At 43.0% G+C, this 288,358-nt stretch overlaps 3 protein-coding genes across 4 annotated transcripts in view; all 3 read right to left on the bottom strand.

The window, feature by feature from the left end:
• Nucleotides 1-127,644: 127,644 nt before the first annotated feature.
• Nucleotides 127,645-132,109, bottom strand: en1b (engrailed homeobox 1b). Its single transcript, XM_072657522.1, has 2 exons — nucleotides 131,557-132,109; nucleotides 127,645-127,964 (listed from the first exon to the last, which is right to left on the bottom strand). Exons 1-2 carry the CDS (start codon nucleotides 132,107-132,109, stop codon nucleotides 127,645-127,647), a joined length of 873 nt encoding a protein of 290 aa, XP_072513623.1.
• Nucleotides 132,110-157,480: 25,371 nt separating this feature from the next.
• Nucleotides 157,481-256,119, bottom strand: nrp2a (neuropilin 2a). Of its 2 annotated transcripts, XM_072656711.1 has the most exons (17): nucleotides 255,312-256,115; nucleotides 240,055-240,232; nucleotides 222,566-222,747; nucleotides 209,469-209,699; nucleotides 206,543-206,698; nucleotides 205,975-206,144; nucleotides 204,565-204,720; nucleotides 195,248-195,392; nucleotides 194,786-195,135; nucleotides 193,038-193,182; nucleotides 182,889-182,972; nucleotides 180,129-180,290; nucleotides 176,255-176,514; nucleotides 176,033-176,129; nucleotides 173,045-173,077; nucleotides 162,447-162,506; nucleotides 157,481-159,607 (listed from the first exon to the last, which is right to left on the bottom strand). In XM_072656711.1, the coding sequence occupies exons 1-17, from the start codon at nucleotides 255,382-255,384 to the stop codon at nucleotides 159,303-159,305; spliced, it is 2,787 nt and encodes a 928-aa protein (XP_072512812.1). In that variant the 5' UTR covers nucleotides 255,385-256,115; the 3' UTR covers nucleotides 157,481-159,302. The 2 variants fall into 2 exon arrangements, with proteins under 2 accessions (XP_072512812.1, XP_072512814.1); XM_072656713.1 differs by lacking the exons at nucleotides 157,481-159,607; nucleotides 162,447-162,506 and adding an exon at nucleotides 165,922-168,614 and having other exon boundaries at nucleotides 255,312-256,119.
• Nucleotides 256,120-285,904: 29,785 nt separating this feature from the next.
• pard3ba (par-3 family cell polarity regulator beta a) overlaps nucleotides 285,905-288,358 on the bottom strand; it is a 167,434-nt gene continuing 164,980 nt past the window's right edge. The window contains exon 23 of the mRNA XM_072656724.1: nucleotides 285,905-288,358. This exon is cut by the window's right edge and continues 821 nt beyond it. The gene's annotated coding sequence lies outside the window, so the exon portion shown is untranslated.

The raw sequence follows: 288,358 nt of genomic DNA, 5'->3' as shown, positions 1-288,358 counted from the left end.
AAGGCTAAAATCTACCCAATATGTTTAAAAAAAAAATGTTTGTGGACACCCCTTCATATTAGAGGACTCACCAACTGCTGGGGAGAGTGGGACACGGGACATGCTGTCTAATGCCAGGCGTGGGCTGGAGGGGTGTAAAGCCTCCCAGCATTGAGGAGCTGTAGAGTACTGTCGCATTCGGCTGCTCACTGGGGGTCTTTGATTCTTCATGTCTTTTTTTTTGTCTCTGTCTTTTATTAATTACTAATTATGAAAAACGAATTATGTAAAAAGCTCTACAAATAAATCTGACTTGACTTGTTACTGAAATGCACTAGACTGATTTTAGAAGAAATGCTGGATGATAAGGTGTCCACACATTTTTGGCTACATACAATTTTGCACATTGCAGAATTGTTGATTAATCAGTGATTAATCAACAATTAATCAGCAATTGTTAATCAGCAATCAGCAATTGTTGATCACTAGCTAAGAAGCAAAAGTAACTAGTGGTCAGGAAGGTCTGCACATGGTCAGCAACAATCCTCAGATAGACTGTGGCATTCAAGTGATCATTAACTGGTATTAATCATCAGCCCAAAGCCCACACCATCACGCCTGGTACACTGGTGACACATGACAGGTTGGGTCCTTTTATACTGCTATATGCTCAGTTTCGGAGCTTTTGGTGGCGAGGGTGCGCTCGCATGTACACACATCATAGGGCGAGGGCACACACATGATCAGGAGGCCGACTCACCCCCTATAGAGGGTGAATAAATCCATTTTTAATGACAGTTGCTTGTACTAATAATCCTCCCTGCAGCAGGTAGGATACAGCATATGGGACAACTGTGATGAGGACAATCACTGCAGTCAACGTGTAAATATGTGTGTGTGTGTGTGTGTGTGTGTGTGTTTGCTATGTGAGTGTGAGCAGGTATGGAGGGTGACATGACTGTATGTGTGTGTGTGTGGGCTGAGGTCCAGCACCTGCCATGCAGGCAGCAGGCTGTCCTTGAGGCTGAATAGCAATGGAAAAAAAGAACACCCCCCTTTTTCGAACATGGAGAAGCAGCATTGTGTTGCATTTCCACTGTGGCACTATTCGGAAAACAGGAGCGGCACCACCAGCTCATTTCCCTGTGATTTATTTGAGTATCAAAATGAGATTTGCTCGAGAGAAAACAGGCCGGTCCAGTCAAACCCAGCTGGAAAATGCCACGTCACAACCAAACAGGTTTATAATCCTAAAATCTACCCAATAGGTTAAAAAAAAAAAGTTTGTGGACACCCCTTCATGTTAGAGGATTCACCAACTGCTGGGGACAGCGGGACACCTGACATGCTGTCTAATGTCAGACGTGGGCTAGAGGGGTGTAAAGCCCCCCAGCAGTATTGAGTAGCTGTGGAGCAGTGGAAGAACTGTGTTCTCAGGAATGATGGATGGTGGAGCTCCATCCAGTACTTTTTGGGAATGAGCTGAAGTGGCAAGACTAATTATCGAGCATCAGTACCTGACCTCAGGTATGGCTGAATACAATCAGATTCTCACAGCTATGTGAGATAACATTTAGAGTAAAGCAATAGTGGAAAGACTGGAGGTTGTTACTGAAATGCAGCACTGATTTTAGAAGAAATGCTGGATGATAAGGTGGCCACAAATTTTTGGCTACATAAAATTTTGCACATTGCAGAATTGTTGATTAATCAGAGATCATTTCTGCACAATTACACTGTTTACACAGTCCCTTATAGATTATTTTAGCTTTGGGATTAGGGTTTGGGTTAAAGTGAATGTTCAGGGTCAAATTTCCTAGAATCTACTGGATTCCGTTTGATTTTCTATGGTTATTTTATTATATTTTCGGTGTTTTTTTTGTGTTTTTTTGTAGAGAGACTTACGAACTGGCACATGATCTACAACACAAATATAGCCATTCCGTTTAGTATCCAAACCCACCAGTGAGCCCACACCTGAGTTTTATTTAAATCCTTATGCAAAACAGTCTAGTTAATATTATCAGTATTTTCAAATTTAAAAAAATCAGGGTACTAATTTGTATTGAAACATCATGCACATATCTCTCCACATATATTTTAAAACGTAAAATTTTGGCCACAAAAAAAAAAAACAACAACAGCAACAGTGCGTGATTAAACATCAGGCTGTGTATCCATATCCATTTTATGTAATAACTGTTTCTATTATTATTATTATTATTATTATTATATCGCCTGATAATTTATTTAAATAATTAAAACAGCTGTTTTTCTTCATCACCACTGTGAACAAACCCCCCTTCAGACCACTATTTATCTTAACTTTTAAATTATGCACTGAAAAGTGGACTTTCCTTTCAACCACAAAGTGACCAAAGCATTTATTGTGGACTCTCAAAAAATCAATTTACTTACACATTATTATTATTATTATTATTATTATTATTATTATTATTAATTATGGGACTCTTTCTGTTAGGACTATTAGACGTTCATGTAAACATGTAAGATAATTTGTGAAGAAAATATATATAAGCTTCCTGTACACTTATTTTCTCTACTAATATGTATTCAAATGTAGTCCTTTACATATTTTAAGGGCCATAACATGGACAACTGCTGTAGTATGTAAACATTGTTAATGCACTGCCCCTTTCCTCACAGTCTCTCTAGTTTGGAATTCAGTTTATGTGATGAAATTAATTTATTCACAGAAGAAATCAAAGAGCTTTTGTATGTAACCAATTATTTTAAGCACATTTGGGCCATTTTCATTGGTTCATTTCCCATGAATTCCTGACCCGGTGTGGAGGGTAGCTGATCATTTACAATCAAACAAACAAACAAACAAAAAATAAATAAATAAATAAATAAACCAAGAACTTTTTTATTTGTATCTTTTAGAGTTTCAAAAAGTGCAAAGTCTTGGGTGCCCGGCCTGGTCGGTACCTACTGAGACCTCCTTTGGTGAGTATTTCACATCTCATTTGAGGATTTTTCTTTAGGAATCTTTGGGCATTCTTGTTGAACTGCTGGTTTAGATTCCTCCAGTCTTTCAGTATCGTTGGGGGACCGCGAGGACCACGGTAAAACCTTCATCTTTCGTCCCTTGAGATGGTCCATTGTGGATTTTGAGGTGTGTTAAGGATCACTAGCTAAGAAGTAAAATGAACTAGTGGTCAGGAAGGATTACACATGGTCAGCAATTCAGCATTCAAGTGATCATTAACTGGTTAACTTGGTTTATATATATATAGAGAGAGAGATGGCAGTTTAGCTCCGCCCACACTTAAGTTAATAGAGGTGATTCAGCCCAGACTCCTTTCTGACTGAGCCAATCAACAAAAACAAAATCACAAAAAAAAAAAAAAACTATGTCCACTATTTGTATCGACCATTTCTAGCTAGTTAGGGTGGGCGGCGTTGGTCAGATTCACGCAGCAATGGTAGGTAAATGCGTAATCATGGATTCTAGGTGTCAGGCATGCGGCTCGGCCTCAAAGCATGTTTGTCCTTTCTCAAAGGGATTTTCACCCTCCACTAGACACCAAATCTCTATAGATACTCTTATTGAAATGGGTAACTACAGACTGCTGTTCTTTGTTTGCCCACCCCCCCACCCCCACCATCCCTCCCTCTCTCTCTCTCTCACTCACTCTCTCTCTCTCACTCACTCTCTCTCTCCCCGTGAAGAATGGGAGTGGGTCTTGAAGATGAAATGAAAGAAGAACTTGACACAGTCCAGGTTTAATGGGGTGACAAAATGAATCACGGCTCCTCCAGGTATCCATCACGACCAAAAAAAGGTGACCACAAATGATCTGTGAACCACTATATATTGATTACCCGTGTACTACAAGTGTCGGATTTAATGTTCACCCCGCGCCAACACGCCGGCCTGGACAGCTGCAGCCTTAACTCTTCTTTGATAGATTTTAATGGTGAAATATTGATTTCTGTCTGGCCAAGGTCTACTGGCAGGGGCCAAAGCCATTTGTTGGGTAAAACTGGACACCCGGTTTGCGGGTCACAATCAATCATTTTGGCACCGCGGGCTGGAAAAAAGGGAAGAAAGTGAAGAAAAGAGGAAGACGAAGACGAAGAAGAAGATGGGGGTTGGAGGGGGGGGGGGGGAAGGAATGCCTACCAAAAAATACGATTCCTCTTCCGGGAGTCGCCCCTTTATCGGCGGGAAAATAAAAGGAAGTATGAGAGCAATGGCAGTTTATTGAGTGGAGAGGCTCGAGCAAATTGTACGTGACGTTCGGATAGTTGGAGTGGCTGGGCGAGTGGGAATGAAGGTGTGGGGAGGGAGAGAAAGAAAAGGGAGAACGAGAGAGAGAGAGAGAGAGAGAGAGAGAGAGAGACTATGTTTTATTTAAACATCCTTCGGGAGACTAGAGGCTCAGGTAATCTGTTGTGTTACAACTCAGTGCCCCGTTCCCCTCCATCCACCGCGATAACAGGCTAATAGCAACCCATCAATCACAATAAAGCTTCCAATTTCGCCCGGTGTCTCTCCTCTCTGGGCGCTCTAATAACGGTGATAACATACTCCTATAACTGCGGCTACATCCGAGAGGTCGTTTTGACTCGGCCCGGATTAAACGCCGGTGATGTCGGCATCTCTTTTAAAAAGCAGGGAAGGAGGGAATGCCGAGGAAAATGTGAAAACGTGACAAGCTTCCAGAGGAAAGGCAGAGCGAGGAGAGTGGGAGTGACGGCCCATCTCGGCCCATCTTGGCTCATCTCGGCCCAAGTTCGCACTTATCGTGGATTTGGATATTGACCAAATGTGTCCAAGTACTCGTTAAGTTAAGAATTTATCGCATAGTAGCGGGACAGGGAGTTACCGACGTCCTTTACGACGTTTTTATCCTTGGTGCTGCCACCTGCCAACCCACCCGTTCGTAGCTCCCTCTAGCACTAGCAATGCCACACGCCCCCTCCGAAATATGCAAAGTCAATGCCAACAACTCTTTTCCAACTGCCGCCAAGAAAAGTGGAAAGCGCCGGGTCCCCAGCTCTGCCACACCAGCTAATTAAGGGGAGAGAGAGAGAGAGAGCGCCATCTACCTGCCTGGAGAGAGCACGGCCAGTTGTGCTCTCTGAGACGTCGGCTTCTTATGGCAAAGCCATCCAGGCCATAGTGGCAGCACATTATACTACTGGGTCACTCGATGAGCCCCGATGTTGACCTTCTTCTGCTTTAGCGTTTGTGATGTTAGCATGTTGAAGCTTGGAATGTGTGTTTGGCCCAACTTGAGAGTTGGGACACTCTTGAATACCGACTGGGATGCACAAGAAGTACGCTACAGGAGCAATCTTTGAGACAGGCCATTAGGAAGTTGCCCAGACCCGGGTGGGTGGCCAACCCCAAAGTTCACAGTTGGGGTTTGTGGTGTGCAAGTGCTTGTTCAGGCCAAGTATTTGGCCAGTAGATAGTTCAGATGTTCTTGTGATGTTGCCGTTCTTCTCCGATATTTCCAAGAAAATTTAGGGAATATACCAAATACTCCTCCAACTGCCCCATCCGAATGTTGAGACTCAGATCTATGGACTGCTTTTTCTACATCCTAAGTGGACTCTCCGAATTCTGCAGTATCCTCCTGCAAACTCAGCTGGCAGAATGGCGAAAATTGCCAGGATTTGTCCATAGCGTTTTTTCCCTACCGTACCCAGCATGCATTGCACAAATACATCATACAGCTGTTGGGAGTCCCTTCCTGAATGGTGAAATCCACTGATGAATCACTGAGGCTAATAAATACACTGGACATTCAACTTCCTAAATCGATATCCGTCTTTCCTTCGCCCGCAGAATTCACCCTTCATTAAAAGCCTCCCCTTCTCACCTTTAAGATACATCATCGGAAGGGGGTTTCCTTAGCCTTCGAAGTAGGAAACGTCCCTCTTAGAATGTTTGTAGCCCCCTAATAATGGCGAATAAGCATGTTTACAACCGATGGTGTTTTTTTTTTTTGTTTTTTTTCACTTTCACCGGACTTCCACTTTAAATCCATGCAATTCTGCAAGTCCCGGGAATTACGCCGGGCAAGCATAAGTGAGAAAGAGGGGAAACTGAGAGGAACCGTTAGCCTGTCCTTGAGAAAGAGCCGGCCTGTCAGAGCTGGGTACACAGATGGAACAGCCAGATAGCCTCGGGACGGATTTGGGTTTTGATTATCTGGCTTACCTAATGATTTTTGCTCCGGCGGCCGCCTAGTGCAAGCGGGGCAGTCTATTAGCGTGTCAAGGTCTTTTCTGGAATCTTCCACTCGCTGCTCTTGTTCACCTGAGCGGCCGTAAACGACGAGCTGCCGCCCTGACAGAGACCTATAAGGGGAGATAAATTCAAAGTGGCTTCGTTTGTGGCGCGGTAATGAACATGCCAGGATTTAGTAGGCCATGTGCTCCACAGTCCGAGCACCCTAATTAGAAACTTTATCAATGTGAGGTGACGGCACCACCTGCAGGGAAGCTAGGCCTGAACAGTTAGGGTATAATTGTCCACGTCTGGTCAAACCATGACACAACACGCTGGAACAAAGCTGCAGAGGACAAGGTGTTATTACCACAAGCAGAAGCAGGGCCATGTCTTTCTCCATGTCCCACTAAAGGGGTCTACTTAAAGATTCTCCAAGTAGACCTCAAGCATGACTTTGCTTCAGACTCCAAAGTGTTCAGAAACAGACCTGGGGGTATCTGACTATACTGAGAAATAAGCCTAAAATCAACAGGCTACTGTTAGCGGTCATTAGCAGTGGGAGTGATCTTCCTTCTGAGGCTCCTTGAAGCTTTTGAGATTGTCCAGGCTCTTCATCTTCAAGACATTTTAGTTACGTGGTCACGAAGGGCGATGTTCATAAAGGTTTATGACATCAGGGACAGTGGTGACTTGGTGGTTTCTAGCTGGTTGGCTAGGGTAGCTTTTAGCCTAGCACCCGCACAGTGAACCTCCAGCTCTCTCTGGCCTGCCCTGTGTTGGTCAGATTTTTGTTGGGCCTACTGCTAGCTTTTAGCCTTTAGCCTTTTAGCTGTTTCTCCGGCTTCCACGCGAAACACTAGTGCACTAGTCCTCCCCATGCTAATGCCAGCAGTTGTCTGTTCTCCACTGATCAGTCTGCCTAGCATTAGCTATGCTTTTTTTTAGCCACACTTCTATATTATATTCCAAAGCAGACGTTGAGTTTAGCCTCAACTTTAGTGGGCCGGGTGTATGTACATTTTGGGGGTGTGACTATAACAAGTCTAGACTGTGATGTAACAGTTTTGAAGGTTTGGAATCGGCCTGTTTTCCAGCTCCGTTTCGGTTCTGCTGGATTTTTTTTTGAAGGAGGAACAGGAATTATTCAACAAACCAAGATAAGCCCAGTTTTACATCTTAGGGCCCCTTTTAGTAAATGTTTATGTACATGATCACAAAACGTACTCATATTAAATATTAAAGAGTATATAAAAGTCTTCTTCAGTATTTCCTGCCAATCTCATAATTGAAGAAAAGTATAAATAAATAAAAATATTCATAATTTATTGCCAGTACCAACTGCCACTGGTACAGATGGTCCTTCTGAATAAAGCCTCTGATTCTTACAGTCTTTATTTGTCTCAGAATGTCCAGCAGGTGGCGCAGAATCCTTGGTTTACACAGATCCATAGAGATTAAGCAAGACAGGGGGGAAAATGTTGGGTTTCTCTGTGAACCGAGCTGCTCCATTGTGTTGAAGGTGAAGAATAGAGCAAATAGCAGAACAGTCCGACAGTAGACGAGCCTGCAGTATTACTGTATAAACCGCTGTTTTGCCTGGCTGGGCTCAACACTCATTAAACCCTGAGCAAATTACCCCAACTGCAATCACAATCACATCAGCCTTTATATAAAACCCAACATCAGCACTATATATATATATATATATATATATATATATATATATATATATATATATATATATAGTATGTTTAAAATAGTGTATTAAAATACAAGTTGAATATTTAAAATTGCTTTGATATTAAGATTAGGTAAAGAACTGGCCATTACACTGTAATCTATAGCTCTATTTAGTTGTCTAATTATATAACAATTATGTATTGTTATGTACAAAAACTGACTTTCAATTTTAATTTGAAACTTTGTTTTTTGATTCAAAAACAAGCGGTTTACGCAAAATATTGGCAGTATATTTTCTTATGAGGAATCCAGTCAACTGTAAAACATAAAAAAAAATTAACCTTAAAAGTATAAATAATTACAATAGCTTTAAGATCACATATTTTTTTTATTGTTTTAATTTTGTACAGTATGCATGAGAAAAGGACAATAATAGAATATAGAAAATTGTAGCTATTCTATGCTTTAAAAAATCAATTTAAATGTTTCTTTTTTGTATAAAAGGAAATTTTATCTGGTCTGTACTGCTAAAGAGGATACATAAAAATAATTGTAAATGCATATAATAATAATAACATTCATAATAATAATAATAATAATAATAATAATAGCAGCTAATGGCTTTGTTTAAAATACAGGTAAATAAATATTTGTATCCCATTGGATGGGTTTGGGCTTGGAAACCCCCCCCCCTCCTCCCTTTAAAATGAACGTGATCATGCATCTTCACTGCATTTCCTCTGAAACTGGATAGGCCTGATCACAGCGGCTTAAGCAATCACTACTGGAATCACTATTTCCTCTATAATCTCCTGCCTTACTGCATGAAGTGGCAAAATAGACTTGTGTTCTTTTTTTTTCGTCTTCAGGAAAACGTTCCTGAGACTTGGCATTTCCAAAGGAAGGCTGAATGTGACAATAGACCGGTGCCAGATGATGATTATTTAATATATTTTTAGAGATCTTAATAAGAAAGAAGAGTGTAACGGTACTGTAAATTAATAACACGTAATATACTGTATATTTTATATCTACGCTAAAACCTTAAATCTTCATTTTTGCTCTGTTTTTCACTTTTTGACATAAGTCTGGCAGTTGTTCTCTAAATTGTGTCCAACTTTCATGATAAATAAACCAATAAAACTAAGAAATTCTTGTTTTTCCTTTCCTTTTTTGGAGATTCAGGGTTTTTTGGCATGATAAAAGTAATATGTAGCAAATTTAACCACCACATTGTTTTTACATCCAAGCAAAAATACATAAAATTGAACATACAGAAATCACACTGTAGCGTTTATTTTACATTACATTAAAAAAATAGAAATACTGCATTTATTTAGCAAAAATAATGGCTATAAATATAACAATGCTCAAATGGGCAATATGATTGGTTCTACATAGCACCAAAAAGGCTTATTTTCCTGTTATTGTAGACCTACAGTACACCAGGAGTAATTATTTGGTTCCCTAAGAGCTGTGCTGTAGAATCGTCCTTCCACGGGTTGCGTGGAGCTTCCTTAGACCCTTCAAAACACAGTTCCAGCCGTCCCGAAGAGCCCTCCGGTTAAAGAAAGGACATTTTAAGGAGCTGTATCTTCTAAGAAGCCATTTTAGCGTCTTTTGTCTTGAAGGGAGTCAAGAGTAGACTTGAGCCTCTTAGACCTTAGATGACGAATCTGGTTATGCTAGTGCGAAATAAGTGATTAACCCAGGTATTCAGGAAAAGGAGTGACAGGCCCACTTCCTAAAGCCTCCCTGTTGCCTTTGTGGCACCGTGCTAATGCCGCCGAGCTGTCAGTCAAAGGCCTGAACATGGCTCATGTTGTCAGAGCAACAGAACAATAAGAAGGTCATGTCGGAAGCCTGACCCTACAGAGGATTTCCACATGAAAATCTCGCCACCCCTGAACACGGTACAGCGTGGGCTCGCATCCCTTTCTGTGGCTTCTGAGCGAAGAGAGAGAGACTTACTTCAACAGTCACGGTCATGCTTGTAGTGGTTTTTGTCCTATGGCCAGTTTTTCAGTAGTACAGCTAAATCTGCTGCTTACGCTCAAAGCCATTGGGCCGGAAAACTTGCAAAGCCCCTCTGAGTAGACTAAATAAACTTTTATTTTGGCTGGGCATGTGCTGTTTTATTTTTTTTTATCATTGCAACATTTAGCAACCTCCCTTTGTCCTCTTATTGTTTGGCCCATTTTATTCAGATAGTCCATCATGGGTCATCTAGGTGCCTGCAATGATTAGCAAACCATCTGGTGCTTCTCAACAGTGCTAGGGCTTAGGTTAAGGTCTCAGGTTTAAGGTCAGGGTTTAAGGCTAGCATTAGGATTAGGGCCAAGGTTACAGATCGTCGCAATCACACAACAACCTTGTACGTCCAAAACAGCAACTTTACAGTGGACTTTCAATGGAAGTCAATGGAACAGTTTTGATTCCAGGTCATTTTGGAGCATTTCTATTGGCCCATTTGGCATGAAATTGGGCCAGAATTCAAAGAACAACTGCTAGATTCACACATTATGTCAAAAAGTGAAGCATGTTTATGCAGTGGAATGTAAGTTAAAGGCAAAGTAAGCCCCTCCAAAGCATCAGTACAATGGGATATCCGAACAGAAGTGCTACCCAGCTGCTCAGTATGTAAGAAGAAAGTAGTCCCTGTCAGAAATCACACTTTAGTTTTGAGTTTTTTAACACACATATCATGCGTTACAAAACAATACAAGGCATGATATCTGTGTCTTTGCAGCTTAAGAGTGGAAATATAGAAAAGAAAAAGAAAAAAAGGAAAAAGTTCTTCCTGCAAAAGCTAGCGGGCTTCGCTCACATCAGTGTGAGGACTTTGTTTGGCAGAACAATGCTCGCGGTCACACCCGAGAAAGCTGATCAGTGTAGCATGGGCGCTCCCGGAGGCCCCACAGACCCAGAAATCACTGAGATATCACACAAACAGATGCCACATAAATACAAAAACATACCCCAGACAAAACAACCGAAAAAGAGGCCTTTTTTCCTGGACCTCGTTTTTGGGTTTTAACAATATCATTTACCAAAACAAAAAGTTTTATAAACGAAACAGACCTCACTCTTAAAAAAATAGCGGTGTCAAAAAGGGTTATTTTGAGCAGTTCCATTTAAGAACCAGTAGTTTTGGTTCGCCAAAGAACGCCAAAAATGAATGGTGGCTTACAGAGCAATTTTTGTAAATGAGGTTTGTGAACACAATGACAACTGGCGTAGAACATTTACCAACTGATAAAGGTTTAATACCTATTTCCAGAAAACGTTTAAGTTATTTTATTTTATTTATTTATTTATTTATTTTTTTATAGTAGATTAAAAGAACTGCTACCAAACTTACTAGTTGGTAAAGCAGTGTAAATAATGGTAATTACATTTTATAATAGCCTAAGAAAACTATTAATAGTATATTATTAAAATATATACTATATTAAGACACTAGAAGCACTTAGACTTCATGTTTTTCAAAAATGGAATAAGTGTCATTTTAAATTTTGTATTATGATAAAAAAATTATATGAACAAAAAGAAAATGCAGCAGATGAGACTCTAGATAATGACTCTAGATATATATTGATAATTACATGTAATCACATGTAACTCTTTAACACATGTAATTTTTTATTTTTCATCATTAAAATTAGTTTTCTTGCAAAAATCATATTTCTCAAAAATCATATAACTCAAAAATATTGAAAAAAAGCTATGCCATGATCATTTATACAAATGAAATGCTCCACATGACTCTAAACATTACTGTTACTTCTTTTGTAACTGTCGCTAGTCACATTTGTTTTTCATTTTCATTGCTTGAATGCAAAAATGTAATTTCTTTTATACATTCATTCCAAAAATATAGCAACAAATTGGATAAGCTACCATCAACTGTGCAATATTTAGGACATACTGCTTATTATATTTATATATCAGTTGTTAGTCACATTTAGCTTTATTTTTTTTAACATTTACATTTTTGTTTTCTTGCAAAAATGACATTTGCTACACTGCAGTTCATACATATGGCATGCATAAGCTAAGCTATCATCAACTGTGCATCATGAAATGCAACAAATGACTTTAGACGTACAGATTGTTACTTTTTAACTGTTTTAAGCCACATTTTTTCATATTTTTGGGGGGTTTGGTTTATATTTTCTTGCCAAATTAGACCGTAAACATGTCCAGGAGACTAGTATTATTACGTTCTGCCTCGAACAGCTTATGTGAAAGAGTTCTGTAGATTCACTTTCAGATGTCACAACACTTCCTTTTAAAAGCAAAACAATGTTGCATCACTGCCTAACGTTCATATAAAATTACAGTTCTCCAACTCTTTCTTCAGACACTGTTTTGTCGGGGGGCTCCGTGTGGCAAGCCTTGTATATTTTGGGCTAGGATTGCAAAGCAGAACAGCTGTGACCAAAGTTTATCATATGTGGAGCACATCCACCATAAAAACGGGATGAGGCGAGTTGGAAGCGGACAGCTACAAGACAATGACTGGATTCAACTCTGAGTGTGAGAGAAGCATATGGGTTTGTCGTTAGAGCGTGATTTGCAGTGTTGACATCCATATAACCTCCGTGATGCTGCAGTCATGGAGGTCCGGTGGAGTGGTTGTCTCTGAGGCACATCAAAAAGTAAAGTCCAGGAGAGGATAATGTGAACCACTCCGGCTCCAGACCTCCTCAGCGCTCATCAAAGCCTTCATACCCCAAGCCAAATCCAATCATGGGCCCGAAAAACCTCACCCGCGGTTTATGTTCAATAAACACCTGGGAAGGTATTGAGAAAGATGGTTATGGAGGAATATATACTGTCAGGTAAGGCCGGTCAAACGTGGTCAGCATGCTTGATTTTAAGGAGGGTTGCACAATGTATCACTTTGATGGTTATTGTCAATATTGGTATGCAACTGTGCAAATCAAAGCCTCAAATCAAAATTAAAAAGTGATTTAATTCATTTTCTTAACTGTTCACCAATCAATGTGCTTTACGTGGCCGTTATTAACCATGTCACATTATTGTTTGACAGTTTGCACTGTATCCATACACTTACAGGTTCAGGTTTTTTAAAATGTTCAAAGACAAATGAGACAAATGAGACAACTGGTGCTAAATGTGATGTTTGTTGCTTTTTAGCAGCTCTAAGTCAAGTTTTTATTTGAATTTCATTGCTTAAATTTTTGTTTTCTTGAAATTTTTCAAATTTCTGCTACAAATTAATTTAAAAATATGGCTACAAATACATTGGTATAATACCATCAACTGTGTATAATATAAGACATACTCAAATCCTTACTTCCGATTTGTTGCGAGTCACATTTGGTTAAATTTTTCATTGCTCAAAGTTTTGTTTTCTTGAAATATTAAATTTTATATTTCAAATTAATAAAATAAAAAAATATGGCTACAAAAAAGTTACCATCAACTGTGCAATATTTAGTACATACTGATCCTGATATTTAGTCACATTTGGTTAAAATTTTCATTACTTACATTTTTCTTAAAAACAAAAAATCTTTGCAATTCAAATATATTTGGCTCAAAATAACCTGGGAAGCGACTGAGAAAGATGCTTAGGGAGAAATTTAGAGTCAGGTAAGGCTGGTCAATTTCATTAATATTGGTAGGCTGAAGTATGCAAATGAGCCTTGAATTAAAGTTTTGAACACAACACTGAATTTATTGTCATATCTGTTTATTCTGAGTTGTTGTGCACCAATCCTGTAATGACTTTAAAAAAAAGCCCCCTCTCAAACCCTATACGAGTCCCAGATTTACACTCCAGACGTGGTAAAGCTACATCATTTGTCAAGATATAGGAAATCTTACCAACACGTTCAAGGCTCTCTGCACATTAACAAGGTCCCGGCAAGTACCCCCAGTGCCTCTGAGGCTTCAGGTTGACTGCATGTCTTGTGCAGTGGGAGTCATTTGTAAGGCAAGACAGTGGTAGGCCCTTTCGAGAGAGTGGATGTTATACCCCATTGCTGGAAGTAAGCCCAGCCCTCACATGCCTTGACCATTGTTAACAGATAGGATACAAGACTGCCTAGTTTTCAGTGTGACCATCAAGTACAAGATGCTCTAAAAGCTCTAAAAGACAGAACCTAAAACCAGGGTGAAATCCGGTTTCGGTAGATGTCAGTATGGGATGTTATCACAAAAACAAGAACCTTGATTTTACAAATCTAACATTTATAGCAGGGGGGTTGGGGGGGTGGGGGGGGGGTGGTGATTAGACTGTATAATAAGGTTTCATTCAAGACATTTAGTATTTTTTTTATAATAGCATGGTGCAAAAAATGTAGTTACAAGAATTTTACATGATACTGAGGATATAGTACATGGAAAAGCTTATACTAAACATGTAATTAAATGAAATAAAATATCAAACAAGCTAAATATAGTTTTAATTAAAATAGCTGTTCTTTATGTTTGGGTTTGGTCATATTATTAATACTACTTTTCAATATGAAAAATTGAATTTTGAAAAAATGTTGCCATTACTTTAAATGTTATGTCTTTAAATCTATAAAAATGTTTTAGGATTAGTAAGATCTAACATATGTGTTTACACAATGTAAATGACAGTTGTTATTTTCAGATACTGTAGTTACAAATCTATATGATAGTGCAGATGCTTATATGATAGTGAAAATGCTCTAACCGAACATGGTATGCAATCTCAAACCTGAAAAACATCATTTATAAAAAATTAAGATAAACAATTCGGGGTTAAATTAAATCAGTAGACATTTGCTACAGTGAAAATGCTTAAAAGTTGTGAAATTTTAGAATACATTTTAATTTTTTTAATTTTCAATTTTAGGTTCAAATATTTTTGATTTATGAGTGTTATATGGCAGCAATTTTCTTACATTTATCAGTTAGGCCACTACTTTGCTGCTTTAAGTCAAGTTTAAAGTCTTGAATTCACAAATTACATCATAAAGATGTAGATCTCCAAAAACCTATCCCTGACATAAGGCCTGTTTATTAAGCCTATTAAGCTTTTGTGCAATTATAGTACATTTACTGAAAACACATGTAAAAGTTTTAAAGTGTTTAGGCTTAATAGGCTGAGACTATAACAATACAACAATGTAATATTATGAAATTAGACATATGGCCACATGCGGGACATCAGTGAAAACATTTACATAATTATACATTATTAATAAAGAGTTTCTGAATACATTGAGATCTCAGCTGTTATGGCAGCCTAAGATAACACATGAAGGTATATCTGAAAAGCAGAGGAAGGTTACAGATTAGACTCCTTAATGAGGTACTTTGTGTCAGCCTAACCACAGACTGCTTTATACAAGCGTGGGTGGCTTCACATTAGGGTTAATATGAGTGTGTGTGTGTGTGTGTGTGTGTGTGTGTGTGTGTGTGTGTGTGTGTGTGTGTGTCACAGAGGGGTTATCTCTGTAATACCGCCACCCACGGCTACAGTCATCAACACTTTGAGCCATTTAACCCCTAACCTGCTGCCCAGGATCAGCTGACAGCTCTTACAGGAGCCTCTGGTTGTGATGGTCATACAAGTGTAAAACCTAACAAATGTAACAAAAAAAAAGAAAAGAAAAGAACTAGAAAAAAAACTAAAAATAAACAAAAATAAACTTAGTTTAAATGATCAAAATATATGATTTAGATCAATTTAAACCTTAAAAGCACTTTAATCCAGTTTTGGCCCTGTTCCAGTCTTTACACTGTACTGGTGAATGTTCATTCTTGTTTATGTAGGAAACCAATGCTAAACTTCTATGTCTTTGTATTGTAGTCAAGAATGTAGAAGTGGGATTAGACTTTATACATGGCCTGGATGATACATTCATTAACTGTATCTAATAAAGGATTATCTTATCTTATCTTATCTTATCAAGAAATCATGCAATCTCCAGTTTATAATCAGTTTTATGTAAATTATATAATTATATTGTCCAAAAGGTTTCATGTAAGGTACAAATTTGTGGAAATACTTGACACTTTAATTTAGAAATGTAATTGTAGAAATTTGGAGAAATTATAGAAACTTCAATGGAGAAATTTTATTGTGGAAATGATGGAAACTTTAATGTAGAAATGTGTAGCAATTGTAGAGACTTAAATGTAGAAATTTAATACTAGAAATTTGTAGAAATCATAGAAACTTTAAAGTAGGAATTTGTAGAAATAGTAGAAATTTTTATATAGAAATGTTATAGTAGAAATTGTATAAACTGTAGAAACTTTAATGTAGAAATGTACAGGTCATGTTTGGCCACGTGTCGTGAATTGCGTGTTATATATAAAAATAAAAATAGATATAGGTAGAAATAAATATTATAGCTTTGAAATAATAATGCTACATATATTTACAGAGACTGTCTGTATTGCTTTTCAGATGTATATATTCATTTATACATGTATAGAAATTACATTTTCTATTAAGTCAGGGAAGAAAGTTATCTTAGAGTTATCTTAGAAGATGTTACGCTAACCGATGATGTTACCATCAACTACATTGAGAAAAAGCAGTCCGACAAAGTTATGTACTGTATAAGTTATACCTTGTATCAAGACATTTAGGCGCAATGAGAAGAACATCTGTCATTCACATTATGGCAAAAAGTGAAAAACAGCAAAAATGGAGATACAAGGTTTTTCCATGACAGCAATGAAAATATTTAATATGTAACTGTCTCTACTGTCCAGGAACGCCTTTCTACTAGATTTTTGAGAAACACTGCTGTGAGGACTAATCACCACCTCACCCCAAACTCATCCCCAAAATTATTGGATGGAGCACCATCAATCATTCCAGAGAACACAGTCCCACTGCTCCACAGCTCAATGCCGGTGGGGGGAGGAATTAGCCAATGAATAGTGTCAGGTTAATGTGTATCTGTCCCATTATAGTCCTATTCTATTGTCCGTATGTCTCCACAGGGACTAGACAAGCTAGACATATACATGCATTATATATAAATAAACATATATAGTGAAACTGTAGTTGTGCAATAGCCACATCAGGCTAAACACTTAATGCATACTCTGTTTTTGGCATCAGTGCATACTTTTAGTCCAGTACACCTACATTTACAGTACAAGCATGTACGACATTTCAAATATATGTGTCAACACTGCAAACATATAGCAGAGTGACCTGCCCCCTGTGGACATTTTCAGAGGGTTAACCCTCCACGGCGCCACAGAGACACACAGCATGTACCCCCTCTTGCTCACAGAAGGTACCGGAGATTAAAGGGGGACGCCCTGTCAGAACATAATATATGGGATGGACTGGGATTCTGTCTTGTCTGGATCGTGCACAAAAGACCACTCGCATGTACAAGACCTGAAAAGGGGCTGCAAACACGGCCACGGCGCTAGCATTTCCGTGGTGCCATGTGCACAGGCTTGACCTTAGCAAATATATTGAGTTAGTGTCAAAGAACAGAGCCATTAGTGGACTGTGTTGATGTCAAAGGTGCGACGCTGTGTACGCTAAAAACCACAATGTATTTGGACGGTATTTATAGTTCTTGTTTTGGTTTCCGCTAAAACAGACACACTGGCTCTGTGCCAGTACATCTGATCTATTTTCCACTAATGTCCAATAAATATGAGCAATGTCCAGTAAAAGTAATGTAGCTGTCTTACTGAAACCTGGTTATATATCTGTGTATCTGCTGTATATATTACACCTGGTGTATATTTAAGATGCAAAATTAACGTGGAACATACATACAAGTACAGTATATACAGTAATTCCGTATGGTTTAACATCTGGTAATAAACATTTAAGACACTTTTTTTGATCAATAACTGAAGTGACAGTTATTACAGCTGTTTTACTGTATATCTTTTGAATGAGCAATTGAAAACGATGCATTTGGTGTGTTTGAGCTCTTCTCTTAATTTGTTAAGAGTGAAGTGGATTTCGAAAATCATTAAAATTGTCAAGATATCTGTAAAATCTCTGATAATTTTGGAAAATTACATTTAAGGTTTCATCCCGTCAGATTGTTTATTGTTGACTTTCTAACGTTTTTTCAAGTAGTTTAAGTAGTAGTTGTCTTTTTTCTAATGTTCTAATGTTGTAATATTGGTTTCCATGGTACCACGATAAATGTTGTTAAATAAATAAATCTTGATCTTGATAAATCTTGTTCATTATTTCTGAACTTTTGGAAAATTTGGTCAAACAGTTAATTTTTCTGTTATGTTGAAATATTGTTTTCTACAGTAACAAGTTAAACCTTCACTATAAACTTGCTTATTTTAACATTTTAAGAAAACATTTAAAAAAAAAGTCATGTAAGTTATTGTTTTGTATCATGTTGCAATATTGGTTTCTATGGAAACAGGTTCACTGTTTCTGTAGGCGCGTCCATTATTTCTGAAATTTTGCATAATTTTGAGAAAGTTATATAAGGAAGCGTCAATTAACTCAAATAGTTAATTGCTGACTTGTTAACCAAGTCCCGCAGTTCATTGTTTTGTCTCATTTGTTGCAATTTTGCTCTCCATGGTAACATTTTAAATGTTTACTGTTAGATTGTTACTTTTTTCTGAACAAAATTGGGAAAGCTTTTCTTAAATTCTTTGTAAAGTCCAGCAGTTTATTGTTAAATCATTCATTCTTCTCAAATAGTCATTCAGTGTTCTGTCTAATGTTGCAGTATTGGTCTCCACGTCATTCACTGATAACCATATCCGTTATTTTACACCATAATCTATTAAAGCTTATAGTCTGATTATAGCATTAAAGCGACAGTCTGATACATGCCCACGGCATAAGCTTGTTAAGATAGCCTAAATAAGCCCGGCTTGGGAATCCTGCAATTCAGATCATTCGGATGCTTTTTTTTTTTTTCTCTTTTTAGAAAAAGGAATAGAAAGCAGCGAGTGGGATGAGCCTGGGGAATCTTATCTCGCTGTCTGTCTGCTACTGCGGACCCCAGCGGGGACCCCCAATTTCCCTTACACAGGGGTCCTGATACAAAGGTAAAAGGGGTTGGGGGGGCTCAAGAGAATGGGGCAGCCGATATTAGGTGAAAAGAGATCAGAATGCTTGCGCTAACAACAGAATGTGCTCTCACACACACATACACACACATACACACACACACACACACACACACACATATACACACACTCTCTCTCTCCTGAGCCTGGCCTCTCTTAGAAGAGACCTGCCACATAATTAGACAGATAAACTCTGTGATCACTAGCTCGGAGATAAGGGCCCTGTGAGAGGGAGCAGAAGGGGTAAGGAAAACACACACACACACACACACACACTCAAAAGAATATCAGTCCATTTATTTACACACTCGCGAATGTAGGCGAAATTAATTTGTCGCCCGCATGTAATTAGCGTGCAGTTATTTATACTGAAGATATTATTGTCATTAAATATTCATGCAGGTTTCGGGGAATCACTATTCATCGTTGGTGGTTAGTAATAACACATTTAATGATATTCGTTATATAAAATCCATCAGATCATTAACAAATTATTTATGACGCTAAACCCTGCGGAGTAGACACTGTGCTGTAGAAATCACCCACAACAAAACATCTAGTTCTAGCAGCTGAGACTGGTGATGGGACGTGTACCTGACAGCAGTTTCTTTGTCATTTTATTGCTATTTTACATTTTCAACCTTTTGTCAGAAAATTTTAAAAATGACAAAATACAATATGCTGAATTTTCCTCTACATGTCAGCCACCAGGTTTCCTCTCCTTCAATAGGGAAGTTACTGCATTTGTCACTTTGTCTCAAGCTTAAAAATTTAACAAACTTAAAAAAGGCAACTTTACAAAAAAACAGAAAAAACTTAACTTTTAATGGAAGTCCATAAAAAAAGATTCTATTCTTCATTTCTATTGGTCCCTTCATCATAAAACTGTGATGTATGTAAATGTACAGAACAATTGCCAGACTGTAATTATGTACAAAATTGAAAAACAGTAAAAACAGACATACAAGTTTTTCTTCGCATGACAATGACAAGACATGCATTCAATTCTGCACGCCTAAGCAAAATTTTAAAAGCTATTTATCTGATAAAATAAGTTTAGCTTACAAAAGCTCTACACAACTTTAGAAAAGTTCATGCGAATAAACATCAAGGCAGAAACGTAATTTCTTATTTAAAAGAAATACTCTTCATAAGCTTAAGAAGGTTTGGTTTAGTGGTCCATTTGTTGCATTAGTACTGTACGTTCAGTAGACTTGAACTTGAACTTATAAAGAACTGATTAGCCAAAGCAGGTGCAGAATGGTAACTTCTTATGGAAGTTTATTTTTGGGTGGGTTTGGAAGTGGTTAAATGAACACATTGACATAAAGGAACTGATCCCTTATCATCATAATGTTGTTTGTATTTATTGTACAATTTTTATATTTTACTAATATTGACCAAATATTGCCCAAATCAGAAGTTTCGGAATGTAATTTTCTCAGGTGCCTTAAAAACCGAGGGCACATCGTCTATGCTAATTTTTCCATTTTGCTGTGTAATTTTGCTTTACAGCTTTTTATTTTTGTTTAGACAGAGGTTAGACAGATGTATTTTCATGTTTCTGTGTTTTCATGTCAGATTAGTGCATTGTTTTTCACCTGGAGAAGATACATTTTGTAAATTCATCTTTTTTGGATCTTCAAAGTTTTTTAAATTTATATTTGGCAATTGCTTCTTTGGCCAGCAAAACTGCTATTTGATCATAATACTATGATTTTAAGTGAAACAACACAATATTTAATAGTGTTGTTCATCTTAAAGCCATTTAATGATGTGTTATTGCGATAAATTACATTACAATGCAATTTTCAGAGTATATCATATAGTGTCAGCAGGTCTACAACACTGAAGAACTTTGTTCATATTAAAAAAGAGAAATTAAACCAATTGAAGAAAGATTAGAAACAATAAACAACAAAATAGTGTACTGCAGCTGCATTGGATGGCAGCCCACAATGACATCATTGCATTCAATTTAGCCATTGTATTGAATGATTCTATTGCAATTTGACAAAAATGCATTATATTTGGTAGCAGTCTACTTTGTGGCTCTGCTTATCTGACTGACATTTGAGCTTTTGTACTGCACTGATATCCCAGCTAGAAATTCTTGGTCAGTAGAACGGTACATAACATTCTAAATGTTAAGATTTTGGCTCTAACAATGTTCAATATTCCAGTTTTCTGGAAGTTTCTAGAATGTAAGGAACTTTTTAAATGTTAATTTGTTTATTCTCAGAATTGAATATGAGCTTTTTACATTTGGTAGGCATATTTCATTTAATTTTATTATTAGTTTAAATTCTGAAAATATTAAATTCTACATTTAAATAAATGCTCCAATTCTTTGTTCGGAAAACCGTTTTATAACACATTCATTAAAAACTGTTTAGCAGTTTGACTCTATGTCAGTTTTGTCAATGTTTTCAGTGTAATGTATGTTAGTTTTCATCTAACTGGAAATGTTGTGTTAGAAACATTCTAATAAAGTTGTGATACAATCTATTATTACGATATATGTTTTTAGAACCTTCCTGGAACTTTAATTCTATAACGTTACAGGCTAACCTTCCTGGAAACTTTTAAAAACATTGCTGAATGTTCTTATTACGTAATTCATTTTTTATTACGCTAGCTAAGATATCAATATTTTCCAAATGGTTCCAAAAAATGGTTCTTTTGTACCAAGGGTAAACTCATTTGTTGGTGCTGTATGGATGTATATATTTTAAAGTTTCTATGAAGAACCATCTAGAAGAGGATGTCCTTTTGTATGGAGAATATTTGAGAATGTAGGCATGCTAGGCAAGGGCCAGATGTTGCATTTTTTAGAACCTTCCTGGAACTTTAATTCTATAACGTTACAGGCTAACCTTCCTGGAAACTTTTAAAAACATTGCTGAACATTTTTATTACGCTAGCTGGGATATCAGTATTTTGAAATGTTTTGATTTAAGTAGGACCAACTGAGTCCTACTTAGTTAGATTAAAATGTTGCCAGTTTATGATAAATGACCAAATGACATTAAACAGAATGTTAATTTCACATAGTAATATGTATATTCTACAAAAAGGTAGACAATGTCCAACAAAGACTAAAAAAAGTACATTTAGGACAACTTATCAGTTTGCGTATTTTGTATATTTGTGCTTCATGAAGCTCTAAAAACAGGTGTTTCAAAAGAACATTTTTAATTTCCAAAAATTTCATTGTGACCATTTCACTATTTTGTAGTTGTTAGAAGTGGTTCTACTGTTTCACTGCTACACTCTGTCCATTCTAACATCATAAAAAGTCATCAAACACATCATGTTCTTATGTCCTTATTTCACTCTATAGGTCGGTCACACGGATTAGTTTACCAACTGCAGCAGGATAAAACGAAGACTGTCTGATCCCCTTTTCAATTCCCGTATATGGCCGCCCTCCTGTCTGTCTCTCGATATCTGTATCGCCCTTCTCTCTCTCTCTCTCTCTCTCTCTGACCCTTCTGGGAGCCGTCAGAGTTTATCAGCAGCGACGAGGCCCTTTCCACCTCTCTTCACCCCCTGACACCCACAAGAGCTTTCATCGTTTGCTCGCTCCCGCTCTCGATCTCTCCCTCTCTTTCCCCCTTATTAACACCGGTGCTAATAGTATCGATAACAGTACGGAGAGATACAGCCGTGGCAATGAGGGCATCTGTCATTGTCTCTCTCCGCCGGCAGCGGGATCTGCTTTTTGGCGCATTAATTCAATCGCATTATTGCCGCTAAGGTTGCAGACATAATGGATTTGTGCAGTCTAACAGAAAATGGCTTTTAAAATACACACAATTAGGAGAAAGTCAGGCTCCAACGTATCAACATAATGGGGAAGTGGAGAAAAGGTTTTAATAAGCCTGAATTCAGGGGGTTAAATGTGAGCCCAACACTCCAACTCTGATTTATTATGCACCAATAGAGGCTTAGTTGGATATCGGAAAAGCATTATTCCATTGATTACGCTCGCCAGGCGTTTTACTTATGAACTTTTTTTTAATTGTGCAAAACAGCTTTGCGTTTTTCGGCCGGATTTATCCACATTGTACGTGAGCTAACGCTGAGCTATGGGTGTAACCCACCCGAGTTTTGACAAATCAATGAAATCAAATGTTGGTGCTGTATAGATAATGCCATTTCTTATACTTTTTGAAGGTTCTAGGTTTCCTTGTGTATAAAGAACATTTGCCATGGTAAGGCATGCTAAAAAGGGTTCCAAAGAATCCCAAAAAAGGGTTCTCTGACTTGTAAAAGTAGTGGAAAACCCTGTTTAGACCCTGTTTAGCAATAAGCCATATTTTCTTAACGGCCCTATAAAGAACCCTGAAGAATAGGTTGTCCTTGTGTATTAGAAAGTGAATTGCCAAAGTAGACATGGTTTATTCTAATGTTATATAGAGTTAATTACAAGTAAACACTCACTGACCACTGACTTTATGATTATTTGGGTTTATTCTAATGTTATATAGAGTTAATTACAGGTAGACGCTCTCACTGACCACTGGCTTTATGTCTATTTGGGTTTATTCTAATGTTATATAGAGTTAATTACAGGTAGACACTCTCACTGACCACTGACTTTATATTTATTTGGGTTTATTCTAATGTTATATAGAGTTAATTACAGGTATACACTCTCACTGAGCACTGACTTTATGTTTATTTGAGTTTATTCTATTCTTTTGTTGGAGCTGTATAGATAATGCCATTTCTCATTTTTATTATATAGGTTATATAGGTTGTCCTTGTGTATGAAGAACATTTGCCATGGTAGGCATGCTAGGCAATGATCAGTTGCCCCACTTATGACTCGTAACAATAGTGGAAGACCCCTTTTTAGACCCTGTTTAGAAAAATGGCATATTTTCTTAACGGTTCTATAAAAAACCATGAAGAATAGATTGTCCTTGTGTATGAAAAAGTGAATTGCCAAAGTAGACATGCAATTATCCCACTTATCGGTACATTCCAAGCAAAATGGGGTTCCAAATGGTTCCAAAAAATGGTTATTTGACTCGTTACAGTAGCGGAGCTCATTTTAGCAATATTCCATATTTTTAAAAGGTTCTATAAAGAATCATCTACAAGAGGTTGTCTTGTGTCTGAATAATATTTGTCAAGGTAGGCATGCTAGGCAATGGTCAGTTGTCCTACTAATAGGTACAGTCTAAGCAAAAAGAGTTCCAAATGGTTCCAAAAAGGGTTCTTTTGTACCAAGGGTCAACTCATTTGTTGGTGCTGTATAGATGTATATATTTTAAAGGTTCTATGAAGAACCATCTACAAAAGGTTGTCCTTGTGTATGGAGAACATTTGAGAATGTAGGCATGCTAGGCAAGGGCCAGTTGTTGCATTTTTTGCTACAGTCCAAGTAAAAAGGGTTCCAAATGGTTCCAAATCAGGTTCTTTGGCTCATAGCAATGGTGGAAGAACCTTTTTTAGATCATTTTTAGCAATTTTTTAAAAAGGTTCTATAAAGAACCATCTATGAGAGATTTCCCTTGTTTTTGAAGACCCATCTACCAAGCTAGGCAGGGGTCTTTGTGGGATTCACCTGGTTTAGGTACAGTCTAAACAAAAATGGTTCTACAGGGTAAAAAAGGGTTCTTTGATTTGTAACTGTTTAGCATATTTTAAAATGTTCTATTAACGCTCCATACAATGTTCTACCTATGATATGAAGAACCATTTATCGAGAGGTACTGGTCTAATGTAAGACTAAAGCAATACTACAGCAATGTAGCAATTAGAGCAGTCATATAGAAGAACCACTTTTAGAACCATGTTTAAAGAAGAGATTTGAATGTGAAGACTCCCTATAGGTTCTATGGTAAATTAGGGGTTCTACCCCACATCTGCTTCACAGGAAAGGTTCTCTATGGAATTAGGGCATCAGTTTAGGAACCTGTTTTAGTAACCTTAAAGGTGTGGCTTTATTGTGGCTTTTAAACATTGTGTCCACTCTGTTAGACACTCCTACATATATTTATACTGTATATACTTTTACTAGTAAACACAAGTTTTACAGGTAGACACTCACACTGACCACTGACTGTGTTTAATGTGGGTTTATTCTAATGTTATATAGAGTTAATTACAGGTAGACACTCACTGACCACTGACTTTATGTTTATTCTAATGTTATATAGAGTTAATTACAGGTAGACACTCTCACTGACCACTGACTTTATGTTTATTTAGGTTTATTCTAATGTTATATAGAGTTAATTACAGGTAGACACTCTCACTGACTGCTGACTTTAGGTTTATTTGGGTTTATTCTAATGTTATATAGAGGTAATTACCGGTAGATACTGTACTCAATTCTGAGGGAGATTTAAACAGTTAAAGACAAATTATAATGTGTGTACAATGTTGTTCTAGAGCAAGGTAACATTTCTACATTGAAATTGTGCACAATGTTTTATATATCTTACCATTATATTGCATATATTATTACTATTATACACATTATTATATAAAAACTTGAGTGTTTAAAGCTGGTAAAGCTGTATATGTTGTATAAATAACCGTGTAATAACTGTGTAATAACTAGGCCCTGGTTGAGCTTAAGTAGAGGTGCTGCAACTGCTTGCTTTGGGAGTCTATAACTGTCTGTCTAAGACAAATTCCTTTTCAGGACTAAGCTCCAGTCCACTGCGCTGCATAGACCAGTATTTAAAACCAGGCCAACTGACACCCGAGACAAGTGTTAAGATTACAGGTAGAAAAGGTGAAAGACGGCTTCAACACAGGATATGAAATTCTCACGTGCCATTTCATAGTCATGTTCCGAATTATTGCCAGGGATTTCTATGAAAGTGCAAACTCAGCCGTGAATATTGTATTCCCGATAATACCCCCCACTCCCCCCCCCACACACACCTTCACACACCTACACACACACTCACACACACACACGCACAGAATCCGACATACTTTGCAGTTTTATTGCTCGATGTATAATCTCTTATTTACGCGCCCGTCGAGGCATGACCTCCACAGGCCGATGCTCCTTGACTGACAGGCTGCACCTCTTTACCCACAATGCAGTGGTAAATTCAGGAGCAGGCAGCTGTCTCCACCATTAACCTCTCACTTTCAGCCTTGTGTTAAAACCCACCCCGAGACTCACAACAGTTATGGAACACAGCACTGCGATAATCATCCGAACATGTAGACATTTGTTTTATATCTTGGAAGTATATATGACCCTAAACCCAAATAAACATATAGTCAGTGGTCAGTGAGAGTGTCTACCAGTAATTAACTCTATATAACATTAGAATAAACCTAAATAAACATAAAGTCAGTGGTCAGTGAGAGTGTCTACCTGTAATTAACTCTATATAACATTAGAATAAACATAAAGTCAGTGGTCAGTGAGAGTGTATACCTGTAATTAACTATATATAACATTACAATTAACCCAAATAAACATAAACTCAGTGGTCAGTGAGGGTGTCTACCAGTAATTAACTCTATATAACATTAGAATAAACCCAAATAAACATAAAGTCAGTGGTCAGTGAGAGTGTCTACCTGTAATTAACTCTATATAACATTAGAATAAACATAAAGTCAGTGGTCAGTGAGAGTGTATACCTGTAATTAACTTTATATAATATTAGAATAAACTCAAATAAACATAAAGTCAGTGGTCAGTGAGAGTGTCTATCTGTAATTAACTATATATAACATTACAATTAACCCAAATAAACATAAACTCAGTGGTCAGTGAGGGTGTCTACCAGTAATTAACTCTATATAACATTAGAATAAACCCAAATAAACATAAAGTCAGTGGTCAGTGAGAGTGTCTACCTGTAATTAACTCTATATAACATTAGAATAAACATAAAGTCAGTGGTCAGTGAGAGTGTATACCTGTAATTAACTTTATATAATATTAGAATAAACTCAAATAAACATAAAGTCAGTGGTCAGTGAGAGTGTCTATCTGTAATTAACTATATATAACATTACAATTAACCCAAATAAACATAAACTCAGTGGTCAGTGAGGGTGTCTACCAGTAATTAACTCTATATAACATTAGAATAAACCCAAATAAACATAAAGTCAGTGGTCAGTGAGGGTGTCTACCAGTAATTAACTCTATATAACATGAGAATAAACTCAAATAAACATAAAGTCAGTGGTCAGTGAGAGTGTCTACTTGTAATTAACTTTATATAATATTAGAATAAACCCAAATACACATTAGGTCAGTGGTCAGTGAGAGTGTCTACCTGTAATTAACTCTATATAACATTAGAATAAACCCAAATAAACATAAAGTCAGTGGTCAGTGAGAGTGTCTACCTGTAATTAACTCTATATAACATTAGAATAAACATAAAGTCAGTGGTCAGTGAGAGTGTATACCTGTAATTAACTTTATATAATATTAGAATAAACTCAAATAAACATAAAGTCAGTGGTCAGTGAGAGTGTCTATCTGTAATTAACTATATATAACATTACAATTAACCCAAATAAACATAAACTCAGTGGTCAGTGAGGGTGTCTACCAGTAATTAACTCTATATAACATTAGAATAAACCCAAATAAACATAAAGTCAGTGGTCAGTGAGAGTGTCTACCTGTAATTAACTCTATATAACATTAGAATAAACATAAAGTCAGTGGTCAGTGAGAGTGTATACCTGTAATTAACTTTATATAATATTAGAATAAACTCAAATAAACATAAAGTCAGTGGTCAGTGAGAGTGTCTATCTGTAATTAACTATATATAACATTACAATTAACCCAAATAAACATAAACTCAGTGGTCAGTGAGGGTGTCTACCAGTAATTAACTCTATATAACATTAGAATAAACCCAAATAAACATAAAGTCAGTGGTCAGTGAGGGTGTCTACCAGTAATTAACTCTATATAACATGAGAATAAACTCAAATAAACATAAAGTCAGTGGTCAGTGAGAGTGTCTACTTGTAATTAACTTTATATAATATTAGAATAAACCCAAATACACATTAGGTCAGTGGTCAGTGAGAGTGTCTACCTGTAATTAACTCTATATAACATTAGAATGAACTCAAATTAACATGTTGCACATGTGTCGGACACAGTGTTGGGGCACTGCACGGTCAGTTTTATGCGCACCGAGTGGCTCAACAGTCCAATGTACTTCCACTATGGCCCGGGGGTCGCAAGTTGGAATCCCGAGTCATGCGGCTTTGCCATTAGCAGCCGGAGTCAGAGCAACCACAATAATTAGCCATGCTCTCTACAGGTGGGTAGATGGTGCTGTGTCTCCCCGTGATGTTGGTCAGCATAGGTTGGTCTGTTAGCTGGTGAGGTGGAGCTGGGGGACAGTGTCGGGAGTGTCGGGAGCATTCCTACTGCTAGGGGGAGCTACGAAAGGGTGGTGTAATTGGCAGTACAAGGGGGATTGGGGGAAAAAAGATTAAAATTTTTAATACAATTTTCATACATTGTTTGTATTAAAAAATGATGAAAAAAAGGTTCTTACATTTCAAGGTACTTAAAGTTTATTTTTTTAACCTAAATTAGCTTTATAATAATTAGCTTTTTAATAATATCAAACCCACTGTGTTGCAGAGAAATGTATAAAATGAAAACGTGAAAAATTGACTATGGTAAAAACGTACTATTCTATTTTAAAACTATTCTTAAAAAAATCATAACATTTGAAATATAATATAATAATATAATATAATATATATAATATATAATATATATAATATAGAATGATTATAAATAGTGACAACTGTTATATATCTGCCATATCGTCCACCTTCGCCCTTTACCCGCACTCGCCTAGGACAACACAGGGCACCACAGTCCTCCACCCATCACTGTACTCAACAAGCTAGTGCTCTCACACACACATACACACACACACACACACTTGCTGGCGCCTCCTACACGCCTCCTCTCCGGGCGCTGGCTCAGAGCTCCCTGTTATCTGACCCCTCGCATCAGGACTAATCCGGCTTAGCTCACTTAATGATGCCACTTGTGCCGTGCCGAATGCGCCGGGCGAACTCCATAAATTGCATCCATTAAAATGCAAATCCACCCTTTGCCCAGAGTGCACAGGGCCGACACAGAAATGAGAGAGAGAGAGAGAGAGAGAGAGAGAGTCAACCCCTAGTCGTCCGTCCCCCCATCTCCCTTAGTCTATCCCACCATCACCCCCACCACCCTTCTACCACGCCATCTCTCTCCATAAGGAACAAATACCCCTGCGATAACTGATGCTGCGATTATCATTCCGCTGCCACATTGCGAATGAAATAAGGCCAGAATGAGGAGTGGGATGGGGGGGATGGTTTAGGGAGGGGGGAGGACCTTATTTCATTTTCATTTTCAAGAGAGATTTATACATTTTTTTGTTGTTGTCAGGAAATGAACAAATGGTTATCAATGTAACGAGGGGATCTCTGTTATCAGCCTGCCAGGCTTTTCCGTACTGATACTCCTTTTTTGCGCCGCGTTTCCACAGGAAATGAATTTCTTCCTGTGGGTCGACTCCCCCCGCCCCCTGTCCCCCATCCCAACTACTCCTCCCACACCCCCCAACACCACGCTACTCCACCCCACGACCTCGTCTGCTGCACCTTTTCTATTTTCTATTTCTGCGCGCCAATAAGTGCTTTCCTCACGCCACTAAGTCGGCTTATACAACATTGTGGACGTTCAATAGAGCAGTTTTTCATTTGTAGACTTATTTTTTTGATATAAGCTCCCAACTGTACAATTTATTCGGAAGTGGAATCACTCTGCCGTTCCATATATGCTGTTAGGAAGGTCTGCGGGTGTGTGGGGGGCTTTGTATTGCACTCTTTGCAGGGACTAAACGACCCTCGGAGCGTGGAGAACATGGTCATTTCAGCATCGTGGGGACGTTTGACTGGAGGTTTTGAGAAAAATGTGGTAAAAGTAACAATACTACGTACAAGACTAGTTTAGGTACAAGTACTAATGAGTCCAAGAATAGTCTGAGTACAAATAGTAATATAAGACTGGTCTGAGTACAAATACTAATGAGTCTAATACAAGTCTCAGTATCAATAGTAATGTGTCCAAGACTAGGCTTATTCTAATACTCATGAGTCTAAGAATAGTCTGATTACAAGTACTAATATAAGACTAGTCTGATTACAAATACTAATATTAGACTAGTCTGAGTACAAATACTAATAAGTCTGACTATCAATACTTAAGAGTCTACGACAAGTCTCGGCACAAATACTAATATATGACTAGTCTGATTACAAATACTAATGAGTCTAAAACCAGTCTCAGTACCAATAGTAATGTGTCCAAGACTAGGCTTATTCCAATACTCATGAGTCTAAGAATAGCCTAGTACAAATACTAATATAAGACTGGTCTGATTACAAGTACTAATATAAGACTGGTCTGATTACAAATACTAATATAAGACTAGTCTGAGTACAAATACTAATGAGTCTAAAACCAGTCTCAGTACCAATAGTAATGTGTCCAAGACTAGGCTTATTCCAATACTCATGAGTCTAAGAATAGCCTAGTACAAATACTAATATAAGACTGGTCTGATTACAAGTACTAATATAAGACTAGTCTGAGTACAAATACTAATGAGTCTAAAACCAGTCTCAGTACCAATAGTAATGTGTCCAAGACTAGGCTTATTCCAATACTCATGAGTCTAAGAATAACCTAGTACAAATACTAATATAAGACTGGTCTGATTACAAGTACTAATATAAAACTAGTCTGAGTACAAATACTAGTATAAGACTGGTCTGATTACAAGTACTAATATAAGACTAGTCTGAGTACAAATACTAATATTAGACTAGTCTGATTACAAATACTAATGAGTCTAAGACAAGTCTCAGTACCAATAGTAATGTGTCTAAGACTAGGCTTATTCCAATACTCATGAGTCTAAAAATAGTCTGAGTACAAATACTAATATTAGACTAGTCTGAGTCCAAATACTAATAAGTCTAAAACCAGTCTCAGTACCAATAGTAATGTGTGCAAGACTAGGCTTATTACAATACTCATGAGTCTAAGAATAGCCTAGTACAAATACTAATATAAGACTGGTCTGATTACAAGTACTAATATAAGACTGGTCTGATTACAAATACTAATATAAGACTGGTCTGAGTACAAATACTAATGAGTCTAAGACAAGTCTCAGTACCAATAGTAATGTGTCTAAGACTAGGCTTATTCCAATACTCATGAGTCTAAGGATAGCCTAGTACAAATACTAATATAAGACTGGTCTGATTACAAGTACTAATATAAGACTGGTCTGATTACAAATACTAATATAAGACTGGTCTGAGTACAAATACTAATGAGTCTAAGACAAGTCTGATTATCAATACTAACGAGTTTAAGACAAGTCTCAGTACAAATACTAATGAGTCTAATACAAGTCTCAGTGCCAATAGTAATGTGTCCAAGACTAGGCTTATTCCAATACTTAGTCTGATTACAAAAACTAATATAAGACTAGTCTGATTACAAATACTAATATAAGACTAGTCTGAGTACAAATACTAATATAGGACTAGTCTGATTACAAATACTAATATAAGACTAGTCTGAGTACAAATACTAATATAGGACTAGTCTGATTACAAATACTAATATAGAACTAGTCTGACTATCAATACTAAAGAGTCTCAGTACCAATAGTAATGTGTCCAAGACTAGTCTGATTACAATACTAATGGATCCTAATCAGGACTATCTGATTACAAATACTAATACTTTTAAGACTAGTGTCATTACCAATACTAAGGAGTCCAAGACAAGACTAAGTACTAATACTCATGAGTCCGAGAATAGACTTCTAATAGATCATTTTTACAGTTCTACCTAACCAGTTCCAAAGGTTCTAATTACTACATGATGTCCATACATGAGGTCTATTTTATAAAAGGTGTTCTATCTACCAACCTTTTTATGGGTTCTGTGTATAGGGCCAATGGTTTAACATACTGTATGATTTTCATGGTGGTTCCTAATAGACCATTTTTTAAAGATGTTCTATCTAACTTTTAGGGGCTCCATTTACAGGGGCAGTGGTTCTACTTACAACATAGCCATTATGGTTTTCAATAGACCTTTTGTTTTATGTGTTCCATACAAATACTGATGACATTTCTGCCTTATCAGCCACTCTTACACCTAACAGGGCCTCCAGTAGTCTTCCAAACGGCTGTTTTTTTTTTTACTCCACAGGGTTCAGCAACAAGTTAAAGACGCCGAGAACAAAAGGCTAGTGTTTGCATTTTAAAGAAGACGTTGGACGCGAAGCTGCTCAGTCTGACATGGCTTGACCGAGGTCCTAAAACAACCGTTTTAATTTTTTTTATTTCTTCCCTGGCCGGAGCCAGATAAGCCTGCCCTGGGACGACGTGTCGAGGCAGGAAGACGCATCGGAGAGTAATGCGTCATTGTGTGAAAGCTTGGGGAGGCTGCCCACCAATGCTCCAATCGGCCCCACCTTTCAAAGTGTCACCACTGTCCCGGACAAAGAGAAGAAGGATGGGGAAAAGATCGAGGAGGGATGAGAGAGTGATAGAGGGATGAGCAAATGATAGCGTGGGCCATTCTGTTGTCTTTCTGAATCTAGAGGTCTGAGGTCACTGTGATTTTTTTTGCAATGCTGATGAAGTGAGTTGCTTCTCTTTGGGGTACATCTGAAAGCGAGGTCAGGATACTGTGCTGGAGGGTGTAAGTCACAGATATCTCCACTGAGATATCTTATTGATCAGTGGAGAACCTTTGTTGTTTCTATATTTGGAAGGATACAGTGTAGATCTGTAGATGTTTCCAATCCACCCATCGAGGACCTCCTGGACGGCTTGGTTCAAGAAGCTGGGAGCTGGGATTAGGGTAATAATATGGCTGACTAATGTCAGATTCCACACATCCTTACAAGGGTAGTCCAGGTCCACCTAACCGTTATAATGGTCATCGAAAACTCATCATGTGTCCCTTTTGACTAGGTGACCAATAAAACGAGAGTTAAACCGAAGAGGAGTGAACGCAGGGCTGAACAGTGGGACAGATTTACTCACAGATCGGCGGTAATTCATTCAACATCCATTCTAACTGTTTCAGCAAGGTTTGGTTAATACCCTTATGAAGCCCTCAGTGCCGGGGCAGACCCCTCAGCGCCGGGTCTGGGTGAGTAGTCTACTGTAGAAATACAATGCTGTGCCTCTTTGCTAGCTGTGGTGTTCAGAGCGCTTGCTAATTTTGCTAACGTTGCTAATGTTTACATGGACTGAGTGGGAGGAGTTTCTCCTCCAGAATGAGGCTCAGTAAGTGCTGGTCTTCAGTCGGTCCAGTCCTCTAGTCCTGAGGAACCTTCAGGGAAGTTTTTTTTTTATCTCTATTAAAGGTTCCTCAAAGTTTCCTCAAAGGTTCCTCCAAGGATCCTCAAGAATCTTCTACTTTTAACAGTGTGCCCCGGCTGCCGATGGGCTTATTATGGACCACTGGACCACTCAGGGCCCAATTTGACAAATTATTAAATGAAATTTTACTAAATAAAATTGACCACATTATAAGATTACCCAATAACTAATTATTTAATCACATGAATGAATGATTAATGATGAATTATTAATGCACATGAAACAAATATTGCGGTGTGTTATTCTAATGTTTTATCAAATGTCTCTCTCTCTCTCTCTCTCTCGATCCTCCTGTGCCTGCATATTTGTCACCTTGACAGTTTCCGAGGTTTGGCGTGTCACGGCATGCCCAGCGGGTGTGGAGGCGACAAAAGGCAGATTGTTGCCAGGACAACCCTACGCGTGCGGCCCATGCCAGGCCGGTGCCACGCCGTGACCTAATAAAGCCGGCGCCGCGGCGGGTTGCGACCTGGAAACGGAGCGCATCGGCCAGACAGATTGGAAGAGCAGCGGTGGGTCACGATGGGGCTGATATTCCACTGACTGCTACCACGGGGCTGCACGATATGGATGATATTGCTAGCTCCTTCCCAAAGAGGTTTCATGCACATTCACTTCCAGTCAATGTGGACCTTAAGTACAAGTTCTTACCGTCTGGAGTTATAGAACTACACAGTGCTCGTATATGGTCAGTGGAGCTGATAATAACATGAGGTGGTGGTAATGTTATGGCTGAGTTTTGTGTGTATACCTAGCTGAACAATCCAGCTCCAGATGCTGGTGGGTTCTGAGTGGCTCGGCAGTTTAATGCACTACCACTACGGCCCGGTGGTCGCTAGTTCAAATCCCAAGCTATACCGCTTTGCCATCAGCAGCCGGAGTCTGAGAGAGCACAACTGACCGTGCTCTCTCCTGGTGGGTAGATGGCGATGTTGTGTGACGCAGGCATCTGTAAGCTGGTGTGGCGAAGCTGGGGAGCCGACGCTTTCCTCTAGTCGTGTCGACTGAGGCTGTGGCTGGCTTTGCATGTATCGGAGAAGAGAGGTGGTAAGTCCTTACTAGTACCTTCTAGTGTCGGGGGAATTGGTAATGCTAGGGGGAGTTAGGAACGGGTGGGTTAACTGGCAGGACCAAGTTAGGAGGAAAGATTATAAAACATTTAGCAAACAACTTTGACTATGGATCTCACTAGTGTCCTGGGTGTGTGTCAATTTTTGGGGTATAAATGCAGGACTGTGATGCAATAGTTTTGGGGGTTTTGAAGAATTTCTGCAGTGGGCGGAGTTTATGTAGATTTTGGGTGCATAAATAAAACAAGTCAAGACTGTGATGTAACAGTTTTGGGGATTTTGAAAGGATTTCTGCAGTGGGCGGAGTTTATGTAAATTTTGGGTGCATAAATAAAACAAGTCAAGATTGTGATGTAACAATTTGAGGGGTTTGAAAGGATTTCTCTAGTGGGCGGAGTTTATGTAGATTTTGGAGGTATAAATGCAATAAGTCAGGACTGTAATGTAACAGTTTTGGGGCTTTTGAAGAATTTCTGCAGTGGGCGGAGTTTATGTAAATTTTGGGGATATAAATGTAACAAATCAGGACTGTAATGTAATAGTTTTGGGTGTTTTGAAAGGATTTCTGTAGTGGGCGGAGTTTAGGTAGACTTTAGGGGTATAAATGTAATGAGTCAGGACTGTGATGTAACAGTTTTGAGGGTTCTGAAAGGATTTCTGTAGTGGGCGGAGTTTATGTAATTTTGGATGCATAAATATAATAAGTCAGGACTGTGATATAATAGTTTTGGGGGTTTTGAATAGATGTTTGTCTAGTGGGCGGAGTTTATATAGATTTTGGGGATGTAAATGTAACCAGTAAGGACTGTGATGTAACAGTTTTCAGGAAGAGGTCGATCAGGCTGATATTTGCCCTTTTTTAACACATCAGCATCGGCCGATATCCATGTTTATTAGCGGCAATTTAAAGTCAGGCACGTCCGCGGACAGCCCCGTGTTATTGGTGCAGTGAAACGTGCTGCTGCCACATGTGAAGGACCCCAAGCCAAAAGCCCCTTTTGGAAGACAACAGCAACAACAGTCCTGGCAGACGAAGGTAAGGTACTTTACAGTCCTGTGGGCAAATATTTACTAGATGTTACTAGTGAACTAAAGAATAAACGAATAGAGCATAGAACCTTTTTATATTGTTCTGAAATGTTTACCTAATTCCCTTCACTCAGAAATGAGGGGTTTGCACTAAAAGAGAATTTGAGGCTGCTAAGTCAAGTGCACTTATTCACAGTTGGTTACTTGAGGACTTTATTTTATATAAAAATGCAGTTCTGAAATGTTTACGTAATTTGCTTCACTCAGAAATGAGTTATTTGCACTAAATTTTAAATAAAAATGCAGAAAGTTGAGTTTGCAGCACTGCTAAAAAAACAAAAAGCAACTATGTAACGTGATTTCCTTCCTACTTGACTTAGCGGCCTCAAATTTTCTTGTAGTGCAAATAACTAATTTCTGAGTGAAGGAAATTACGTAAACATTTCAGAACAATATTAAAAGGTTGTGATTTTTTAAATATATTTTAGTTTTTATTTTTATATTTTTCTGTTGTTAACTTCTAGATATCGTCCAAAAAAATCGTCAGCACATTTCATCTATGGCTGACCCTGCCCTATAAACATTGGCATCGCTCATAGAAAAACCCATATCGGTCGATCTCTATTCTAAAGCCCTAATTGGACGGGATCGTTTTACACGAGGAGGCGGATTCATGTCGCCGATTTGCGCAGGATAATAAATCTCGCCAGAAATGACTGAGATAGTGGCTATCGGATTTCCGTCCTGCCATCACCTCCAAAAAAACATGATGACCAATTTTACAACCCACGTATAGTAAAAATTAGCAGCCACATCAACCGCTAAAGTTTACGCTACACAATGACCTGCCTAAAGCAGCTTGCAACAACTTTATGCCTTCGTTTGATCTTCAGGATTTGACTTGAAATACAAAGCTAAACACCTCCTCATTTACATTTACATCTACATTTACGGCATTTAGCAGACGCTCTTCTCCAGAGCGACTTACAAAAGTGCTTTTACCCAAGAAAAACCTCAGCTAGTTTAAATAGACAAAAAATGTAAAGATCCTCTAATCTTAGACTCTACTAAACACAAGTCAATAAGGTGACCACTCTGCTATTCGCCCAAGTACTCTCAGAAGAGGAGGGTCTTCAGTCTGGGTTTGAAGACAACGAGCGTTCCACCACTGCCGTGCAGGACAGAGAAAAGTCTGGACGCTCGTCTTCCGTGGATCTTAAAGGATGGCGGGTCGGGCCGAGCTGTACCTGAAGCTGGAAGGGCTCTTGGTGCAGATCAGCTTTTGACCATTGCCATCAAGTACGGCGGGGCTGGCTGGTCCAGTCTTGGCTTTGTAGGCCAGAGTCAGGGGTCTGAATCTGATGACCTGGGCAGCAGCTACAGGAAGCTACAGTGAAGAGAGAACGCAGCAGTAGAGTGACATGGCTGAATTTAGGAACATTGAAGACGACACAGATGACACAGGACTAAAATCACTGAGAAACTCTGGTAATAGTGACATAATACTTACCTCAGCTCCCCATTACAACTAACCCCGTCCAAACAGGGCCTAAGGCACCTTTAAGCCCAAGTTCTGAGCTCGAACTGTGGACTATGGGTCTTGCTAAGTGGCAGATATGCAACACAATCGAGAAGAACAGCCTACGTAGGCATTTGGTTGGAAGTTTTTTCGGCGTGTTTCTCGAACTGGGAATGGACTTCGGCCTTGTTATGCATTCAGAGTGGAATACGAGTATTGTGTGGGATTCCTTTTCATTGAGTCAGATATTGCTACTGTTGGAGTTCAGGTGCATTTCATAATGTTCCTTGGCATTAATTAAAGTAATTATGAGAGCACGGAGGGCACAGATAACTATGGAGATAAGAGGCATTATGTCATGGTTTTGCCTTTATCAAAGTACATAATTTCCCCTCTAATTTGAATTAATTGGAATTAATTGTATGCTACACCGGTCTCAATACAGGCGACTAATCTTTGCCCTCTGAAAGGGAGAGAGATAAAACCCGGCCCTTTTCTTTATTCGGGTTAAAGTTAATTACGTTTGGTTTAATTATTTTTTTCTGTTCCAAATTCACATCTCCGCCGCTTAAAAAACGTCTCCTCCCATCCGAGGCGGAAAAATAAGAGGCGCGGAAACAGGATGAGCTGAAAGAATGAAAGAAGGCAGCAGTGCTGAGAAGAAGAAGAGAAAAAAAAATGACTGAGGGCCTAAAATGATGTGAACTCCCCCTCTAACACCTCTCCCACCCCCCTTCCCCCTCTTCTGCCTTTCTTCTCCCCATCTCTGGGCCAGAATAAGTGAACTGTCAGCAAATTCGGTGGCAAAAATTAATTATTTCAGCTTGATAAACCTTTTCATCTACTTGACTCCTTCTGCAGAAAAGCCAATTAATAATGTCAAACATGCTCTCTCTCGCGGGACAGGCCGTCGCCTAATGAGTGTATTTACTTCATGGCCCGAACAAAGTGAACGAAGAGGCGAAACTTTGTCCCGATCATGACACACCTGTCAGGCGAGGCCCTCGTCACCGAAATAAGGAGGCTGAACCTAGTTTTGTCAGCGCCTACAAGAATGAACGTCTGCCAGACTTCTCTTTGACTGTCGAGCCCGCGGACAATTCACTTAATTACAGCCGCGGACTGCGGGGGCGGTGATGAAGTGACCTACAGAAATCTCAGGCTAAGTGAAGTCAGGACAGCTCGGAAAGTCGGAGTTGGCAGCACGGTTTCCACTTTCCACCTACCGAAAAAGTTTGGGTGCGCTGTTCTACTGTGCAGCGATGCCTGCAGAAATAGGACCTTCATGGAAACCTGCCTGCATCCTCACCGTAACATTCAGAGTAAAGGACAACGTTATGACTGCAATGAGCAAAGGTGCAAATCATGAACCTCTATAAGTGGGGAATAGCCCCGCCGGTTTGTACAGAAGCCCCTGTAGAGACTGCAACAACATAGACCTACTTGAAGCCCCCCGGCCAGAACCTCCAAACCACCTCCTTTGCACACCAAACTATGGTCACCCTAATCAACACAGCCTTATTTGATAAATAATATTTAATATAAAGGTGATAATACAAGGTGCCGTAGAGGTGACGAATGCTCAGATGTTGTTTAACAAGCCTGTTTACCACCCTGTTATCTTACCTCAATACTCAAATTAGGCACATTCTTAAAAAGAAGGAACTCACTGGGGAGCTCAGCAACACCGAAAAGGCCTGGAAGGTCATAGATGCAGCAAAGTTCACTTTTTTGGCAATTTATCAGAGATACAGGCCTAGCCCACTGTGAGGGGGTGGGGCTAAATACAATTTGCTGTATTTCCAGACTTCCAGACTGGCTTGGTGTGGAAAAAGTGGGTGTTCCAGGATAGGGCTCCTTTTGTAAGTTTGGACATATCAGATTTTAGGAGTGAGGGAACTTCTAGAACTTAGGGTGGATTCTGCTTTGGGATAGAAGGCCAGGCCCTCCTCTAATAGGTGGAGCTAGGACTGACAGATAGGACTGAGGTGATGGGGCGGTGGTGGGAGGTGAAAACTTCACCTTATTTGTAGGACGTTAGTTTGGGAGGAGGAGGGGCTTCAGGCCTGTTCCTCCTCTCCTCTTATTTCATATCTCCACTTAATTAATCCAGGACTTTTAGATCATCCACTGAAACGTTCTTGAGGAACCCAAACCTGGTTCTTGTAAAACAGAGCTTGCTTAGCATCCAGCCTCCAGATCTTCTCTTGCTGTTTCATTAACGGCAGCTCCTCTAGGCTCCTTGCATGTTCTCTAAGCGCTAAGTCCTCGTGCTAGCATTCCACCTCGCGGCACTGCTGCCTGAAAGCAGGCGAGAGAGGGAGAGGCGAAACCTCAGAAGTGACACAACTGCCAATTGTGGTGGCGGCGTGATGTAGACGTCCACATTCTTTCACGATCTGCACGTTCGAGTTCCAGCTGAGAGACAAGTCGCGGCCTTGCTTTATTTATCTCTTCATTTTCGCGACTCCACAGACGCCCCTACCCAGCGACACCGCATGACGAGGGGACAGCTCAGGTTCAGGTTCCTCGCCTCGAAACAAGGCTCTAGACCGGCGCGTCCCGGACGGAGAGGCCCAGAGGCCGAGCTTTGGGGCAAACTGGCCAAGGCGGCGCTTTTTATTTTTGTGTTTTCGGGTTTTATTCTCAGCAGTCGTCGCATGTGGCAGTGGTTTTGCATTCTTCCAACTGAAGGGAGCCGCATTTGCCAGTGAATTGAAGTGTTATAAGAGGTCACTCCTGGAGGAGCTCCAGGCAAATGAAATGAAAAGAGCATGCGGTAACTCTACTCTGCTTTTTATAATCACGTCTAAATCAGCCGCAGTACAGCCGAGGTGAAGCCAAGACTGGAATCTTTCAATCAGATGCGACATCTTCACCATTCAGGGCATGTTTGTCTCATGCCAAACATGGGCTACTTGGACAAATGTAGTAAATTACAGAAAAAGACAGAGGACTTCAGTAAAAAAAAGTTTGTGGACACCCCTTCTAACAAATGCATTCGGCTCCTTTAAGCTGCCCCCATTGCTGATGCAGGTGCTCACACAGCTTGTCTAGTACATGTAGAAAAGAAGCACTGCCAATAGAATAGGACTCTCTGTAGCAGATCAACTAACATGAAACTGTTGGCACCATGCTGCCTAATGCCAAGCGTGGGCCAGAGGGGTATAAAGCCCCCCAGCATTGAGCTGTGGAGCAGTGGAAGAACTGTGTTCTCTGGAATGATGGATGGATGAGTTGGGGATGATGAGGTGGGATGGTGATCGTCCAAAATCCTGACCTCACTAACGCAAGATCCTCCAAATTTTAGGACTCTCCTGTCCAAGTCTTTAGTTTGTAACTGACCAGAAATCCGAAAGGCAGCCCAAAGCATCATGGGAGCCCTTCTATGCCACAAAGCTTTAAAATCCATTTAAAATCTATTCCTGGACAGGAAAAACATTTATGAAGAAACAATGAATGAACAGGTGTCCCATTACTTTTGGCCATATAGTAAATCTTCAAAAATAGTTAGTTTGATTGAACGTTTTCCTATTCTCCTAACATTTGTATTACTGCTGCATCTCAGTTTGGTCAACAGTACATATTGTCTGAAAAACATAGTAAACTAGATCTATAGTTTGTGGCTCCGCCCCCTCGATTTGATTACTCTTTATTCACATCTGCAGGTAAGATCCTCTCCACCATATCGCTTTTTGCAAACGGACAGCTTGGATCTTGCTAGGATTTAAACCTATGATCTCATCTCACTTGATGAGCAGCAGTTAGACCGTAGGGCCGGTCTAGAGCTGTGGAATTACACTACACTTATGGCATTTAGCAGGTGCTCGGGTCCAGAGCTACTTACAGAAGCTAGACTAGAGTCCACAGTACCTCTGAGCTTAGATACTGCCAAATACAAAAATCTGTATGAATAGCTGCACAATTCTCGACAGCTACACTGTTGATAAAACATAAGTGTAAAAAAATAGGGGTGCAACATTTGAAAGATTTTTTAACAACAAATATTTTTCCTAATAAAAACCCCAGAAAAGTACATTTAGATTTAAAAAATTGCATTTAAATTGAACGTTTTTAAGGCATTTGTAACCAAATAAAAACCTTTACTTCCTCCTTATGTGGCTTAACTGTTTATTTAAAAACTACAAATAGCAAAACAGCAAAACCCATACTGAAGTAGGTTATAACAGCAACCGTATAAAGAATAGTTTTTATTTGTTCTCTTAAAAACAAGAAAGAAGAACAGAGATTGCTTGTGCTCACCTCGATTGCCATTAAGAATAATGATGATTACTTAAAACTACATAAAAAACATGTAGCCATAATACCAAAACCTGTCTTAGACCACAACTAAACACTAAATGATCATGCCTAACAAAACTGCTGCTAAAAGTATTTGGTTTGTAACTGAACAGAAATCCGAAAGGCAGCCCAAAGCATCATGAGAGCACTTCTATGCCACAAAACTTTAAAATCACAAAATAAGTTGCATATCTTCCTGCAGTTATAGACTGTATTGGGCAGTGATAGATCAGCATAACACCAGTATTTTAGTGTAAAATGAAATAATGAAAAGTTTGTACTTTTATAAATAAACAATATTTTAATTCTTTTAAATACAGTTAGTTTAGTTAAAAATATCATCAATAATTAATGCATTCCACTTATACTAAGCATTCAACACATTTTAATAAACAATGTATTCTCATCATTTTAATATAATTTTCCTGAGGAAAAAATTACCAATCTGTAAAAAATGTCTTTTTCAGTGTAGAAACTTCTCAAAGTATGAAAAACCAAAAATAAACAATGTATATTCCAGCAAGGGGACGGACAGGCCTTCACAAGCCTCAACAAGACGCTCCAGTTCGCTGTGTTTACATACTGTACGCTAATCAAGCCGTCCTGGGATAATGTTGAATTGGGACATCACAGTGGTCTCTGGGAATTCCTAAGGCATATGGAACCCCCACCCCCCAACCCCCCCCCACCCCGCCTGTAGCTTGTGGTCCTCATTTCGACGATACCCAGGGTGGATCTCATATCTCTGATTGCTGCCTTCTCAAATTTGATTGGACGTTAAAGACGTTATCATTTCTTTAAATTGGATTATTTGCTATTAAGATTTGAGGGAGGGTGGATGGGTGTGTGAGTTGGATTGAAACAGGACTACAAGTGAGGACGTTCCAGGTTAAGTGGACATCAGAAGACCATTCACTCCACCACAGTGGCTACCATCAGACTGCATTGTATTTACAATACAATTGGTGACAGTCTAAGTCTAGTGTGTGTTAGCAATGTTAGCCTAGCATCTCCTGCTCAAAACTAGAGCAACACACCTCAGATATTCAACATGTCTAGGCAGATTGACTGCATCTGGGCTCCGTGATAAAGCATGGTCACTTGACCTTTCACTGAACTGTTCCTTTAAGCTGTTCCTCGCCCACAATTCACTGATGTTCCGCTGAAGGCGCAAACTGTTAACTCAGATTTGCTGTTGTATTTAACTGCTTATCAAAGTAACTCAACATTCAAAGGGTTCAAGTCGAGTATTTACTCTCACGGCTTTTCCAAAATAACTTGAGGCCCAATGGAAAAAAAAAATCATCCCCAAAACAGAACGACGGGAAATGGTAGCCGGGTTGACCCCTGGACCTTTTTTAGCATGACCAATCGAGCAGCCTGTGTGTGTTTACTGTTCCCTGGAACGCCCCAACATCTTCACCTGTAAAGTGTCTGGCCTTGAAGATGGTGCGAGCAGGTGGCTGAGCGGGCCTGTAAAGTGTATGCAAATATCCACGGCTATAAGTGCACACACATGCCTCTGTTTGTGCGTGTGTGTTGGGGGGCGGGGGTGGGTGGGGGCCGGGGGTTTGGGGGGGTTGGTGGTGTCTGTGTGGGTGTCTGAGTGTGTGAGTGTGTCTAATTTAAGCCAGGCCTGGGCAGCCCATCTGCTCTTGTCCACTGGTGTGGGCTTGCTTCAGAAGCTCGGTGCGCATTCCTCCAGTGGCCTTGCGCTGGACTGGGTAACTTGACCCCCCGGTACAGGTGCAACGCGCAAGGTGTCCGTCTCCCCACTCCCATACATCATCATCATTGCCGCGGCATTCCGGGAATTCCACCGCACTTTACCATGCCGGACCCCGGCCGCAACGTGCGCGTCCATGGGCCGAGGCCGAACTGATTGCTTTTCCTACCTCCCACATGCGGAACAGGTGCTTGCTCCCGTGGGAGCGCTAAAACCCCTGCTGGGAGAGCTTGAGTCATGTGCTGGCTGCGTCAACTTTGACCCGATGTGGCACCTGCGCCGGCGCTGGTGGAAAAAGGTTGGATCATCTGGACGGGTGTCAGTCTGACAGTGAGTGGACATGCTGCTCGCCTACTGAAAGCCTGTTTGAGCTGGATTGGTTTTACCTGGGGAAATTATAACTAACTGTATTAATATGCATTTAATTACAGAGTGAGTTACGCAGTAAATTGATTTACATTCGGTATTACAGTCTATCATCACTGTGTCAATGTCCAAACCTGGCACAGACATGAGCAGAAAATGATCACTTTATCTGTTTAGTGTTTATTTTTTACCCACTATGAATTTGCGATCTTAAAATCATTCCATAATTAGAACCATAAAAATGTAAAACATAAACACACTGCAGATTCATACTGGATTATAAAAGCTCCACAATGATTACTGTCAAATTACTAAATCTTAAACTCATTGCAGATTCAAACAGGTTTAAAATATTCAAAATAAAAATATACATGATACAATTTCACAGTGCTTACTTTCAGATTGTACAACCTAAGCATACTGCAGATTCACACTGGAATAAATTAATTTTACAATAATTATTGTCAAACTGTAAAACCTAAATACACTGCAGATTCATACTGGATTATAAACATTCCACAGTGATTACTGTCACACTACTAAATACTAAACTTGTTGCAAATTCATACTGGATTAAAATAATTTCACAATGATTACTGTCAATCTGTAAAACCTAAATGCACTACAGATTCATACTGGATTAAAAGCATTGCACAGTTAGTATCATAAGACTGTTATGATACTTAAACACAGTGCAGATTCATACTGGATTATAAACGTTCCACATTGATTACTGTCAGACTACTAAATCCTACTTTCAGATTGTACAACCTAAACACACTGCAGATTCATACTGGATTAAATTAATTTCACAATAACTACTGTCAGACTGTAAAACCTAAACACACTGCAGATTTATACTGGATTATAAACATTTCACAGTGATTACTGTCACACTACTAAATCCTAAACTTGTTGCAAATTCATACTGGATTAAAATAATTTCTCAATAATTACTGTCAGATTGTAAAACCCAAATACCCTGCAGATTCATACTGAATTAAATTAATTTCACAATGATTACTGTCAGACTGTAAAACATAAACACACTGCAGATTCATACTGGATTAAATTAATTTCACAATGATTACTGTCAGACTGTAAAACCTAAACACACTGCAGATTCATACTGGATTAAATTAATTTCACAATAACTACTGTCAGACTGTAAAACCTAAACACACTGCAGATTCATACTGGATTATAAACATTCCACAGTAATTACTGTCAAACTACTAAATCCTAAACTTGTTGCAGATTTATACTGGATTAAAATAATTTCACAATGATTACTTTCAGATTGTACAACCTAAATACACTGCAGATTCATACTGGATTAAAAGCATTGCACAGTTAGTATCATAAGACTGTTATGATACTTAAACACAGTGCAGATTCATACTGGGTTATAAACATTGCACAGTGATTACTGTCAAACTACTAAATCCTAAACTCGTTGCAGATTCATACTGGACTAAAATCATTCCACAAATAGTACCAAAACTGCTAAAACATAAACACACTGCAGATTCACACTGGATTCTATTAATTTCACAATGATTACTGTCAAACTGTAAAACCTAAACACACTGCAGATTCATACTGGACTAAAATCATTCCACAAATAGGACCATAAAACTGCTAAACATAAACACACTGCAAATTCATACTGGATTATAAAAGCTCCACAATGATTACTGTCAAATCACTAAATCTTAAACTCATTGCAGATTCAAACTAAATATTAAAAATAAAAATATAAATAATAAAATTTCACAATGATTACTTTCAGATTGTACAACCTAAGCATATTGCAGATTCATACTGGATCAACATATTTCCACAATTAGTACCATAAAAATGTGAAACCTAAACACACTACAGATTCATACTGGATCAAAAATCATTCCACAATTATTACTGTCAGACTGTAAATCCTAAACACACAACAAATTCATACTGGATTTGAATCATTCCACAATTAGTACCATCAGACTGTAAAACCTAAACACGACACAAATTCATACTGCATAATAGTGTATAACCTAAACAAACTACAAATTCATACTGCATGAAAACCATTCCCCAATTAGTACCATCGTATCGTAAAATCTAAACACACTAGAGATTCATACTGGATCCAAATCATTCCATAATTATTACTGTCAAACTGTAAAATCTGTAAAAATGTAAAATACACTAACGATTCATCCTGGATTCAATTCATTCTACAGTTATTTTTTTCAGACCAGAACACTACAGATTCATATATGATTAAAAACCTTCCACAATTAGTACCATCAGACTGTAAATACCTAAACACACTAGAGATTCATACTGGATCAGATTGTATAACCTAAACACACTACAAATTCATACTGCATGAAAACCTCTCCACAATTAGTACCATCATATTGTAAAATCTAAACACACTGCAGATTCATACTGGATCCAAATCATTCCATAATTATTACTGTCAGATTGTAAATCCCAAACTCACTACAAATTCATACTGGATTTAAATAATTCCACGATTAGTACCATCAGACTGTAAAACCTAAACACACCGGACTAGAGATTCATACCGGACTAAATTAAGTCGACATTTAGTACAGGTCAGACTGTAAAACTTAAACACACCACAAATTCATACTGCATGAAAACCATTCCACGATTAGTACCATCGTATTGTAAAATCTAAACACACTGCAGATTCATACTGGATCCAAATCATTCCATAATTGAGTTACTGTGGCAAAACAATTCTGCATTGTCCCAAAACAATTGGGTCACTTGGGGATTTCATGATGTGTTGAATCGTTTCCTAAAGGATCACAGCTGAATTGAATCCCTGGAGGCCAGAGATCTGAAGCCTTAGTACAAAAATCCTGACAAAGTTCCCAGTCTGAGTGAATGAGTTTGTTCTGAACAGCAGATTATAGCCCACTGTAGACAAAGTCTGACGACAACAATAGCAACAAATGTATTACATCTGCGGTGCAAATGTACGTGACAGGAATACTCCCATGAACAAAGCCCTTCAGGCACAGAAGAGTGACTGCACTCTCTGCACGGAGCGAATATGAAGGCGAAAAAAAGAAAAGAAAGAAAGTATGGCCTCTGGAGGCAACCTAATTAAATTATAATCAGCACGGATTAATTAATCTATAATATTTATTCCTCTGTTTCGAGAAGGAGGCAGCGCAATAAAGGGGTATTTGCGTTTTGGTGCCGCATTGTCTTAATAAAGGAGGAGGGGGGTGGGGGGCTGAGAACGCAGAGAGAGCTCAACAAGGCCCCCTTGACGCTGCAGCCAGAAGGTTATTGCTGATATCGCACCCGCTGAAAGCAGTTATCACGCACAACAAATAATTAAGGGCCCGATAATAAGAAAATTAACATTGGCTTTGTCTGTGTTTGTTTTGTGAGTCGGCTCATTGTGATGAAGGCTTTAGGCGACCCGGAATAAATTACCCGGGTAAGTCGGAGAAAAGATGTACTCATTAAGAGTGCCGATAAGACAGCAGAGAAAGGAGAGACGAGAGAAGGCCCCCCTCCGCCATTCAGTCCAAATTATTTGAAGCCTCAGATGAAACGATTCTGGCCCGCAGAGACCAGCAGAAGAGGAGGAGAAGAAAACAAATATCCTGAGTCGTAGAGTGACGTCGATTCAGCCTGATCTGAAAGGTTGAGTTTGTCTGTAGACAAACATGTGGAATGCTCTCTTTGGAAAGCTGTGAATTCCCATATGTATAAATTCTTGACACCCATATGGAAACAATACGATATCCAGATTTTACAGGTATTTCCTAAAATATGTCATATACCCAAAACATAGTCATATATTAGAGTTCAAGTATATGACATACACTGTAAAAAAAGTATAAGATCCCTTAAAAAACCTTTGGAGGTTCTTCAAACCTCTTAAAAGATGCTTTGAGGAACCTTCTAGAAGAAAAAGGTTCCTCAAAGCATCTTAAGAGGTTCTTCCACAGCTTCAAATTGAGGAACCTCCTAAAGTTGATCAAGGATCTTCTGTTTTTTTTACAGTGTATATCAGAATACATGGAATTCCCTTATTTCAAACATATCTCCCTTTTTGCTGATCAGGCAGTTGCTCTTCATCTTGTGTCAAATAGATGTTTATTTATGATGGTTGGACCAACCTAAAGAAAAATGTTTCCAAATGACTTGGGAAAAAAAATCTTTTCATCTTCTGTTGAACGTTTAGAAGGCATTTTTCCTTACACTGTAAAGTTGCCAGTTTGGAGATATGAAGTTTTAGTCTGACATTAATGATGTATTTGACATATTGAAATATATGTGATGTAAATACCTTATAAACTGGACATTTCTAAATATGGGACATTTTAGTATGTATATATATATATATATACATATATATATATCCACAAAACACATATGTGTTTGTTACCAGATATTTCACAATATATGACAGAAATAGTTGCTGTCAAAACATTGTATCTCCAAAAAAGTAGCTATTCTATTCCATTTCCATTGGTTAATTCATCTTGAAGTTTGGTCAACATTGTAAAGAACAACTGCCAGAGCGTTAGTGAGGTCAGATTGTTGGATGATCACCCCTCCACCTCATCCTCCCCAACTCCAGAGCTCCAGAGAACACAGTTCTTCCACTGCTCCACAGCTCAATGCTGGGGGGCTTTCTACCCCTCTAGCCCACGCCTGGCATTAGGCAGCATGGTGCCAATAGGGTCATGATGTTGATCTGCCCCAGAAAGTCCTATTCTATTGGCAATACTTCTTCTCTACAGGGTCTAGACAACCAGCCAGCATCTGGACCACATATCAGGACCACATATAAAAAATCCATATGGGAATTGATCATTTATTAAATGGGTAATTTTGTGATTGTTGTTTTTTTGCAGTGGTAACTGCAGTCATCAATAACATGTATTTAACCCCTTAACGCAGCAAGGCTTATTATGCAACACAGCATATTATTCAGTAACTGCAGGGTCTTCTGTACAAACAGGTGGGTCTATTTTTTGGCAGTTACACTTTCGGCCTGTCGGCGGCCCATAGGCTGTTTATGGCGTTAGCGGTCTTTGCTGTAGTAAAGTACTTTGTTTAATTAAGTAAGTACTTAGTTTTATATAGGCGATCTATATACTGTAATCATATTCATCAAGCTATCGTCCCAATTTTGAGGTTACCAAGAAATGATGGGTGTTATTATTTGAGTGACCACACGTCCTCTTTCTTCCAGGCATGGCGTCATTTTGGGATCTAAGAATGTGTCTGGATGGGTTTTCTTAGAACTTATTGGATCGATTTCAAATCAATAATCAAATCAATTATTCACACACACAATGGTTTTAATTTATTTATTTTACCCTTGAGACTCATGAGCTGAAACAAAAGGAGATACTTTGTTAAGATATATTTAATAAGACTGTTAACATAATGTATTTGATAATATTACATAATACATTATTATATAATAATAATAATGTTCATGTATTTCTGTTTATTAACACAAAACCCTTGGCCACAATATTCTATACATGATGAATGCACCCGGGGTCCTTTTTGTTGAGGACAAAATATGGTCATCCTAGTTTTTATGCTTCAAATATACTTATATACCATGAGAAATTTCATTCTACGCATTAAATTAATTTAGCAATTTTGATAAATTTGATTATAAATGACTCTTTAATCCAAACAGCTTGCATTAATAGTTCTCAAACTGAAAATCAAGATCATAACTTATATTTTAGTCCATTTTCTGTTTCTGTTCATCTAATTCTACTCTGGATGCGTCAACGTTTAAGCACTAGCTTCTTTTTGGGAGGGAAACATCCCCAGCATGTGCCACATGCATCGTCCTGGTTCACCTTGTAGTTGGTTCAACTTCTTCGGAAGTTCTCCCAGTCAACCCAGCCCTTGTTTTTGAGTGATGCCTCCCGCATAGACCCATTGCCAGTGATTCTCCCCACTGCTGGGGGACGGGTCAAGGAGACCAGGCTCATCCCCTGACGTTCGAGCTCGGGCTGATTGGCACAGCCTCTGCGTGGCAGCCGCCGCCCCGCTGCTCGCTTCAGGGGGAAGCGCGACGGCCCTACAAGTTTAGGAAGCGGCGGTGACAGAGCATTGTCCTCCAACAATGACGCCGGGGCCGCGGGCAAAGGAGCCGGAGGAGATCGGAGGGGGACGCAGGACAATGGCGAGGAAGAGACACGCATGAGCAGTCACTGCCTCTTTTATGTCCGGCCGTCTAGACAGCAATGTTCCACCCCAAAGGTTTTTTTTTTTTCCTTTTTTTTTCTTTTGCAAAACAAATGAAAGAGAGGTGCAAAAGTGATCCCTCATCCTCCAAAGAGGGATGCAGAGGAACAGGGTCTCATCCCCCCCAAACACCGTGGTGTAGGGGTCAAAATGTAGGCCACTTGATCCAGCCGAGATGTTTACATGATGAAGCCTGACATGTTAGAACACGCGATGCCTGTTTGCTGCTGTAACACCAGCCGGTTGGCCTATGACTGGTCGCAAATGGTTGACCAATGACTGGTTACATCTGGTTGGTCAGTGATTGGTTGTAAATGATTGGCCAATGATTGGTTGCAACTGGTTGGTCAATGACTGGTTGAATCTAGTTGGCTAATGATTGGTTATAACTGGTTATCTGATGACTGGTTGCAACTAGTGGGCCAATGCCTGGTTGCACCTGCTTGGCCAATGATTGGTTGAAAATGGTTGGCCAATGATAGGTTGCAACTAGATCCCAATGCCTGGTTGCACCTGCTTGGCCAATGATTGGTTACAAATGGTTGGTCAATGACTGGTTGAATCTAGTTGGCTAATGATTGGTTGCAACTGGTTATCTGATGACTGGTTGCAACTAGTGGGCCAATGACTGATTGCTCCTGCTTGGCCAATAATTGGTTGTACCTGCTTGGCCAATGACTGGTTGTAACTGGTTATCTGATGACTGGTTGCAAATGGTAGGTCAATAATTGGTTCTAAATGATTTACCAATGATTGGTAGCAACTGGTTGGTCAATGACTGGTTGAATCTAGTTGGCTAATGATTGGTTGCAACTGGTTATCTGATGACTGGTTGCGACTAGTGGGCCAATGGCTGGTCGCACCTGCTTGGCCAACAATTGGTTGCTCCTGCTTGGCCAGTGATTGGTTGCAAATGGTTGACCAATGACCGAATCTAGTTGGCTAATGACTGGTTGTAACTACTTCCCAAAGACTGCTTACAAAATAAGGAACATTTGGAGTCCTGTCTACCGGTTGCCTATAAGTTTTTGTAAATAGTCATGACTTGAAATTACAGTCAGTGGAAATGGGCCTCATAAGTCGTAGATTAGGTGTAGTGGCTGTTGTCCCGTACTGCTTCCCCTACTGCTGAGGGAGAGGTGGTAAGACAGGTGCTCAGACAGTGTCCTGACAGAAAGTAGGACTGAAAAGCAAATGTAAACCATGAACAAGTGGCAAAGTCCATCAAACGGCCTCATACTGTCACTGACCTGCTGTCATGCAAAGACCTTGTATCTTCAAAAAGGAAACTTTACGGGAGAAGGAAAACATCTTCTGAACTTCCAATGGAAGTCAATGGAAAACTAGTTGTTTTTAAGCATTTCTATTGGTCCATCCATTATAATGCGATTTTAACACAACGTAAACAACACCAGCCAGAGTTTGTTGTGCGACCTCGACGATATATTTGTCATAAACTGAAATTAGCCATTTTAAAATGTGGAATACAGTATTTGTTTCAGCCATATAACAACATGTACAAACATACGTGCAACACAATATATAAATAAATTGAACAGTATTTGACAGAAAATGATCTGTGTCACATTCTTTACAGGAGCAGGAAAAAAACCTTTGTAACTTTCAATAGAAGTCCATGTAAAAACAACTGCCAGATTCACATTATGTCACAAATTGGAAAGTGTAAAACTGTTAATATAAAATGTTAAATATTAAAATGTAATAAATAAATATGTCTATCTATCTATCTATCTATCTATCTATATAAACACAGTTAGCAGTTATCTACATATCAAACAATGTGATTCATATATTATGTATATGTGTCCAATATATGATGTATACAATTGTAAATGTACATATATTCAGAAATGCACGCCCAATGCTTTACGATATATATATGATCCTTTATATATATATCTAAATATATATATATATTATTTTTTATAGATTCTGTGTGTGTGTATATTATATATTATATAATATATATATATATAATTGCATAGTTACAGTACATTTGTATGGTACAGCGAAACAAAAGAAACACATTTCAATATCCTCGCTAGATTTTCTCTGGATTTTCGCAGACCATGTCATGCAGTCTCATAGTTATCGATAAGCCAGGGGGGCTGGCTCCTTTTAGACTCGCACTAACTGGTTCATTCTAATAAACCCCCTGTCCTGTCAGGCTGTAAATCATGCAGCAACTGTGCTGGGGCCATGCCACCCACTGCGCTGCTGCAGCATGCGGAGAATGGGCATGCCGCATGCCAGCAGGGCTGGAACTCAATAGGCCTGTAGAGCTACCTCCTCCCTCCCACACACATTTTGATGGGTCAGCTGTGGAGAAATAGGGAGAGAGAGAGAGTTAGTGTGTGCAGAGGGGGATACTAGTGGAGATCACAGTCGGAAACCCCCGACCTGTAACCTGATATCGGTCTGTGTTCACGTCCAGCAGCAAGCTCCCAACATGCACCTTAGCCGGGCCGCGTTGGAGGCTGCAGTATGTTTTGTTGACTTTTGGGGAAAAAAGTAAAGTCATTTGATGGTGAAAGTGAATAACTGAATAAAACGAGTCCCGCTGCTCGGCAACCAAATCAATGTGGTGATAGCGATTTGGTTCCTCTCCGCTCCATTGGCTGTTCCTTACCAGACGGGGTGGGGGGGTTATGCGGGCTTGGCCTGGCTTGCCAACAGGGTTCTGTGGCCATGGCAACGTCTAAGTGATGTCTGCATAATCAGGGAGATTAAACGCTAGTGGAGGTGTGGCCTGAGCCTTATTGGACAGCTTGAGGACCGTGTTTACATACTTGTGTCCAAACAGGGAAAGCGGCCCTTTCATTTCTTCAAAACAGCCAATTCCCAGACACAATCCCTCAACAGCAGTCTGAACTCATGACCTTTTGTAGTTTTGGTCAGTAAATATTTGAGCTATTTCAGAGTTCTACCTTAAATGTTTTGCCATTCACCTCAGTGGCCTTTTCATCCAGCTAATACAAATGTACATATACGTAGTTGCTACCCATACAGAATCTTGAAATAGTAGTATGCAAATGACCAATATAGGCTCTGCTTATATATATATATATATATATATATATATATATATATATATATATATATATATATATATATATGAATATCATTTATATATAGCCATACGTGCACACACATCAAGTATTAGACATATAATAAAAATATGTGAATTTATATTGTAGACATACATATAAGTATGATTAATGTATATAAAATATACATATGTGCATATTTAGTAAAAATATATAATTAGTATATACGTATGATACAAAACTGTTTTTACATTTTTAACATAATTTGATTCTAGATAGGTCTCTTTACAATGTGTACAAATTTCATGATGAACGGGCCAATAGAAAACACTGACTTCCATTGAAAGTTTGGTCATTCTGGTGTAAAGCTGACAGGGACAATGTTTTATTATATCATATCATATTTTTAGATATATGTGTTACACATATGTTTTCTACATGTTGATATAGAGTTGACATTTGTATTACATTTTTAAATATATGATAAAGTGATTTCATCACTGTCATGCAAAAATCTTGTATTTCTATTTTTGCCATTTTTTATTTTTGTTTACAGAATTGAATTCTCACAGTTAGAATTGTTGTTTATCTTTGTTGTCACAATATCATGATAAATAGACCAACTGGCCAAAGTGACAATATGTATGGATATATTAGGATTTCAATCTGGCAGTTATTCTCTACATGTGTCAAAATTGAATGATGAATAGACCAACATAAATTCTCTGAAATGACTTTGAATAATTTTTTACATTGACTTCCACTGTAAGTTAAGCAGTTTTATTTCTTGTTGCCTTTGTGGAGGTTATTGTGAATATCAATAGCTTTCTATCTCTGTTTTTAAATATGTGTTACACATATTTTTGTTTATGTTGACATACAGTCAACATATACAAAAACTATATATATATATATATATATATATATATAGTTATATATATTGAAAATGACCAATTTCAAATAAGCTAGCATAAATGTCATATATTTCAATATGTAAAAATATTTCATCACTGTTGGGCAAAAGCTTTGTATTCCCATTTTTACAGTTTATGATTTTTTTAAATAATTGTACTCTGGCAAAATGTCATAATGAATAGAGCAAAATAAATGATTCAACCTGGAATAAAATCTTTTCATAATGACTTTCACAAGTTTTTTTTTGTTTGTTTCTCCTGTGAAGTTGCCATTTTTGTGATATAAGGTTTTTGCACGACAGTGAATATATACAGGATGTAATGAAATGTTAATGTTCTTCACATTGTGTCAGAATTTAATGATGAATGGACCAATAGAAATGCTCCAAAACTTCCAAATCAAAAAAAAACTTTTACCTTGACTTCCACTGAAATTTCTGATTGGTATTGGAAATTGGTATTTTAAAGATATGGGATTTTTGCACCACAGTTACTATTATATAACTATATATAACTAAAATTGAGTTACTACATTTCAAATTACAGCACATATGCTTTGTATGTCGTATGTTTATGTATGGCTAAAATGTAAATCTCATATTTGATTACATAAGTTGGCATTAACATCACATAGATTTTAATATGTGACAAGTCCATGTTGGATATAAAGGAAAGCCATATTTTCTAATAAACGTTATCAGATTTATATGAAATGGGTCAGTTACAAAAAAGAAATTGCATGCTTTCCACAGTTCTTCCACCCGCCAGCAGCTCTGCATTTGGTTACGTCTGCTTAAGGCCTGGGTCGGCTTGCCCCCCTCCTCTTCCACAGAACGATCATTGAAAGGCTTGTCGTGCTAAGCAACCTCTGCTTACTCACTCTGCTCACTATTCAGCCACTGCCAGGCTGTCTGCAGGCCTGGTGGTTAGATAACAGCCTGAGGGGGAAGGACTGCTGCTTCCACACAATGACGCGGCAGTCCACTTGTCGTAATGAGATAGAGAGTCTAATCCTGTCAATTATACCCCAAATCTCTGGCCATGCCCCTGTGCTGTAGGTGTATCTACTTGCAGAAGCTCTTGCATCTGAGCAGGGATTGCTGATTGTCAGTTTGTGAATTTTGAAGTCTGAGTGGCAATGGTAGGGGGCCAAGAACTTCAATGAAGCCCCACTTACTCCCTGTTGCATTGTATTTAGAGTTTGCACAGTGCCATAGAGGAACCACTATAAGCATGAGGATCCTTTTGAACCTCATCCAAAGGTTCCGGTACGAATTTCATACCAATTTAAGGGGCCTAGAAGCATTTTTATGGTGTGAATGGCTACAATTTACTACAACCAGTTCTTAAATGAACCATTCATTGTTTCTCAAATGTTGTGGTTGTTGGTTGTTGGTAAAACTTTTGGTTATTCTAGGACACCGCACTAAGGAACCCATTGCATTTACAAAAAAGTGCCGAGAACGTCTTCTGCTTCCTTGCACTTGACATTTGTAATCATGAGGAACCATTTGAAGGTCTAACGGACCTTCATGTCATCAAAATGTTCTTCAGCACTTTAAGGATTATTTCTAGAACCTCACGTTTCACAATATGTAGAACTTTAGCCACGTAGACCTTCATAACCACTAAATTAACAACAATTTTATAGACCCTATAATAGAACCCAGGGGGACTCCACGAAATAGGCTTAATAGAACACTTGCAAGAAATTGCAGTTGTTTTAAAACAGATTATTTAGGATTAATAACTAAATAATACTACTAATAATAATCCCAGGGTTCACGGTTCAAAAATGGATCATCATTGCACACTGCGTTTACAAAAGAGGCAATAATAGGGTGCCAAGAACTTCATCTCTCACTTACTTTCTCACTTATTTCCTGTAGATATTGCTGTTGTTGCTTTGAAAGTGGATAACATGGCCCTAGTGTATTAGCAAGCCTCCCCCCCTCCACACCACCACCACCACCACCACCACTACCACCATTCTCAGTTCTTGTTTAGATCAGGGTGCTCCATTCAGCAGCTAGGCGATCCCAAGCCGCATTACCATGAGAAAGTGCTGGGTGCTGCCTGGTGGCCAGGGAGTTGCAGCAGACATCCAGCTGTCTATTCAATCCAATTTCCCCCTCTCCGGCAGCCTCCACCCGAATCAATCATGTTTACCCTGCTCTTTTTGATTTGCATTGTCACTCACTGCTTTGCTTTTCAACACCCCCCCCCACAACCACCACCATCACCACCCTTCTTTGCTTTGCTCTTCGCCCCCCCTCCTCCCTCCACCTTCTCTTCCTCCCTTTCATTTTGCCCTCACTGCCTCTTGTTCTGCTACTATCTTCCTTTTCCCCTCGACCCCTTCTTAGTACACCTCGACTGATCCTTCTGTTCAACATCGCCCCTCCTGCACCCAATCCCCCAATCCCACCCCTCCTGCTGGGCCACATGACTTCTGCCTCCATCCGTCAGTGCCTGACAGCTCTTCGAGTGCTGATTTATCTAATTAGCAATCAATTAGCTTGTTACAACTGGATGCAATTACCTTTTACAGAGAGGGCAGCTGGTGGAGGTAATAAATCGCCGGTAAGTGGGAACCCCTCCCTCGCTCTGCCTCGCTCGCTCCTTTGCCCCCTCTTCACATGAGTGTCTGACAGAATTACAGGGCCGGCGCTGAAACGCAAACACCGTCTCCAGGGGCTACTTCCAACCCCCCCCCCCCCCCCCCTCGTCCCTGCACCCACCCTGTCGCTAATGTGCCGAAATCCCACTTTAATGAATATTGGGACGGCTGAAAAGAAATGAAAATGGGGAGGCTCTTTAATAATAAGGCCAGATTTCCGCCCGTTATAATCCTCCACAAAGGCCGGGATGTTTTACAGCTGCCCCACACGCCGAGGTGCGCGAGGGGTCAGCGAATAATTTTCTGCATGGTTTGAAGCCATTAAGAGTGGCCGGTGGCTAAGTGCGTGGCCCTAGCTCCCTCTTTGTGAAATGTGACCCTCCCGAACGTGTAATTGTTTGATACCTAAAAAGCAGTAAATGGTCAACTCAGCCCATTGAAGGCAGGAGGATTGGTTGTAAATGGACAGAACCTCGACTGGTGCCTGGTGCAGCAGAAAATCTGAGAATTGGGTCCAGGCTAACGGCGGTGAAGCTCCCTGCTTATGGTTTTCATCCAGCTCCTCTTGGTCTACTGTATCAAGTATAAATTCCTTGAGGATCTTCAATCTCAAACCGTGGAGGAACCTCTTTAAAACCTCTTCCAAAAAGGTTTTGAAAGGTTCCTCAAAGCACCTTAAGAGGTTCCTCCATAGTGTCAAACTGAAGAACCTCCAGAAGTTACTCAAGGATCGTACACTTTTAACAGTGTAGCATCAACCTCTCTGTGGAACCTCGTTGACATCTGTTTGTCTTCTGATGATATTTATTTTTTTATTTATTTACAAATCCATCCAAAATATATTCTTCTAGAACCAGAAGTGGTTCTTTGATGATTATACCAAACAACCCTTTTTGGCACCTTATTTTGAGGCCGGTTCGAAGATTTTCCTCCTTAAGGAACCAGTTAAAACTGTGAGAAACCTTTGAGGAACCCATAAAAGCTCCATACCAATGTAAGAGTTCTTCTTCCTACAATCTTTACATTACATGGAACTTTATTAAGCTTGAAAAAAGGTTCTTCATCCTTGCTTTTACAAAATGGTCCATCCATTGGTCCCACAAGCTATTTTGACCTAAAGTGGTTCTTCCTAAGGAACCATTTGAAACTGTGAGGAACCTTTTGAAGGTCACAACCTGTAAAGGCTTTATACCTTCTTAATGGTTCTTTCTACAATCGTTCTGTTACATGGAACTTGGAAAATAGTTCTTGGAGGAACCATCCATTGGTTCTACAAGCTTTTTTGAGGAACAAAAAGTGGTTCATCTAACTCATCAAATTCTGACACCCTTTTCATTTTTAAGAGAATGAAAGTCGACCTTATATTAAAGTTGAACCCATTCTAGGAGATCCAAATGGTTCTTTACACAAAGCCCTAGAAGAACCATGTTTGCCCCCCTGAAGAACCACTTGCAACTGTGAGGAACTCTCTCAAGGTTTAATGAATCATGTAATGGTTTTATACCAATTTAGGAGTTCGGTTCTTCATACTTGCACAATAACATTTATAAAATGGTTGTTTAAGGAACTATCCATTGGTTCTACGAGCCTTTTAAAGGAACCAAAGGTGTTTCTTTTATGACATTTGTGACATGACAGCAAACAAACCCTTTCTGACACCTTTTTTTTTTTTCATTCTTAAAAGAATGAACACGACCTTACATTGAAATGTAACCCACTCTGGTAGCTCCGAAATGTTCTTCAGACAAAGCCATAGAAGAACCATGTTTGCCCCCCTGAAGAACCACTTGCAACTGTGAGGAACCTTCTTAAGGTTTAATAAATCATATAATAGTTTAATACTAATTGAAGAGTCCAGTTCTTCATACTTGCACAATAACATGTATAAAATGGTTCGTTAAGAAACCATCCATTGGTTCTACCAGCTTTATTAAGGAACCAAAGTGGTTCTTTTATAACACCAAACAAACTCCACATTTACATTCCTACTAAGAGAATCCATCTCACAGCTTTCTTCCCAACAAGCTGTGGCGTTTAGTATCCGTTGATACATGCAATCCCTTTCTTCTCCTTATGACGTCACGGGAATGGAATCAAATGTATCGGAATGACGGAGTCATCAGTGGTTGTGCGATAACCCAGTAAGTGCCTTTGGTTTTGATTACTCCTGAACGTCCATAAACAGCGTGCCTTCCAGCGGCAGGAGCTTCCAGGCGAAACTGTTGGGGCGTTTTTTTTTTTTTCGAAAAAATGCCCGATATCTTTGATCTACTGTTCCACGCAGTCTCCCAGATGTTCTCCGGGAGATTATTTGGTTTCTAAATGAAGGCCGTCTGGGATAAAGACCCCTTCCAACTCCCTCTGTCCTTGCCTGAGCGTTCCAGCTTTCACAATGAGAGGTTCATTTCAGCCAACTCTCTCTCTCTCTTTCTTTCTCTCGAGCTCTCGCGCTCTTGCGCTCTCGCGCCCTCGCTCTCTTTGCCTAATCCTTCTCCAGGGCTTAGCCGCGGCCCATGAAATGAATCTCAAATCCAGGTACGGCTCGGTATGAATATCTCTTTTCACCTGCTTGTATGTGCCGCTCGCAGCATGCGGCACAACAATGGCGGCGCCTGACAAGGCAAGGTTAATCCTATACGCTGGTGTATTATGCAGGGTCAAACTCCATATCATACATTTAGCGTATCATTAATTTCCAAACCTGCGGCCCGGGGTCCCTGGGCACACAATGACTCGCTACATTAGCTAAATGGCCGGCAGGCTGTAGTCCGTAATGAGATGAGTCGCTGGTGTGGCCGCTCGTTCATCATCCTGCTCCCTCCAATACAAGTGTTCTTTTATCTACTCCCTCTCGGAGCTGATGTCATCACAGTGGACATTAATCAGCTGTCAGGGGAGCCAGGGACTCCCATAATGCCCTATTAGCAGCCCTGTTCCAAAATCATTACCCGCAAATGAATGACCAGAGATTGGCCGCCGCGGCCACTCCCCGGTCTATCAAAGAGTGAGGCGAGGTCCGAGCTGACACCTGGAGAAGATAGCACCAGAGAATGTAGCTGGGAGTGATGCACTATTATCACACTGGTTGGGGCGGGTGGGGTGGGGGGTGCACAGCTCTTGGCTAGCGTTGGGGCAGGCGGGGAAACGGCTTGATCCCGTACAGTACGTTCCTAAAAAGGGTTCTTCGGGGCGAGGAACATTTTGGGTTCAAGTTCGAGTATGAGGAACCTTTAAAGGGGAAAGAATCCCCACAGCAGGACTTTGTCTGGCTCGACTAATGAACTCATTAAGAAGTCCTCACTGAGTTTGAAGATTCTGTGGTGAAGCAGGGCAGCCTGGTCTCAGGAGGACTCCGTACGGATGCGACTAAAGGACCATTTCTGGATATGTTTTTCTGGATGAGCCCTAAATATAGATTCTCCTACATCTGCACGATTTACTGATGCAGCCCCGACACGCAGCAATCAAACGGTCTGAGCAGAGAATGATACAAACAACCAGTGTAGTTCTATTACCTGAACCTAAACCTAAACTTCATCTAATCTACACCTAAACCTAATTCTAACCTTAACCCAACCTGCACCTCGACCTAACCTAAACCTAAACCTGATTCTAACAATAACCTAAACCTAAACTTAACCTGCACCTCAATCTAATTCTAACCTTAACCCAACCTGTACCACAACCTAACTTAAACTTAACCTTTACCTAAACCTAATTCTAACATTAACCTAAACCTAAACTTTTAACCCAACCTGCACCTCAACCTAACCTAAACCTGAACCTGATTCTAACCTTAACCTAACCTATACCTTCACCTACACCTACACCTCAACCTAAACCTAAACCTAACCTTAACCTAAACATAAACCTAATTCTAACCTTAACCCAACCCGCACCTCAACCTAATTCTAACATTAACCCAACCTGCACCTTTACCTAAACCTAATTCTAACATAAACCTAAACCTAAACTTTTAACCCAACCTGCACCTCAACCTAACCTAAACCTGAACCTGATTCTAACATTAACCTAACCTAATCTACACCTAAACCTGATTCTAACCTTAACCCAACCTGCACCTAAACCTACTTCTAACCTTAACCTAACCTAAACTTAACCTAACCTATCCCTACACCTACACCTCAACCTAAACCTAAACCTAAACCTACCTAAACATAAACCTAATTCTAAACTTAGAACCTTTGGGTCATGTGGAGGTTCTTTTAATCTTCATAAACATGCACAATGTCATTCACAATTTTAAAAGTTCAAATGGTTTTCCACAACCTTTATCTTGTCGTGGTATAAAGAAACATTTGTAAGAGTGTAGAAGAACATATGGTTTGAGCTGAAGGTTCTTTGGAGAACCATGTTTTGGTAAATGAGAAAGTTCATCAAACATAATTAATCATTTTTAAACATTAGAACCAAAAATGAACAACAACTAACAACAACAATTAAGCAAAGCTGGTCGACAGACAGCATCACATAACCTTTTCTGGCACATTTTGAAGGACTGTAGATGAAAACTGTGGCTTCTGAAAAACGTTTCAGAGCTGTTTGAAGGAAAAGTTCAGAGAGGGAACATTTCTGGTACCGTTTTGCAACAAAAAGAAAAAACGTTTTTTGATTTTTGCGAAGCTTTTTTTTTTTTTTTGCAGTTGTTAAATTGGGCCAAATATAGACCTCGTCCAGCCCATATTGATATGATAAAACATTAAACACAGAATGGTTAAAATCCAACACTGCCTTCCCATTGACCCTCAAAGATGTCGGAACTACTGGGTGTTTCTTTCTTTTTTCCCCCTTGTTGTTTTTTTTATCCACCAAAAAGGCAAAAAAAATCTCATGCAAAGTTTTTCCTCGCCGTCTCAAAGACATGATTTCCTTTCAACTGAGTCCCAAGGTTAGCAATGTCATTTCCTGTCTTAAAAAATAGAAAAAACGAGAGCAGGGAAGCCATCAGCACTACAAATAGGATTCTGAGGAGCGTGGTAGTGGTGGTGGTGATGGTGGGGAAATCCAGTTTTCCCATGGATCCCACAGAAGGCTAAATAATTGTACATATTGTCAGATATTTCTCCCTGGGGATGGTATAAATGCGGGCCTATTAGGACTCTTGCCTCCCACTTCAAGCATCTATTTCAATAAGGTGGCCATATGTCATGGTCCTGCAACACACGCCACCAGTGAAAGTGATTACTGTGGTTAATAGGTGTCACCAGTCTGTTGTAAAGAATGTGATTATGGGGGTCAAGTATCATATTAATCAAATGCCAATTTGCCAATTCATCTGGTATGGCTTGCCCCACTCGCCTAGGATACGTCCAGACTGTTTGCCCTCGCATGTATTTCAATTACTCCCCCTGACAGATGAGCTTGTGGACATTAGCTGTTAATAGGCCCTAAATGACAAGAGCCTAGACTGATAGATTTCACCAGACCATCTGATAATGGTAATGTGTAAAATATAGACTTGGGAAATTCCAAGCAGTTTTTGTACTAAAAAGTTGGAATTGCATATTATGAACGTATTATAAATGGAGGTGGAACTGCAAAATTAGTGCACTACAAATTTGCAAGCCAGCTTACTTACAAGTTCATTTTTGACTGATAATGAATGCGCTGCTTTCCTTGAAAGTAAAAGTGAGGAAACTGGCTTGAGTAAATTCTAGTTATTATGTGTTATAGTCATTGTTGGAAGTTGAGGAATACTTTATTTTAAGAAACATAAACCAGGGTTTTATGAAAGTTGAGCTCTTTGTTCAATAAAATTAGATATTTACAAATTCTTTTTTAAGTGTATGTATTTATAAGAGCTTTTTAGACCAATTAGTACATAATTGGGGACATCTCTTATGTGGCAATCCCTCATAATTGCATTATTAGTTATAATAATGCACAATGCACGCTTTGTTACCACCCTGTTATGCTAGATTATTTATTTATTTAATTAGTGAGGAATACCTATAGTAACATAAAGCACCTAAAAAGCAAATAAGAGAATTATTTGTAGTAAAAAGTTGAAATTAAGTATTATGAATCTAAATGGAGGTGGAACTGCAAAATTAGTGCACTACAAATTTTCAAGCCAGTTTTTCTTACAAGTTCATTTTTGACTGATAATGAATGCGCTGCTTTCCTTGAAAGTAAAAGTGAGGAAACTGGCTTTGGTAAATTCTAGTTATTATGCGTTATAGTCATTGTTGAAAGTTGAGGAATGCTTTATTTTAAGAATCATAACCCAGGGTTTGATGAAAGTTGAGCTCTTTGTTCAATAAAATTAGATATTTACTAATGATTTTATAAGTGTATGTATTTATAAGAGCTTTTCAGACCAATTAGTACATAATTGGGGACATCTCTTATGTGGCAATCCCTCATAATTTCATTATTAGTTATAATAATGCACAATGCACGCTTTGTTACCACCCTGTTATGCTAGATTATTTATTTATTTAATTAGTGAGGAATACCTATAGTAACTAAAAAGCACCGGGGTTCAATGTAAAACCTACTAGTAAATCATCTAAAGTGACACAAATATAGCCATTTAATTTATATAGGTAATGTTGAAAAGGTCAGAAGTGGGTATTTTGCATTAGAATGACGGGCATGTTCCTGTCCACCATGAATTCCACTGTTTTGTTTGATTGTTTGTTTGTTTGTTTTAGGCCAAATATTGCATTTCACAATGTCTGAACAGCTCATATTTATTCCAAGTAGCAATGTCTCGTAATAACATATAGACGCCTGGTTCAATTCAGACTCTGGTTCAGTTCAAAAATCAAGAATGATTAATCAGCCACTGTTTGGTTGCTAAGACTTACTAAATAAAGCTTAATAAGGGCTTAAGTGCTTAATAATATGTGCTTTATAAAGATCCATGAGGACTTAAGAGCTTTATAAAGCTTGTTTAGGACTTAATAAGAGCTTTATAAAGCTTAATGAGGACTTGATTTCACAAGCTTGTAACTGACAGGCACCCTAATTGAATATTTTGGTAGAATTGTAATAAGGGCTTTGTAAAGCTTGATAAGGACTGAAGTCCTTTATAAAGCTTAATGAGGACTTAATAAAAGCTTTATAAAGCTTAATGATGACTTAATAAGAGCTTTTTAAAGCTTAATAAGGACTTAAGTGCTTTATAAAGCTTAATGAGGACTTAATTCCACAAGCTTGTAACTGACAGGCACCCTAATTGAATATTTTGGTAGAATTGTAATAAGGGTTTTCTAAAGCTTCATAAGGACTTAAGTGCTTTATAAAGCTTAATATGGACTTAATAAGAGCTTTATAAAGCTTAATTGTTGTTCTTGTTTTTGTGTTTTAGCGGCATTCACACTGAGTGCTAACGCTGCCACTCAGTGGGCGTGGCCGCCATGATTCCCGCCACCTGTGACGTCACGTGCACGCCCTCTATTACAACTTTTAATGAAGTTAGGTTGTAATTAATAAACAGTGAATAAACTGTGAATAATTTATTTATAAATGTCTAATTCAGGCCTTATGAACAAAAAATTACCTGATAATAAACCACAAATTATTTGTATTATAATAAAGCGCTAACGTAACATAATTTATGGCTAAAGGCATGTTACTACAATGCCACCGCATGGTCACCCACTTCTAACTGGTGTTCTAACGACAGGCCGAAGCCCCCTCAGTTCTTGGTCAGTGTATCAGCAGTCCACCTCGTGCGTCAGCAGCCGATTCTGTTCTATTCGACAATATCTAAAGTGCTGCCGAATCACTATTGCTCCATTATACGGCCTAACGACAGATAGATGCTGACTCAAGCGCTGCATGGCTCCAGGTTTCAGCTCTTCAGCAATAAAGCCACGCAGCGTTTAAGAGGCTAATATCCAATCAGTGCCCTCATTAAGCGAATGAGGGAGCCCATTTGCGCGGGCGGGGATGAATATGCAGATAAGGGCAGGACGGCGTCCTTAATGTAGGGGGTGGAGCCTGGAGCGCAGGAAAGGACCCGTCAATCAAGCTAGCCCTATGCTACCGCTAGCCTCGCCACGTGTTTCCTTCTCTTTTGCTTTTTTTCCTTTCGGCTCCTTTATTAAAACGCCTGGAGCCGCCGCCGGCTGACGCTGGTTAGCGCAAACCGTGCTAACTAATAAGCAGCCGTATGAATATTCAGATTCGTACCAGGAATTAGTCTTTGGTGGCGGCTAAGTCAGAGCTTGACTGGAATGCAAATAAATAAATAATTCAATAAATATATAAACAAACAAACCAACCAGTGTAAATATATATATATAAGCGCAGCTCGTCATCTCGGCGGAGGACGTCCCCGAGGCGAGGCGTAACTCCTCTGCTTATGATAACCTGAGGCTACGGCGAGCAATTACCGCGTCCTCATAAACAGAAGGACAGCAGACAGAAGACAAGCTGCTCGGCTCATTCCCCCGATTTCCCTCTCGCTTTAATTACATTCATTTATTCCACTGTCTGAGATCGCTAAATGTCATCGGCAGGGGTTCTCTCTCTCTCGCTCTCGCGCCTGCTCTCTCTCTCGATCTCGAACTGTTGTTTATTTCTCTTCTGTTGTTGATCTCGCGCTCTTGCTCCCTCTAGTTACGCTCTCTCTCTCTCTCTCTCTCTCTCTCTCTCTCTCTTCCTCCTCTTCTCTCTTTTGCTCTCTCTCCTCTTTTTTTCTCACTCCTTCGCTCTTTCCTCTCTATTTCTTTTTTTTAGCACTCTCGCGCTAACTCTCGCTCTTTTCTCTCTGTTTCTCTTTCTTTCGCTCTTCTTTCTCTTTGCCCTCTCTCCTTTCGCTCTCTTGTTTTCTCTCGCGCTCTCTTCTTCCTTGCTCTCTCCTTTCACACTCACTCACTTTTCTCTTTCTCTTTTTACCCTTTTTTTACTCTCTCGCCTCCCTGTCTCTCTTTCACACTCTCGCGCTTTCTCTCTCGCTCTGTTCTTTTTTGTGCTTTCTCTTTTCACTCGCTCTCGCTTCTTCTCTTTCTCTTTCTGGGTTGTACACTCTCGCGCTTCTTTCTTTCTCGCGTCCTTTCTCTGTTCTCTCTTTCTTTCCTTCTCATTTTTCTAATCTCTTATCTCCTCTCTCACTCTTCTGTCTCTCTTCCTTGTCTTTCCTTTCACTTATTGCCTGCTCTCTCTTTCTCTCTCTCTCTCTCTTTCTTTCTTACTCTCTCTTTCTCACTTGTTCCTCTTTCTCTTTCCTCCAGTTTTGTTCTTGCTCTCTCTTTCTCTTTTTTGCTATCTCTCTCTCTCTCTCTCTCTCTCTCTCTCTCTCTCTCTCTCTCTCTGAGGAAGTGATTTTCCTCCTCTATGGTTTCCTCTGCTCTCGTTTGCTCACGCGCTCGTATAAATTACCGTCCGGCGCCGGAGCGTAAGTAGCCTTGCTGTTTCTCCGGCAGTCGGCTGGCCATGCATGGCGGGCGGGGGGTGGGGTTTTGGGGGGTGGGGAGGAGGGGGAGGAGGCGTACAAAAAAAAAAAAACATGAAACAAAAGAAGGGGGGGGGGGGGGTGAAGAGGGGGCGCTGTTGCAAATGACACGAACATGAAGTGCGAGCTCTTCCACCCTTTCCTACCAATAATGAGCCAATCAGGTGAAGAGATGCGTGAAGTGTGTGTGCATGTGTGTGTGCATGCCTGACTATGTGTGTGTGTGTGTGTGCAGCTCTGCCATTCCAGCTGACTGGAAGCAAGCCAAGTGCACAGTGGCGTTCAAAAGGCAACACACACTCAACACCTGTCCGCACCACCTGGCTCACCCAACCTGGACCGAGCCGAGTGTGTGTGGGGGACGGGTGTTTTCTGCCAGAGTGAGCGAGCGCATGTGTGTGTGTGTGTGTGTGTGTATGAGAGGTGTGTGTGGTGCTGAGAAAGAAAGTGGAATAGACATTGTGTGTGTGTGTGTGTGTTTGTGTGTCTTTGTGGATCTTTATGTATGTATTCATGGATGAAGAGGAGGAATGTGTGTGTGTGTGTGTGTGTGTTTTTGCATGACCCGATAAAGGTAGGGCTATCAGCAGCAGTGCACTCCCCCCTTTCAGACAGTCCAGCATCATTTGCATGCTGTAATTGGATTGTGTGGAGTGCCAGATATGCAGTGTTTGGTAATGAGACACGTTTTTGTGTTTAGGCTCTTTCTAGTTTTTATTATTCCCTCAAAGCCGCTCCCTGTAATCACACCAAATTCTGCAATCTGGGCCCGGCTAATTCATCCCGTTCAGGGCGATGCATAGTAAATTCTGGACCCGCTGCATTTGCATGGGTATGATCTGAGCCTTTTGATTGATCCAATTTATTTGATTTGATTTAAGGCAGCAGAGGAAGGGGACTTCAGTGGGCGTTTGGGACGAAGCCATTTGTACTTTCTAAGAAGTTCTGAGATATTAAACATTCTGTTGAGATACAAAGTTAAAATAGTGAGAAAATAAGTCATTAGTTTAGGATAATAAGTGCATCTAAAAACAGGCGTTAATTAAAAATTACTACCTGAAAATTAAAAAACAGTAATTCAATAGATTTTGAGCATTTTTAAGGCGTTATTGTAAAATACTAAGTTATAATGTAATGGCATTTTTTGAAAACCCTAGAAATAAAGGCCTTATTTTGCAATTCCAAGCATAATTCAGAGAAAATCTTAAATAAAGTAATTCATTTCAGATACTAAGAAATCTTTATTTTGAAGAGATAAAAAAATTAGGAAAATTAGTCATGATTTTGAGTAAAGTTATGAGATACTAAGTTGCAATTACTTAAATTGAATGTCTCAATTTTGAGATACTCAGCTGAATTTTGAGAAAATAAGTCATAATTTTAAATACTACATTACAATTTTTAACAAAATGTCAGGATTTTGAGTACACATTTACAATAAAAAACATGTATGATAGTATTACAAGTATTATAAGTTATGTTGTGATACTGAGCAATCTTTTGAGAAAATAAGTCATTAATTTAAGATACTAAGAGCAATGTGAAAAAAATTCTAAGTAAAACTGAGAAAACATATTAACTATAAACTTAAAATATAACATAACAGCATAACGTTAAACTTTAACATTTCAAAATGAGTCAAAATATTTATAATAATTATAATAACGTATGATATATATATAAGTTAACTCAAATACACTAAGTAACTAAATGATCATGACTTTGAGATGCTAAGTACTATTTTGGGAAAGTCATGATGTCAAGATCCTAAATAAGAAAAGAAATTATTTTGAGATACGAAGCAAATAATCAATTTATCTAAGATTTTAAGTCAAAATTTTTAGAAGGAATTGTAGATTTTCTCAGAATAGGGACTATTGCTGCTAATATTGTGGAGAGATAATTTAGTGGTATGACAACATCATTGCAATATATGTAAAGAATTATTAATAATAATTCTTAATAAAAAGTTTTTTGTCTATTTATTTTCTACTTGTGGAAAAAAGTCATTGACACCCGTCATTAATTGAAGGCACCGAGTCGAACATCACAGTTGATTATGTTCCTCTAACTGGCAGAAACACACTCCCACACTTCAGCATCTGTTCCCTCAACCTGAGGTTGAACAACACTGGCGAGTTCCTGTGGGTCTGGTTCGATGGTGGACACGCTCTGCGAGGGACTCATAACTTCTCCTGAAAGAGGTGAAGCAGGTTTGCGGCGGTGCACTCTGGTCTTGGACTATCACAGGCGATGTTTGTCTACCCCTGCAGCCTGCAGCCTGTCGCTGTGCACAGCTTATTGATCTGTAGTGCTTTTATAAGTAACAGTTGGGCAAGCAGATTGGGGCGGGTTTGAAGCAGCCGGCGATGTTGAACGGTCTTGAATGGTGAAGAGAGCGCTGGCAGTCCGCCCAGGTGTCTCCAAGAGTCAGTGGTGCGGAGGGGAAGACACATTTCCAGCATGTTTTTGAGCAGATTGCTAAAATGCAGAAACAGATTGTGCAATTTTTGAGGGGGGGAAACATTGACCTTTTGACTTTTGATTTTTTTATAAGCAAAATGTCTCAAAGTAAAAATTTTGGCAGCATTTCTGGAACTCCACCAGCGACCGAGCGGCCCTATAGACTTAGGCCTATATACTGTCACTGTACTGTCACATCAAAACCTGGCCTATAGGAGAAGAGTCTTCAGTATATACAGTAAAATAATACAATTCTGGACTTTCTATCCATCTACCTATATATGTATATATATGTTAATATATTCTAATGTTATATAGAGTTAATTACAGGTAGATATGCTCACTGACCGCTGACTTTATGTTTATTTGGGTTTATTCTGATGTTATATAGAGTTAATTACAGGTAGATACTCTTACTACCGCTAACTTTATGTTTATTTGGGTTCATTTTAATATTATATAGAGTTAATTACAGGTAGACACTCACTGACTACTGCATTTTTGTTTATTTGGGTTTGTTCTAACGTTATATACAGTTAATTACGGGTATATACGCTCACTGACTGCTGACTTTATGTTTATTTTGGTTTATTCTAATGTTATATAGAGTTAATTACAGGTAGATACTCTTACTGACTACTGAATTTATGTTTATTTGGGTTTATTCTAATGTTATATAGAGTTAATTACAGGTAGATACTCTTACTGACTACTGAATTTATGTTTATTTGGGTTTATTCTAATGTTTTATAGAGTTTTACAGGTATACACTCTCACTGACCACTGACTTTATGCTTATTTGGGTTTTTTCTAATGTTATATAGAGATAATTACAGGTAGACACTCTCACTGGCCACTGAATTTATGTTTATTTGGGTTTATTCTAATGCTATATAGAGTTAATTACAGGTAGACACTTTCCCTGATCACTGATGTTATGTTTATTTGAATTTATTCTAATGTTATATAGAGTGTTAGAGTTATGTTATATAGAATAATGTTATATAGAGTCACTGCCTGTTGTGTAGTACTGCACTGTCATTCCTGTTATCAGGAATTTTATTGATGTTTTATTGATTATATATTTTCTCTTTTTAGCTTAGATACATTTTGGTCAAATCTAAAGTTGATTTGACTGAATCAGACCAGTAGGCTAGTGTGCAAAAGATTTCAGGGCGTTCAATATACTTTTCTGAGAGTGTGTGTGTGTGTGTGTGTGTGTGTGTGTGTGTGTGCAGTTTCATTCCTATCCCACACTGATCATCAGATGTCGGCTGCCAAGCCCTGTAAAACGACTGTACATGCGGGCAGATTATATAGCTGTCTGTAACCTCAGAATAGACTTTATTGGCATTCAATCATCCCCGAACTACATTCTCCAAACGCTTACACTCATCTTAAAGCTCCTGATTGCTTCTTTACAAGCAGCCTGTCTGATGTTACATGTAATAAAGATAACAAAAACAGCCTACAGTTGATTAGGGGTACACTGCCCTAGAGAGTGTGCACATTCTGTTGATAATAATAATAATAACAATAATAATAACATTAGTAACTGGAAAAGTGCTCCCACTTCCAGCGAGTCGCTAGACTGTTGCTATGTGGTCACTAGGACAAAAATAGGGTGTTTTGGCTAGATGGTTGCTATGGAATTTCAGGTGGTTACTATGGTGTTGCTATGATGATATCTCAGGTGGTTGAAAGGGCCATTGCTGAGGTATTTTAGACTGCTACCTAGATGTTCCAGGTGGTTGCTATGGCCATTGCTAGGTTGTTTCAGACTGCTGCTAAGGTGTTCCAGGTGGTTGATATGGGCATACATATAATATTTCCGGTGGTTACTATGGTGTTGCTATGATATTGCAGGGGGTTGCTCTGGCCTTTACTAAGGTGTTTCAGACTGCTGCTAAGGTGTTCCAGGAGGTTGATTTGTCCATAGCTATGGGATTTCAGGTGACTGTAAAGGTGTTCCAGGTGGTTTCTATGGCCATTGCTAAGGTGTTTCAGACTGCTGCTAAGGTGTTCCGGGTGGTTGATATGGGCATACCTATGTATGAAATTTCAGGTGGTTACTATGGTGTTGCTATGATATTGCAGGTGATTGCTCTGACCTTTACTAAGGTGTTTCAGACTGCTGCTAAGGTGTTCCAGGTGGTTGCTGTGGTAGTTGCTAAGATGCCAAACTTTTTAAAAATCTCATTCATACTCAGCGTTAAATACAGATATGGACATTGAGAAACCTTTGGAGGTGCTTCCGGTGCTCTGAGGAACCTTCAAGATAAGGTTTTCAGAAGAAAAAGGTTCTTTGGAGGTGCCGCAAACCTGGTGATGCATATGGCCATAGCTATGGAATTTCTGGTGGTTACTATGGTGTTGCTACGATATTGCAGGTAGTTGATATGACCATTGCTGAGGTATTTCAGGTATTTCAGGTATTTGAAGGTTCCTCAAAGAACCTTAAGAGGTTCCTCCACATATTGAAGAACCCCTAAAAGTTCCTCCAGGACATTATCAGAAGTGGGTGCTGTAGTGCTGTTAAGGCACTAATAAAAACATGTTTGCTATGGTGTTGCTATGTAGTTGCTAGATGGGTGCTACAATGTTGTCTGGTGGTTGCTATGGTATTACTAGGTGGTTGCTAAAAATAGATGCTAGGGAGATGCCAGGTGGTATGGCTGCTATGTTTTTTTCTACATGATTGCTATGCTACTCCAGCTTGTTGCTATAGTGTTTGTCAGGGGGGTTACTAGTGTCTTGATAAGTGGTTACTGTGGTACCCCATGTGCTTGTTTGGAGGTCCTTTAATTTGAAACTGAGGAGGAGCCTCTTAAGGTGCTTTGAGGAACCTTTTGAAAGCACCTGTGGCGATGTTAGGCTATGCTATTCCTGGTGGTTGCTTTGGTGTTGCTTTGTGGTTGCTAGGCAGTAGTCAGTTGCTATGTTATCCCAGCTTGTTGCTATATTGGTGTGTCTCAGGGTGTTTTTTTTAGTGTGTTAAGAAGCGGTTGCTGTGGTTTGGGTTCTTGTAGTGTACTTGTACTCAGCTTTAATAATTATTACAGTTATATAATTATGATTTAATTATTATGAATATTAATAATCAGACCCGATCTCTTTGAAGCAGCTTTCATAGACTGGCCTAACCCTCCTCTACCTGGATGGGCTAGGCACGCTCCATCCTAGACAGCTTCGGTATATGTATCAGTCTGTGAGCGTATGTTTAAATGAGTGTGTGTGTGTGTGTGTGTGTGTGTGTGTGTGTGTACGTGTGCATGTGTGTGTATTGTGTCAGCACAGCAGTGTTCCCTCATCTCGGCGGGGAAAAGCTGACAACTCGGTAATAGCGTTTTACTTTCTCCAGCTCGGTCCCAGCACATTAATGTGAGCATAATTCATTATTCAAATAGAGAGGTGGGCTCTCGGCAGCGGGAAGGCAGAGACGAGGGGAGCATTACAATAGCATAATTACATTTTATTTTATTATTGACTTTATGCAGAGGTATAGCGGGGGGTAGGGGGGGTGGTTGGGGTGGTGGGGGTCCTGAAATGAGATGGCTAAGGGATTATTCTTTCCTCCGTAGATATGAAGGGCATGTTAGGGGGGCACAGATGAGATCTTCCAGCCATCCGTCTTCACCTCCACCCATTTTTAAATTTTTTTATTATTTTATATTTTTACTACATCCATCAGTTTATTTAATTATTGCGTCTCCTTTTCTTGGGCTGTCATTTAAAAAATAACACAATGATTAATGTGGAATGTATTAAAGAATAGGAAGGAGGAGGAAGTCCTGAGGATCGTTGCACATGTAGGTTTGAAGGCCCGCTCCACTCATTTTCATGGTTCTCAACAGTCAGAGATGTGATGAGTTCACTCTGACCTGGCCGAGGAAAACGTGACGCTGGTCTTTTCGCTGGTTTCTGTTTACAGAGTTTTCCTCTGTTGGGCGGGACATAATTTAGACCATCTGACATCACATCGGCCAAAGAACCAATCAGAGCTGGCAATAGGTTAATGTAACCAACTTCTATACAACTAGCTAATAGGCCCTTTTCTCTTTCGCCAGCTTCTGTTAGTAGGTAATGCTGTTTCTGATTGCATGGGGGGGTGGGGGGGTTTACATTTTTTACATTGCCATGGTGATGCCACTGCCAATCATTCTGCGATCTGACACACCCTCGCAGTTCTGAGAGGGCTGCAGCATTTGTACTGAGTCTTTCTATAGTAAACTGCATTACTATATATATATATATATATATATATATATATATATATATATATATATATATAGCTAGGCAGCCGAATAAATGGCATAAAGTCCCAACAGCAATGTGAAAGACTAGTGGAGAGCCAGCCGAGACATGAGAGCTGTGATTGGCAGTCGAGGTTATTTCACCATAGTGATTTCTGAATGCTCAGATATAGTTCAGATATAAATTTTTATAATAACTTATTTGAATTATAATTATTATAATCATTTCTTTGCATTATTTGAGCAGTTGTAATTTCTGCAAATAAATGTGTTAAATAGCAAATATTTTTATTTTGAATTTAGTGGAAATGTTGTCCATGGTTTCTGAAATACAACACAAATCTTAATTAACCCAAAACACACTGCCTATAACTAGTATAAATAAATAGAAACTAATTTTTTCTGGAGATATATATATATATATATATATATATATATATATATATATATATATATATATATATATATATATTAACTGCTTGTGTAATAGTAATAAAATACATTTATTTAATGTATTTAAAGCTAATAAAGTCATGCTAATTACTGGAAAAGGCTATAAGAACAGCTAACCTTCAAAGGTCTTGTGGATTCCATGGAGTCCAACGCAGTAACAGAACATGTCACCCCATGTTAGGTTGTGCCTCATTCAGTCCTAGTTGATGAATGTAATCAGAATATGATTCCCTGTAGGTGTAATAGATGGATGGATGGCTCTTTGGTAATTGTTCAGTCGTAATACATCTATATAGCCTATAGTAAAATTGGACTCCCACATTTGCGCTGCCACTGATTCCCTTAAATGTCGGAGGCCCTGCTTCGTGACTTTATTTTTGGCCGGCCTTTATGTCTGACAGATGCCACTATAAACTCCTTATGACTTTCTCAGGCTGATAAAACCTAACTCGTCTTGGCAACAGGCAAACTGTACAGGCCCCAGACCTGTGTTTTAAACTAGTGCCTAATTCTCCAGAGCAATAGAGCTCTTAAGGAACGTAAAGGAGAATGCAGTGGAAATGAATACCTCCAAACCCAAATCTACCAAAGAAAAATACCTCTGCGGTCAATCTGATCAATACTGAGAGATGGAGGTCATCTAACTAAACTCAACTGAAAAAATTCTTTAAACACAAATTGAGGACAAATTTAGGACCTCAAACCTCAGCTGCAGATGATCAGAACCTGGTCGGAGATGATTATTCTGGAAGAGTCTGACTTATTTAAACCGCAGACATTTGGTCTGGTCTGCTCTTGACGGTTGAACTGAGTGGTGAAGATCACCATCATGGCCAGATCCGAAAAGCTCTGAGGCCTTCAGAAATCAGCCGTTCCATTGTCCGCTAAACCATTTACAAGTGGAAAACATTTAAAACAGCTGACCAATATGTCCTAGCATCCTAGGACATCCTAGAAATTTAACGCCCAAGTGCAGAAACACATAATCTCCTAAACAATCCTACAATGTTATCACAGGATCCACAAGTAGCATCTACCACCAGAAAGAGACCGCACAAGTCTGATTTCCATGAGAAGTGAGCTAGGAGGAACCTCTGGAGGTGTTCTCCAGAGGACACCTAGACCAAGACCTGGAACAATGTGCTTTGGACAGATAAACCCAGAGTTGAATCATTTGGACACAGTAACAGAGGACATGTTTGACACAGCATTTGAGCACTAGAACCCACATCGACGTCCAGGCGTGGAGGTGGAGATGTCATGGCTTGGGGCTGCTTTCCTGCAGTAGGGTCTGGAGAGCTCTCCAACATTGGATCCACTAGGAATCTTTACTGTATCAGAGGAAGTTTGAGAAAAAAACATGAGGCCATCTGTCTAAAAACTAAAGCTGAAACATCACACAGCTGAGAGATTTCTGCTTGGAGTGGGAAAGACTTTCTCCTAGTTCAGGCAGAGACTGGTAGATCATTATAGGAAACGTCTAACTGAAGGGGGGAAATACCAGCTATTAGGGCATAGGGTGTCCTAACTTTTACATAATAGAAATTACATTTCCATTAATTACATTTTATAATAAATTAAATGAATGTTTGAAGACATTTATATAGACATTTATATGACCTCCATGTGTCAGTATTGTTTAAAGGAAGATCAAATGTCCAGATAGTAAACTATATTAAAAAAGACAAAGGTTTCCATGAGGTGTCCTACTTTTTCACATGACTGTTGGCAAACACCGGTAAGAACTAGGTGGTGCACTGGTCAGTCACACCCCAGAAAACTACAGAAAGAGGGACAATGCACTTGCAATCCCTGCATTATGCTCGAGTAGTGGTAGTGAAAGTGCTAGAACAGTCTGATAACAGCGGCATTAGAGGACCTGTATTAAACAGTAGGACAAACCGAAGGGGGGTGACGCTGTAATGTCATTAAGCCGAGCAGAAAACTGCACTGTTGTTGTTTTTTCACTCGCTGGTTTTCCCCTGCTGGGTTGCCAGACTGGTAATTTTCCCACCAAATTGGGATGGTTTGAAAATGCAGTCGAGGGTGGAAATGATGCGTTGGTTGGGTGGCGTTATTTCTGAGGTAATTTCTAAATGAACCGCAGCACAAAAAAAGATTTGATACTTTGATTTGAATCGTCTTAGGAGTGTATATTGTTTCTGGTGTTAAACAGATGGCAACCCAAGGACAAACAGGAGCAGGAGGTTGAAGGCATTTCGCTGTTAGGCAGCTTCAAGCCCTGTCCTGAATAGCCTGAAAATGGTCTGAAAATACTGTTTTTACAAGATCAATAAGATTAAGACTATTAATGAGTGTTAATGATCTGATAGACGGTTTGTTAGACGTGTTATGTAGAGAAAACAAAATCAATTATTAACAATTTTGATATATTTGTCGCCAGTATTATTATATAATATGTGATACAGCCTCCACCATGTTTAACCTGAGTCTGCACCCATTCAAATTGAAGTAGAATTTTTATGGCTTTCATTTATTTATTTTATGGCTTCTATCTATTTTTTTTACTTTTTATTTATTTTTGTATTTATTATATATGTTATGTATTTTTATTTATTTATTTATTTCACCTGTGAATATTTCATTCTTTTCACCTTGTTGACCAAAATCACTTATACCTTGCCCTCCACTGCCCCAGGTGGCGCTGCGTTGCTGGTGCCATTACGCTCCTATGCGATCTAAAGATCTCAGCTAGAAATAAGCAACATAATGTTTTGCAATTATGAATATTTTAGATGAAGAAAATCCATGACAATTGTTTTTATATTTTATACAAAGAATATTGTAGATTTGTTTTTTTTTCTGGATAAACAATAAAATTAAGTCCTTTGTACAAAAAGACATGAATCCCGGGTCAAGCTGCCTGCCATCAGCAGCCAGAGCTTGAGGGAACACAATTGGCCCAGCTCTTAACAAGTAGGTAGATGGTGCTTTCTCAGTCTTCCCACATCACTTCAGTGGGATGCTGGCACAGGCGTCTGCTAGCCACGGTATCAAAACTGGGTACTAACGCGTAGGTTGGGTAAGTGGCTATCTAGAAATTTTGGAGAAAAAACTGGGTACAAATTCCCAGTGGTTCTACCCTGGTTCCTCTGTAGGTACTCCTTAAAGTTGCCATACACTGTATTTATTGGGTGTTTAAGGTGTCTTTTGCTGTATAAATACTAAGTATGTGACTTTAGTTGGGGTGAAAATGCTCAGATGTGGTTGTACAAGCCTATTTACCACCCTGTTATTTTCACTCAGAATGAAGCACGCTGGTTTTCCTTGTTTGGATGGCATTTATTGGATGGTTTACATCACCCTGACGACTCCCAGAAGCTGCACAGCACAGCTTATGATTATTCCTCTTGGTGCAGTGTGCAGTTAGCTAGCTACAAAAGATGGCAGGCTAGTTAGCTTGTAGCCTAGCACAGGTACTTGTTTGCTTCTCCGGCTTTAGGGCCCTCATACTTTCTCGCCATAAGTATAAGCTCCCGTTCTGCGGACACTGGCACAGGAAAAGCCGTGGTCAAGAGGCCGCGAGGAGGTGCAGAGCTGCTCTCCAGTATCAAGTGCCGTTGCATTTGACCGTGTTGCAGCTTTAGCTGCCCAAAGGCTTTCTGTACTGGGCTCTACTGAGGGTGTGAATAAGATACAGTCAAGACTGTGATGTAACAGTTCTGGGGGTTTGGGATCTGACCCTTTTTTAAGCTCTGTTTTGGCTGGATGTTCTTTTGAAGGAGGAACAGCAGTGTCTGAGGTTCACGGTTTGTCACTTCCATGAACCAAGCTCTTCCATGAACTTCTTGCAGGAACCAGCATACGGGTTTCATTGTTATGGTTGTGTGTCCATAAACCCTGCACAAGGAAGACCTCAGGATGAGCTTTCGGCTGGTCTCGGCAAACTCGGTTCAAACTCAAGCCGACGTGTCATTGTTATGATAGATGCCATGTACCGATGTGACCTGTCACAGCCGCTTACGGCGCCTCCTGGAACAAGCATAGGACAGCGTCACGTCGTCCTCACGGTGAAGGCTTGCGGCAAAGTGTGACCACATTTGATTTGCATGAATTAATCGGAGCAGAAACACTTCCTCAGCTCTGATTAAATCTTAACAGTCATTCATTGAGCTGGATGTTGGTACACAAGGGCAGCTCAGTAACCAAAAATGCTCCCTGACACCTTCCATGTATGCTCCGGAGTGCCGGCTAATGGGTTAAGGAGCATAATTGACAGATCATGTCATATCGCATCAGATCTTAAACCATCGCATCCTATTAAAGTGCGTAAACTCGGGCTACTTTGCACTGGCCAGATGTGTACCTCTTGAAACCGAGTTGGGGTAAGGAGGTTTGAGGTTACCCATGGAAGAACAGACCTCGTCCAGAAACCACTAAGACAGGCTGACCTTATATACTTAGCAGCTACTTTGGAGATGAGCTCTCTCAGCCCAGCCTTAGCTCTTACTGCTGCAGCATGACGGGTCGTAGCGCTGGAGACACAAGGAGTCGTCATTAGTGGAGCATCAAGGGGGATGTTCATCTTCCCTAACATGACAACCAGGACTGTTAAGCTCTCTCTTTCCTTTTCCACCCTCACACATTCTCAGAGATAGGCTACAGTGAAGGACCAGATCTAATCACGCTGGGGGACGACGTGCTCATGAGGAACGATGTACTCCCAGTCAGAAAGACAGCCTTTTAAAAAGTGCCCTTTCACGCCGGTCAGTCCGGCCCCACATTAGATCATTTGTTAGTCATCGGCACAGCATTGCCTTGTGCAGTCCCTGTGAGCAATTGGTTATTAAACCAATACTAAAATCATATACATGTACAAAAAAAACTAAAATCAATCCATAATAAAGTCATTCCCACCTAGAAGTTCAAAGAACGTTCCAGATTTCCTGCCGATTACAGTATAATTTACATGAACAAAGAAGGCCGAAACCAGTGATTTTTCTCATATTCTACACTACATGTCCAAATATTTATGGACACCCTTTCTAATGAACGCATTGAGCTACTAAAAGCTGCACCCAATGCTGAAACAGATGTGCAAGGGAACACACACACACAGCTTGTCTAGTCCCTGTAGAGAATAGAATAATAGAATAGGACTTTCTGAAGCAGATACGCATGAACCTACTGGTTCCACCATGCCTAATACCAGGCGTGGGCTTGATTGAGGGGCATTCAGAGCAGTGGAAGAACTGTGTTCTCTGGCATGATAGATGGTGGTCAAGCCGAATTGGGCAGTTGGGGATGATGAGGTGAGGTTGTGATCATCCAACATGGACCTCATCTTTTGTGAATGCAATCAAATCCTCACAGCAATGCTCCTCCAAAATCTAGTAGAAAGCCTTCATCACTGGACAGCAGAGACAATTACTCCAACAAAAGCAGGATCAGCTCATTTTGATCCCCTTGAATTCAAAAGAACCAATTAATGAGCAGGTGTCCCAATACTTTTGTCCACTTTTTAAAATGATTTATTAGCATTTTGTCTGGGTACATTATAAATAACCCATTTCTAGGCTGACATTCTTTGTTGAAATTCTATGTTCACTACAGTAATGACCACATAATCGACCACTGAACAATTGATTTGTTGTGTGCTGTTAGAATCCTGACCAATCACGGCACTGACTGGTAACTCAACCAATAGGAACTATGCTGGTCACATAAATACAGGCCAGTCTTCAACCATGTCAACCATATCAAGCCCAGGCATGGGTGGAACATGGGCTAGGTATGTTCCAGATGGGTTCCATGTGGGCACGGGGTCTGAGAGGGTTTGTACATGCATTTTTACTGGGACCTGGTTGGGCTTCCCAAATGAGCCCCATCGATACAGCCCACCTTAATCTTACATGGGTACCATCTAGGCCCTCTATGCAGTGTACAACCAAGATAGGTCCCATGCTTAACCCCTCCTGGTCCCATCACCAGCCCTGGCGGGCATTCATATGTGGGGCCAATGTGGAACCAGGGGCTACCCATTCAGGCCCCACATGGGTTCGCAGTTGTTTTTCGCACATAGGAAAGAATGTTCTTGTGGCAAAGTGTAGCAACCGAACCGCAATGTGATATTTCACCCACATCACGCAGCCCTGATGGCCAGACGACTGCAGAGTATCTAGTTCATGTCTTGGGAAATGTCCGTAGTACGAGAGAACAAAGCGCTGTCAGTGTTTGCTGTCCAAAAGTGGAATTCCGCCGTCGAGCAGGTGAAAGAGAAAATATCTGGTATCACCCAGGCTTTCGGAGCTCAGTGCTCTGCGGCTCTTAAATGGCTAAGAGGGATCCTGGGTTATGATTAGTACCAGCTGTGGTGCAGTGTGCACTACGGGGATCGGATCGCTGATGCATCCGTAAGAGCTTTGATTAATGACTCTCAAAGCGATGGGAACCCCCACGTCCTGCTTTAATGAATATCTCTGGGAGCAGGTAAAGCTAAGCCCGTTGGCCTCTGCACTGACATCGGACTGACTTACAGTGGGAAGATCCACTGTATCCAGCTCAGATGTTGAAGACAAGCCGTTATGGTCTCCAGGAACTGTTTGACGGGGGGAGAAAAGTCCACGATAATCCTCCAAACACAGAGAAAGAGGCAATGAAAGATTAGCATTAGGGATATATTAAAAAGGGTTCTTTGAGCAATGCCAGAGAAGTATTACCTTAGGCCCCCCGAGGAGCCTTCATATTTTATGACCGTCACATAATAATAAAGGTTCGACATGAATGTAAGGCTTCTTCAAGCAACCTTTATATTATGTGGAGGTTCTTGAAACCCTATAAAAGCCTTCAACAAAAAACAGGAAGATTTGTTGGGTGGCACCCCAGCTAGTGTGTGTTCTGCACAGCTTAAAGTATCAAATTCTTGAGGAACCTTTTGGAGGTTCTTAAATTCAAGCTCCTTGAGGTTCCTCCACAGATTCAAAATGAAGAATCGCCAAACGTTCCTCAAGAATCTCATTCGTTTAACAGTGCAGGAGTTCGGTCCTACTGAAGTTCCAGTCTGTGAGAAGTTAGGCATGGTCATGGTCCAGTTTACCTCTCAAAAACACATGGCCCGGGCGTCACAAGTTCGAATCCATCCTGAGCCAAAGCCGCTTTGCCATCAGTGGCCGGAGTCTGAGAGAGCACAATTGGCCGTGCTCTCTCCAGGTGGGTAGATGGCGCTCTCTCTCTACTCATTACTCTTAAAAGCATCGTTGGCCTGGACTGGCATTTGTTAGCTGGCGTGGTGGAGCTGGGACCAGGCGCTTCCCTCAGAGCGTGATGGCTGCCCAGCGTGTAAGTTGGAAAAGAGGTGTTGCCGTTGATTGTGTGTGTATCAGAGGACACGTGTGTAAGACCTTGCCCTCCTAGTGTCGGGAGCATTGCTAATGCTAAGGGGGAGCTACGAAGGGGTGGGTTAGCTGGCATCTGTTAGCTGGTGTGGTGGAGCTGGGACCCTGCGCTTTCCTCAGAGCGTGTTGGCTGCCTGGCATGTAAGTTAGAAAAGAGGTGATGGCGTTGATTGTGCGTGTATCAGAGGAGACGTGTGTAGGACATTGCCCTCCTAGTGTGAGGAGCATTGCTAATGTTAAGGGAGAGCTAGGAAGGGGTGGGTTAGCTGGCAGAACCAAATTGGGAGAAAAAGGGAAACGGTGCTGTACCCCTATTTCAGGTTTTTCCAAGTCATTATCCATTCTCGAACAGGACAACGTAGGTAAGGTCACAGTCAGGCACTGGCACTGGTCAAGATGTCTGACCTGTCTGCCTCTAAGCAAATACTTCTTAGACGCCCGTCTCCAGCCAAACACATCAATGGAAGGATCTCTGCTTCTCTTTCATTTTCCCCTGACGCTTCCTCTTAGCGCTGGAGATGGTCACATATTGCATGCAGGCCACCCGCGATACCCTTCAACAGCCGTCCAACAAATCCAGCGCTTTTCAGTGCTACGCCAGATTCAGTTTGACCCAAGGCTGACTCTCAAACTCAATAAACAGGGATGACACATTGATCAAGAGAATGTTTAATTGTTGCTTTTGGCTTCTCTTTCTAGCTTTTGATCTGCTTCTCCGAAGGACCTTGGGCGCTAGACTAAATATATGCGCACCCTTCATTTAAGCCCGTGCTCAGAATTTTGCCCAAGTTCTTCTTCTTCTTCTCCTTCTTTTTTTTGATACTTGATTTAATGAAAATCTGGTGGCAATGGGATTGATAGCGCTCACAGCCAATTGGAACCCCGCTAGCCCCAAAATTGAGTTCGCTTAAACCAACAGTGGTGGCGAAGTTCTTCATTACACAAAACATTCAATAATTCTTTCCATCTTCTGTTGCATAAAAGAATGCCCCGGCCGTCAAGGGTCTGAAGGGTTCTAAACCAGATGTGCTGCAGCGTACTGAAGAAGAAGAAGAAGAAGAAGAAGAAGAAGAATTTTTCGTTATTAAACGATGTGTGCCAGACGAATTAAAGATGTGCATATTGGTAGAGATGATTTCTTCGCGAGACTCGGGTCATGCTCCTCGGGAAGCTTTAGCGAATCTCCCTGAGTTATCGTGTTATCATTCCTCACTGACAGTACATTATTATTTGGAGGACAGTCGACGCTTGGATTATGTTTCACTCCGTGTTCCTCGGCCCCAGACCTGCTGTGCCCACTCATAGCCAAGCGACTTTTAGGACTTCATAAGGTTTTCCCAGGAAAAGCCACAAGACTGATTTAGCAGTAATCTTATACAATGTCTTTATAGAAGCCAGATCTTCCTTGTTGCGCAGTATGACTCAGAAGATATAAGCTCCTAGGATTGAAAGAACATCCCTCCTGCTCTGTAGTTACAGGCCTGCATCAGAAGAAAAGCTTTGCACACAAGGGTGAGGAGGTCCGAAAGGGTTAGAGAAGACATCTATGCAAATGTGACTCCCTGTTAGCCTTGCCAGGCATCGTATGGTTGTGGAATATGGTCATAGGGTCCATTAGGGTTGGAGCTAAGGCCTACAGAAAGGTACACTATAGGAATTTTCTAATTCCTGTAGAGACGAAGGATTGCCAGTAGAAAAGGACTGTCTGGAGCAGATAAACTTGAACCTTTTGGCGCCGTGTCTACCTAATGCCAGACGTAGGCTGGAGAAGGGTTTAAAGCCCCCTAGTAGTGGAAGAACTTTGGAATGATGGCTGGTGCTCCATCCAGTACTTTTGGGATCAGTTGTGTAGTTGGGGATGATGAGGTAGAGCAGTGACCATCCAACATCTTGACCTTACTAAATCTCTTGTCGCTAAATGCAGTCAAAACCTCACAGCAATGATCCTCTAAAATCTAGAGACAGTTACTCCAACCAAAGCAGGATCAACTATATTTAATATCCTTGATTTAAGAAGGTGTCCCAATACTTCTGTCAAAAATTGTAACTCTCCACTGCCAGACAAAAAGCATGTCTAGGTCCCTAAACTTGCAGGGGATGGTTCTTTAGAGGATAAAAAAAAATTAAAAGTGCTTAAATTGAGATAGATCAGTGGTTCCCAACCCTGGTCCTGGAGGCAGGGGTGCCATATGGGGGAGGGGTTAGGATGATTCCACGAGTTTGTAATTGGATATCTTATTTATTAGAATTATTAGAGTTGTGGGCCTCAGTGTAATATCTTTCATGGGCCCCAAAATCCCTGGCAGCGCCCCTGCCCTGCACATTGTAGTGGTTTCCACCTTACCTTAAACTCATGGGCTTGCTAATTAGCCTATTAGCTGGATCAAGTATGTTGGGAGCAGGGTAAGCCCTAAAACGTCCAGGGCAGGGGGTCCTCCAGGGCCAGTGTCAAGTCAAGTCAAGTCAAATTTATTTGTATAGCGCTTTTTACAACTGTTGTCGTCACAAAGCAGCTTTACATAATTAGTACTTAATAAAGAACAGAGACAGAGAAGAAAGAAGGAATAACATGAAGCGTCAAAGACCCCCGTGAGCAAGCCAACGGCGACAGTGGCAAGGAAAAACTCCCTCAGAGCTGGAGGAAGAAACCTTGGGAGGAACCAAGACTCACAAGGGGGACCCATCCTCCTCTGGCCAGACTGTTTTAAACATTAATGATAAAAATTACCAAAGCAGATACAACAGAAAGTTAATAGTGGTGATATTAATAGTGGTGTGACCAGATGACATCTGACTTTACCTTCCTAGATAAAAAAAAAAAACACACCAACACATACATCACTTCCTGTTTTACTTCCTGTACACAACGGTAATGTAATGGTGGGGGTTTTACTACAAGACGGTGGAGCAATGGTGGTTCTCGCATTCTCGTAACGGCTCAGAAACTCAGACAACAGTATTTCCGCTTGCCTGACGGAATCCGATCCGATCACCTAAACCACCTCGGAATGTGGCTTGAATGACCTGATCGCAATCCGATCACTGCACATCTCAGGGGAATGTTTATAGGCTCACTGTTCTAGAGGACCAAGGTTGGACCCCTTTGCCTTCGTCCATGTGTTGTACGGCTCATGCTATCAGGTCAATATACAGCATATTGGTTCCTATGATGGGCCTCAGGTGGACCTGTGCAGAACAGCCACATGCTCTGCCTGGGTCGGTAAGGTGGTGAGAGGAATGTAGAAGAAAGTACAGATGTTGCGACCCAAAGCCATCAGGCCAGATCAGATATTCAAGTGGTGAAGTTCTAACGTTAAGAGGACCCTCGAGATGATTGAGATGTTCAGACTTCACTCTGGAATTTTGTGGGTGGGAGGGTGGAAATAATTGAAATAATTGCCCAAAATAAAGCTGTGATGTTCAGAGGTGCTGTGAACTGAGGGAATACTGAGGGAACACTGTGGGAATACTGAGGCAACACTGTAGGAATACTGAGGAAATACTGAGGGAATTCAAGGCTAGGACTTTGATTGTGTTTGACTTCATGTTAACCCCTAGGCTCCCTTAAATACACTCCGCTACTTGCCCCGAAACAAACCAACAAGCTTTCTATAAAAACCAGCTCCGCTGTGGAATTCCGCCCGCACTTTGAACAAACTGGCTCCGAAAACAGCCCCTGCGCTCGCAACTCTGCACATGTCAGTGCACCACATTCTAAGGTATTACCGTGGTCTATTTGATCTGACACTGAACATAGCATATCTATCTCTGCAATGCAAAGAAAGACGAAACCGACCACCCCCCCTCCCCCCTGCTGACCTCAGCAGATATTAAAGGCTTTCTCGTCTTTGCCCCTTAATAGCATCAATATGGACACTGATATGTTGTTTTTATTGACGTGTTTGATTTTCGAAAATTGAAAGCATGCTTCAGGCATTGAGCAACCGCGACTGCAGGCAAGCAAGCACTTTCTGCGGTGGCTTTGCACTGCTAAAGCTACAGCGACATGCGATGGCCTTGCAGAACCAATCTCTGCATGATGTACTGGCTCAGAGGGGTGCCTCTGCCTGAAATGTAGCTTTTCAGAATTTATTGTTTCATTACTTTTTGCGGCTGCTCCTTTAAATTAGACCCTTTCCTGGTGGTCTGGTACTGCCAATTAACCCACCCCTTTGTAGTTCCCCCTGGCACTAGCAATGCTCCAGACACTAGAAGTGGTTAGGGCTTAACACATATCTCCTCCGGTACAGATAGATGCTGGGTGAGGCCGGTGACTAGAGCAGTAGAAATGCCAATGCTGTGGTAGTGATGCTGGATGAGGCCGGTGGCTGGTGCTGCAGAGATGCCAATGCTGTGGTAGAGATGCTGGGTGAGACCGGTGGCTGGTGCAGTAGAAATGTCAATGCTATGGTAAAGATGCTGGGTGAGGCCGGTGGCTGGTGCAGTAGAGATGTCAATGCTATGGTAAAGATGCTGGGTGAGGCCGGTGGCTGGTGCAGTAGAGATGCCAATGCTGTGGTAGAGATGCTGGGTGAGGCCGGTGGCTGGTGCAGTAGAGATGTCAATGCTATGGTAAAGATGCTGGGTGAGGCCGGTGCAGTAGAGATGCCAATGCTGTGGTAGTGATGCTGGGTGAGGCCGGTGCAGTAGAGATGGCAATGCTGTGGTAGTGATGCTGGGTGAGGCCGGTGGCTGGCACAGTAGAGATGCCAATGCTGTGGTAGAGATGCTGGGTGAGACCGGTGGCTGCCACTGTAGAGATGCCAATGCTGTGGTAGTGATGCTGGGTGAGGCTGTAGGCTGGCCTGGTAGAAATGCCAATGCTGTGGAAGAGATGCTGGGTGAGGCCGGTGGCTGCCACTGTAGAGATGCCAATGCTGTGGTAGTGATGCTGGATGAGGCCGGTGGCTAATGCAGTAGAGATGCCAATGCTGTGGTAGAGATGCTGGGTGAGGCCGGTGGCTGGTGCTGCAGAGGTGCCAATGCTATGGTAGAGATGCTGGGTGAGGCTGCAGGCAGGCCTGGTAGAAATGCCAATGCTGTGGTCGAGATGCTTACGGTGGAATAGCGAGGCTGGAATCAGCCAGCAGACCGCGTGGTACAGATGTAGACACTGTGGTAGCAATGCTAACACCGCAGTAACGATGCTGGGTGTGGCTGCTGGCTGACATAGTAGATATGATAATGCCACAGTAGACAGATGGCAACACCACTGTTCCGATGCTATCGCTGACACATTAATGCCATGGTGTGTCTTTGCACCACTTCCCTTAGCAGCGCAAATACCTCTTAGCTTTGTGGCTAAATGTAACCCTAAGACCTGCAGTACCAGAAAATGTCATCTCTTCTAGGCCAAGAAGAGGGATGTGCCTTTTTAAAGAGGGTTCATCAGTCTTCTAAAAAAGACTTCTAAAAGTAGGTAAAGACAAGAAGGGGAATTTCCACTCAACAACTTACTCAATTAATAATTCAATCATTTTACATGCTAATATTTTCAAACTTCCCACCATTAAAAGCCTCAAAAGATGAAATCGCAGCCCTGGAACAACAAGGGAACGACCTCACAAAGCCAAGCAATACAGTTTTATTAATGGCTCCTTCAATAGTTGCATCTGTAGAATTTCTAACACAACAGAATTCCTTCTCCCGGCGTTCCTCAAGATTAGATTAATACCAGAACACGGCCGCTTGACAGACCCCTTCTTCCAGTTATGGATGAGGTTATTTACTCGCTACATGATGAAATCCTTGAGACGAACATCCTACACATTTGGCTGATGTCGTAAAAATGAAGGGGTGGCGGTGGGCGGCTTAAGGGGGGAGGGGGAGGGGTATGGATAAGAAAGAGAGGAGGGAGGAGAAGGAAAAATCATTGGTTGATCTAATGTGCATAGAGGCATCCCTCTGCCCCTTCAGAGAGAGAGAGAGAGAGAGAGTGAGTGAGAGAGAGTGAGTGAGAGAGAAAGAAAGAAAGAGAGAGAGAGAGAGACAGAAAGACAGTCAGACAGAGAGAGAGAGAGAGCTGTTTGGTGGTTGCAGACATTTGAACTTTGGCTGAACCCCTGCCTCTGGCGGGCTCCTTTAGGAGGCTGTGTGGAGATGATGCGTTTGGGTTTGAAACTGAAGGGCTGACATCGGGCCGACAGAAAGACATGATATCTTATTTTCCTGAGCCAGGCTGACACAAATTCCACCCCACTTATTATTCTCTCGTGACTGTAAAAAAAATGAGGAGAAAAAAAAAGAGAAAAAAAAAAAAAAACATGAAGGAAGGGAAGGAGTTGTGATTCAGGATGGAAGGCACTCCACGCACAGATGTGGGCCGAGGATGGCTTTGTTTTTCATTTGGATAATTTGTTTGTCCTGACAAAGAAGGAGAAGGAGGAGGAGGAGAAGGAGGATGAAGACGTTCCTCGGGTCCGAGGAGCTGGGATAGGAGGGCCTAGGAGGACAGATTGACACTCAGGAGTCGTCAAATTAAGCAAAGTGGACTCGTAAGCATGTGCATGCAATTGGGTCTGTCAGTCCCACATGCGAGACATGTGGACAGTGTTTGGAGAAAAGAGTGGGAGAGAGAGGGAAGGTCTCATACAGGGGTTTCCTGAGCTCCCCAAAAACAACACCAAGTCCGTTATGGTAACGGCGCATGTCCTTTAACTAGCGCAGGACTGTTTGGACGTGTCCTGGGGGAACAGTTCACAGAGAGAGAAGCTGAAAGGACGCAACGTCCTTCTTATCCCAAATGTCCCAAATCAGGCATGACAAGATGTTTGGGATCTGGAATTAGCTTCTTTAGAGCTGGAGTTATGAAGCTAAGTTCCTAGAGGGACTTTTGGAGGTTCTTCAGTTTGAAACTGGACAGGAACCTTTGAGGAAACCTTTAAGGAGCATTCTAGGAAAGGTTCCTCAAAGCATCTTAAGCGGTTCCTCCACAGTTTCAAATTGAAGAACCTCCAAAAATGGGGCATAGTGTAGTTTGCGAGTAAGGACCATGCCTTGGAGCTGGCACCGGGGGTGGGGGGGGTGAAGTGTGTGACCATGCTTGTGACCATGGTCACACACTTCATCTCCCAAAGTTGTCCTTGCCCGGACAGAAAATCATAGACAACAAAGTGGTGCTGCCTCTATGATCCAAGGATTGCTGGTTCGAATCCCGGGTCATGCTACTTGCCATCAGCAGCCGGAGTCAAATAGAGCACAATTGGCCTTGATCTGTTAGGGGTGGGTTAAGGAAGTTGATAGTACTCGTCCCCACATCACTCCTAGTGGGATGGTGGTCAACAAAGGTGGACAACATCCGATAGCTGTTGTCTCAGAGCTGAGGAGCCCCACTTTCCTCCAAGAACGCTAAGCTACCTAGCGATGCTGCATCGGCGGCAGTCGGAAAAGAGGCGGCAGCTGGCTTCACACGTGTCGGAGGAGACATGTGCTAGTCTTTACTTTTCGTCCTTCTGTTGGGGACATTGCTAGTGGTGAGGGGAGCTCACACGAAAGGGGATTGGGTAACTGGCCTAGCACGTCCACATCTTTTTTTGGTTGGGAAGATCGAGGCATTATCTGTAAGATCGGTAAGTCGAAAGTAAGCAGTTCTGGACGTGGACCTTCGCCGTCCTATGATGTCGTACTTTCCAACAACTCCTCATTCAGACACCAGCATTCCTTCGAACCCTGGATCCCAAGCGTTCCTAAAAGAGAACAGCGGGGCAAAGGGGCGAGCAGGGTTCGGCGCAGCGCTGAGAATTAGCATAAGTGCCATGTTCCATCCGTCAGAGGAGGACTTTAACGATTTCTGCTCGCTCCCTCCTCCTGCCTGGGCTGTGTTTTGGGAGGAAGTCGTGAACTCGGCGCGGGCAGAGGCAGCTTGTTTGGATTGATATTGCTCCCAGTGTAATGTGGAGCAGATTCGCAGTGGTTCGGAGAAGAGAGCTCATCGCAATTTCCTTTCATGCTCATCTTCCACAGCTCTGAAGTCTCACCAAACATGGGCATAAGGAGGCCAGATGCAAACAAAAACGCTGTCATTACATATGTGTGTACACATCCCCTGGCTGCAGACGACAGCTAATCTCACACTTGGGCAAATGTATCTCGATCCGCTAACTGTGGCGAAGGACTCATCTCTCTCTCTCTCTCTCGCGCATTCTCACTCTCGCGCTCTCTCTCTCTCGCTCACTCCGGCACCTTGTTTGGGTATGTTAGCATCTGCCCGGGTGATGCAAGGCACACTTCGCCAAAGTCATTTGAGATAGGGAGATCCTTTGCTCTATTAAGCTGTAACTAGGAACTTAACAAGCATCTCTCTGAACCGACTGTTGGGTGACTGTGTCTGCTTGGGTAGGTCCTACTTTGATAAGTAAATTAACTCGCGAGAGCACATTCAAATCTCAACAAAAAAAAAAAAAAAGCACGGTGAAGCCACTTTTTTGTTTCCCAGAGATATTTCCAAAAATGGGATATGACCACTACGCTAAAGGCTAGCATCAGAGGACCAGGACTGCTTGGTTCATAATAATAATATAATATTTGACACTTAAGTAACTTTACAAGGTAGATAAAGCCCATTCAAATGTGAGGCAAAATGACCCCCCCCCCCCTCGCTTCAGGGATAATATTATGCTAATGCTAACAGTGCTAAGACTGTGACTGCTTGGGAAGCTCCTACAATAATATTTGACATTTAAGTCACTTTACAAGGTAGACAATGCACATTAATATCGGAGGCAAAATGACCCATTAGCATTTCTATGCTAATGCTAATAATTTGATGTGACTGCTTGGGAAAGTCCCGTTATGCTATATTTGATAAAATAAGTAGCTCTGCAAGGTAGAAAAAGATAATTAAAATGTGAGGCAAAATGACCCCTCTTGCTTTAGGGATAATATAAAAAAATAGCTTGATTTGCTATGCTAATGCTAGCAGTTAGATGGTAGTATAACATTATAACATTTGACAATTAAGTTACTTTACAAACAAGGTAGACAAAGCACATTAAAATCGAAGGCAAAATGACCCATTTTGCTTCAGCAATAATATTAAAAAATGAGCATTTATATGCTAATGCTAATAATTTGATGACTGTGACTGCTTGGGAAACTCACGTTATGCTAAATTTGACAAATAAGTAACTCAAAAAAAGCTAATTAAAATCTGAGGCAAAATGACCAATTTTGTTTCAGCAATAATATTAAATATTTAGCATGATTTCTATGCTAATGCTAACAGTTAGATTGCTGTGACTGTTTGGGAAACTCCCGTTATACAATATTCAAAACATAAGCGACTTCACAAGGGAAACAAAGCACATTCAAATGAGAGGCAAAATGACTATTTTTGCTTCAGAGATAATATCCAAAAATATGATTTCTATGCTAATGCTAACAGTTTGATGATTTGAGTGCTTGGGAAACTCCTACTATACTATTAGCCAAGGTAGACAAAGCAAATTAAAATGTGAGGCAAATTGACCCATTTTGCTTCAGCAATAATATAAATAATTTAGCATGATTTCTATGCTAATGCTAACAGTTAGATGGCTGTGACCATTTGGGCAACTCCAGATACTCAGTGTTTAATACATAAATAACTTTACAAGGTAGAAAAAGCTCATTAAAATGTGAAGTATGATGACCCATCTTGTTTTAGAGATAATAAAAAAAATCCAATATGATTTTTATGCTAATGCTAACAGTTTGATGACTGTGACTGCTTGGGGAACTCATGTTATACTGTATTGGATACAATACCCATCTGAATCAGATTTATTGGCCAAGTATGGTGACACACATAAGGAATTTGGTTCTGGCCACTGGTGTGTGTATATATATATATATATATATATATATATATATATATATATATATATATACAAACAACACACAGACTATACAATACTATAATAATAATATATAGACAATTCACAAATTATTTACAGGTATATTATACAATATACAGTCAAAGGTGCAAAGGTTCAAAAGTTCAGAATGGATGAAATCTAAAGATATTTTCAGAATTTAACATCATTTGTGTGCTAAGGGAGTATGAATGTTTCTTTATATCCTTATACACAGTATTTAATGCAGAAATATACTCATAAAAAATATGTACAAAAGTAAAAAGTAAAAATATTGAATGATGTGAATGATGTATTTTTAATGTTTTTATATTTGATCTCTATGCTAACACTAACTGTTAGATGACTTTTATGCAGTTAAGGCCGCTAATCAGATTTTCAAATGGACATTGCCAACAAAAATATTTGAAATAATTTTAGTATTAGTAATATAATTTACCATGTCATTTTTGGATGTATTGAATACATTGCATTGTACTGTTAAAAAATATGAAAACCCCATATCCATACCAAAATCTGCTATATGGAAATGTTTATATTTTAAATATATGCCATGTATAAAATTCCCTTATGTACAACATATTTGTTACATTTGTTACATATTTAATCAATATTCAATAAAATCAATATACATTTTTATTTAAATTTGAGAATATATATTGAAATATATATGACATAAATGCTAGCTTATCAATTCAAATGTGGGACATATAGAAAATACCATGTAACGTGTAGTATATGGAACACAGTCATAGAAATATCATATATGTATATATAATATATATGCACTATAATTGACATTTTCTGACTTTGATGTCAATTATGTTTATTATTACTACTTATATGTACGAATATATGTATTTACCTACAATGAAAAAGCTATATAATATAGATCCATATAATAAGCACATGTCCAATATATGACCCTTTTTATATATGTATATAATATAGTTATATATTTAAAAATATATACATGATCATACATCACAACCAAGTTTGGACCAGTTGTGCAAGTATTATAAAATATGGAAATTAAAGTTGTTGTTTTTTAAAAATTAATGCTAAAAATGAAAAAAATAGTGACTTGGTTTTAATAATCCTATTTTTATATTTTTTAATTTTCTATTTTAGTACAATATTCATACCACTGAAACCACAGGTCTAAAAAAATATCTATATATATAGTATTTTTTAATTACTCATGTACTACTTACTTTAGCGAGACATCCCTTTAAGATGAGTTCATGAGGTGGTGCAGTGGAGCGGGCAATCTGGTGAAGAGATCAGGGAACACCATGACATTCCAGTCTTTCATATGCTGGAATCAGAGCAGTGGTCAAATTGGCTCCAGCACACACTCATATGCCAGATGGCATCTGTTACTGATCTGCGTGGTTGGTAAGCGATTCCTCATAAACATCGCTCACCAGTTCATTAGCAGGGTGTGTGCATGTCTGTATGTCTGTATGTGAGTAAGAGTGTGTGTGTGTGTGTCTATGTGTGTGTGTGTAATGTTGCTAATCTGCCCTGATGAATGCTGTGTGTTAGTGACCGGCACAGTTCCTCTGTCTTGGAGGCTCCTGGCCTGGGAATCGTACTGGAGACAGTAAATATTTCAGAAGACAATGAACAATGCAGCGCGTCCGGTGCAGTCCGGCCTGAAATACCAGTGATACTGACTCTCCACCAGTAACACCACCAAGTGTTCTTGTGGCCTGGTGTTTATAAAACCATGCAAATAAGGCGTAGCTGGAGCAAAACTTACGATGAAGCTCATTGGGTATAGATTATATAGACTTAGGCATGTACAATAGAAATGATAGAAATATGGGATAGTATATACATTTATATATATATATATATATAGTAAATGTGGGCTAATGCGCTACCACTATGCCCCGGGGGTCAGGAGTTTGAGTCCTGAGCCATGCCGCTTTGCCATCAGCAGCCAGAATCAGAAAGAGCACAATTGGCCATGCTTTCTCCAGATGGGTAGATGATGCTCTCTAACCTAATCAATCTAAAGTCAGTCTTGGTCAGCACAGTTGTCTGTTAGCGGTCCTTACCCTTCTAGTATTGAGAGCATTCTTAGGGCAAGGGGGTGCTAAGAAGGGGTGGGTTAATTGGCAGCATCAATTGGGGCAGTATATAGTAGGTGGGGTAGTTGTGGGGTTTTTCCCCCAACAGGAAAAATAGGAATTGTGTGTCCCCCCCTCTTTTTTTCTTATTTCCATGTAGAAAATCTACCAAATCTATCAGTGGCACCCATGTTGCCATTTTAGCAGTTTTTCCAGACACAATTTGAATCTGCCAGTAATTTTGTTTTGGTTTCTTTTTTGCGTAAAAAATAAATAAATAAATAAATAAATATTTGAAATTTTATTTTATCTTATTATTTTCTAAAAATAATTATTATTTTGATTATAAACAATTATATATATATATTTGTGATATTTATTTGATAAAATGAGAAAAAAGATATTATAATAATAATATTTAAATAATTAAATAAAAGAATGACATATATATTCACTGAAAGGTAAGAAGTTAAGAAGTCCTTCTCCCGTAAAGTTGTATATCTACATGTGGGACATGGGCAGTATTATGGCTGGAGTTCACCGAGAAGTCAGCAAACCCCACTGTGTTTTTCCTTTCAACATATCACAAGTTTTTATCCAACTTTACTGACCAACAGCACGTACGGACAGCTGACCACTGCATTTACATTTATTTGTATTAGAAATTATACAGTTATATAGTATTATATATAAATATAACTAGTGGTAGTACATAAGTAAGAAATGTGCTACCCCCATGTCCTGGCACCGACTAAAAACAAGCGTGTCAGTGTGTGTGTGTGTGTGTGTGTGTGTGTGTGTAAAATGTGTGCACCCACAGTCATGACATCATCAAGATCCCTTCCAGTTTTGATTTTATATAGCCCTGTAAAATGGTTGTGTCTGTTCTGCTATGTTAAGCGATTTGGGACAGATTGGTTAACAAGCCAGGAATTCCACTGGCTTGATTTCTCGAATTTGGCCACAGCTCTGTTATGGACTGTGAGATTTGCAGGCTTGTCTCTCGCCGGATGCTGGACTGGCAAGATAAATGTAAAATTGATCTGAAACATTGCAAGGGATTACGGCTTCAGGAGTCACATGTCAGGCACTTTTATCCGTCGTAGCAACAGCATTCCGGAGGAGTCCCTGCTAATCAATGAGGAAATGTCACACTTGTGTAAACTGGGATTTGGTTTGGCCTGTGGGAGATCTGTGTTAACTGTTATTGTAAAGGATAATAGCTAGTTGGAACATCCAGCTCCACTGCCTCGGTTTAGAGCTTGAATTGGTTACCATGTTAAGGCACTTCTTCAAACAGTGTCAGTCTTAATTATTAAGCTGCAGATCCTCCAAAGGTGTTCTGTTGGATTCAGATGATTCCCAGTGACTGGGAAGAACGCTGAGGACCACTGAACTTGATACCATGATACCAGTTTATAGATATAACTCTTCCAGTTGGGTTCTGCCAATTAACAACCCACCCGTTCGTAACTTTACGAACATTTAAAAAAACCCAAAACCCCAAAACACTGGATGTAAAGGTTTTTTATCAATGTAAAGGTCGCATCTCTACTACAAAACAAGGTTCTTTATGGAACCAAACGTGGTTCTTCTATGGACCTTTTGTAGCATCTTTCATTTTACCCTATTTTCCAACCAACTGGAAGGCCAACTAGCAATTTCCCCAACACTAGGAGGGTGAAGGCTGGCTTCTCACTTCTCATCTTCTCACAGTGTAGATGTTTTCAAATCCAAAGTTCAGTCTTTCAGAAATTCAGGAGCATGTCCTGCTTCCCACCGTCCAAGCCATTCCAAAGACAGTCAACGATGTTGAGGTCTGGACTCCCTTTTGGGTGGACAGTCTGTTGTTCTGAGAGCAGCAGCAGCTTCAGCAGTTTGATTTGACAGCTTGGTTTCCTCTTGAAGACCGTCTTGCTCTACATCCTTTCAGACCCACAGTGATGAGTTGTCTTCTCACTGTGGAAGGTTCTTTATCAGTGTAAAGGTCGCATCTACAAAAAAAAGGTTAATTATGGAACCAAACGTGGTTCTTCTATAGACCTTTTGTAGCATCTTTTATTTTACCCTATTTTCCAACCAACTGGAAGGCCAACTAGCAATTCCCCCATCACTAGGAGGGTGAAGGCTAGCTCATGTCTTCTCCAACACATGCAAAGCCAGCCATCACCTCATGCCGAACTGCCGCTGAAGCATCATCGCTCCAACACAGCAGCTAACAGCCGACCAAGACGACCAATTGTGCTCTCCCTGATTCTGGCTGCTGATGGCAAAACCAAGACTTCGAAACCAGCGATCTACATATTAGGCAGCAAGTGAACCGTCAGGCCCCACAATGCAACCTACAGGATCTGCTGCTAACATCTTGGTGCCACATACCGCAGGACATCTTGTGGAGCTCTTGTGGAGTCCATGCCTCGGCAGGTCTGAGCTGTTTTGGTGGTACGAGGGGAGCCCTACACAGTATTAGCAAGTGGTTTTAATGTTCTGCCTCCGTCAGCACTCTAACTCTTGTGTAGACAAATGGTTTTCTATTGGAGTATTTGGAGACGGCTGTTATCTCTCCCTTATGATAATCATGTCATAATTCCTAAATGATGAGGCAAAGAAATTGTTGACCTTTCAGTTTTTATGCTGTTTGTTCCCATAATGGATGCCTTGCCGAAAGCAGTCAGCATGACTCCATCTCCTGCTGAGTCGTAGAACTGTTGCTGCAAGCTGAAAGGCTCATATTTTCACTGGGAATGGGTCTGAAAAACATTGATAGCATTAGCCACGCCTGCTAAGCAGAATACGAATATAGAAATATGCATATTAAACAAACCAGCAAGGTGTGATTTCACCTCCGAAGAGCAAGCATGTCTCGGCCTCTCACCACACCACAGCCCAAGCCATCCCAAACACATTCAATGGGGATGTTTTGTTTTTGTTTAGATCCAAAGTTTAGTCCTAGAAGGTCAGGAACATTGTCCACTGCTTCTCACCGTCCAAGCCATCCCAAAGACATTCAATGATGTTGAGGTCTGGACCACCTTTTTGGGGGGAGAGTTTGTTGTTCTGAGAACAGCGGCAGCTTCAGCAGTTTGAGTTGACCTTTTGTTTTCCTCTTGAAGACCATCTTGATCAGCTCCACATCCTTTCGGACCCACGGCGTTGAGCTTTCTTCTCACAGTGTAGATGTTTTCATCCGAAGTTCAGTCTTGAAAGTTCAGGAAACTTCTTCTGCTTCTAACCACCCAAGTCGTTCCAAACACATTTAATGTAGATGGTTTCAGATACCAAAGTTCAGTCCTTGAAGTTCAGGAGCATGTCCTGCTTCCCACCGCCCAAACCATCCCAAAAACATTCAACGATGTTGAGGTCTGGACTCCCTTTTGGGTAGTCAGTCTGTTGTTCTGAGAGCAGCAGCAGCTTCAGCAGTTTGATTTGGAAGCCTGGTTTCCTCTTAGTGTAGATCCAAAGTTCAGTCCTAGAAGTTCAGGAGCATGTCCTGCTTCCCACCGTCCAAGTCATTCCAAAGACATTCAACAATGTTGAGGTCTGGTTAGTCGGTTGTTCTGCTCTACATCCTTTCAGGCCCACAGCGTTGAGTTGTCTTCTTGCGGTGGAAGGACGGAAACCAAGACCTGTAAATGTTTTCAGATCCAAAGTTCTGCTTCTCACCGTGCATGTCTTTCTAAACATATTCAATGATATTGAGGTCTGGACTTCTCTAGGGTGGTCAGCAGTTTGATTTGACAGTTTGGTTTCCTCTTGAAGACCATCTTGCTCTACATTCTTTCAGACCCACAGCGATGAGTCATCTTCTCGCTTCTCATCTTCTCACAGTGTAGATGTTTTCAAATCCAAAGTTCAGTCTTTCAGAAGTTCAGGAGCATGTCCTACTTCCCACCGTCCAAGCCGTTCCAAAGACATTCAGTGATGTTGAGGTCTGGACTCCCTTTTGGGTGGTCAGTCTGTTGTTCCGAGAGCAGCAGCAGCTTCAGCAGTTTGATTTGACAGCTTGGTTTCCTCTTGAAGACCGTCTTGCTCTACATCCTTTCAGACCCACAGCGCTGAGTTGTCTTCTCATGGTGGAAGGACGGAAACCAAGACCTGTAGATGTTTCTGTCTCTGTCTCTCTCTCATAGATGAAATCTTTTAATGATGTCTATCAGTTTTGGAGGTCTACCAGCTTTTGCACGGTTGTTAGACGTCCCACTTTCTCTATGTTTTGAACCATTTTTTTTTACTTTAAACATGAAGAACCTTTTGCGCGCTTATTTATTATATAATGCAATGCTCTTAATGAGCCACTGCATGTATATACATATATACATATACATATATAACCTTCCACGATTCTACATATGTTGGACTAAAAGCCAGAATGCGTTCTTACACCCTACCAGTTATCAGCTCTTTCCATGTGGTTCGACTTTGCACTCCTTCTTCTGTGGGGCCCAAGCGCTAACACAAACACACACCTGGGTTCCATTACCACGCTAAGCCATCCATCCCAGTAGCACAAGATAGGACTATCTCAATCAGCTGAAACAGTGCTGGTAGCAGCAGAGTAAACACAAGAAGCTCTATTGGAAAAAGGACTAGGCTTCTGACCTGGGATCATTTCCCTTTTTGCCCGAAATATACAAAGCATATCCTTTGCAGAAGCCTTTGCATATGACTATACAAGTCTCTGACACAGATATGTACTTAATATCTACTTAATAAATAACAATTAATGGTATTTATTCTGTAATTAGTAACACATTCATCCTTAATGAACGATTGTGTTCTGAGCTGTGTTGCCAGCTAGCTTCGCAGCTTAGCCAGCTCTCTCAGTTCATTAATGATTTTTATATATATATATATATATATATATATATATATATATATATATAAAAACAGCAGAAGATCTCATATACAGCATTTTTACTGTACATGCTTTTACCAAATAAGTATCGCTACCTTTGTCATGAAACAAGATCACTGAGAGTCAAATGTTAGGATGATTCTAAGGGTCTGTGACTGGACAGGGGCCCTAAACCATGTATTAATTCAGTATTTTGGCAGAATTGATTGAGTTAATAGAGTTGTGGGGCCTTGATTAATAACTTATAATGGGGCTCAAAATCCCTGACAATGCCCCTGCCTATAATTCATATATCATTGTGGTATTTAGAGCTGAGCAATATGACGATACTGTATTGTATCGTGATAAATTTTGTCATTGTTAGAAGGACTATGCTTTAGACTAAGCTTACTGAGGATACACACATGACTCACAAACAGGGTCGTTAGACTGGGGTAATTAAGTGCATCTAAATAGTAGTTTTTAAGAATCTGATAATACTGATGGATTTAGTCTGTAATTATATGTATTGTGACAAATATCGTGAAAAATGTCTTTACAAATTGTGATATAGTAGTTTTACCATATCGCCCAGCCCTAGTTGTATTATCAGATAACCTGTTTAAGGTTAAAAAAAAGCATGCCATGTATTTCTAAAGCCAAGATCCAGGAATTACATTGCCGTCAACATCAATAAACAGCAGCACTGTCCACTGATTTATTGTAGCCTAATTATGGGCCATTGTTGCCATTGCAAAACGATGTAAACACACTCAAAGTCTATTAAATAGATTTATTTAGGGGTTGTGGAGATTTTAGATTTTAGCCATTACATTCTCAAGTAGTTAAAAGGCCCTTATCCTACATGTGTCTACATGTGTTTTAATTTTTCCCTGAGGTCCACTTATGACAATATGGGTGGATTTATGTAACAAATACAGTCATGATTCATGTTTATATGACCATTTTCCAACCTCTCTTTGAGTCATTTGGATTGCAGAGGCTGTTTTTCTTACTGTGTCTTTAATACTGGCATGTATAAACCTGTAAAACTAAAAAACAACAGATTAAAATGCTCTGTATAACTTCAACCTGAGTGGACGGGGCTAAACAGATACACTCCGATCAGCCATGACATTGACCAGTCAGTTCTGGAGGTGTTGAAAGCAGGAAAATTGGGCAAGCGTAAGAATCTGAGGCCACTTTGACAAGAACCACATTGGGATGGCTAGACGACGACTGGGTCAGAACATCTCCAAAGGAAGAGGATCTTCTGGGGTGTTTCCAGTATGCAGTGGATAGTACCCACGGAAGTGCTCCAAGGCAGTTCATAGGGACCTAAGGGCCTACCACTGATGCAATCCATTGAGGCCCCTGATGCTACTATTGGTCTTGATGCTAGATACCAAAGCAGGACAGCTTCAGAGGACTAGTTGATTCCATGACTCAACAGGATGGAGCTGTTTTTGGTGGCATGAGGGGGACCTACGCAATATTAGGCAGGTGGTTTTAATGTTCTGGCTGACTGGTGCGCAATAACACAGTACAAGACATACTTGAGTGAGTAAGTAATTTTTTAATAGTAGTATAATTTAATAAAAAGTTCACAAGAGATCATTTTAGGGCTTCATAGTGCTGTCCTTTTTTATTTGACACAGCTGGGTTGGCGTCTCTGATGAAATGGACAAAAAACTGACAGATGTTAGCTTGGGTTTCATGTAATAGGTACATTTTCCTCAGGTTCTATTTATTGCTCAACGGTTATAAAAGATACTACCTTAAGGTATACACCTCACCCACTGAGAGTTTAACTACTGTGAGATACTGGGAAAGACTAATTGCATGTAAAGTACTTGTAAATTAACCCCCCATTCACACACACACACACATCCACCCCCCACCCACACCCAAACTTTGGCAATAAATCACTGGATCAAGCCAGATGTCCTCAATAAAACCATCATGACCATACCAAAACACATTCAGAGTGTTCCATGGCATGGAATCAAAACCTCTGCACTTTTTGGATGGCTTTTCCCTAGTACTGTCAGTCAAACATGGGCCTATCCTCAGCTGTGGGCCTGCTTGACCCTGTCTCACTTGACCCGCTGACCCCTGAGAGGTCCCACAAGGTTGTCCTCTGGGGCCTTCAAGAGAGGTAGATTTCCTCATGCTTTAGGAGAACAGATCACTCCGGGGAGCAGGGATTTCAGGCACAACTCCGGGGCGAGTGTTCCAGATTATGATAGGATTAAGTGCTTTAGAGTAATTGACTACTTTCGTTGACAGTATTTGGAAGCTGAAGGAGGTATTCAGTTACTGATAGGTCAGCGTAATCTGACCTTTCAGGATTAAGACTGTCTCTATGTCAACATTTTTTTTTACAGACTTTTAAAAAAGCATTCTTTATTCTTGGTTCAACACTGTGGAGAAAACTGACAGTGTAAACTGGGAAGCACTGCATTCTTGGCCTAATTGTCATTGCCTTGTTATGCCACTATATTTGACACTAGATATATTCCTAGAAATTCTCAACAATTAAGTTAATAAGGTGCCAAAAATGTTTGTTTTTGGAGCACCACCATAAAAGAGCCACTTTTGGTCCCATAAAGACCCTTTCAGTGGGCGGTTATGTAAAGACTTGGTTTGGTTTCCTCTGGGAGGGAATTGACAGCAGTGATTAGCGGTGGCGTCAGCAGATGTCATGGGTATGTAGGCTACCTGTAAGGTTCCATCGCAATTGCATATGATGACTCAGAAAGCAATACAACACCACCACCATAATAATAACACCGTAAAACAAAAACGTATTCCCTACCAGCCAAGAGGCATCAAATACAACAGCAGCCAGCTACATAATAGCCTGCAATACACTCAATTATTATATACTGTGTTAAATACATAGCACAGATAACAAACAACAGACTCCCTCATTCAGCAGCAGCATCCCCATAAGAACAGTTTGGCATAAAGTAACAAGAACATGCATCCGCAAAACCAAACCCAGCTGCTATAGGATAGATGATGGCAATATTTGACCGATTCAAATAAAATCAAGACGTGCAGAAATGAGAGTAATGGTAACGACCAGATCGACCAGATATGAGAGTGACGACCAGATCTCAGATCAGATTATGATTCTCAAAATAGTTGACCATTAAAAGACTGGATTATAAAAGGTAAAAATTAACATGGAATATGGCATGATAACTTAACTGAGCTTGTTCTGAAGACCAAACTCGATTATCAAACAAGCTATCATAAGCGGTCATCTTCATGTTAATAACTAATTATAGGTACATTTACAGTACACTCTTTAAAAAACAAAGGTGCTATAAATGGTTCCTTGAGCAGTCCCTTTACATCAAGTGTAGGTACTTCAGACCTTTAAAAGATTCTTTAAATGAACATATCTCTATTACATTAAATACATTGTTGTTTTGAAGACTGGCATCGTCTGCTGTTAACATTGTTATCGATGTTAGGCCTAACGACCATAGCTCCTAGCTTCAGGACCTCAGAGGCTGAAAGAAACCAGAGTTTAGGATTGACAACCTTTTCTATGTTTTCTGTAAAGATTACAGATTATCCAGGCCTAGTTGACCTCATTGGCATGAGATTGCCTCAGAGCTCAGCATATGAGAAGACTAAACAGCCAGATGAGGCAATAAACTAGGATTCCTACCTGTTTGAAGTTGGTTCTACGTTTCCCCTAATTTGGTAACAGTATTTGCTTGCTAACAAATGATAAAGTTGAACTTGCAGTGACCTATAGCTAGTGATCTGATGGTCTGCTGTGTTGCCACATTTTTATTTTCAAAAGGTTTAAGAAATCTGTTGCCGTGGCTGATCTCATTGACAAAAACTGTTCTCTAAGGAAGTGTCCATCAAAATGTTTTAATGGCACTAATAGTGGTTATTCCGTATCTTCGTGCTCTTCAAACCTATTGACACCTTTATTTTTTTGATTGTATTAATTAGCAATTTATCTTCAGGACTGTACATTTATAGTTCTTCTCAATTTGCCCAGGGTTCTTCTATGAGACCCATATATCCAAGCCAAGAACCTTCCAGCAACCTTTATTTTTAAAGAGTGTTCAACTGTTACTGCATGCTATTTTTCACAAGTCTGCAGGCCCATCTGCAGCTAATTATATCTCAGCTGTTTCCATCCTTGCGCTCAGATATCCATAGGCCATGGGTTTCCATGGCTTTTTTTTCACAATAGTCCAGCAGTTGTTGTCTAAGGTGATGCGGTTAAGATTTCTGGACCAGAAGGTGTGCCTAACTAGGCACAGGGATTAGGCCATAGACGGTGGAGCTGCATGGGGAAAGCACATCGTCTTCAAGCCTGGAGAAATTTCATGCTTTCCACAGGCCAGATGATTTGGGCCAACCTGCGGCTGAAAGCATGGCTACTTGCTGAGAAGCCCCAATGGGTTAAACCAATGCAGATGTATCTTCATGCCACACATGCTCACTCAAAGAGACACTCAGGCACAGTGGAAAAGTGTTATTCGCACACTTTCCCAGGCAGCCTCAGAGACAGGCTTAGCTCCTATATACACATTACAACACGTCGTCTACAACTTCCTTTGCCATCCAGTGTCCAAATAGATTTTAGTGTGATTCTACAAAAAGACAGTCTAGACATTATTTTAGTCATTTTTTATTCTGCAGTCTCACTAAGTACAGTATGTACAGTAGGCCGACAATGGCATATGCAAAGGTTTGGACACCAGGTCAAAAAATCTGTTACTGTGAATAGCTGTAGAAGTAAGAAGAAGTTTAACTGCAGCTTATAAAACATTATTTTCATTATTTTGGGCAAGATTAATGTATTAATTTAGGAAAGGATCATGAGGTTTGGGCACCACAAGAGATTTTAATTAAACTTTACTTCGTTTGTTAGGGCTAAGACTTGTTAACAGTCATTGTTAAGAATTTCCAAATGTTGGCAGTCAACATCATTATATATTTAAAAAAAAAATGAAATATGGTCTGATGATATTCCTTTTAGCATGCCTCCGTCAAAGTGGGCGAATAACCCTACCCAGATTAGATTACCCAGATTCAAATAATTTATTTCTAACTTTACCCCAGTTTCTCCCCAATGTTGGCCAATTATTCAATCCCTATATTACTACCAATGCCCCCAACACTCCTCTGTCACTGTAAAGTCAGCCAGTAGCCAGTAGCCTGCTAGGTAGCCAGTTCCCCATCTCCAATACAACAGCTAACAGATGCCTGTGCTGACCAACACCACACTAGGAGTGATGTGGGGAACCCAGCCCTGAGAGAGCAACGCAAATTGTGCTCTTTAAGGCTCCGGCCGCTGATGGCAAGCAGCATAATCTGTAATTCGAACCAGCAATCCTTGGATCATAGTGGCATAGGGTTATAATTTTATGATCGTGGCATTAATGCAGCATTTTGACCCACTTTGAATTTGGATTTTTTTAACAAATCAGGGGGAAATCCAGCTGGCTGCAGCCGGTGCTGGCGAGCTAGCTGTTAGCTAGCACTCACTAAATCAAACCTTTGTTACTGGCTAACATTAACCCGTAGTTTTCTTGGCTTTTCACTACGTTACATAGTCTGCTCTTTCAATGTAGCACCAGCATTCGGTACTCAACTGATGACATTCATTAGCATCATTAGCTAACTGACCTGTGACTAAGTGTTTACCACAGATTTCCAGGAATTGACTAGTCGGGTCCCACAGGTTACCATTTTCATCCTCTCTGCTGGTGGCCTGAAGCCACAGATCTCTACGTTGGCTATCCTTTGCTTTTCGGGGTACAGTACCGAACATCGTAAAGTAGGAGTTTATTTTATTGGTGGACGAGCAAAACGCCCAACAGGGGACGTAGTCGTTTGCATGTTTAATACAAAGGTTTCCCATGATATTATACTATCAGGCAATCACCCTGCTACTGTGCTAAGATCCTCACAGAGCAAATCAATACTCACATGTCAGGGGTAATCATTTAGAAATCAATTAATTGATTGATTAAAAGGTTTTTTTTCTCCTTGTGAAAAGAATGGACTCTGAGGCAATCTCAGGCCAATGATGTTAACTAGGCCTGGAATGATCTGTAATCTCCAAAACATTGAAAACGTTGTCAATCAAAACCTTTGTTTTCTTTCAGCCATGGAGGTCTCGGAGCTAGGAGCTATAGTCGTTAGGCTTTCCATTGATAACAATGGTAACAAAAGATAATGCCTGCTTTAAACAAAGGTTTGTAATAGAGATATGTGAGTGTGAGGAACCTTTTAAAGGTCTGAAGAACCTACATTTGATGTAAAGGTTCTGTACCGTATCTACAAACATGGTTCTTTATGGAGCTAAAGAAAGTGATTCTTCAATGGCATGTAGAACCTTAGCCCTACATGTGTCATTTTGAGATTTTTGTAATATAAGTATATAGTATATTACCATAAATGATGATCACAAAGCAGGAGATGGCACTCTTTCAAGTAGCCATTTTCCTCAGTTTGTGATGTATCTAAGAAATGGCAGGTAACAGATACAGTGAAGGGTCAAGTAGACGTCTGGAAGACCAAGAAAGTCCTTCAGTCGTGGGATTGCTAGAAAGGCAAATCCCTGAAAAGTCCTGTTTTACAGCCCTGTTTGGCTGTAAAGGACCTTTAGGAAGATTGAGCAGCCTCTGGAGTGGTGGAGCACTGATCTACTGTGCAGTAATACCTGCACCAATATGACCTTAATGGAAGAGTCTTCAGAAGAAAACCTATCCAGCATCTCACACCACAAAAATATGGCGAAACTGTAAAAAGTGGCATTGTTCAAGTCTGTCACTTAAACATCTAATATTCCTTATTTTGATATTTTTTGAAAATATATTGCACGAATATGAACTTATAATAAGTCATCTTATTCTATTAATAAAATTACTTACAATTCCATGCAATTAGTTAAACAATCTTACAGTCTTCTGATAATGATAGCATCATATTTACAAGACACTTAAGATTTCTTTAAGTTCCACAAAAAAAAAGGAAGTTATTTGTGAGGTTGTTTTTGTTTTGTTTTTTTGGTTTTTCTCCACATTTACTGCTGGAGAACACCAGGCATGTTGTGTGTGCATGGCCACTCTTCAGTTCACCATGACTGGGTAAAGTTGGCTTTTGTGAAATGATGTGGGGTGCGTTCACATCTGGCGGGGAGTTTCGGCACGCCTCTGAGTCTGTGTGAGTGTCTCTGAACATCTGTGTTTCCAGACCCCACATTGTTTTGTTGCTTTGCATTGATTTCTACCCCCCTCCTCCTAAACCAACTCCCACGCCGGTTCTTTGATTCCTCCGGGATTATCTTTGGAGATCTTCTCAAGGAAGTACGCACACCTCCTAATTATCTCTCAGGACTTTTCAGTGGCACTTTCTAATCTACTCATTTTAACCCACTTATGTGTTTTACGTTCTACTGTGCTGTGATCGGGCGTCCTCATCGCTGAGAGTTAAAGCGAAGAGTGGTACTCGGGCTGAGGATCTATTTTGGCACGTCCTTCTAAGCCTAGACAAGTCTAGCGATGCCTGGTGTCTGAAGCTCGCATCTTTCGATTTTCAGACTTCTGGAGTCGTACGGCTGTTGTAGCTGAGGACAGTTCTTTTGCAGGAGATGTTTCAGATGCATTTAGAAGATAATTCACTTGCACAAGGAAGGAGAAGGACTAAGAGTTTCCAAAACTGGAGTTTAAAAAATATAAATAATGAAACAAATTGTTTAAAAAAGAGAAAGTGGGACTCCTAACAACCAGGCAAGACCTGGTAGACCTCCAAACTTTGCCTCCTACTACTTTAAAATCATTTACTTCGAATACATCCACAGGTGTTGGACCAGACCTCAACATCACTGGATGGTTTAGAACATGCTCCTAAACCAATAAGACTCAATGGACTCTATGGAGCCAAGACAAGTCTAGCAGTGCCTGGTGTCTAAAATTCACTCCTGGTAGTCAACGTTAGACCTTTAGACCTCCAGTGGTGTCTCAGCCATAAGAGCTCCGGGCTATTCATGACAGGGTTGTGGGTTTGATACCATGGCTCGGCCCTCCTATACCTCTAAGACTCCAAAGAAAACTTTGGAGGTTTCCCTTAAAATTTCTGCATAAACACGGATAGGGAGTGTTCTAATCAGAATGGTAGACCTCCTAACTTGCCATCATCAGATAAAGTGTTAGGTAAGGTGTGGAAACATCTCCTTGAAGATTTCTGCAGAAACACTGAAATGGAGTCTTCTCAACACTCTGGTTGTTAAGGGTTGGAAAAAAACTACCTGGCGTTAAACTCTCTCATGTTATGTGAAGGTTGGAAAGGAAACTTTGCAAAGGTTCCCCACACTTGTGTGATAACAAAGGTGCCAATGAATTCATAATGGTTTGTGCATTAAAATGAATAACCCTAATAATAAACCTAAAGGTCAGTGGGCCCTATCTTCCACCCTGCAGAAGGCACGTTATGATGCTCATTGCTATATCAACCCCCGCCATCAGTCTATTTTCACACCTTGCGAATATATCTACGCAGATGGGCGTGGTGGTCTCGAAATGAGGGGTGTTCAGGGCAATTTCTGGTGTATCGCTGTCTTGGCAATGGAAAACACAGGAGGAGCTACACTGACTGAAAACAACTGAAAATAATCTGGGCAACGTCAACAGTCAGACGTTCATCGCTATCTTGGCAGTGAATTGTCAACACAGGCACCCCTGTACTTCCCCACTTTGCGCCATTGAAATAGCAATCCGCCAAAGTCAGACCGCACCTGGCTCTTGAAGGGAATGGCGAGCGACACGCTGATTGGTTTACTATTCCACGTTAAGCCCAAAATGCTCTTAGTACATGACTTTTCTGTGCTTTTACCGTCACTACGATAGTGAAGACACACTGACACGCCCTCAAGCATCAAGCTGCACAGTCCATGGTTGGTGGCTCGCCTAAAGATCGCTAAAATAGCGCCCAATGTGTTAAAGAACTATTATTCATTAAACAAAGTTCTTTAGGGAACCCAAATGGTTCTTATCTGGCATTGTTCCAGTAGAGGTCGCTCCTTCTTCTACCAATAGAATCATTAACAACATTATTGTTATCATTATTATTATTATTGTTTTACGACATGTAGACGTGGTATGTCGTGTAGGAGCTTTAGAATTAGAGGCCCTCCAACCCCCTAATGTAATTGCCGGTTAATGAACTCCTTATTATAGACTCAGCAAGGTCAAACTCCAACAAATTAAGACTTTAGTCCGTCCAGCCATCTACATTCAAGATGAGTTCTCTGTTTATTGGCTTAGAGCAGATCACTGTGGTACCACTGGGATTCGCCTTAGGACTTAATGACTTGGAGGTAATGGTTAATGAGTGGAGAATCGACCTGTTGCTTAATGTGTACACTAATGGAAAAACAGTCAGTCAGCCGAGGCCATCCGAGCGTGCCGAGCTCATAAATAAGCACCACCGCAATATGATCGGCTCATTACCGGAGGAATAGGGAATGCACTTCGTTAATCGATCTGTATAGAACAGTCCAGTTAAAGGAAAGAAAACACAAATTTGGAGAAATCTAGAAAGGAGAGCGGCTGCGGTTGCACGCTGGCTTGCAATTGCAGCACCAGGACTCGTTTTTCCAGGAGCCGAATGGACTAATGTTCAAAAGTTTAAAACCAGCGTTTTTGATCAAGAAAATATCATATTTGGTTGCAGATCAATGAATAAAATGATTAGAAAGGGTTTGTTTTGTGTGTGTTTACAGTGTTCCAAACTTACTAATGGAAGAATCTGGGGAAATAATCTGGAAAAAGAAAAAGTAATACATTTAAAATAAATAAATAAATAAATAGTAATACGCTTAAAATGTAATAATTCAAACTGTAAACATGTGCCTCTTTAGTGGTGCTACAATAGTCTTAAGAGTAATTTTTTTTTTTGTAGCTTAAAGACCGAAAAGGAAAAATCCCATTCCGATGATATATCTTAAAGGTAGGAGGAGCTTTTTTTCAAAAAATTGCTTAAAAACAGTCAGATGCAATCAGCCAATGTCAGACCGCACCTGGCTCTTGAAGGGAATGGCGAGCGACACGCTGATTGGTTTATTATTGCACGTTACATCCAAAACACTCTTAGTACAAGACTTTTCCACGCTTTCACCGTCGCTATGATAGCGAAGACACACTGACACGCCCTAAATCAAGCTGCACAGTGCATGGTTAGCGGCTCGCCTAAAGATCGCTAAAATAGGGCCCAATGTGTTAAAGAACTATTATTCTTTAAACAAAGTTCTTTAGGAAATCTAAATGGTCTTTTTCAATAGTCTTAAGAGTCAAATTGTTTACAGTTTAAAGACCGAAAAGGAAAAATCCCATTCCGATGATATATCTTGAGGGTAGGAGGAGCTACATGTTGTTCTACCGTAAGCCAGCTAGCTAACATTACTGCTAAGGAATTTTTTAGATGTGTCCAGAATAACGACTGACTGGCACAGCAGAAGAACATCAAGGACAGTTACTGCATTTCAATTGTATTACATTTTAATTCTTATTTATTTATTTATTTAAACTTCAAATGTACTTAATTTCAACAAAAATGAAAATACAGCCATCGCTACATCGGGTGACATTTAGATATAGTAGTAGCTATAGCGCTGCTGGAGTAGACCCGGACTTACGATTTCTAAGTTTAAAACCTAGGACAGCCCCCTCTGCTGATGTAACCTGAAGGTGGGAGGAGCTTTTGGAAAAAACTACAAGCAGTTACGCAGGACGCCAGCTAGCTAGCATTACAGGTGGGACGCTAAATATGACATATGTCTGTATTAACCTCTAGAGCAGTGGATGTTTATCCGTTTCTGATGGCTGTATTGACGTACTTGCCTCATGCATGCTGGGTATTGCGAGGGAGATTGATGGGCGACATTCAAAATTGAGAATTCTGGGTTCAAAATTGGGCAGGTTATGTAATATTAAATGCTAGTTTTAAAGCGGAAAGCCCCTTTAAGACAGATTTGCATCCAGCAGTGGCTATAAAGGAAGGTTGTCTAAACCGACGCTTAGCTCGCTATGCCGTTTTAATGAAGCTCATTAATATTTCATGCGTAGTGGTGCTCAATATAATGTAATTAAAAGTGACAGAAAGCCCTGAGGGGGGCTCCACTACTGTTCACTTATTGTTTATTGTTAGTGGCTGCTGGCTTACATATTTCATTAACTTCATGTTTCATATATCCGTATTCATCAGAACTGAAACGGGCTTGTTTCATCCCAACCCCCCCAGTACAGGAAAGCTTTCATAAGCTGGGATCCGTATGATGGCGGAGGTCCTGCTTTTCATGCTAGGCCTCATTATTGTTATTATCATTAGCTGAGGGTGTCACTAGCTGAAGTGTGTGTAGTGTGTACTGTGTGTGCCATGTGTAGTGTGTGCGCTCGGTGGGGAGGGGGTAAAGCTGACACAGCTCCATCAGCTGTGGATAATCACTGACATGTGAAGGCCAGATATGTCACGTTCAGCAGAGCGCCAGGCAGAACCGCGGAAAGAACTTCGAGCTTTCTCCCCACAATGTGTTGCTGCTCTGGCCTCACGGATTTGGATTCTGCAGCGCTGTTATTCTAACGGATTGAAGCTATAGCTTTGCACTAACACCGGGGAGAGCCTACCTTTGCCCTCCAAACAGCCTCGGTTCTTCATGGCTTGGATTCCACAAGATGCTGGAACCGTTCCTTCGGGATTCTGCTCCATGTTGACAGGATTGCGTCACTCTCAAGTTCCAGCAAGTTCAAGTTCTGCTGAGAATCTCCCGTTCTACCCCATCCCTAAGGTGTTCTGTACTGGGTTCAGATCTGGTAAATGGGAGGAGCCACCACTGAACTGAAAATGGGTCAGTTGTGGTCCATGGTCCAGCAACCATTGGCCTATTACACCGCCTAGGCTGTCACCATTACACCACCTCAGGGACAGTTAGAGATTATGGGCCCCATGAAAAAAAGATTACGCTACGATATTACGCTGGGCCCCATACCTTGCTGCCAGACTTCTCAATTCATGCATTTTTAGGGCCCCTTTCAGTTTGCTGTCCTTCCTGGGTTCTCTTTGTGTCCAGTTAGGCATGTCGTGAGGATCTGGAAGGGTTAGCTTTTAGCCTAGCACCCAGCAAGAACCTACTCGCTTCCCAAGAACTTGCCCCCCAGCAATTGTGCAGATACCTGCAATGGTGCTTCCTCTAGTTGGCCCTTCTCAGAGCGGTGCTTCACCCAGTCAGCTAGCTTTAGCGTTTGCCATTTTTAGCCTCGTTTAGTTTCATATTCTTGTGAATTCGCCATTTCATGTAGTATTGAAAGACTTTCCCTAGTGGGCCAGGTGTAGGTCAGTTTTGGGGTTTTGGGATTTGGGGATTCTCCCGCTCTGTTTTGACGATGCCGGATGTTCGTTTGAGGAAGGAACGGCTGTGTTTTGAGGTTCACGTCTTGTTACGTTCATGTACCGAACTAATAATGCTAAGTTTTTTGCTGGACCACCTAGCAGGCCGGCCTAGAGGAGGCAATTCCACTTACTGACCGGCTGAGTGAGTTGTATCCTTGACGAATAGTCTCCTTGCATGAATATGATTGCAAAGTGAAGTGGTGTGAAGATATACTGTGGCCTTAATGTGTGTGTTTAATTCTATATAGCAAGAGCATGTTGCCATTAACATCGCTAATGCGACATTAGCTGGCTGCCAGCCCCACCTAGCATCACTACAGCAGTGCTAGCATCACCCAGCATCACTACCACAGCATTAGCATCTCCCATTATCGCTACCACAGCATTAGCATCTCCCATTATCGCTACCACAGCATTAGCATCGCCCAGCATGGCTACTGTGGCGTTAGCATCCCTAAAGGCAAGGCAGGGTCACATGAAATGCTACAGGAAACATACTAGAGGTCATTTTACACCACAGAACCTTTTTCACAATGAAGAGCAGATACTTCGGTCCCAAACTCCACATTGCCGAAATGCCATGGACCGCTCTACGCAGCCAGTGGCGGCGCGGCAAAACTTAGCTTTGCGGTTTGTGAGTAGGAGACGTTTTTTTTTTTCGCTGTTGTTTACTGCCAGCAAAACGTTTTAAGGCTTTCTGGGTAAGCTGAAGTGTATTCAGTTCCATGATCTGTCTGAAACTTTACAGATGGTCGGCAAGTCTGCCTTTTAGCTACAGTTAACATCTGCGCTCGTGTACGTTCTCCTACGGAAATGAGCTAAATTAGCCGCTCTGGCTGCTGGAGTAGGCAGAACTGGTAATAGATGGGGGGTTGTGAGGATAGGCCCTTAGTTCTGGGTTTCGTGAATGGCAACGGCCATTTGTTTGGTTCCAGGTACTCGAGGTTGACAAGTGCTGTTGTGTTTATTTAGCTGCAGGTGGAAGATAAGAAGGACGAGAGAGGGAGGGGAAAAGCGAGAGAGAGAGGTGGGGAGCTAGTTATCATGCTGCACGTCAGACACGCACTGCTGTTTAAACACAGACTTAAATAATGTCACGCTGCTCGGAGGTCCCGTCTGAAGAGGGCATGAGAGGGAAATGGCGAACCAGGGCCAGCTCCATAACATTTCCACGCTCGAGGACGATGATAAAAAAACAAAAAATACAAATAAAAAAACCCTAACCAGCCCAAATTTTTGAAAAATTACCCTGTCCTCTTTAATTCTTCCTGACCGCGCAGCATTTACATTTATAAGCCGGTGTAAAATGAGTGTGTGAGATAGTTCATGAGTGCGATTTGTGCAGCAGCTGTGCGTGTCAGGACTTCTCCACGTTCATCTGTGATGGCCGGCTGGAGACCGTTTTTGCTATGGGCTATCCAGGGGCGTTTCTAGACTACTTGTTGTAGCTACTGGGGCACACACAGAATTTAGAGGGGCACGGCTGTACCCCCTTGCTTGCCTAATAATACTACTAGTTATTAATATGAATATTTTTGTAATAATAATGAACATATTAACATAACTAGCACAGAGCTAGCTGGTTTCAGCTGGTTTAGGCTGATATTTGATCATGCTGGTCATGCTGGTTGTCCAGCTTGATGATGCTGGTCCACAAGCTTAGACTTGCTGGTCAAGCTGGTTCGATCAGCATGGTCAAGCTTGATTAGGTTGATCATGCTTGCAGACCACACAAGCTAGTCAAAAGCTAAGCTGGTCAACTAGCATAACTAGCTTGAGCTGACCAGGCTGTTGTTTTGTTTTTGCTAATTATTATTATTATTATTTTTATATATTAGTAGTAATTGCATTGCATCATCAGTTCATGGTAGCTAAATAAGCCAGGCTTTTAAAATTGATATCACAGCGCTCATTCTGCAAGCCTGTGTTATCAATATCAATGCTCCCGTTAGCAGCTAGCATAAATAAAGGCTATGCTAATATAACCTATGCCTTTGCCTCAGAGAGGTTTTGCAGTTATATAAGTGGCCTTAACCAACCGATATATCCTGGATCTGACTGAGAGTGTTTGGAAAGATGCTGGGGCATTATGGGAAATGTAGTGCATCATGTAAATGTGAGTGGTTTGAATCAATTTCTAGCCTGAGCTTTAAGAACAGGGTGTTGGGTTGAGGGTAAAGCTTGGTTTGGTGAAATTGGGGCTGGTTCTAAGATCCATTTCTAGGTTCAACTTTAAGAATAGGGTCTTGGGTTAAATGTAAAGGGGTAAAGCTTGGACAGCAGAGAGGTAACGCTTGGTTCAGTGGAGCCTGGAGCTGGTCCTAGATCCATGTCTAGCCTGGACTTTGAGAACATGGTGATAGGTTATGGGTGAAACCTGGTTTAGTGGAACTGGAGCTGGTTCTAGGTCCATTTTATAGCCTGAACGTTAAGGACAAGTTGGTGGATTAAGACTAAGGCTTGATTGGGTGGCACTGGAGCTGTTTCTACAATCATTTCCTAGGCTAAGCTCTAAGAATAGGTTGGTATAGGATGGTAGGTTAAGGCCTTAACCAACTGAAATATCCTGGCTCTGACTGAGAGCATTTGGAAAGATGCTGGGGCATTGTGGGAAATGTAGTGCATTATGTAAATGTGAGTGGTGTGTCCTGAAGTTCTGTTCAGCAGACTGACTTCTTAGGGGCTTAGGGACACAGCTACATTTTACTGGGACACGTACCCCAGTAAATTAGGCTTAATGACGCCCCTGCCCTCCACCTTCTACTCATGAGCTTGTTTGGAAAGTAACCGAACATGCATGCAAGTGATTATTCGTTGGTTAAATTTGTCGGGGGAAAAAATGCTCAGTTATTGTTTAATAACCCCTTTTTACCACCCTGTTATTTTGCTTCTGATTTTTTTCTTTTGTGGAGAAAACCAAATGATGAGCTCTGCCCAGTGGAACTTGTTGGTTTCCAGCACTGCGGGCTCAGTAGGGCCACATAGCATAACATAGCATAGTATTGATGATATTATTATTATTATTATCATTTTTGTGTACACTTATAGTTACAATACAGTTTGAATGCTGTGTCCAAAATCCATTACCCGTTACTAGAGCAGATGGTTCCATATGATTTGCATTTATTTATTTATTTATTTATTTATTTATCTTTTCTTGCATTTTTTTCCCTCAAAGACCAAGGGACTCTTATTTTATGGGTTTTCCTTGGCAAGGCATCATGGAAACATTGTGAACTTTCAAGGGAGCTGAGAAAAACTGTCAATGCTTTTGAAGCACATGACTTTGCGGAGATCCTGTCAACGTGTCAAGCACAGGGAGAACATATTTTTGGAACTATTTCTCAACAGCAGCTCAGCTGGTTAAGCGATGGCTCAGCTGGCTCCACCGTACCGCAAGCCATAGCTTACATGCAACTGAAAGTTTTGACAAGACCCTCGGATTAGATTAGTTCTGATGTTCACGGTAGAGTCTGAAGGAGGTACACTGAGGAGCCAAGACATAGAGATGGGATATGGTTTGACGAAACCATATGAACTGAAAATGAGGGTCTTGGAGATATGGGCGGGCGCGGAGACGACTAGGCGACTGGCCTGGGGCAGGTCAGCTGCGGTGGGTAGCTGCTGACAGTGGTCTGAGGAGGGACGGTGACAGGGTGTTGGGCGCCCAGGGCTCGTCAGTGTGAGAGGGCAACAAAGGCTATCTCATCTCAGTGGAACTGACACAAGGGCTATTACACAGAAATGTGTAATGATGATTACAGAAGGAAATGGCACATCACACAGTGCAGCGCCCCCTGCTGCGTAGATGCCGATCCTGTCAGAGTGCCCTTTCCCCTGTCTACCATCAAAAGTGGCAAAAATGGGCACACAAGCTCTGGACTGGACCTTGGAGCGATAAAAGAAGGGTACGCCAGGTACTGGAAGGAGTTAAGGGATCTGCTGTAACCTCTTGGTGCAAGATTTCACAGGATGGGACCCCCAAGGTTAAGCCTGGGCCCTGTTTCGGTTGTACACTACGTGAGATTAGGGTGGGTTGTCAGAGCCCATGCCCACTCGGAACCCACCTAGCGACATTCCACCCATGTGAGCCCCACTTGAGCGTGTTGGCTATGTAGAAGCTCTAGAAATGGGATGAGGGGTTAAGGGTAAAGCTTGGTTTGATGAACTGGAGCTGGTCTAAGATGCTAGCCTATCATTAGATTTTAGAATGGTGGCATATGGCAAAGGTGAAGCTTGGTTCGATGAAACTGGAGGTAGGTCTGAATCAATTTCTAGCCTGAGCTTTAAGAACAGGGTGTTGGGTTGAGGGTAAAGCTTGGTTTGGTGAAATTGGGGCTGGTTCTAAGATCCATTTCTAGGTTCAACTTTAAGAATAGGGTCTTGGGTTAAATGTAAAGGGGTAAAGCTTGGATAGCAGAGAGGTAATGCTTGGTTCAGTGGAGCCTGGAGCTGGTCCTAGATTCATGTCTAGCCTGGACTTTGAGAACATGGTGATAGGTTATGGGTGAAACCTGGTTTAGTGGAACTGGAGCTGGTTCTAGGTCCATTTTATAGCCTGAAGGTAAGGACAAGTTGGTGGATTTAGGCTACAGCTTGATTGGGTGGCACTGGAGCTGTTTCTACAATCATTTCTTAGCCTGAGCTTTAAGAATAGGTTAGTATAATAAGGTAGGTTAAGGCCAAAGCTTGCTTCGGTCGTTGGTTTGATCATAGATCTATGTCTAGCCTGGGCTTTGAGAACATGGTGATAGGTTATGGGTGAAACCTGGTTCAGTGGAACTGGAGTTTGGAGGTTCTAGGTTAAGGACAAGTTGGTGGATTAAGGCTAAGGCATGCTAGGGTGGCACTGGAGCTGTTTCTACAGTCATTTCCTAGGCTAAGCTTTAAGAATAGGTTGGTATAGGCTAGTAGGTTAAGGCCAAAGCTTGGCCCGGTGGTACGTGGAGACCCGATTCTAGCTTGAGCTTTAAGGACAGGGTCTGGAGGCCACAGGTGTGCCTTTCCCGCCGCACCTGTTCTCCTGCGACAGATCAGCGTGAATTTCTGACACATTCCTTGCGCATTACCCCTCCTCACATACATTCGGCCGGCTATCCCACTCTGATCCCAACACAAATTCGCTGCACATCCATGAAATGATTTACTCACAAGCACCAGTTGTCGCTCTGTGTGTGTATGTTTTCTCAGCCCGTCTTCTTGTGAACACACCACACACACTCACATACACACACACACAGCTAGAGAGGCTTAGCACAGCATTCCTCAGACCACACATCTCGCAGGCCGTGTGTGAAAGTGCCTCTTCACGCTCTTGCGCCATTCTGATGCTGCTGCCGCCGCCGCCGCCACTGCTGCTGCTCCATAAAGCACTCACTGTTGTGAGCTGGCCTTTTGGTAGTGTGTGTATGTATGTGTGTGTGTGTGTGTGTGTGTGTGTGTACAGTGCTGGGACAGCAGAAAGCCCAGGAGGTCTGTATGGTTTGGGTGGCTATCTTCTCTCATCTCACACAATGAAATCAGTGTTAACTGGGGTCAATATTGCTTCATGCTTGCTAGCCAGTCCTGGACAGCTGCTACAGCTTTAATATTAGCTACATCTAACCACACCGTGATCGGACAGTCTGATTGGTCTCAGATTCTGGAGTCAGATACTTTTATTTATCTTGTTTTTGTGTTTTGATGTTCTCCTAAAACGTCTGTGTTCCTTTACGCACCAAAAACAGCCGTAATCTCTTTCTTCATGGCCATTTTCCAGCCTTGGAACTGCTATGTGGTCTCTGGATGTGAAACGTAGGGTTTTTGCTAAGTGGTCGCTAAGGTATCACAGGTGATTGCTAGTTTTTTTAATGTGGTTGCTATGGTATGCCAGTGGGTTGCTATTTTTTTTTTCCCCCTATGTAGTTGCTATGGTCGGAGGTGGTTGTTAAGTCATTGCTATACAGTTGCAATGGTATTCCTGATGGTTGCTAAGGTGTATGGTTGTTTTAGTGTAGTGGGTGGCAGACTGCAGTTCAATTCCCTTGTCAGGCAAGCACACAGTGCTACTCCAATAAGGTTATTGCTATGCTGTCCTTATGCTATTTTTGGGGGTTGCTAGGTTGTGTGTTGCTATGCTGTTACTAGGGTATTTCAGGCAATGTTTCTCATGTTGCCTGGAATTGTTATGCTATATATATATAAATATATATATATATATATATATATATATATATATATATATATATATATATATATATTATTTATTTATTTATTTATTTATTATTATTTTTTTACAGTGGTGCTTATATTTTAAGGTTGTTGCTATGCAGTTGTTATGCTATTTCCGGTGGTTATCATGATGCTGCTGTGGTATTTCATGTGTTTCTTAGCAGTTGTTGATAGCCATGGATATTCAGGTGGTTCCTATGGTATTTCAGGTGACTGCTGTGGTGTCTCAGGTGGCTGTCTGGGTGTTACTGGAGTATGTGTGTCCCTGTGACGTCACCCCATTTATTCCTATAAGAAAAAAAATTGTAAATAATCAATTGCTTTGTGGAACCCTCCAATGTTCCATCAAAAGACTATATACAAACCCAGTATGTAAGGTATATATATATGTGTGTGTGTGTGTGTGTGTGTGTATTATACTGTAGCAGGCACATAATTCAGTTTTAATTTGACATAATATCAATATGAGAGTATATACAGTACCTCAAAGTAGACTCAAAAGAGTCCTCTTTTTATTTTTGCCCGGATCTAGAACATCACCTAGAACCTTCCTTTGTTCTCCTCTCTTTCAAAGCACTGGAGTTCAAGAGAAGGGAGTCGCGCGTGTTCCAGGCTGGGTTAGGTGTAACTGTCCTGCAGATCGTGTCTGTTTAAAGAAAGAACAGCAGTCCCAGTAAGGCTTAACTGGGCCTCTGGGAGGGCAGGAATGGGACTGGGAAAAGTATTTGGAAGTGCAGAGTTCAACCTGGAGGGCTTTCCGTGCGGAGTGTTCGCTTCTCCAGAGCTCTGCAAGAGAACCGGGTTCTCCTAGACTCCAGCAGCTGTCTGTGTTTTTAACGCTCGCGCAGCGAGAAGCACCGAACCAACTGGGTTTTACTGGTTCCTGAGCTGATTAAAACGGGTCGACTAGGAATAGGAGACGGGATGACCACAGATGGTCGCTCTGTCCTTCCCCAAGTGCATCACTGAGACTGTTTTACTGCGCTCGTGCGTGTTTTTTTGTTGATGTTGTTTTTTTATGTTTTTAGTTTTTGTGATGATAATAATAATATTAATAATAATAATAATAATTACAATACTACTAATAATACTAATAATATATGCATATTATGATAATACACTACATGGTTTTCATTATTATTCTTATTACTAGTATTGTTGTAAATATCCTCGTAAGTTATTTTTTAAAACAGATTAATAATAAACCAGTAACTGTTTATTAACCATTAATTAGCATTATATTTCGTATTATAAATAGTAGCCCCAACAACCTTGTAGAATTTATACGTATAGACATTTTGTTATACTAATCTTTTATGTATGCCTAATTTTTCTAATTGTAATGTTTTTATTGTGAATAATAATAACACTACTAATAATAACTATTATTATTATCAGTATTATGATTAGAAATAATAAGAAGAATTCATAAAAAACAAAAGCAACAATAAAAACGAATATCCATATAACAACAAACATATAATAATAATAATAATAATAATAATAATATAACACGTTGGTGTTTTAATCTCACACTGTTTTTTTTCTAGTGCGTAAGTAAGCAATAATAATTGTCAGAGAATAAAAGATAAACTGTATTTAATTTGTATGTTACTTTAATCATACATGATCTTATTTACTATATTTTAAAGCATGTTTCAATAGTCATAAAATTGCCATGTAATTTATTTCTATAAAGATTCATTTCTCTTGATTTGAGCATCACTTTCCAAAAACACCGTCCAGTGTTCACAGATCATCTTCACGATGGCATACAGCTTCACACAGCGCTCTATGCTTTACCTGCAATATACAAAACAGGGCGCACTATTCTACTGTTCAGCGACGCCCGGGTCTACTGTGATCATCCTGATTACCATCACGACCCTGCTTCGGGTTTTGATGTGTTTATCCGCTTTCCTCGGGGTTCCTTCACTTCTTTCTATTATACTGTCCTCCCTCACTCTCCCTCCCACTCCGTCCCTCCCTCTCTCTCTCTCTCTCTCTCTCTCTCTCTCTCTCTCTCTCTCCTCTGACTGCTATCCTGACGGCCACCTCTTGACCCTCCAGTCCGTCCTGAAGCTTAGATTTCCGCGGCTGAAAGCCAACCCCGGAGACCACCCCTCCAGTCCGGCACTCCATCAGCCTCGCTGCTACATATTCATGCTATTTTCGGGTCATTTAACTTCTCTGGGCAGGCTGGGGTGGGGGGGGGTGTAGGGGTGGGGGTGTGGGGTTGACGGCAGACAGTAAATCATGGGACAGTAAATCCGGTGCCGTGACCCATTATCTGAGGGATTTTCTGATCTGTGGGCCACGAGACACACGGTGCGCACGAGCTTGGGGAAGCGAGGTGTAGCACGGACTCGCGCGCTAGTCTGAGCTCTGCCTATGACTAGATTATGCATTATTAATCCAATAATAACCACCATTGTGAAAGGAACCCATTTAATGTACTACCAGGAGGGGTGAAGAATCTGATGGTTACTATATATATATATATATATATATATATATATATATATATATACAATATATGTCACAGATCACTGGGATAAATAGATAGGACTGGAGGTAGGGGGGCTATCCAATTAGGAAATTCCATATAAGGCAATATATGAACATATATATCTCAAAATAGATGCAGATATATACATATGTAAATAAATGTGCACAAATTAAGATTCGTTTGGAGTTGCTTTAAATATATAGGACTCTCTATTGGCACCATGCCTAATGCCAGGCGTGGGCTAGAGGGGTATAAAGCCCCTGTGTTCTCCGGAGTGATAGATGGTTCCCCTATCCAGTACTTTTAGGATGACTTAGGGAATCTGGAATGAGGTGGGGTGGTGATCATCCCCAACTCACTAACGCTCTTTTTACTGAATGTAATCAAATCCTCACAGCAATGTTCCTCCAAAATCGAGTAGAAAGCCTTCTTCTCTGGACAGATAAAAATTTGAAATCTAACTATTATATTTCAATATATATTATAAAGATTGGAAGTCGGCAATCTTAAAAATTCTCATTTTAATGTTGATACAAAAAAAAAAACACGTGTATAAATATTACAGCCAAATGTTAAAAAAACAACAATTAAATGTGGCATAAATATATGACAGTTTCAGTATATTAAATTAAAAAAATAAAATCTTAAATATGTAAAAACGGCCACATTTATTTGTCGCTGATTTTCCGACTTTTTCACTTTTTTTTCACTTGAAAATCAACGAAATGTGTCATCTAACCAAGTCCATACACTTTCCACTGAAGCCATTGTGTGCCCCTCATTGCCAGCTAGGGGTCTTAACATTTTTGTGGCTTAATTTACACAATTATTCCACAGAATTCCCAAATTATTATTATTATTATTATTATTATTATTATTATTATTATTATTATCACAGAGTACATATTTATGATGCTATTCCAGCTAGCCCACCACTAGCCACTCCAGATGTAAACACTGGTCAGTTTGAGACCTCAGGAAGTGGGCCTGAAAAACCGTTCCTAAGGTGCTTGATGGCGGGAAAGCGCTCGAGTCCACCCTCGCGGGAGAATGACATCACGGCTCTCGCGGGAGAATGACGCTGCTCTCCTGCTCCTCCTGACAGCCGTGTGCTAATTGAATATGACGAACCGCTCCCCGGCTCACCTCCCCTCACCTCGGGACTGCGCAGCCGGCGACGAGAGACCGAGGGGAGTGGAGGGAGGGTGGAGGAAGGGTGGGGGGGGAGAGATTTCCACGATTTGTTCGGCTTTTGAAGTGCGTGGCCGGCGGTGAAAGCATATATATATAGCCGGCTAATGCTAAAGGCCTCTGACTGACTAGCCTAGCCTATTTGTCTGCACGGGCTGGAAGCGGGAAAAGTGATACCACATGTGAGAGGCACGCAGGGAGAGGAGCCTCTTGACCACCCATTGCATATGATGATACCAGGTGTCTTGGTCTTTGTTCTCTCTGTGCATATACCTTCATTATATATATATATAATATATGAAAAAAAACATATATATATATATATATATGGGGGAAAAAACCACCCTGACAGGGACGGGCCCAGAAAAATCTGCGTAGCAGATGTCATTGAGAGCAGGGTGAAGATCCACCGTTGTCCCACGATACTGGCCCCTTCTGTTTGTAATTATAATTCTTGTCAACTCCCCCTTTCCTTTCATAAAGCCAGTCCTCAGAGGTGAGGGGGAAAACGGACTCTTGTCTGTGTAGAATAATGAAGCAGTTTTGAGCCCTGCATCGCTAGGTTATTAGCCAGCGGTCGGGGTCCGAGAGGTAAACACTAACGACATGTTCGCTTGCGGTTCAGCAGCAGCTTATTCCCACCGTCCGCCACCTGCTTTAGCAGTAAACTGACTGTTTATCTATGTCTCTGGATCTGATGATCTGTAGTCAAATGTTGGCTGGGATGTTTCCATCAGGCTCCACACATGCTCCAATCTGCCGTAGCGTTCGAATCACCTGTCTGATATTAGTATGTAGGTCCCCCACGATATCAAAATGACCCACGAGGCGCCACAAGACCTCCACAAGAAGGTGTGTTGTGGTATCTGGCACCAAGGCTAGCCCTAACAGGAGATCCTTTTTCTAAGTCCTGTAAGTTGGGAGGTGGGGCCTCCATGGATCACATCAAGTGAGCATTTGGCGCCCATGACCATCTCGCTTTTGGTATCCACTGACCACTGATCATACCTGGAACACCTCACAAGACCTGCCTGCTGACCTAGTCGTCTAGGCTAGGCTTCTAGCACACCAACGTCAAGAACCGGTGGTTCCCTTGATGCCTGAAATGTCTTGACAGGTGCTTCTGTTACCGGATAATCAGTTCTCAGTGGTTCTAATGTTATGGCTGATGGCTGGTGTGTGTAGATGGGTAGATATAGGCTATCACATTCCCAGTTAGCCACCTGAGATTAGTAACAGCTCTCAGTTTAAAATTTTGATGGCCACTTTTCAAAATGGAAAGGATTTCGTTCTAAAAAATCGCAGAGCATCGTGACATTAGCTTTATTGTGAGGCAAATCTGAGGCGTCGGCCGTCGGTGGCTAAGAATAAGCCAATATTTTGTCTGTTTTACTGCACAGAGTCACAGACTTGCCTGTGAATAGTGAAGAAATTGTTTGTTAGAACAAAATAATGCGTTCAGACAGTCTCCAGGGGGGGTTGCCTCAAAGCATGCAGTGAGTCTCGGGATAAACTTTCTGTCACATACTTGTGGTGACAGACGCTGCCATTTTTGAGTCGCATCCTCATTCATTAAAGGCGAGGCGCAGCCAAAAGTATCCACGGCTGTCCCTGTAGGCTGGAAGGCCATAGCTGGGAGCCTCAGATCAGTTGGCTTGTCGCCTTTTTGAGCGTACTCTTTGCGATCGTTGGTGCCGTAATAACAGTATGGATTTTATGGAGGAGAAGCTGCATCGCTGGTGTTATCAAAACTTACATTTCTAGTCTGGAATAGCAAACAAGGCCACGTTGAGGCCGCTAGCTCTGAAACACACTCAGCAGCTGGATGGTCCGGTGAGCTTGATCCAGCTTGATGGCTGGATGGCTGAGAAGCACGTTTTAGCACATGGATAACTAGATAACTATAGTCCTGGGCAACGTCTATCCATCAGATAGAGCAGAACTTGAGTGTAGCTTTACCTATAACTACAAAAGTCCAGCAGAAGCCTGTCTTTAAATTCCAAGTTCACAGACGGTCAAAGCAACTGCCCCAGTTCCCTTCTGTTTCCCTTCCAACAAGGCCCTCCTCATTGCAGCAATGTGTGTGTGTGTCTGGTTCTGCACAGCTGGCCGATGGCATTTGGGGAAGGGTTTGTCTTGAGCTTGAGAGCTGAGAGGAGGTAAGACTGTATCCACCATGTAATATTTGCTTATCAGCTCCACATTTGCGCCTACTTCCCCACCCTCCCCCCCTTGCCCCCCATGCCCAGCTCTGCTCGGTGGGAGGCTCTTGGTCAATGCCACCCTTTGTTGGCTCGCCCCCACAGATAGAGCGGTGAGATTGGCAGGCCGTAAAACTCGACGCGTCACCCTATCTCCAGTCCTTGTTCAAGACTTGCTCTTCCGAAGGCTCTTGCTCTTCTTGCCAACGCCGTCGCAGTTTGCAGGCTGCACACACTCACAATAAAAAACCCTACACTCTCAAAACTAAAGGGTACTTGAGCAGTGCTGGAGAAGATCCAGTTGTTTTGTCTCTTAGAAACCTTGCAAAAGAGGCTTTGTTTTGTAAAATGAGATGTAAGTGTAAGTGTGAGGAACCTTTGGATGGCACGATGGCATGACGTTCTGCATGACGTGAAGGTTCCTTGAGGCTTTTGGATGGTTACTCGCACCCATGTATATCATTTTCACACATTCTCTAGTGAAATCGACATGTTTTGAGAACCTCCTTGTTGCATGAATCTCCAAGTGAAAGTTCACTTGCAGAGATCTCAGAAGACCCTTTTGTGTCTTCTACAAAATGTATTTTTAATAGTGCTCAAGATGGCAGAGAAGTGTGAATGGTGGGGACATTCTGGCTGTGGTATAGTCCTTATAGACCTTGTATCATGACCCTGTAGACCATCTTCTCGCCAGAGAAGAAGGCAACAGATTCCACCCCCAGCCCACATATTACCTAGATTAATGGCCGGTTCGGTATTGGTGAGTGGGAGATCTTCTGCACTCCTGGCACCGCTCCTAGCCCTCAGACAGAGTTCTTCATGAGGCTTGTGTTCAGAACAAGAACCCTGCCAGCATTCTGGATGGTCACGGGAGGCCTACCTTAAAACGTATTGCAGAGGACTCTCCAAAACACCCAAACTCTCCAAAACTCTCCAAAACACCCAGACGTTGCTTGAGTCTCTTGATCTCGGCGTCTTCAGTCATTTCGCTCATGTGTTGTACTTGTGGACACAACTGTCTCTTGTGCTAAATCTGAACATAACACTAAGTAATAGCTGCTCCATGTGTGGATGAACATTTGTGGTGTCTGGGGGATGGGAAATTTGACTTATTGTGATCTTCCTGCCCCCCCTCCCCCCCCCCCTTCTCTATTCTAGAAGTGGATTATACCACCAAGACATCAGCCAAGCTGTGGGGCAGTTACAGAGTAGAGATCTAAGGGGTCAAGCCTGCGGATATATGTGTGTGTGCAAGCATATTGTCTTGTATACCCTGCCTTAAAAACGTTGGCCGTGTTGTGACCAGACTAGCCCCCCACCCACCCGTGGTGTCTTCAAATAGGATTAGCAATCACTTAGCCCCTGTATTCGCATCCTTTAGCCCTATTCAGGGTCACTGGTCCTTTCCGTTGCCCTTTGATCGCTGGGCCGAGGACACCTCTGGTCAGCGAGAGCACTCGGACGGAGGAGGACAACCAAGCGAAGCTGTGAAATTTGTCCCGGAGATGGAGCAACTTCTCCACGTCCAAGACCCCAGTGCCTTTTCACTGCATCCTCTGAAGTGCACCACATGGGAAATGAAAGCAGACCCACTCACCCCACCCCACCCTTCCAACCCTTATTCAACACACACACACACACACACACACACACACACACACACACGCTGGTCATGAGAAGACGTTGCCTGCCTTGCTTTTTACCTGTGCTCCAAGCCTCCAGTACAAATTCCCATTCTTGAAGGCATCAGCCAGCCCTGTGATGCTTTTCATATTTCCATATGGTCTTCTTTTATTGCTTGCATTTGCATATATATTAAAGAAATATTGTACTTAAGCTTCAGGGCAAAATGCAGAGAGCTCGGAGATCTGAGATTGCTCTGTTGTTGTGGGCCTAAAAAGTCACCTGCACCTGACTGCATTCAGACTACACGCCACAACGTATCTGCAGCCTAATGCCTTCAGTTTGGGAGGCAGCTAGCAACGTGACATGCTAATGCCTATTGAGTCCAATGTATGGACTTAATCAGACACGGGAAAAGCTTAATTTATCCATATCAAAGCTCTTTGTGCCGCTTTCACGCAGATTTAACCTATAGGCCCAACGGATTATTTAATGGCACCCCCATTTTTTTTTTTTTTTTTTTTTAGCTAGAACTTGGGAATGTATGCTGGTCGCAATGATGTGTTTATTTCCCTGCGCTTCGGTGATGAGTTCAGGCCACGTGTATTTTATTATTAATACGACAGATTTTACAAATTATAAAATATTTTTTATTTTTTTAATTAAACTCCTCTTTTAAAAAGCACAGCGTACGTATTATCACGTGCTACAGCTGAGCGTGTCAAATACATAAATAAATAAATAAATAAATAAATAAATAAATAAATAAATGGCTAAAATATTATGAATAGTAATTTGTAAAAAAGAATGAATTTCAGGTAAACGTTTTCATTTTCTGTTGTTTTCACAGCATAGGTGTCTAAATAAGTCTTAAGTTTCTAATACAGCAACTACTGCAATATTAGTATTACTATTTTTTTTTAAATATTCATTTTCCATTATTTGCGCGAGGTTACAGCATAGATGGTGATATTAGTATTTTTGCAATACAGTGCAGTAAAAATATTTTGCGATAAAAATGCATATGCTTAACTTAAATTTGCATTTAAATATAATTGTATTTATTAAATTAGCATTCAAATAAATGCCATGTAATAAACACGGCATTAATTGCAAAGAAACGCGCTTAATAGCCTCGGTCTCTGCTGTTTAAATATTAATATTAATCATGTGAATCCATTTCTGCCAGTTAATTGTGTATGCGTTTAACGTTGCACGTATTTAATTAAAAGCGCGGTTCTCTCAGAACCCAGTGTTCTAGACTAGGGTAGAGCCTCTGATCTTGCGTTCAACACCGAGTCGGGCCTGCTGAACATCTCCAGCCCCGGCTGCTCCTCCAGACCGGCCGCTGTGTCGATGTCACGGTTTGTGGGAGGACTTAAAGGAATGATAGAACACTCTAATTAGTTCACGAATTGCAATTTTTGTGAAGATCGACGCTCCGAAATGTGTATCGATTACACTCGCAACAGCTCAGCGCTGCATCATCTGAGACCCCACTTAGCTGATTAATGTCATAATTAAATCTAAACTAAAGCTTATTAGGAAATCAGTAGAAGATCAAAGAGACAAAAACACCAGCAGTGGTTGTGACCTGGCTGCATGTTGTGTTGGATAATAATAATAATAATAATAATAATAATACACTGTTGATATTGTCTCATTACTTCTACTATTACTTTTATTATTATTACTATTATTATTATTATTATTATTATTATCACGTCAGAAGCTCTAGTACTATATTCCTTTTATAAATGGCGGTATAAATGTGTTTATTTCTAAATGCACTGCAGTCTTCTGCATAACTTCGGACACCCCTGCATTTTGTAGGTTTTCGTTTTTGTGTACATATTTTTGGCAAATTTGTAAAGAACAATTGTTTGTTTAAAACGCAACACATTAAATGTGTCGTTATTTTATACACGCCGCGTTTAATGTTTTTTTAACGTGTTAAATTAAGCACATAAGCAGTGATTGTGCTGACAAGGGGTGTCCAAACTTTTGCACCAAATGTGAAATATTTATTTATGCAAATCGTTGCGGTCAGGCCAAAACCTCATATCTCCACAATGCCATATTTACAGGAGAAGGACAAATCTGAGCTTTCAATGGAAGTCAATATAAAAATAATTTTATTCCGAGTCATTTTGGAGCATTTCTTTTGACCCATGTAATTTTGACACAATGTAAAAAAAACAAATGCCAGATTCACTTTCTGCCAAAAAGTGAAAAAAACGGCATAAACGGAGATACGGTTTTTGCGTGAAAGCGAGATATACACACACACACACGCACGCACATACACGTATATTGCAACAGTTTATATATATGTAAATGTAAAGTATATATATATATATATACTTTAGTTATATATATATATATATACTAAGTTATATATATATAACTTAAAAATCTAGTCACAATTCAAGCTCGAAATTCAATTAAAAGTCAGTTAATCATAAAATGAATAAATATATTTTTTTAAACTTAAAACTCGGAGTGTTGAAAACGGACGTGTTAACACAAAAAAAGAATATACAGTATTGTATATAAATAAACAGCTTAAGGATGCTGAGGAATTAAATTTAAAAATCCTGCCATTTTTGTATATTTAGTAGAGAAATTGGAGCAAGCGGACGAGATAACGACGACAACGACGACCGTGATGATAATGATGATGAAAGAAATCGTCTAGTCAGCATTGCAAGAAAACCCAAACAGTGTCAGAAGACATGAAGAACGCTTCACTGCTGATGTAAAACAGGCCTCCACGAACTAAAATTGAAAATTTGTTTGACAAAATATTGATATTTATTTTTCAAATAAACCAGCCTCACAACTCTACTGTAATCTAAACCCAACTTTCAAAGAGCTTTTACTTTCCTAGATCCAAGATTTTCCTAGATTTCCTAGAAAGTTCCCGTGTCTTTACTGACTACGCCATATTTGAAAACTCGTCTAGATGTTTGAATAATACTGATGCATCATTACAGAATCTTGTAGCCCTCTTGTTGAGACACATTCGCCACGTCGTGCGTCCACAACCCAAATAAAATCAATCAAAGGGCATTTTTTAATTCATCACACTCAATGCTTCCAAATTACGTTTGGTTCAAAGGCTGGCCTCAGAGCTTTACTGCTTTCCTAACCACCGCAGCCATAGACTCCTTCACCTTTCAAACGCAGTGCTAGATAGACCACGCTGTGGGAGGAACGTTATACCCTCAGAGTCCCCTGTAGCATCAGGGAGTTTGTTTTGACTGCTGAATGTGACCTTTTAACCTGTAGGAGTGCTAATGTGAGAGCAACACATCGGTCATTAGGCGCTATTTGTTGCACTGGACTCGACATGGGCTGGTTAAACTCAATGGGAGCCTCGTACGTTCTGCTGTTGAGTCCATAAATATAGGCTAACCGTGAAAGCCTGATACACCAAAGAACGTCGGTGATGGATTGGTATTACTGGTGGTCCATTGTGTAGAGGGCTCGGTCAAGTTTAAAGGAACTGCGTGAGCATTTTTGATATTGTTGGATAATGTTAAGAGAACTGTATAAGACTTTTATTTCGAAATCATTTGCATACGCGGTAGCTGAGAATACGCAGAAATGGCTCAACCGCTATCCCTTGATTAAAAAGTCTGAAAGCACGCTATAATATATTATAATTTGATATAGGCTAATATATTGGTGGCTGTGGCTGTCCAGTGAACATGAATGTGATAAGGATAAAACATTGTACAATAAAGCAACATTATAATGAGAGAAAATGTGTCTGAAATATACAATTAATGACGCAAGTGACCGAAACCCCAAATTTTCCCAAACCAAGTACAGTATCTTATCTTATAATGTCTTAATTACGTTTGACCAATATAAAAATGTGTTTATTAATTATGTATACATAAAAAGCTTATTATGGCCTGGATGTTTTTTTTTTTGTTTTTTTTTCAGACATGTTACAAAGTGGTACCAAGTCAGAAAGAACCCAATGGCACGTTCTACCTTTTTTTTATTATTTCAGACAACATAATCTCTAAACATATTAAAATCTTTGGCTTGAAGCGTTCAGTTCAGTCAGTCACGCATGTGTAGATTGGTGAGATAGACTTTTCGAGTTTTAGAGACAGGAGGGATATCACAAAAACTACTGGGATGGTGAGCGACAACATCAGGAAGGTGGGGGTGAAACGATAAAAACGTCCAGCAAGTAAGGAGACCCCCTACCTGAATTTAAATATATACATCTTACAGTTGTGGGCTATATATATATAAATCTCCATAGTGTTCGTATTTAGGTGTATGGCCATTTATTGTAGCCTAGGATAGATTTGTTTAAATAGGGTCTCTTCAGAAGATCAAGAATTCTCCTCTTCTTTTCTCCATACATTTGTTGCACAAAGGATATGGAAAATAATAATAATAATAATAAAAAACAACCAACAACAACCATGTCGCTTTGGGTCAGCGTCTCTAGGCGGTTTTGAACGAAGAGACCTCGAGGTTACTCGCTATCCTCCTTCTCGTCTTGAACCGTGGTGGTGGAATGGTTGTAGAGTCCCTGGGCCATGAGCTGCAGGGCAAGGCCGTTCTTGTAGCCACTGGCCTTTTTGATTTTGGCCCTTTTGTTCTGGAACCAGATTTTAATCTGGGACTCGTTGAGGTTGAGTTCCTGGGCCAGAGATTGCCTCCTCTGCTCCGTGATGTAGCGGTTGGCCTGGAACTCGGCCTTGAGTCTCTGCAGCTGCTCGGCCGTGAAGGCCGTCCGTGGCCGCTTGTCCTCCTTTTCACTCTTCTTCTTCTTCAGTTTGCGCGTCCTCGGGCCTGGTGTGGAGACAACAATAACACGCAGACGTGAATATCATGGAGCCCTGGGTCAGGGACGGGACTGCTTACAGTTCCACAAGCTTCTGATGGGGTTGTATTTGTTTGGGTATTTTTTTGAAATGCTAGTTTTTTTTTTTTTGTTTTTTTTTTAATGCTTTATGTGTCTAGTCGAGTAGGTAGAAGAAACATTTACATTTTTTGTTTCTGTTAGTCGAGCACCTCCGTTGCGTTGCTGTAGCCCATACCTCTTACTTTGAACTTTTAGCATTTTTTTGAGACTAAGAAGATCTTTAAAACAAAAAACAAAAAAAAAAAAAACAGAAAGCGCATATTCTAACTTGTGTTCTAGATGGGTTCTGCATTTCTACTCGGAAAAGTTTTACGAGAAACTCACACCTGTTCAAAAAGGCTACTTGTGATTTTAAGCTACCGTACACACATCTGGATTGCCACAAAAGCACTGAATTTGTAGATGGTAAGGATACGTTTTTTTCCTTAGACGCTAGTTTTGATGTTGTCGTGTCTTCGTTTTTGCTAAGTATAAGTCATCACAGACAACTGACGATGAATTGTTGTATACCATTTTAGATGAATCTAATATACAATTAAACACGAAGATCATCTCTGATCTCTCATTTTTAATAATGTGAAAACAACGCAAATGTATCTCACGTTTACGGTAAAAAAACAAAAAACAAAAAAAAAAACACGAAACAATAATGCAATTAAACGCTTATCTTCAATATAGACCATGAAAGTCACCATATGGTGAGACAAGAAGTAAAGGCATGGGTTCTCTGGAAAACCCGTGTGATGCTGAAATGTAGGAACCATATATTAAAAAAAGAACATCATGCCGTTATTTTATCTAGTAGCCGAATACGCGTTTTTTCCAAAAGGGCTTGCATCCTTTAACCACAGCAGAGGCATCAGTCCGAACCGGCATGTAGGCCTCAGTAGTCCCCGAACTCTCCTCATAGTTCCCCACTGCCGAGCACTGAAAGAGCCTCTGTTTGAGACCTTATGTAAGAACAAGCCTTTAAGCTTTGAGCTTTAAGCCCAACCAATTTCCGTCTCTTCACAATAGTCTGGAGTTCGTGAAACACAGGCTACTAATCTAACGAATCAAATGTTCTATCTACAGGGGGAAAATAATAATAATAGTAACTGACTATATAATAATAATAACAATAATAAGAATAAACAAACACTTTTCAAGAACACATTTCAATGCACACACTTCTACTTTTCAGCAACGCCGAGTGCAAGCATATCTTCTTTGAAATCTTCTCATCAGGATCACGTCAAACCACACCAGGCTTTCTGAGTTTGCACGGTGTCAACACCTCATACACACATTCTCTGCACTGGCCTTCTCATTTGCATACACGGTTAAGAAATAAAACGGTTAACACCGCAAAAAAGGCCGGTCCAGCGCATGCATTAATATATATATATATATATATATATATATATATATATATATATATATATATATAACCTATTAGCTACATTGTAAATTGTACGCCTCATCATTTTTTGCTTCTACAACATTAGTGTTATATTGTATAATTGTGTTAATATTGTTGCTGTTTTGTTATTATTATTATCATTAATATTGTTGGTATTATTATTAGTAGTAGTAGTAGTAGTAGTAGTAGTATTGTGATTATTACTGTTGAAAATCTCAATTTTAAGCGCTTGTAAACAACAGCTTCCACCCACTAAAAGCAAATGCAATTTGCAGACTACCCAATGACCCCCATATAACTCAGTCCCATTTCTACTTTCCTTCTTTTTATCGTTATCGCAGAGCTCAAATGTTCTGCTTGTAAAAACACAGTAGTGCTTAATCGCATGCGCTGCCCGAAAACTAAAGACCGAACTCTTACAGTTCAGCCAGCGACGCCAAGCAAGGCATCTCCTCCAGCTCTCCGTAGCTCTTTCGTAGTCAGTATCTATAACCCAGTCTCTAATGTAGGCAATTCAGTCCTCTGAATTCCATATACACACACATATATAAAGTACATGTAAACATATATTATATGGTTATAGCAATCGTACACAACTGACGGTCCAACATTCCAGCATAAAAACTCAAAAATCATCAAGCTAACCTGCTCTCCTGCCTGACCTCCTGTTTACCACGCCATACAGTGATGATCACACTAGTAGGTGTGCATATTTCACAGTAACAAATATTAAAAAGAACTCAAATATTAAAAATAAATTCAACAAAATTAAAAAGGTACCAGTGATTAATGAAAGCAGGGAGCTCAAAGCTCAAACGCGTATTAAACTGCAGCAAAACTATACTATTATTATAATAAATTATACAATTATACAAAACCTATTACCGTGAGATTTTTGTTTAGGTCTACATCTACTATTACTATTATAATATCTAAAGATATGGAAAGGCTTTGTTTGGTTCTATAATAACTACCATAACTGCTGCAATATCTACTATTAGTATTGTTTTTATTTTGGAAGACCTGGAGATGCAAAACCTTTGACTACTGCTATAATATCTATATTTAATCATTTAATCATTATTATCTCCACTTGTATTGCTAGAATATATGTTATTATTGTAATACATATTTTTGAAAGTTGATTTGCCTGCTACTATGTATGTACATGTGTACATTAACACCACACAACTATAAACTGTATTGCTAAAATGTCAAGGCTTTGACTTCTTCTACAGCATCTACTTTGACCTCAATGATATCTATTATTACTACTGTAATATCCACGATTACTACTGTTGCTACTGCTATTACTGCAAGCCATAATTGAAGAGACGTCTGTTTGCTACCGTAATTACTATGACTGCAAGGTTTTGTAACAGTAAGACTTTTATGTAGTATTTTGTATAAAAACACTGCCGCTATTAATGCAGATCGTACAGTTGCAAATCGTCTGTCTACTTCTATAATATCTACCATTACTGTTACAATCTATCACTGTTCTTTCCATTACTGTATATAACTAGTATTATAAGTACTATATTAGCTAGTATTGCTAGCATGTCACCTCACCACTGTTACCGCAAACTCTCTCAAAAATGCGGTAGTTTGCTACTATAATTAGTTTGACGTCTTCTACAAGACTTTTGTTTGGTTCTATAACTGACAGCACTATTGTATCTACTAGCCCTGCTGATGATATTGCTGTTTGATGTATAACAGCAAGGCTTCTGTTTACTATTATACAAAAGCTGTTTATTATTACTACTGTTGGTATTACTTTAGAACTTAATAGGTTAGTAAGTCGGCTGCTTTACTGCTGTTGTTATTACTGAAGTACTAATTTGGCTGTTTTTAGTTATATAATAACTGCTGTTTCTTCTATAATATCTAGTATCACTGTTGATACTATTACTGTAAGAATATTCCTAATTAATTAGTATTACTACTGTAAAGCTAATATTACTGCTAATGCTACTACTGTTACTATTGCTGTAAAAAAAGAATTGACTATTTTAATACCTAGACTACTTTTACTATCACTAAGACTAAGACTAAGACTGTAAGTCTATCTAGCTATCTAATCTGACGGGCAGAGTTGAGACACCAGGTCTTACCGGATGACGGTCTGTCCGAGTACCGGGTGCAGTAAACCCATGCGGGCCACAGTAACGGCTGCGACTCCTTGGCCGGCGCGCTTCCCCCGTTCCCATTCACCTCCATGATAGGCGCGTTCTCCCCGTACTTGGCTGCAGAACTTCCGTTCCCATCCGTACCCAGTTTGGCCGACGTCGTCTTGGAGGACGGCGACGACGACGACGGCGAGGAGGAGGACGACGAAGACGACGAAGACGACGACGACGACGTGCAATCGCTGCCTCCGTTGGCGTCGTGGCGGAGAAGGCCGCCCGTGTGTGTCGGCCTCGCGGCCAGCGGGTTAACGTTCTCGCGGCCCGCGTTGTGCGCGCGCTCCCGCTCCCTCTCCCGCTCGCGCTCCCGCGCCGCGAGCTCCTTCCTGCAGCCGAAGTCCGGCCGCAGGATGTTGTCGATGAAGAAGTTGGTGGTCCGGTGGAGCTGCTGCGCTGCCTGGTGGGGCAGCACCGGAGGGGAGGGCGCCGCGCGCTCAGCCTCGCTCGAGTCGCGCCCGGTTTGGTCCTTCTGCTCCTCCATAGCGGGGCTCGCGCGCGACCCACGCGGTTTTTAAAACAAGAGGGGGAAAAATAGAGGGAATTCCACTTGTTGCCAGGAAGTTTGTTGTTTATCCGGGAATCGACATCAACAACAACAACAACAACAGCGCCAACTGTCCACGGCTGTTTGTTTGTTTGTTTGTTTGTTTTTAATCTGAAAGGATGCGGGACGAAAGTGTATGAGATACCTGCGGATCAGCAGGTGCTGCACGCGCTCAAGATCACGGGCCCGGTATTCCCGTTACTCGCACAGTCACATCGCGCGCTGCTCCGCCGTCCCTGCCTCGCGGCCCCGGTGTGACAGCTCGCGCTCCCCAAACTCCTCTAAATCCGCTCCTCCTCCTTCTGCGCACTTTTTTCCCTTTTTTTTACTCCTTTCTTTTTTTACTTCCCTCCACCGGAAGCACGTGAGCGAGACGCACGTGCAGGGTACCAATGGAGGAAGAGCACCGTCGGTGTCGCGAGAAGGAAGCGGCCAATCGGTTAAGACCCTCTCTGTGTGAGAGTGAAGGAGGACCTCGGTTTAAACACTCTGGCTGAGGGTGAGAGAAAGAGTGTTTTAGTACAGAAGAGCGAGAGAGAGAGAGAGAGAGAGAGAGAGAGTAAACGACGAGAGTGAGAGCGAGATAGACTCAACTACTGCTTATTATTATTATTATTATTATTATGTTGTTGTTGTTGTTGTTTAGGATTCTTTTGTTTACTACTATTACAATTGTATCTATTTTTGTACTTTTTATCTTGTACTTGATTATTTTTTTTACTGTTTTCATTCAGAATTTATTTTTGTTTACTACTGTTTTATTAATATACAAATTTAACTTTCTTTTTATTCTTTTTATTCTTGTTATTTATTATTATTTTTATTCTTAGCAATACTGATATTTTACATTTACTACTTTATTCTAAAGTAATTGTGTGTTTTTTATCCTTGTCTTCTTCTTCGTGTTGTTATCATTATTACCGCTACTGTTACAACTGTTTCGTCTCTTTACTGCTGTTTTACTAAAAGAATAACCCTTCAAAATTAAGAAAATATTCTTCCTTGCTTTCTTCTTCTTCCTTTTTCTTTTTCGTTGTTGTTATTTAGTTGTAGAAACTGTGCTACAAGTACTTTTAATACTATTTTTATTCGTACTATTTATTTAATTTTGCAAATAAAAATACTTTTTTACAAAATATTTTCTTCTGCTGCTGCTTTTAATCATTATTGTTGTTAGTGTTGTTAGTGTAATTATTCCGAATTTTTATTTTCTCGTTACCACTAATACCGGTGTCGTTTTACTACATAACTTTGACATTAAAAATAAATTATGTCGTTTTCCTTTTTTTTCTCCTCTTTTCCTTCTACTTCTTATTAATTATTTTTGTTCTAAATTATGGTTATTTATTTGTAAATTAGTTGGAATTACTACTCCTACTACTTATACTATTACTCATACTGCCACCACTATAATAATCATTACAAAAATAACGATATTTACTTCTCTACATTGTTTCGTTTTGTAATCCGTTTACTCGTTTTTACTGTTACAACTCCGTTTTATATCTAGGTGAACTTCCCGATACAGGCTGTAAACTAACACTAAAGCGAGGCTGTAGAAGATAGAAGATCCCAAACGCAGAGAATACAAGATCTCAGAAGTTTCTTTCTTCTGTAACACTGTTTTACTGTGAGAAATCTGTCACCTCAGCTTGTCTGTGTCCTGGTCCTACTCATTCCACCAAAGATCATCTCTTTATCTATCTATTTATCTATCTATATAATATTTTTATTTATTTATGAAGCTTCAGACTTGACTGATAATCAGAGTTGGAATATCAGTCATAAGAGCAGCTGATTGGCCCGCCCTGAATCACCTGAAGTTCACCATTAAAGAAGCTAACATATGAACTTCAACTCCACCTCAGCTCTCCTGATGATTAATTAAGACATTAAATAAAACTAATATAATAAATAAATATATGTGAGTAAAATAGTTGTGTAACCCCTCCCCCCCTCCTCTGTGAATTAAAATAAACATAAATAAACAGAGCGAGATAGACACACGCATAGATATATAGATATATAGATAGATAGATAGGTAGATATATAGGTAGGTAGGTAGGTAGGTAGATATATAGGTAGGTAGGTAGATATATAGGTAGGTAGATATATAGGTAGGTAGGTAGATAGATGGATATATATGGATTAATTACTACACACTCTTTAGTGTCTTTATAGCTCGCGCTCCGCCTTTGAAATCTTTATTGGAGTGGCTCGAGCCCTTAATAATAATAACAATACTAATAATAAAAGCCCCTAATTAGGCCGCGCTTTAAAGCCGAGCGCGTTCATGAACACAGCGCCTCTCTCTCTCTCTCTCTCTCTCTCTCTCTCTTCGCGCGCTCCCGCCAGCCTCTTATCTGGAGCTGCCGCTGTAATGTATAGGTTTTAATTAAAGCGCGGGACAGGCCCGCTTTATCACCGGCCTACCAGCGGCCGGAATTTCCCCGCGCGCTGATAACCGAATAAATAAATAAATAAATATACAAACAAATAAATAAATAAATAAATGAGAGCGCGAGCGCGCCCGAGTCTCGCGGACGGAGAGCCACCGGAGACACCATTTACCGGAATGACTTTATTGACGAGCTCGAGGCGGTGATTCATTAGCGGCGCGGGCCGTAATGGGATGATGGATGACGGAGAGACGGAGCTCGTGATTGAATAAAGAGCGCGCGCGCCTTCCTCCGAAAAACGGTGCGAGGAGAAAAGACAGAAACAAAAGGATCGGAGATTACACCGAATACAGGCCCTGTTACATTAACATAGCGTGTGTGTGTGTGTGTGTGTGTGTGACAGAGTGTGTGTGTGTGTGACAGAGTGTGTGTGTGGTTTTGGGATGCTGAGGCTCTTGTAGGGATGTGTGTTACGTGTGTGTATCTGTAAGTAATAGAAGAGTTATTAATAATCAGTTATTAATACAACTTCGTTATTTAAAATATTAATAATCCGCTGCAATAGGAGAAAGACCGCTGACCTCAGTGGGTCTTTACTGGGGGGTGAAGGAATGGATGAATACGCACGCATAAAAAAATACACACACATACATATATGTATATATTATACAATTGTAATTAAGTGTACAGTTAAACGTATATATATATACATAAATATAAATACATACGTTTAACTGTACACTTAATTACAATTGTGTGTGGGTGTGGGTGTATATATATATATGTGTGTGTGTGTGTGTGTGTGTGTGTGTGTGTGTGTGTGTAATGTGTTATCAGGTCAGATTTGTATAGCTTTTAGTCTGATAATCTGCGCGTTTGGAGGTTTAGCTCTATCCGATTTGCCGCAGCAGCAGAACATCAGGTTGCGACCCTCTTCCAGCTGAAGATGAATGATCTGCCACTCTGCCAGACGGCAAAGAAAGGAAAACAGTAAGAACTACAAGATACGAGCGTGTTAGTAAAGTAGCGCGACTGCGTTCGGCCAAAACATTGCATGACTTTTGATGATTTTCTCTAAAACCTTATACGAATCATGAATGTTGCGACATGAGCTCGCGCATGCCTAGGAGGTAGCGCGAGACATGTGATACATGTAATTCTTATTATCTTCATATATGTAAATGTGGTTAAAACCTCATATGTATAAAGTTCTGGAGATGCTTTGGAGATCTGAATTCTATGTATGTTATATATACACGTAGCAATTCTGAGGAGGACATGCTAATCATGCTAGCCAGGTTTTCACGTTAGAGATGCTTTATCTCCAGCAGACCCAATCCATCCGAGTACTTCACAGCTGTGCATGAGTCTGACCTAGGGTTAGCTGACCTAGCATCTCCGTGCTACAATGTATCAGGGTTAAAAGCTTAAAATTTGGGTGGGTGACTTGGGTGGGATTAAGTGTGAACTGTAGATGATGAGGCTCAGTTGAACGTCTTGGCTACTTTATTATACTTTATTATATTCTGGGGGGTTGTTAGAGGAGGGTTGACTCTTACCTAGCCTATGAGTGAGTGTGGTCTGAGTTGGCCGGTAAACTATAAAGCAAAGAGTGCCCTTTGGTAATGTGTCACTTGCGCCCCCTTGCGGCTGCGCTGAAAGTTACAAGGACAGAGGACGCAATTGGGTGGCCAAAATACAAGGGACAAAACAAGAGCGTAGCGATGCGGTACTAACGCAAGTCATAACTAGGCCTAATATTCAGTGATTGGCCCAGTTAACCTGACCCAGTTAAGCAATAGCAATAGGTGTATTTTTAAGCCTCGTTTTACTGTATTGAGGAAAACTGTACAGCGCAATACGGGTTTGCCTGCCTTGGGCGCCACCTTGCGGACGTGGCGAGGAAGAACAGTTCAGGTTTCAGGTTTAATGCGTTTCTTGGTGAAGGGTATAAACCATAAACGTAATTATAGGTCTTCTTGAACACGTGATGTGTGAAATGTACACACCGACCTGCCATAACATTATAACCCCACCCGATGGTCATAAGCTAACAATGGCACCTGTCAAGGGGTGGATAAGTTAGGCAGTAGGTGCACAGACAGTTCTAAAGGTTGGTTTGTTGGAAGCAGGTAGAATTGTCAAGCTTTAGGGCCTAAGAACCAAACTGTGATAGCTAGACGATGACGGTCAGAACATCTCTCGGTATGTAGGTTAGAACCTATCAAAAGTGCTCAGAGGAAGGACAGCCGTTGAACTGGCGACAGGGTCATGGACACCCAAGGCCTCACTGCACTTAACACTAAACTTTAAGCATCTGCTGCTAACTGCTGTCTTGGTTCCAGATACCTCAGAACACCTTCAGAGGTCTTGTGGAGTCCATGCCTCAATGGATCAGACCTACCCAATATTAGGCAGGTGGTTTTAATGTGGTGGTTAATTGGTATAAGTGGGTGATCACAGCCAATTGCTTCGGGCAGGCACTTGAGAAATGTCAGAGTCAGATGATGTCTGGGTCAAGGCTCTGCAAAAGAAGGCTGTATGGCAGTCATGGCATTCAGAGTCGGAGGGTTTGGTGTGAACTTGTGGTTCACCGTAGAGAACCTTACAGATTCTGGCCTGTTTACGGTGGAGATGACTGGAACCAAGGATCACATTGACACCACAGCAACACCAGTATAGCCACGGTACGTTCTATCCTAACCCACCATTGAACCGATATTGTGTCTCCTGGGTTCAGGCGCAAAGCTGATGATGGTGAAATCCTGGTAGACCTGAAAAAACAAGCTTTCTTAGGGGACTACTTTGCCAAACAACACCCGGCATGTACCGCTCTACCACAAAATATCCACAGAATCACTGAAATCTAATCTCTGAGGCAAATGTTTGATTCACCACCACTTTGAACACCTCAGGGCGACAGCAGACCCCATTGTTGCTGTGCCCAACTAAAATTACTGAGGTAAAAAGTCCATTTTAACCTGAATTGCTGAGCAGAACTACAGGAAACGCCGCCTAAATTCACCACAGGCAAAAGCACTACATTTCCCATAATGCCCCAGCGTCTTTCTCAAAGCCTGAGCTGCTAGCTGGCTAACGCTTTCAGTCAGAGCCATTTCGGTTGTTTAAGAGGAGTAATGGACACTCAAAATAATTAAAAAACACGGTAATAGTAGCTCAAAGCTATATATTTTGCTTAAGGCCACTTATAACCAAAATACACATTAGACCCCTGAAGCAAAGACATTCATTAAACTAGCAAAGGCCTCAGTTACGTTAGCATTAGCTTTATTTATGCTAACTAGCTGCTAACGGGGGCATTGATGGCTAACACAGGCTTATATCGCCAAAATAACAATAAACTACTGATTTTAAAAGTCTGGCTTAGTCAGCTAACATGAACTGATGATGCAAAGACAAAATATAGAAGATATCACATTTCAAGAATCACATTTGTGATTATAATATTACTAATAACTTAGCATATTATTAATACAAATATAAATAAAACCATCATTAATCAGTCAAGTAAGCATTCAGTAGTTTCTTTAATTCAGAACAATTCATATACACTCTAAAAATGTCCATTTCCAGGGTCCTTCAAGGTTCTTCACGTGATGCCACAGAAGAACCACTTGGGCTCCTTTAGATGCTGAGAAGAAGTTAGAAGAACCTCCGCAACTAGAACAACTAGAAGTCCTTAACTGGTGCTTTAAATGATTGTAGACAGTCAACTTCCATTTCTCGTAATATTCTAGGGACCTAATGGACCATCACCCTGTCCAGGGCGTATTCCGGCCTTGCACCCAATCCTTCCATGCAGGTTCCACGAACCTGACCAGGAAGAAGCAGATGAGAAGATAGATTGATGGATGGATGGATGGATGGATAGAAGGAGGGAGGGACCAATCATGTGCAAGTCTCCAGGACGTAAGAAGAATCCAGGTGAAAGCTTTAAATCCTAATTGCTATCACCTGCTAGGTCCACTTCAGTCTGAGCAGATGAACGGGTAAAGACAGGTTGAGTAGATTTTTACGGCTTAAGACAGTTGGGACATGAGTTCCAGATCCCAGACTTCTTCTTATCATAGTTGCCAGGTGCGGTGGTTAAAATGCTGCTGGATTTTCCGAGGGCAGCAGCAGCAGCAGCGCACCATGTGTATCTGGAATGGTCTACCATCCGTAATGCGTCCAGCCACCAGTTGTCCAGTAAGCCAGTGGTTGAATAAGGGCTTGTTTGAGTTGTGGAGATCAACACATGGTCTACTGTGACAAAAACGGAAGAATGCAAGGCTTGTTACTCATAGGCTGTCAATTAGCAGGGTTCAAGTAAGGTCTTACCACCACAACAACATACAGTACATGTAGCTGGCAGTTACACATTAACAGGCAATGGAACATGGGGAGGAGGTCATTTTAAGACTAACGGCCTAATTTTAGCGATCTCTATTTTGACGAGCCATCAGCTGTGCACCGTGCAGCTTATTTTAGAGCGTGTCGGTGTGTCTTTGCCATCGTAATGACGGGAAAAGTTGAAGTCGAAGCGCTTAAAAGACATGTACCAAGTCTCTTAATTAATCACAGGTGTGTTTTGGGCGCAACGTGCAATAAACCAATTAGCGTCAGGCTGCACGCGCCTGTGTTGACAATTCACTGCCAAGATAGCAACGAACGTCTGACTGTTGACGGCTGCCTAGGTTGTTTTTTCGGTCAGTGGAACCAAAATAGCAACAGGCCAAAAATGTACCTGAACACACCTCATTTCGAGACCACCACGCCCATCAGTGTAGATATATTTGCAAGCACCGTCCTTCGCTAATTAAACAAGTGTGAAAATAGACTGTTGGCAGAGTGTAAAATAGCAGTGAGCCTCGCAACACGCCTTGCGTAGGTGTATAAGATATGGCCCTTACTCATGTATTGTACAGTAGAAAGGCGTACCTGCCACCACCACCACCACCACCCCCTCAAAAAAGGTCTCGGATGACAATGAAAAGATTACAAAATGTAAGGTTCTTGCATAGCCGTGCCTAGTTTCCACCTAAACTAAATAAAAGAGCTTAACAAGGCTCTTCTTGGCTCATGATGTACAGTTAGAGTCAGACATTTACATTACACCTCTCAAGGACATGAATGTCAACCCCTCAAACAAACCTCCAGTGCAACCGATGTTATCTAATCATGTGGCATCAAGGCCAGCAGCCGTAGGTAATGTTCACTTCAACCTCAATCAGATTGAGGGAAAATGTGATCTTCAGGAACATGGCGGTGAGTTCAGCGTTCTACAGTGGCCTTCCTATCCAGTGGATCTAAATCCAGCAGAAAACCTTTGGGATTGGGTTTTTCTCATGTCATGTCAATAGGGAACATTTCCAACATCTTGTGGAATCCGTGCCCTGAAGAACGGAGGTGTTACTGTAGTGTTCTTTAGATCTCTGTGACTGTATCTTACGCTTTAGTAAGGTCAACCAGATGACCCACAACCAGTGTAAACCTATATCCGATCTGTTGAGCTGTTGGACATTTGGCTTAGTAAACCTGGTATTGCTGCCGCGACAAAACTAGGTAGGTGAGGGTAGTATTGACCAAATACTAAATAGTCTTATATATAATAAGTATCAATAAATAATATTAAACAGTTCTACATTTTTGATTGTTGGGGAAGATTCCTGTTTTGTAAAATAGGAGATACTGATTAATGCCTGCTTGTGCCTTCACCACTACACCAGCAGATGGCCCTATTACGCTACAGTTTGAGTTATGCAGTTTAATCACACTGACTGAAAGAAACCTTTATCAATATTCAGGTTAAGAAGCTGCAGGAAATAAAGCTCTATTTTACATTCAAATATTATAATTATAATAAGTGAATACATATGTATTAGGGTTCCAGCAGTATACCATTGTAAGTTATATTATGGTATGACATTTGATGGTTATCATACCGTGTACGTATGGAAAAAAGATAGATAAAATAATGAAATAATAACATTGAGAAACAAAGTACTCCTTCACTAAATGTACAAGAACCAGTGCACACCCATGGTGTGCAAAAGTAAAGAGACTAAACAGACGATATGCCTCCAGTTGTACGAATAAATAAATGGCTCATTCTCTTGAGAGTCTTGAGTGTATCATAAAAAAAAATGAGAAGAAGAACAAGAACGAGAAGTGGAGCAGTTATGAAATGCTGTATACTGTGAAACCGTAAACCATGATATCTGAGATGGTTATCATACTGTAAAAATCTCAAGAATGCAACGAACAGAACCAATTTGTTTAAAAACAAAACAATCAGTCGATTAATGGAGACAATAATTAATTCAGCAGATTAATGATGAATTGAAATATTCAGTAGCTGGAAAAAGAGCTCCACCTCAAATGCAGCTTTTTTATTGATTGATTTATTTTTAAAAAATTGTAAATTGTTTGTTCAACTAAAAAAAATCCTTTAAGAGTTATTATATATATATATATATATAGAGAGAGAGAGAGAGAGAGAGAAAGAGAGATATTAGATATGTTAAATTTATTTATTTATTTGTTTGTTTGTTTGTTTGTTTACTTTTTGCATAACCAGTGAGATGCCAAACACAACATCCAGAAATAAACTTGGAGTCTTCCATAATGATCCATAATCCATAATTACCCAGTGAGAACATTCAGGGTTCGTCTTCCATTTTTTTGTGAGGGTCTGGTTCAGTGGTCTCTTTTATCTCTTTTCATTACTTTTAAGAGTCTATGTATGTATAATAAGAATAACGCGAAGCAGAACAAGAACGAAAAGTGGAGCACTTGTGAAATGCTGTATGCTGTGATACCGTAAACCTTGATATCTGAGATGGTTATCATACCGTAAAAATCTCATACCATTCCAACCTTAATACACACATATATATAAACATGGATTAGGGTTGAAACCTGCAGGAAGGTCGATCTCTAGAAGGAAGGTTGGAGACCACCAGCTTAGAACTTCTTGGTGATTGGATCTAAGGCTCTGACTCCAATAACTTTTGTTGCATGACTTTCTGAATCTGTCTCAAAATTAAGTGTCAGTAGAGTTATTCTCCCTCAACTGCAGCATTTAATGTGTCACATTTGATTCTGAGTCAGTTGCAGGATTTCACGTTCACCAGCAGATGGCAGCAGACACAAGCCTTTTTTAATAATCAGTGCCTAATCAGTGAGGTCATATCTACTTAACTACACATAGCTTCTGCATCATACAATGGAGTCTCCATAATGATTATAACTGTTGTATTATTTTGTTATTTTGTTAAAAATCAGGGTTTGTCTTTAATCTGCATACTAAGTCCTTCACTGGCTGAATGAGTTGTGTTAGATCTGGGTTGGAGTTGGAGTTGGAACTTCCTCCAGGAAGGTCAATTTTGGAGACCACTGGCCTAGAACATTTCTGGACTTGATCTGTGAACTGAAGCTAATTCCATCTTATGCCCAACCAAGTGTTACCGGAAAGGTAAGTTGTTTCTGGTGGGATCTGATTGGCTTTACTGAAGACATTCAGCTTTTTCTCCACTTAGATTTCCTCAGACTTTCTCTCTCAATTAAACTCTCTCTCAGTCAAGCTTCAGGAAAGTTATCGTTTACTCCCTCAACTGTGGCATTTCCGGTGTCACAGTTTGAATCTGACCAAGTTGATGGACTTCACCGTAATTCACCAGCAGATGGCAGCAGACACAAGGATATCACCATGCTCTATACCGAGCATCTGCTGCCTTCACTCAGAATCAGAATCTCATAATCTTACAGAAAAGAACATCTGTACAGTGTGCAAATAGGCTGAGTGCAAAATAGCTGTTCAGTCCAGTTTGGTACAGTTCAGTTGTATGAGGAGCGCTACAGCTCTGGGGAAGAAGCTGTTAGCATGACATGTTGTGCTGGTTTTGATGGACCGCAGTCTTCTACCAGAGTGGAGTGTCTGGAAGAGGAGGTGTCCAGGATGTGAGGGGTCAGATGTAATCTTGCCAGCCCGCTTCCTCACCCTGCTGGTGTAGATCTGCTGAAGTGAGAATGGACTTGATGATCGCTGTGTAGAACTGGATCATCAGGGTCTGTGGCAGGTTGAATTTCTTGAGCTGTCTCAAGAAGAAGTCAATGCTTCAAAGAAGATTAAACAATGAAGCCTCAAAATGTATGACGTTCTAGGCTTAGTCCACCCAAAAGACTCTCAGACTCAACCTTTCACATTTTCATGAGGTCATTTAGAGATGTATTTATTTCATGTTTCATTTACTATATCAATCAAATTTTCACAGAACTACAGAAAGCCTTGGCCAAGCTTCTGACAGGCGTTTCTGGAATTTTGGCCCATTCCTCCTAACCGAACTGCTGTAATTCAGTCAAGTGAATTATTTTTTTTCAGTTCTGCCCACAAATGTCTTTGCGATGGCCACTTCAGTACATTCAGTGGAATGCTGTGGTCTTCTTAAAAAAACACTTACTGACAAGTTTTAGCTTTTCAGCTAAAGCCTTGAGGTGTTGCTTCATTATTTCCCCTCTTCTTCTTCATGAAGATGTCTACATTCTGAAGTACACCAGTCCTTTTCCCAATAAACAGGCCCCACAGCTACCACCCCCTTGCTTCACATTTGGAAAAGTCGTCTTTAAGAAGCCTCACCCTTTTTCTTACATACATATAGTAGGGCTTGAAAGTTTTGGAACCCATTCGAAATTTCCATATTTCTGCATATATACCTAAAACATCAGTCCTAAACATAGTCCAGGAGAACCAAATAAAAGAAATGAGACCAGAATATTACACTTAGTCATTTATTTATAAAGAAACATTATCCATAATTACAGATGTAATTACTGTGAGTGCCAAAAGTGTGTAAACCTTCAAATCAGCTTGGAGGAACTTTAACCCATCCCTCCATACAAACCGGCTTCAGCTCTGTTACGTTGGTGGGTTTTTTTTTCCCCATGAACTGCTTCCTTCAGGTCTTTCTACAGCATTTCTACTGGATTAAGGTCAGGACTTTGAGGCCATTCCAAAACAGGCCATTCCAAAACATTGCCTTCACTCTTTACATGTGTGCTTAGGGTCATTGTCTTGGCACATAACCCACGTTCTCTTGTGATTCAGCTCACAGACAGATGTTTTTCTTCAGAATTTGTTGGTATAATTCAGAATTCATTATTCCATTGAAGATGGCAAGCCTTTCTGGCCCACATGCAGCAAAAAAGTTCAAACTAGGAAACTACCACCACTGTGTTTTACAGGTGGGATAAGGTTTTATAGTGGAATGCAGTGGTCTTAAAATTCCTCCATTTGCAGATAGTCTGTCGGACTGTGGACAGGTGGAATCCAAACTCAAATGTGTGTTGTGAAAATCAGACTTTGATGGATTGCTGTTCCTTATATAAGCCAGGGCACCCACTCCCACCTGATTGTGATTAGATCATTTCACCTTCAGATGATCTGCTTATCCTTAAGGTTCACAAACTTTTGCCACCCACAGATTTGTAAAATTGGATCATTTTTCTTAGCGAATAAACAAGCGAGTCTAATACTTTTGTCTCGTTTGTTTGATTCGGTTCTCCTGATCTACTTTTAGGACTTGTGTGAAAATCTGACATGATTTATGTTTTAGGCCAAATTTATGCAGAAATTTAGACAGTTCTAAAGGGTTCATAAACTTTCCAGAACCACTGTATGTCCTTAGCTGTACTATTATAAAAAAAAAAAAGGATGCCAAAAGAACAGGCAGCAGGAGAAGGTCCAGTGCTGATAAACATCTGTGTCTAGTCGAGCTCTTCCCACTGTACACAATGAGGCCTACTCTAGAGTCAATGAACCACTCTACACCCCCAGCTTATCTCTGACAGGACAGATAGAGAGAGAGAGAGAGAGAGAGAGAGTAAGAAGATAACATCAAATAGAAGGGGCACATTGACACACCCCACAGAGCAACAGAATGAAAGGAATGAACAAGAACAAGAAGCAAGTAAAGCTCCCCTACGTCTTCCTCCAGTTGTTGGACCATGTTTGTTGAAATGCTGCTGTAAATGTAAAAAATATATATTTACAATTTATATACATTTATAAAAGTGTATAATTGCAGATCCAGGCATATTTTAAGAGATCGGATATTGCTAACTTGAATCCCAATCCAGCTCAGAGTCTTTGTTTTAACCATGTTGCTCAGAGCGCCATCTGCTGTCCTCAAGGCAACATTGATGGCATTATAGCCCAGCCGGCTAAAAAAAAACCAAAAAAACAGACCATAATATCTGACCCTTTATAAAACCATCACTGAATCGCTCAGTTTTACCAGCGGGAGAACCGCAGAACCGCTCGCTCGCCTTTCTCTGTTTATAAACCAGCTCTGAAGAACTCATTCAGAACCGAGTGGACGCTAATGCTAATGCTAATGCTAACACACACACAGCATATTCACCCACTATAAACCAGATATTACACACCAGTAGACCAACAACCACAGATACCAGTCCAGAGGGTGTGGAGTGTGTGGCCGTCCGCCATGACAGTTGGCCGCTAAAAAGCAAGTCACGAGTACCAGACAGTTTGGCTGCCGCTGTAGCGCCCCCTAGTGGCAATAGTCAGAATTCAGCTTACACAAGCATTCCTTGCGCGTACGTCCTTGTATGTTTTGGACCTTATCGGGAACAGAGTTCAATTTCGGACATGTCCTCAGGTGTGTGTGAGCTTATTGCTGTCTGCAATCTTTCTCAGAGATTCCAAACAACGTGATGAATTATGGGAATTCCATGCCCGTTTAGGGTACATTGTTACAGTTTTCGGACAGTACTACAAAATGGCAAAATCCCAAACTAGTGCACTATATAGGGTGCAGTTTCAGACCCAGGTCTTTAGCCTTCAGTCTTTGTCCTGATGATCATGTACAAACTCCACTCTGGTGTTTTAAAGCCAGTCTACTTTCTCACACAGCTGCTTTGGATGTAGACACCTCGGTAGCAGATGCCGTTGTCTTCAGATTCACTCGAAGCTTTTTGGAGGCTCAGATTTGTAGGTACAGTAATGCAGCATGCCCGTAATACACTACAACAGCGGTGATTATCCTTAATCGCTGAACCTCCACCACCACCATAAACACAGAAACCCAATTCCGCAATTCCACACCAGCCCTTTGGCCTCGGTTCCTTTCCCATGGCAGCCCTGAGAGAGCTAGTGAGCCCCTGTTTCGACTGCGGCCTTTCCTCTCTCTCAGGAGCCGGTGTTGACGGATAACGTGTTTTGAGCATCACGGAACAGCCAAGGCCCATCCATCATGGTGGTGCAGTGTGGAACTCAGGTAATGTGATCCGCTGGCCGGCTACAGTGGAGCTGCCTAGCAGACATTTGGCATGGCACAGACAGAAGAGAAGCCTTTGGACACATCCGTTGGACACACTTTATTCGTTCATATAGTTTAATGGAACTTTTTGGACGTGTTGTCCATTGTTATTGCTACCAGTTCCAGCTCAGCTCCTTATGCTTTAAATCCTTACTCACTGGCTTTTTTAATAGGGGCTAGTTTCTTGTATGGCAGCTGTTCAGGTAGAGCTGGGCGTGATATGACAATATCTAATTGTATCGTGATAAATTTTATTATCATGATAACAATAAGCTTACCTAAGCGTATGGAGGAGACCGTTAGTGCTTAATAAACACTGATCAACTGCAGGTTTCATTACTAACAGTGTAATTAGACTGGGTTCATTAGATGAAGAGCAGCAGACGTTATAGAGTATAAATCACTGTATTTAGCACAGGAGAGGATCTGAATAGTCAGTCTCTAATTTAGTCAGTGATTTACATGGATTGTGATAAATATCGTGTATTACAAAAAAAAGTCAAAATGTTAAATATCGTGATCTAGTATTTTTATCATATCGCCCAGCCCTATTTTCAGGCTATATGGCGAAGTGGCACTCTGTTAATGGTGGGTTTAGATTTGGGTCTACTGATGCCAATCAATTGTTGCTTAAATGCCTCAGGCCATTTGCATATCGTTCCTGACCATGCTGCATCCCTTCACGTCATGACCATCTTCCAGTGACTTCCAGCTTGACCAATTGCTGAAAAGAGGTTGCTGGAAAATTTATATTTAGCCGAATCACTGCATGATGAAAGTAATAGGGGCTAAACCGGCTGTTTCACATCATTTATACCTAATCACACGAATGCTGTATGATGAAACATCTGAGCAACATGCTTGAGGAACAAGTGCGGTGCATAGGATCATGGGATGTTATACTAACGGGAAAGGTAGAATGAAGGAAGGAAACGTGTGTATGGGTTTGGCGAAGGTAAGCTCTGCGGTCTGATAAACAGTGATAGATCTGGCGGATCTCTCCTCCTTTTCCCACTGTTTCCTTTTCCTGATTTGGCTAATACGTCCTGTTTTCCCATTTTGCCACATTCAGCACTGCTTACCTTACCTTTTCCCAGTAGTTTTCCCTCCCCCCCCCCCCCCCCTTTTTTTTTTTTAAGATGGATTGACGTTATACTCAAACTGTCCCATTTCTACTGTGTCCGCTAGCAGAAAGGTACAACCCCAAGGCCCATTGTAGTGCAGATATTTAAGTGTGGTGGTGCTAGAGTATCAGGAACGGCAGCACTGCCGGAGTCTTCACTCAGCCTGAGCACTTTCTCAGTCTGTGTTTGAAGTCGTGTATTTATGTCTCTTTGCCACGGTTTGAATACAGCAGAAAAAGACCCCTTATGGCCCTTCCCATGTGCCATACAATCATTATGGCAGCTTAATAGCTCTGTGACGGTCCTGCCGCCCACCTCTGTTTCCATGGCAACTGCCACCAAGAGCTGCTCCTGCAAGATCGCAGCGATGCCCATGCCACCCCGAACCCTTCTGCTTCTGTCATGTTCCTCAGGCAGAGGGACTTGGCTGGACGCATGATGATAATATGATAATATCGGATGCTGGATCCTTGGCCGTTCCTTAAAAAGCTCTCTGATTAATGAAAAGACGGATGTCTTTGCCAGCGACATACGTTTCTTTCTGAAGCCGAGCTGCGGAGACACACAAAGTACAGGCATGCACGCCGTTACGTTTGCTGTAGCTGGTTGCTGGTAGATGGTCTAAGCCGGTCTTTGATGGTCAGGGTGGTTGATGGATGGTTCATGCTCCACCCAGGCAAAAATATAGCCAGCCAGCTGCTTAAGCGGACTAGCTGATCTATCAGAATGACCTACCTGACCAAGCTGGTTGTCAAGACTAGTTTGGTGAAGCTGGTTGACCAGTTTGACCACATTGGCCACACTGGTGGACCAGCATGGTCAGAGTGGTCAGACAGGCTGACTACTCTGCAGCTCAGGACCAGCTTTTGCTTTTGATAGCTGGATTCAGATGGTACCAAGGTGGTTGAAAAGCTGGTCACCCAACAGAAAATATGCCCAATGCTGGTAAGCTAGCTGGTAAGGCTCCAGCTGTATGTTGGAGAAGTAGTTTTGGGCACCTTATGGGGCTGAGATTACAACATTTCATCCGTATACTTACTTGAACTTTGCTGGAGTTGATAGTTAATAAAATTAACTATTTTTTGACTGGTTCTTCCTTTTGCAGACGACATAGCTTTTGGAAAGCTTCGTATGATGAAAGATTGCAGACTGTTTGAATTACCGACATGAAATCTCGGGGTGCCATATGAATTTGTAGAATATTGAGACCGAACAGCAGCATGTATTTATGCATTTAGAAGCCCACTTCTCTTTACACATAAAAACTCATTAATAGAATTAAATAAACAAACAAAATGAGCCAAGATTTGAATTCTTTTTAGAAGATGGTTGGCCTGACAGAAATCTGTGGCCTCGTCTGCTTTGAAATAATAGTTTCTGGTCTTCTACAGGTTTATTAGGCGACTGTATTTTTCATTAAATACAAATAAATCTTAGTCATAAACCCATAAATAATCAGACTAGATTAGATTCTGAAATATTTCAGATAAAAAAAAGCAAACGTTTGTCTTCAGTCTCTTTTTCCTGAACAACAAACAGCTAACGGCTCTAAACTGAAAGTTTAGCCTGGCCTGTAGAAATCACAAGGTGGATCTACAGAACCTATATCCTGAATTATCCTGTAAATGAACTCACCTACTGTAAATCTGCCCAGATCACTGGAGAATGGCTGTCTATAGAAGCAGACAGAGCTCGCATTTAAGCTTGTTCGGATTCTCCTTCAAAAATGCCTCCATACGTCAGACCTATTTATTGCTAGCCTCGCTTACCACCCCGTCCACCTCAGCTTTTTAGCTTCAGCTAGCTTTAACAGTGAACCACCAGCGCATGCTGTCATGTAGATGTTCTTTGCGACAGTCCCATCGTTTATCATTTTTATAATTTTTTTTGGTTCTGCTGGATTTTCCTTTCAGTGAGTCGACAGCGTTGTTGGAGGTTCACCGTATGTCACTTCAGTCTACCTATATTCATGATGTGTTCTACTGTGAGTGCTTGCTAGTACTTGTAAGCTAAAGCTCAAGGTTAGACCTAGAAAGCCTTCAGAATTTGACCTTCATTCGAGAGGATTTTGGGTAAACTAATGTGCTATTGAGTAGCAGCACTTATTCCTCCCTAGATACCCTCAGCTCCAGACGTCTAATAAAGCTTCCCAAATGCAATATACTGCCAGGTTCACTCTCCGAACAGCAGAATAAGCGGAAGTCCTGTTGTTAGCATCTACATCGGAAGTTAGCCCGAGCTCCCCCGGGATGGAGCGTGACCTAAGACGACTCCTTCAAATCTGCCCTTCCAATAATAAAGAGCGGATATTGGGAATATTTGCGGGGCGGATTCGACTGTTTATTGTTGTAGATGACCACTGTGTGTGTTTCTGTGCTGAACAGGGTGTCCCTCGCATGTGTGCGAGCGGCGAGTTTGTCGAGTGAGAGGAAATTCTTTTGTAGGGCTTGTTTGTGTTCTGGATGATGTTTTCACTGGGGAGGTGGATTCTTCAAGTGCAACTTCACAGGGTCACAGAGTCTGAATGTGTCTGCTGAGGCAGTTACAGAAGGCAGCCCACACGTCTTTCATGAATTATACAGGCAGGTTCTGTGCAACATGGAGGCCATAAACATCTTTTTCTTTTGTCCATCTGTTCTTCGCCACCACTCCCTGATCGCTCCTCGTAACGTCCCTGCTTCTCTGAACGTCCTAAGCTTTCCTGCTCACTCTTTGGGACTGGTTTGCTCCTGTGTTAAAGTATAGCAATGAAAAGAAACCCTTTCCAACTGTTAAGCACAGGGGGTGGAGCTATTGTGAGTGTTGGCTTGTGTTGCAGTTGGAGGTGAGTAGCACAGCACATATTGGAGGCTAGCTGGAGATGTTGGTATCTAAAATCTGCAGACCAGAGCCAACCAGCCCTCAGACTCAGCCAGACTGAGATTCGGGCAGCATTGAGTAGTGTAAAATCTGTTTAACCCATAACAAGCGTGCCTTGTTACCTAGCAGATGCAGATTCGTGCCATCATTTGTGCCGCTGACCAACAATGAATGAGGTCATAGGTGGGAAGATGGGAGTATGGGAGTTAGCACGGTTTGTACAGACACAGCACATATTGAAGGCTAGCTATACCCTACGTACGAGGCAGGTGTTGGCTTCTTATGCAAATTTCCGTTCCACCTTAAATGGTACTGCAGTATGGGACATGTCCATGCATTATTTAAGGAGGAGTCTGCACCCCTCACAACTGTCCAATTGTCCAGAGCCAGAGCTAACGTAACACACGGCAACAATCGGGTAAAAACCCTCCTTTAGGAAAACCATCATCGGCTAGATTGTTACCATGGTCCAGTGGCTAAAATCTACCTAGCATGGTCGAAATTACCTAAGAAAACCCATGAAGCCAGCAGCTAAACCTGCCAGCACTGTGGAAATAACCCAACAGGCTGAACCCAGCATTTTTGAAGCTGGGAAAAAAGCAACCTAGCAGTTTTCAGAAAGTACGTAAAGGATCTTTGACTATAGCAGTGTCCGATGCCGCTGTATGGGCCTGTAGTATGTGTGTATGCGTACCTGCTTGTACCTGCATCCGTCTTTCAGAAGCAGAGGTGTCAACTCCAGGGAATTCCAGCAGTTCTTACCTCATCAACACATTCCTGCTCCGTCGTGTTTGTGTGCCTCCATCATCTGTGTGCTCATCTTCACGCTGCCACAGATGCACCCAGGGTTTTTTTTTTTTTCCTGGATTTTTGCAAAGATAGCCAGAATATTCCACATGCCACACTTCCCTGCTCCTATAACATGTGCATTGCATCATTTCCCAAAAGCTATGAAAGGTACCCTTTGTTAGTACTACCCAGCAGCAGGAGGACAGTGACACTGCTATTTCTGGTACAGTTCAGTTTAAAGGAACAGGTCAAATGAGTCAGTATATACAGTAAATGCAGGTATCCCCCTTAACTCACCGGTAGTACATCAGCAAGGACAAGTTTAGGGACTGAACTGTAGTTCTTTAGGTTTGGTGGTTCTCCTGAGGTGAGGTTAGACGCTGAACAATCGGCTCTCCCGGCCCTTTCCACGCACCGGCTATCAACAGGAGTCCGGTCAGGCTCGGGGAAGTGTGACAGCCTAGTGGTTTCATGATTGCCAGATGGAATGTGAAAGACTATCGTTTGTGTTCTGCTGAAAAATGAAGTGTGGATTGAAGCAAGTCAGACTTTTACATGGAGAGAGAGAGAGACAGAGAGAGAGAGAGAGAGAGAGAGAGAGAGAGAGGCTGGAGCCTGGATCCTGTAACGACACACATGGGAGCCTGGGTAATGCCCAGCTGTTTCAGCCTGCAGTTTAGTATCACTTTCAACATACCATCCACTCTAATCTAAACACACACCCCCTTTCCAATCTCAGCACTGACAGAAACAGCACCCTTTCTCTCTTAACATGCACAGTGTTGTGCAAAAGTTTGGATACCCCCGGTGAAATGATGAATTATGCATGGTGAGCCGTTTTAGCCTGAAATGCCAGCAGCGATACGTGCAGTAACTCAGATCTCTGTAATGTCTGGACATATAGTTTATCCACAGTCTGATCCTGACTAGGAAAAGTCCAATCCCACATAACTGTAAATGAGTCCTGACTAGCACGAATGCTAATTTGCTAATCTCTCATTTCCTTTTGACTAGATGGCCTTTCCAGTTTGATTAGTTTTGAGTAATATTAATATTATATTAATAATATCTAATACCACATTATCCAGTATGGATAAATGTAGCTGCTATATGGATCCAGAAAAGGTTTTTTGAGAGCGATGCCGTAGAACAACCTTATTTTGGTTTACCTTAGAAGTACCTTTTAATCCGCTGAGCCCTGTGTGTCGGCCCACACTTCAGGTTTTCACATCAGGTTTATAAACCCTAAAACCAAACCCTGTGAGACTCCTTAAAGTCTGCTCAGCTAGGAAATCTTTACTAGTAATTATATCAGATCTACTAGTGAATTCTAGATATCTACACTGTGATCTTGAGTAGTAAAATCTCCAGTTCTAGATATCTACACTGTGATCCTGAGTAGTAAAATCTCCAGTTCTAGATATCTACACTGTGATCCTGAGTAGTAAAATCTCCAGTTCTAGATATCTACACTGTGATCTTGAGTAGTAAAATCTCCAGTTCTAGATATCTACACTGTGATCCTGAGTAGTAAAATCTCCAGTTCTAGATATCTACACTGTGATCTTGAGTAGTAAAATCTCCAGTTCTAGATATCTACACTGTGATCCTGAGTAGTAAAATCTCCAGTTCTAGATATCTACACTGCAATCCTGACTAGTAAAATCTCTAGTTCTAGATATCTACATTGCAATTCTGACTAGTACAGTCTCCAGTTCTAGATATTTACACTGCAATCCTGACTAGGAAAATCTCCAGTTCTAGATATCCACATTGCAATCCTGACTAGTACAGTCTCCAGTTCTAGATATCTACATTGCAATTCTGACTAGTACAGTCTCCAGTTCTAGATATCTACATTGCAATTTTGACTAGTACAGTCTCCAGTTCTAGATATCTACATTGCAATATTGACTAGTAAAATCTTAAGTTCTAGATATCTACACTGTAATACTGGCTAGTAAGAGTACGTCCAAATCAGCACCTCCTGAACTATCCAGTATGGTTACATTTAGCTACATCATGGATCCAGAAAGGGTTATTTGGAGTGATGCCATAGAAGAACCTTCCACTAGCACCAGCACATACTCATCAACACCTCAGTTCTCAGTGCTCATACTCTGTAGATACTTTGTAGGAATGCCGTAAGAAGAACCATTTTTGGGTTCCTGAAGTTCTTCCAAACAACATTTATGTAAATGAGACATCTGAGTGTAAAGTGGAGAGACACCCCAGTTAAAGGCTTTTCCTAGAACCGCTCCTCCAAGCCAAGAACCGCTGAGGAACATTTTGTTTCCACATTTGCATGTGGAACAGCAGATTTCTAGTTCTATTTTTAGCAATGAAGACACAGGAAAAAACAGTGGCTGAGGTCTGCAGTCACAGTTTGGATTGGCGACTGCCGCTGTCACCAGAGTCGGTGGGAACAGGGACCCCCGCCACCCCCCCTTTCCCCTCCCCTCCTTCCTCCACTGACCCAGTTAAGGGCTTTGAACCCCTGGAAGAGGAGCGAGGCGAGCCACTGCTCCGGGACGGCTTCCCAGACTCTGCTGAGCAGGCCAGAGACAGCTCCAAAAACCGCAGCCCCAGGAGGTCCTGCACTTCATCACAGGGTGTGTTGGAACATGGAGGTTCTACCATGTTTAAGGTACGATGGAGAACCTTTTCTGAAACCGATCTGAAACCAGATTATTTTATTACTCATTTATGTCTTTATTGGAATAATGCCAAAGCCCACTCATCGTGTCCCATCAACAGGACCATTAAACAACTCAACAGCAACCACTTATCAGCACCATAGCAACCACCAAACAACTCAACAGCAACCAACTTGCAACATCATGGTAACCACAGCAACACTGTGGCAAATACTTATATAGCGTAGCAGCATAGCAACCACCTGGGATACCGGAGAAACCACATAGAAACATCATATGCTACATCAATTCAACCCTAGTGGCCCTTTAGCAACAGCCTAGCAATTACCTGCAAATAGGAACCACTGGGGTGTGCAGCCGTTCTGCAGGTCATCTCTTAGTTGCCCATTTTATTTTATTTGTTGTGTCCACAAACTTTTGACAGGCAGTGTATGGGAACTGAGTGCCTGTTGATACCGTGTGTGCATCTAGGTTCAGCAGTTAAGCATGTCTGGATGCACCGTGAACGATGACTGCACTCAGAGCTTCACACTGCGGGGTCTGCGCCAGGGGTGTATGTCCGGGGGCCTGTTTTGCTGATTCCCACAGACCTGTATTTTCAGGAATCTTCCCCAGAGGCTCCGGATAAGTCCATGTGCCCAAAGGCAGTCCTGCTACCTCACCCTGTTCATTTACCTTAGTTACCTACAGTTCCTGCAGCACGACCGCTGCGTTGTGCCAGTAATGTCCGAGAGTCCCCTCAGTGTTGAGAAACACCCCTGGTCCTAGGGGACCCCCTGCCCTACCCGTTTTAGTGGTTCCCTGCTCTAACACACTGCCTTCAGCTCAGGAAGGGCTTGTTAATTAGCTGATTAGCTGGGTCAGGTGTGCTGGGAGCAAGGTAAACACAACTGAAAAGTGCAGGGCAGGGGGTCCTCCAGGACCACTGCTCTATAAATAAATAATGACAAAAACATCTTGTTAGTCACTTCTTAATGCTGTTCTCAGAAACACAGCAGAACCACGGTAAGGGGGTGTATGTAGGGTATATGTCTAGTAACAAGCTACTAATAACCTTGTGTTTTTAATGCTTTGTGAAACCACTACAAATCTTTCCCTTCAGGAAAACAGTGCGAAAAGCAGTAACTCAAGCCCACCACAGCCAAGCCCAATAGCAGTCCCCCCGTCCATAAGGAAACACTTACGTCCGACCAAACAAGCCTTAACCGGAGCTCCAGCTCTACACTCAGCGGCCCACACAAGGCACAGGAGACTTCCACTTGCAAGATATGGTCGCCATATCTTCTCCATTTCTCCGTTCCCAAGATGAATTAGTTGTGTGTGTTTTCTGCATTTCCTGGTCCGACCCCCCCCAACACCACCACCTTCCAAACACCAGTCACCCTATCGGCTTTTCGGAAAGCATGGCCAAGCTTTGATGATGAGCCCTGCTTACAGAGAGAGCGCTGGCTCTCTGATCTCCGGCAGGGTGGGCCCCGGCGGAGAATTAGATTTCAATCTGACAGCGAGGCAAAACAACGTCCATGAAACAAAAAAAAAAACCTTGCGAATAATTTGGATGGAAAAACAGAGCCCCGCGGCCCCGCGGCCCGGCGGCCCGGCTCCGCTGAGTAATTTCCTGGTGTTCCATGGTTCACTCGTCGACCAGCGCGACTAGCCCGACTCCTTGAACCTGAATGCTGAGCTTGGCACCAGCATTCAAACTCTTTAACAGGAGAAAAACATCTTAAAGCTAATGAAGCTATTCAGCATGCGCCTGTTTTACAGTACCAGTCAAATGTTTTAAGAACAGATGAGATCCAATTGTGAAGGGGGTCATTTCCTTTTTAATTTTAATCAAATTAGAAGACCAGTTGCCACAAAAAGAGTTTCCCTGTTTGTGCGAACTATCATGCTGGTCTTGTTGGTCATACTTGGCAACAAACTTATTTCATGCTGGTCAACGAGCTTGGTCATGTTAGTCCACCAGCATAGTCACACTTAGTCATGCTAGTCAACCAGTATAGTCAAGCTTGGTCATGCTAGTCGACCAGTATAGTCAAGCTTGGTCTTGCTAGTTGACCAGTACAGTTAAGCTTGGTCATGCTAGTCCACCAGTATAGTCAAGCTTGGTCTTGCTAGTCCACCAGTACAGTTAAGCTTGGTCATGCTAGTCCACCAGTATAGTCAAGCTTGGTCATGCTAGTCGACCAGTACAGTCAAGCTTGGTCATGTTAGTCCACCAGTACAGCCAAGCTTGGTTATGCTAGTCGACCAGTACAGTCAACCTTGGTCATGCTAGTCAACAGTATAGTCAAGCTTGGTCTTGCTAGTTGACCAGTACAGTTAAGGTTGGTCATGCTAGTCCACCAGTATAGTTAAGCTTGGTCATGGTAGTCCACCAGTACAGTTAAGCTTGGTCATGCTAGTCCACCAGTACAGTTAAGCTTGGTCATGCTAGTCGACCAGCATAGTCAGGTTTGGTCATGCTAGTCCACCAGCACAGTCAAGCTGGGCAACCATGTTATTTTACGCTGGTCGTTCCACTTCCGCCCAGTTGGTCTTGCTGGTTATGCTGGTCAACCAGCTTGGTCATGTTAGTCGACCAGCTTGCTCTTGCTGGTCATGTCAGCATAGTCAAGCCCGGTCATAGCCCGGGATTGCTAACTGCTAACATTAGCGCTTATTAGAACGCACAGTATTTGTACTGATTTGTAGCCTGTGTTATGACTCGATAGTGACTAGGCATGATGAGTAGCAGGACAGCTAATTAACCAAGATCTTAATCATGTAAAATATCCATCCTTATCTCTCCCTCCCGCACACACACACACACACACACACACACACTGATAGGTTACATACATTCCCTTACATAAGGTAGTAATAATAAATGCAACAATTGGACAAATTCATTTATGACTACATTCATTAGCTTATAGATTTACTGTTGGAGATGATTGGAGATGATCCTTCATACTTTTTGTTATATATGGTTTACTCTCAGAGGGGCTCTTGCAGGGTGGAAACACCCCTTTTCCATTTTTGTAATTAAGATGTGTGATTTGTGAAGCTGTATTTTTATTGTTTATTTAATGTACATCATAAAAGTTTCAGAGAAAGGTTGATGGGATTAAATGGGCTTAGTTCTGGAGCCAATAAGACAAAGATTTTAAGCTTTGCTCTAGTAAAAGTTGAGTTGAGTTTGAATGAAAACCTTTTATGAGGAATAGCAGCCAATTGCCTGCTCATTTTAAGAGATATTATATGTTGCATAACACACTTTTAATATAGTTGTTAAAAAACATAAAAGTATGATTTGGGATGACTCGATTAAATGATGAAAAAATGGACGGGATGCTCGATTTCCACCAAAATCTACAGAAAACAAGCTAGCATCGTTTTTCATTTTGCGTGGCTGATTAGTGCTGCATTGTGCTGAAAAGAGATCCTGCTCAAGGCCTCATCGGTTCATCAAACTCTGGAAAGGTGCGAGCACTATTGACCTAATTAGCATTTAGCAAAGCTCCGTTCTCAGAAAACAGCAGCTAATCGCGGTTGAGGAAAGTGGTATTTCAGGTCACCGGGGAGGAATGGCTCCAGAGAAAGAGTTAACAGAGGCAGGCTGGGTGGCTGGCTGAGGTAGCGGGATGAAGGAGACTTTTTGGGGGGGGGGGTGGAACAGTAAGGCACTTCAAAGCTTTGATGTTGTGAGCTTCTAAATGAAGGCGACTGAAGGTCCTGGCTAATGGGAGCCCATGGGGAGATGAGAGAGAGTCTGCAGCCGACACAGTTGTGTGGGAGAAAGTGTGTGTGTGGTTAAACAGTGTGTATTGATCTAGCATGGATTTGTTTTTATAGGTAGATTCCAGTTCTGCTCTTTGTAGAGAGTTGAAACTAATTCCACACTCGAGGCAACACCGCTGCACAAACATATACCAGTTGCGCGAGTGCACGTGTCGAGAATGCGTAATTGAAAGCTTGCGTTCGAGGACAAGTCAAACAAACCGTCTAACAACGGCGAAGCATTTCAGGCCCCGTGTTTAACAACCCCATAAAGTCCTGCCCTAACGACCTCCGAAACCCGAAACCCAAAAGCTGAGGTGAAACATCTAACGCGACTGCTGTCATGGAGTGCTTAGCCAAGACCATTCAGACCACCTTGATTTATCGATTCTTTATTAAATAATCATAATAACAATAATAATCATCATAAAAAGCACATTTCGTTTCTGTACAAAGCCTCCAGAGATCCACTGGAAGTCTGACCAGTGCTGCGATTCTTGAGTCACTTTTTCCGAGTGTTTTTTTTTTTTTTCAGACCGAAGAAAGCTCCAGAAACTCCAGTCTCTCATAGCGCCAGAGCAGAAGCTGGGGCAGAACCGCTCCAAGGCACTTGGAAAAGTCCCCGGGTCCAGTGGCAGTCCATCCTTTAGAGGAGTGTGTGTGTGTGTGTGTAGGCTTGCATGGGCGTGCAACAATGGGTCCATTTCCCCCAGAGCAGTACAACAACCTTCAGTGCCTGAGGAATGCAGGTTCCCGTAATTCCACTTGGTGAGCGTTCCCATAATTCCACTTGGTGTTCTCCCGTGTGTGTCTTGTCTTTGCAGAGGTGTAGCGACGTTGATGTATTTCCATGACAGTGGTATGTATGTGTGTGTGTGTGCATGTGTGTGTGTGTCCCGAACGTATGCGTATGTGTGTTCCCGTGCTTGTCAAAGGATGAAATCCATCTGAAGTTGAACTGGGAAAAGATTTACTATGTCTGATTGGCTCTCTTTTTTTCATTTCCCCCGGTCTTTGAAAGCCGAAAAGGAGGCTGACGCGGGATCCGACCCGATTTATCACTGAACCTGTCTTGCGTTAACCTTCAGCCTTGCTGAGCAAAAAAAAAAGGAAAAAAAGGTTTAAAAGAGCAGAAAAAAAATGGAGCGAGACAACGAGCATTGTTCAAAGGATATGTGGTTTTCTATGGTAGTGTTCCTCATGGCTCTATGTTAGGGCACACAAAATGATCTCTTTGTAGGTTTTCCCAACACTGTTCATCTACCACACAATTAACAATGGTCACAATCCCTGTCTCTTGTCTCGTCAAATCAATGAATGATTCAAAACCCATGCTCAGTTCATTGCGTCGTCCCTTCAGTACAGCAATCCATAGGTTGCACCGAGAAAATTCCCTGTTGTTTTACACGAGAACAATGTGGTCCCATCACTCTCCTCTAACACATACCACCACAATCACAAGGCTTCAGACTATCAACCTATCAAATTCTGCTCGCCGTATCTTCTCCTCTCCATCAAGACGAGGTTCCTTCTTCACTTATCATCCTATTCCATCGTTAAAACTCAAAAGCGAAACACCAAACAATATCACAGAACTAAACAAGCAAAGGGTGGTGAAGAAGAGCCAGCAGGGATGAAAATGTAAATGTACGATCAGTCTAGGTCGTTGATGGCCTCGAAAAAAGAAAAGCATTGACCTGCATTAAGGCATCACATGTCAGGGCTTTTGAAAACAAAGGGAACAAAAATACCTTGCCAAAGAGTTCCCCCATCATCGACCACATCAGCTCAGCAAGTGTGGAAGATGAGAGTACTTGAGTACTTCAGAGTCCAGCCACTTAGTTCTACCACAGATCTTCCACTTAAAAATCTAATCTTCATCTAGATATACATTCCTTTTTTTTTTGGAAATAGACAGAACACTGATATGTATCGATATCTGTTTTTTGAGGCTAAGCTGGAAAAAGTTTGGCCACAGATCACGTCGAAGCGACCTCACAAATTCCATTGTATCCACACAAGCCGTGATCCGAGCTGAGCAAGAAGTGCTAGTTGGAAAGTACGGGCTCCAGCAGTGGCACCGTCGAGCAGCGAGGTGTTCCCATGACAAGCGGGACATGCATACCAAGAGATGAGGCTCATCCTGCCTCTTCTGAGAGTCAAACAGGGCCCCTCTGACGTACATCCGCTGGTGTCCTTCAAGCTTCCGAGCAGCAGCGCTGTTGATTGAGCTTGACTTTGTGCTTGATGCCGTCGTAGAGCTCGAAGTTGTAGTTCTCCAGGGTCGTGGAGGAGCGCGTGGTCAGGCCTCCATACGTGCAGGTGCAGTACAGCAGCAGGCCAGCACATACGGCCCCCAGGAGGACGCCCAGTGAGCTCATCACGATGATGGTCAGCAGAATGGGGTCCAGCGTGTAGAGCCAGGAGCTCTCCTTGTCTGACACCCGTGTCACTGGAGGCTCTGAGGATGGCTCTGGAGTGCTCCATTCTGGGAACTGGAAGCCTGGAGGCAAAGGAAAGAAAGGCTGTGTTAAAAGATTAAAAGTCCTGGTCAAAGCATTCCTCATTGTGGTTGTCATTGATTGTCAAGTCCAGTCCTTGGGACCCACTGCTGTGATGGCTAGACGACTGGGTCAGAACATCTCCAAAAAAACATCGGGCAGGCTTAAGCAGAGGTCAGTGCCTACGAAAAGTTCACTTACTGATGCTCATGAAGGCCCCACCTTACAACTTACAGGACTTAAAGAAGGATCTGGACTGGACTTGATGGCTGCAGTTGTGGACAAAAGTATTGGGACACCTACGCATTACATCTATAGGAACTTTTATGGCTTTCCACTCTAAACTATAGGCATTAATATGGAGCTGGCCCCCCTTTGCTAATTGTGCTAAGCTCTAACAGCAGTTACTGAGTCAGTTGGAGGCTTTTCTGCACTCTGCTCTGAGCTCAGCACTCGGCCCTGACCCCCCTCTGTAACTTTACGTGGTCTGACACTCGATGACTCTCTGTGGTTCCTCCTAAACGCTTCCACTGTTCAATAATAATAACACTCACAGCTGATGGAGGAAGATCTAGAAGGCAGGAAATTATAACATTTCACCAGCTGACTTGTTGTTGGTGGTGCAGCGGTGTCTCCTATTACATACAGAACCACGCTGGAGTTCAGTGAGCTCTTCAGAACCTCCCGTTCTTTCACTGATGTGTGGAAGAAAGACAGACTGCAGGACTAGGGGCTCGATTTTATACACCTGTGGCTGAATGGGACTGAATCAGACACCTGAATTCAATGATTAAGAGGTGTGTCCCAATACTTTTGTCCATACAGCGTGCCTTTTTGTAGTGTGTTTTTGTGCTCTTGTTCTCATTGTACAAAACCGGCCTCTTATCCAGCTTATCCCAGCTTGGAAAACCAAGGTCAGAGCACAGCCAGGCTGCAGTGCCCCTGGAGAGGAAGCGTGGGTTGAGGGCCTTGAGCAGGTATCGAACCACTGGAAGGTAGCTTCCGCTAGCCCTAGCTAAAAGCCTGATCTGATGCAGGTAGAAGCTGAGATGATGCCTCGGCAGCCTCTTCTGTGGCATTTCTTAATTAAGCCACTTTCGACACTGAGTTAATGCTGTTTTTTTTTGTTTTTTTGAGCTTGCTCGTTTTTACCCACTTAGCGACAACAAATGAGTCTCAGGTGATTGACATCGTGAGGGGAGGGTGTGAGGGCCGGGGATAGACTTAATTACGTTTCATTAGGGTGAAGAAAAAACACAGCGGAGGGGGGGGAGGGAGAGAGATGGGAGACGTCGATAGAGAGAGAGAAGGGAATAGGCGAGAGGGAGAGAGCGGGAGGGGGAGGGGACTGACAATATATAGAGATGAACAGATTCTGGGCCGGTAATTAACTCGTCCCGGCCTATATTTTTTTTAAAGATGCGAAACAAAGACGTCTTTATGAACAAGATGGATGCTAGGCGTGTGATAGGAGGATGGAGAAGGAGCGAGGAGCTGATAAGAGAGACATCTCTGTTCTGGTGAAGTCCTACATAGGGGCGAGGACAATGAACGCATGCACCGAGTACATTGTTGCATTGTGATTATGTGCCCAGGCTTGGACTGTAAGGACTGTAAGGATAAGAGCCAAATCTTTCCCAATGGTCAGCATAAAAAGTGTCGCAAAATACAGTGAAAAACAACAATATATTCTAAACACAATACTTGCCAAAAGCAGACTTAGGAACTTAATGGTTATAAATTATATGGTTATAATATGCAGCCATGGGCTGCAGTACTAGTAACATCACTGACATTAGCACTGGAGAAAACCTTGAGAGTAAACATGATATAGATAAAATATACTGTGTCTACATACAGATACAAAAAAATGTGAACCCTTTCAAATGACCCCGATTTTTTACCCTGACTTTACTGATAATGTGTGGTCTAGTCATCTTATCAAGTCCCATTAACTAAACATCCACATTGCAGGCTAGAAAAAGTAAGTGAACCTCCGTGTTCATGACTTCTCAAAAGCTAATTTTGGTGACTCAACTAAGGTGTTTCAGTGAAGCAGGTTATGCTGAAAGTGTGGATTTCAAAGGTGATTTGTCCATTAAAATTGCACAAGGATGATTGTATGTGTGATGAAACTCAGACTTTGAGAAGAGTGCAGTACAGTGCAGTGAGTATCTCGTTGGATGTGTGGAAAAAGAGTCCCAAAGCAGGCGTTAAGCAGATTGGTTAAGAAAAATGAGTGATTGCATTTGGGCGTGGTCAAAGTCCACAGTGTGAAGGAAGTAGCTGAATCTGCAGGTGTATGGAATCGTACGATCGTACGGGTCTACCAACAGTGGCAGAAATCTGAAGACTGACGGTCAGTTCAGTTCACGACTTGTAAATGAAAATTGCTCCACTTCCAGGGAAGGACTGCTTCTAGAAGTCAGCACAGGTCCTTCAGCTCCAATTTCTTCGCTCACTTCTGCTCAAGAATGATGAGACTAAGGAGATTTTTCTGTAGACTGGGGTTTCTGCCACTGCTGGTAGACCCGTATGACCGTAAGCTTCCATACACCTGCAGATTCAGCTACTTCCTTCACATGCAGTCACTCCTTTTAGCCAATAATTAACTCTAATTATCTCTGCTTTGTGACCCATTTTTTACACATCCACCTCACTGCACTGTATAAACTCTTCTCAAAGTCTGAGTCCCATCACACACCCTGCCAGTATTTATAGTTCGATCACTCTCGTGCAGCGCCATCTGCAGGAGCCTGAAGTTACTACTACTAACTAAGTTAGTTATCAGGGCCGTGTCTGTCTGTTTAGTGTATGAATTACAGTTTTGCAATTACTTACCTGTATCTATTTGATCCCTGCTGTTCAGGAGGCGACTTCCTCTGGGGTCCATTCTTTTAACTGTAGAGGGAGAAAATGATTCGTTGAAATAACGCACTGTCCAAAGTCCAGGTGTACAGTATGTGTAGTGAATGACCATTCTGAGAATTGCTATGAACTTTAAGATCATTAAGGTAATTAATTCTTGTGTAATGAATTCACTCTCACTCTCTCTCTCTCTCTTTCTCTCTCTCACCCATATCACCTGATACCACACTCATATATATAGAAAAATAATGCTTTATTATCGTGGTTTAAAAGCACATTTCCAGTTCGTCAAGCAAAAAATAGTCTGTTCACATTTGCTTTTTTAAACAGCGCACTCATTTTTAACGTTGAGGTATAGCGTGGCCACAGTTATCAGGTACATTCATACAAGGAAGGTGCTTCCCAAATACCATCATCATCATAATCATCATTATCATCACTATCAGCAACAACACCACCATCATCTTTAGAAACACTGGGTACGGTCTGAATCGATCCTCATGGGAACCACCTACACGAGCTGTGTGGTATGCTGAAAAGGCCTGAGGCCTTCAGTACAGTGCTGCCTTTGTTCGCGGAGCATTTGAATCGAAGCTTGCCGACTCCAAGCCAAATAATGCGAGCGAGATTACGGCGGATACGGAGGTGCGGGCTGGCGGGCTCCATTGTGAGCGATCGGTTCTACACGGCCGAGATAAAATGTCCACGCCTCAGCAGAGGCACCCACTTCCCCTGTTCTACAAGCCCTGAGACAGCCATGTCCAAAGAAATAGCATGAGTCATCCTGCAGCATGGAAATGACTGGAGATGCCAAACAGTTGTTTCCGAGGAATATACACCAGTATATACAGTATACAATATATACAGAATATTATAACCACCTCATTATATCAGCTCCAGGAGCACTGTGTAGTTCTAATTCCAGACTGCATCCATCTGTGTCTCTGCATACTCTGTTATTAGCCTCCTCTCACCATGTTTGTTCCTTACAGGACTGACCACCACAGAGCAGACTGTAGTATTTGTGTGTGTTGCGCTGGTACGAGTGGATCAGACACCTCAGAGTCCCTGCTGTCCGGCCAACAGCGTCCTGTGGGCAGCTGCATCCTGTGACCACTGATGAAAGACTAGAGGATGACCAACACCTACAAACTGTGCAGCAACGGATACTGAGCTTCTGTCTATGACTTTACCTTCATCTACAAGCTGAACCAGCTAGGTAGGAGTGTCTAATAGAGAGTGGACAGTGAGTGGACAGACAGACAGACACAGTGTTTAAACACTCCAGCAGCAATGCTGTGTCTGAGCCACTCGTACCACCAGCGCAATACACACTAACACCCTACCATCGCCAAGTCAGGCAGTGTCACTGCAGGCCTATAGAGCTGCTGCTGAGCCAGCCTTAGCCCTCTAGCTCAAACTGTGACCATATTATTTTTTATCCATCTCATGTCCAGTTTGGGAATGGGGTGCCCAACTGATTTTTCAGTTTGGCGGGAAAGGGCTCAGCAATATTTACTGAGTGGGATTTCTTTACAATGGTGGTGAATGGAATTAGGCGTCACCATGAATGCAACACAAATGTAGCCACTCTATTTACCATCTAAACCCTCTGGAAAACCAAAGTGTGTCTTCTGGGTTCCATATGTAATGTTAATGATGGTAAAAATAGCACCATTCACCACCACTGTGAACCCATTCTGACTCTGAATTATTTTGTTTACATGTACACGATCTAAAACATCAGCGGCGTTAATATTCGCGTATCAGTTCAGCTCATCTTCATCACACCCGAAAGGAAGAGGAGTTGTGTTGCTTTTCGAAGCTCCTCCCTGGTGAGGGCATCTGGGGAGAAGAAAAAAAAATGGCCCTTTTGGCATCAAGCCTTGCTGGGCGATAAGTAGCCACATGTCCCTGGAGAAAGCTTTCGCTCATTAATGTGGTCTCCGGGGACGAGCGAGATGGAGGGGGTGGGGGGGAGAACACTTCCAGCAGCTTTAATAAATGCTATCTGGTCCATTAACTAATTAAAAATATTAAGAGCTTGGAAAGAACGTGTGGCGAGTGGAAGGGCTGTTGGAGAGAGAGAGAGAGAGAGAGAGATGGAGAGATGGAGATTGGTTGATTTAAAAGCACATTGGAAGCCAGTGCCAAAACATCGCTTACCGCCTCTGTGTCTACTGGAAATTGCACTAAAAAGCCCTCAAAGAGCCAAAGGTCTCTCGTTCCATCTCTCTCTCCCTTTAGCGCTTTCCCCCCCCTCCTACCATTCTCACTCTCTCACATCCACCTGTTTCTATAGCAACACTTTACAGGTGATTATTAACGGTTTAGTTTTAGTTTGGAGTCTAGCTAGAATCCTTTGGGTCATGGTGGTAGCACCCTAGTACGCTGGACCACTCGGAGCCCCACTTTTTGTTATTGCAAAATGATCCATCTAGGAGGGCTTGAGGGCCACTTTGAGGACCACTGCTCTGAAGAAACATCTAGAAGGTTTTTTGGTTCTTCTTTATCAGGGTTCGTGATCATGGATGGGCTGAGCAGTTTGCTGGGTGTTTTATTGGGCGCATTTAGGGAGATGGTCATGAAACTGTGCTACAAAACATCCCTCCAGTACCAGAAGAAGATGTTTTTATAATGGTGTCGTGCAAAGAACCCTTCTGGAACCTTGTTTTTAAAGAGCCTGTGTGTGATTTCTGTTATTAACCAAAAAAAAGTGTTTCTAAACTTCTGACTTTTTGCTTTAAGCCTGGCCTAGAACATGTATGCACATTGGGTAAGCCTAAGTTCATGAGTCTGCAGTGCCGTATCTACTGATTCTGGATCAGATCTGTCTACATACAGGCAGTTGACACCAGGTGTTCACGATCTTGAAGACCAGCTGATCTGAAGGCTTATGTTTAGGAGCTTGGAATTTGTTTCTAAGACAAATCTAAACAGTCTGGTGGAGAAATAATACCTAAGGAAATAATACCTAAAAATGTCACCATTTTTTTCTGATATGTCTCCCGACAAGTACTTTTGAGCAGCCAGCAAGTGCTCAGCATATGTGAGAGCATCTTCAAGACTGTGAGGAATCTTAAACATAAGGTTTTGATTGGTTCAATGCGTTTCGCCAGTGGAATAAGACTAAAAAGACTTAAAAAAGAAGGAAATGAGTTATAAAAAAGCTAATATTTAGGCTAGACTAGATGATGTCACGTTGCCACAATATGTGACAATATGTTCCAAATAATACCACAAATTAAGGTGCTACAAATTGTTGAACCATGTGATTGCCTGAAAAATGTTTTAAGTGTGAAGAGCCTTTTAAAAGGTTCAGAAACATTTTCCATAATCTAAATATCCAGTACCAATTTGAGGGTTCTTCCTGAAACCTATACATTCGTTTTTTTCATAACTTTTAAAATGTGATATCGATTTGAAAACTGGTGTTCTCAAACTTGCCTCCATTGAGCTATTTTTTATTTTATGTTTATACTTTTACTCAATTTCCCCCCATTTTTAAATTTTAGCAAATCACCCAACCCACTCGTTCGTACTTTCCCCCTATCTCATGTAATGTGAGATTTAGGACTCACACATGTGCAACCGGCCATTGCCTCTTTTCCAACTGCCATTGACACAAACGTCACCAGGCAGCCAACACCCTTGGAGGAAAGCGTCAGGTACCCAGCTCTGACATATCGGCTAGCAGATGCCTGTGCTGGCCAGCATCACACTGAGAGAGCCGTCTACCCACCCAGACTGAGCAAAGATTGTGCTCTCTCAGGCTCTGGCACCCAGGATTCGATCCAGCGATCCTCGCGTCAAATTTGCAGTGCCTCAATCCACTCTGAGACCCTTTTGAACAACTTTTAGTTGCCAAATGATCCATTTAGGCATGCTTGAGGACCAGTTTGAGAACGACTACTCTGAAGAATCATCCAGAAGGTTTTTTTTTTTTGGGAACCAAAAACGTTTGTCAGGGTTCTTCAGTTCCAGTCCTGGAGGGCTGATGATCATGGATGCGCTGAGTTTTATTGGGTGTATTTAAGGAGAGGATTGTGAAACCGTGAAAAACGTCCCTCCAGAACAAGATGCTTTTTAATGGTGTCGTGCAAAGAACCCTTTTTGGAGCCTTATTTTTAAAGAGCCATCATTTGTAACCTAAAGTGTGAAAAACACAAAACCATACGTCTAAACTTCTGACTGGTGGCAAGTAGACTACTTTTCAAAACCAATGCACACTAATGCGAGTGTAATTTGATAAATTAGCTGAAATGTGGCCGAGAACGGCCAAGCATATGGCAGCGCCGGACGCTATTTGCTGCTCTAGGAGACCTGGAAACCCTACGGCACGGAAAAAATGGCTACCAGCTGTCGGGAGCCCGCAGACCCTGCTCCTGCGCCGCCGCCGCTCTCTCCGTCCTCATTAGGACGAGGTGGTTAAGGGAAGCAGCTGTCTTTGTTTATATGGCTTGTTTTCAAGGCCTGAATGCTGACAGTTTGGTTGGGATAACGCACGCCTACGCTCTCCTGGCTCGCAATGAAGCAGTCCTACGCACTTTTTTTTTTTTTTTGGAAGGGGGGATTTCTGTGGCGAAAAATGTGAGGAACAGAAGGAACAAGAGGAACAAAGGCAGCACCCTGGTGATATCATGAAAGGAAGCATGCAGGAGATTTTCTCGTTCTTTCTTACCCCTTCTCTCTTGGGCATCATTTTAGGCCACCAACCATTTCTGACCACTTTGATGGAAACTTTGCGAGGGCCAAAATGTGATTTTTTTTTTTTTCTGGTTAATTTTCGCTCTACTCTCCTTCTGATCGATTCAAATTTAGCTTTTTAGCTTTAGCTTGGGCTTGTGTGGAAATTCAATTTGAGCCTCCTTTTTACACTGAATCTGTTAATGCATGTCCACAGGGCTTGATCAGTGTCCATACTGGTACAAACCCATTTCCAATCGCATCGCTCCCCTTCGCCTCACCCACCACACCAAAAAACAACGTCCTGTCATCTTTTGCTGTCTCCTCAAGCATTCTCAAAGTGGTCCGTTCCCTTCTTTGGCTAAATAATAAACAAGGAAGGAAATCGTGATTAAGGTTTCCAAGTGTCCCACAAGTGGCATGGTACCCATCAGTCACAATCACACGGGTTGCAAATCACAGAAAGTTATACAGTGCTACTTAGATCACTGAGAGCTTGAAGACAGTCCCTGATCTCTTGATCCGTCCAGTGGTCTGCTCTGGGAGCCTAGCCCTGATTGAGGAGATGACTCCTCGTCCAAAGAACAGCCAAAGATTAGCAAAGCATCCGAGTCAGTTCAGTTCCGAGTCGGCCCTGGATCAGTGATTAAGGTCATTGGGTTGCGCGTCATCTTCGCTTGAGCTCCTGAGGGTTCTGCAGCTAAAGGCGCTTTCACCATGGCATTCGTCATAAGCCCACAGTGAGAGTAGCCATGCTGGAACTCTTCCAGAGAGAGAGAGACCGTTAGCGCAAGTTGGCACCTGCTGCCGCTCCCTGGCTGGACATTCTGCAGTAAACAAGCTGTGCACACCAGCCAGACAAGGGATCCACAGCGTCCAGCGAGTGATGGAGCACAGAAAAAGACAAAAGAAAAGCAACATAGATGCTGGTTCCATTCGCTCTTATTTGAGTAGTTCCAAATGCATAGTCAGTTGGTAGTGAGAAGGTAATGATGATAGCAGGTTCGAACAACAGTTTTGAAGCACCCCTTCCATCCCTTCCACTAAACCAACTCTTCAGTCTTTTCTTGCTCTCCAGTCGTGGTGACTGGGCTTCTGTCAAGACGTCTGCGACACAACAGGTCTTCTATGTCTTTCAGTAGCTTTCAGTCCAAGTCCCTGCCCCTCACCAGTAAGAGTTTCCATCCCCCTTCTCCACCCAAACAGTTAACTTAGAACCCGCCCCTGACCTGGGCGCTGCACCGTTCGGGTAGTGAGCACTGTGGGGGCTGTAGTAGGCCATGGTGGGTCGGCTCCTCTTGGCCGTCAGGCGGCGGCAGCCAACGGCCATGACAATGGCAATGATCAGGAACAGGATGGCGCCTCCGCCAGCCATGAAGTAATACCAGTTGGGGGATATAGGTGGTACTGACAGCGTATCTACTGTTGGCTCACTCCTGCCTGGTAGGTCTCCCCCTGGTGGAGAGATATATACAGAATGTGATAACACCCCACATTACTGCTGAGGCTCATTGTGCAAACATAGCAGAGCAGAAAGCACTCTGTCACTGTAGTTACTGAAATTGAAAATTCCTTTAGCACTCTTAGTGCTGAAGGATTCTTATTCCTTTAGCTGCTGTGTTGCTACGCTAACGCTTTTAGCATTCATTTCCAATCAGTACATACAGTGAAAGAAAGGATCAGAACATACAGCAGAGTAATGTAAAGTGATATCAGAGAAACTAATGCCCTAGGAGGCCAAGCAAATCCTACACTAACCTTGCCCCTTAATCCTAGTCCTGAGGAGCATGCAAGTGTAAATGTCTCGTTTAATAAATGTATGAACGGCTTGCTAATCTAGTCACTTGCAAGGACGTTCATCTTTGCTGAATGTAAATGAGGCTAGTGTGTTGTACTATTCCACTTTGAGATGTTTCTCAAAGCCCTCTAAGCTACATTTGCATTGGATCAAGTTAGGAAACAATCTTGAAAGTGGCACCTACTAAGCTCCTCAGACTAAAAATGAGTATTTTGTGTGTTTAAGGTGGTAGTAACTACAGGCTCATTCAGGCAGATGGCGCTGCACGAGGATGATCAGCTATAAATACCTGTGGGCCGCAAAGCAGACGTTAAAGATTTGTTCAAAGGAGTGATTGCACTTGGAAGTGCCAAAGACCATCGTTTGAAGGACGTAGCTGAATCTGCAGGAGTATGGAAGCATACGGTCATACAGGTCTACCAGCAGTGGCAGAAATCCCAGTCTACAGAAAATTCTCCTCAGTCTCATTATTCTTGAGCAGAAGTCAGCAAAGGCCTCTTGAGTGCCACTCTTCTCTATATGTTGAAGGTCTGCAGTTCCCTGGTGGAAATTGGTGGTGAAGGACCTTTGCTGACCTCTAGAAGCAATTCCTGCCTGGAAGTGAAGCGATTTTCATTCACACCAGTGATCTCTGTCCATCAGTTTCATCTTTCGGTCACAATTCCGACAAGGATTTCCTGTAGACTGGGATTTCTGCCACTGCTGGTAGACCTGTATGACCGTATGCTTCTATAAATCTGCTACTTCCTTCACACTATGACCGTTGGCATGTCCAAACGCCATCACTCCTTTTTCTTAGCCAATCATTAAATTGGGCTTTGCACATCCAACAAGACACTGTATGGGGTACCACCTTTTCTCAATTCTCTGAGTCCCGTAGGTATGTATACCGCCATCAGCTGGAGCCTAAAGTTACTACCACATAAACACGCAAGGTGCTAATTCTTTGTCCGGGGAGCTCAACTTATTCTTCGTCTAGGGATGCACTGATATGGGAATTGCGGCCAATCCTGATATCCAATATTTTCTGTGTACATGTCCACCCAAGCCGATACATAAACATTTAGCTATCCTATAGGGTTAATGCAGATAGTCTAGCATTCTAGCAACCCTGTGTCATCAGTCTGACGCTGATGGTCCTTTGAAGCAGTTTTCTGCCTATGCAGACATGATTCCGATATCACTGTGCATCCCTACCTCCCGCTGTTTTAAGATGCTCAGCTTGTCTTGAAATTACACCTCACAGCGATCAGCTCTCCAGGACTACTCAAAGGGCAGTTTAACTACATGGCCTATGACAGGGTTTCAATTCTCTTGTCATTCAGGGGTATATTTAGGGCTGCATTCAAAACGAGGGTCCGGAAAGCCAAGCAGAGGCACATGCATTCGGGTTCTTTTCAGTCAAGCTTGAAAGACTTGCACGATGCAAACAAACACTTCTGTCTTTCACGAGGGCTGAGGTTACCTTGTTAATCACTGACAGGCAGCACTGTTAGATGTTAGACCTGACATTGCATAAAGTATATCTGTGGGAAAGTATGCCTGCATCAGATGTTCATGAACGAGAATTAGCCTCCTGGTAAACTGATTTGACATCGTAATCATCGAAAACATGATGAACACTGCTGAATCATGGAATCCACTTGACTGCAAGGTCAACCTGGTGTCAAAGTAGTCAGGCACGCTGCCATTTCCAGAAACTGAGTATTTCTGGGACGTTCAACAAAGCCTCTGAGTCCTAGTACATAAAAAAAAAAACACCACACAAGCACAGTCAAAGCTACGCCTGTTTCCGCCCCCCTGTCAGATCTGCCTTGTCTGCTAAAAAAGAGCCCTGGATAGAGGGGAAAAGAACCCAAAAAGGAACAAGAAGCTGAGTGCTGTGGCTCTGACGCGATCCTTCCGAGCAGAACATCGTACAGGGAGACATCTTGTGATGCTATATTCAGTCGCGAACAACGACTGTCACTCATTAAAGAGATGGCGCCTGCTAGTAGACAGAAGAAACTAGCTGTGCTAGGCTTGAAGGCTACGGAAATGTGCCGACTCCTTCAAGAGGAAACATAAAGGCAGTGATACTTTTCGCTTGGATAAAATGAATAAATAAATAAAGAAACCTCTGGAGTTTATGGGTTCTGGCGATTGGTTTAGAAGTGGGACAGGTGGACCAATGTAAGGATGCTAACTCCATGCGATAAACACTCAAGGTTCACCTACCTTGTATCTACTCTCACTGGCCATGCAGATGCACAATTCATTGGTCACCCTCCACCCCATCAAACAACGGAAAGGGACCACCACTGACCACATGTTATGTGGGGGATACGAGTATCAGTAGATCCATCACTCCGTAAAACACAGTTCTTCCACTTAATACTGGGGGGGCTTTATAACTCTCAAGCCCACGCCTGGCATTAGGCAGCATGGTGCCAATAGGTTCATGTTTATCTGCTCCAGAGAGTCCTATTCTATTGGCAATACTTCTCTACAGTGACTAGTCAAGCTGTGTGTGTGTGCACTTGCACATCTGTGTCAGTAGTGGGTGCAACTTATGCAAGTATTCATTGTAAGAGGTGTCCATAAACATTTTGGCTTATAGTGTGTGTGTGTGTATATGAACCAGTTTTGAGAAGTTTGGATAAGCCATGTAAAAATTAGAGAGGTAACAGAGGCTGCCTCTTTAGGTGAGCTAATGCGCTAACACAGCTAACCAGTATTCTAGATGGACTCGTCTATCTTCTACAGGTGATTTTTTCTCATCAGTGGATGATGTGCCAACTTGGTAGTTTGTTTTTTTGAAAGTAGCTCTCATCTGCTAGAGTAGCTAGCCTAGTTGTCAAAATAGCTGCATCAGTGCTGACTATGCGTTCTCGAGTTAGCAACACTCATTAGTGACAAATCATCCACTCGCACTGAACGGGTCCAAGCTAATTTTGTCTCAGTGCAGGTATAAGCTTTGTAACACAGCATCAGCAAAGTAGGGATGTGCATTCTGATCAATAGTGAACGGGGGTTTGGTTACCAACACAGAAGAAACTGGCCAAAAGTAGCATAGGGATAAACACTTTCTCTGTAAAACTCTAGCCCAGTGGGAAGGGGGCGGAGTTTTATTAGTAAATTTGGGAAAATGGGTGTTTTTTTTATTGGATACGTATCTAAAGCTGCCTCTTCAGGTGACCTAATGCGCTAACAATGAAGTAAAGTAAAGGTTTCAATTAGGTATAAATTAAGCGATGCTGTTTATATAATATATTATATATTAAATATTATATATTAAACACTACTAAGCACCAGTGTCATATTATAAACTAGCCATTAAAAACCTCAGAATTAAAGAATTTTACAAGTAAGAAGTAAAGGTCAATGGGGTGAATTTTCTTACTAAGGTTGCTATCATATCCCAAGTGGTTGCTGTGGTGTTTCTACATGGTTGCTAGGGTGTTTACTAGGGGATTGTTAGGTATCTATCTACGAAATCCCAGGTGTTTGCTTTCGACTAATGCGCTAACATAGCTAACTAGTATTCTAGGTGGCGATAGGACTTCTTGTCTCTTACAGGTGATCTTTTCCCATCAGTGGACGATGTGCCAACTCTTTTTATTGTTTCCGGCCTAGCTAACTATTAGCTAGCCTAGTTGTCAAATAAGCTGCATTAGAGCCGGCCATGCTGTCTGTGCATTCTCGGGTTATGTCCTTAACGGTGCATCATTAGCGACACTCTCACGTCTCATGTTATAACACTCGCGCTGCATATTAGCAAATAATAGCAAGACTGTCCCGTTAACAAAACACAGCATGAGGCAAAAACCAGACAGTGCTTTCAGTATTCGGATGCTGGCACCTTGAGGGGTTCACCAAGTACTCGAGTACTGGTGCGTAGCCCTACACCAAAGTCAAGTCAGTCCCCGGAAAAGGGACAAGGGATTATTTCCAGTAGCAGACCCAGGATCAGGCTTCCTTACCTTACCAAAGATCCTAAAACTGATCCTGGATCTGCTTTACAAAAACCGGAGTGCAGAAAGCAGGAGGCACAAACATTCATTCAAGAAGCAGGAACTAGGAGAGGTTAAGAGCAGGGTACACTCACCGGTCATATCTGGAGGGAAGGCAGCAAAGGGTTCTGAGGGAAGAAAAGAGGGAGAGAGAGAGAGAAACGACAGAGAGTTATGGGACATGCTCTCGGCTCTAGTCTCGGAGCAAGTTTAGCAAACAGCAATTAGCATGAATACGGGATGAGGGGGGATATAACAGATGAATAATCGATATCAGGGCTCCGAAAGAAACCAAAGGCACATCCAAAATTTACAACCATGTGTAAAAATTCATTAGGCTCCTTCAACTAAGTGGACCAAGCTCTTTACCTCGAACGGCTCGAGCCGAGCTAAGCGATAGACGCTGCTCGCATTGTCTTTCTCGGTTGTTTACCCCAAATTGCATCACTGCTTCCATTTCTTCCTCCAAGACACCAAGTAATTATGCCTTCGCGAGCGCTTTGATTCTCAAGACTGTTGATTAAGTTGCATGACATATGGCTTTGGAAGTGCGCGAGCTTGTGCAAAGACTTGGGTGGCTTGAAAGGCAACAATTAGGAAGGAACAGACGAGAGCGAAGAGGAGGAAGGCGAGGAAGGTGCACAGGGAGTCCTGTTTTTTGGCAAGTGCAGCACTGCTCGGCGTGAGCGTCCAACTGCAGTAGTTGATAAGAGCGCTCGCGGCGTGCTTTGGGGGTCCGGAGTGGAAGGATCACAGCGAGAGTGCGGCGGCGCGGGGGCTCCGGAGGTTTCCAACTTTTGGACGTGAACTCAAGTCGCCAAGGCCAGCCGGCTGCAGCTGCCGCTTACTGCAGTGGCTAAATCAGCTCAGTTGGACGCCGTAGGCTGTCGCTCAGAAGCCTGTATTCACATGCACGTATTCATATGGACAGTTCTTATTTTTATTTTTTCCAAAATAACTTAAGCAATGCGGTCTACATATTAAATATGATAAAAAATACAAAATATTATTAAATAGAAATATTGTATTATAAACATCATGAGCTCGAAAACTATAAATAGCATTTTTTTCTTACTAACTGGTTGCTATGATGTTGCTAAGAGGTTGCTATGGTATCCCAGGTGGTTGTTAAGAAGTTGCTATGGTGTTTCTAGGTGATTCTCATGGGATGCTTAGTGGTTTCTAGGATGATAACAGGGGGATTGCTAGGTAGTTTCTATTGTATCCCAGGTAATTGCTCTAGGTGGTGGCTGTGGTGTTGCAAGGTGTGTTGCAGTGGAGTAGCCTATTGGATTGCTAGGTAGTTTCTGTGATATCACAGGCGTTTGCTTTCGAGCAGCCAGGTAGTTACTGTGATATCCCAAGTGGTTGCTAAGTGGTTGCCATGCTGTTGCTAAGCGGTCGCTTTAGAGTTGCTCAGTGGCCGTTAGGATGTTGCTGTGCATTTGCTATGTTATTCAATATGTGTTGCTTTGGGGTCGCTAGGTAGTTGCTATGGTCGTCCCAGGTAGTTGTCACAGAGTTGCTTAGTGGTTGCTATGCAGGTTGGTTTGGTGCTACTAGTGCTTTTTTGTATTGTGATGCACCCCTTTCATTCCTAAGGGAAACGACCGGGTCAGCACTCGCTCAGGGGGGCTGATCTCCTTGAAGGCCCTGGACCTGTACGGGACCGCTGGGGCTGTCGAGTGAGTTGGGTTTCAGAGAACGTTGTTTACAAATACAGAAAGAGAGGCGAGGAGAGAATAATGAAATATAGATTAGCATCGTGGGCCCGCAGGGCTTTGTGGCCTAGTTTTCCCCTCCTCTTCTTTTATGTTTTAATTTTATTTCGAGATGCACAGGAAGGTTGCTGCTGTGACTGTTAGAGCTGTCGGAAGTACAAAGTGCCTGACGTGCAAAATACTGACGGAGAACGCAAAAGGTGCTAAAACTGGAGCACAGAGTCAATAGAGATGGAGGGGAGATGCTTGGAGACAGCAGACAAGTGGCAGGTTACACAATAGCAAGGAAATATGAGGACAGATTTAATGAAGCACCACAGAGAAAGCACAGCAAGTCATGAGATTTTCAAAGTGTTTAAACAAGATCGTCTGATTTGAGGATGATTTGGGTAAAGGTTTGGGCATGGTCAGGACCTAGTAGCACCCCCCCAGGACCTAGGACACAGTAATTCTTCTGATTACCCTTCAAATTAAGGTCATATGAGTTTAGTTGTCACTGCACACTGTTAAAAGTAGAAGATCCTTCAGGAACTGTTGGAGGTTCTTCAGTTTAAAACTGTGGAGGAACCTTTAAGAAAAGGGTTTTTAAAAGAAAAAGGTTCCTTGACAGTTTTGGGCTGGGGAGCCTCCAGGGGTTCCTTAAGGATTGTATGCTTAGAATAGTGCTCCACCACTCTAGAGTGAAGATCATTTGCAGTCAATTCTGGACTTTCATTTGCCTTTCTACCAAACCTACCAGCAGTTCTCTCAGCAATTTTTCCTTGGCCTCCAGACCTCAATTTGACCTCCACCACCTGTCCACCAAACCTCCATTTCTTAATTGCATTAAAAACTGAGGAAATAGTTACCTGCAGACGCTTTACTATCTTCTCAGAACCTTCTCCTGCTATGTCGGCATCACTTATGTTAATGTTCAGAGAGTTAGGCAGCTACTTAGAGGAGCCCATGGCCTCGAACCATCGAATTAAGGTCTGAGACCTTGATAAAAGTTATCTGAGAGCTCAAATTCTTTCAAAGTCCTTTGGAGATCAGTTCATCTTCTACTGTTTACAGCAGCAGAAACTTTGACCTAAACCCTGTCTATGAAACCTGGGTTGGAATACGAGAGCATGCCCAAAAGCAAGTTGTGCTTGGACCTGTTTAGCTGCATAAACCATTATCCCATGCTCCATAGCTATAGCTCTCCCCTTCTACAGTAAGCATGCTCTAGTCTTTGTTATCTTACAACAGAAAGGATTTGAGCCCTTCATGAGCTTAATCAGATTTCCAAACGTGTGTGGGAGGCTGAGAAGGTAAGAAGATGTTCTCAAGATAATCTCAAGAGCAGCAAGAAATGATCAGGAAAGATGTGGCAGCACTTACGGGTACATTCCTCCAGCGGCGTGCTCGAGCTCATGTGGATATTATCAATCCAGATGTGGCCTGTGGTGGCCTTCTCAAACACACCTTCAATAACCACCTGCCAGAAAGGGAGAAGATGGTTTTATGTACCACAAATCATAATCAACACAAGCTAGAGGTGGGAAACAGCCTGGACCCAGTTACTGGTCCTCGTGAGGATATACCAAGATTAGGCCAATGTACCTGAAACTCTTTGGGGGATCGAGGTATGATGGTGCGTCCCTCCTTCCAGATGGATTCCTGATTGCCATGGAGGGCCCAGAGAAGAGTTTCCTCCTGGAGTGGGTTGCGCAACAGAACACGCAGAGTTCCCTCGTCCTCTAGCTGATAGGAGAACTTCAGGCAGAGTGGACCAGTGTCAGGGCCCACTTCAGGGCTGAAGAGCCTAGCTTTCTTCCCTTGTGTCTTAGGACTAGCCTCCATGTACAGGTAGTTTCCTAAACCTGTAGGGCGGCAGACATAACAGCAGCAGGTCAAAGACTGGTGGAAGCAAGGCCTCCTCCGAAAGATGCAAAGGTGCCAGACCAGCTAACAGACGTCTGTGTCACCATTGTTTTAAGGAGGGGAGACAGCGCCATCTACCCACCCGGAGAGCACACAGCCAACTGTGCTCTCTTAGACCCCGGCTGCTGATGGCAAAGCTGCATGCGACCCCTGGGCCATAGTGTGTTTTTTTTTACATTTCTTATTAGGGTCCAACTCATACATTGGTTGGCTGATAATATCAGTCAATCAAAAAACCTTCACAACTCTTGACGATGGGACAAAACCTTACTCAGCTGTGCCACCGGGGGCTCTAATCTGCAAGCAGAGGAGCACATCAAGGACCAATAGTCCCAACCATTAAGAAGAGCACAGTAGATGTGGAGGGCATTTAAGGTACGTTTAATAAGGAGAACAATCAGCCGACTCTACAGCTTTATCAATATGTAAGTGGCCTCTCTGGACCACCATCCAAGGTTTATGAAATGTGGTACCTTGCAAGAGGAGCAGGGAAAACGTGTGAACACTCCAGACAAGGAGGCAAAAAGTCCCTGCATGCTTATGGCTAAGCTCAGAACTGATCACAATTCCCTACCTGCAGAACCGCTCACCGGCAAATCTCGATTTAACAGGCTCTTGCACCTTAAGTGTATAGCACGCGATTCAGCAGTAGCAATGCGCCGAGAGCCCAGAGGAGGAACCCCTGCTTTGCAGGTGGCATTCTAACTGTCTGCTTTGTGTCAGCCTTTGCGAGTGCGAACCAGCATGAGGGTGACGTGGCCAACTGGGCCTGTGACAGTGTGTCCTCGAGCTGTTCCTGATTCAACACGAATCTCCTGCCGGAGCTTTCTGAACACATCACCATGCTGCGTTTGTTGGAAAAGTCAAGTGTGTCATTATAGAAAAAGCCAAGCATCTTGTCATTAGTATTAATGCTTTGCATGAGCAGTGGCGTCCCGCAAGGCTCTGTTCTAGGCCCCTCAAGTGATTTGAGGGTCTGTTTGCTATGCCTAATGCCCCCCTAATGGTTTGTGCTTTGCTCAAGCAGACAGTTTGTAAGCGAATGATGCCTTTACCGCTGCATTTGCCATTAGCGAATAATCTGAGCATAAAAGCCCCCAAAAAAAAACGGAAAAGGAAGGCGAAAAGAAGAGGCGCAAATTGAGGGGAGAGCTTGTCGCCATCACTCCTCATCCCTCCTGCCTACCCTCCTCGGTGCCGAAAGAGTGGGCAGACAGGTGTGAATGCTTTCATCTGTCCTTATTTCTGCTCTTGGCTGTGCCCAACACGTCAAGGTCAGGTGGAGATTCATGACCCCCAACTTTGTCAGGCCAGATGCCTGTATGCCGGCGCTAATCGCCTGAGCTTGTCTGTTACGCCTCCAGCCATCGCCGCCGCTTGTTAAATCTTTTAGAGAAGTAGCTAAACTGCTGAATTTTAAACAGGGTTAGGAGAACAATCCCTTAACTTCAGCGTACGAGCAATAAGGAAAAGGGAGGAAGAACTACGAGGCAACAGGAGCAATAGCATTTATTAACACGGCAAAAGTGCAGCCTTTGGACGCTGGGTTTGTATAAAGGGAAATGAAGAATTATTTCTTCAAGGAGGCTTTAGGAACATGGAAGTGCCTGCAAGGCAGTCGGAGGGTCGTGAGGCACAGTCAGGAATTCGGCTTTTCCACAGGAATACTCCACTTTGAAGTCAATTACAGATCCCGGGCCTTAACCCTTTCTTCCACAAAGCAGAGGAGCCGCTAGACAGAGCACAGTGGGGCGGAAGTGGGGGAGTAGTTGAAACCAGTTGGGGGAGGTAGAACGTTGCTATGTAGATCTGGCTACTCCTTCTTCACTGCAAGAAGGTTGCCTTGGAACAGTTCAGGAGTCTGTACATCTCACTGTTGTGATGCCAACGCTCATCACCAACCAAACCTACAAAGTGTTTAAACCAAATTTGAGCCAAGAGAGTTTCTTAATATCTCCGTTGGACTGCTGGAAGTCTGCGATTCATAGCCATCACCAGGTGTTGAGTATATACTGCTCTGGAGATGCTTTGCCAAGCCTCTAATGCAGCCGTCCTCAGCTCTTGCTTATTTCTGGACCTTGTTCCCTTAGGTTTTCTCTTCAGCATATGGCATGCATGCTCAGTTGCATCTGAACTTTCTATTTTTTATGCTGAGAAATACCTGTATCATTATCTTGCTCCAGGAGCTTGGAGGCATTCACTGGAACTCCAGCAGATAAAAGGGTCCTCTGTACCTCAGAATTCACCTTTAGCAGTTAAATCATCTACGAAGATAAGTACGCCAGTACCTGTGGCAGCCAAACGTACATACGCAAGCCGTGACACCCCCATCACCATGTTTCACAGAGGAGAAGGTGGTGGTATGCTTTGGATTGTGGGCAGTCCACATCACTCTGATACTTGGTCTCATCTGTCCACCAGACCTTTCTTCAGAATTCTGCAGAACGTTCTTAATAAACTGTTCCTAAAGTGGTCTGCATCTTGCAGTGTATCCTCTGTAATTCTGTCAGTGAAGTCTGATGTGGACTGCAGTCTCCTGAAGGCTGTTTCTGATCTGTCAGAGCGACAACTGAGGATTTCTCTGAAGATTAGTGAGGACTTCTGCCATTATCAGTGGAGGTCTTCCTTGGCCTACCAGTCCCATCAATATGCTCACCAGTGTGCTCTTTCTTCTCAGTGATACTCCACTCAGTAGATGTTGGTAATCTAATGGTTGAATTCTTGTGTTTAAGCCTCATAACAGCTTCTTTGACTTTCAATGAAGCAAGCCTAGGTATCTCATCCTAAACACCTGTGAAATCAAGTGTCCCAAACATTATGGTGTCCTGGAGTGAGGGGGACCGTGTAAAAAAGTGCTGTCATTACCAACCCCATTGCACATCTGGATAAATAACATCTGTCTTTGAATTTATTTGCCATCTAGCTGGTTTCTTGATTCCCGTCTACAGGGAGGACATTTCTTCTCCACGTTTGCGACATGCCATACGTCGGAAGCGAGGGAACGTGACTGACTGTCAGAGTAAGAAGGCAAAAAGCATGCAGAGCGTCCCTGAATCCCCCCCTCTCGCCCTTCCCTTCCCTTCCCTTCCTCTCCCGAATTCCACACACACTCTGACATGTGGTGAGCAGACTGTAGGACTCGTCACTGGAGTGTGGTGATCAGGAGAAGCTTCCATTGTGGTTGACAGAGTCAAAATACTGAATGAGCGGAACTGATTCCAGGTCTGAATGAATGAGACAATGAGGAGGGATTGGGGGGGGGGTTAAAACAATGAAACCTCAGAGTGGCGAAAAGGGGAGCGTGGCGGAAGGTGCCTGGAGAAACGGTGCTCATTAATTTTAGATCAGCGAGTGTGTTTTTGCGCGAGAGATTGTTTTCGCAAAACGCGTTCGAGTACATGTGTGTGTAAATATGCAAATGCCAGCCGGCAGGCATGCTAATTTATGAGCTTGTTCGCGTGTAGGCGTGTGCGTGGGCTTATTTGTGTGTGGTTGTGTTGCTAAAAGTGTGTGTATGCAGTGGGAGTGTACACACAAAAAAAAATAAACCCACTGTTGGAGCCGATGGAGAGGTCCTGACTTTGGCCCAGGGCAGTGCTTCTGCTGGAGCTCTGTAGGACCCAGCTGAGGTCAGCATGCGGGTCGTCGGTCCAGCCGCAAAAACCCTGCTCGAAATCACAGAGCACTGCCGGGGAAGGGGTAGAGGTGCTGGAGCCTGCAGGGGGCGAGAGACAGAGAAAGAGAAAGAAAAAGAGAGAGAGGGAGAGAAAGAGAATCAATACTGCATGTAAAAACTGGTGGGAAAGATTTGGAGAAGCTCATATCGCTCATATAATACATTCACATCAATATTTATCAGCTGCCTAAGCACTGCGTAGGTGAACAGTTCAAACTAGCCGGCAGCGCTGCATGCTAACAGCAGAGCAAGGCTTCGCTAATCGCTGGCTCCTGCCTCCAGGCTAGGAGGAGGTGAGGTGGAGGCAGAAAAGCCCATCTGAACTCTTCTCAGCACAAACCCTGCTCAGGTCTGACCGCCGATAAATGGTAAAGACTGCTTACAGACTGGTGGTGCTTGCTTGAAGATAGATAGAAGCTAACCTCGGAAATGCATAATTCATAGGGTTCAACTGGCTCTCGAGTCTAAGTCCAGAACTTTGCTTCGTATCCAGTAACTAGACTCGACAGAGTTGTGTTGGGTTCAAAACGAACGATGTCTTTAGCATTTAGCCCTCAGACATTGTTGGTGACTGTTGTCTGGCGATGACCCCATCAAAGTTACAGTGTGTGAATTTGCATGCTGGTTATTCTGTACTGTTATACACTGTGTTTAAGAAATGTTGAGCCATCGTAGCAATGCTATGGCTGAGGGCTCCAGCCAGGATTCCGTCTGCTGAGATTATTTAAAAAACTGTCAGATGGTTGTTTCAGTAAACAACAGCTGTAAGTTATTTCTAATGGTTTCTAATGGTTTCTGTAATGAGCGCTAATATTAGCATTTTTTGTTTGTAGTTTCACCACATTTTTCAAATATCATTCGCTTCAGAAAGAAAGGCACCTCTGTCTCCACCGCATTCTTGAACAGGGTTTTGCTCATTGCCAAACTAAATAGCTTCAGGATTCACACAGGGAGGGCGGTACACCGGTCATTGTGAAATGTATTAGCGTGTAGGATCACAGATTTTTTAGCATTATAGGATTTTTTAAGCTACAAAAATATAAAAAGAAGATGCTAAAGATCCTTCTGAAAGCCCACTGGTTTAGGTGAAAATTGTAATGTAGTTTTTTGAAATAACTGTGACTTATTATCTTGTATTAATGATAATGTCCAAATTACTTTGCATCTAAAAATAACTATAAATAAAAATAAAAATATAATGACTCAACCCCATGCTAATTCTACCTAAATTCAGACTTGCTATGTCAAAATAATGACTATTATATATGAGTATTTCAAAATGACTTATTTTCTCACCAAAATAATGTTGCAAAATCCAAAATGATGAAATTTCTCATTTTCTTTAACTTCATGCCTAAATAAAAACCCTGTATGTGAAAATTTCCTATTTTTTTAAATTACAAAAACATGACAATAACTTGCAGTAATAATGACCCAGAAATTCAAAATGTCTTATTTTACTTACATTTAGACTATTATTTAGACTATATCTAAAACTAGTCTATTACTTAAAAATAGTCCAGTATTTTCTGAAATGTTGTCTATGTCAAAATAATGATTATTAAAAAATTATTTATTTTCTATGCCAAAATAATGACCCATAATCTCTAAATGACCTTTTTTCTTGAAATTTGCCAATAGTCAATTAATTAATTTCTCAAAAATGTGACTACATCAAAATGTCCCAGTGTTTCACAATGGTGTAACTTTCTAAAAATTTGACCCAGTATCTCAAAAACGGCTCAGTATCTCTAAATACTAAATTAGTAACTCCACATAATTGTGCTCTTAAAATGATGACTTACTGTAAAGAAATGATCATAGATTACCTCAAAATAATTACCAATTCTCTCAAAATTCTCAAAAATCCAAGTTGAATGTTTAAATGTTTGAGTGTTTCCTCAGATTTTGGACTGTGCCAACACACTTATAGGGTTACATTATGATGTTTATTGATGATTATTACGTTATGATGCCATAAGTCCAGAAAACCAGTGAAAGCTGGATAAAACGGGCACTTTTGTTTTCTCCACCTGGTGGGAAATGGGCTCCCATGCTTCCTTTACTGTGATTCTTTTCTCAACGAGTGTGCGAGCTCATTCCGAGCACCACCCAAACCAATAAGAGCTTATTATTGTCTTGTTTAATCAGAGTAACAATGAGGCGCAAGTGAAGTGTGACGATTCCTCTCTGAAATGTTTGAAAGCTTACTGATGTACAGCCTTGTTTTGCGGGAAGAAAACTCATCCTTTGTATTTTGGCCATGTTTCTGTCATTTCCTGACACCGACTCAGAACAGAACACAGGCAGAAGTGCAGACTCCCACTTGAGAATGTAACATGGATGCAAAAGGAATTCATTATATACGTATGTAGTTAATTAGCATTTAAAACAAATCAGCAGCAACAGCTCCAGACTTCTAAGGGTTAACTGATGCAACATGAATATAAAGACATTATGTCTGTGTAGCAAATTCAGACAGATGCTTCTCATTTGCTCATTTGTTGCTTCCAGATGCTGCAGTTTCCCGGTGTGTATTTAGAAAGCCGTTTCAGCCTCACGGAGAATATGCAAATACGTCCCAGGTAAAGGTAAGGGACTGATAGTGATTGACTGCTATTATGTGGGTCTCCTTACCAGAGCTGAGCTTGTGGGCGGTGCTGCTCTCTGCAGGGGGTGGCCGAGTGGACGTGGACGTCTCTGCGGCTATTGTGGACGTTTCTGTAGGGAAAAGAGAGCAGAATTACTTCTTCTGGGGAGAGAATTCAGAGGAGTTTTGGGATGGAGTTCGGGTGTCGTCTGCTTCGTGGTAGGAAGCCAGTCTCACTTCTGATGAGTGGAGGCAGGGATGATAGATGACGGGGTTGTAAGGTAGGCGACGGGGTGGTGAAGGGTTGCACGGACTTGTCGTAGACACGTGAACAATGTAGACAAGCAGTTTATAGGATTTGGGAGGCGGGGCTTCAGGCATGCTCCTCCTTCATAAAATGTATTAATTTGTAACTCCACTTTGAAGTATATATATATATATATATATATATATATATATATATATATATATATGGTCTAATTAACTAATCACAACAAATTTGCTTAAAAATAATCATTATAATTGATTAATCACAAAAACTTGATAAGATTATTTGCGTAAAAAGAAGTTAAAGTTTGCAGATTAATTGTGGGTGTTAACATGTTAATCTCGCTGTTGAAAATGAAAACCATGTATCTCCATTTTTATCCGTTTTTAGTTTTCTCCATGGTTTCAACCCTGTAGTTGTAGTTGTTCATTTTTTGAGATGGTGGGGCATGCATATACATATACGTATATACATATGCATATATACATATATATATATATAGTTGAGCATGGCTGGGCATGTGTAAAGAAGTTGGGTTGGGTTGATGTGGTCCATATGTAATTGACTGAATGGGGTTTCCATATCAAGCCACACACGATAAATTGAAGATTTTTCATCTAGTAAACAATTTAAAAGTATTCTGCTTGGTGGGTGTGCACCTCATTTACATATGCAAATAAGCTGAACTAATGATTATAGCGTATCCATTCCCCTGGATCATATCATGTATCAGTATTGTGAAACTGTATATCCAAGAAGATCAATCACGCAAACTCAATCAACAGCAGCTGAGCACACTTCCTTCCTCCTCCTTCTGTCATTGGGCCACATCAGCAGTACGATGACATCATGCTGGGTAACAAGAACCAAGATAGCGCTTTGTGTCATAACAACCAGTGTGCTCTCAAGATGGCAAACTGGACAAGCTTCGAGGTCCTTCAGCAAAAAAAAACAACAACATAAATAGGCACAGGACCTTTCAGAATCCCTGCCACCATCCCCCCCCCCCCAACCACCAGAAACGACACAAATCACTTTTACACACTGCAGGAACTCAGGAGCCATAACTCAAACAGGCGCGAGAGCGAGCGAGAGAGAGAGAGAGAGAGAGAGAGAGAGAGAGAGATGGGGGTGAAGTAGGTCTCATTAAATTCTAGGTATGACACTGGTTGCATGAGGGCCTTACATTGCATTAGGATAACAGTTGCACAGGCCTTGCATGTACACATACCTGTCCAATGTAGTGTGATACCACTGACTGAGTTACAGGCCATTTCTGTTCTAGATGTTCTAGTGTTCTAGATAGTGCTGCTGATAAGGATCATTTCTTAGGCCCCCCTCGTGCCTCCAAAACAGCTTTCCACAAGACCTCAGGAGGTGTCCTGTAGCATCTGGCACCAAAACGTTAGCAGCACAAGTCCTTTTCTTGGAGCACCTTTGGTAGGTACTGACCACTGCATACCAGGACCACCTCACAAGACCTGCCTGATGTTTTGGAGATGTTCTAATATTGTGTTGCTCCACCTCGTGCCTCCAAAACAGCTCTGTCCCGTCGAGGCATGGATCTCTGAAGGTGTCCTGTGGTATCTGGCACCGAGACTTTAAGTTTTAAGTCCTTTCTTGGGGCACCATTTGTAGGTACTGCACACTGGGAACTGCACACTGCATACTGGGAACACCTCACAAGACCTGCCTGATGTTTTGGAGATGTTCTGACCCAGTCGTCCAGAACATCACAGTTTGGTCCTTGTGTTCGTGCCTCCAATACGACTCTATCCTGTTGAGTAGGTTCAGAAGGTGTCCTGTGGTATCTGGCACCAAGACCTGTACGTTGTCTTTTCTTGGAGCACTATTGGTAGGTACTGACCACTGCATACTGGGAACACCTCACAAGACCTGTCTGATGTTTTGGAGATGTTCTGACCCAGTTGTCACCTGGCCATCACAATTCGGTCTTTGTCAGAGTAGCTCAGACCCTTATGCTTGCTTATTTTTCATGCTTCAACATATCACCTTCAAGAACTTCAGCTGTCAGTGGTTTTAATGTTGCGGCTGATCTGGGAAAGGTGATTAGGGGGTTCTAAGAACCACAGTCGTGGTTGAACATTGTAGTAAAACTCCTGCCATGGAAATCAATCGGAGCACCGAGCCGGTAGTTCTGACAGTCATGAAAGGCTGGAAGCACTTCACTACAATGCCACGGCCTTTTCTCGGAAGGCAATTAGGCGGCTAATGTCACTTCCTCCACTCCCTAACTACCTCCACTGTCTCTCTGTCGCTTCTTCTTCTTGTTTGTTCTAGTTGACCTTTATGCTCCTAAAGCTTCTGCGACACCTGAGGGAATATCTTTTAGAAGAACGATGAGCTCACCTTCCAGTACAGTTCCAGAGACTTGCAGAATGGAAGCCACGGCAGGCTAAAGCTAAAGCTTTCCTGTAGGGACGTCTCCAACTTTAAGCCAGATGGGCTGGTCTGAGTATCTGTAGATCTGTCTGCTGATCTCCTGGGATTTCCAGCTCAACAGTCTCTAGAGTTTCCTGAGTCCAGTGAGCGGCAGATCTTCAGGTCTTGCTGATGAGAGTGGTCACCCAACAGAGAATGGTCAGACAGGTTGGAGCTGACAGAAAGGCTACACTAGCTTAGATAACCACTCTGTACAACTGTGGAGAGCAGAGACCCAACCTTGAGGAGGATACAGAGCTACAGCAGCAGAGGACAAGTCCAGAAAGCTGAGGCTGCAGTTGATCAGCACTGGCTGATCCACACTGGAAAGACTGGAGACTGGATTTCTGCTCAGGGGTCAGAGTTTGGCAGCAGCGGCCATAACATAAATCCACTGACCCAACCTGCCTTGGATAATTTTCTGGGCATACTTCGGGCCACCGTTAATACCAACCAATCATTACTTGGATGCCACAGCCTATTTGAGTACTGTCGCTGACCACGTGCATTCCTTCATGACCACAGTTTGTCCTTCTATCTTCTAACTACTGGCTACTTCCAGCATGATGATGCACGCATGTTCTCCAGTCACCACCTAGAGAAGCGAGATCTTCGGGCCCAACAGTGGACACCCTGTGTATCAAACCAACAACCCTGTGAACTGCGGTGATCTCCAAAGATCTCCAAAGATCTCCAAACCGGGGAAAATGAAAATGTGGCTAGGACTTGTAAGCCGAAACACGGATACGGACGCAGACTTCACCACGACATTAAGACGCCCTGTCAGTGCGGAAAGGTCAGCTTATCTTCTGGAGTAATGACTCTGACCTTTCTGGAATGTGGCAGCGACGTAAGCCCTACAAGATGAGGCAAAGGCCGGGGATCGGCGCCACACTTAACCGGAGTCAACGTGAGCCTGTTTTCATCTAATGCACTAAACGGCACTGCGCAAACATAACCATTGATTTCAGATTGGATTAGATTACACACCGACTCCCACTGCAGTGATAAAGGAATGCAGGAGCTTTGGTCAACCTAATGTCCACCTGATGCAGCCTGTAGGAACGAATGGAGTGCAACAGTTCACGCACCCTTCATATGAATTGACAATACAGATATACCACTGACAGCCAGCACGTGGGTCACCACAGTACCTGGAGGCCACCTAGCATCACCCTAGAAACCACGGCAACTACTTTAAACACAATCAATAGCAACCAACCTCGCAACACTATATCAACCATGAAATACCATATCAACCCCCTTCGTAACATCATCGTAATCACCCAGAAACCACTTAGCAACATCATAGGATACCCTACCGCAGCCACTTAGTTGCATCATAGCAACCATGTGGCATACCATATCAACCACCTAGCAATATCATGGTTATATCACCCTCCAACCACTTAAGCAACACCATGGCTACCACTTTTAGGAGCATCATGGCAAACACTATAACACCCATCTACCAACCACCTAGCAATATCATCGTCACGCCCAGCAATAACCTAGCAACATCATAGCAACCACGTGGTGGCACACCATACCAACCACTTAGGAACATCATTGTAATCACTCACAACCACCAAGCCACATCATAACAACACCATAGCAACCACCTAAAATATAATATAATAGCAACCACTTACTAAAAGTGTTTCACCCTAGTGAAAAGCAAGCACCCAGCAATAGCATAGCAGTTACTATAGCAATCACCTGGAATGCCCTAGCAACCACTTAAAATATCATAGCAACCGCGTACTGAAACATTTTCACCCTAGTGACCATGAAGCAAAAGCATAGCATGTTTGTGTGTGCATTAGCATTAGCTCTCTCTCTCTCTCTCTCTCTCTCTCTCTCCCGTCCACTCCCTCGACCCCTCGCTCCCTCGCTCCCCTCGCTCCTGTCATCCCTCCATCTGTCTCTCCGAGGCGGCTGCCACATCTTTCTCCTGGGGCCCTGACTCAGCAAGATAAGTCAGCTCAGGAAAAAAAAGAGCCAGAACTTCAATTATGTAGAAAGCTTTCCTGCCCGCCGGCCAGGGCCCGGGGCTGTCGAGGCATACTGGGAAAATACGGCCCACCTGGGTATGACATCATCACCCAAGCTACCCAAACGCAAGGCCTCGAGATGTGCGCGAGTGACAGCGGCGGTAGGAAGCAGTGGTGTAGGCAGAGATGAGATGGTCAGATATATAGGTACGGACACTTTCGCGCATGCTCTTACACGCCCACTTATTTGTGTGCTGATCAGATAAGCTCTCGCGCTGCGCGAGACGTGCAAACAGCGCTGTCGGGAGAGCTGAGCTAACCTATTTTCCGCACTAAAAGGAGACAGCAATTACAAGCGCGATTGTAATCTGCATATGAAACGGAACGGAAGGCGCTCTCGCGCGGGCTTTTGTGAGTCTCTGTCTTTCTCCGGCGAGGCGGGGATTGTTAGGAAAGATGAAAGAGAGGTGAGAAGAAAGGATAAGGAATATGTGAATGTATGTTGGGTGTCCACTTTATCGGAAACATCAGCTCTATACGGCTTAAACGGTTCAACGTTTGGTGTCCCCTTCACTTCCCACACTTTTCAAATCAAATACAACAAAACCATAGCAACTGCCTAGCAACCGCCTAGCACCCCTCCACCAAACGCTAACAACACAACAGTAATTACAGTAACCACCTAGCACCCATCTAGCAACTACTTAGTAACACCTTTGCAACCACCTAGGATTCGATAGCAACCATTAAGCAACACCACAGCAAGTACCTGAAATTCCATAGAAACCACCTAGCATCACCTTATTAACTACCTAGCAATCGCTTAGCAACACCACAGTAACTTCTTGCAATACCACAGCAACCCCCTACCACCTATCTAGCAACCACTTAGCAACACTTGTGCACCCGCCTAGGATGACATAGCAGTTATTATAGCAACCACCATTATATCAATACAGTAGCAACCACCTAGCAGCATTAAGCAATGCCACAGCAAGGACCAGAACTTCATAGAAACCACCCAGCAACACTTATCAACACCATACCAACCACCCTGAAATATTACAGCAACCACCATAAAACTACCTGAGACACCTTTAGCAACCACTTGACTTATCACTACTACAACTATCTAGGATACAATAGCAACCACTTGGAATGCCATAGCAACCTCTAAGCAACACTGTTGCAACCACGTAGGATACCATAGCAACCACCGAGCAACACTAAACAATAACAGAACTTGAACTTCCATAGAAACCAACCAGAAAGCACTTAGCAGCACCATAGCAACCACCTAGCAACACCCTAGCAACCACATAGCAAACTTTTAGCAACACATTAGCAACCACTTAAAATATCATAGCAACCACCTAGCAACGCTAAGTAATACCACATCAAGTACCTGAACGTCCACAGAAACACCTAGCAACCACTTAGCAACACCATAGCAACCACCTGAAATATCATAGCAACCACCACAGAAACTACCTGGAACACCTTAACAATCACTTGCGGACGTGATCTGCGCTTCCTTCAGGAGCGACGTCCCGATTACCAGCCTTCCCAGCCTGTTCAGTCTACCGCAGCCCTCCCTACTGCACCGTTCCAATCCCCCTTTAGAGGCTGTGCTGTGCTGAAGTCTCCGGAGATCAACCAGTCCTAAACCAGCCCGCCTGGCACTAAATACACCACAGCGCCGCAAACACCCCCCCCCCCCCCCTCTTCTAGTTAATGATGTCATTGTGTAATCATATTGAAACAGTACGGCGAAACGACAGTAATAGCTGCAGACTTCCAAGGATTAAGATAATGAAAACATTTGCATGGAAACGTGAGCTCGTTTATGACGCGTAATGAAAACAGTGGAACGCTGACAGCCATAGATCAGCCAGATGTAATGAAACGTGTGTGTTGTGTGTGGGAAAGAGTGTGTAGAGGCCTGTGATGAGAACCAGAGAGAGAGAGAGAGGGGGAGGAGGAGGCGAGGAGGGAGAGAAGAACAAAAACATTTACACATCCAAGAGCACTCCCCTCAGAGAGCGAGCGAGCGAGAGCGAGAGAGAGAACAGATCCATGTGTGGGAAATATACATACAGCAACACTACTGCAACTATCTAGTAACACCATAGCAACCACTCAGCAAACATTTAGCAACACCACAGCAACTTCTTGCAACACCACAGCAACCCGCTAGCACCCATCTAGCAACCACTCAGCAAACATTCACCCACACCACTTTTGCACCCACCTAGGATAACGCAGCAGTTACCATAGCAACCACTCGGGACGCCATATCAACCACCTAACAACACCTTAGCAACTATTTAGCCACTCCATAGCAACCACTTTGCTACCTAGCAACACTAAGCACTGCCGCAGCAAGCACCTGAACTCCAAAGAAACACCGAGTGACACCTTAGCAACACCCTAGCAAACATTTACCAGCAGCATAGCAACCGCCCCGAAATATCATAGCAACCACCATAAAAAACACCTGGAACACCTTGGCAACCACTTGAAATATCATAGCAATAACCACTTAGCAATGCTGTTGCAACACTTAGGATACTATAGCAACCACCTAGCAGTACTAAGCAATACCATGGCAAGTGTCTGAACTTCCATAGAAATCACCTAGAAACCACTTAGGAACACTGTTGCAAACATTTAGCAACAGCATAGCTACCACCCGGAAATATCATAGCAACCACCATTAAAAAAGCACCCCGGAACACCTTAGCATCCACTTGCCATATTATAGCCACCACCTAGCAACACTAAGCAATACCACATCAGGTACCTGCATTTCCATAGAAACCACTTAGCAACACCATAGCAACCACCCTGAAATATCATAGCAACCTACCTGGAACACCTTAGCTTTAGCCCTGTGCACACAGATCAGCCTTCTCAGCCTGTTCAGTCTACTGCACCCCTCCCTACTGCACTGTTCTGCAGATCAGCCTTCGAGTCCAGGTACTTATGGTGGTTGCTATGATATTTCCGGGTGGTTGCTATGCTGTTGCTAAATCTTTGAGTCTTTGTCAGGACTTGTTCTGGTATGCAGCGCCGGTCAAAAGTGCTCTGAGAAAGAGCAACCGGTGGCCTGGCGACAGAGGTCTTGTGGAGTCCACGGCAGACCCCCGGTCATGGACCCTTTACAGTGTGGACTCGAGGCTGTTCTAAGAGCAAAGGAGGAGGAGGTTCTACCCAGGGTTCCTTAATACAGTGTCAGTCTCACTACTAGCATTACCCTGTAGGGGGCGCTGTGTGGCATTACTTTGCTGGCCCATGTACAAAGAGAAGTCTCCAGCAATGAACATGGGAGTATATTGTGCATTTACACACACACACACACACACACACACACACACACACAACACACACACAAGCTCAAGCCATTAGCTCAGTAATAAATAATAGAACACAGCGGATTATTGGCACACCATCAACCTCTCTGTTGCTTTCCACTGACTGAAGTGTGTGTGTGTGTGTGTGTTTGGGGGGTTGTATATAACCCATGAGGCGGGGGGGTGTGTGTCCTTCACTGTGTAGTAATGCGACTTGCCACAAGCAGATGTTCAAATACACACCACTTTAAATCAATAGATTCAAGGCAAATATGACAATACAGCCCATAAGGGTGTATGTGTGTGTGTGTGTGTGTGTGTGTGTGTGTTAAACTGTTTCCAGATTGGGGGCGGGGCTAACCTTGCTGTCCTGCGTTTTTGCCTAGTGGGAGGCCAGATGTGACTCACAGACACACACACATTGTATCCCCTCAAATCTCCAAACATTTATTCCTCCACTCCATAAACCCTTTTAAAGCTCCGCCCCCTTTTTCCAGGCCTACACCGTAAACACAGCATTTCCTCCGCTTCTCTGCTCCGCGCTGTTCCAGCAGCCCTGCGAGCTCCCCTGGAATGTCGGAGGGACTGCGCTGAACATGCAGGCAATTTTAGAGCCATCACTCACCGCCACAGTGGACGGGGAAGGAGTGTAGGTAGTGGAACAGTCGTAGGAAAAGTGTAAAAATGAAGAGCACACATAAAATAAGCCATAATCTTCATGGCACCATCCGTGCCTTACCGTTTCCTCAATACGGCAAATTTACACTGAAACCGGGGGCGCCCAAACTTTTGCACAGTAGGTGAGCTACTTCTAGAACTACTATAACTAACTAGAAACGCAGCTCAAGTGATTCCACCTTCCCCGCAGTTGCTAGGCTGTTGCTACGTGGTCGATAGGGCAAAACTGTTTTTGCTAGGTGGTTGCTATGGTGTTGTTATGTGGTTGCTGTGGTATTTCAGATGGTTCCTACTGAGCTGGAGTTGTTTGATTGATGCCAGGAGGGTGCTTTGGTGTTTTTAGGTTGTTATTGTGTTGCTCGGCAGTTGATATAGCATCCCAGGTGGTTACTATGATGTTGCTAAGGGATTGCTAAGATATCTAAGGTGTTTGCTGTGGTATCCCAGGCGGTTGCTCTGATCTTATGTGGTTGATAAGTGGTTGCTGGGTGGCTGTTATGGTGTTATGGTGTTGGAAGGTAGTTGCTATGATGTTGCTAAGTGATTGCAATTCTATCTAAGATGTTTGCTGTGGTATCCCAGGCGGTTGCTCTGATCTTTTGTGGTTGCTAAGTGGTTGTGAGGTGGTTGTTATTGTTTTACTTGGCAGTTGCTATAGCATCCCAGGAGGTTACTGTGATGTTGCCAAGTGATTGCTAAGACATCTAAGATGTTTGCTATGGTATCCCAGGAGGTTGCTCTGATCTCATGCTAGGTGGCTGTTATGGTGTTGGAGGGTGGTTGCTATAATGTTGCTAGGTGATTGCAATGATATCGAAGGTGTGTGCTATGGTATACAAGGAGGTGGCTCTGATCTCATGTGGTTGCTAGGTGGTTGCTAGGTGGCTGTTATAGTGTTGGAGGGTGGTTGCTATGGTATCCCAGGTGGTTGCTATGATGTTGCTACGTGATCGCAATGCGATCTAAAGTATTTGCTGTGGTATCCCAGGAGGTTGCTCTGATCTCAAGTGGTTGCTAGGTGGCTGTTATGGTGTTGGAGGGTGGTTGCTATGGTATCTCAAGGGGGTGCTATGGTATTGTTAAGTGCTGTTTTCTTTATTTTGACATAAGATGGTGGGGGGGTTCTGTTTTGGCTAAAAACAGACTTTGGAAGAGCCATTTTTGACCGTTTTAGGCCAAGAAATGTTCGTTTGGGCGAAATTCCAGCGCGTCCCTGACGTGCCTGAATATAGTCGAGCTGTTCCAGCTGATTTAATTCCGTTAATTAAATGGATTATCCCCCTTAACCCAAATGAAGACCCGAACTGAAGAAGCAGGCGGCGGACACCAAGCATGTTTTGTTGGACTGACTACGTTTCATTGAATTATTGCCTAAATAAAAGTCTGCCTCAGCAGCAGGGCTATACTGCCGTCAGTGAAAATGTATATACATCAGCGTCTTTATCAGCATGCTTTGTCTACCTGGCAGGCTGCAGCCCAGCACCTCCATCCTCATGCCGATGCCCGCAGGGGACCAGCGCTCGGGGTAGATCCTGATGAACTGGGCCGGGATTTCCTCAAAGCGCCTCAGCTCCGGCGTGTCATAGTGTGAGTTGCCCTCAAAAACCTACAACACAGAAACCCAGAACACTGTACATTACCAGTGTCTTTTTTTATAACAGCTTGTCATGCAAAAACCTTGTAATTTCTTTTTTAGGCTTTCCACTTTTTGAAAAAACTAATAATGTGAAAATTGCTCTTTCCAAAGTTGCGCAATTTTTATAATGAATGGAAATGCTCCAGAATTAATTATTATTTAAGACTTATAATTATTATATATATTATATATAATATATATATATATATAATATAAGATTTATAATTTTTTTTAACTTTTAATTTTTCCTTTTGGATTTTTTTCGTTTGTGACAGCGATAATATATATTTGCATGAATATAGTCATTCATTGAAAAATGTTTCTCGTGGAGTCCCACAAGGCTCAATATTAGGGCCTTTAGGGCCTTCTTTTGTTGTTGTATGTATTACTACAAAGTGAACATCGTGTTGAGAGGCTAACCAGCTGTGCAACAAGTAGAGGTCTCAAATTCTAATCTACAATTAAATCAAGAAAACTGAAATTACAGAAAAACACAAAATAACTAAGACTATTATTCAGATATTATTGATTCTTGCTTGTTTTTAAAGCAAGTTTTAAATGGCTGAGCATCCACTACTGGCCTTCCAAACACCCATCATAAGTTACAGAAGTGGAATGGCTTCTGAACACTGGATCTTGTTGTAGTTATCTTATTCTCTTAAAATATTTTAAGTATAAATATTTTAACCCATATTTCTTACTTTAAACTGCTTTCTATATAAAATGAGCATCCATAAATGAAGTGTTATTATTATTTGTACTTTTTTATTTGTACATTTTGTCAAAATCCATACATTTCGAATTATCAGCATTGTTATCCTGATATTAATATTAATTTTATATGTGTGTAAAAGACAGTTACAATGTTTTTTATTTATGTGATCTAAATAACATTAGTCTGCATGCTTACCGCAGTCCAACTGTAAGAACATACAGTACCATGACCTTTCAGTTATGCTGTGTATTGAAATATGTGGAGCATATCTAGCTGTCGGCAGATACTGATATTCATTTAAAACAGACGTCTGGTTTCAGCTTGTCAGGTTGATCTATGGGCCATATTGTGTGCATTATTGCTTGACCTTAGTTTCAGCTCTTGAAAACTTCTTCTATAATTGCTTAGTTTAAAACGGTAGTATTTGCCATTCCGAAGCCTGATTTTGGTCACTTTTTGGAGTCCCATAAGGCTCAATATTCGGACGTTTGCTTTTCTCATGTTTCATGACCTGTGAGTTGTGCTGTGTATTAAAATATATTTAGTGCATAGCCAATTACCCAACCCCAGGAAGGGTAAGGACTGACACATGCCTCCTCCAAAACATGAGCAACCACACACCGCCTCTTTTCGGCCTGCCTCCAGTGCATCGTCACAGGGCAACCAACGCGCTCTGAGGAAAGCACTGGTTACCCAGCTCTGACACATCGGCTAGGCGACACTGAGGTGATGAGGGGTGAGCGAGAGTGTCATCTAGCCATCTTGAGAGAGCAAGGCTAACTTGCTGCTGATGGCAGGCATCATGAGCGATAAGGTCCAAACCTTAAGCTGTCTGACGAGGCACCAGCAAACACTGACCTTAGGCATACTGGTCTTGCTGTCCATCACGAAGTTCCAGTCTTTTCCATTGAGGCTGTGGGCCAGGCGGTACTTGCGGACGAAGGCACGGTTGTCCGAGATGCTTCCCACCTCCCCGCTGCGTGCCCCCTGGGTGATGACTCCGTGCACTATCTTAGTGGTGAGCAGGTCTACCTGGAGCCACTCCTCGCCGGCCAGGGGTTGCGCTGGGGCAGGGAACCAGCCTGACCGGCTGGCCACCAGGCGGGCGGTTCCAGGGGCCCAGTGCAGGTCCCTCACCGAAGAGGCCGTGATCTGAGAGTCCGGCAGCAGGCCTGAGAGCATGCCCTGCAGCTCAGAGCACGGAGCGTCTGAAGAACGAGAGAAAGGGGGAGGGGAAAGATCAAGGATGGTGGATCAAGAGAAGATCCTTGACTGTCCACAAAATTGGCCTTCAGCCTAATGAGAAACACACATACACACCTGTGATCTGGCATCCGTAGAGCTCGAAGCGCAGGGCGATGCCATTCTTCCAGGTTTGCGGTCTAATACGGACAAAACGAGCCAGAACTGGCTGAGGGACGCGGTTCAGGACCACCTCAGACGGGTCTGTGTTGGCATGGAAAATCTGCAAGACAGACAACATACAGGATTAGTTCGTCAGTTAATGGTCAACAGTGAACGCAGCAATTAAAGTCTACTGTAAATTGGGCTGAAAGTACAAAGTAAGACTTTCATAAGCTCCAGAAGACCTCTGGCACCAAGATGTTGCATGATGTTACAGTCCTGTAAGTCCTTGCTTTTCCAGAACATTGCACAGATAAACAGCACACAGGGGTCAGCATTGGCAATTGGTCTACGAGCTTTCAGGGAATGGGCACTAATACGCAAAAATGAATGCAGAATACAGACAGAAGACTTCGTCCGGATCTGCAAGCTTGCAAAGAACGTTCACAAATACAGACATAATGGTTGCAGAGTACGGACAGAAGACTTCGTCCGGATCCACAAGCTTCCAGAGAACAACGTTCACAAATACGGACATAATGGGCGCACAGTATGGACAGAAGACTTCGTCCGGATCTGCAAGCTTGCAAAGAACGTTCACAAATACAGACATAATGGTTGCAGAGTACGGACAGAAGACTTCGTCCGGATCCACAAGCTTCCAGAGAACAACGTTCACAAATACGGACATAATGGGCGCACAGTATGGACAGAAGACTTCGTCCGGATCCACAAGCTTGCAAAGAACGTTCACAAATACGGACATAATGGTTGCAGAGCACGGACAGAAGACTTCGTCCGGATCCGCAAGCTTCCAAAGAACGTTCACAAATACGGATATAATGGTTGCAGAGCACGGACAGAAGACTTCGTCCGGATCCGCAAGCTTCCAGAGAACGTTCACAAATACGGACATAATGGTTGCAGAGTACGGACAGAAGACTTCGTCCGGATCCGCAAGCTTCCAGAGAACGTTCACAAATACGGACATAATGGTTGCAGAGTACGGACAGAAGACTTCGTCCGGATCCGCAAGCTTCCAGAGAACGTTCACAAATACGGACATAATGGACGCAGAGTACGGACAGAAGACTTCGTCCGGATCCGCAAGCTTCCAGAGAACGTTCACAAATACGGACATAATGGACGCAGAGTACGGACAGAAGACTTCGTCCGGATCCGCAAGCTTCCAGAGAACGTTCACAAATACGGACATAATGGACGCAGAGTACGGACAGAAGACTTCGTCCGGATCCGCAAGCTTCCAGAGAACGTTCACAAATACGGACATAATGGACGCAGAGTACGGACAGAAGACTTCGTCCGGATCCGCAAGCTTCCAGAGAACGTTCACAAATACGGACATAATGGACGCAGAGTACGGACAGAACACTTCGTCCGGATCCACAAGCTTCCAAAGAATGTCCACAAATACGGACATAATGTTAACATGACATTAACTTTGAATCACATCAGTGAGCCCTAAAACTACAATCTCCTGCCTTGCCTAACATTCAGCATTCAAACGTAGGCTGCTCTGGATAACAACGTGCCATTGTTACGAGATAATCGCCGCTGTTCACCTCATCTCCCTCTCAGGGGTTGTAATGTTTCCGCCCACCAGTGAAGTTTGTTCTTCAAGAGAAGGGAAGCGACTCACTGTTTTAAGGATAAGGAAGTTGGCTCCGGGAAGGTCTCACCGACGGCGGAGGTATGAGTAAACGAGGCTGCGTTGGACGCGTTTCCTGCATCGGCCGTCCTCGAGGACCCATATCCTGCCATTGCTTAAAGATAACTCACAGACTTCGTCATGTATTCTTCAATGAAACAATAAACAGCATTTCGCCAGTGCTTGAATCATCTGCAGCCAAGCAGACTGACATGCGAAACAGCAGGAGCAGCGGAAGACGTGTTTCCAAGTAACCAGGACAACAGGTAGGGGTGGAGGAACAGCTCTCAGGCCTATAAAGCAATCGAGACAGCGACCTGTCTCAACACCAATCACTCTGCCCCACTTTTGTGATGAAATCACTGCGAAAGCCGTCTGAAACAAATCTAAAAACCTCATCAAAAAGTAACAGCTTTGCTCTGTTCGGCTGTCTCTCCGTTTCTTCTGGAAGCCACCGAAGAAAAATCATCTTCAAGACTTTGCTCTGTGGAAATGATAAGGCCTAGATAAGACACAAGAGGGACACAAGGGCTGATAAGGCGAGAGCTCCCCATGCAGGACACAGGCACCTGCAGTTAAACTGAATATCAACCCGTGGGACGCTGCGAGTCCTCTGAATGAGGAAAACAGGAGGGCTGATGTGAGCGAGTTTGAGGGTTGGGTTGCATAATAGCTTTCCATGATGTGCGAGCCATGTCAGGCCTGGTCAGGCTATAGGGTAGGGCTTGTTTGTAGATGGAGTCATCAGAGTAGAACCTGATGGATATATAGCAAGCTAGCTTTGTGTAGCGCTCTTTCTAAACTCATCACACCCTACACCTTTCTACACCAATCTGCCCCAACAACGACCCCACCTGAATAATCTTGAGTAGGTCACCCTTGTGCCGCCACAACAGATCTGACCATTCGGGGCATGGGCTCCACAAGACCTCTGAAGGCGTCCTGTGGTATCGGACACCGGATGGTATCAAGGTGGTTGACCCTCAACATACCCTAGCTAGCTGGTTAATCAGCTCTTGACCAGTGTAATGTGTGTTACATTTGGTTTTGGACATGCGTGGTCTTGCTGGTCAGTCATGTTGGTCAGTCAGCTTGGTGATGCTGGTCATGTTGGCCCACCTGCTTGGGTATGCTGGTTATGCTCGTCATGGCAGTTAGCCACCTTGGTCTTGCTGATCACGGTGGTCAACCAGCTTGGCCATGCTGGTCATGCTTGTCTTGCTGGTCATGTCCAGCGTGGTCTAGCTGGTCTTGCTGGTCATGCTTTTAGAGCAGCTAAACCATCAAACTCCAACAAAAACATCCTATTCTGGTCAAGAACTAGGATAGCCAACCAGCCACCTTAATGAGCTGGTCAAGACACATGGTCAAGGTGTGACTCCAGGGCCGTAACTGACTGAAGCTATGACACTAGGCTAGCATTGGCATAGCCGCTAAGCTCTGCTAGCCTCCTCAGATGATACAAGATGTTTTACAACCATCTGTTTGTCGCATTTACTTGGTAGCTTCTATTTACTTTTGTTCCTCTTGAGGGTTGCCTTGTCTCGTGAGCGCTAATCCTGCAATATTAGCACTAGCTGCAGTTTAATCATAACAGAAAAGATGCCTAAGCGTTTTAACCGCTCTTCACACCGCGGGGGGTGGTTAGTCCTGGAATAACGTGCTGGGATTGACCTTGCACTGGCCTTTTTCGAGTGGTTTTGCTTTTGATTAAAAGATTAGTCTTCATGTCTGGGAGCAAGAGGAGCGTGAATGCTAGCTCGCTAGTCCTGACCTGCAGGCTTCTGGACTAGTATTTAGTAGCTAGCGTGGCCAAAGGTCTGGGCTCAAAGCCATTTCCTCCATATAGTGTAAGTACACCTATGCATCATGTGGACATTTTGTCTCTGGGTTGTTATTGTCCTCTTGAGGGACACACCGGAGTTTCATCAAGGGAATGAAGGTTTGAAGGCTTGCTTTGAGAACATCTGGTAGGTGGCTCAGAAATAGCTACTACACTCCATAAAGAACCATGTTTGTAATAGACATGCACTACATGGACAAAAGTATTGGGACACCTGCTCATTCACTGTTTCTTCGGAAATCAAGGGTATTAAAAACTGTCTCTACTGTCCAGGGTAGAAGCCTTCCTACTAGATTTTAGGAGGAGCATTGCTGTGAGGATTTGATTGCATTCAGCGACAAGAGTGTTAGTAAAATCAGGATATTTAATGAGTACCACCTTACCTCACTCCCAACTCCCCAAGTCATCCCAAAAGTATTGGATGGAGCACCAACCATCATTCCAGAGAACATAGCTCAATCCTGGGGGGGCTTTATACCCTTCCAGTCTATCCCTGGCATTAGGCAGTGCCCCTCTGAAATCTAGTAGAAAGCCTTCTTCTTCCCAGGACCGTAGAGACAGTTACTCCAACAACAGCAGAGTAAACTCTTTTTAATCCCCTTGATTTCCAAAGACAGTGAATGAACAAGTGTCCCAATACTTTTGTCCAAACAATGTATATTGCTATTAGGCGCTATGTGGCTGCTGTTTTCATCGGGGGACCAGCTCCACTCTGCTTTATGTTGTGAGATCTTCTGTGGGGGGTCTAACGAATTGAAAAGGACCCCCTCCTCAGCGGAGGAGGAGGGGCCCGGGGATGGAGGGCCCCATGCTGTGTGTACAAGTTCGGAGAGCTGTCCGGGACACATATGGGTAGATTGGGACGCTACTCCGGGCGGCTTCTGTTTACAACCACGGCGGTTGATCAAACTTGCATGAGCCAATTAATTGCCTGGACCTCAGGCCTCTCTCTCCCACAAACACACATCCAAACCAACCACACACACACACACACACACACACACACACAGGCACATCCCTCATTTATGGCCAGCACATACACACAAAAGGGGTCAAATGTAAACCCATAACAGGCAGGGCTGTATATCTAAACAATTTCTCATGCATAAATAGGGGCTAAATCCCACCCCCCACTCCACCCCCCCAAAAAAATGCAGCGCATCCTGTTTATGATTGAAATGCCTATAAATCCATCTCACACGGCAAGCAATATATCTGTCACACTGCAGAAAGAAACAGCACACAAAGCAATTTGGTTTCTCTGCTTGGTCCCCGTGCCAGAGCGGAGAGGGTTGGGCGGAGGGGGTGGGTGGTGGTGGGTGTAAGTGGGGTAATGGAGAGGGGTCTTGTCATCTTCTGCGCTCAGTGACAGAAAGCTCTTTGGGATGGGGTGGGGAAGGGGAAGGGAAAGGGGGGGGTCGTAAAAAGCACTATTCAGAGGTGAATGCTGTTTAATATATGGTAAATGAGTGTGTGTATACACACACACACACACACACACACGAGCAAGTTTCCATGCACCATCTCATCTGCTTGCTGCTGGCAAGTGGCCAGCTGGAAGCAGCTCCTACTGTCGACGTCTTCATCGGAGCCCAAGTGCACGAAGGGGAACAGCGAGTGGAACCAGATTGAGCTTCCCCTTGAAATCCCGCCGATTTTCCCACCACGGGTGTCCTCCACATTACTGAGAAGGGTCTGACCACGACCACAGTGCCTGACCATGTGTGCATGGTCATGGACCTTCTTCTTTTTTTTCATAGACCCTCTTTTTCAAGGCCTTTCATTGTCTTGCGCTCCAGACTGACCCAGGCCAAGGTCATCAATACTTAAAAGACCTGGAGACCACGCGTCCCATAGCAGCCTGCTTGGGACGCCTGACTGGCCCAAAGCTGGAGACACACATGCGCACATGCATGCCCCCGCTTCCAAACCCAGGTTGTGGTCGTTAGAATTTCATGAGCCGTCACCGGTTGAGACATAACGCCACTGCCTGAATAATGCAATCCTCCAGCGCTCTCTGTTCTAATGGACGGGTGGCAGCCTGCTACGTCTGCGGCGGCGGCCATCCGCGCCATCCGTCGCCAGGCAGATTTTGACCTTGTTGTGGTAAGGAAATGGCTTGACATGTAAACAGCTTATCGGTATGGGGCCAAGCCCTTTATGTATGGGGAACAGTTTAGGGGGGATGGTGTTGGCTAGCAGCCCATTTCCCCCCATGTAATTAAAGTATGGTCCATATTCACACTGGTCTGATTCTTGGCAGGCAGACTGCAATCTTGCTGGAAATACCCTCCCGTAATTACAGTTTCTCAAGGCAAATGCAAGAGAATGCAGGGCAATCAGCATAAGGTCAAGAAGATTTTGGTGGGATTCTCAACGGTTTTACATTTTCGCCAGAAAGCAATCATGGAATTTATGGATGCATGGTCTGATTCTGAGTGTAATCCTCACCATCACCCAAACACAAGCACGTATGGCCCGTATAGCCATGTGTCCATCTCATTCCTGAGCTGATTTCAATATCAAAGGCCTGCCCTTAAGATGACTCAAGCAGCCCAGGCCCCGTCGTCATAAGTCATTAACCTTTGACTCCAATAATGAGGCCTGTTAGTCCAGGTCAAAGATCACGCCCGAGCTATTGCTGGAATCTTGGTGCTTAAGGCCGTGAAAATGAAGGCCTTCTGTAGGTTGAATCTTCTACTGCTTAGTGGCTGTTTTTGGAGGTTCTTCAGTTTGAGGAACCTTCTTGAAGCTTCTTCAAAGCACCTTAAGAGGCTCCTCCACACTTTCAAATGAAAGAACCTCCAAAAGTCCCTCAAGAATCGTCTACTTTTAACAGTGTAGTTTGGTTTGCCTCCACAAATGGGAACTCTCCACTTGTATTCAGGCATCTAAACCTGGTCCGCCAAACCTACGTGGTCTGTGGGTCTCGGTTCACTTCTAAGCAAACTGTGGTTCGGTCCGTGGGCATGGAGTTTGACAACCAGCTTCACCACCAACTTCTCAGCAGCACGTTTCCTTGTAGCATGGTTCGATTCCCTGGATGGGGAATCTCATGAGCCATGAATTCATGGGCAGATTGTTGACACCTGACTGCTTGTCGTCTGGTCGTTTACAGCGAGCTGTCTGTCTGTCTGGTTCTTCCAGCCACAACACTCTCATGTTCACCGTTTAATAGTGGTGCCTCAAGTCTAAATGCTAGGCCCTCCCTCGTTCCTGATTTTACTGCTGTGGAAGGGTCCCTGTGGACACAGCATGCATAGACACACACACACATCCTGAAGGCCGGTGTAGCCTTGAGCAGACAACCAGGGAAAAGAGACGTGCAGATGGGTAAGCAGGGGTAACATGGGGGCAGTCTTCCATATGGATTCTTCCGCCCTATAAAACACCAGCTAAACCTCTCTAAGGGACATGAACTTACTGTGGTAAGTATTGTTTGTCAGTTGGACAGAGGTCTCCTCAAGGTGTTCCTCAAACCTCCCACAGCGGCAAAAGAATGTGGACAGAATCGCACCTATGAGGGCTTTGTTGGAGTGTTTATCCAACCCTTATGGATTCCACCCTAGGACATGTGGGTCTACGTTTGACTTGCAGTGCCTCCACCAATGGACAGCAATAACTACCAACCCTTTTGAATCTTAAGGGACTTAAATCACACAAACACAACAGATGGCTGGTTAGATTCCATCAGTCTTCCTTAGGCAGGTCTTGTTGGGGTGTTTCTGCTATGCAGTGGTCAGTACCTAGCAAAAGTGCTCCAAGGAAGGACAACTGGTGAACCAGCAACAAGTTTATGGGCTCTTAAGTGTCACTGATGCTCATGGAGGCCCCACCTCACAACTTATAGGACTTAAAGCATCTGCTGCTAACATTAGCCTTGGTGCCAGATACCACAGGACGCCTTCAGAGGTCTTGTGGATTCCATGCCGCAAATGGTCAGATCTGTTATGGTGGCACGAGGGGGACCTAAAGGAGTACTAATGTTTTGGCTTGTGTAAATGACCACATTAGTGACACTGAGCATGCTAAAGTATGTGCTATACGCTAATCAGGAATGTACTGTTCTTCCCTATTCTGGATTTTAAGGTAAACCCATTCTCACGCACACTGAATTATGGGTAATGCGGTCCTGTCATGACTGAAAGGTCACAAATCTACAATGGCTTCTGATAATACACTTCCACTTCCTAACCCCCCCCCTCCTCCTCCTACACACAGACTGACAGACAACCTATCCTTTCCCATGCTCGGGGTCTCCACAAGCCCAGGTGTGGGTAAGTGTGAGGCCGGTCATGCAGGTGTGTTTACGGCAGCTAGTGCACAGGCATGACGAATAGCCTTTAGAGATAAGAGCACACAAAGGCCTCTATTATCCCCTGGTTGCCAGATAACCATCCCTCAACCTGTTCCCATGTCACTTTCTCTGTCCACAGATCAATGCGGAGGTCACCTGGGACTGAGGTCACTAGTCCCAACAGTCATTAAAACTGGCCCGCCCCCTCCCCCACAAGTGGCCCGAGTCAATTAAGTCTAGGGGTTTAGCTCCTCGGGGGCATTTCTGGCCTCTTATCTCAATCCATTATTGCAATCTTTGAGACCAAATATGGGTAGATTTCGCTAAATTACGTGGAGCTTAATTGCGCTTCCAAGCAACAGCAAACTGGAGACGAGGCCACGGGGTAATTAAAGGGCCTAGGTCTTGATTTTCTTGTAATTTTAGCTGCATTTCTGAGCTCCCATTATACGACCATTTTCCAGCTTCTCTTTATGGCTCAGAATTAAATAGGCTGTTTTCGTTACAGTGCCTTACCCACCCAGGACCAGACGTCATATGGACGATGCTTTTTGGGTTAAATCCTAGGCTTATTTAGCCCAAAAACAGATCTTGGCAATTGGGCTGTGTTTAGACTGTCTGATTTGGTCCAATCAGGGGGAGTTAGCAGGATGTCGCAGTAAGACTGGGGTGAAGTCGCTAAAGCAACCTGAAAACTGTTTTTTCAACGTTACATTTGCAATCTGAGAACAGGCAGCTTTTCACTTTTTCCAACTAAATTTCACTGTCTTTTCAACAATTTGTTAGCGAGTTTTCGCTAGGTGGTTTAAGACGGATATAAGTAAATGACCTCTGTTCTGATTGGGCGCCTTGTACTGTGCTATTTTGATTAACATAGTCCTTCTTTATTATTCCTTCCAATTTGTGCGCTGTAGCAGCTCACAAGTGTGATTCTACCGTCACCATGCTTAACAGTTGGTACAGTGTACTTAGGATTAAATACGCCACAGTTTTGAAGGGTGGTTTTGAGAACGAGTATTTGAGAATTGAATCAGAAAGCCTTAATACTGCCTATACAAACGTTTCTTTGTCCAAAAGAATGAATGCACTTGGTGTACATGGTTGTAGTATTGCTGAATACTGATTTGGGGCTTTCCTCAAAGCCTGTTGTTTCCTTAATGAAGAATAGGAGTTTTCATGATTTTCATAGGATGGAAGTTTATCCAGGTTCCACGTAGCCTGAGATGTTTGTAACCCTGTCTACACCTGGTCACTTTATGCGTCTTGAGGATCGGGGTTATATTGGTTAAGGCCAAGCCACCCAAGATGCATTCGACAACCGTAACTCCTCCCATTGCAACCAAAACACCAGTAACAATTGCTGTGTGGCAAGTGAATTTACATATTCCATCCCACACAATGATCAGGTTTTTTTTTTTTGCATGTGGCTAAAGGATGGTATCTTATCAGGATACAGTCCAGATACTAGTCAAATGATTCCTTACCTTGTGGTTCTTGCCATGGCGGTAGATCATCCAGTCTTCTCCATTGGTGCTGACCTCCAGCTTGAAGGTGGTGACGTAGTAAGACTTCTGCGTCTCTTTAGAAATGGCACCCTGGGTGGCGATACCAGTCAGGACCTTGAGGAAGTGTAGGTCCACCTGTGAAAGAGTGAGAGAGACGGTGGTCAGATGTGACTTGCTTTGATCTGGAGAATGGAGAAGACGCAGTGATCCAGAGCATCCAAAAGTAAAGAGTCAGCAAACAGAGTTAGTATCTCCTAAAAATAAGAAAAGCAAGGAATTCAGTCTGCTAGCTCACACCAGCAAACGCACTACAGCCTCCGTTATGAAGCTCCGCTGATGATTTATTGGTTGGGTGGTCCTGAAGGAGAATAACCTTAGCACAAGGTGATTCGGCCTCTGATCCATCAAAAACGTGACGCGAGTGTTTCCAGACCTGAACGTAATCGCCACTCTGGAGAGGATGGTGAAAGAATGCACGAGGGAAGTTGGGGGAAGTGGGGGGGGGGTCTAAAATCGATGGTGCAGGAGAAGATTGCTAACCATGGATTCCTGAGGAGTGCCCTCATCCATCACGAGGTGGTTACCGTCATAGGAGGCCCTCCACGCATCATCACTTCCCGCCGAGACAACAAACACAGCGCTCGTGGAGCGTGGCATCTACCTGGGGGCAGGGTAGAGTGCTCCTACGAGGGTTGCTTGTGTGAGTGTGTGAGTATTGGTGATTGAACGGTGGTCCTCAACTTGCGGACCCAAAATGTGGACAGTGGGCATGAGCAGTGCCACAGAACATCCACTTTTGGTTCCCCAAAACGGGTCCTTAGGGGCTACTAGATGGTCCAGATTTCTGATCCAACCCAACTTGGATTGGAATGAGCAAAACTGTGAGTCTTCTGTCCTGGAGGACTGTGTGTTGCACAGTTCCAGGGGCCTGGGGTTGTGGGTTCGCACCTCATTCCGGATTGTGTGTCCATGCAGGTTTCCTCCAGGTGCTCTGGTTTCCTCACGCCTGGTATGGTAGGTGGATTGGCCGTGCTAAATTGCCCCTAGGCATGGTTGTGTGTATGGTACCCCGTGATGGACTGGTGCCCTTTACAGTGAGTGATTCCGAGTAGGGTCCAGAACCACCGCCACCCTGACTCCTGGACTTTGATGGATGAATGTCTGATTCCACAGAATGTGACGCCTTGGACCAGCCACACATAAGCCTCCAAGATCACCGTGCCTGATGCTAGAGGGCTAGATGGGTGTAAAGCCTGTAAGCAACTGGGTTGTGGAGTGGAGGAACACCGTTCTCTGGAGTGATGGAGCTCCATCAAATACCCCTGAGATGAGCTGGAGTGGCAGAACCGCTACTACAGACAAGAGGTACCCACTGGACCCACAGCCTACCTGAATGTACTCTTTGTTGCTGTCCTCTGCAGGCGTCCAGGCGTTGTCCTCATTGTTGAGACGGGCCAACCGGGGCTGCCAGCGGCCATCATAGAAGGAGGAGGAGGCCGTGATCTGCTCGTCCGAAATCTTGCCGGACTCCATGCCAAAGGCCGTACTGCAGTGGAAGGCTGGTGGAGGGGGGGACGGAGGAGAAAGAGGGAGAGAGAGAGAGAGAGAGAGGTAAGGGGAGACTGTGAGGAAGAGATTGCGTTACCACCGAATGATAAGAAACAATGTAAACAGACAGGGGGGGGGTGGGATGGTGCCGGAGGGCAGGAGGGCAGGTGGGGAAGGCTTGCTTACAGATCTGTGGTTTGACAGATTTGAAAACAGGAATGAGATGTAGATAAAGCCAGACAGGCAGATAAGGGCTCGTAAATGATGGAGAGATGAAGAGATAGCAAGGCCAGAGCTGCTCAGCCTCTCTCAGATGACGGCTAGCTTGCCTGGCTGGCAGTTCTAATAAGGCAGTCCATTAATAAACAAACGAACGGCTTGGGGGAAACGAGCAGTTCATCATGCTTACTGTCGCTAACTTCCTTGCGGGTCATGTTGTAGCGGGCAGAAAAGCCGTCTTTGGCCACGGCCATGTCGGTGTGGAAGGACAGAGACAGGAGCCCCGTCGAGGACACGATCTCTGGAGGGATCTTCGTGCCGCAGTAGCGGCCGATCAGCGGTGCCACTGAAAAAAACACACAGAGCGATTAAAATCAGAAAGATTGGTGCTGGAGGTGTATCAGTTAACAATCCTCAGTATGATGATGGCAGTGTCCTAATGCTAGCCATAACATACTAGCCACAAACTAGCATGCTAGTCAGAAAACAGTTGGCGCAAATTAATGTGATACAATACGAGCATCATTTCTACACCTGCTTCTAGTGTTAAAGTTCTAGACGGACCTTCAAATAGACCAATTCATGGGACTTCTCAGGCTTGTCCCAATAATATGTTCCTCAAAGGCTAATCCCTAAATCTTGCCCTGTCTGTGGAAGGATGGCGTGGTATGATTCTTAGTAGTATGAAACTGTTAAAAGCTAATCAGGCAGCTCTTGGAGAATGGCCGACCAATGGAAGCGTTGCTGTGGGTTTTCATGCTAGGCATGCTAACTTTAGTTCTTATCTTTCAGTGAAAAGTCTAATGTACAGTGTAGCGCTAGATCTACAAGGCTAATGATGTTGCTAATAAACACTAGTCAGTAACACTAGTCCCTGAATTCCCTCTCTCTGGCTAAAGTACGCTTTCTGTCTACAAACAAATCACATATTTATAAATAAATAAGGTAACTATTGACTTTTATTGGGTGTTATGAGCTATATTAGCCTCATAGCTAGACACATACACATGTCTTGTCTTGGCTGATCGGCTGCACTTGAGGAAAGTGGAACATTTCTCCAAACTGTTCTCCAGACTGAGGCTTTAGCATTGATCAGTTAAGCAGTCAATCAGGTGGAGATGCTATGCTGCAACATGCTGTGAGAAAACCCTCAATGGAGAAGACAAACCGCTTAAACATTAGCATTAGCAATGTATGCTAACATAGCAGTATGGTCATATGGCTGTCATAAAAAGATAATAATTACATCAGAGGATTGCCTGGCTAAGACAGAACAGCTTGAGAGCTGTAGTCTCGGCAGGGTCCTGATATCCCCCGCTCACGGGAATGGCTGAAAAGACATAGCGTGATCCTCTGTCCTCAATCCAGCCCAGTGCCACGGATTAGAGGGGCTTGTCTGTGACTTCTTTCACAAGTTCTGTCAGCTAGAGGCTTTGATTTTTAGCCCCTCTACCTCACAGGCTTATCGTTTTTTTAGCCTTTGTTTGTCTGTTTGGTATTTCGAGGGGTCAGGGAAAGGGTATGGCAAGTTGGACAATTGGGAACTGGTGGAAATGTCTGGAAAAGGACAGTGTCCATTAGGGAATAGTATATAATTTGGATCACTGACATTATAGAAGCAGTTTATGGAATTTATTTGAGCTTTGAGATGCAGAAAGTCCATAAAGTGGTTGCAAAAAGAAACTACCTGGTTCCACTGGTCATGCTGGTAGACCACCTAACCCATCGACCAAGTTGGTTGACTAGCATGACCAGCCAGTCCAAGCTGGTCTACCAGCACGGCCGACTAGAGCATAGTTCATCTTTGATGGTTTAGTTGGTCTACCAGCATAATCAGCTTGACTGCCCTGAGCTTGACCATAGTTAATATTTGATGATTTAGGTGGTCTACCAGGGTCACCAAACTGGTGTACCAGCATAACCAGCTTGAGCAAGCTTGACTGACTTGTGTCAGCTGGTGGACCATTAAGAGGACCAGATTGATCAAGCTGGTGGACCAGAATATGGACCAGTTAATGTTAGATGATTTAGGTGCCCAAGCAGGTCTACCAGCATGACCAACTTGACCATTAACTTGACTCAGGACCAGTCAGTTTGACCAAGCTGGTGGACCAGAAAGATCAACTTGACCATAGTCAATGTTTGATGATTTAGGTGGTCTCCCAGTACGACCAACTTGACCATAGTCAATACTTGACCGTTTAGCTGGTCTTCCAGTGTAACCAACTTGACTCAGCTGGTGGACCAGCAGGCCAAGTTTGACCAAGCTGGCGGACCAAACAGATCATAGTTATGTTTGATCATTTAGGTGGTCTACCAGTGTGACCAGGGTAACCAATCGTTCTAACCCCCCCACCCCCCCCCAACCCCCGGCTTTTAGTAGCTCTCCACAGGAGAGATAAAACGAAGGAAGAGCATCCTCCAGATAAGGACAGTCCGAGGAACTGAGCGAGGAAGGCCTGTGAAAGAAGGCTGCGGCAGATGACGAGGTGGAGAAAGAGTAAACAGGAAATAAGTCATGGAGGAAGCCTCTGGCCTTTCGGAGGTGTCAACACGTAGTAGTATTCTTGAGACGGAGGAAAAGCTCAATAGCGGGCTGGCATTCTCGAGACCCGGAGTTAAAAGGAGCACTTCACACCCACTCAGAAGACCGCTGAAGATGTACTGCGTATGAGAAGTGAGATAAACTTCAGCTGTGGAAAAACAGCTCGATATTTCTGAGCTATAAAAGGTGACGTACTAGTGGAGAAAGCTGGAACTGCACTTTCATATATGTATAAATCAGACATTTATGTCAATCTGATCTACCTTAAGGCCTTAAACAGGCATTGTAAACGCACGGTAGACCTTTATTCGCCATCAAACTGCTGCCCGTTGAGCAGTACTGGTTGTTGTTATGGTTGGTGTGAAAGCGTAGTGGGTATCCAATCCCTGGACCAGGCAAGCTCACCACGGTAGCTACATCAGTAACAGTCCTTGGGCCAGACTCCTAATGCTGCATTCCCCCACTCAACCAGTGACCTCTTTCCCGATCATGCTTTTTCAGCACCACCTGGCCCACCCCATCCACCATCACCCGCAGATCACCAGTTAGCTAAAGACACTCTGAAGCTCACCCTGAGGCAGGCCGTCCCACACTTCCAGCCAGTCGTATTTGCAGTCGCCCTCAGCCATCAGCAAGGGGTCGTTCTCCAGGTCGAAGGTTTTGAAGGTAAGGGTGACCTCGGTCTGGGGTGGGGCGATGATAATGTATGAGCATTCCAGGTTGTGGGGGTACTTGTCGGGGAAGTCGGGCGACTCGATCACGCCGGTCGGAGCGGTGAAGTTGCGGAAACAGTGCTCCGAACCTGCAGCACAAGGAAACAGAAAGGAAACCAGATGACAAGAGATACAATAACAATGGTGTTTGATGTCTTTTTGGGGTTCTTTTAAGGGAATCATCGCTTTTATCGTTTCTCTTATATGGAACATGTGGAGCTTTAGGTGTCTCTGACCACCTCAGAATATAGTCTAAGTAATCAAGGACAATCTCTATGGTCCCGTTCACACCTGACGTTAACATGCGTCCTGGGCATCAACCACGTCACTGTCCCAGAAAACCAAAATACATAATAGCTGGAGAGCCACAGCGTCCATGTCCAGACTGAAAATCTCTAGAAATGTCGGATGTCCAGACAAAAGCAGCGGGAGAGGGACTGCAGTAATGTGCGCCCTGCCCCTCCCACAATGGGAATGACGTGAGAAATCCGATCACGAGCGGTCACAGGAGACGTTTTTAAAATGCCAGCTGTGAGCAGCTGTACGTTATTTGGATATCATCTGTGATTGGATCACCCGAGACACATATTAGCACCAGGTGTGAACGGGGCCTATGAGTCCTGGTTGTGTTCACACCTGGTACTAATATGTGTCTCGGGTGATCCGATCACAGATGATAGCTGCTTTTTTTAATGTGGTCAGTTAAAATCCCAATCTAAACAGCCCGTATGTGTTGTGTCAAGCTAACTCTGACTGGAGGTCTGGTAGCATTCGGATCGGACTCGAAAATTGCGCCAATGCAGAACATTTCAAAGACTGAGTCTTCGAATGACCACATAAACACCTTACGTTCAAGTATGTTGACAGCTAGCTGTGGGCGCAAGAGTCCAGACCAGTCCCAATAACTGTGAAAAACGTCTTTGTTTAAAATCTGATGTCAATAAATACGCTGTGTTGCGCTTGTTTTTAATAACAGTCATGCTGGGAAAAAACGTGCTGGATACCATAACGTACTGAACAGATCATATTAGTTAGTGAGTAGGGTATAATTAATAAACCATAGTAAATAACTAATAAACCAAATTACATACTGAATCATTCACAGCACATACTAAATTAATTCATAGTGGATACTGAATAATTCATAGTGGATAACTTGTAAACCAGATTAGATACAGAATAACTCAAAGCAGAAACCAAATAATTCAAAGTAAATACTGAATAATTCATAGTGGATAATGAATAATTCATAGAGGTCATTAAATACTTAATTGTAGATACTGAATAATTTATAGTAAATACCGAATAATTCATAGTGGACATTAAATACTTCATTGCAGATACTGAATAATTCATACTGAATACCGAACAATTCATAGTGGACATTAAATACTTCATTGTAGATACTGAATAATTCATAGTGAATAGCGAATAATTCATAGTGGACATTAAATACTTCATTGTAGATACTGAATAATTCATAGTGAATACCGAATAATTCATAGTGAATACCGAATAATTCATAGTGGACATTAAATAATTCATTGTAGATACCGAACAATTCATAGTGAATACCGAATAATTCATAGTGGACATTAAATACTTCATTGTAGATACAGAATATTTCATAGTAAATACTGAATAATTCATAGTGGACATTAAATACTTCATTGTAGATACCGAATAATTCATAGTAAATACCTAATAATTCATAGTGGATAATAAATAATTCATAGTGGACATTAAATACTTCACTTTAGATACTGAATAATTCATAATAAATACCGAATAATTCATAGTGGACATTAAATACTTCATTTTATATACTGAATAATTTATATTGAATACTAAATAATTCATAATGGATAATGAATAATTTATAGTGGATAATTAATAATTAATAGTGGACATTAAATACTTAATTGTAGTTACTGAATAATTTATAGTGAATACTGGATAATTCATAGTGGATACTAAATATTCATCTAATGACCGAAACTCCGGGGACAAATAAACATGCTGGATACAATTCCGTCATTCAGCCATATGTGAAGATCTGAAAGCTTTACAATACGCTATGGCCCAAACAAGCACTGCCAGCTGTTCATAAACATTTCTTGGCAAACATCTGGATTGTAGTTTTCTCCACATTTTTGGGATTCTATTTCCACTAGAGTGTTTCCAGTGTTTTATATGTTCTCACAAGAGCAGAAAGAGTTGCACAAGAGTAGAGTGATGTTTTCAAGCTAAGAAAGCCAGAGTCTGAGCCTTCGGTGCTTGGACCCGCATTGCCGCTCACTGCAAAACAATCCAAAAAATCAGGAACAATCGCCTTCGCTTAAAGTAGACGTCAGTGAATACGCTGTCTTCTGTTAGAGGGGAGCAAACCTACTGATTCACTACTTCACACCAAAGCTTCTCATGTGTTTCACAGGCGCTCAAGATTAGCGTAGTTTTCTGGCCTGGAGTTCTTGGACCACCATTGCCACCCATTCAGCTTTTGCGGCTGCCTGCCCATCGAATGCAGAGTGAAGGGAAAAACAACACTACTTAATGGGCGAGAGCGAGAGGCGGGCGCAAGAGGGGGAAACAGGCAAGCTTAATGAGAGAGAACGAGAGATCAAGAGGGAGACATAAACAACAAAACAAACAAGTCTAAGTGGGAGGGATTGCGACGGGAGCCCGCGCCTCATCTGCTATGCAGATTTATGCGAGCCGAGTCGCTCACCTTGAGCTCTGGCAGCTGCGCGGCTCGCGTAAAACTTCCCGTCATGCTTCGCTCTCACCTGGAGACGTGGCACAGGTCCTGAGTCACCGTGGACGCGCTTATGGACGTGCACATCAATGAGTAAGCACAGGCGCTCTCCGCAGCAAAGCAGGGTCAGCTGCATCTGTCTTCCGCCTTACCCGTCTGTCCGATGCTGTGTCTTCCTGTCTGACTGTGACACACGGTGCAGTGGCAGAGGGCTTCCCTTTCCCTTTACTGTTACTGTAACCCTTTAAACTCGCAAACTACATACGTAATTCATAGTGGATACTGAATAATTCAGAGAGCACTGAATAGTTCTTAATAGTTACTGAACCGGGTATAATGAATAAACCAGACGAGATACTGAATAATTCACAGCAGATAATGAACAGGTCATAGTGGAAACTGAATAATTCATAGTGGTTAACTAATAAACCAGACAAGATACTGAATAATTCATAGTGGATAACTAATAAACCAGATGAGATATTGAATAATTCATAGTGGATAACTAATAAACCAGACGAGATACTGAATAATTCATAGTGGATAACTAGTTAACCAGATGACATACTGAATAATTCATAGTGGATAAGTAATACACCAGACAAGATACTGAATAATTCATAGTGGATAACTAATAAACCAGACGAGATACTGAATAATTCATAGTGGATAACTAATATACCAGATAAGATACTAAAAAAAAATAGTGGACAATTAATAAACCAGACGAGATACTGAATAATTCATAGTGGATAACTAATAAACCAGACGAGATATTGAATAATTCATAGTGGATAACTACTAAACCAGACAAGATACTGAATAATTCATAGTGGATAACTACTAAACCAGACAAGATACTGAATAATTCATAGTGGATACCAGATCATTCATAGTAAACACTGAATAACTCATGGTGGATACTGAATACAAATGTATGCCATTTCCATTCATTCCCGACCACTGGATTAGAAGGATCCTACTGTCCGTAGAACGAGCAGGGCACCACACACAGCCCTCAAAGCTATCCTTATCGCTATCTGTAAACAAAGGTCTCTTACTGTATGCTTTTAACGGCGGCCAGACCACTTCCCTCTGACCTGCATGACCATCCAGAGCACACAGCAACCCCAGCACTGGATTCTGCATGTCTGATAAAAACGATGCTAGCAAAGCTCCACCATGCTGTAAAGCCACAGCCTACTCCAAATGGCCCACACACACACTTATATACACACACAGAGCCACGAGCCCACTCTCCTTATTTTACATTATTCCCCATGTTCTCTTTCTGCACCCACAAACAGTGATATTAATAGCACGGCATAAGCATGTGTGGAGGCAGGTAGCAGCGGCGGCTCGATGCTCGGTGCGAGCAGGAGGAGCGCATAGCAATCTTCCAGCTGCTAAACATCAGCAAGCAGCCCTCCTGTGGAGTACACAGCAACACTAGCGCTAGCATTCAAAATGTGTCAGGCCTGATCCACAGCTGAGGATGTCCCGATCAGGTGCTTTTGCCCACCGATCCAGTTCAAGTCTCTTAAAGCTGAGGATTAGCCGATACCATTCTGATCCAATCCGATCCGGTCTGATCTGATCTGTGTGTGTTTATGAATAATAATACAGCCACACAGTTACACAGTTTTAGCTAAGATGTGCTGCTGATGTAAAATCATTTATTCTATGACTTTAATATCCTATAATCCAGTCTGACTCTCCTCCCTGACCAATCAGCTCTCAGCTCCTTTACAACACTGATCACTTTCTGATATCTGTGCTTGTTGGTCTACTGGTGTGCAATAACTGGCTTATAGCTTATATATATATATATATCTATATATATGACTTATTTGGGGTTTCTAAAGCTAGCGTATGTGTGTGTGTGTTAGCATTAGCATTAGCCTCCGCTCGGTTCTTAACAGGTTCTTCAGTGCTGGTTTATAAACAGAGAAAGGCGAGTGCCGGTTCTCCCGCTGGTAAAACAGGGCATTTCAGTGATGGTTTTATAAAGGGTCAGATATTATGGTCTGTTTTCAGGTTCCACTGTAAAATAGCTCCACACTGCAGAACCTCAAGTCCTTTATTTACCTTCTGAGAACGTCCGCACGGCTATGATGGTCAGACTCAGAACTGGATCGGGATCAAAATATGCCTGGACCAGCCTACATCCCTCCTCCAGCATCTGCTCAATCTACCTGAGGCTCTTTTGAAGAAGTTTTGGATTTGCAGCTACTTTCTAGCAATGCTAGCTACAGTTCTCTGAAGGTTTTCTTGGTCTTCCTGACCTCAACATGACCTCCACCGGTACCTGCATACACTCTGCTATCTTCTCAAAGACTTCTCCTTCTTTGAGGGCACCAGTTATGCTAATGTTCAGAGGGCTAGGCAGCTGCTTAGAGGAGCCCATGGCTGCTGATTGCTGGGACGAGGTTTGAGGAGCTTTGAAATTTGCATCGTCTGGCCTTTCCTAACCATGTCTAGCTAACACGCTAATTAGGATGGTGAGAGCTCAGATCTCGTGGGCTGTCCAAACTTTTGCATGCCACTATAGATACTTGCTTATATTTAAGACACATGCCTATTATGGTGTGTATGTGTGTGTGTGTCTGTGTGTGTCTATGTGTGTGTGACTTCCCCAGGACTTTCCCATTCTCCTGCCCGACCATGATCCCCTCCAGAAGTGGGCCGTCCTGTCAGAGCCCTCTTCCATTACCCCATTTCCTCCTTCTCCTCCCACTCTTTGACCTTGCCATGCGTGCTGCCGCCGTTAGACAGACACACACACACACAGCAGGGGGGCTCTATGCATGAGTGCCTCATGACCACTCATTACTTCACGTTTGTGAGCACGCTCAAAACAGTCTCCTTTCTCTCTCACCGGGCTTCCCTTCCTTTTCCCGTCGCCACGAGCGACCGCTGGGCCCGCATGAGGCGTGGTCCCGGAAAACGTTCGGATGGAAGTCGGAATGGAGACTCGCAGTTATCAGGCCGAGACACATCCTGTCCTCCTTTCGGGGGAGACGGGTTTTGCCGTTTTGGCCGTGGAACTGACAAGCACTTTATTAGGAACTCCACTGGCCTGGACCGTTGACACCAAGCAATTTCTGACCCTACCAACCATCAGCCTTCAGAAATTCAGATTCCTGACCAGTTCTGGACAGCCTGGACATGGATATGGCTGCATGCATGAGTAGCTGTACAGGATGTCATACCATCATAGTAAACCACTGAAGCATTCAAGGTATTCACACGGATAGGACGTCCATCTAGGCCCCAATGTGCGGCCATGCTTAACCCCTCCTGGTCCCATCACTGACACTGGTGAGCATCCATATGTAGGGCCAACATGGATCCCGTGGTTCCCAGTTGGTTGGACTACCCTTACAGGCCCCCACATAGGACGTCAGACATTCAGCTGTCTTGGAAACACACCAAGAGTTTGTTCATAGGTCCTAAACCACGACAACAGCATCTCTGTGGTACCGTCTCTTACGTTTCACTCAGGGAACAGCCTTTCCAGCCTAGCGACTGCCTGAGCTCAGACGTATGATAAATGGCACTACGACCCAGCCTTAATTTGATGGAGGAGAGCAGAGAAAGCACTTATCTGATTCCGATGGCAAAGTTTACAAGGTTAATTGGATGTTACAAAAGCAGTTAGCAGGGGGTATGTCTTCATTCAGTCGAGACCAAGTAATAAAAGTTCTCAAGCTCGCTCCCAACTTCTGCCAAGTGAAAGCAGCGCTAGCTGGAAAGCACTCGCTCCCAGTATGGGTGCCTGACCCAGAAGGGAACATGACACATATAGCAGAGTAGAACATGGCACACTTCTGACATCCCTGGAGTACGCCTGATCATGCCTGCAAGTGTGCAAGAAGATCTGGTGGAGGAAAGGCTTCTGTTTGGCTAGAAAATCGGCCTGTGGTTTGATGGTTGCCTCTTTAGTTTTCCACCAACCTCTAATGAAGCTTCACAAAGTACACAAGCAAGTTTGATGGCACCACTCTTTTAAAAAAGTACAAGACACCTGCATTGGCCTTCCATGACAAGTGACATTAACCTACATAGATCTCTATGGGTCTATAGGGTCAGTTGGGTGCTGATCCTTCAACATCTTGACTTTGCTAATCAAATCAATCAAATCCTCACAGCAATGCTCCTCCAAAATCTAGTAGAAAGCCTTCTTCCTTAGAGGCAGAGACAGTAGAGGCAGTTACTCCAACACAAGCAGGATAAGCTCTGTTAATACCCTCGATTTCAGAAGAAACAATGAATGAACAGGTGTCCCAATACTTTTGTCCATATAGTGTGTTTTCAAGGAGTTGCTGGGGCTTTGCTAAGTGGATGCTTTGGTGGCGCTGAAGTCTTTTTAGCGGTTGCTAGGTTTCTACGGTATTTCAGGCGGCGGCTAAGGAGTCACAGGTGGTTGCTATGGTGTTGCTAAGGTGTTCCTTGGTGGTTTAGGCATTTCAGACAGTTTCTGTTATTTCATGTGGCTGCTAAGGTGTTGCCAGGTGGTTGCTTGGCAACACCATGTCTAGGCTGACTGATGGTGTCTCTCGATGTGTAGGGAGAAAGGGAATTTCCAAAGCCCAGCTTCCTCCTCCGCCGTATGTAGGGGAGGGCAGGTAGTTAAAGCAGTGAGCCTTAATAACAGTTGTTTTCTGGGTGGGAGGGAAGAGGGCGAGACTCAGAGAGAGAGAGAGAGAGAGAGAGAGAGAGAGAGAGAGTGAGAGACAGAGAGAGACTCAAGGCTGTTGTTAAAATGGCAGTAAATTCCACCGGGCGACCAGGATGGCCTCCAGACTGCTTCACCACAGGTAGCAGGGGCGGGACCGATGCCGCCCAGGGCGACAGAGACCTCTGGCCCTAATTGGCCCTTCCTGTTCTCCCTGTGAGCGTACCGAGAAGACGGCAGCGCCGACGGGGCCTTAGCGGGAAGTCTTCCTGTGCTAACCGTGGCAACAGCATCACGGGCACGTGACCGGAGTGTGTGTGTGGTGGGGGGTTAAAATCTGGCGTGACTGAACTGGGGCAGAAAAAGGGGGGCAGTAAGGGAGGGCAGGATCCTCCTCTGATTCTCAGTGGAGATGAACTGGGGAACTCTCGGAGGCATGTGGGTTGGGAGGGTGGGGGTGGTGGGGGTTCAGCCTGCTCCCAGTGGAAGACAGAAGGTTTTGGTGGAGTGGGATGGTAAAAGGGAGGGAGGGGGGGGTAAATAAACAAGATTAGTCAGGTTAATGGGTCATAGGTTAAATCCTTGAATGCCTTAATTATCGCCTCCCCCATTCCAGTCACTCAGGAGGCATCATGGGCTTTGATAGGTCAATATCCCCATTTACCACCCTGTTATTTTCCGTCTTTCTTTTACATGCTCTGCGTAACTCTGTGTAGTCCTAGCATCGTTTGGTCTGCGAGTGTAGGATCTGCATCCCATAGGTCCACTAAACAGGCCTAAAGTGCTTCCTCCATGATGTACACAGCCAGCCATGGCATCTTCTCAAGCTTCTCCAGCCAAGTCTGTGCTTTCAGGACAGCAGTTGTTGCCGAATTCGGTGACTAGAACACATACCCTCCTGTAGGTCTCTATCTCCTGCTCTTCTGGTCCTCTGAACAACTCACGACACCCATTGGTGTCTTTCAGTGAACTTTAGCTCTTGAAGCGATGCTATAATGCGCTATAATGCTATGACAAGTGACTCAAAGGTGCCTACACCAGCTGCGGGGACCAGCTGCGTGATGAGCAGGCAGCGATGCAATGATTTTGGGGTTGGAGTTTTGATGGACGACCCATTTCTATTTTTGAAACATCACGCTGTAGCAAGCTGACAATCCACCTCGATGAAGATACCGCGGAAATAACCCTCAAGGTTATCAATGACCAGGTTGTGGGTTCGATAACCGGGTCTGCCTTTCAGCAAGACCCTTAACTCTCGCTGCACCCCAGGCGCCACAGCGATGGCTGCCTAATGACGGACAAGATCCAGGGGTGCCATAGCTTAGCATGCTTTGCCACTAGTTGGGCCCTTGGGTCCTTAACACTCTATGTTGATGCTCTCAGTGGTTAGAGCACAGGGCTGTTGTGGGTTCGATGCCCGCCAGGGTTTGCGAAACTGCCACTGTTGTGCCCTTGAGCAAGGCTCTTGAGCCTCTCCGCTCCCCAGGCATCGCAGCGATGGCTTCCTTCCCACCGCTCCGTGCTCGTACGCTATCTCTAGTACAAGGTGTAGGACAAGGCAGGTTCATGAGCCTTGTCCATGCCCAGATGTTACCAACACATGCCACGAATTCTAAACAGCGCTACACAGCCAGCCATGGCATCTTCTCAGGCTTCTCCAGCCAGGACTGTGCTTTCAGGATGGCAGTTATTGCCTAATTCTGTGAGTGGAACACATGCCTTCCATTGGCCAGCATTGTTCTGGATTTGACGTCAAAGCCGACCTCAAGGCCAGTTGCGTTCTTGCGAATATCTGAAGCACTGCTGGGAAACGTACCACGATTGAAACCGAATGTTCTGGATAGTTCTGACATCCGGGTATATCCACGATAGCTGGTGCTTGCTTAAGTCCTGTTGCTCTGTTCAGAAGTTCTCAACACAAGAACCCATTACTGAATGCTACGTCCATATGCGCAATTGCTGCTTCCTTATATAACATCCTAGTCTGGCTCTCCAAACTGAACAGGATTACTCATTCCCCTGGGGGGTCAGCGGGTGTGCTGGTCCAGCTGGGCTACGCTGCAGAGTGTTGATTTCCTGCCGGTCAGCGAGATCTAGTGAGGATTTGGTGTTCTGGCTCCCAGGGAAGTACAGAAGAGGCACACCTCTCGGCGGAGTGTTTACAGAAGATCCCAATCTCCAGCAAAGACGCCTGCCCTCGTAAACACAAGCGCTCGCGCTCTCGCAAATTCAGACTACGTTGTGTTCTAAACAAGCTCTCTCTCTCTTTCTCTTTCTGCCTTCTGCCCTCTGTTTCTCAGTTTCCTCCTGCCTGGCAGCCTCCAAAGTTCTCCTCGCAGCCTGTAAACTGCGGCTTTTGTGGAACTGTTTGGCCCCGAAAGCTGACATGTGAAAGCAAACAGCCGTCTTTCTCCCCAGCGTGGAAAAGCAGGAACAGCCACTCGCTGCCTCAGCAAAGCTGAAGGCTTTCGCAACATATGATGACCATACACACCAACACAAACACTCCCTGGGCACCCACATGCTGGTTACATTATGGGCAACCCAGGCGCTCAGTCGGTCACTCTTTGTAGAAACGGTAAGTTCGTGAAGCATCATGTGACCATGGGTTAGAGGCAGTGTTTGGTCTTTACTTGTGGACGTCAGGAAGTAACGGCAATGGCAGGGTCATGGAAAAAGGCCTGAAGCAACTATTTGGGCAGCCTGGGCATGGTCAGAACCTAATAACACGCCCGTTGGGGGCGGTGGTGGCGCACTGTATTATTGATGACCGGGCTGTGGGTTCGATACCCGGGTTCACCATGCTGCTGTCACTGTTGGGCCTCTAAAAAGGGTCCCTACACGTGCCCAACAATCAGTTCTCCCTAGGGATGTCCCCATCCAATCCAGTGGATCGGGATCAGGGCCGACCCTGGCACAGGTGAATGGATCCGGTGTCGGCTATTTCAATCCAAATCCAGTTCCGATTCTTTGTTTTAACCACAGTGTTCAGAGCGCCGTCTGGTGTCCTCAGGGTGCCGTTAACTGGTGTTATTATTGCCCACACGGCTGCAGCAGTGCGGATGTTGCATTGTTGGCGTCAGCCAAACTTTTGCCTGCCACAGTATATATGCCACCAACTGACTTGCGTATGCCGTTTCTGGCACCGTATAGCACCTTGTCATCAAGAGGTTCCCAGGAGTCGATGACATGGCCCATATTTTTGCTGAGTTGGATCTGGGGGTTCTCTAAACAGTGATAGCCGCAAGAAAGGTTCTCCACAAACTGGATGCCTTGGTCGATAACACTGCAGCTCCACTCCCATGACTGTACACATGGTGCCCTGCTCCTACAAGGCTGAACTCATGGTCCAACGACACCTCTCTGATCTTTTGCATCAGTAGGCTCCAGGCAGAGTGCTAAGAGGCAGAATACGCTCCACCACGACTGGAGCTAGTCGAGCAAATTCCCAGCTGAAAACTCCCTAAGCAGGCATGGCCCTCCAGTCTGCTCCTCCAGTTGCTTTATCCCCAAGGACGAGAGATCAGAGTCCAATTAAACGGGCATTCCTGGCATGCTTGCGGAGGGTTGAAAAGAGTTAAGAGTTTAGCCGCTGTCCCCTCCCTCCCTCCTTTTCCCCCTAAACTCAGTTTATTTTTTTTTCACTCTCTCCCTTGATGTTTAATTAGGCTCCGAGTCTTTGCGATAATTTCGAGGGGACGTTTAGGAGCGTGTCTGACGACTGTGCCACAGGCTAGAGATCCCTGCGACCTTCTGGAACAGAAAGGAAAAAGGTTGCGCAGGGTCACTGCACTAACGAGGTTCTTTGCATAACGAGGGGTACCAAGGAAATCACAGAAAAACAACACCCGAGCTACTCTTGACCCTCAAAAGTCCTTCTTCAATCAATGCCCAATCCGACGCGGCGGCACTTGACGCACTACCGTGAAGGTTTTCAGCAGGCGGAGGAAAACAAAGGAGCAGATTGTTGATCAGCGTCTTCGAGAAGGTTGGTGAGCATGCCACAATGTGACAATGGGACTAGCATGTGTAATGCAACCAGCATTAGCGCTAGCAGCACTAGGACAAGCATGTACAAAGCTACCAGTCCTAGTACTAGCATGTGCAATGCTACCAGACTTTGGTCTAGCATGTGCAATGCTACCAACACCAGGACTACCAATCCCAGAACTAACATGTGCAATGCTACCAGTTTTGGGACTAGCAGCACTAGGACAAGCATGTACAAAGCTACCAGCCCCAGAACTAACCTTTAGGACTATAGGTCCCAGGCTACCAGCACTAGGACTACCAGACTCATGACTAGCATATGCTACCAGACTTTGGTCTAGCATGTGTAGTGCTACCAACACCAGGACTGCCGGTCCCAGGACTAACATGTGCAATGATACCAACTTTAGGACTAGCAGTCCCAAGACTAGCATGTGTAATGCTACCAGCACTAGGACTATATCAGCCTCATGACTAGCATATGCAAAGCTACCAGACTTTGGTCTAGCACCAGGACTACCAGTCCCAGAACTAACATGTGCAAGGCTACCAGCTTTAGGACTAGCAGCACTAGGACAAGCATGTACAAAGCTACCAGCCCCAGAACTAGCATGTGCAATGCTACCACCTTTAGGACTACCGGTCCCAGGACTAGAATGTGTAATGCTACCAGCACTAGGACTAGTAGTCTCATGACTAGCATATGTAATGCTACCAGCTTTGGGACTAGCAGCACTAGGACAAGCATGTCCAAAGCTACCAGTCCCAGGACTAGCATGTGCAATGCTACTAACACTAGGACTACCAGTCCCAGGACTAACGTGTGCAATGCTACTAACACTAGGACTACCAGTCCCAGGACTAGAATGTGCAATGCTACTAACACTAGGACTACCAGTCCCAGGACTAACGTGTGCAATGCTACTAACACTAGGACAACCAGTCCCAGGAGTAGAATGTGCAATGCTACTAACACTAGGACTACCAGTCCCGGGACTAACGTGTGCAATGCTACTAACACTAGGACAACCAGTCCCAGGACTAACGTGTGCAATGCTACTAACACTAGGACAACCAGTCCCAGGACTAACGTGTGCAATGCTACTAACACTAGGACAACCAGTCCCAGGACTAGAATGTGCAATGCTACTAACACTAGGACTACCAGTCCCAGGACTAGAATGTGCAATGCTACCAGCTTTAGGACTACCAGTCCCAGGACTAGAATGTGCAATGCTACCAGCTTTAGGACTACCAGTCCCAGGACTAGAATGTGCAATGCTACCAGACTTTGGTCTAGCATGTGTAGTGCTACCAACACCAGGACTACCTGTCCCAGGACTACAATACACAATGCTACCAGATCTAGGACTGAAGCACAAAAAGGATAACCCTACTTGCCCATTTAGTTCTGTTTAAGGAAACAAAGGTCAAATTTGGGCAAATTCTCCCAAACGAAAGTGGACCTGACTGACAACAGGATGTAATCTGGAGAGGATCCGACCCTAAAGCGAAGGATGGGGTTCACTCACCGGTCTTGTGGATCTCGTAGCGCAGCGAGAAGCCAGCGCCCTGGTGAGCGTAATCTGACACGAACTTGATGTGGAGGACGGGGCCAGAGGAGATGATGGCTGGGGGGGCGATGTTGCTGCAGTGCTTCCCCAGCAGGTCGGCCGAGTCGGAGTTGCCGTCTCTGATCTCGATGAAGTCGTACCTGGTAAAAACAAACAAACAACCAAAACAAAAAGTCAAGAAATGAAGACGGCACCGCACTACACATTCAGACCTGACGCCTGACTCATTGTCTTCAAAGCTGATATCCCCACACCTGAGGCAGAACGGCATTAGCTAGTGTCTTCCTCACTCAGAGCGCGGCTAGCAAACAGAGCGGTAAAACCAACCGCGAGGCAGTTGACAGTCAAATCAAGCCTTCACAAAACAAAGAAAAGCTTTCCCCTGAAACGCCAGACAAAGCAAGGCGGAACCTTTTCAAACAACAAGCAGCGAATGCAGACGATGCTTCAGGAAAACCAGAACAAACAAGCGTTTTGTTTACAGAGAGCCGACGGTTATGTGACAAGTTTAAAGAGTCAGCAGCTCCGCAAAGGAACGCAACCCGAGCGCGGACGAAAACGCACCGCAAATTTCAAAGAGGTTTTCTGATAAACTTCCTGGGACCTGGGGTCACCTCTGACCCTCGCTAGCCTGTTGCCTTCCCACAACTAAACACACTTTTTTTTTGCTTGTCTCTTCAGAAGCAGCAGACAAAACCCAGCTGTCCCACCCATCTCAGGCCGTCCCAAAATACCCGGTCCGATGTTTAAAAGACAGGCTGAAGACCCCCTGAGATCTATTTATGCTAACGAGACTAAACAAATGAAACCCTGCAGCACCTTGTCGTAAATCTCCTAATTCGAGGAATGCTCCTAGTGTTGGACACGGTCTCGGGACACATCAGCAGTTCTTGACCTGGTTAACCTCCAGCAGGGCAAACAGCCTCCCCTGCTTTTCCCACCGATTAGCCGCATGCTTGAAAAAGTCCAACGAGGGATCCCAACGTCTTGCAGGAGGCTTTGCTAATGCTAATGTTTGCTAATTATGTTCTGTAATTGTGTAGTACACATATGGCTAAATGTTAATTACAGTAATAAATACTCCCCTGCCTTGAACTCAGAAAGAAGATGGATTATTAGATACATTATATTGACAAAAGTATTGGGACACCTGCACAAGAGGTACACCTGGGACACCTGCTTTTCCAGGGAAGGCTTTCCACTAGATTTGTAAGGATTTGATTGCATTCAGCAACAAGAGTGTTAGCGAGGTCCACACCTCACCTCACCTCATCCCCTACTCCCCAACTCATCCCGTAAGCACTGGATGGAGCTCCAGCCGTCATTCCAGACGCTCCACAGGTCAATTCCTCTGTCGCCTACGCCAGGCATTAGGCAGCATGGTGCCAATAGGTTCATGTACATCTGCTCCAGAGAGTCCTATTCTAAGGGGGTACAACTAAGGGGTGTCCAAAAACATTTGGACACATAGTGTAATAGTAGTGTGATATATCTTAGACGTATGATATATGTCCGGATTCAGCTCCTGCAGCCGTTCCTCCTCCATGCTCCGGTGCGGTCAGTGCTCCGACAAGGCCAAAACAGGATAAAGTCATAATGAGGCACCTTTCTAACCCCCCCACCCCCAACACAACCCCCCCACCCCCCACCCCCAACCCTTGGCGCACAGTCATCTGCTGCCCGGGTGCATAACTGCCGGCTCCACGTCACCCCAGGAATGTGTGTCTGTGTGTGTGTGTGGGTAAACCTGACACTGCATTAGGCCTCGCTGTCTGACATGGAGGCACAGGTGTGGCCCTGAGCCCTGCCTGCCTGCCTGCCTGCCTGGCTGCCCCGGATCCCCCCGACCCGGCTGCGCACTCAGAGACTTCAGGTAGGCCAGTGCAAATTTAGACCTGGGACTAATCAACTTTCAAGATGTTCCTCCTCAAAGTGGAGAAGATACTGACTACAACCACACACACACACACTCACTCTACAGTTACACTTCCTACTTCTCTAGCTTCTGGGGGCCCCTGGGCAGCTTGCGTCTCATTCTCACTTCTGTAACTACACTCAAGCACACGATTCTACCTTATATACACACATACAGACGCCATTATTTTAAAGAAGCGAACTCTCGGAATTGCTCACAGTGGTGGTGAGCGGACCACCAGGCGTCTGAAAAGTTCAAAGCGTCTGAAAGCTACAGCGCAGAAACAGTGCCAGGATAGTTTGGATATACAATCTTAGTTTAAATCATATAAAATAAATACACTGAAACTTTCAAGGTGGAAGGAGACTGGTAGAGGGAGTAGTGTGGACAGAAATAGTCCCACCTTCTTCATATATTTATCTCTATTATATCATTATAAATTATACATATGTATATATTTCTATTATATATATATATATATACATATATATGTATATATATATATACACATGACCCAGAAGACGTGTAGGTTAACTGATGCGATTAGTAAAAAGGGGTAGTTAATAAAAAATGCTTGTATTTGTATTACCGTCAAAGTGACGCCTGGTTCCATTCGTCGCCACTGTAAAGAAATCCAAGTAGCTCATTTTTTCCTACATTGAGCAATTTCACACCGAATCTCTCTCTGAACGACTTCAGTCTGGACGACCGAATCCCGAATAACTTGTTTGGAAAATCAGTGGAATTTTCCTTTAAGACACACAGACACCCACTCACACACTCCAGACGCCCAGGATAAAAGCCTGTAAACCGTGTGCAAGTGTAATTAGGTTGTAATTGATTTTGCCCAGGCTTTCGGCTGTCGTGGATTAGCAATGATGAGTGAGTGTGTCAAACGCGGATATTGACCGGCTCAGGCCGACTCCTGTGGGCTTTGATGGATACAGAAGGAAGTGAGGAAGCTCACCGATCACCAGAAACGCCACAGTCACGTCTTTATACCCAAGCGTCTTGGGTTTCACACCAAGCTGGAGCTGGAGAGGATCCCTGGTTGCCTGTGCTCACATCCAGTCTGGATGGTAATCGCTAACTGTCTGATCGCTGAGTCCTACAGCCCTGTTAGAAATACCAGTAACTGCACGTTAAAGGGGAAGTCCAGCGATGCTTCAAAATCTCGGAATTATTTCGTTACGGAGACGTAAACAGCGATCCGGAGTGAATTTGGTGGGAAACCTTTCCCTGTAGAGAAAAGGACCCTGTCAGATTTCTTTATAGTGGCAGTGAATGAAACCAGGCGTCGCCATGATCTACAACACAAATGCAGCCACTTCAAAACCCACCCAAGAACCTACACGCCTCTTCTGAGGTTTATACGGGAATGCCGATGATGATTAAGTGTCCTTTGGGGACTACTTTTTGCCGCACAACGCCCTGCAGGTATCCCTGCACCATGACTGGATTTTAATGTATTGAAATACATTCAAATATGTTGTTTAGTAATAATAATAATAATTAAAAAAAAATCAGATCAAACAGTGTATTGCTTGGCGCGGTCGCCACGAAAGCGCAGAACCATCGGCGCTACTTGCGCTACAGAACCATGTTCGTAATGGAGATGTGTGCCGTGTGAGGGCCTGAAGAACCATGGCTTGGTTCCTTACCATGAAGAACGAGACGGTTCCGCTGTGGCATCTTTTAAAGAACCATTCGTCGCCCCTCGGTTTTTAAAGAGTGTAGGAAACAGCGCGTGATTGGTCAGTTCGTACGATTTCCCCTGTAGTGTGTGTTTGAGGGGTGTGGGTGTGAGGGCAAAGGCCCAGCATCTCATGTTCAAACATGCCTCTCTCCCTCTCTCTCTCTCTCGCCCTCTCTACACCCCCCCCTCTCTCCAACTCCCCTTCACTCACTCGCCCCCCCCCCCTCCCTTCGTTGTCAACTGCTAATTGCCTTTCACACCTTCTGTGTTTTTCAGACATATTTTCCAGCCTGGCACGTTCCCTTGAGGTGCTACTAGCAGCCCCAAAGACTGGATCGTCTGGAGAGAGAGAGCGAGATAGAGAGAGATAGAGAGAGACAGAGAGAGAGAGCGAGAGAGCTTTTCTTGTCTTATTATCTAGTTTCTGTGCTGTTAGTTGGGGCTGCATTCATATTTGTGTATCTCCGGGCGCACAAATGCGAGACAACTATCGACCTTCCAGCAACCCGATCCCCCCACTTTCACCTGCCTCGCGCTCGTCTTCTCCAAAAGCTGTAAATTAGCTCCAGCTAGAAGCCCTATATACATTACATTTGCTGCGTTTTTACAGAGCAGCGCTTGTCGGTATTGTCAGAGTCAATAAATACGTACTATTGCGACCCAGGATTGGGCAGTATGGACGGAGACCAGCGTACTGGCTAGGCATGAGTTTTGGGCCGAAGTCAGAAAACCAGCGGTCGTACAGGTCCAAACTATACACATGTACCCTCAAAGGTACAGAACAGCCCACAAGGCCTGACTGAGTACCTGAAAAAGCCGACTGCATTGACGTTCCCAGGAGAGAGGGTCACCTTTGTAACCCTGGTGGGGGTACCAACAAGTTCCAGTCCTATAGATAACAGTACAAGTGTTGGTAGCAGCCAGATTGATTTCAGTATTGATATCAGTATCAGTAATGGCTGATACTCTAAAAAGATTCAATATATATATATATTTTATTTTATTTTATATAGTGCTTACAAGTAATTACAATTTCAAAATTGGTATCAGTATCAGTCCAGTACTCACAGTTTCAGTACCTATCAGTATTGGTCTGATACTCATAATTTCAATATTAGTATCAGTATCAGTCCAGTACTTACAAATGAAATGTTGGTAACAGGGTCAGTCTGATTCTTACAATTTCAGTACTGCTATCAGTATCGGCCCGATACATAGTAGTTCAATATTGGTATCAGTTTTAGTATCTGCCAGATACTCACGATTTAAATTTTGGTGTTGATTCGATACTTAGGCTCAGTTTAATAGTCAGGATGTCAATATTGGTATCAGTATCGGTATCGGTTCGATATCTGAGATTTCAGTATTGTTATTTGTAACAGTATCGGCCGATACTCATGATTTCACTACTAGTGTTGGTATCAGCAGACACTCAAGATTTTAAGCTTTCCACGCAGGTATCGGTACAATATTTGAGATATTTTAGGTATAATATTTTAGTAGGATGTGTTTATATTGTCACATAAAATTATGAATGTGTTTTGAACTCACTGGTAAACGGGCAAATTTACGGCGGTTTATCATTATCAAAGTGCCACTGAAACGGAAGCTAATATCGGTATCAGTATCGACCCGACACTCGCAACGTCCAAGCCAAGACAAGCATGTGTCACAACTGCCTCATAAATCCTGCTGACCAATACAACGTTCAGTTCGACCCACCCAAATCCACAACCCAGGCCTGAAATCGGAACTCTCATTCAACGGCTAGTCAGCGGTTAGCCAGGGTAGCCAGTTGTTACACACACCTTCATCACCTTGCAGGCTGGATTCATCATCCAAACGTAAAGTGGCTCCAAGTAAGAACTGCAATTTAGCATTTCCCATTTTAGCTGCCATAATTTCCCCTCATTTCTATTCCGCCACGCTTTTAGCGTAGCGGCTTCAGGACCCATTCCAAGTCCGTCCGCCCGCTGGCCAAGACGCTAACGTTGAAATTAAATAAAGCTAAGAGTCTGCAGAGAAAGCCGCACGCCCGTTCCCACTGGGAGAGGGGGTCGGGGGGGGGGGGTCGGCTAATAAGCTATAAGTGCCTCTGAAATATTAAGTAGATGCCGGGGAGCATTCCTGAGGGAAGGGAAGAGCTGCCATCTTCAATCGGGCTGGGAAGCAAATAGCGTCTCTGTCCGACGCGGAGCTGACACTTACAGATGAGCGAAGAAGGCCGCATAGACAAAAGGCCCGGGGCTTCGGCAAGCGCCATCGATCCTCGGGATCCTCCTCCATTTTTCAAAAGGCCATCAGTTTGCTTTTAACGTCAGTAGACGCGTATGAATGTGTATGTACATTTGCGTGGGACTCCGTCAGATGCTGACGGGAGTTTCAGATACGTTAGCATCTCCTCTTAGCTTGGCCAGATCTTCAAGAATTGACACCGACGCTACATTTCGGATTCCGGTTGTTGATTATTTAATGCTCATTTCATGCTATTAATATCTTAGCGCCTTTTTAGATTCCTGCTCTAAAAACATCATCCTAATGTCAATGTAAAAAAACATCACTGACCCATTTAGATATCAGACATTCCAGCTTTCCAAGGTCATTCCGCTTCCTGACGCTAACACTGAGCCTCATTAAAGAAAAACCATCACTGTAGAAATGATACATTTGGATTAGTAGTAATTCTCTTCTTAAAGGAGATTCGCTTCCTTGGCATAGCGGAATAGTGAGAGTTCGGGAAATGGAAGTGACAAACCGGGAGCCTCCGATAGCGTGATTCCTCCTTCAAAAGAAAATCCGGCAGAACCAAAAACAGAGCTGTGAAACAGGCCGATTCAAACCCCCCAAAACTGTTACATCACAGTCTCGACACATAACATTTGCACCTAACTAGCCGCTAGCGAAAGCTGTAAGCGTGTAAATACGGAAGCTAGGCGGAAAAGGCTAACAGCTAACACTAGACTGACAACCCAGCTGACTACAGTCTCTCAGCAAAGTACAGAGTTGGCTTAAAATTGCTCCAAGCTAAAATGCTAACATGCTAATCATGAGAAAAATACAGCACTGGCTCTAGTTGGCTCATTCCAAGCTAAAATGCTAACATGCTAATCATGAGAAAATTTAAGTTCAATCTAATGAGCCAGAGAAGGTACAGACATACTGCTAGAGTGACCCTCTAGCCCCGAGCTCAGGGACCAGTGACCTGGCTGACCATGACCTCACTGGTGCGAATGCCTGTGGGCGATTGATTCCTCATTAAGGACAGGGAACTGATCCCACGCTCTTCCTCCCAGAGGAAGAGCAGTGAGTGGGTGATATCACGCTTGCAGATTAGCTTCTTAAGTTCTGCACTGGAGCTACAAGGCTAATGTAGCTACGATGGTCAAGCTGGTCAAGCCATCGAACGCAAGTAAAAACAGTCCTTGTGCTGGTCAACATGCAGGACCAGTTTGACCAACACAACCATGCTGGTCCTGCGACTCATCCTGCTGGTCCTGCGACTCATCCTGCTGGTCCTGTGGGTCCTGTAAAATGAAAACATACCCTGTGCTGGCTATGACTAGCATGATGATGCCGGTTGGTCAGCACGCCCGAAACGGTTGACCAGCATATGATGGCCAGCTTGGTCAAGCCCATACAAAACAAACCCTACACTGGTCAAGCTATTCCTTTTAATAGCTAAAGGCACGTTTTCACCTCCTTGACCATCAAAGACCAGCTCAGACCTTCTGAAACTACCTGAAGCTGCTACCAGACGTTCGTAGATTTATTTTAGGGGCGAACGAGACGTGCTTTGGCTGCATCAGCCTCGTAGCTCCTTTACGGATCCACAAAAGACCACTTCTGACACCAACGTGTCCACCAGGCTGATCAGCTGTATCCGGGAGAGCGGCGTTCCTCTGAATTCGCAGGAGCTTCTCGTTAATGAGACACTTAGTGCCTGTTTGAGTGACTGTTCCTCAGCCCTCGCACATGAGAACTTTATCTTCTATTACCAGCGTCAGCGGCGCTCCCACAGAAGTGCGAACAAAGGCGGGAATAACACCTATATGCTATTAGCGAGGCCTGCTGGCGCCTGCTCTGTCAAACGTACAATATTCCGGCGAATGATATCCGAGTGAAACCCCGCGAGCGAGCCGGAGAGGAAGACTGTGTTTGAGGTGTCAGAGCGGGCTTTGTTTCATGTAGATCAGCGTGGGGGCGTGAAGAGAATACACCCGCACTGCTTTAATCCCCCGCTGAGAGAAATAAATACCTCAAACACATCCGTCACAGAGAGAGAGAGAGAGAGAGAGAGAGAGACTGATGGCATAAGAGAGGTGCAGAGAGGGTGGATGATGAAGAGCGCTGTGCTGTTGTGCAGAGGAAGGATGAGGAGGAAGACTGAGAGAGAGAGAGAGAGAGAGAGAGAGAGAGCAGCAAGGTGAAGAATAAAAGAACTGAAAACAAGAAAAGAAAAATAGAGGCAAAAAGAGGAGAGAGGAAGAGAGAGGTAGAGAGAGAAGCCGAGAGGCAGAGAGAGGTAAAGAGAGGAGAGAGGAAGAGAGAGTGGCAGAAAGAGAGAGAGCAGCAAGGTGAAGAATAAAAGAACTGAAAACAAGAAAAGAAAACGGAGAGGCAGAAAGAGGAGAGAGCTAGAGAGAGAGGCAGAAAGCGGAGAGAGGTAGAGAGAGAGGCAGAAAGAGGAGAGAGGAAGAGAGAGGCAGAAAGCGGAGAGAGGTAGAGAGAGAGAGGCAGAAAGAGGAGAGAGGAAGAGAGAGAGGCAGAAAGAGGAGAGAGGTAGAGAGAGAGGCAGGAAGAGGAGAGAGGTAGAGAGAGGCAGAAAGAGGAGAGAGGTAGAGAGAGAGGCAGAAAATGGAGAGAAGTAGAGAGAGAGGCAGAAAGAGGAGAGAGGTAGAGAGAGGCAGAAAGTGAAGAGAGGTAGAGAGAGGCAGAAAGAGGAGAGAGGTAGAGAGAGAGGCAGAAAGAGGAGAGAGCTAGAGAGAGAGGCAGAAAGAGGAGAGAGATAGAGAGAGGCAGAAAGAGGAGAGAGGTAGAGAGAGAGGCAGAAAGTGGAGAGAAGTAGAGAGAGGCAGAAAGAGGAGAGAGGTAGAGAGAGAGGCAGAAAGAGGAGAGAGCTAGAGAGAGAGGCAGAAAGAGGAGAGAGGAAGAGAGAGGCAGAAAGAGGAGAGAGGTAGAGAGAGGCAGAAAGAGGAGAGAGGTAGAGAGAGAGGCAGAAAGAGGAGAGGTAGAGAGAGAGGCAGGAAGAGGAGAGAGGTAGAGAGAGGCAGAAAGAGGAGAGAGCTAGAGAGAGAGGCAGAAAGAGGAGAGAGGAAGAGAGAGGCAGAAAGAGGAGAGAGGAGAGAGGCAGAAAGAGGAGAGAGGTAGAGAGAGGCAGAAAGAGGAGAGAGGTAGAGAGAGAGGCAGAAAGTGGAGAAAAGTAGAGAGAGAGGCAGAAAGAGGAGAGAGGTAGAGAGAGAGGCAGAAAGAGGAGAGAGGTAGAGAGAGAGGCAGAAAGAGGAGAGAGGCAGAAAGTGGAGAGAAGTAGAGAGAGAGAGGCAGAAAGAGGAGAGAGGTAGAGAGAGAGGCAGAAAGGAGAGAGGTAGAGAGAGAGGCAGAAAGAGGAGAGAGGTAGAGAGAGAGGCAGAAACAGGAGAGAGGTAGAGAGAGAGGCAGAAAGAGGAGAGAGGTAGAGAGAGAAGCAGAAAGAGGAGAGCGGTAGAGAGAGAGGCAGAAAGAGGAGAGAGGTAGAGAGAGAGGCAGAAAGAGGAGAGAGGTAGAGAGAGAGGCAGAAAGAGGAGAGAGGTAGAGAGAGAGGCAGAAACAGGAGAGAGGTAGAGAGAGAGGCAGAAACAGGAGAGAGGTAGAGAGAGAGGCAGAAAGAGGAGAGAGGTAGAGAGAGAAGCAGAAAGAGGAGAGCGGTAGAGAGAGAGGCAGAAAGAGGAGAGAGGTAGAGAGAGGCAGGAAGAGGAGAGAGGTAGAGAGAGAGGCTGAAAGAAGAGAGAGGTAGAGAGAGAAGCAGAAAGAGGAGAGAGGCAGAAACAGGAGAGAGGTAGAGAGAGTGAGACAGTAGTGAAATGGGAGAGTTAGAGAGAGATAAAGGTAGAGGGAGACCAAGTAGGAAGAAGAGAGAGAGAGCAGAATGGCGCGAGAGGGAGAGAATATTTGTAGAATCGGGGATGAGAGAAAAAAAGGTTAGGGAGGCCAAGTAGAAAAGTGGGAGAGAGGGAGAGAGAGAGACTGGTAGAATGGGTGACGAGAGAGAGAAAGAGGTAGAGAGTGAGTGAGTGAGTGAGTGAGTGAGTACAGTAAAATGATGTGAAAGAGAGAGATAGAGAGCGCGAGAGCAGGAGAATGCTGTGTGAGAGTATGAACAGCAGAATGGGAAGAGAGAGAGAACAGTAGAATGGCGCGAGAGCAAGGTAGAGAGAGACCAAGTACATAAAACTAGAATGGCGCGAGAGCACGACGGAGAAAGAGAGGTTGTGTTAGGGAGAGAAAGAGAAAATGAGTGGAATGGGGGGATGCAGGAGATAACGCGGGAAACAGAGAGCAGGTAGAAAGGCGCGAGAGCGAGAGAGCAGCACTTGTAGTCCCGCTGCGTTTCCCTCTGGCGGAGGAGAAGAAGAAGAAGGCGGGAGATCGTATTAAAGATATAGGCTGATATTTCATCTGCCTTTTTTTATTGCATTTATTTCACATCAATCTGCTTACAGCCCCCGAGGTAAAAGCCATTTGGCAGACGGCCGGAATCTTCCGGGATGAAACCGCCGATTGAAGTGGCCTCTCGCGCTCTGGCAAAGGGGGCTGCTGAGGCTTCAGAAAAGTGATTGCTACCCAAAAAGCTTAGGCACCTTCAGAGCGCGGGCTGAGCTGGACGGACGCGCCTGGGATAAATTAGGTTACAGTGCTTGAAGGATCGGCTTGGTTTGACCTTGGGTCGGGCCGGTGCGGATTCCGCTCCGGAGGAACCAGCACTGCGGGACTTTAGAGACTGGAAGCCTTGGAACGGTGCCGTGGTAACAGCGCGAATGTAAATGGGATTGCGTTTGTGAGTGTGTGTAAGTGTGTGTGTGTGTGTGTGAGTGTTCCTTGAAGTGGCAAGCCAGACCTTTCAATCATGCCCAGTTCCAACGTGCTGCCGATGACTCACTGTACAGTAGATGAAGGAAAAGGGAGATGATTGAGGAGGGAACAGAGGGACGGGAATGGATGCTCACTAGTTTGCTTTCACTTCTCTCTCTCTCTCTCTTTCGCTCTCGCTCTCGCTCTCGTCACTAAAATCCTTTCTGAAGCCGTTAACGTTTACATTACTCATCTTTAATTTGCTCAGTAAACCCTCTAGACCCCGCAGTGGTCCCGGGCGATCACTCTGCAGTTCTCTGTGGTGGCCATAGATATGATTCACTGAGGTGGGTTCTACTAGAGTAGCACATATATCCAACAGCTGGAGTAGCTAACGTCTAGTCAACATTAGCTAGACTAGTTAACCTTTATCTGGCATCAGCTGGAGTAGTTAACATGTACCTAACATCTGCTAGAGTAGTTAACATCTATTCAACATCAGCTGGAGTAGCTAACATCTACCTAACATCAGCTGGAGTATTTAACATCTATCCAACATCAGCTGAAATAGTTAACATCTATCTAACATCAGCTGGAGTAGTTAATGTCTAACTAACACAAGCTAGAGTAGTTAACATCTCACTAACATCAGCTGGAGTAGTTAACATCTAACTAACATCAGCTAGAGTATTTAACATCTATCTAACATCAGCTGGAGTAGTTAATGTCTAACTAACACAAGCTAGAGTAGTTAACATCTACCTAACATCAGCTAGAGTATTTAACATCTATCTAACATCAGCTGGAGTAGTTAACATCTATTCAACATCGGCTAGAGTAATTAACATCTTTCCAACATCAGCTAGAGTCGTTACATCAAGATAACATAATCGCTAGAGTAGGTAACATCTAGCTTACATCACCTAGAGTATTTAACATCTATCCAACATCAGCTAGAGTAGCTAACATCTAGATAACATAAGCGCCAGAGTATGTAAACATCTAACTAACATCAGCTAGAGTCGTTACATATAGATAACATGACCTAGAGTATTTAACATCTATCCAACATCAGCTAGAGTAGCTAACATCTCTCTAATATAAGCGCTAGACTAGTTAACATCTGCTGGACATCAGTTAGACCTCAGTAGTTGAGATCTAGCTGAAGGAGCTAGAGTAGTAAAGGTCTCGATCTAACATCAGAGTCTGAAGGGTCAGTAAACATGCCTGATAGGACCCATCATGGCTTTGTGGGTGTTTGTGTGAGAAAGCGAGGGAGAGGGAGGCGGAGGGCAGTGTGTACAGTATTGGCTTACGTGGGTGGTCTGCTTGCGTGCATCAGCCACTGTAACACTAACAGCTCGATTTCAGACGCAACGCCAATGAATCAGCCACTTAACTGCAGCGACCATCGCCAAGCGCTCACCTCCTGACACGTCCAGTCAGTCCAAGCTTCCATGGACCTGCAGTCCTCTCTAATGCATCGAGTAATGTCATCGAGTCCACCATCATGAGCATGGTAGGACAGCAAGGAGAAAGCCACTACTCTGCAAAAATACCACTGCTGCCCAGCTGAAGTTTGCTCCAGACCACATGGACAGGAAAGAAGCCTGCTGAGGCTTCTGTGGGCAAGCTGTTAAACATGGCGGTGGCACTATCATGGTTTGGGGTGATCTGTTGCCTTGGACAGCACAGTTGCAATTATTGATGGACTTATGCAAATTTTCAGGACAGTGGGAGGGCAGTGGAAGTGCCTTGTGTCCATGAAGTCCAGAACTTGACCTAATGGGAGTGTTGTGGAAGCACCACAAAACGAACAGTTCATGTTCAAGGAGCTGAAGCAGCTCCGGGCCACCGTGCAGGACTGACCGTCAGTTACCAGAAACCGGTGGGCTTCCAGGCTTCAGGTACACATTACTAGCATTAGCCATGTTGATAATTAGCTATCAAATCCTGCAAAACAGGACTTCTAATAGGTTCCTCGGACTGATGTACCGGAGCTCCAACCCTGCTTTTATCACATACTAGCGCCACAGCTCAGATTCAGCCCAAATCCAACCTTGACCTAGAAAACCTTCTGCAGCCCACCAATCCGAGGGCTTGAGGTTTTGGTTAGCCCAGCGCCAGAGCAGGCTGCTTTTTGGCTCCTGTTGGGAATGTCCTTCACGGAATAAGCTCTCTGTAACTCCAAACACACGCTCTCATGTGGGGAAAAGGGGGGTGGGGGTCTCAAATCTCAACAACAAACAACGCTGGAACAGAGCTGTCCAAGCAGATGAAGCCAGCCATGCACGCTCCACATCTGCACCGCTCTACCACCACCAGCTAAACAAAAGGGGGAAGAGGGTATAAGAGATGAAAGGATGGGCACCGGGCCTTTATTTTTCGGCCATGTGTCTCCCAGTCTCTGTCCGTCTCTGGCCTGGAGATAAAACGCCTCTCCTGAAACACTGGGAAATGTCTGGAAGCGTCACGGCGGCAGCCAAAGCTCCATTTGTTCCGTTCTATAAATAAATAAACGTGGAGGTACGGTGGAGCCGTGTTAACAAAAATGGCTGGTTCTCGTTCTTTACGACCAGGAGGTTCTGCGTTCCACTGAGGAGGAGGTGGAGCATGTTGTAAAAGGAGGAGGGAGAGGGAAACAAGGGGCTTGGGTAGTCGTCATCCAAATGCATCCGAGTAATATTAGCGTCTGTTCCAGAAAACAAAATGAAACCATGGATACAAATCTCTGGGATTTGAAAGAACATCAAGGTTTGAGGTTCAAATACATGCAAATTACAATAATACATCATTTATAATATGTATTATGTTTTATTTCATTATACGTAAACAAAAATAATAATTATGAAAATATATAACAATAAATTAACCTCATTAACACCTCATTAACATCTATCCAACATCAGCTAGAGTATTTAACATCTATCCAACATCAGCTAGAGTATTTTTAACATCTATCCAACATCAGCTAGAGTATTTAACATCTATCCCACATCAGCTAGAGTATTTTTAACATCTATCCAACATCAGCTAGAGTATTTAACATCTATCCAACATCAGCTAGACAATTTAACATCTATCCAACATCAGCTAGACTATTCAACATCTATCCAACATCAGCTATAGTATTTAACATCTATCCAATATCAGCTAGAGTATTTAACATCTATCCAACATCAGCTATAGTATTTAACATCTATCCAATATCAGCTAGAGTATTTAACATCTATCCAACATCAGCTAGACTATTCAACATCTATCCAATATCAGCTAGAGTATTTAACATCTATCCAACATCAGCTAGACTATTCAACATCTATCCAACATCAGCTAGAGTATTTTTAACATCTATCCAACATCAGCTATAGTATTTAACATCTATCCAACATCAGCTAGAGTATTTTTAACATCTATCCAACATCAGCTAGAGTATTTTTAACATCTATCCAACATCAGCTAGAGTATTTACATCTAGATAACATATGTGCTAGAGTAGATAACATCTAGCTAACATGACCTAGAGTATTTAACATCTATCCAACATCAGCTAGAGTCGTTACATCAAGATAACATAAGCATTAGAGTAGGTAACATCTTTCCAACATCAGCTAGGGTATTTAACATCTATCCAACATCAGCTAGACTCGATACATCAAGATAACATAATCACTAGAGTAGGTAACATCTAGCTAACATCACCTAGAGTATTTAACATCTATCCAACATCGGCTAGAGTAGGTAACATCTAGCTAACATCAGCTAGAGTATTTAACATCTATCCAACATCGGCTAGAGTAGGTAACATCTAGCTAACATCAGCTAGAGTATTTAAGCTGTAGAGGTAACTTAGCGATTAGCAGGCAGATTAGCAAATCAGTCTCCCATCCGACTATGTGTTCAGTCTCGTTTATTTACAGCCAGTAAGGAAGAGATATTCGTCCTGGACCAGACCCGTATCTAAATATGCAAGAAGTTCTTCTCGATCCATCAGAAGTAACTGTAGGAAACCTGCAAACAGGTAGCGTTCGTCCAGCCCTGGCCTGTAAATATCTACGTCCAGAGTCCGGACTAGCCCAGAGTCCTCACTTTTACACGTGACGTAGCTTCAGCTGGATTAGTCACCTGCTTACCCTCACGAGCAGAAAACTTTAGGAAGAATGGAATTAATTTAGTGCAGCTCGAAGAGGAGAAATGGGACGTTAAAGCCTCCAAGACAACCTTCTCTCCTGCTGACAGCTGCACCGTATCCTTCCGTAAGCCCTTTAGCTTTGCTGCAAACCCTATTATATGTCTCGTAACCCTCCTCCATCTCAACCTCCCTCCAGCCCCGTCGTTACCTAGCTGCCTCCTTCCCCTCCCTTTCCTCTCTGGCTTCATCATCCCCTCCTCCTCAACTCCTGCTCCTTCCATCTGCTCACCAAGCTCCTGCACTTCTTCCACTTCTGTCTTCTGTGACGCCCGTACGCCGTACGGGGTAGATGTATATAAAGCTCTTAATCCACCATCGTTCTGCTCAAATCATTAACGTCAAACGCTCTCGGAAAAGAAGGCGCCAAAGGGGTTCTTTGAAGTGATGCCGTAGAAGAGCACCACCGTTTCCTAAAGCAGCGAGGTAAAGATATCTTCTCTTCAAATGCTATGGAAGACTGGGTATGCTGTGCATGGACATAGAATCCTCCTGGAATTCTCTTTAGAACCAAGCCTTAAAGGGATGGTTCTAAAGCGGGGACTAGACCAAGTCAAGGCGGTGTCTAAAGGTCTAAACGTAGAGGAGACCAAAGCAAGAACATGTCACAATAAGAATGAGACTGAATCAAGATCAAGACCCAAAAAATCCTCTTGGAATCCTCTTCAAAACCACCTCCTTAAAGCCATGGTTCGAGTCCAGGAGTCCAAGTATGGCTAGGCCAAGATCAAGACCCCAAAACCCCAAGACCCCAAGAAATCCTCTTGGAATTCTCTATAAAACCAAACCTTGAAGGGATAGTTTAAGTTCAAGACTTCAACTAGTCAAGATTAAGTCAAGGTGAGGTCTAAAAGGGGGCCGAGACCAAATCAAGAATGAGTCGCAATAAGAATGAAACTGAATCAAGATCAAGACCCCAAAAAATCCTCTTGGAATCCTCCTCAAATCCACTTCCTTAAAGCCATGGTTCAAGTCCAGGACTACAACTAGTTAAGATTAAGTCAAGACCGAGTCACTAAGTGTGGCTAAGCCAAGATCAAGACCCCAAAACCCCAAGACCCAAAAAATCCTCTTGGAATCCTCTTCAAAACCACCTCCTCAAAGCCATGGTTCGAGTCCTGGAGTCCAAGTATGGCTAGGCCAAGATCAAGACCCCAAAACCCCAAGACCCCAAAAATCCTCTTGGAATCTTCTATAAAACCAAACCTTGGCGGGATAGTTTAAGTTTAAGACTGCAACTAGTCAAGATTAAGTCAAGGTGAGATTAAGTCAAAGATTAAGTCAAAGATTAGTCAAGATTAAGTCAACTAGTCAAGTCAAAACCACCTCCTTAAAGCCATGGATCGAGTCCAGGACTACAACTAGTTAAAATTAAGTCATAGCCTAATCTAAAAGGAGACAATACCAAATGAAGACTGAGTCACTAAGTGTGGCTAAGCCAAGATCAAGACCCCAAAACCCCAAGACCCCAAAAAATCCTCTTAAAATCCTCTTCAAAACCACCTCCTTAAAGCCATGGTTCGAGTCCAGGACTACAACTAGTTAAGATTAAGTCAAGACCGAGTCACTAAGTGTGGCTAAGCCAAAATCAAGACCCCAAAACCCCAAGCCCCCGGAAAAAGTCCTCTTGGAATTCTCTATAAAACCAAACCTTGAAGGGATAGTTTAAGTTCAAGACTGCAACTAGTCAAGATTAAGTCAAGGTGAGGTTTAAAAGGGGGCCGAGACCAAATCAAGAATGAGACTGAATCAAGATCAAGACCCCCAAAAAGGCATGGTTCAAGGGGGGGAGAGCGGGTTCAAGGCAGCCGGAGAACTGCTTTAAGGTCGGGACATTTACAATACACTGTATGGACAAAAGTATTGGGACACCTGCTCATTCATTCACTGTTTCTTCTGAAATCAAGGACATCTAAAAGAGCGTCTCCTGCTTTAGCTGGAGTAACTCTGGAGTCTCTACTGTGCAGGAAAGAAGAAGGCTTTCTACAGTGGAGGACCACTGCTGTGAGGATTTGATTGTATTTGGCAACAAGAGTGTCAGTGAGGTCAGGATGTTGGATGATGAGCACCACCACACCACCCCACCTCATCCCCAACTCTCAAGGTAAGGTCTAAAAGGGGGCAGAGACCAAATCAAGAGTGAGTCGCAATAAGAATGAGACTGAATCAAGATCAAGACCCCAAAAAGGCATGGTTTAAGCCCCATATTACAGCTAATCGAGATTTAGCATGTCTACGGGGGTCCAACACCAGATCAATACTGAGTCTAAATCTAAACCTAATACAATCGAGTCCGGTTCGAGAACAAGCCTTAAAGGAATGCTTCCTTAAACATGATATTTACATTTTTACAACCCCGTTACGTTAAAGAAAGTCTGTTTTTTGGGTTTTCACTGTAGCTAAGAGGCTAATGTAGCTGCGATCTCAATGGATGGGGTGGGTTTTATATTCTGCTTATATTACATAAGTAGATACAGACTACACTGTAGAAACAGAGCCCTTAATATAATGATATAATAATATTAACTATTATATTATTTTTTATGGTACCACCCTGTTACAACCCAACACACCAACAGCTGCTTTCTGATTCAGTTGCCTACCTGCAGTTGAGCCTCTCCAGCTCAAAGTGGGGGTTGAAGTTCAGCACGATGCGCTGGGTGGGCTCCGGGGCTGTAATCACCCACTCACAGTTCTGGTGCGGTGGGTACTCCAAAGGGTAACCAGGTGAAGTGATATAGCCCGCATCACTGGCATCCAGATGCCCACCACATTTCTCACCTGAGAGAAAGAGAGAGGGGTGTCATATAAAGAACACACATAAAGCACATACACTCAGCGAGCACTTTATTAGGTACACTACCAACTGTAATGCTGGGTAGGGCCTGTTGGGTACCACTGCAGCCTCAGCCTTCTGTTCTTGGCGGACAGAAGTGGAAGCTGACGTGGTCATCCACTGCTCCCTTCTCTAAAGTAACTCTAGAAACTGAATCCCAGATAATCAGCAGTTCCTAAAGAGTAGAGAGTTCCTAAACCAGCTCAGTGTCTCTGGTGTTCCTGAAAAGCTGAGTTGACAGCCTCATACTTCAGCAAGGTACAGTCCCAAATCTGAAGAACTCTCCAGCTCGCCACTCTTCTAGGGTTAGGGTCTCAAAGGTTGAGCAACAGCTAACCGCCATTGTTTAACCAAGATGATGTAATTACAGCCCTGTAATTGAACCTGCCAACAAAACCCTGCTATTTCATGGAAAGCCTACAAAAATAACCCCAAAGCCCATAAGTATCATTCTAAGCGTTCCCGCCAACGTAATTGTAGGAGTCTGCAAACATTTAGCTGCTCTCCGATCATATCGCCTCCACTCCCAGGAACAATAGCCTGCCAATAGCTATGCCTGAGAAGCTAAGACAGGAAGTGAAAGGCGGACTCCCTGTCTGGGGGGGTTCAGGGGTCACCCCCAAAGCTGTAATGAGATCCAGCATGACAAAGCATCGCTTCTAGTGTCCCACCCAGAACAGACACTAGCGGCCTCCTCTACTGCTATTCGTTATCTCTCGCAAACACGCCATGCTAGCGTTAATGTTAGCACACATAATAACCCCCGCCCACACACACACACACACACACACACATATATAGCGGGGATCACTCGGATGATTATTATTCTAAATGGAGCTCGGATTAGGAGCCAGACCCACTTTTACAAAACCAGTTCTCCATGACAACCGTGTGTACTTTCCTGTGTACTGTATATATATATATATATATACATTATATATATATATATATATATTATATATATTTGTAGACAGCTAGCGTGCTAACGCTTGGTGTAAATTAGCTGCAAATGGCCGTCTCCTGAGAGGGCATGGAGCCAATTTAGCACGCCATCGCTGGTATTCCTTTGGGCGGGTGAGGACTGTGTAGATTATTGCGTACGTAAGATAAAGGATTTAGCGTAGCGATAATTACAACCACCGGGACAAGAAAGGGAGGAAACACAGAGGCGCAAGCAAAGACGAGCACCGACACATCGCGGCACACGCCTCAGCAGGGGGGGCGCGGGAATGCCGAGCTCAGACTATGAGGGAGATTTGATTGACAGTTCTGGGTCTGATGCAGGTCTGCACAAATATGTAGGTGAGCGCCGCTGTCAAGAGCCTCGGTCTGAACCTCACAAACATCTCGCTGCCGTTTGAGCACTTTCAGCGCCGAGGCAGTACGAGATCTCACGCTCGTATCCCTGGATCCTGAGACTCGCTGGAACTTGAGCCGAAAGCCAAAGACAAAAAACAGGCCGAAGTTTCTTCACTCAGCGAGCACTTTATTAGGTACGCGACCAACTGTAATGCTGGGTAGGGCCTGTTGGGTACCACTGCAGCCTCAGCCTTCTGTTCTTGGAGGACAGAAGTGGAAGCTGACGTGGTCATCCACTGCTCCCTTCTCTAAAGTAACTCTAGAAACTGAATCCCAGATAATCAGCAGTTCCAGAGAGTGTAGCTCAGTGTAGCTCAGTGTCAGTGTTTACAATACACTGTATGGACAAAAGTATTGGGACACCTGCTCATTCATTCACTGTTTCTTCTGAAATCAAGGACATCTAAATAAGCGTCTCCTGCTTTGGCTGGAGTAACTCTGGAGTCTCTACTGTGCAGGAAAGAAGAAGGCTTTCTACAGTGGAGGACCACTGCTGTGAGGATTTGATTGCACTCGACAACAAGAGTGTCAGTGAGGTCAGGATGTTGGATGATGAGCACCACCACACCACCCCACCTCATCCCCAACTCTCAAGGTGAGGTCTAAAAGGGGGCAGAGACCAAATCAAGAGTCAGTCGCAATAAGAATGAGACTGAATCAAGATCAAGACCCCCAAAAAGGCATGGTTCAAGGGGGGGAGAGCGGGTTTAAGGCAGCCGGAGAACTGCTTTAAGGTCAGGACATTTACAATACACTGTATGGACAAAAGTATTGGGACACCTGCTTATTGATTCACTGTTTCTTCTGAAATCAAGGACATTTAAAAGAGCGTCTCCTGCTTTAGCTGTTTAGTCTCTACTGTCCGGGAAAGAAGAAGGCTTTCTACAGTGGAGGACCACTGCTGTGAGGATTTGATTGCATTCGGCAGTGAGGTCCCCAACTCTCAAGGTAAGAATGAGACTGAATCAAGATCAAGACCCCAAAAAGGCATGGTTCGAGCCCCATATTACAGCTAATCGAGATTTAGCATGTCTACGGGGGTCCAACACCAGATCAATACTGAGTCTAAATCAAACCCTAATACAATCGAGTCCGGTTCGAGACCAAGCCTTAAAGGAATGCTTCCTTAAACATGATATTTACCGAAAACACCCCGTTTTCGCTGCCGTTTGAGCACTTTTAACGGCAAGGCTATACGAGATCTCACTCTCATATCCTTGTATCCTGAGATTCGGTTTTCCGACATCGCTGAAAATGATGGAACTTGAGCCAAAAGTCAAGTACCGCTGGAAACATGCTTCACAACGAAGGAACGGCAGGGTGAGCGGTTACGGAGACGGAGATTTATGGAAATAAAGAAATTTGCCCTCTCGAGCACCCTGGAACCGAATCAGAGGGTACGTGCCGCAAGCAGGCCTTCCGACCGAGCGAGACAAGGAGTGCACTGTCGCCTGGAGCGCTGCTCCTCAGAGGTGCTGATGTGACAGTCACCACGGGCGAAGGCAGGATCAATGTGTTAGTCGCTGATGGTCTTTCAAGTGTTGACATTTCCACGGCTATTATGTCTTTTAAGGAAGGCGCACTTAGGACTAGGTGGCATTTAATGTAACAGCCACATCCCAGAGCTTTTCCGCAAGCCTCTTAACGCACATACTCCCAGCTTCCCCCCTCCACACAGCTACACACCTTCCTTTGCTGTGTCCATCTCTAGCCGCCGCCGCTGCTGTCTCCCTGCTTTTATCCCCAGGAATGAAAAAAGTGTATTAAGGCAACACAAAAGGATAGGCGTATCGCTCCATCTTTCCTCCATTCAGGGCTACTACCCAGGCTGTCTGCCTGTTGTCTGCTTCCAGGGCATTGGGAATTATCAGAGGGAAAGCCTGCGGACGAAGCCACGAAGGGGAATCTTGCAAGCTGGGCTCTTTTTTTGACGGAGATACCCTTTCTTGTTGGGAGACGGCGGGAACGAAGGGGGGCGGGGGGACGGGTTCAAGGCAGGGACCAGGAGAAAGCAAACGAACAGGGATATTCACAATACACTGTATGGACAAAAGTATTGGGACACCTGCTCATTCATTCACTGTTTCTTCTGAAATCTCCTGCTTTAGCTGTTTAGTCTCTACTGTCCAGGGAAGAAAAAGGCTTTCTACAGTGGAGGACCACTGCTGTGAGGATTTGATTGCATTCGACAACTAGAGTGGCAGTGAGGTGAGGATGTTGGATGAGGAGCACCAGCCATCATTCTAGAGGTCCACTGCCCTACAGCTCAATGCTGGGGGGGCTTCACACCCCTCTAGCCCACACCTAGTGTCCTGTTCCGTTGGTCACTGGTGTTTATTGACTGCATAGGAGATATTCGTGAACGTCTGGGTGAAGAAAGGTACTTGTGTGTGTGTGTGTGTGTGTGTGTGTGTTTGTATGTGCGCTGCAGCTTCTACTAATTTCTATTAACCGAATTATCTTTGCAGAGGCGTCACCGTGGTGATAAGTTGCAGGCCTGTGGAGAGGCCATGATAAATCTCCATCATCCACTCTGTTTCTTTCCCTCGCTCCCTCCATACCTCGCTCGCTCTCTCTCTCTCTCTCTCTCTCTCTCTCTCTCTCTCTCTCTTTCCACCCCTTCCCTCATTCGCACCTTAATTAAAAAGTGCTATCACCCGCGGTGAGGAAATCAGCGCTGATCCATTCATCCTTGCCGAGCTACAGCAGAGCCCATAGGCGTCTGTGTCTCTCTCTCTCTCTCTCTCTCTCTCTCTCTCTCTTTCTTTCTCCATCCCTCTCTGTCTCTCTACGTCTCTCACTCACTCACTCACTCGCTCGCTCACTCACTCTTTCCGGCTTGCTCACTTGCTGCTTTCATTGCAATTCAAGCACTTGGCACGGAACCGAACAGGAGGACCGGAGAGCTGCAGCTGCTGGAATATGGACGGTGTGTTTAAGGGCTGACAAACGGTTCTTTCAGTGCTCCAATGATAATACTGTATCACTGTTAATTAATGATTAGAATAACTGATTAATCAGGCGACTATTAATCAGTTAGTCTAATGCCTTCCACTTTGCCCTGTCTCGGTGGTCCTACAACAATATCAGACCACGGTAAGAGTTAGCATGCCAGATCTAGAGTTAGCATGCCATACCTGGTCTTAACTCTTTTAAAGGTCTGATACTACAACAGTATCAGACCACGGAAAGAGTTAGCATGCCAGATCTAGAGTTAGCATGCCATACCTGGTCTTAACTCTTTTAAAGGTCTGATACTACAACAATATCAGACCACGGTAAGAGTTAGCATGCCAGATCTAGAGTTAGCATGCCATACCTGGTCTTAACTCTTTTAAAGGTCTGATACTACAACAGTATCAGACCACGGTAAGAGTTAGCATGCCAGATCTAGAGTTAGCGTGCCATACCTGGTCTTTACTCTTTTTTATGGTCTGATACTACAACAGTCTCAGACCACGGAAAGAGTTAGCATGCCAGATCTAGAGTTAGCGTGCCATACCTGGTCTTAACTGTTTTTTTTATGGTCTGATACTACAACAGTATCAGACCACGGTAAGAGTTAGCATGCCAGATCTAGAGTTAGCATGCCATACCTGGTCTTAACTCTTTTCAAGGTCTGATACTACAACAATATCAGACCACGGTAAGAGTTAGCATGCCAGATCTAGAGTTAGCGTGCCATACCTGGTCTTTACTCTTTTCAAGGTCTGATACTACAACAATATCAGACCACGGTAAGAGTTAGCATGCCAGATCTAGAGTTAGCATGCCATACCTGGTCTTAACTCTTTTAAAGGTCTGATACTACAACAGTATCAGACCACGGTAAGAGTTAGCATGCCAGATCTAGAGTTAGCGTGCCATACCTGGTCTTTACTCTTTTTTATGGTCTGATACTACAACAGTCTCAGACCACGGAAAGAGTTAGCATGCCAGATCTAGAGTTAGCGTGCCATACCTGGTCTTAACTGTTTTTTTTATGGTCTGATACTACAACAGTATCAGACCACGGTAAGAGTTAGCATGCCAGATCTAGAGTTAGCATGCCATACGTGGTCCTAACTGTTTTTTATGGTCTGATACTACAACAGTATCAGACCACGGTAAGAATTAGCATGCCAGATCTAATCCTAACCCACATTTTCTCCCAGATATATAAAACAATAGACAGAAGTACTCGATTCCGAACTCAGTTCAAGGCCCTGGCACGGGGTCGTCAGCACAAAGAACCACGGAAAGCATCACTCCCGGCGCTGTACTGTGATTTAACGGGCCTTTTCATCCCTTTCCCCACAGATACACGCATTTCATCTCGTCTCCGACTCGTGCACTGCTTCTTCATAAAGACCTTTAAATGATGCGGAGTAGGAGGGGACGCTTGCATTATTTATGATGCTCTTATTTTTAATTCGGTCCCGATCTCCGAGTTTCCGCCGCGTCTGCCACCTCGCCAGGGATCCAGCTGGGTGTTGTTTCGTGGCCCCAAATGCAAATGCCTGACCTTGTTTTCGCAGCTCTTTTGGCATGGTAGCAGTTGACGCTCGCAAGAAGGCACTCGGAAGGGAAGGATCAAAGAGCATATCCGACTATTTGAGTTCCCATTTTGGTGGTGTGTGTGTGTGTGTGTGTGTGCATGCCTGAGACAGCGTGTCTGCTAGGCAGCGTCTTTGCTAGCATTGTTTTTGCTAGCGTTTGTGTGGACAGTTCTTGAATGACACGTCTTTTGTTTGCTCTGTGGAGATGAGTATTCCTACCTGGACAGGGATGTCCTGGTCTGATCCAATGGTTTGGAAAAGATGCTAACCCATGCTTCTTTTAGTGAATCAGGTATTGTCTATTTAAAGCCCTATTAGATATACTTTACCATCCATGGTTTTCTTCCCACTGTGTTCCAGTCTGTTGGCTCATACTCAGCTCTAAGGTACTCTGATCGGATCGGTATTGGCTGATACTCATAGTTATGCTACTTAGATTGGATCCACATTGACTGATACTCATCATTAAGCTACTTAGATCGGATCAACATTGACTGACACTCATCATTAAGCTACTCAAATTGGATATGTATTGGCTGATACTCATCATTAAGGTCCTCAAATTGGATCAGTATTGGCTGACACTTATCATTAAGCTACTCAGATGGGATTCACATTGACTGATACTCATCATTAAGGTCCTCAAATTGGATCAGTATTGGCTGACACTTATCATTAAGCTACTCAGATCGGATTCACATTGACTGATACTCAGCATTAAGCTACTCAGATCGGATCCACATTGACTGATACTCATCATTAAGGTCCTCAAATTGGATCAGTATTGGCTGACACTTATCATTAAGCTACTCAAATCAGATCGTTAGTAGCTGATACTCATTAAGCTACTCAGATCGGATCAATATTGGCTGATACTCATCATTAAAGTACTCAAATTGGATATGTATTCGCTGATACTCATCATTAAGGTCCTCAAATTGGATCAGTATTGGCTGACACTTATCATTAAGCTACTCAAATCAGATCGTTAGTAGCTGATACTCATTAAGCTACTCAGATCGGATCAATATTGGCTGATACTCATTATTAAAGTACTCAAATTGGATATGTATTCGCTGATACTCATTAAGCTACTCAGATCGGATCGATATTGGCTGATACTTATTATTAAGCTACTCAGATCGGATCGATTTCGGCTGACACTCATCATTTGGCTACTCAGATCGGATCGATATTGACTGACACTCATCATTTGGCTACTCATATCGGAATCTGACGATACTCAGCCTTAAGGTACTTGGATTGGGGCCGGTGGGATGGGGGAATGACTGGATTGGGACATCCCTCCTCTCTTTCTTCTTTTACTCTGAAAGTTTCACCGTCCAACAAGTCGGCCAGTTGCCATCTCTCCATCTGCATGTACAGCTCATTCCACCAATACCATAAGCCTATCAGCACTGTCCCTGGAGCCAGCAGCACCACACCATGCCAAAGCCAAGTCATGACCATACGAGCTATGCTACGCTAGTAACAGAGCCGACTGATCGGCAGTGTTTGCACAGATCAACTGAAGCTGTACCTTCAAAATTCCCAAGAGGATCAAATGAGAAACAGGAGTTTCTGGCTTGGCGAATGCAGCCATAGCAAACATAAGGCCTGAAACTGCTGACCGTTAGGGTAGGAGACAGGTGGACTGCAGGACAACTGAGAAGGGGAGACAGGACAACTATGGGGTTAAATTAGAAGAGACTCCAGACGCTCCGTCTGGTGCTGTTAACAAGCCCTGACAGTCCGATAAGGCGTTTAGGTCATTTTTGTCACATCGGTCATGACCAAAAATGACACGATGGCCTGAAGGCTGGAGGCGCGACTGAGCACATTTTAGCTGAGTGAAGATGTCTGGCCAGTTGTTCGAGGAGTCGGACCTTCTAAATGTCTCGAGCAAACCCATAGGACAATCTGACACTGGTCACTGATGCATATATATCATTAAAGATTGGGCATATACTTCAAAACCTATGTATACAAATATTTATAGATGGTTTATTGACACATTTGCATAATATATAAATCAAAAATGTTTGATATAGGTACATATACGTAGTAAACATATAGATAAATCTCAGCTATAGTGCATATCTGTAAAATATGTATATTATATAGTGTCAATGCCCTGCTTAAACCGTGTGTCTTCATTTTTTACGTTTTCACTTTTTGACGTTATATAAATCTGGCAGTTCTTTATTTATATTTTTGTGTGTACAAAACATATATTTTAATATGTTAGATATATAAATTAGATATAAGGGAATTTCATGAATACATGAATATATACACTATATGACGCCACTGTTATAATATATACATATAGATATGTGTATATATATGTGTATATATATGTGTATATATATATATATATATGCATAATATATACATATAGATATGTTTGATATAGGTCCATATATGTAGTAAACATATAGATAAATCTCAGCTATAGTGCATATCTGTAAAATATGTATGATATATAGTGACAATGCCCTGCTTAAACCGTGTGTCTTCATTTTTTTACGTTTTCACTTTTTGACGTTATATAAATCTGGCAATTCTTTATTTATATTTTTGCATATACAAAACGTATATTTTAATATGTTAGATATATAAATTAGATATAAGGGAATTTCATGAATACATGAATATATACACTATATGATGCCACTGTTATATAACAAAAAATATATATACACACACTATATGTCCAAATATTTGTGACATATGAATGCATTCAGCTACTTTAAGTTGCACCAATTGCTGACACAGATGTGCAAATGCACACACACAGCTTGTCTAGTCCCCGTAATGAAGTACTGCCAATAGATTAGGACTCTCTGGAGAACATAAACATGAACCTATTGACACCATGCTGCTTAATAATGCCAGGCGTGGGCTAGAGGGGTATTTAATACTTTTGGGATCCAACATCCTGACCTCACTAACGCCCTTTCCACTGCATGCAATCAAATCTTCACAGCAATGTTCCTCCAAAATGTAGAAGATAGCCTTCCTACAGGAAACAGTTACTCCAACAAAAGCAGGATTTCAGAAGAAACAATGACTGAGCTGGTGTCCCAATTTAACTCGATTTAATTCTGTTTTATTTATAAAGGCTTTTTACAGCAAATGTTGTCACAAAGCAGCTGTACAGAGATCCGGATCCGAGCATCTTTTGAGGAAGCTAGTAGCACCAAAGAGGAACCAAAACCCAATACTTTTGTCTATATATATATATATATATTCATAAGGACATTTTACATTTACGGCATTTAGCTGACGCTCTTATCCAGAGCGACTTACAGGGTTACTCGTATTACACAGGTGGGCCAATGTAGACTCTTATTGGTGTAGTGCAGCATAGTCACCCAGGCCGGGAATCGAACCCCCCATTTTTTGCAATTAATTTCAGATTATGTGTGTCTGACCTAGTATTTCGATCCCCAGTGATGCCACAGCCAACCGTTTTTTCAATTTCTAACATTTTTAATCTCTTTTTTAAGCTCAATAAGGAGAAAAAGTCAAGCCTACTAACTTTATTTGAAGCTCTAGCTCTTATTCAGATAATAAGAACAGTGTCAATATGAAGTTCATTATCAGCTCTTTCTCTAAAGCTCTCAGCCTCAGTCAGGCTTCTCGCTAATCAGCTGCTTCCCTGCACTGGCTAAATCCCACACTGCCAGTGTGAGTCACCATTTCAGACACAAAAACATACAAAGATATCACTCCAGCAGTCTGTCTCTGCCTTAGCCGCAGGCAACTCCATTTTTACAGCCACTCCGAGTGTCTGAAACGAGCCACTGCTCAACTGTTCCAGCGGAGAGAAGAAAGAACCGCTCGATAGGGGATATATATATAGATAATATATACATGAAATTATTTGTCACGTATTGAAATATATCTGACGTATATGCCAGCGTAGTAAAAGTGTGTATATGTGTAATATATCTCAGCATATATCAAAATATAAGAATCATCAAACGCAAAAATACGTCCAACACTTGTACCTTCTAATCTTTCAATGAAAGTCAGTGTAAATATATAAATATTTAAAAATATTTTGGATCTTTATAGAAAACACATTTCTGTTTATATCGGTCCTTTCATCGTGAAATTCTGACATAATGTAAATAACAACATTCAAATTATGGTATGATGAAAAACATCAAAAAATTAAGGTTTACAAGGTTTCAGTGGTGATATGCACAATAAATATATTACAAATATGTATAATAATTCATATTAATAAGTTTACTATATATATATGTGCATACATATATGTATCTTCCAATCAGAATTATAGGTATGCTCAATATTTGTCGCATGCGTCCAATAAACAATGCTTACACATATGTATACTATATTTGTGAACGTATATAATGAAATATATGGTCTGTATTATATATGTTGAAATATGGCCACCTATCAGATGAATCGCTTCCAAATAAGAAGGGATTCGTGAGTCATTTCGGTGTCATCAGATGATTCGGCAAGAGTTTTTAAATATATTAGAAGTCGGATAGCGCATTTATTGTACTCTGGAGAACTCTATTTTTATTATTATTATTATTATTATTATTATTAATATTATAAGTCCTAAATGTCTCTGCAATGTTAATCCATATGTATTTAGTCTGTGTTTTAAAAATGTGAAGCGTAAAAGACGTAAATACATGAACAATCATTGGAGTCTCACAGTGGTTTAAGCCTAACTAATGTTTAATGCTAATACATAAATGTAATGCTAATACACAAACTTAATGCTAATACATAAATGTAATGGTAATACACAAACTTAATGCTAATACATAAACCTAATGCTAATACATAAACCTGATGCTAATACATAAACCTGATGCTACTACATAAACGTAATGCTAATACATAAACCTAATGCTAATACATAAACCTGATGCTACTACATAAACTTAATGCTAATACATAAACTTAATGCTAATACATAAACCTAATGCTAATATATAAACTTAATGCTAATACATAAATCTAATGCTAATATATAAACTTAATGCTAATACATAAATCTAATGCTAATATATAAATTTAATGCTAATACATAAATCTAATGCTAATATATAAACTTAATGCTAATACATAAATCTAATGCTAATATATAAACTTAATGCTAATACATAAATCTAATGCTAATATATAAATTTAATGCTAATACATAAATCTAATGCAAATATATAAACTTAATGCTAATACATAAATCTAATGCTAATATATAAACTTAATGCTAATACATAAATCTAATGCTAATATATAAATTTAATGCTATAACATAAACCTAATGCTAATATATAAACCTAATGCTAATATATAAACTTAATGCTAATATATAAACTTAATGCTAATATATAAGCTCTTCTAAAACTATAAAGCTCTTTCCTGTTCCAGCTGCTCTGGCACTGGTTTGCGCTGTAAGATTTTTCAGCTGGACTTTAATTCCTACCCTGTTCCTAATAATCCCAGCAGCAGCAGCCCGTCAGGCCCGCGTGCCGTTAGCTCGAGTTACAGGTAAAGGCTAATCCTGCTGGCAGGCTAATGCCGGAGCTGTATATGAGTCTGGTTTCTGAGGTCATTTTCTGAGGTAATCTGATCATAACTTTTAGATGTAGCAGCCGGAGTCCCGTCGGTACCACAGTGCTCAGGGTTCGCAGTGTTTACAGCTTATTTACTGAGTCAATCTCAACTGGAAAATCTGGTGATCCTGACGCTTTTGATGGCCGGTCAGGCTGCCGTCACGGTGCGAAGAGTGAGGGAGTGGAGCACGGCCTCTCTCTCTATGTCTCTCTCTCTATGTCTCTCTCTCTATGTCTCTGTCTCTCTCTCTCTATCTCTCTCTGTCTCTCTCTCTCTCTCTGTCTCTCTCTCTCTCCTCTCTCTCTATGTCTCTCTCTCTATGTCTGTGTCTCTCTCTGTCTCTCTGTCTGTCTCTCTGTCTGTCTCTCTCTTTCTATCTCTCTCTCTGTCTCTCTCTCTCTCTCTATGTCTCTGTCTCTCTCTGTCTCTCTTTCTCTCTTTATGTCTCTGTCTCTCTCTCTTTCTCTCTCTCTCCCTCTCTCTCTCTCTGTTTCTCTCTCTCTCAATGTCTCTCTCTCTCTCTCTCCCTCTCTCTTTCTCTCTCTCTATGTTTCTCTCTCTCTATCTCTCTATCTGTCTCTCTCAATGTTTCTCTCTCTCTCTATGTCTCTCTCTCTATGTTTCTCTCTCTCTCTTTCTATGTCTCTCTCTCTCAATGTTTCTCTCTCTCTCTATGTCTCTCTCTCCCACTCTCACTCTCTCTCTATGTCTCTCTCTCAATGTTTCTCTCTCTCTCTATCTCTCTCTCTATGTCTCTCTCTCAATGTTTCTCTCTCTCTATGTCTCTCTCTCTATGTTTCTCTCTCTCTCTATGTCTCTCTATCTCTCTCTCTCTCTATGTCTCTCTCTCTCTCTCTATGTCTCTCTATCTCTCTCTCTCTATGTCTCTCTCTCTCTCTATGTCTCTCTCTCACTCACTCTCTCTCTCTCTCTATGTCTCTCTCTATGTCTCTCTCTCTCTCTTTCTATGTCTCTCTCTCTATGTCTCTCTCTCTCTCTATGTCTCTCTCTCTCTCTCTATGTCTCTCTCTCTCTCTCTTTCTATGTCTCTCTCTCAATGTCTCTCTCTCTTTCTATGTCTCTCTCTCTATGTCTCTCTCACTCTCTCTCTCTCTCTATGTCTCTCTCTATGTCTCTCTCTCTCTCTCTATGTCTCTCTCTCTCTTTCTCAATGTTTCTCTCTCTCTCTGTCTCTCTATGTCTCTCTCTCAGTTTTGAATCCGGACACTAACAGCTTCAGTGGGCTGGACTGTAACTAGCAGCTCTGGCCAAAGAGAATATTAGAATGCTTCATATTAATATTAGTGGTAACCGTCCATACATTTACATTTACAGTAAATAATATATTTATTACTTTTATTATTATTATTATTTATATGTAATTTTCTCTCTCTTTTATTCCCATTCTCTCTCTTATTTCTTTTCTCTCCTCATTTTCCTTCATCTCTCTCTCTCTCTCTCTCTCTACCTCCCTCTCTCTCTACCTCTCTCTCTCTCTCTCTATGTCTATCTCTCTCTCTCTCTCTCTACCTCCCTCTCTCTCTACCTCTCTCTCTCTCTCTCTATGTCTATCTCTCTCTCTCTCTACCTCCCTCTCTCTCTACCTCTCTCTCTCTCTCTCCTCTCTCTCTCTCTCTCTATGTCTATCTCTCTCTCTCTCTCTCTCTCTCTCTCTCTACCTCCCTCTCTCTCTACCTCTCTCTCTCTCTCTCTCTCTCTCTCTCTCTCCTCTCTCTCTCTCTCTATGTCTATCTCTCTCTCTCTCTATGTCTATCTCTCTCTCTCTCCTCTCTCTCTCTCTCTCTATGTCTATCTCTCTCTCTCTCCTCTCTCTCTCTCTCTCTCTCTCTCTCTATGTCTATCTCTCTCTCTCTCTCTCTCTCCTCTCTCTCTCTCTCCTCTATGTCTATCTCTCTCTCTCTCTCTCTCTCTCTCTATCCCTCTCCCCCCCCTCTCTCTCTCTCTCTCTCTCTCCTCTATGTCTATCTCTCTCTCTCTCTCTCTCTCTCTATGTCTATCTCTCTCTCTCTCTCTCTCTCTATCTCTCTCTCTCTATCTCTCTCTCTCTGTCTCTCTCTCTATCTATCTCTCTCTCTCTCTCTCTCTCTATCCCTCTCCCCCCCCCTCTCTCTCTCTCTCTCTCTCTCTCTCTCTCCTCTATGTCTATCTCTCTCTCTCTCCTCTCTCTCTCTCTCTCTCTCTCCTCTATGGAAATCCTCCTTATTCTAATCAATAGTTGTTGAGGACGAGCAGCGGTTCGAGCAAGGTCAATTAATACGCTTTATTATTCAACTGTTTTCTTTCTGTGACTGATCACAGATTTAAGAGCTTTCAGGGCTTTAAAAGCTTTCAGGGCTTTCAGGGCAGGTCTCCATGATGGTGGTTTATAACAGTAATAATAATAATAATAATATTAACAGTAATAATAATAATAATAATAATAATATTAACAGTAATATTAATAATAATATTAACAGTAATAATAACAATAATAATATTAACAGTAATAATAATAATATTAACAGTAATATTAATAATAATATTAACAGTAATAATAATAATAATAATATTAACAGTAATATTAATAATAATATTAACAGTAATGATGGTGTATAACAGTAATATTAATAATAATATTAACAGTAATAATAATAATAATATTAACAGTAATATTAATAATAATATTAACAGTAATGATAATAATAATAATATTAACAGTAATATTAATAATAATATTAACAGTAATATTAATAATATTAACAGTAATATTAATAATAATATTAACAGTAATGCTGGGCTGGGGACCCATTTCCCGGGGTCTCAATACTGAACTTTTGTGGAACAAACAACCTCTGGAAGACACTCTGTATGAACTCTATGAGTCTTATAATATATTATAAATATTAAAATATTCAGCATAGAGAAGAGTTTCAGCTCAGCTTCGCATCGGTTGGTTCTCTGGAGGAACCGAAGCAAACTGACCGACCATCTGAAGCCATGTGAGCTCCTTCAGTTCTCTAAAGCCTGAAACCAGCCCGGATTCACGTTTCAGTTCGTCCAAAGTTACGATTTTTCTAAAAAAAACATCTAAAAACATCTAAAAAACATCTTCAGAACTTTACAGGAGAAAGAACCCCCTCCTGAACTTTCACTGATTTATTAAATTATATTTCAAGTTATTCCAGAATTTTCTACAAGTCTGAGCTCAGTGTGGGTAAAAGGACTCATTTCAACTTAATCTTAAATTTGAAAAAGTGAAAAATCCCCCAAAAACGGAGAAGCTTGGTGGACGCTGCGCGCGCCTCTGAAGCTCTGGTATAAAACGTCCACAAATCCGATTTATTTCTGGTATTAAAATGAAAACCTGGTCGAAGGCAGGTCGAGCAGATCCATACCTTCCTCGAAATGTGTATATCTGTCAGGGAGAAGCTCTAAATCCTGAACCTTCACCCCGGAGAATCGAGGTGGACTCGCTCTTCACCTGAACATCTGAGATGTTCCCCGCTGCTCTTACCTTCCTGCCCGCTCGCGCTCACGGCGACACACAGGAGCAGGGCGACGTGGTGGAGAGACCGCAGCACCTCCATGTCTCCTCCAGAATCAGGACCAGAACCAGAACCAGGACCAGAACCAGAACCAGAACCAGGACCCAGAAACCAGGGAGAAGGAAGAGGGAGGTGCTCCTCGTCACGCCGCTTCTGGGAGAAGTTCGGGGCTCAGTGGAGACTCAGGCGGCGCCTCGCGGGTGTTGTCATCGCGGTAGGGGAGGTGGAGGAGGTGGTGGTGGTGGTGTTGGTGGGGGGGGGCGACGCTGAACTACACCGCCGGGGCTGGCGGCGCTGGAGCTCCCGGCATATCCGTGCCCCCTGGAGCTCGGACCTGGACCTCTCCCGCTCAGGCTGGAAATCCTCCGCGCGGTGCTTTAGGAGATCCCCAGGGTGGGCTTCCACACGTCCACGCGCCCACACACTCCCGGAGGCTCCGCGTGCCTAAAACACCCCGGTCCCGCGTCTGACTGCTCTGACCAGCATCGCGCGCTGTAACCTGTGTTGGAGTGCGTGTTGAGCCGCGTGCCGTCCTCGAGCTGGTAGTGCTGGAGAGCGGGCGGGCGGGCGCGCGTGCATGTGTGTGTGAGTGTGTGTGTGTGTGTGTGAGTGAGTGAGGGAGAGTTCGGAGGTGCACAGCTATCGCGTTACACTGAGGCTCTCTCGGCCCGCCTCCTCCTCCTCACGCGCTGATTAGAGAGAGAGAGAGAGAGCGCGCGCACACACTCTCTCTCTCACACACACTCTCTCTCTCTCTCACACACACACACAGATACACACACGCATGCACATTCTCTTTCTCTCTCTCGTGAACTTATGGCCACGCGCGCGTAAAGCAGAGACCCCCAAAAAACGCACAGTCAGGGCGCGCGGACGCGGGCATATATGCACGCGCGTATAGCAGTAGGTGGGGTGTGGGCTGTTTCGGCGTCTCCTGGTTCAACCAGAATAGCTGGAATAGCTGGAAGTGGTTGTTCCTCTGTTTAACCCGCAGGGGGAACAGAGCAAACAGCAGCGCGCGCGGCGAGGCTGGGTAGGGAGGGGGCGGGGGGGGGGGTGGGGGGGGTGGGGGGGGGAGAGGGAGGGAGGGGGGGGAACATCTGCTGAAGTCTGCAAAAGCTGTCAGATGTTCAGGGTTGCCCTGTTGTTCTGAAACGCGCTCCAGCTCTTTCATCTCGAGCCCAGCCCAGCTCAGCTCAGCCCAGCTCAGCCCAGCCCAGCTCAGCCCAGCCCAGCCCAGCTCAGCCCAGCCCAGCCCAGCTCAGCCCAGCTCAGCCCAGCTCAGCTCAGCCCAGCCCAGCCCAGGCCAGGCCAGCCCAGCCCAGCTCAGCTCAGCTCAGCCCAGCTCAGCCCAGCCCAGCCCAGCTCAGCCCAGCCCAGCCCAGCTCAGCCCAGCTCAGCCCAGCTCAGCCCAGCCCAGCCCAGCCCAGCCCAGCTCAGCCCAGCCTAGCTCAGCTCAGCTCAGCCCAGCCCAGCCCAGCCCAGCCCAGCCTAGCTCAGCTCAGCCCAGCCCAGCCCAGCCCAGCTCAGCCCAGCTCAGCCCAGCCCAGCTCAGCCCAGCCCAGCCCAGCTCAGCTCAGCTCAGCCCAGCCCAGCCCAGCTCACCGTGCGCAGAACCAGGGCCTGTGTGCTGGACGGTGTTCTGGCTGGAGGTGGACTCTGGACAGCCAGTGTTAATTCAGCTCTCTGAACACTGGAGGTGTTACCCAGCATGCAGCAGCGCCACGTCCCAGTCTAAAACCTCCGCTCATTTCTATCACTCAGCTTCCTGAGGAACCGTCATGGTCCGATTAGGGTTAGGTTTAGGTTTATGGTTGGGTTTAGGTGACGTTTAGGTTAGGTCTCAATGTTGGGGTTAGGTTAAGGTTAGGGTAAGGGTAAGTTTAGGTTTATGGTTAGGTTTAGATTAAGTTAAGATTAGATTATGGTTAGGGTTAAGGTTAAGTTAAATTTAGGTTTATGGTTAAGTTTAGGTTTAGGTTAGGGTTAGGTTAGGTCTAAATGTTGGGATTAGGTTTAGGTTAGGGTAAGAGATAGGTTAGGGTTATATTATGGTTAAGGTTAGGGTTAGGTTTAGGTTAGGTCTAAATTTTGGGATTAGGTTTAGGTGAGGGTAAGAGATAGGTTAGGTTTAGATTATGGTTAAGGTTAGGGTTAGGTTTAGGTTAGGTCTAAATGTTGGGATTACGTTTAGATTAGGGTACAAGATAGGTTAGGTTTAGATTATGGTTAAGGTTAGGGTTAGGTTAGGTCTAAATGTTGGGATTAGGTTTAGGTTAGGGTAAGAGATAGGTTAGGGTTATATTATGGTTAAGGTTAGGGTTAGGTTTAGGTTAGGTCTAAATGTTGGGATTAGGTTTAGGTTAGGGTAAGAGATAGGTTAGGATTAGATTATGGTTAAGGTTAGGGTTAGGTTTAGGTTAGGTCTAAATGTTGGGATTAGGTTTAGGTTAGGGTAAGAGATAGGTTAGGTTTAGATTATGGTTAAGGTTAGGGTTAGGTTTAGGTTAGGTCTAAATGTTGGGATTAGGTTTAGGTTAGGGTAAGAGATAGGTTAGGTTTAGATTATGGTTAAGGTTAGGGTTAGGTTTAGGTTAGGTCTAAATGTTGGGATTAGGTTTAGGTTAGGGTAAGAGATAGGTTAGGTTTAGATTATGGTTAAGGTTAGGGTTAGGTTAGGTCTAAATGTTGGGATTAGGTTTAGGTTAGGGTAAGAGATAGGTTAGGTTTAGATTATGGTTAAGGTTAGGGTTAGGTTAGGTCTAAATGTTGGGATTAGGTTTAGGTTAGGGTAAGAGATAGGTCAGGTTTAAGGTTATAGTTATGTTTTGGTTATCCGTGAATGTGTAATGTTAGGAGTAGGTTTAGGTTAGGTTTAAGGTTCTGGTTAAGTTTAGGGTTGGGCTAAGAGTCGGCTTAGGGTTAAGTTTAGGTTTAGGGAATAAATGACGCTGGTTGCTTTGTATCTTTCGCTGTTCTGAGCGTTTGATTGCTGCATGCCTGCGTTGCGGCAGTAAGTCGTGCAGGTGGACGAGGGTTAATCTGTCTTCTGCAAGTTTGGGAATGTAGGAAATGCTCCTGAACATCAGGACGCTGAGGAACAGTGTTTCAAACAAGGGTGGTCTCTGATGGTCTTTTACACAGTTTGTTGATTTGGGGAGCGTCCACCCCCAGTGCAGAAGCTTGTCCAGGCGAGGTTGAAAGGAAGGTGGATTTCTCAGTCCGTTTACCAGCCACATGAAAAGCCAGAGTGAGGGCAGAAATGTCCAGTGCTCCTGAGGCCAGACCACAGCAGAGAACCCACCCAGGCCCAGCCCAGAGGCTGCTCTTCAATATGCTGCACTAAACACAGGCACAGATGGCTTCTTTAATGACACAGTGGCGCTGCGGCGCGCCGAAAATACTTCGCTGAGGACCGGTTTTGGGGCAGGCCTCACATGAGAGGGCTTTACAGTAGGCAAACGGCAACTCTTCATTACAGGGATCGTTTTCCAGGGACCTGGACTCGTCCTCAGCATTCAGCTCATGCTTGTGGACCTGGATGGTTTCTCGCACTGGAATTCCAGAAGGGAACCGCTAGCAAAAGTTTGGACACACTAGACGGGCTGAACCTCCTCTTAGAAAGCCTCCTTCCTGCTGGTTTCAGTTCCAACCCCCCAACACCCCATTCAGAGCGGCCCCGTCAATTCTACCTTCTGGTAAACGAGCTCAGGTTATGTGAATGCCACGCGAATTGGCTTGTCGGTCAATAGTCCGTCACGTCCGGCTCGCCTACAGCATGGAGGCCCTCGAGGCATTTAGTTACCTTGGCCCTTTCGAGACCAATCCAGAAGACAAGCCAAATAACTCTCCGGCCTCTCTGAGAGGCGGGACGCTTCGGGCGCCTTAGGCAAGTCATTGGAGGCCCACTGCCCTGCACCTTTTAGTATTGACCTGGCTCCCAACACACCTGCTCGACACCAGCCGACCAGATCTACAGGCTTGTGCCTAGACTCAAGCTCAAGCGTAGGGTCACTGAGAGTGTCGCCCTGCCCAATGTCAGTACGATGTCCATGCCACTCTCACATGACTAGCTGGCCTTTGATGAAGAGGCAGTCGCATCACCTGCCTGTCCATCATCACATCCATCCTTTGGGGGGGTCACAGGGAAGTGTGACCGGTTGAGGGACTGGGACTGGTCCGGCCTCCAGGCTTATGTCTGGGGTTGTTTGTCTATCTCTGCCCAGTCATCCATCTGGTACCACAGGGGAAAGTGCATGTGTGTGTGTGTGTGTGTGTGTGTGTGTGTGTGCATGCTCTCTGAAGCACTAGGCCTGGAGTTGAAGTGATAGTGACTCAGTGAAGTCTGTGTGCAGCCATAACATTAACACCACCTCTTTGTTTCTACACTAGCCAGGAGTGGGCAGTGAGTGGGCACCCAAATACTACAGTCTGCTCTGTGGTGGTCAGTCCTGGGGGGTCCTGCAGAGAAACAGATGGATACAGCCTGGAATTGGGGAACTACACAGGGCTCCTGTATGGGAAGTGGAGCTGATACTGCACAAATCATCATACATCAAGTTCAAAAGGGCTTTTATTTTATTTTGGTAACCATAGCGACAGTGTTTCTCACGAGTAAGATGTGACTGGACGACACTGGACACTGGCACGTACGAGCTGGCCCGCCATCAGATCAGCCAAGCGACCAATCAGAGGCAGCAGTAAGGTAACGTGACCTCCCTCGACTCCATTGGTCCGGCTCACCTGCTTGCCTCAGCCCACAGCAACACCTGGGCTAATCAGCGCGAGCTTCTCCGGTAAAACGGCCTGGAAATGCTGCGGTCTCTTGGCAGAGCTTCTGGATATTTAATAAGATGATGATTACTGTAAACACAGACAGACACGCAGACAGACAGACAGACAGACAGACAGGGCTCCACCAGCTGCTCGCTGGAATTTCCCGTTCCACCTTAAATGGCGCGGAGCTTAAAGGAGGTCGACTGGAACAGCGGCGCTGTTTTAAGGTGGAAGTTCAGCTTCATGCTTCAAGGTAAAAGTTTTAATGTTGTTTTATTTCTTTAAAAATATAGATTTTAAATATTTCATATTTTAAATGCATGCATTTGACTCAAAAAGTGTCACTACTTAATTAAAAACGTGCAAAAAAAACAGCTATAATCTATAAATATAAGCTATATAATTATATTACCAACAATAATAATAATAATAATAATAATAATAATACTCTGTTTTTTAATATAAATTATTATAAATAAAAAATAAATGTAAAAAACGCTGCTTTCATGCCCTGATCTGGGAGGGGGTGGGGCTGTGGGCGTTGCCATGGTGATGCCACTGTCAGTCATTCTGCGATCTGACACGCCCTTGCAGTTTTGAAGGGACTACAGCTCGTGTTTTTAGAGCATTCAAGCAAATTAATTACGATTAAATTATATAATTAAAAACATTTTTTTATTTTTTATTTTTGTTTAATTATTTAATTAAATTAATTTAACTTTTTTTTTTTTTATTAATTATCTAAAAGTGGTAAGTGCTTATTCTGTTGCTTGTCTGAAGTGTTCATTAAGTTTGTGGATATTTAAAAAGGCCTGAAAGACTGAAGCTGAAGACCACTGAGGTCACTGATCACATCATCTCGTCAAGCCGTGAACCTTCTTAAGGAGCTGTACGTATCGCTGACGAAGACGTCCACCCATCAGCAGTGCAAAGACTAAGGGTTTGCTCTCCTGATGTAAACCACCAGGTTCTGGAACCAGGTTCTTCTGGCAGATGAAACCAATATGAATATGTTCCAGAGTGATGGGAAGACCCACGAACTGAAGGCAGCTGCAGTTTTGGCCTGGCTAAGCATCTCAAGGGAGGAAGCTCTACATTTGGTGATGTCCATGGGTTCCAGACTTCAGACAGTCCAGACTAATATTTGAATAGTTCATTTGTCCAAATACTTTAAGGAGAAACCGTGATTCAGCAAGTGTCCCAATACTGTTGTCCATATAGTTTTGCAAGCCTAGTTTTGGCGGACGGCCATTGGCTTCAATTGACTCTTCGATAGCTTTTCAACAATGGAGGAGCAAGTCCTCATTTGGTGATGTAGTCCACGGGTTCCAGACCTTAAAATACTGCTAATATTTGTAATGATATTAGCTTGTCCAAATACTTTTCAGCCTGTGAAAATGGAGGGACTGTGTATAAAATATCTGTAATTTCCTAAACAGGAGGTTCCGAGTGGCTCAGCGGTCACTGAAGCGCTATCACAATGGCCTGGAAGGGGTGAGGGGGAGGTGCTTTGCCATCAGCAGCAGGATTCGGAGAGAGCACAGCTCACAGGCGGAGGAGGTATGGTGAGTTCGTACCCTCCCAGAGTCGGGAGCATCGCTAGTGTTGGGGGGGGGGACTATGGCCGGCCGGGTGGGTGGGTTGGTTAATTGGCCGTGCCAAATTGTTGTTCGTGGTTGGCACTGTCCAAATACTTTTTTTTTTTAATTCCGCCAAGTTTCTACAGCCCAGTGAGTCATTACACAACATTGCACAATAGAGGCACCACCCGCAAAGTCCAGTGCCCAGGAGCCGGAGGGATGCGGTGAATAACAGCATGGCTGCTTTCCAATTTAAAGATAATGAGGCCCCTCCATGCTAGCCTGTCCCTTGTGTTGGCGGTGGGTGACTTATCTCCATTCTGAGCTCCTTTACATTAGTGGTCCTCATCAAGCAGTAAGCAGCTGCCTCAATGTGCCTATATAGACACACTATGTGTACAAAAGTTTGTGGACACCCTTCTAATGGATTCAGTCAGCTACTTTAAGTCCCTGTGGAGAAGAGTACTACTGCCAATAGAATAGGACTCTCCGGAGCAGATAGTAAACATGAACTTATGGGCACTATGGGCTAATAGAGGGGTGTAAAGCCCCCCAGCATTATTGAGCTGTGGAGCAGTGGAAGAACTGTATTCTCTGGAATGATGGTGATGGTGATGATCATCATCCAACATCCTGACCTCACGAACACTCTTGTCTCTGAATGAAACCAGATCGTCACAGCCACACAGCTTTCTAAATATCCTTGATTTCAAAAGACACAATGTATGAGCAGGCGTCCCAATACTTTTGTCCTTTTAGTATGCTATAGTTTTTATGCCTCGTTAAGCTGGATATTGATATATCAATATATCAAATGTATTAAAAAGTAAGTAAGTAAATAAATAATGGGTTATTCCATCCTATGGCCGAAGTCGTACCATGTACTGAGGTCAAATCAGTTGACCTCCGAATCCAAAAATCCAAGCCTTATGTAGCCAAGCCTTAAGAAGGATGCGTCTCAGGCTTACAGAGGATGCTTAATATGACCAGGGATTCCAAACTTTTGAATGATGGACTTACTGTGTGTGTGTGTGTGTGTGTGTGTGTGTGTGTGTGTGTCTGTGCTTGCATCTGTTGTAAAACATCAAGTGTGGTGCTTCATGTTATCTCTAAAGGAACAGGACCACCTTGGCAAGTTTAGAAGGGCACCCATGTTAACGCTCTCTAAAGTTTATCTACACCTAATCCCCATAGCGGAGGCTTTTAAGACTGCAGTGCAACGAGAGGGCGAGCGGGCGAGCGAGCGAGAGAGAGCGAGAGAGACTGAGAGACGTCTTGTTTTATGCTCAGACAACCATCTTTTTCATTTGTATTCTTAATGTGGCAGCTCTGTTTCCAAAGCCATTCTCTTACGGATCTGTTTCTCATCACGAGCCATTTACCCATCCCAGCCCAGCCCAGAGACAGCCCTCCTACCCGGCCTGCTTTGGTTCATGTGCACGTCCGTCCGCCTGTACGCCCGCCTGTACGCCCACCTGTACGCCTTCCTCGACAGACCAAATCAATGAGCCAGCAGCCTTTCCGTAACCTTGGAGTACTCTCGGAGAAAAGGCCAAGTGCTTATGTATCATAGAATGTATAAGAAGACCCCGGGGTGCCGTTCTAGGGGGTGGGAGGGATGACTATAGGGGGCCTGGCTCTGACTCGGTGACGAAGTATTCCGGCAGAGTTGTTCGAGTTGTGGGGCCCAAAATCTGAATCTGAGCCACTTCGACGAGAACCAGGTTATGACGGATAGCCGATGACCAGGTCCAAACGTCTCCAAAACACCAGGCAGGTCTTGTGCGGTGTTCCCGGTGTGCAGTGGTCAGTACCTACCAAAAGTGCACCAGCGACTGGGTCAGGGGGTGCCCAAGGCCCATTGAGGTGATCCATGGACCTCTCCTCTCAACCTACTGGACTTAAAGCATCGACTGCTAACGACTTGCCAGATGCCAGATGCGATGCTTGGTGGCGGCTACTATTGGGCTAATATTCTTTAAATATTCTGCTCAGAAAGCCCAGCTACAGCGTAAGAAGGCGGGGTTACACCTAGGATTGAAGTGATTGACACCCTTGGCTGGAACAGGCAGGTCATCTGCCGGACCCTTCTCTTCATTACATGGAGTAGCTGAGTTGTAGTAGGTGAGCTGTCCAACAGCTAGCTAGCTAACTAGCGAATTATTATTGTTATACTATTCTTCATCACAATGTGCTGATCTAATTAGCTGTTAGCCAGCTAGCTAATGCTAGCGTAGTTAGACATGCTGGACTCTGTAGGATTGATCTGCTGGTCTGGATCGAGCTCTATCAGATTCCGAATCGGATCTTGGATCGGATCCATGGAGTAGCTGAGTTGTAGTAGGTGAGTTGTCCGGCAGCTAGCTAGCTAGCTAACTAGCGAATTATTATTATTAGGATTGATCTTCTGGTCTGGACCGAGCTCTATTGTCCATCTTGCTTGGCTTTAAACCCCTCCAGCCACACTGGCCATTGGCCATGGTGACCTTTAGACTTTTGAGCAGCTGCTAAAGAGTGCCCCCAGTGTTTGCTATGAGGATTATAACAGCTGTGTATGGTTGCAGCTTTAAGTATCTGAATTCCCTGATTCAGTGGGGTGTCCGAATACTTACTGTGTATTTGTGAACGATTGTTCCACTGCGGATCTCTGTCTGCTGTACGTTTGGCTGCAAACCGATGGGCAATTAATGACTGTTTTCTTTTCTGAAAGTAGCCACGGTGTTTTAGCTGGAATTCCAGCCCACCCACTGCTCTCCCAGTTCACTGTAATTTATTTGTGTATCCTCTAATCTGACATTTCAACTGGAGATCCACCCTCGCATGCCCACCCACCCACATACACACACAAACAGATATGAAAATGAGGGAATTCTTGCGCCCTCTGTTTATATATGCACTGAGAACGGACACCGCCTTTCCCTTGGCCTTCTCGAACATGAAGAGAACATATTATCCAAGCGCTCCATCCGTCATGAGCTATCTGGACTTTGTATCCATGTGCCAAAAAACCCCCCAAAAAAACATCTAGCACCCCTAGTGATTCGTGGTGGAACATACAGAGCCCCTAAGATGATGTTGGTTTGTTTGTAATAAGGCGTGGCCACAAGATAATATATCAAGGTCAAAATTGAATTTTCTATTGAATTTAAAAAACAGAAATTGAGGCCATGAGATGAAATCTTGAGCGCAGCATAATATTTTGAGGCCTAGAGTGCAAAATAAAGTATTGAGCCACAAAGCAATATATTAAGGCCACATGATCTTATGCCATGAGATAATGTATTGAGCACAAAATAATATTTTGAGGCCAAGAGATAATATAATGAGGCCACAAGATCCTATGTTGAGGCAACAAGAATATTTATTTATATATATTGAGTGCAAAATAAAATATTGAGCCACAAAGCACTATACTGAGGCCACAAGATCTTATGTTGAGGCCATGAGATAATTTATTCACGGCACAAAATATGTTGAGGCCATGAGATGAAATATTGAGTGCAAAATAATATTTTGAGGCCAAGAGATAAAACATGGAGGCCACAAGATAATGAAGTTAGCACAACATAATATATTGAGGCCACAAGATCTTATGTTGAGGCCATGAGATAATATATTCCGGGTACAAAATAATATGTTGAGGCCATGAGATGATGTATTGAGCGCAAAATAATATTTTAAGACCAAGAGATAATATATGGAGGCCACAAGATGATGTAGTTGGCACAAAATAATATATTGTGCTCACAATATATGTTGAGGCAATAAGACTATATATTGAGCCACAAAGCAATATATTGAGGCCACATGATCTCATGTTGAGGCCATGAGATAATGTATTCAGGGCACAAAATATGTTGAGGCCATGAGATAATATATGGAGGCCACCAGATCCTGAAGTTGGCACAAAATAATATATTGAGGCCCCAAGATCCTATGTTGAGGCAACAAGAATATTTATTTATATATATTGAGTGCAAAATAAAATATTGAGCCACAAAGCACTATATTGAGGCCACAAGATCTTATGTTGAGGCCATGAGATAATATATGGAGGCCACAGGATGATGTATTTAGCACAAAACAATATATTGAGGCCACGTGATCTTATGTTGAGGGCATGGGATAATATATTTATGGCGCAAAATAATATGTCGAGGCCATGAGTTAATATATGGAGGCCACAGGATGATGTTAAGGCCATGAGATAATATATTTATGGCACAAAATAATATGTTGAGGCCATGAGATAATATATGGAGGCCACAGGACGATGTTGAGGCCATGAGATAATATATTTATGGCGCAAAATAATATGTCGAGGCCATGAGTTAATATATGGAGGCCACAGGATGATGTTGAGGCCATGAGATAATATATTTATGGCGCAAAATAATATGTTGAGGCCATGAGATAATATATATATAGGGCACAGGATGATGTATTTAGCACAAAACAATATTTTAGGGCCACAAGATCCTATTTTGAAGCAACAAGAATATTTATATTGAGTGCAAAATAAAATATTGAGCTGCAAAGCAATATATTGAGGCCACATGATGTTCTGTTTAGGGCACGAGGCCATGCGAGATCTTTTGTGCCCTCAATATATTATCTCATGGCCACAAGATAATATATTGAGCAGAAAAAAAATATTTTGTTGCCTCAATATGTAATGCTGTAGCCACGCCTTATAGAAACAACCACCACGTTACCTTGTAGAAACAGGAACAGCCTCTACCCTGTAGCTGCACTTTTGCAGGCGTACAGTCACAGGCTGCAGCTCCTCTATTAGTGCAGTTTGAAATCACCTATGCTATCATATTGACGTTTCCCTCTATAATGTCCCTGATGTCTGCGGCCTCTGTGAGAATGAACATATTTAGCCACCTCAGCAAAATCCTATTGTTTCACTGGACAAGTGTAGCGTTCCCTTACTGCGAGCAAACAGGGCAGGAGGTCAGGGGGAAATGGACTAAGGCTGTGGAATATTAAAAAGCAGCAGACTTCCTTTGGAGCCGTCACGGAGGTGTTGAGAGTTTTATTCTGGGAGAGGAGAGAGAATCTCATTCTTCTGACCTTCTAATTGGCGTCTGTTTATACAGTGAGCAGAGTCTTAAACAAGAAGCTTACAGTGTTATTGGCCTGCCTGGTCTGGGCATTACCAGAAAAGCTGATTTACCAAAGATTCATGATGCAAGTGCTGGATGGAGGCCTTTAATGTGCATAGTATATCAGAAAGAATTGGGCATGCACTTCCAAATATATGGACATATTGTATGTATATATGTAAGTATCATGTATTGAGGGTGTTTACCCAGTGTCCCATATTTTTGCAGTGTCAATTATAGTATATGTATGTAATTGTGTGTAATATATATATTGCACATAAACATACATATCCACACACATACATATTACATTTTATATATGTGAGTGTATATGTATGTGTATATTACACACACACACACACACACACATATATATATCACATACACACATAATATATGAGACAAATATGTACATACATTATATATATGTGTGTGTGTGTATGTATAATACTATAATATATTATGGTCATTTCCTTAAAAAAACATTTATAAATATAATATAATATCTATTATTTAATATATAATATATAATATATAAACTTCACATATAGAAAATAAAGAACACAGTTCAAACTGTATGTGCATATATGTTGGATACATAGACGTACCCATCATGTCCGGAACACACAAGCATAATATATGGATCAGCTATTTATTTATATATTATTTAACTTATTGGCACCACCCCTAATGCCAGGCGTTGGCTGCAGAGGGGTATAAAGCCCCCCCAGCATTGAGCTGTGGTGCAGTGGAAGAGCTGTGTTCTCTGGAATGATGGTTGGTGCTCTATCCAGTACTTTTGGGATTAGTTGGGGAGTTGCTTAATGCAATCAAATCCTCACAGCTATGCTCCTTTGAAAATGTAGTAGCAAGTTGGCTTCTTCTCTGGACAGTAGAGACAGTTATTTAAGGCCCTCGATTTCAGAAGAAACAGTAAATGAGCAGGTGTCCCAATACTTTTGTCCATATAGGGTGCTCCTGTGGGGCTCACGTGGGGGGGGGGCACAGGCTCTAAATGGGATTGTTCAGGTGTTGTTCCTGGAGACCTGGTTGAGCTTCCCAAAGGGGCCTTATCATTACAGCCCTCCTTAATCTCACATGGGTCCCATCTAAGCCCCGTATGCACGACCCAGTATATGTCGTATGTGTACGACCCAGATGGGTTCCATGTTCAACCCATCCTGGTCCCATCTCTGACCCTGGTGGGCATCCATATCCATAAGGTGGAAGCTGAGGACCACACTCTTTGTAGCTCCCAGTCGGGCTACCCATCCAGGCCTCCCATGGACATGTTGGCTGGGACATATTAAAGATGACCGTAAGGGTACCCCCTACATCTTGTTCTACAGCTGGGGTCCGACTCTGAACCGAGACCTGCTTGCGGTGGGTAGATACTGGGGTCAGAAACGGACATCACCTGTTGTTCTGGATATAATGAGCCTGCAATGGAATCACAATAGGCAGTTAGTTTTTTTTTTCGATTTCAGGTTCAGTCTAGAAGAGGTGGCAGTGACCCAAATCGAGCTAGACTAAACAGTGCCGAAATTTAACGAGCTCCACACCCAAAGGAAAACAAGCCATGGGTGTGAAAGTTACCTAACATCCTAGCTCATGATAACCCACACAGGGCAAGGGCTCGAAAACAAACAGCCTTCAGCTGGCTAAATCCAGCGCACTCGGAGAAGGCCTTGGGTGTGCTTTTGCCAGTCATTGACTGATCTGGAGAGACATGGGTAGCCATCAGCTGTCCAATAGTCTATTGTTGCCTCCTTCTTCATTAAGAAAACCACCTGATCAATTGAACCGATCAATTGCTTCTAAAAGGAGATAAGAGGCCTCTGTGAGCTCTGGTGTATTGGCTGGAACAAGATAACCTTAAATATGACTAGAAAGCTATTGCTGCTTATTGACAATGTGATTATTGTTTATCAGTTTGGAATCTTTCCAATAATATAAAGGCAGTTTTTGTTGCGGACTGCATCCAGTTCTGGGCAGAATTGGGTTATTTAAAGTTTGTCGGCTTCCTGGCTCTGATCCACTGAACCTTTAAGCACAGTCCGTTTATTGTTCTTGAGGGTTGAGATCAGGTGTGTGTTTGGGGACACTGTCCAGTTTCATTGTCCACGTTCCACGTTCCTCCAACCAGTCTAGCTCAGGGTTGCCCAAACCAAGTCCTGGAGAGGTGGCCTCCAGCTAAATTGTGCTAAACTGTGCAGCAGCAGAAGAAGACCTCCAGTCTGTCACTGTAAACCTACTAAGAGTTCACCTACTGTATGTGGTGGGTGTTTCCGATAATATGGCCAGTGCGCAAGTCGTACAGGATGGGGGTTTGTGATATGTTAGCAACTCTGTACAGTGTGTGTGTGTGTGTGTGTGTGTGTGTGTGTGAGAGAGAGAGAGTGGAGGGGGCTGGCATGCTGGAAAGGAAAAGAGCAAGGTTGTGTGTGTGTGTGTGTGTGTGTGTGTGTGTGTGTGTGTGTGTGTGTGTGTGTAGCCTCTTGGCTAGCAGCCAGGTGGATAATTGCAGATGTACACTCTGCCAAAGCGGCTATTAGCTGGCTGCTTCGGAGTGTGTGTGATTCCACGCTGCTGCACAAAGGCTCTTCAGCTGATAACACTCGGCGGAAGGCAGCTAACCGATAGAGACACCCCGCTTCCCCGAACCCAGCTCGCACGTTTACCACAGTTCACACCAGAATATCGGACCCCCGCTGATGTCTGTGTTTCGCGGAGGGGCCGGACGGTCTCCAGCGGCAGCGTTTCCTTGAGTCTGTCTGAGAGTAGTATCCCGTCGCGCTACGTTAAATAATATTACGCTGGAATAATAAGCTAATGGGGGTAAAAATAGCTAGGAGCGAGCTTGAGACTGTCTGTCTGTCTGTCTGTCTGTCTGTCAGTCTGTCTGTCATTTGCCGTTGATGTTTGTTGAACAGGTGAGCTACGCCAAACGCAGGCGGGCGAGAGACCCACTCTCCCCATGTTCAAATGTCACACCAGCATGGGCAACGAGACCGAGGCTTAACAGGGGCCAAATGCATCAGTATGCCCTCCACACCACTCCACCACGAGCATCTGGACTTGAACACACACACACACACACACACACACATGCACGTGTTTGGACCTGCCGGAGCAAACATTTACCGAAAACGAGCGGACCCTGGTTCGGACGTAAAAGCCAAAAGTACCTAACTCCGCCCCCGCCGCTCCCCGCAACGCTGCCCCCACACAACAGTACAACCCAGCAGGACGTCTAGACATCGTCATAATAAAAAAACACCATAATAATAATAATAATAATAATAATAATGTAGACAAGCAATATCATCATCCTCATCATGCTGGACGCTTTGCCATCAGCAGCCGGAGTCCCAGGGAGCACAATCGGACGCGCTCTCTCTCCGGATGGGTAGATGGCGCTCTCTCTTGAAGCGATGTTGGCCAGAGCAGGCGTCTGTTAGCTGGTGTGGGTGACTCTGGGAGTCTCTTCCAGATTCCAAGTACCGAGCATGTGCAGTGCAGATTGGCCGGGTAGCGGCTTTGCTGAGTCCGAGGTGGTGGTGGTGATGTAGCTACCCTCGCCTGCTAACTCAACCTCCCTACTCCTTAGAGTTAGAGTTAGCATGTCTAGCAAGTGTGTGACTTTGGGGAGTTAGCAGAGCCGGTGTCTGGCTGTGCTAGCTAACGTAAGCTCATCCGTGGGCAGCCCAGTGTGGCTACCCGGTCCGCACCCGGCACCAGTCTGGAAGGGGATCAGGAGTCGTATCGGTTAGCGACACTGACAACCCGCCACGTTCCCCAGCGAGAAAAAACAGGCGATTGCTGGGCTTTGCATGTAGCGGAGGAGGCATGTGCTAAGTCCTTAGCCTTTACTGATTGCTAGTTGCTAGAGCTTGACTAGCGAACGAGTGGGTTACTTGGCAGAACCAAACATTTGCCAAACAAATGTAAAGAAAATGAAAAACATTAAGCCAACTTAAATTAACGTCTGCCGTTTTTCATCCCATCAAAGTGCCGTAAGTCAAAATCCAACATTGGGTTGACGTCGAGCTCCAACGTTAAGGCCCTGACCTAACATGATGCCTGTGTGGTGGGAAGTCTAAGACCTGGAGACCAAAACCACAGACATGGTTTCAGACCTCGTAATCCGATCAGATTTGGACGACGATCCAACTGCAACATTTCAAGCGAAATCCAGTTCCAGTGCTAACCAGGGCTTCTGGAACAACGTCCTGGTCTTCAGAGGAGCTCAAATAAAAGATGAATGGCTCTTGCGGACGAATCAATGACCATAAACAACGCTGGCTCTTCCACTTGATTTTAAAGGTCAGAAATATTGATAAGTGGCTGAAAATAACTAGACGGTGACTGATCGCTAGCAGAAAGAGGCACTGGCGCTTATTCATCAAGGTTGCCTAGAAAGAAGTGCAGAGTGGAGCTTCCACAGTGATGTAGGACCTGGACGTATGCATCGGTCAGGTTGCTACTGTACAGGAGGGCATCCTTAAGGAAGGCCTGGGGTTTAAAAGTATGAATATAACGGCACTTTTATTTAATAAAATTATTTTTAAAATAAAGTTTTTTAGTGGTGTCTACAGTCATGACCAAAAATATTGGCGCCCCAGCACTTCTCCCAGAAAGCTGTTGCAAATGCTTTGGTATTCACGTATTCAACTAACTAACTAACTAACTAAATAAATAAAATCTGACCACATTCTGCACAGAATATCAAAAATGGACAGGCCAAAATTACCAGCACCCTCAACTTCATATCTGGTATTATGAATATTCTTTGGAAACAATACATCAATCAGTCACTTCCTGTAACCATAATTGAGTTCCTTACACCTCTCTACTGGGATTCAGGTTTCATGTCTCGCAGATTTGAAGGGTACCTTCCCCTGACTGCCACAGATGTTCTACAGAATTCAGGTCCGGTCTCGTTGCCCTAAACCATCTCTGGCGAACAAAAGCGATAAACGTGAAATCAGAAGCGTTTTTAACGGCAGCAATCAGGGGTGCCAACATTTTTGGCTGAAGATAGAATCAGCTTGGTGAGCCCTCCCATAGGATAGGCTTTCAGGAGCAGAACGGAAGGCCTTGCACATCTGTTCCGTAATCAGACAGTCACGTTTGATGTGTGAGAAACTGTGAGTGCCATTCCCTGCACTAAAGAATCCAATCACAATTGCAGTATCTGATTATCTGATCTATCTGAGTGTTCAAGTGGTCATGTAGACAGCATAGTCCGATTTCCTAGATTGGAGTAAGGTCGAGAAATCTGATTGAGAAATCTGATATGGAGCTGGATTGTAGATCGGATCAAGATCGGATTTCTCGGTTTCTCAAAACTGAAGAATTGAAGTATTCTTCATCTTCTAGATGATAGATGTTCACGTTGTGGCCCGATGGCATGAAGTTTAGGGTTTTTACGTCCCGTTGAGATCACGTCTTATTCTGTGAGCACAGCTCCAATTACTGCCTGATTCATGTAGTTCCGTTATCTGGTTACTCAAGTGCAAATCTGATTTTCTGCAGTTATCGGATTCTGAAGGCCACTCTAGGCCTTTTGGAGGTTCTAGATACACTGTGAATACTGGTAAAATATAACACCCAGAGCGGCTAAAGATGAGACTTCTGGTGACCTTTGCATACCGTCCCCGTCCCACAAAAAACCTTGTATCTCTCTCTATCATTTTCCACTGATGTAATTTGAAATCTTGTTGTCCTTCATTACATTGTATCAGACTTTCATCTTAAACGGACCAATAGGAATGCTCCAAAATGACTCTCAAAAGTTGCCATTTTGGAGGCACTAGTTTTAAGATCAGACGAGAGCGTAAGCAGCTTTTACAGTTAAGTGGCAGGGTGTAGTTTCTCATAGTCCCGTACTGGAGAGCGTCCGCCGATGACCAAAAGGGGAATTGTGAGGGTCAGCGGTTTGCCGAATGACGGGTGGTCCCCCTCTCTGCTTGCCTCACCGTGCTGTTAGCTGGACTGACCGCAGTACTGCAGAAGCCTGTTTTAAGGATGGAGAGACTCTATTTCAGAGACTTCAGTCTAATCGATTTTTCGCAGAAGTGACTGATTACAAGTGACGCAGCCTTAAAAACAACAACCTGAATCATAGCTGCTCTAATACCTGCTCTTCCAGAGCGCTGAGCTGATGGCTCTACCAAGCTGAGATGGGGGACTAATGTGGTGTTGCTGCCATATATGAAAGCTCTGTAATTCAATTTTATTATTATTATTATTATTTTTTTTTTTTTTTTTTTCATATCCACATTTGAAAATGTTTGTGTGATTTGAACCAACAATGATGAGATCGGTAGAAATGGTACAAATTTTAATTTACAGTAAAATTGTTACATTTGTTACATCATGAAGAAATTAGTGATATTTCTCTGGTAAAGATTTCATTTGAATTTGATTCAGTTGTTCAAATCTAGAAGATATATATTTAATATTTCTTGTAATAAACAAATATATATATACATATATTATTTATATTTTTCTTAATTATTTATTTATATTTTATATTTATCTTTTAGGCAGGGATTCCCGAGTGGCGCAGCTGCCAAAGCGTTTGCCCCATTGTAAGAAGGTTCAATCCCTCCTGATGCCACAGCCATCCCTGAACAATAGGAGGCCCTGAGAGCATTACGGACATCACTCCCTCTAAGTAAGTAGAACGGCCCTCCCTCTCCCCCAACGGCTCAGCACAATGCTAGCCAGTGCGGGTTACTGTCATGCTAGGTTCACATAACACAATTTTCATACATACTATGTGACAGAAGCCTCAGGGAGGCAAATCAGCGTTGGCTCTGTGTTATGTTTCTTTTTTAAATTATTATTATTTATTTTATATTATTATTATTTATTTAATTTTTGAACTTTTCTTAAACTTGTGTTTTTTTATTTATACAACAACAATATATATATATATATATATATATATATATATATATTATTTTTATACATAACAAATTATAATAATAATAGGGTAAATTACAAAACACAAAATTGTCAATGCAACGACAGACTTCCACTAGAAAAAAATACCCACGGACAGGTTAAAAGGGTCTAGAAATAAATTAAATTATCTACTAAAATATGAAATATTTACACTGTTTTGTAAAAAAAAACAAAAACACATCCATTGAAATCAAAGTTATATTCTGATATTGACTAATTTAGACACGTGTTTTTCAGAAAAACCTCAATACAGAATGTAAAGTTGTTAACGAACCATGTGCCCCTTTGGGTAATTGTGTTACTGCAGTTAAATAATACAGCAAAATGAAAGCACCAGACTCTCTGACCCCTAAAAACTGTCTACGCTGTGTTACGCTACGCATGGGTCCGGCTTTGTCAGCCTTGTGTTTCCGTCAGTGCGTCTGATTCAGTTGAGCGAGGGTTTGCTAATGAGCTGATGAGTTGAATCAGGTGGGCAGAGGCACAGAAAACAGTGTTTAGCACTGCTGCCTCTTCCAGACCTCTTCCAGAGGCGCTACGGCTGTGAGCGTCGAAGCCAGCTGAACCCGTCCAGCGCTAAAATAATGAATAAACAGGCCGAGTCGGCGGTTCAGGCGCAGCGCTGGGCTTGCCGTGGCCTCTGTGTTGGTGTTGGGTGAAGGTCCACGTTTCTGCAAAAGAGATTTACGCTCTTGATTTATGTTCTGAGCCGAGGTTCAGTGCTAGCACCTTTAACCCCGTCCTCCTCCACACACTCCCTCACTCCTGCCTCCCTCCCGAAGTCCCTCTGCTGCTCAAACACACAGGCGGACCTTTCAGCTGAGAGCCTGAACCCAAATCAATGCTTTAGCAAATCGCACACTACGGGAAAATTAGTCTGTATTTATGTGTGTGTGTGTGTGTGTGTGTGTGTGTGTGTGTGTGTGTGTGTGTGTGTGGAGCAGAGAGAGTGAGAGAGAGAGAGAGAGAGAGTGAGCGAGCGAGCGAGGCAGGCTAAAGGTCAATGTTGAAGAAAGTGTAAATCACCCTCCAGCTCGTTCCCAGTCATCACACCCTCTCGTCAATGAGGCTTGACCTGCAAAACACACGGCTTCCCCAGCGCTTCATTGGGCCTGACCCCAGCCAAGCAAACAGGTTAGCCGCAAAGTCTCTTAACAGCCGACTCCGTTTCAGACACTTTCTGGAATTTGTTTTAGGCCAATCTGAGCATTTATTTTTTTATAAATTTTATAAATTTATCCTCATATTTAAGTGTTTAAAGACATTTCTTCAGGTGTGTGTTTGTTATGCTAGGTTCACACTACACAATTTTCACACATACTATGTGACAGAAGCCTCAGGTTGGAGGCAAATCAGCGTTGGCTCTGTGTAATTGTTTTTTTAAATTTGTTTTTATAAATATATATATACATTTTTTCATTATTAAACTTGTGTTTTTATTTATACAACAACCAATTTATATAAAAAAAAATCATAATACGCAAATATTACGAAATAAAAGATGACGTCAACGACAGACTTCCACTAGAAAAAATACCTACAAACAGGTTAAAAGGGTCTAGAAAGAAATTAAATTATCTACTAAAATATGAAATATTTACATAGTTATGCTGACAAAAAACATCCATTGAAATCAAAATTCTGATATTGACTAATTTAGACACGTGTTTTCAAGGAAAAACTCAATACAGAATGTAAAGTTCTTAATGAACCATGTGACTCATGTAACATGTAATTGTGTTACTGCAGTTAAATAATAATAATAATAATAATAATAATAATAATAATGAAAGCACCAGACTCTCTGACCCCTAAAAACAGTCTATGCTGTGCTATGCTTTTATATGTTTTAGGCCAATCTGAGCATCAGGGTTGACCTCCGAGACTAAGCAAAGTGCCCTTACCAAAACAGGGCCGATTAGCAGTGGTTCATAATTGCTTATAAAAAAACCATTTAATATATTAGAATAAATTATTATAACGTGGCACAGAGATGTTTTGAAGTGTTTAAAGACGTTTCTTTAGGTGTGTGAGTTTAGTCAGATGACCCTCATCTCTCAGTGTTGATCACATGAAGATCAGACGTCCAGATGTTTACATATGTTAAGGTTTAATGGGGTGTCCTCATTGTCCAGATTTCACTAATATATATATATATATATATATATATATATATATATATATATATATATATATAAAAACATATGGCCGGTCCCACAGGTATGGTGTAACGCTGTGAGAACGAATGTGCGTGTGTTTGACCACTTATTTCCTCTGCTCAGCGCTGGGACCAGGCCTCCTCTCTGATCGCTCGGGTCGAACCGGCAGCCCAGTCCCGGGCTTGGCTGGCCTGCTGACCCGCATGCACAGCTTTCAGCCGGCCTGAATCTATAGCGGCCTGGAAGTGAAAGAGAAGTAACGTACGCCGTCGCTAACGATGGAGTGGGGAATATTGCGTGCTGTGTGAAGCGATAGGGCAGATGATCGGCGAGGGGGGTGGGGTTGAGGGGGGTGGGGTTGAGGGGGGTGTTGGTGCAGCGGGGTAACTCTAGCCGCCGGAGCGAAGGAGCGATGGAAAGTTTATGCAGAAAGAGAGAAGAGGGGGTGAGTGAGAAGGGCAAGCAGTTGGTGGTCACGGGGCCTGTGGGTGACTGGGGTTGTGTGTGTGTGTGTGTGTGTGTGTGTGTGTGTGTGTGTGTGTGTGAGAGAAAAGGAGAGCTGGACGGTTGGGTGTTGGTGGATAGATGACGGTATCTTTGGCCGGTTGTTTGGTCTACAAGCTTGGAGGGTCTAAGAAACGTGGGCAGAAATGAAAGACCTGCTTTATTCCAGATCATCAAAAGTTTGGAGACACCGAGCTCTGCAGTGCGTGCTGTTGGAACACTGGACAAAAGGGTTACCATGGGAACAGCAAAGCCCTGTATGATGTCAGCACTCCTGAGTCTGTGTATGATGTCACTCCTGAGTCTTGGTTCTTCTCAGTGGTCCGTCCTCGAGCTGTTGGATTGGTCCTCCTGTCGAGTCTTGGTTCCTCTCAGTGGTCCGTCCTCGCGCTGTTGGATTGGTCCTCCTGTCGAGTCTTGGTTCCTCTCAGTGGTCCGTCCTCGCGCTGTTGGATTGGTCCTCCTGTCGAGTCTTGGTTCCTCTCAGTGGTCCGTCCTCGAGCTGTTGGATGTGTCCTCCTTTTGAGTCTTGGTGTCTCTCGATGGTTCGTCCTCGCGCTGTTGGATTGGTCCTCCTGTCGAGTCTTGGTTCCTCTCAGTGGTCCGTCCTCGAGCTGTTGGATGGTTCCTCCTTTCGAGTCTTGGTGTCTCTCGATGGTTTGTCCTCGCGCTGTTGGATGTGTCCTCCTTTCGAGTCTTGGTGTCTCTCGATGGTCCGTCCTCATGCTGTTGGATTGGTCCTCCTTTCGAGTCTCGGTTCCTTTCGATGGCCTGTCCTCATGCTGTTGGATTGGTCCTCCTTTTGAGTCTCGGTTCCTCTCGGTGGTTCGTGGTTTTAAGTCTTGGTTCCTCTCAGCTGTTACTGGACACAAGGAACGACCTGATGTTTATAGGCAAGACGTTGGTGTAGTTTGGTGCAGTTGCCCACTACACCAACCAACAAAACGCAGAAACTGCAGACCTGCACGTCTTCCTACATCTTCCTATGTGGCTTATGAGGAGCCTCGGGAAGTGGAAGTCTACCAACATTGCCATAGACAGTCAGTTAGTCCTGGGATTTGAACCAATGACCTTCTTGTGGTTAACCAAACCTCTTGTAGGAACTCAAAAGTTACAGTACAAACAATGAACATGCACAGAAGCTTCCAAAGAACTTCATTTCGGTGTACGCTCAGTCGCCAAAAGACAAACCTCCATATGACTGATGTTGCACATTTAGGATGAAACCCATGACCAGCTGTGAACTCCGTGAGCCGTCCTAAAACATTCCATGGATGCAGTCGGAGATCCAAGTCGGCGAAAGCTGAACTAGGGAGATGTTTTTGGAAGACTAGGGGAATTGTTGAACTTGGTGGCTGGTTTGTTTTCTGAACCCGAGGCCAGCTTTCCTTGATGGACCGCTTGTGCAAATGAGGCCTGAAGTATCCAGTGCTCTCGCGCTCTCGCGCCAGCTGGAGAGCGGAGTGGGCGTAAAATGCGGAATTCAACCAGGCGAAATTGGTCAAGATCTAGGTCCGTCCGAGGAGGAAATTGAAGCGGCAGGCGTGACCCCGCGGTTTATTTACGCCTTGGCAGTCTCAATTAGCCACTAATTGCCTGTCTTAACGAGGAGGAGAAATTTCTCAGCCCTTAATGAAGCCCCTCTTCGCCCGCTGGAGCTGCATGCTCGGCGTGGACGTGGGAGTGTGCTTGTGCGTTGTGCCGGTCCACGTGTGCCGGGTTTGGAATCTGCCGTCTGGAAGCTTTCAGCAGACTGGCCTGTTGGTTTCTGCAGTAACCGAACACCGGGCAACGGAGAATTCCGGAATGCGAAAACACGGAGAGGCAACAGGCTCCATCAGCGTGATTTATGAAGGTCTGTGGAAGGCCTGTCCGAGACGAAAGATTGAATCTAATGCATATGTATGAGCAGACACATGCCTGTTCAGCCTCCTCCTCATAAATACCTCGTAATTGCTCAGTATGGTACGACCGGTCTGTAGAAATACAAACACGATTATGGGGAATATCTTAATATGCTAATAATAAACAGCTGTATCTTATATTCTAGTCCAGCGAGGTCCAGGAGACTTCTTTTTTTGTGTTTAACAGGCTGATTTGATGGCTTGAACGTGAAAACACAATGTAAGGCATATCAAAGCAATGTTCCAGAAAATTGAAACCTGCCTCCGAATCTTGGAGCCCTAAAAAAAAAACACTCTTTTGTCCGATTCGTTTCGGATTTTCGAAATCGCACAACGTCTCCCAGGATGTTCAAGTAAATGTGGGCTTCAGACTGAAGTTCTGTAACACTGTATTTTGGTCCTGTATTTAGGTTTCAGCCGTGGGCTTTAGGACCGGAAGGTCACTGGTATGATCCCCTCGACCCCTTCAGTATGTCTCAAAAAACATCCAATAATATGGTTATATAAGTGCAAGAAATTGGACATTCTGTTTAGAAGCAGTCATGACCTTTTAGAAAGATTAGAGAAGTAGGTTTGGGACCAGAAGGTCATTGGGTTGATCCCCTGAAACCCCTCAATATATCAACCACACCTCAGTGGTTCTTCCTCAGGCTCTTCGCCTGTGTGTGAGTATACAACACTTTGGTCATGGACGGGTCCTACAGGCCTAAAGGTTTGAGCAGTGGGATTGGCACCAGATGGTCACCAGTTTGATTCCCTTGACCTCTTCAATATATCTAGTTCACTTAAATGATCTGTTAATATGGTTCCACCATTTGCAAACGTTTGCAGTCATGGCCTGAAGATTAGAGAAGTGGGGCTTGGGGCTAGAGGGTCATCAGTTCGAGTCCCTGGACCAGCAGAATTGCAGGTGAGGGAAATGAAGGAAAAGGGTTTTCTCCTCCATCGACCTTCATGATGAAGGTGTCCTTCAGAAGGCATCTAACCCCCAATTACTCCCTGGGCATTAAGGTGGCTGCCCACTGCTCTCAGTACCCCTATTTACTAGTGCCTTCACTGCCTGCAGAGGGGCTAAACGTGGAGGTTGAATTGAAGTGGGATTTTCTCAAACTGAGAAATTAGATGTACTGACTGGATTTATGATGTTACTTGTCAAAGAAAACAAGGGGCTGTGCTGGTACACTGCTGTTGTTCCTCAAAAGACAAACTGTAAGACCTGTCCATGACCAGAGTGTTGTGTACTCAATAAGACGGACGCAAAGAGCTTGAGGAAGAACCACTGAGGTGTGATTGATATATTGAGGGGTTCCAGGGGATCAACCCAATGACCCTCCGGCCCCAAGCCCACTTGTGTACAGTACGTTCAAGGGAACGACATGGTTCCTAATATCCAAATTTCCAAGGTAATTGGAAATTACTGTATCTGATTCCTCCACTGTATCTTAGGGGGGAAAAAACATGGTGGACATCTAATAATAGGACAGCGGCCAACAGCCACAACATTAAAACCACGTGACGTGAAAAACACTGATGACCTGGTTCCGAAGGCACCGGTCAGAGGGGTGGAGATATTAGGCAGCAAGTGAACGGTCAGTTCTAGGAGGTGATGTGTTGAAGCAGGGAGGAAAAATGGGTGAGTCCAGGCAGAAACTCTTCAAAACATCAGGCAGGGGGTGTTGTGTTGTGTCGGTATGCAGTGGTCAGTACCTACCCAGAGTGCTCTCATAAAGGATATCCGGTGAACTGGCGACAAGCTCATGAGCTCCTACAAGCCTCAAGGCTTGTTGATTCTCCTGTAGGTCCCACCTCACAACTTGCAGGACTTACAGAAGGATCTGCTGCTTGTCTTGATGCCAGATACCACAGCAGGACACCCTCAGAGCTGTTTTGGCTGCACGAGGAATGGGACTTGTGCAATATTGGGCTAATTAGGTATTGATCTTATGGCTGATTGGTGTGTGTGTGCAGGATTTATTGAGCAAAGCTGGAATTAGCGTAATTCTGCATCTACATTTTACATGGTCATCATATTTTTAGCATGCTTCTGGCATGTAACCCAGAGCTTCACTGGTTATTTTTCTAGCCTAACATGAAAAGGCCAGTAACTGCATGAACTACACGGCCTGCAGCGTGTCCTCACCGTGCAACTGGTAGCGATTTGGTTCTGTGGTCTCGTGTGGCCGTTCATTCATCCCATCATTAATCTTGTTCATAACTTTTGCAGTATGAGTTACGATCCGTGCCACACGCCATTTCCTGCCCCGGCTCGCTTCTAAACGGCAGATTGGAATGCGGAGAGTCAAAGTAAACACCCGGCGTAGCGAAATCTCCCTGCGCATTACACCGCGTCATTAGCAGCGTTTGTGGAGCGTTTAGACGGTTCGGAGGACGGGTGAGGTGTGCTCGACTCATGAAGGCCTGCTGAAAGAGTGTCCCTCGCACCCCAAAGGAAAGTGTCCCTCCCTCTTTCTGCTAAGGGCACATATCCCTCTGCCTTAGTTATGCATCTCTTGGCCCGCTGCCCCGGGTCTTAGCGCAAAGCTAATAGGAACGTTCCTTTTATCACGATGGAGGAACCTGATACGGGGGGCTGATATGTGGGCCACGAGTGGCCCTCCCTCCCTTCTCTGCCAACCCAAACACCTGGCATCACCCTGGAACTGGCACAGCTCTCTGCTCCCCACGTTCCGGTCGGCTCAATAAGGTCACTCGGCGTGAATGCGCACATTTGAGAACGAGGCGCTACGTCAGGCGGCCCTAAATAAAGGACAATGCCTCTGGAAAGGAAGCTTATCTGGGGGGGGGGGGGCAGGCAGCGCTATTCCTTGGGTTGATTATATCTTTGAAGGCAACGTGACACTACGCTACATGCCGCTACAACCCCAAGATGGACAAATGGCCACAGCAGCCGTGAATACGATAGGTATGGCGTTCTCGATAGACGGAGCTTACTTACTCCGCACGGACACATGTGCCCGCTGTATTCACACATGGGCGGTGCTGAAAGGGAGATGGATAAGTTACCGACGCGGAGATCAGGGCCATCATTCACAAAGCGTCTCAAAATAGCCGTGCTGATCTGGGATCGGTTTTCTTGCACCTTGGCCACAATGAGGTGAAAAGCAGAGCTGATCCAGAAGCGGCACGGCTGCTCAGAGGTATGTTTGTTAGCAGGGGACCGAGTTCTCCACGCTCGGCCACGCAGCTGGTGTAGGAAAGGGAAATCTCAGTGCGGACAAAAAACCTCAGTCCGCTCGAAGGGTCTTGACTTGCTCGACCAAGAAGCTGCCTGAGATTCTTCCAAAGCATCTGTCATCAGACGAGTCATGGGGATGGGTTTAACATCCCCTGAAGATGTTCCGAACCTAAAATGGTCGGAGCAGTGCCGAGTTTGGTAAAAAAAAGGAGTATGTAATTCCGTCTGTAGTTTTCTCCGGGGGGGTTGTCGGGGGGTGGACACCAACACAGCTGATCCATTCAGACTGAAATAAGATCTCAGGAGTCGGACATCATGCACATCCCCTTCAAATCCATCCAAGATTATAAGACGACTTAAATATGCGACTGGAAGAGGATTAACAGTTCAAGGGTGGTCCCATGTCTGTGTTACCTTCTGGCCCTCTGCTTGTAGTTAGGCTGTTCTAGCCGTAAATCCAAACATCTAATTCCATCTCTCTCCATCTCTCTTTTTAGTTAACACTAGTCTGGCTTAACACTCGGTGGTTCTTCCTCAGCGTCTTACAGAGATTACAGGGCGAGTTCAGGGGTTCTCCTTTGTGCTGTTAGAGAGCTTCTCCTTTTGAGTCGTTGTTTCTCTCCGTGGTTCTTCCTCATGCTCTTAGAGTTCCTTCTTTGAGACTTGGTTCCTCTTGGTGGTGGTACTTCATGCTTTTAGAGATCCCCTCATTTAAGTCCTAGTTCCTCTCAGTGCTTCTTCCTCATGCTCTTACAGAGTTCAGGGGTTCTCCTTTGTGCTGTTAGAGAGCTTCTCATTTTCAGTCTTGGATCCTCTAAACGGTTCTTCCTCATTATCTTAGCAAGTTTTAGCTTTTGAGTCTTGGTTCCTCTCGGTGGTTCTTCACGCTGTTGGAGAACTTCTTCTCTTTCTGAGTCGTTTCTCTCCGTGGTTCTTCCTCATGCTCTTAGAGTTTCTTCTTTGAGACTTGCTTCTTCTTGGTGGTGGTTCTTCATGCTGTTGAGAGTTTCTCCTTTTGGGTTTACTTCTCTTCAGCTCCTGGAGAACCTGGGGATGTATATATCTGGACGTGGGGAGCTTCTCCTTTTGAGTCTTGGATCCTCTAAACGGTTCTTCCTCATGCTCTTGGCAAGTTTTAGCTTTTGAATCTTGGTTCCTAGCGGTGGTTCTTCATGCTGTTAAGAGTTTCTCCTGGGTTTTGGTTTCTCATAGTGGATCTCCGGCTCCTGGAGAACCTGGGGATGTGTATATATATATGGACGGGGGGGGGGGGTTGTTTCTCTTCGTGGTTCTTCCTCATGCTCTTGGAGTTCCTTATTTGAGACTTGGTTCTTCTTGGTGGTGGTTCTTCATGCTGTTGAGAGTTTCTCCTTTTGAGGTTTTGGTTTCTCGTAGTGGATCTTCAGCTCCTGGAGAAGCCGTTGGGCAGTGTTGAAGACAGTGCTGTAGTAGTGTACGTACGTAGCAAATCTGCCTCCTCTCCCAGAATAGCTCCAGCAGAAGCTGAAAAAGCCAGCAAGTCTGCTTGAAGTATTTCCAACAGAGCCGTGGATTACAGGGCGAGTGTTCTATCTGTGCTGGAGACTCCAGCCAAACCGGGTTCATCTCGGTCACGGCCTCTGTGGATAAGTGATGTTTTAGAAGCATATTTCTATTATTACTAGGTAGGTCTCGCTTTTCCAGAACGCGCTGGAAGTGAAGTACTGTTTAGGTATGAAGATAGATGGATAGGCTTGTTTGCTCCCAAGCAGGTGTGTGTTTAGATCTTGGACGACACACGACCATGCTTGAAACTTGGGTTGGGTGAAGGGTAGGTCAGCGCGTCCCATTAGCCAAAAAAGAAGAGCAAAAAAAAAAGGAAAAGCAGAATTCCATTCAGAACATTCCTGGGCTGACTGATAATGCCTTGATGAGCTCGGGAGCCCTCAGATAGGACTGTGCTACCTCCATAATGGGGGCGTAATGAAATGAGCAAATCCACTCAACGGGCTCAGATACCAGGCCTTGTACATGAAAAGAGGGAGAGGTAATTGAAATAAACGAGGGCTTATGGTGAAGGACACGGAGACGACGGCATCAAAAGTGCTTGAGTGGCCGTTTCGTTCTCATCAGGAGTGCCTGGCCGCACAGGATCCATTCAAATTCTTCTTAAAGGCTTCCGAGGGGCACTATTTAGGTGATTATTCAAGGGCCATTCAATCACTTGTGGAAGACCCTGCCTGGCCGACAGGTTTGAAATATGTAGGCGGGTTTGGAGATAACGCCGTGGTTCAGAAAGGGCATGGCAAAGTCCGCCTTTAGCCTGAATTAGGATACTACTGCCATATCCCTGCTGAGCAATCCAGCTCAAGGCCAGCTTGGTGTGACGTGGTCTTTGATGGTCAAGGTGGTTGAGAAGCTGGTCATCTAGACATAAGCTAGTTACCCAGCTCTTGACCAACATAGTAAATGGTGTGTTTTTCGCTAATCCTGGTCATGCTGGTTGACCAGCACAGTAAAGCTTGGTTATTCTGGTGGGTCTGGATTGGTCAGGTTGATCATGCTTGTTGATGCTGCTCACATCGGTCAACCATCTTGGCCTTGCTGGTCATGCTGGTTGACCAGCATACTAAAGCTTGGTCATACTGGTGGGTCTGGATTGGTCAGGTTGATCATGCTTGTTGATGCTGCTCACATCGGTCAACCATCTAGGCCTTGCTGGTCATGCTGGTCGTGCTGGTTGACCATTACCAAATCTGGGAGATTATTAAGTGATGGAACTATATGACCTCAGTTCTGTAATGGTAAATAAGTGCACAGCAAGGAACTGCAATACCTCTAAACTTCGAATGTGTCGTCTCTCGTCACCCTGTTTCCAACCCCGTCCTCTTCTACTTAATTAAACTCATAATAACTCCAATCCAACACAAACGTGAACCTTTCGAGCCTCATTTTTTAATCAGTCCTATTCCCCAAACACGGCAATTAGACCTTCATTTTCTTCAGCGCAAATCTCCAAATCTTAATTAGGAGAGTATGATTCAGCAATCGTCAGCCACGTCAATTATCAGGCCTGTTAGATAAGTGCCACCAAATGCAATATTAAACCTCGCAAGAGGGCAGATGCAGAAAGCGTGGGACACTGGTATTGTTGAACACCTCTTGAGACGTCTACAGTTGTTATTGTGGTTTTGATTAAAGGTGGCAAGGTCCTGAAAATCCACCCCCGGATTTTCTTCCAACAGCCTGGAGGGCTCTGATACATATGCATTTACATTTACGGCATTTAGCTGATGCTCTTATCCAGAGCGACCGACTTACAGGGTTACTTGAATTACACAGGTGGGCCAATGTAGGGTTAGGAGTCTCGCAGCACAGTCACCCTCATCAGTATACCTCACCATGTGGGAGAGGCGTAAAGCATCAGGATGGACGTGAACAGTACCTGACTAACTTCAACTTTGGGAATTGAACCTACAACCCTGTTATCAATAGCCCGGCGCTCTAACCGCTGAGCCACCACTGCCTCTTAATGAGAATGAACCAAATTATAATGATATTTGGATATTATATTATAGAAATGAACCAAATTATTTATTCGTCACTAAAATGAATAACTGTGCTGGATTTGAAAGAGAAGAAGCTCCTCCCTCCTCCTCAGTTCTCCTTATATGGAAGAGCAGTTGTGGCAGTGATGTCGTTTTAGTGTCATTACCCCGCCCCCCTCGCTCTCTGTCCCGGCTGTCCAGCCGGGCAGTTCAGCTCTGGTTTTTAAAAGCTGTGGCTTTTAAAAACTTTGAGGATTCAAATTTGGACTTTACTGATATTTAGTGGAAAATCATGGAATCTGTAGATTTGGGGTCTTCAGGGACTGAAGCACTGTTGGGCCTGTCTGGTGTGCCTGCCCGGGTATGCGCTGCTGTTGAGTAAACAGAGCAGGCTGCTGAAGGCCATGTGTGGATGTTTAGCAGTTTTTCTGAGCTGGATATAATCGCTGAGAGTGGATCTGTGTATGATGTCTGTAGCTTCCACTGATCCGGAGTTATGAAGTCTAGAACACTGGTGCTGCAGGAATCTGGTTCAGAGACTGGATCAGGCCCGTGGATCCGACTAATTATCCGATACCAGATCCAGCTATTATGATCGTATTGGGACTAAAATCAGATCCTAGCATCTGGGGTTTGGCTCCCAAAATACAGTGAAGTTCTGAGCTACGAATTCTAATGGAAGAAACGGCAAATCAGATGAAACCTGTGACCAAACCCCGATAGAGAAACTACAGAGGCATCGTCTGGTCATTAGTGCTTGTTGACCACGTGCCCCGACCATGTAATTTCAAAGCATCCTGAAAAGCAGAAACTCACTCTGAAGACCAGCGTCGGGATTTCGTAGTCACTTTTTTTATTGAAAAACATGCTACAAAATAAAAATGCCATACAGCAGTAATCTCAGATACTTACAAGATTGTCAAACTGATTGTTTGTTTCCAAAGATGATATAAACTCTACAGCAACGCGAGCTAGACCTTTAATCTTCTAGATAAAATACACACACACAAACACGTACACACGTCTTCATAGAATTTGTTCTTTTGCCTTCAAAAAATAAACCTCCGAAATAAATAGAGAGCAGAAATCAGCTACAGTACCTTCGATTTGGCTCGAAATTCCTTTGCATAAATTTTACACCTTACAAAAATGTACTTCAGCAGTGAAGAGGCAAAATCACGGGCTTAAAGAGGAGCTTTTATTGGTTGAGGTCGAGAAAAACGTACAAAATAAAATTGACGGCGGAGAATCTGCAGAACGATAAGCTTCACTGCTACCAACATCAACCCGGAAGAGTTTTGGCTATGGTTGATTGACCCAACACCCCGATATACATGACCACACCCTAAACTCAGGCTTTGGCACTAAGCTCACTCTGGAGTTCCCTTCGTTAACAGAAGCCCATTAGCAACAACCCAGACGCACGGCTAGTTGCGCACCAACACCGCTTGCTTTCTCAACCGATTTAGTCAACCGACTACCCCTCATCCAGTTCTTCTCGGAACAGCTGTAAGGCACCTATTCACCCAGATGCTGCTGCTGCTGCTGCTGCTGCTGCTGCTTGAAGGGTAAAGACAGCGAGTGATCTTTCAAGACGCTGCTATGAGAAAACAGAGGCTGCTGTTGATCAGATAACACACTCTGGCGAACCACAGCCTGGAGCAATGAGGAAAACCACACAGATAATGGGCGTCTAAAACCACAGAGAAGCGCTATCTACAGCAGAGCCCACCCCAGACAGCTGCGCTATGAATTATATACACGCGGTCAAACGCTTAAACGATACGCAAACGGCCGAGCGCGAAGACGCGCCGATCCGGAATGACGAGCTGTGGAGTGGAATGCAGCGAGTTATCTGCACTGTTGCTGAACCCCTTCCTCCAACAGGAAGTGATGTCTGAAGTTAGACGACGAAAAAAGTATAAACAACAACCAGGAATCACTTTTTCTTCCGTTCTGGATTTGGCTTCAGTCCCTTCGCATCCATTAAATCAAGCAAACGCTTCCCATTAAAACCTTCCTTCAGAATCTTCCAGCTGCTTTTTAGGAATTTCCTCAAAACACACTACACAGATTAGCCTGGAGAACTCCTGGAGCACCCCGATCAGTCCCTACACCAGAACTGCTCAGTCCTGGTCCTGGAGATCTACCACCCTGCAGAGTTTAGCTCCTCCCTGGATCTAACACACCTGATCCAGGTAATGAAGGCCTTCAGGAGCAGCTGAACATTACAGTCAGAGCTGTGCTGGATCTGAACTCTTCAGGGTGGTCGATCTCCAGGACCAGGATTGAGCAGCCCTGCCCTACACAGTCTGGTGCGTCCCCAGGTGGGACTCCTCAATCAGCTGGATCAAGTGTTGGATCTGATCTCTTCAGGGTGGTACATCTCTAGGACAAGGACCAGGTGTCCTGGCTCTAGAACAGTCAATCAATCAATCTGCTTGATCTAAACTTGCACTATATGGACAAAAGTATGTGGACACCTGCTCATTCCTTGCTTCTTCTGACATCAAGGGTATTAAAAAGCGTTTCTCCTGCTTCTGTTGGAGTAACTCTCTCTCTCTACTGGCCAGGGGGGGGGCTTTCTGCTAGATTTGTAATGAGCATTGCTGTGAGGATTTGATTGGATTCAGTGACCAGAGCGTAAGTGAGGTCAGGATGTTGGATGATGATTGTCACCACTCCACTTCATCATCCCCAACTCCTCAACTCATCCCAAAAGTACTGGATGGAGCTCCACCATTCATCATTCCAGAGGACACAGTTCCTCCACTGCTCCATAGCTCCTCAATGCTGGGGGGCTTTATACCTCTCTAGCTCACGCCTGGTATTATTAGGCAGCATGGTGCAGATAGGTTCATGATGTTTATCTGCTCCAGAGAAAGTCTTATTCTACTGGCAGTAATTTCTACACAGGGACAGCCGTTAGTGCTGTGTGTTTATAAGCATGTGCACATCTGCGCCAGCAATGGGTGCTGCTTAAAGTAGTGGATTGTGCTGATTTAGAAAAGGTGTCCACAAACTTTTGGCCATACAGTGTAGAATCACTTAAACTTCTCCTCACCCTGCTCGGCTCATTAACATGCCCTTACTTGGGCAAGGTTAGGACCACACCTGGGGACCACAAAGACCGATATCCTGGTCTGTGAAGACGTCCTTAATAAAGTCTGGATATCTAACATTTCTCAGTGGGAGGTTCTTGGTCGGCTCAGGCCTGAGGAGGACGGTCATCCACAGGGTCTGGTTGGTCAAAGCCACCAAGAACTGTTCGCCCTAGAAGTTCG

The sequence above is a fragment of the Salminus brasiliensis genome, chromosome 15 (assembly GCF_030463535.1).
Source record: "Salminus brasiliensis chromosome 15, fSalBra1.hap2, whole genome shotgun sequence".
Classification (NCBI taxonomy): Eukaryota; Metazoa; Chordata; class Actinopteri; order Characiformes; family Bryconidae; genus Salminus; species Salminus brasiliensis.
The sequence above is the reverse complement of the archived record's forward strand: the minus strand, read 5'-3'. Positions and strand labels throughout refer to the sequence as shown.

What these genes read in the sequence shown, in the direction of transcription:
- nrp2a (XM_072656711.1), bottom strand. Translation starts at nt 255,384, where the DNA reads ATGGAGGTGCTGCGGTCTCTCCACCACGTCGCCCTGCTCCTGTGTGTC. An exon ending in GAGCGCGAGCGGGCAGGAAG is followed by an intron (nt 240,233 to 255,311) that starts GTAAGAGCAGCG and finishes TCTTTCTCTCAG; the next exon opens with GTGAGAAATGTGGTGGGCAT. An exon ending in GCAAGACCAGTATGCCTAAG is followed by an intron (nt 193,183 to 194,785) that starts GTCAGTGTTTGC and finishes TCTGTGTTGTAG; the next exon opens with GTTTTTGAGGGCAACTCACA.
- en1b (XM_072657522.1), bottom strand. Translation starts at nt 132,109, where the DNA reads ATGGAGGAGCAGAAGGACCAAACCGGGCGCGACTCGAGCGAGGCTGAG. An exon ending in CTCGGACAGACCGTCATCCG is followed by an intron (nt 127,965 to 131,556) that starts GTAAGACCTGGT and finishes TCTCCACACCAG; the next exon opens with GCCCGAGGACGCGCAAACTG.